Source organism: Natator depressus, chromosome 2 (assembly GCF_965152275.1).
Source record: "Natator depressus isolate rNatDep1 chromosome 2, rNatDep2.hap1, whole genome shotgun sequence".
In the NCBI taxonomy this organism is placed as follows: domain Eukaryota; kingdom Metazoa; phylum Chordata; order Testudines; family Cheloniidae; genus Natator; species Natator depressus.
In genome coordinates, this window is record NC_134235.1 from 50,683,435 (window position 1) to 50,891,758 (window position 208,324).

The 208,324-nt window shown below is 41.4% G+C and overlaps 1 protein-coding gene across 5 annotated transcripts; it reads left to right on the forward strand.

The window, feature by feature from the left end:
• Positions 1-16,367: 16,367 nt before the first annotated feature.
• Positions 16,368-192,332, forward strand: PAG1 (phosphoprotein membrane anchor with glycosphingolipid microdomains 1). Of its 5 annotated transcripts, XM_074944190.1 has the most exons (11): positions 16,368-16,474; positions 51,404-51,462; positions 108,312-108,375; positions 114,665-114,784; positions 116,171-116,393; positions 154,783-154,994; positions 164,364-164,415; positions 166,303-166,399; positions 169,116-169,717; positions 179,189-179,248; positions 181,367-192,332. In XM_074944190.1, the coding sequence occupies exons 6-11, from the start codon at positions 154,870-154,872 to the stop codon at positions 181,718-181,720; spliced, it is 1,290 nt and encodes a 429-aa protein (XP_074800291.1). In that variant the 5' UTR covers positions 16,368-16,474; positions 51,404-51,462; positions 108,312-108,375; positions 114,665-114,784; positions 116,171-116,393; positions 154,783-154,869; the 3' UTR covers positions 181,721-192,332. The 5 variants fall into 5 exon arrangements, with proteins under 5 accessions (XP_074800291.1, XP_074800292.1, XP_074800293.1 ...); XM_074944191.1 differs by lacking the exons at positions 16,368-16,474; positions 51,404-51,462; positions 116,171-116,393 and adding an exon at positions 104,489-104,623; XM_074944192.1 differs by lacking the exons at positions 16,368-16,474; positions 51,404-51,462; positions 114,665-114,784; positions 116,171-116,393 and adding an exon at positions 104,489-104,623 and having other exon boundaries at positions 108,312-108,395.
• Positions 192,333-208,324: the final 15,992 nt, after the last annotated feature.

The following is a 208,324-nucleotide window of genomic DNA, read 5'->3' on the forward strand; positions in this document are numbered from 1 at the left end:
ACAAGAGTGACTCTGAATATCAAGTACTTCTAGTAAGGTTAGGATATTGATCTGCTTATAAACACAGAAATGCAATTCCCTCACTATTCATTCTCAAAAAGAATGAGGAGTACTTGTGGCACCTTAGAGACTAACAAATGCATTAGAGCATAAGCTTTCATGGGCTAAACCCCACTTCATAAGATGCATGCAGTGGAAAATACAGTAGGAAGAGTATGTACACACACACACAGAGAACATGAAAAAATGGGTGTTGACATACCCACTCTAATGAGAGTGATCAGTTAAGGGGAGCTATTAGCAGCAGGAGGAAAAAAACCTTTTGTAGTGATAATCAGGATGGCCCATTTCCAACAGTTGACAAGAAGGTGTGAGTAACAGTGGGGGGGGGGGGGAGGAAATAAGCATGGGGAAATAATTTTACTTTGTGTAATGACCCATCCACTCCCAGTCTCTATTCAAGCCTAATTTAATGGTATCCAGTTTGCAAATTAATTCCAATTCAGCAGTTTCTCGTTGGAGTCTGTTTTTGAAGTTTTTTTGTTGTAGTATTGCCACTTTTAGGTCTGTAATCGAGTGACCAGGGAGATTGAAGTGTGCTCCGACTGTTTTTTGAATGTTATAATTCTTGATGTCTGATTTGTGTCCATTTATTCTTTTACGTAGAGACTGTCTGTCTGGTTTACATTGTACAAGAATGTAAAAGAATAAATGGACACAAATCAGATTATCACTACAAAAGGTTTTTTCCTCCTGCTGCTAATAGCTCCCCTTAACTCTGTGTGTGTGTGTGCGCGTGCATGTACACACTGCTCCTACTGTATTTTCCACTGCATGCATCTGATGAAGTGGGGTTTAGCCCACGAAAGCTTATGCTCTAATAAATTTGTTAATCTAAGGTGCCACAAGTACTCCTCATTCTTTTTGCTGATACAGACTAACACGGCTACCATTCTGAAACCTATTCATTCTCAGTTTCAAAGTGTTTTGTACAACTGTAATTGCTGCTTACTTAGTCTTTCGAAATTGCTGTTGAGTAATTAAAACTTACAATGAATTTATGAAAGTGCACACTGGGGAAAAAACCTTCAGAACTAGCATCTCAGAGTGAAGATAGAAATTCTGTTCAGCTTCTTTCAAGCTTTTTTTTAAAAAAAAACCCCATTCACTGGATTTGAAGCTGGGGGTAAGTTGGCATAGTTTCTTTGGCTTCAGTGGAGCTATATTGATTTACACCACCTGAGGATCCAGATCCATGGGTTTAAGTAGTTTTGGCAGTAGTATTACAAAGGTACATCTGAAGCCAAAATATGGCCTTGGATGTTTGTGTGACAAAGCTTATACACATACAGCTCGCTGATGTGTTCTGTGAACCTGCTGCTGTTGCAAAGAATGTATCCAATTAGAATGGAGGGTAACAAGGGTGGATTCTCAAAGACCATGTGCAATAGTTTGAATGTTATAGTGAGCTGATGATACTAGTCAAAAACAGAATGTATTATTTTATACCTGGAGGAAATTTAAGTGAAAAATATATCCACATAAATGTGTTATTATTAGAGGACTTCTTAAAACATGCAGTGACTTAATAGATATTATAACTGTAATATCTTCCCAGTAATAAAGACGACCTTTGATTACTGGAATACTTTTTATTTGGGAAGAGAAAGGAATGGACCCAGACTTTCGTCACTCTTTCCTAGATGAATTTTGTTTACAAATATACATTTGTGTCCTTGAATAAGGAAGGATGAAACAGCAATAAAACTTACAGATATTTAGCCACAGTTTCAGGGCTCTAGCAAAAGTGCTTTGTTTTCAAACCTAGAGCCTGTCATGCCGCTCAACTGTCTGCTACTTCTCCCAGGGCCTGCTTCCAACAGCTGATTGGGTATGTATAACACCTCCCTCGAACACACAAAACCCTTTTGTACTGATGCCATTCATCAAAGTAACTGTTCCCAGTCAGCCAGACAGATGTCAATCAAAGTAATTCCTCTCAACACACAGCCAATCTGTCTGTGGTTGCAGGGCTTGAGCCAATTTAATTTAACCTATTAAAGTTGAAAGGAATGTTTGCCCCTTTGACAATGGGTGAAATGGTGACATAATGATTATCATTTAATTGATAAATGTAGACTTGGCACTTGAAAGTTAAACAGGCCCATTAGGACACTAGGAGTGAAATCCTTAACCACAGAAGTGTGTCCTCGTGACTCATGTTTAACTTACTGGAGAGGAGACATCTTACAGGAATTACATATATTGTAATATATTGTATAGAAGCTTCCACCACCTGTTTGAATTAATCTGGAACTGCTCAAGCACCTCTCATGAGCAGTAAGTCACTAACCAAAATTCTCCTTTACTTCTCTGTACTTTTTGTGTAGGAAGACTTGGTCCTATCTCTGCTTTCTGAAGAAGAAACATGAAGTTCTGAGTGGCCACGGTGTGCAGCATAGTGACAATAATGTATTTCGAGGTGATTACAGATTAGTTAAAATATCTTTACAACTTGTTACAATATTGTGATACTGGCAAACCAGGTGTCAGCTTATGCCAGATTCCCCATGCCTCACTTAAATACTGACAAACGAATAGCTGGAATCAATCTAGCTCACCTGTGTCTTAGTATTGTTAAAATAGGTATTAGAGTTATAAAAATGGGCTTATTGTTTATACTCTATTAAATGCCTGTAAATTGATGCATGCATCTCATTGATAACATCTGACTCCCAGACTGTAAGTTAATATGTAATTGTTTGTATTATAAGCCTCTATAACTGCAAAAATCACCAAGTAGGAGAGAAACATTAACTAATGTGAAATAGTCTCTAACAGAAGGTGTTACGACAAAGAAGGCCCATCAACACCAGACAAACTATTGTGGCACATCAGAGGACAAAGGACTCTGTTGTTTGCTCTTCCCCACCCCATCCCTCAGTGAAGAGGAGACATGCAAGTGGATTCCTCCCGTCAGCTAAATTTGCAACTGAAGCAGAAGGGGGAAGGAATAAAAGTCGTAACAAGGAGGAACTGTCCTTATGCTCCTTTGACTCTGAGGGGCAAGGATTAAGCATAAGCAAAAGATCCCTAAAGATGCACATAAGCAACTAAATATGTTTAAAAATCTGACCCTTAATGTATTGCATGTACCAGATAGCTATTTAAAAAACTTATGCAAGTTTACCTAAGGTCCTGCTTGAGTAGTCTGTCTGTTCTGAAAATTCAGCTAATTGCAAGTTTAAATGGTGAATGTTCCCCTTATAGGGCAGTTAGCAGACATTACAGATAGAAATTAATTTAAAATAAATTTTATTTAATGTTCTTTTGGCTCTATGAAATCTGGCTTTACTAAAGATATCCTATGAAGGATCATTATGTGAGTTCACTGATACAAGAATTCTCTTTATAGCCTGTGACATCATTAATGCATTCTACGACCAAACATTTCAAACTTAGCTGTGTAAAATACATTGAGGCAAACCAATGTGACAAATTTGGCCCAGGGTTTTTAATGAAACAGAAAATGCCAGGGGAACATAAACAAATCTTAACTAGCCTTTTCTGAATGGTTATGTGCTGAATGTCCCCAACAGCCAGGTTAGTGGGGGCATTTGGTACATAAATCAGTATTAACTCAGTTTCCATTGCAGCATTACAGGTCTCTTTGAAATGGATAGCTGCTGACCTATTTTCAGGTGTCTTGGTAAGGGTGGTATAAAACCTTTCTGGCACCTCAAAACACAACCAGGTAATATTTTACATTTTAAAAAATGGTGTCTTTATAGACTAGCAAGGTAAGTCATAGAAGTCCTCTCAGAACTGCATGTGCATGTTGATATGGGAAAGAGCAGTTAATTTGCTACTCTGAAAAAGCAGTTTATTATTATGTGTATTACAGTTGCACTCAGAACACCATGTGGACTGCAAATGCATAGTAAGACACAGCCTCTACCACCAAGGGCTTCCAATGTAAATAGGGAAGATGGACTAAGAATGAAAGGGGAAACAGAGATGAAAATATGGATCCACAAAGAGACTCAGGCGTTGCAACACTGAGCATCTGTCACCACCAGCACGACCACCTGCCTGCTCCAGATTTTGTGAGGTGATCCGATAGGTGTGCTCAAAGCGTGCCTCCTGAATAGGCTTGTGGATTGTACCAGAGCTTAGGTATGTGATAAGCATCGGGATGCCTACAGTGAGGCTGTGTGAATGCCCAGCAGAAACCTAGGCACTAGGGGACTGTTATGGCAAAAATTTAGGTGCCTTCAGGGTTAGGTGGCAGCCGCAAAAGCAGGGGTGTTGAAGGTCACAGTAGCACCTACCTTTTTGGACTTAGGCACTTTAGTCTTTTTGTGGATCTGAGTCAAAGTGGCCGGTCCAAGGTCATGCAAAAGGTCAGCAGCAAAGCTAGGACTAGAACCCAGGTCTCTTGATGCCCTAGTCGGTACCTTATCTATTAAACTATGCTGCTTCTTTTTGTTGGCTGGAAGAATATTTTACTTCATCTTTGTTAGCACGTCATTATTTGCTTGTTTCTTTATAGGCAAATATGTATTCAGATGACATTTATCAATGTAGATGTTTTCCTTAAAACATTAGTCATGTCAAATGGAAGACTGTTCCAGTTCTCAGATATAGCACTTTATGGACTGTTAAAAAGTTTATATTGGGTAACTTCATAACCCTAATTCATTGCCAGTGCACTTTCACCATTGGAAGCAATGGTGCAAACTGTAGTAAAAGCATAACTCATGCAGCACAGTGGCAAAAACCTGATCCCTGTCTACTCTATAGTTTCCACTATTGTTACCACTGCTGGAGCTGTACCTATGGTGAATTACAGCTATGAAGTTTGGTAGTGTAAACAGAGCCTTTGAGGTCAGAAATGTCCATTCTAAATGAGAACAAAAGACTATCTAATACCAGTAATTTTAGATAGACAAATAGGAGCCTACACAAAGAGCATAGCATTAACTTTGTACATGAACAATAATGGAATTAAGGAGGACTAGGATTTTGTTTAAACTGTCCTATAAATTAAAAAACAAACAGATTTTATTTAAGCTGCTTTAAGGGCATGCTCCTGATTAGAGGGCACTACATATGCCTCAGTTCAGTATGGAGTATCATTTCTGAAGCTAAATTCTGAACTCCTGAAATATGGTTTTGTGTAGTGATTCTGCCAGACCTTTAACTATAGTGTTACTAACACCAGAATGGTAAAACAATCTGCTGTGCTGATGTAGCCTTTGAGTGCCTAGTGAGGTTATTAGAGAAAATTCTATACTTTGTTGTGATGCCTGCGGGAAGGCTGCCCTAGATAATAGGGCATGTAGATAAGACTCATGCAGTTCAAAATCTGCATTGATCTGTCATGTCCAGCACTTATTATGATGTCTGACTGGTTTGATTACATAGTGTAACAGGTGGGGGAGGAAAGGAAAGGGGTGGGGGTCAAGATAAGATAGAAAACAAGACAGCAAATTAAATATCTCATTGTGTCTTTAAGGATACATGGTGGCACATTTTATGATTTCTACATTTGTGTACCCAGGTTTGGCCAGCTAATCCTTCAAGTAATCTAATGAGTTTAGTGGAATTACCATAGGAATGAATTTGCCCTATTATGTTCTGTATTTGTCTGGTTAGGTAAATATAATGGCAGTAACAACAGACTTTAAGGAGTGCATGTAACATAATAGTACAGGGTGACGTCTTGGAAAACTGTAAAGTTTGAAGAGCCTTCAGAAAATTGAGACTTAAACCTCTTTCCTAACACTGCGCTAAGTCAAAAGATTTGCTTCACCTTAGTTTGAAGTAGATTATACCACACAACCAAACAGAAACACTTTGAAGCAGTAGGGCCTTTCTTCAAAAGGGAACTATTTTGTAAGCTTGCCTAGAGCATGTTTCCTTGCAAAAGATTTTAAATAGGTGAAAACCTGTAAAATCTTACACATATTTCATAGCTTCTAACATGAATCTGATTTCTGCATCTTTAGTAATGGCTTATTTAAATTTTATGCTTCCTGTCATTTTTTCCTGTTTGATGGATTGAGTTTGCTTTACATCTTTAGATATATCCACTGGCTTGAGGCACCTTCAGTCTAATGCATATGAATGTATTTAAAAATTATTTTCTGTAGTTTTTAATTAATTACTATGGCTATATTTAGATGTGAACTCCAAAGAATTGTTTTTAAAATCACTAAGCCCTTTAAAAAATTATTTGTGAGGTATCCGTAACAAGGAAGGAAGGAATACTCCTTTTTAAAAGTTAAAATATGTTGCATCATATTTGAAACATTTGCTACTTTCTTGAGAAATATGAACTGCAGACTTGAGAGTTTCTCTGGCTGAATGAGCGACATCACAAGCAACATCAGCAAAAGCTTGAAAGAAAAAAATATTAGACTAGAATTTTCAAAGGAGCCTGAAGCCATTAGACTTGCAATTCCTACTGTTATTCAGGGGCAGTTAGTCATCTGATTCCTGCAGGCTGGGATTTTCAAAGAACCCTAAACCTTTATTATTCCCATTACATATAGGCATTTGTGATGTCACTGGCAAGGAAACCAAGGAGTCTGCATCTCAGATCCTTGAATTTAGCATGTCATTTTATTCGGAATCTTTAATTTGGCCTCTAGCGTCTTGCTAAGGGAGGAAGATCAAAAGATTTGACCTGGATGCATTTAGGCAGCGGTGGGAAGAACATGGCCTTGCATTAGAACAGAGCAGCTGCTCTCCCAATTGAGCGTATTCATTGGACTCTCCACAAATCACTCCTCAGGGAGGCTGGCTGCTCTCAGCCAGGATCAGACCCCAATTGTGGCAGAGTGAGCAAAACCTCAAGTTTCCCTTTGAGAATTGGAATTAACCTCCTATATCATAGAAATCACTGCAGCATCTGTGGGCTAGGTACTGCAGGAGTTAATACCTGCTTGATCAGGTCCTGGAGGTCCCCAACCTGTATTTTTTCCTAGCTTGCTCTTTCTCATCTTCATGTAATAATAATGCTTAGCAAATCTATAAGCAAGGAGATTTCCTTAGCTTGCACAAGAACCAGCCCTGTTACCTCAGTGTTTGACAGAAACAGAGGAGTTGCAATAGTAATGCCACCAGCATTTCTTTTCAGTACTCTTCTCCCTTTTTGTCAGAAAGCTGCTTTTGAACACTAGTGGCCACAATCTGTTCAAGTTCATTACACTTGGTAGGTAGGTGTCAAGGTTCCTTCCCCACTCTGAACTCTAGGCTACAGATGCAGGGACCTGCATGAAAAACCCCCTAAGCTTATTTTTACCAGCTTAGGTTAAAACTTCCCCAAGGTACAAACTATTTTACCTTTTGTCCCTGGACCTTATTACTGCCACCACCAAGCATCTAACAAATATATAACAGGGAAAGAGCCCACTTGGAAACGTCTTTCCCTCCAAAATGCCCCCAAACCCTCCACCCCCTTTCCTGGGGAAGGCTGATAAAAATCCTCACCAATTTGCATGAGTGAACACAGACCCAAACCCTTGGATCTTAAGAACAATGAAAAAGCAATCAGGTTCTTAAAAGAAGAATTTTAATTCAAGAAAAAGTAAAAGAATCACCTCTGTAAAATCAGGATAGTAAATACCTTACAGGGTAATCAGATTCAAAACATAGAGAATCCCTCTAGGCAAAACCTTAAGCTACAAAAAGACACAAAAACAGGAATATACATTCCATTCAGCACAACTTAGTTTATCAGCCATATAAACAAAACAGAATCTAATGCATATCTAACTAGATTGCTTACTGACTTTTTACAGGAGTTCTGACCTGCATTCGTGCTCTGGTCCCAGCAAAAGCAACACACAGACAGCGAGAACCCTTTGTTCTCCCCCCTCCACCCAGCTTTGAAAGTATCTTGTCTCCTCATTGGTCATTTTGGTCAGGTGCCAGCAAGGTTGTCTTAGCTTCTTAACTCTTTACAGGTGAAAGGGTTTTTCCTCTGGCCAGGAGGGATTTAAAGGTGTTTACCCTTCCCTTTATATTTATGACAGTAGGATATTAATTGAAATGTGTATTAATGAATTCAGAAGATCTATTTTTAACCTCTTCCTCAGACAGGTTTTGATTTGTTTTCAAGAGTCTGCTCCTTGTTCCGGCTAGATTCTTGTAATGGGCTCATATATAGCCATGTTAAAGAAAATAATTCAGCTTCCTTACATATAAGGCAGTGGTAACATAACATTTAACAGCTGGAAGCCTGTTCCTATAAAAAGGTTCCGAGTTCACCAAACCCAGCAATATCTCCTGACTTTTGCTGTATCATGAAAACAAAATCTCTGCAGTCATTAAATTTCTGATAGATACAAGTAATGCAGGTTGATGTTCTGACTAATCTGTGGATTCATTTTGATGTTTGTAACCAATACTATAATAATCCACACTATCATTCTAATAATTACACTCAAATCAGTTTTGATAACATTCAGTGGTTACGTTTTTTCCCTCTAGACAATAGAGTAATTGTCTTATGTTCTTAGATGCCAGTTTTACATTTGAAGATGGTAATTTAAACCAGACCAGTCTGCAATATTTTGCTTAATGTAGTTATGCAAAGCAAAATCCTATTAAAAATACATTACTCCCATTAATGTGGATTGTTCATAATTCTGCATAGGCCAAATACTAAGAAATCCATCTACTTATTCTCAGATTTATAATACTTCTGGAAAATGACACACTGATTTTGACATGGTTTCGTAAACTAAAATATTTCTTTCTTGGTCAGTTACATCCATTATATATAATCAGTTATATTAATCATTATTGTGGCCTGATCTCTTAAAGTCTTTCAAGCTTTCTCCCAATTTGTTGCAATCCTGGTACTGTATATAGAAGTTAGTTTAGCAGTGCCTTTGTCCCTATCTGTCGATTCCCAACCATAAAAATAAATAAAGCAGTAACAGCAGCAGCCATTGCCAATAACAGAATCAAGGTATAAGAAAGAAACAATTGTTTCTGAGTAGCAATAGTGAAACAGTGTCAGGTAAGTATTGTCACTTGCATATACTCTCTTCATCTAAAAATAAATTGCTAGATTGTGTCACCAAAATCAACGAGCCTACAATACTACTGACTAAGGACTATAGGATTCCTGGTTGGAGACCTCTTTGTGGTAAAGTGAAGGACATGCACACACTGAGCCTAATTTTGTTTTACATCTGTGTAAATTAGGAGTAACTCCACTGACGTCAAAGAAGTCAAATTTAAAATGGTCAAACTGAGATCAGAATCAGGCCAACTGAGTTCAGCAAACTGATGGTAAAATTGTTAAGAATTACTTTGTCAGTTTAATCAATTTCTCCCTTGTGGAATACTGAGATCTGATTTTTTTCACCTGATTTTGTCAAGAAATTACTCAGCACAGTTAGCCATGAAGCCACTGGATTAATCAGGGCACAGAACTAACAATGATTGTTTCTGGTAAATTGGCCATGCTAGCAGTCATCTCTCTGACAGAATTATTTTGCACACATCATGTGTAATGCAATTTCTCATTGATTCCAGAAATGAATTGCCCTGGATAGAGTCACCTACTCTTTCACTGAATTATTTGGACTGGAAGAGAGCTCTGTTATAACATTTAATCCATACCCCAGCCAGTGGCAATCTCTTTCTGGTACACTGAGTGGAAGCAAGGTCTTCCTACCAATTCCTGCATCTTATTAAAGGTCCAATTCATCACCCTAATAACCTGATTTTCAGCAATGCTGAACACCTACAGGTCCCTTGACTTCCAGTGGAACTGTGGATGTTCAACCCCCCTTTGAAAGTCTGTTCAACAGCGTACATATGGAGGACTCAGGCCTGGATCCACAAAGGCAGTGGCTTTCAACCATTCCAGACTACTGTACCCTTCTCAGGAGTCTGATTTGACTTGTGTACCCCCAAGTTACACTTAAAGATGACTTGTTTACAAAATTAGACATAAAACTACAAAAAGGTGTCACAGCACACTATTACTGAAAAATTGCTTACTTTCTCATTTTTACCATATAATAAAATAAATCAATTGGGATATAAATATTGGACTTACATTTCAGTATACGGTGTATATAGAGCAGTATAAACAAGTCATTGTATGAGTTGATGTACCCCCTGGAAGCCCTCTGTGGACCCCCAGGGTATGCATACCCCTGGTTGAGAACCACTGCACAAAGGTACTTAGCTGTGTAACACCCATACTTAGGCACATAAGTTCTATTTTAGGTATCACTGCAAAGTTTAGTTCAGCTTCCACCTAACTCTGTGGCACCTAAACTCAGTCTGCACCTAAGATTTTTCAGTCCAAGTTCCCTGGGGCCTTAAGTTCCTGCCTTTGGGCACGTGCACTGTTCTCTCACCCTAGGCATCCAGGCCCCTATCTCCCACCTAAGCACCAGAGTGATCTATGAACTGGGGTAAGATAGGCACTCCTCTGCCTAACTCAGATGTGGGGCCTGATCTGATAGGTGTGCTCAAGGCTAACTCCACACGAAACAGATGGGGGCTGGCATGAGGGGAAAAGAGAGTTGAACCTCCTTACTACCTTTAGTCCAGTGGTTAAAGCACTCATGCAGGATGTGGAAGATGCCTGGTTGACATCTCCCCTCCATTTGATGAGGAGAAGGGATTTGAACATAGGTCTCCCAATTCTCAGATGAGTAATCTCACCCCTAGACTCTGGGATATTCTAATGTGGGGCTCCCTCAATCTCTCTGGTTGAACTTGTTCAATTATTTAAATATTAACTGGGCCAGTAAAAGAGTAAAAATAACTCTATATAGGCCACTCACCTGAGAAATGGCAGATCCCTATTCTAATCCCTCCTCATCATCGGGTGAATAGAGGAGTTGAATAGCGGTCTCCCACATGCTGGGTGAGTGCTTTCACCACTGGCTATAATAGAGGGTCTCTTCCTCCTTACCTGCTGGAGTTAGGTGGCATCTGAATGCCTACTGGATTGACCTCAAAGGCAAACTAAGCGGAGGTGTGCTTATCTTCCCCTCGTTCATAGATCACCACCTGAGATAGGTTCCTCCCTGCAGCCCGGACTTAGGTACCTATCTCTGAGAAAGGGGCAGGGCTTATGACACACACTTCTCTCTGCATCTCCCATTGGCTAGTTTAGGTGGCTTCCCCACCTAATATATGTCTGTTCGTCTATAAGGTGCCACAGGACTCTTTGCTGCTTTTACAGATCCAGACTAACATGGCTACCCCTCTGATACTAGTTTTGTGGTTCACAGCATTGTTCCTGTTATTTTCTAGATGCCTAAAAGTTAGGTGCCTAAGTCACTTTTGTGGATCCAAGTCTGAGCCCTTAGGCCAACAGTTGCAGATTGACTTCTAAGGGGCCTAAATTTAGGGCCTTGACTCCATACTTAGGCAGTTGAAGAAAAAACGCCTGATTTTCACAAGTGTTGAACATCTGCAGCTCACACTGAAATCGGCAAGGTTACTTACGTGTCTCAAGAGTTTGAGGTATCCAGTCCTGTGTTTCCACCTTAATCAGTTGTTATGCCTTTATTGTACTTCAGCTGATATTTTATTAGGCTGCTGCAAAGCATGACTAACGTCAACATCTGGCTCCACATGCATTCCCTAATAAATCAGGTATTTGATTTTGTCGGGTTCTTGAATAAGAAAATAGATCCACAAAGGGATAGTGGAGTTTAAGGATGGATTTCTGATATTTAAGCTAAGCAGAATTCAATTTTTAAAAAAAAAATTGGTAGATAATATTGATGTTAAGCACTTTTTTTTTTAGTTTTATCGATTTAAATTTTCACTGCACACAATTATGGAGTTTAAGCATTTTTTAAATTTTTTTATCCATTTAAATTTTCACAGTTGCAGGAAATTATGGGGAGGCCTGACAACAGTGGCAGGCAATAATTAATTACAGTAGATGTTGCTATTCAAAAAGTAAAAGCTTTATAACCATTAAAAAACAATTTTTCAACATCAAATGTCAAATATACAAAGTAAATATTCTTCAATCAAACTTTAAATTCTCAAGCAACATTTTTCTTACTTTGCCAATCTGTAAATTTCAATGATCAATAATAGCAATTATTTTGTCAATTTGTGTGTGTACAGTGAAATAGACATTTACTTATATTTACTCATAAAAATATAATCTTTCCAAGCCTATTGATACTTATTTATACTTTTAGCACCCCAAAAATGATTTATAACCATGAAGTTGTGTGCACTCCTTAAATAGGTAACTGGGTAGCCTTTTCATTATTACTTTCAGCTTTCTTCTCCTGTTCCCTTCTGTTTGTTACATTTACATAATACATCTTTTTTAATACTAGATGGTAAGGTCCTTGTGGCACAGACTGTGTCATTTTATGCATCTTTACAATGCCTGCTACAATAAAGCTTTGATAGTGATTGGGGCCTTTGGAACACTTTTATGTAATGCAGAATTAAGCATGTGTAAAAGTCACTGATTTTTTGCTAGCCTTTTTGAAGGGTTTCATATTTATTTATATAAATATATTTATATTTATTGTGCTTGTGCCTATGCATTTCCTTTCCCCCTTGCCTCCAGACCATCTCAAATACTATTTGCTCTGGTTTGGGCTTCTTACCATGACTGATTTTTTCCTCTTGTCTTCAGTCTCTAAACTTCTCTCCTCTTTACTGATCTTTTCCCTCTGTGCTGGGAAAAGACTGCAAATAGTGATTAGTTAATGAGAAAACCACTCTGATTACTATTTAAAAAGAAAATGTGTAATAATGATGTTATGTTTAAATAGTTATAGAAATATAAAGCATAAATCAGACACAATTCACTTCTTATTGGCTTTGCACCTCTGCTCCAGAAACAGAGCCAGAGGAAATGGATGGCTCTGTCTTAGGGCTTGTCTACATGGGAAACTTATAGTGGTATCAGATGTGAATTTAAACTGATACAGTAATTCCTGTATAACCCCCTATGTGGACCCCTTATTCTTATTCTGGTATAAGAGTGCCATTTTTCATTTTAGCTTATGTTGCTTCGGAAGAGGTTTAAACTAACCCAGAAAAAGCCACTCTTGTGCTGGGATAAGAGTGTCTATATGGGGGGTTATATCAGTACAAATATATTGGTTTAACAATACTGGTATAATTTTCCTGGTATATTTGGTAAAAGTTTCTTGTGTAGACAAGCCTTTATTTTTCATTTTACCCATCAATTGTAGAGTCAAGATCAAATCTGAGGCCTAAGGACATTTGTGACATCTAGGTTAGGATTATTGGGAATAAGGGCCTGATCCTGTGACCACTGAAGTCAATAGCAGTATTTCCATTGACTTCCATAGGTGATGGATCACTTCCTATGTAGTTTTTGGGTGGAAACTATTATATTTTAATCTGCAGTTGTAAAATTTCCCTCGAAAGAAATCCAAGTGAGATATTTTCACTTTGCAGCCTTTCCTGCATCTGCTGTTATGGTTTTTCTCTCTCAGTCAATGTTCTGCATTCCCACACTCTTAATTTCAAACCTGAACCCTCTCATCTCACAATCTGTTTATTCAGTAATATTACCCCAGATTTTCTACAAATGGCAGTCTGGACTCCTTCATTCTTGTTTTTAGTCCAGGTAAATCAGACACAGTGTGCCTTATCCCTACGTACTGACTTGCAGCTAATTCTGGAATTAGAGGAGACCTATTTGCCAATGGCTGGGCAAACACTGGGAAATGAGGACAGTGATTAGAAGGAGCTTATGCTCTCCCCTCCTACCAACATACACACCTCAGACAGCTGCTGGAAACTCACCTGAGAGCTAGCCACAGCTTGAGAATGGCTGGGCTAGTAAAATATTTATAAGAGCACTCAACAGCTTTGTACAAGATGAGCCATATGGCACACTGCTTTATCTACTACATATGTGTGTGTATGTACTTTTTTGTACTGTAATAGTCTTTTTAGAGAAATGTAAGAAAACATATCTTCTGCATACATCTGACTCCGAATCCTTCCCACACTGTCAAAATTCACTTAGGGCACAAACAAGCCTCCACCTTCCCTGTCTATCCTGGGCTGCTCTTTGCATGTCCAATGTTGTTAAGTCCCATAAAGATTCCCCTCTCGAAGTACTAATGCAGCATATACAAACCTATTTATTTTTCAGCTAGAACAGCACTTTCAGTTTTAATTGATTTTTGTTTGATCATTTCAAAGAAAACAATATAAAAATTTACAAGCTTATTGCAAGACCAAGGCAGCTGGTCTCTTACAGTTTGTTATTTTAAAAGTGCAATGCAATAAAGGAATCATAGAATCATAGAATATCAGGGTTGGAAGGGACCCCAGAAGGTCATCTAGTCCAACCCCCTGCTCAAAGCAGGACCAATTCCCAGTTAAATCATCCCAGCCAGGGCTTTGTCAAGCCTGACCTTAAAAACCTCTAAGGAAGGAGATTCTACCACCTCCCTAGGTAACGCATTCCAGTGTTTCACCACCCTCTTAGTGAAAAAGTTTTTCCTAATATCCAATCTAAACCTCCCCCATTGCAACTTGAGACCATTACTCCTCGTTCTGTCATCTGCTACCATTGAGAACAGTCTAGAGCCATCCTCTTTGGAACCCCCTTTCAGGTAGTTGAAAGCAGCTATCAAATCCCCCCTCTTTCTTCTCTTCTGCAGACTAAACAATCCCAGCTCCCTCAGCCTCTCCTCATAAGTCATGTGCTCTAGACCCCTAATCATTTTTGTTGCCCTTCGCTGGACTCTCTCCAATTTATCCACATCCTTCTTGTAGTGTGGGGCCCAAAACTGGACACAGTACTCCAGATGAGGCCTCACCAGTGTCGAATAGAGGGGAACGATCACGTCCCTCGATCTGCTCGCTATGCCCCTACTTATACATCCCAAAATGCCATTGGCCTTCTTGGCAACAAGGGCACACTGCTGACTCATATCCAGCTTCTCGTCCACTGTCACCCCTAGGTCCTTTTCCGCAGAACTGCTGCCTAGCCATTCGGTCCCTAGTCTGTAGCGGTGCATTGGATTCTTCCATCCTAAGTGTAGGACCCTGCACTTATCCTTATTGAACCGCCATCCGTTGCTTACAGTGACCATTCAGCAGGTTTCACAGTGGTAGCCGTGTTAGTCTGTATCAGCAAAAACAAGAAGGAGTCCTTATGGCACCTTAGAGACTAACAAATTTATTTGGGCATAAGCTTTCGTGGGCTAAAACCCACTCCATCAGATGCATGGAGTGGAAAATACACTTCAACCTCCCTGGTCACTCAATAACAGACATAAAAGTGGCAATTCTTCAACAAAAAACCCCCCTTCAAAAACAGACTCCAACAAGAAACTGCAGAACTGGAATTAATTTGCAAACTGGACACCATCAAATTAGGCCTGAATAAAGACTGGGAGTGGACAGGTCATTACAAAAACTAATTTCCCCATACTAATTTCCCTCTACTGTTAACCTTTTTGTCAACTGTTTGAAATGGGCCAACCTCATTACCACCACAAAAGTATTTTTCCTCCCTTGGTATTCTACTATTGAGAATAGCCCACTTTAATTGAATTGTTTCTTTAGCACTGACTCCCCCCTCCCTTGGTAAGGCAACTCACCTCTTCTCATATACTGTGTATATATACCTGCTACTGTATTTTCCACTCCATACATCTGATGAAGTGGGTTTTAGCCCATGAAAGCTTATGCCCAAATAAATTTGTTAGGCTCTAAGGTGCCACAAGGACTCCTTCTTGTTTTCACTCAGCAGGGGCCATCAATTCTTCACACTGCATTGCATGGCAGGCATTTGGAGGCGACAGAGCGTCTGATGTTTGCAAAGAGAGAGAGTGAGGAGCCTCCACGCGTGCAGCGGTCACTCACTCACTGCCTGGACTTCCTTGTCCCTGAAGGAGAGAGGGGCGGGAGGTGCGTGCGTGCAGTGAGCGACCAGAACCGGGGGCGTGCATGGTCTCGCTCTCTCTGCACCCGGCTAGCGCACAGTCCCCGCCGCACTTCTCCAGCCTGGCTCTGCCCCGCCGCAGCCAGCCCCGGCGGCGCTGCATCTCTTGCGTTTGCACGCTGGGCTTTGGGAACATGCGCATTGCTGGAGCTCATCCTGCGCTGCCCGGACCGGCAGCTGCTGCTGCTCTTCCTTCTGTCGCCGCCGCCGCCGCTGTCATTTTCTCCGCTGTGTGGGGGGCTGTCGCGGGCTGCTCCTCGCTGCCTGCCCCGCTGCGGGACTCCGCTGCCGCCGGCGGAGCCGCGCCGCCCCCCTGCTTGTGTTATTGTTAGCCTGCGTCCCGGGGCGCCCGCGCGCGGCTCGGCGCGGCTCCGGCGCGCGGGGCGAGCAGGGGCCGGCGCTGCCTTTGGAAGTGCGGGTCCCGCCGCAGCTCGCAAGGCGGCAGCCCCCCAGCGGCGGTGCGGGGGCCCGGACGGGGCTGGGGGGCACCCCCCGAAGTCCCGGAGGTTCCTGGTAAGTTGGTTGCGGTTTCTAAAGTTGATGGCGTGGGGGGGGCTGATGCGTTAGCGCCTGGTCCAGCCCTGCCCCCCACCCTTCCCATGGGGGCTCCAGGTTGCTCCCTGCCCTGGGCCAGAGCGGGCATGTGTGGCCCGTGGGCGGCGGAGGGGCAGTGCTGGTCCCCACGGGGCTGTCACTCCCTACAGAGTTGTTATTGCTAGGCAGGTGCGGTGCGGTGCCGGCAGGGTCCCACAGGCAGCAGCGTGACTTGGGCTGGTGGCATTAAGGGGTCTTCTCTTTTGGTGGCCGCGCTTGTGTCTGTTTTTCGGGTGGGGGGTGTTTGGATGAAGCGCTGCTCTTTCCCTGGCGGGACGAGGGACTCCCGAGTGAAGGCAAAGCGCGGGGGGAGAGAGGGCCAGGTTTGCGCGTGTGTGATTCCGGCGCTGTGCACTGCTCGGGGTTGGGCGTAGCAAGGTGGTTGGATTAGCTCAAGCAGTAGCCGCGCAGCGATTACTGAGCCTCGAAGTGTCGGATGCGCCTCTGGCCAAGTAATGTCTCCTGTGGCGCTGGGAGGCTGTAAAGGCTGTATGACCAGGAGTGGGAAGTGCTGTAGTCATATGACTGAGGTTGTGACATAAGCCCACAAAGCAAAGGAATCCAGAGGAATCGTTGTCACTCAGTCCCTGCCCAGAATTATTATGGGTAGAGCACTCTTCTTTAGACAGGTGTAAAACACTGTCATGCTTTGGCAGCATTTTACAATGCCTCGCAGGTGCAGATGGCAGCAAGGTCCAAAGCGGTGAAGAATCTGGACCAAAGTCTTAAATCAATGTGTATATCTTGGCTTGCACCACGTACGGCGATACACACAGCAGGCAGATTCTTTCAGCTTTGATTTTCCGTTCTGTTGTTGCCTCAAGTCAAATCCTTAACTATCTTTTAATTCAGATACAGTTACATTGTGACAGACTCCAGTTGGTTTCACAGTGGCATCTGTTTTTCGCGTTGGAAACTCTTTGAACGGAAGAGATCACCAAGGGAGAGCTGGATTTTTTTCAAAGCAGTGCAGAGAGCGTTACATGCACAAATTATACATAACAGATAATGTACTGCATGCTTGGAACATTTTTTCTAATATTTAAAAAAAATCCACACACTGAAAAATAGTCAGAACCAGATGTTTGTGGAGCTTGAAAGTTACTTGCAGGAATGGACCCAATTATCTAAATAAACAAACACAAAGATTTATAGGTGGCTCAACTGCGAGGCTTTGAATGATAGAGCTCTGTAACATTTCCTTTTAATCTGTCCCTGAGAGATTTGTTTGTGAGCAGAGTAGTATATCAGCAGTGTTGCTGAATGCTTTAGTTGATTAAATTTGTAAAAGGAGTAGAGTTTGTTGCGTACTGGCTCAGTATTATTTCAAATGCAGAAAAAGAGACAAAGATGTAGTTTTGGCAGAAAAGATGTTTTCCTAGCAGCCATGTTTCAATCAAGTTTATCTGATATATAGAGCATCATGTTACATTAATTTAGACTCAAAACAAAATAAGAGTTGCTTATTGTCTTAAACAACATGTAGGTAAATCTTCAGCTGGTGTAAATTGTCATGGTGCCTTACTTCAATGGAGCTAAGACAATTTTTACGTTAGCGGAGGCTCTCTGCCCAATAACCTCAGTGTGTGCTAGATTACACCTTCAGCAGTAGCTACTAGCTATTTGGGTTTCAATAAGTATTGAAATAAATATTCAAAACATTCAATAAAAGGAAGTAGTTTGTTACCAGATTTATTTATACTGGGTGTAAAAACTGAGCTGAAATGTTAGAAACAAAGGTTTTACCATGTTCATGATTTTTAAACTGTTTTTAAACACCTGTACTACTTTGTTATACAGTTTATAATTATAGCAAAATCTCCACCTTTTACTAAAAAAGTCATTAATCCAGGTACGATGCTTATTTAACAAGAGCCCAATTCTGCGGCATGCTGAGCATCGCCTGCAAGTGCCAGCTGTCTTCAGCTCCCATTGGAATCAGTGACAGTAAAATGTACCCAGCACCTTGCAGGATTAGCCCAAGGAATTATTCTTCCATTTCAATACCCATCATGGACCCAGGTGTTTCATCACAATAATATATGAATGTAAGATACTTTGTAAAGGAACAAATACAGACACAGCTCTTAAATGAGAGGTTGAACTGAAGGCAGCTTGCATGAGTAAAGTTTGCAGGATCTGACCTTTAACAAGCTTAAATATTTTTCTAATTCCATTTGTGAAATGTCATTTAATAAAAAAAAGAATAATCCACAGTCTCTCTTAATGCCTTTCAAAACCCAAAGCTCTGCAGAAACCTAATTGCAAGGCATCTTAATGTGAATGTGGTTTTTAGCTCATACATTGAATACACAGGAATGTTATTAAATAGCTTAAGTTCTAAATTTAACATACCATAAGAATGATTTTAGTTTGATAGGAGGGACCATCTGGAGTCTAAATCATAAAAAGAAAATACTCCATAATCCAGAGCAAAAGTGTGTTTTTGAAAGAGCCACTATTCTGTGGGATCTACAAAAATGAAGGAGCTCAGCTCCTCTCATTGGCTATCCAGCGGCATTTAGCTGAGAAGCACTTTTTCCAAGGGTTCTGCTGACTTAATTGACACACAAAGAAGTTAACAAATGAGCATGTTTCTCAATTAATTGATGCTAAAAGTTTTTCCCACCAAGTTTCTCTAAGGGGATGGCAAACAGTGAAGCTTTTCAAAAGTAGCAGTTCTTCCAGCAGTATACTATTTAAAACTCTTCTAATATGGGGAGGGGAGGGATGCTAAGCTTAGTAGACCAGGTACGTTGTTAAACACATTTTAACACCCTGCTTAATAGAAACAAATCCTTAAGGTGATCCACAGTGTAACTGAAGGCAATCCACAGTGAGATCCCAAGTCTGCAACTGATAGTGTGCAGGTCAACTGACCAGCTCACATGGGGCTGCACTGACTTTAATGGGGTTTCACATGGGCACTGCGGTTCTCTTGAGTGATGTCAAATGCAGGATGAAGGCCTTAATTGGGTAAAGCTACAGACCCCAATCCTGCAAACCTTTACTCTTGTGAGTAAAGTAGTTCAGTGGGGGTACTCACATAGGAAGAAAAGGATTTGTATCTAAATATTTGCATTGCTGCATATCAACATATCAAACAAGAAAATAAAAAGTACAAGAGGTCTTACAGTGCAGTTTACTTAATATTAGGGCTGTCAAGTGATTAAAATAATTAATCACGATTAATTGTGTGATTAAACAATAATAGAATACCATTTATTTAAATATTTTTGGATGTTTTCTACATTTTCAAATATATTGATTTCAATTACAACGCAGAATACAAAGTGTAGAGTGCTCACTTTATATTTATTTTTGATTACAAGTGTTTGCACTGTAAAAAGACAAAATAAATAGTATTTTTCAATTCACCAAATACAAGTACTATAATGCAGTCTCTTTATCATGAAAGTTGAACTTACAAATATAGAATTATGTACAAAAATACTGCATTCAAAAATAAAACAATGTAAAATTTTAGAGCTTGCAGGTCCACTCAGTCCTACTTCTTGTTCAGCCAATCACTCAGACAAACAGGTTTGTTTACATTTGCAGGAGATAATGCTGCACTCTTCTTGTTTACAATATCACCTGAAAGTGAGAACAGGCATTCTCATGACACTGTTGTAGCTGGCATCGCAAGATATTTATGTGTCAGATGCGCATGCTTTAACTACCATTCCAGGGAACATGCGTCCATATTGATGACGGGTTCTGCTCGAAAACCATCCAAAGCAGTGTGGACTGACACGTGTTCATTTTTATTTTCTGAGTCAGATGCCACCAGCAGAACGTTGATTTTCTTTTTTGGGTGGTTCGGGTTCTGTAGTTTCTGCATCAGAGTGTTGCTCTTTTAAGACTTCTAAAAGCATGCTCCCTACCTCGTCCCTCTCAGATTTTGGAAGGTACTTCAGATTCTTAAATCTTGGGTCTAGTGCTGTAGCTATCTATACAAGTCTCACATTGGTACCTTCTTTGCGTTTTGTCAAATCTGCAGTTTAAAGTGTTCTTAAAAGTACAACAACATGGGCTGGGTCATCATCCGAGACTGAAATATATGGCAGACTGCAGGTAAAACAGAGCAGGGGACGTACAATTCTCCCCCAAGGAGTTCAGTCACAAATTTAATGAATGCATAATTTTTTTACCAAGAGTCATCAGCATGGAAGCATGTCCTCTGGAATGGTGGCCAAAGCATGAAGGGGCATATGAATGTTCAGCATATCTGGCATGTAAATACCTTCCAATGCTGGCTACAAAAGTGCCATGCAAATACCTGATCTCACTTTCTGGTGACATTGTAAATAAGAAGCAGGCAGCATTATCTCCTGTAAATGTAAACAAACTTGTTTCTATTACCGATGGGCTGAACAAGAAGTAGGACTGAGTGGACTTGTAGCCTCTGAAGTTTTACATTGTTTTGTTTTTGAGTGCAATTATGTAACAAAAAAACCCTACATTTGTAAGTTGCACTTTCAGGACAAAGAGATTGCATTACAATACTTGTAGGAGGTAAATTGAAAAATACAATTTCTTCTGTTTCTCATTTTTACAGTGCAAATATATGTAATCAGAATATATACTTTGATTTCAATTACAACACAGAATACAAGATATATATGAAAATGTAGAAAAACATCCAAAATATTTAATAAATTTCAATTGGTAGTCTCTTGTTTAACAGTGCGATTAAAACTGTGATTAATCGCGATTAATTTTTTTGAGTTAATTGCATGAGTTAACTGTGATTAATCAACAGCCCTACTTAACTTAATATTAATGATAATGAGCTCTTTACATTTGCAAAGCACTACATTAATCCTCACAAGACTCCCCTGTAAATTCATAAGTCTTACAATGCCTATTTTACAGATGGGGAAGTTGGAATATAAAGAGGTGACTGCCCCAAGACCAGAAACTGCAAGTCAGTGGTAGGACTGAGATTACCACCCAGGAGGTCCTGATTCCCAGTTCTCTGCTCAATCTACTAGACACCACTGCTACTCCATTTTTATTTACTTTTATTCATTTGTGTGGTTTGAATAAATGTTTTTAATCTAACATCAATAGCAGATTATTAGGGCAAATGAGCACTAAATTGCTACATCCCTGTTGTCATATGCAAAGAGTGTTCATTTTAAAAGGTATGAATGAACAGTAAATGAGAAAGTTAAAGATAAGCAGTGTTCATCTGTCTGGAAGTATGCTGTGGGAAAGTATAAATGTGTAAGAAAAGCTCTCTCCATGAATGTATCATTTAAATGTGTACTTAACTTAAGGATAATACTTTGATATCAAAGATAAGCATATACAAAATCACGTTTGGATTCCTGCCAAAGGCTTCTTTTTATTTCCAAACTAGCTGGGGATGCATCATATCACTGGGCATGGCCAATAATGTCCTAGTTGTACTGATTGTCAAGTGCTATTTCAACAAGACATTGCGCAGAATGTTTGGTTAGTGTTGACATTGTATTTCTACTCCCTCAGTACTGGCTTATGATCTGTTGTTCATAGTAATAGTGAAGGAAATGAAATTCTGTCCACATAAAAACATGGAATAGGGAAATGATTTTTTTCCCTTCAAAATGAGGATATGGAATTAGGGAATTAACATAAAAGTCCATTTGCTTACTCACTTGGTTTGCTAAGGAAGCTCATGCTTAAAACAAATTGTCTTCCCACAGAAGAAATCTGTTAGTGACATGTTGACCAATTTGAATATTCAAAGACCTTTTTGATGTCTTCAGATCATCAGCTTTCAAACAGTGTATGGCAAATCTAGCTCCTTTTATATTATAGCTGTTTGTTTACAGTAGCATCCATGGTATATTAGGTGCTTTCCAGGCAAGGTGATGTCTAAGTCGTCATCCTTTCATGCCCTGAGCAGCTCAGAGTCAAGAAGAAAAGCTCTCCAGTGAGCAACCAGAGAGTTCTGAATTTTACTGTGTAGATCATTGATTTCATAGTAGTATCACAGTTGTACATAGGTGTTGCCCAATTCTTAAAGATGGATTTGAAATGATACTTTTGTATCAATGCCCATCAACCCATATTTCACTTTTATGTCAATATGTTTTCAGATATTCATATATTTTAGCTAACACTGACAGATAATGTAGATTGGTTGGAGTAAAGCTGTTGTCTTCCGACTTCAAGAGCCATTTGTTCTACTGTGGTGTGATAAAGTAAATGTAGATGTTCCTTAAAGCTGCGTAATAACAATGAATAATGGCTAACATTGATATATCACCTGTCATCCAAATACACACACTCTATAAACTTTTACAAACTAACTAATAAAATGGTTGAAAGTGGCAGTTGTTAATGGTACATGGCAATGCTTAACTGTTCAGGACAGAATGAGAGGAGGCTCACTCGTCTAGTTGTGGGGAGAGGGTAAAACCCAATAGCAGCATTGCTCCTGACAGGGGGAGGCCAGACAGCACTCTGAAGCACTCTCCTGCAGTTGCCTTAGGATCCATGCAGAAAGTGCCTCCTTTCTCTGAAGGATTAATTAGCCTTTCCCAATGTGCCAATCCCCAAATCCTCCTTTTAGAAGGAAGCATGTGGAGGAAGCTCCAGGAAGGAAGTGAACCTTAGACCTTATCTACACTACTGTGGTAAATTGACCTAAATTACGCTAATCCAATTACGTGAATAATGTAGCTGGAGTCGATGTAACTTAAGTAGACTTACTGCAGTGTCTACACTGCAGTGCATCAACAGGAGACGCTCTCCTGTTGACTTACCTTACTCCTCTCATTCTGGTGGAGTACTGGAGTGGACCGGAGAGCTGTTTGCAGTCGATTTAGCGGGTCTTCACTAGACCCGCTAAATCAACTCCCTCTGCATCAATCATAGCAGCGTCAATTCCCGGAAAGCGTAGACATGGCCTTAGGGAGTTTCTTGTATACTTCCTCCCCTCCAGCCTCCTGAATCAAAGCTTAATAAAGTCAAGAAAGACTCCCATTGATTTCAGTGGGCATTTAATCAGCTGGTAGAAAAGAAATGTGGGGAAAGGGGGGAGGAAAAAGGGAATTGCACAGATATTTCTGTAACTCTGAAAGTGGCTTGTTATGCTCTGTAGCGATCTGGCTTTCGTTTCCAAATGTTCTCATCAATTATTTTCAAAAACAGAATTCTTAAATTATTGCAATCAGTAAAATTAGCAAATGGAATGTTCCAGTTTTGGCACTGTTCCACTGCATGATGAAAGTGACCACCTGTCAAAAGATAAAACATATGTGCATCCATGTGTGCATATATATTTATACTTTGCAGAACAACCAACAGGCCAACTTTGTTTGTTTAAAGTATCTGTTTAAAACATTTTGAAAAATAGAAAATTTAGAAGAGAATCTACAAGTTTTTTACAAAAAAAACAAAATCTCTTCCTTTTGAGGGGAAAAGGACAACTTTCATCAATATTTTTCATTGAAAAAATTCCAGCCAACTGTACTTTACTCCTACAGGTTTTGCCCTGGGAGAATAATATATGGCATAACAAGTTTAAGAGTCTGATAGTCAAAATGAATAAGACTGGACTGTAAGAAAAGTTACAGAAATTCTGCAATATGAGATTATATCATTCCCCAGTCTTTATTATCTCTGTAAAGTCTCAAAGTACAGTTTCTGTTGTTGGATCCTAAAAGAAATCTGCAAGGTGACTTTAAGACTTGCAGACACTTTGTTAGAGAAAGTACAGTACTATTTTATTAATAACATCCAGATTTAACTCTCATTTCTTGGTGTATAGAAAACCAATTTAGCTTGTGTACAGTACTACTGTACCGTGTGTAGAGTTTAAAGGTATTTAAAAAAAAAACCACTCAGCTTCAGATGCATTCATCTGGGGACTTACTCATAAATAATTGATAACCCGCTGAAACAAAATCTCTTCATTACTTCTTGGAATGATCACCTCTTTCCCCTTGCACTCATTGTTCTTTTAGAAAGTGCAACAGTGCTTTAATTAATGCATAAGGCAGTCTCTTGTGTTCCCTGCAAAGGGCACACAACTAAACAGCATAAATGAAATGCATGACAGAGGATAAACATTTTATTGTCCTGTGAAGAAATGCTGTGTTTCAGTGTGTTGGAAGAACCACTTAAATACTGTGTTTGAGACTTCTTTTCATCATATCACAGGAGTGAGTTCTTACGATGGATTATTAAATCAATGAAATGTTGCTAATGTACTGCAATATAATACATCAAATTAAGGATTATTTGGTGTAATTTAGCAGTTGTAATTACAATGTTAGGGCTTGACCCTGCCAGCTACTATTCCGATGAAGAATCCATGTTCCTGTGAGTAGTCCCATTGTTGATTAGAGTGGGACAATTTGCATGAGCATGGATTCCTCATGTGAGTCAGGGCTTGCAAGACTGGGCCTTATTTATCAGCCACAGAAGCACAATGATAAAATTGCCTTCTTTCAAAAAGCCATTATACTGCGTATAGATCTAATAAAGTATATTTGTGATTTAATTTAACCATTTATCTTATTTTTAATGGAAAAACTGCCTAGCTGTAAGGAAAGAAGTTCATCTTACTGATTACTTGATTGCTTTAGAGTTATTTGCCAAGTTCTGTAAGACTCTTTAAAGCTTTGAGTATTTGCTGCCAATTTCATAGTCTAACTTTGTTAATATACAGGAAATGTGAAGATCGCATAATTAGAAGAGGACCCTAACAAATCTTATGGTTATTTTAATGCAAGGTTTCAGATGTTACTTTTATTTAATTGAAAGGTGAATGGCAAGACTTTTATAGCAATCTGCTGTTTCCAAATGACAGCAAGTTTTAAGGAGTGACAGAAATGTAAGCACCAGTATGCTTCAGATCTCAATTTCAGGCTTCACAGATCCAACTTTTCCTCCTGGCTATGGCAGGAATGTGCATCTGTGGCCTCTTCTGGATTTGTGTCTTCTAAAAAATATTGTTTCTGACCAAATGAAGAAGGACATCCCTCAAAATGATAAACTAATTCTATCTGAGATTAAAGAAAACCAGACCCTCGTCCCATCCCTGCAAACAAAGTTATTAAGCTTGCTGTTGTAACAGGATGTGCCGTGCTTCAATCTTAACAGAACTCTACTGAGTTAATTTATGGCACTGTGTTCAGAGTGCCTGATTCTATACCCACTGAAGCCAGGAATTCAGCCACTGAATTCAGCGGTAGCAAGACAGGGTCCATATTATTTACATTGTTTTGATTACTCATTGCCTAGGGGGAGCATTAAAACTCCTTTCCCTGTGACCCAATTTAAAGTATCATTTAAAAAACCCAACTCTGCTTTCTGGAACCTCTTCCTCCGAATAATCACTCCCATTAATACCACCTGTATGTTTTCTCTTGATTATCCATGTAATGTCATAGAATCATACAATATCAGGGTTGGAAGGAACCTCAGGAGGTCATCTAGTCCAACCCCCTGCTCAAAGCAGGACCTAATCCCCAACTAAATCATCCCAGCCAGGGCTTTGTCAAGCCTGACCTTAAAAACCTCTAAGGAAGGAGATTCCACCACCTCCCTAGGTAACCCATTCCAGTGCTTCACCACCCTCCTAGTGAAAAAGTTTTTCCTAATATCCAACCTAAACCTCCCCCACTGCAACTTGAGACCATTACTCCTTGTTCTGTCATCTGGTACCACTGAGAACAGTCTAGATCCATCCTCTTTGGAACCCCATTTCAGGTAGCTGAAAGCAACTATCAAATCCCACCTCATTCTTCTCTTCTGCAGACTAAATAATCCCAGTTCCCTCAGCCTCTCCTCATAAGTGATGTGCTCCAGCCCCCTAATCATTTTTGTTGCCCTCCGCTGGACGTTTTCCAATTTTTCCACATCCTTCTTGTAGTGTGGGGCCCAAAACTGAACACACAGTACTCCAGATGAGGCCTCACCAATGCCGAATAGAGGGGAATGATCACGTCCCTCAATCTGCTGGCAATGCCCCTATTTATACAGCCCCAAATGCCGTTAGCCTTCTTGGCAACAAGGGCACACTGTTGACTCATATCCAGCTTCTTGTCCACCATAACCCCTAGGTCCTTTTCTCCAGAACTGCTGCCTAGCCCCTCGGTCCCTAGTCTGTAGCAGTGCATGGGATTCTTCCTTCCTAAGTGCAGGACTCTGCATGTGTCCTTGTCGAACGTCATCAGATTTCTTTTGGCCCAATCCTCTAATTTGTCTAGGGCCCTCTGTATCCTATCCCTACCCTCCAGCGTATCTACCTCTCCTCCCAGTTTAGTGTCATCTGCAAACTCGCTGAGGGTGCAATCCATGCAATCTGTGTCTGCAAATCCTTACTCACATGAATACTTATACTGATAATTAAAATGTGTGGCTCCTCTTTGGGACACCATGAGCACATCAGACCCGTGCTTTAGTCCCTTCACTGCTTCTCAGTCCATTTCCATTGCCAGTTTAAGGTTTTGGCCTTTCCAAGCTGAGTTGGAGACTGGATCTCTATCAATGAATTACCAAGATAGTTGTACTATTCTGGAGATCAGTGCAGATCACAAAGCATGTGGGAGCCAGGAACAAACCATTTTCAGCTGTGGGGTTCTGGCTGTGGAATGATCTTCCAGAAGAGATTCCATGAATCCAGGTGTAATGGTCTTTAGATAAATGACATAAAACCTTCTTCTCTGATAAAAAATTTTCCACCGTAAGTGGAATCACATTTACAATATCAACAGCCTCCACTGTCATCCTCCTGTAAAATAACAAAAACAAAAATTACATACCTCAAGCAGGCTTTTCTGTATCCAGTAAGGGAGAAGAACCAGAGGTGCTATGAAGTCCACTAATGGCTCCACTCATGCGAATCTATTTACATGGAAGGTGCCCAGATACTACAGTAATGAACAGCAGTACAGAACCATAAGATATATAGTGAAAGAATGCAGGACTGAGTCTACAAAAAGACATTTAATAGACACACACATTTTTAAAAACAAGCAAACAAACCCCAGGGGAATGATGCTTTCTTTGTGCCTCTTGCACAGTGATTCCCACACTCCTGAGGGAATTCTGTGCCAAAAAATTAGAAGTTCTGAACCAAAAAAGTTAAAATTCTGCATATTTTATTTGTCAAAATAACACAATATAATCACACCAGTTTCAATTATTTTGGTAATTTATTTCAAAATGCCTGTCAGCAAGTATGTCTGTAACAATACAGACAAAAAAAAAGATTGAGAAAATGTTTTTTGACAAATAAATTCCTTACTAGGCATATTAATACAGAACTCTGAGTAACCATTCATTTAAACTACAGTACAGAACTATATTTCCCGCATCCCTCAGAAGCAGTGCAAAGGCTTGGGGGAGTTAGGGGTAATGGAGGAGCTGAGGGAGAAGGAAGTAATTGAAGGGAAGGAGCCTGGGTATGAACTTGAAGGGTTGTTGGGTATGGCTGGGAAAAGTATGGAACAGGTTTGGGGGGGGGGGATTGTTAGGGAGCACCCGCCCATGCAGACCCTAGCTGACCTCAGCCTCTGCCATTCAGTCAGGGACATTTGCTCCTGTCCCCATGTGTCCCTGAACTCCCTGTCCACGTGTCCCTCCACCCCCACTCAGGTACCCCTCTCCCCCATCTCCATGTGTCCTCTGTCCATGTTTCCCTCCACCCTCACTCAGACATCCACTCCCCCCATCCCCATGTGGCCCTGAACCCCCCCCCCCCGGCTGTTTCCATGTGTGTCTGTTCCCCAAGTCAGCCATCCTCCTTCCCCCTGTAGCTCTGCACTCCCTCTCCCTCTGTCCATGTGGCCCTGTGCCTCCACTCCCATTCAGCCTAGCTTGGTCTAGTCTGTCCTCTCCCACTAGCCCGTATGAGCCCCTGTCTGACCCTGCAGCAGCCCCATGCTGTCTGTCTCCCCATAGACCCTCTCTCCTGACCTGGCCTGACAGACTCTGTGAAGAAGGTAGGCTCTTTCTCTTCCCTATCGTAGCTGGGGCTGGCCAGGAGCTGTTGCTCTGTTCTGGCACCACAGCGCCCTATGGTGGGTAAAAGGCAGAACTGCAGCAACTTTTTAGCAGAAGCTATTTTTTGGAAAAAAAATTAAAAATATGCATGGTACATGAAATATGCACATGTGCAGTGGTGCAGAATTCCTCCAGTAGTATTCCCCTCTGCATAAGGAAGGATCCAGGTCTTCAACTTGGAAGGAGAGGCAGTCAAATGATTCTGTGGGATCATCTCCCCTTTCCCTTTCCTGGCCCCAGATAGGCCATCCAGAAGACCAGGATGAGGGGCCACTGAATCTGTCTCCATGGACCATGTAACCACAGCACCCCATGCAACTTATACAGAAAGGCTTTGGCTATTCTTCCATCCCATCATCCGGAATAGCTTCAACATGAGTGCTAAGCAGCAACCCTGCTACCATCCTGGTTTTGGGGGTGGATTTCACTTCTTCAGTTCTTTTGCCTTGCACCAGCATAGAGCTCAATTACTTGGACTTTATATGGGTGAAGTGGCTGTCATCCGAGATGAATATCTATCATTTTTCACTCTAGTAAAGTCTCTCTACATTAGGCATCAACATTCAGACTACTAAAATAAACTTGCTACTAGAAAACCAGAAGTACTATAAATGGCTGAGTATGATAATTATCAAGAATATACATATTTTATAGATTTGCCCCCCCCCTTGGTGAGTATAATTTAATTTTCACTTCAAGCATTACTATAAGCATGGGTTCAAAAGCATCTCTCACCTGGTATCTCCTAGTTGTTTTTAAAAAATACAGTAACTAGAACTGACTGCATTCTGTGTATGTTTCCCAAATACAAAAGCTATGAAATGCCTCTTCATACTACGGGCAATTATTCAGTGTAAAAAGTACATTGTTTTGTGATTATTCTGTTTCAGGAAGTGCATTGTTTTGATCTGTTGTAATATGCAAGATTATATCATTTAATTTAGTAATGTCAGAGATTAAGTTAATTTAATTTTCCTTTATTCTCGTTAAATGCAAGATAATTGATCCAACTCAGTGGACGATTTCAGCTAACACAGTGGACGATTTGAGCTATATTGTTTGTAGATCATTCATTATTTATTAATCTGACACATCTGATGAGGCATACTGTAGATCTGATTGTCTAAGGAGAGAGGTAAGAGGAAAATGAATACAGGGGAAACTAGGTATTAAAATTCTGTTTTGTGCTTTGAGAAACTGTCAAACTATTGCATAATTTTAGTAAGTTTTTTAAGAAAGGAATTTCCTGTTTATTCTTTCAGAATATTGAGTAGTCAATTAACACCTAAAGTGTTAGAAATGACTCATGGCTAGTTGGGCAAAATATCTCTTCCACAGCTTTTTTTTTTTTCTGCCTTATTTGAATAGGAACATAACACAACAATCAAACAAACACAAGAAGTTAAAATTAAAATGAGTAATTTGAAGGGGATATTTTACAATTGGCTTTTTTGTCACAATCGTAACCTTCCTAATTCACTGACCTGGTTACAGGACTAAGCCATTTATGACATGCAGTGGTTTGACACTAGTACTGTAGTCTAAGTTAGCCTTTTCAAAGAATGGTATTTTCAAAAATTGACCTCATAGAATGTGCCGTAATAAGCAGTGCACTCTGACAATAGTACTCTTTTCTCCTGCCTTTGTATAGCCAGAGGCCATTTGGCAGTTGGATATGTCTCGTATGTGTACCTTCACAGTTCCACGTATCCGGGATACAATCAGCCATGGATTAGTAGAATAAGCCCCTCACATCCACAGTTCAGTTGAGTATGTAAAGAGTATTTCCTGATTATTTTTTTAAATGTACATTTATTAGCTATTGCTGTTGCCTCCATTTTGTGACTCTCATGATCTGAGGCTTTTCTGTATAGATTAACATGTAGCTCAAGGGAGTAATAATTTTTGAGTCCTTATTTGAAACCTTGGAATAAGTCTTAGGTTAGTTAATAGTTTTAGTAACCCAAAATAATGATCTTTAATTTAAAAAAAAAATAACAGAACGCCACTAGCCGTCACCTTCAGCCCCCAACTAAAACTCCTCCAACGCATTATCAAGGATCTACAACCTATCCTGAAGGACGACCCAACACTCTCACAAATCTTGGGAGACAGGCCAGTCCTTGCCTACAGACAGCCCCCCAACCTGAAGTGAATACTCACCAGCAACCACATACCACACAACAGAACCACTAACCCAGTAACCTATCCTTGCAACAAAGCCTGTTGCCGACTGTGCCCACATATCTATTCAGGGGACACCATCACAGGGCCTAATAACATCAGCCACACTATCAGAGGCTCGTTCACCTGCACATCTACCAATGTGATATATGCCATCATATGCCAACAGTGCCCCTCTGCCATGTACATTGGGCAGACTGGACAGTCTCTATGTAAAAGAATAAATGGACACAAATCAGATGTCAAGAATTATAACATTCATAAACCAGTCGGAGAACACTTCAATCTCTCTGGTCACTCGATTTCTGATCTCAAAATGACTATCCTTCAACAAAAAAACTTCAAAAACAGACTCCAACGAGAGACTGCTGAATTGGAATTAATTTGCAAATTGGATACAATTAATTTAGGCTTGAATAGAGACTGGGAATGGTTGATTCATTATAAAAAGTAACCTATTTCCCCTTGTTTATTCCTTCCCCCCCCACTCTTCCTCAGACGTTCTTGTTAAACCCTGGATTTGTGCTGGAAATGGCCCACCTTGATTATCATACACCTTGTAAGGAGAGTGATCACTTTAGATAAGCTATTACCAGCAGGAGAGTGGGGTGGGGGGAGAGAAAACCTTTTGTAGTGATAAACACCCATTTTTTCATGGTCTGTGTGTATAAAAACAAACATCTTCTGTATTTTCCACAGTGTGCATCAGATGAAGTGAGCTGTAGCTCATGAAAGTTTATGCTCAAATAAATTGGTTAGTCTCTAAGGTGCCACAAGTACTCCTTTTCTTTTTGCGAATACAGACTAACACGGCTGTTACTCTGAAAGCTGTCTAGAGATAGTTGACTGGTCTCTCCAATATAGTTCTAAACACTAAAAGTGCACTGTACTTAATTAAAACAATGCTCCTTGCATTGCAACTTTAGTTGATAGTAATTTCTTCTTAGTTTAATCTTTATTTGGAAACTGTTGTATAAAAACAGCCGGTGCTCAGAATGTCATACTTGTGTAGTGAAGAATTTAATAACTCGTTAGCACCAACTGTATATGTCTTAATTAAGATAAATTTATGCAAATTGTAGCAATCCTCTCCAAAGTGCCTGGTGTAAATAACTCATTTGTGTGCTGGGGAGCAGTGTCTGAGGAGGGAAGAAAGGTCTGTGCGGGGAATATTACCTTTGGCTCTCTGCAGATGATACTCGAGCCTAAAGGCAGGAGGAGCCTCTGTGGCTGCAGACCATTTGCTGCAAATTTAACTTTGCCCCCTTTCACCCTTCTACATAAACCCTGTTATCAGATTAAAATCATGACTGGTGTGGAGAGAGTAAATAAGGAAGTGTTATTTACTCTTCCTCATAACACAAGAACTAGGGGCCACCAAATGAAATTAATAGGCAACAGGTTTAAAACAAAAGGAAGGATTTTTTTCACACAACACACAGTCAACCTGTGGAACTCCTTGCCAGAGGTTGTTGTGGAGGCCAAGACTATAACAGGGTTCAAAAAAGAAAAAGATAAATTCATGTAGGATAGGTCCATCAATGGCTATTAGCCAGGATGGGCAGGGATGGTGTCCCTAGTCTCTGTTTGCCAGAAGCTGGGAATGGGCGACAGGGGGTGGATCACTTGATGATTACCTGTTCTGTTCATTCCCTCTGGGGCACCTGGCATTGGCCACTGTCAGAAGACAGGATACTGGGCTAGATGGACCTTTGGTCTGATCCAGTATGGCCGTTCTTATGTTTTTATTATTTTCATCCAGTGCTAGTAGTGCAGACAGTTGGTTACATTGGAATGGGTTAGTGTAGTAAAGTGTTGTATGTAGAATGGTGACTAAAGGAGATCATGGAAGACTGACATTCCTAGGGAGGCAAAATTAAGATCGCAGTGCATAGTCTGTGGTGTATGGTAGTTGTGGTAATGGTAAGGTGTGTGCCTGTGGATGGAGAACTGGAGAGTATGTGCTTAATTTTTCATTTTCTTGCCTTTGTTGGTTTGTGTCCAGTATGTTGTTACTAATTACTTCACAACTACATTCTTGTTTGTTAATTTCTTAGGTTTTTTTAATGCTTAATCAGATGGGGAGGGCAAATGTGGAGACAGAAATGCAGCTGGAGACAAATATTTCTGGCTGTCAATAAATTAGGGATGTAAAAGGTTAACTGGTAAGCAATAGTCTTACTGGTTAACCCGCCTTAACTGTTAACCCTGGGCTGGGCGGCTGGCCAGCCCAAGCAGCCTTATGCTGATCCGAGTGGCCCTGTGCCAGCTGGTGTGGCTAGAGCCGCGCCACCCAGCCAGAGCAGGCCCAGCCGTGCCATCCAGGTGGAGCGGCCGGAGCAGCACCACCCGGCCAGAGCGGGCCCAGCCATACCACCTGGCCGGAGCAGCCCCAGCCATGCCAGTAGTTTAGCCCCAGGTGCTTAATCGGTTAACTGTTTTATTGACATATTTTAAATCATTTAAATGGTTAACTTTTTAAACAGTATTTACATCCCTACAATAAATATACATGAACCTTTAAGATCTGGCAGGTGCATGTCAGCTCCTCTCTGTTGTAGAATAAAATCTGATAGGAAAGTCTAGCCCCTGATGGTGACAGTTTGCATGAACCTGGCCCACATCAATCAGCTTTGTGTTCACAGTGCACAGACTTTCAGTTGTAACAGCTAAAAGTTACCCAGTATTTTAAAATAAACCCCAAACTACACTGCAGGAGATTGACTCAGATCCACCTCTCTACCATGTTTTGTGTACACAGACAATGATTGTTAAGAAATAGAACTTCTGTGAACATTTCGTCTTGTACTTTACCTTCACTTCCTTACTGTTGGGCTTCCATTTTAAAGATGCATAATACCTATATTCACCTTGTGCTGTCTGTCCATCAGTGAAGCTATGTGTCTTCCACACAGTTACAGATGGTCCTACAAATGTGTGTACACAAGATCAACAATGTCTTATGACTGCAAATCTGAGAAACATGAGTGACAATCCCATTCCTAACTGGATAACTCAGGTTTCCTTGACCAGTAACATAATTTGTTGCCTTACAAAGAGACCCGAGTTACCAGAAGAAATACTAGTTAAAACTGAACTTTTTTGTTTAAGTACTTTATATAATGTCATCTTTTAAAGTTCAGTTTTGACTAGGATTGTTTCTGATGTCCTGAAACACATTGGTCATTGTGGAATAACAGAACAGGTGGTGTGTTTCTGATCTTAGCTGGCATACTAAAAGACCTGAAGTAATATCATTCCCATATTCAAGGAAGGAGGCTTTATCAACACAAACCAGACACAGAGCTTTCTCACTCTAAAGTAGAAGTTTGTGCAACTGGGTGTGTCTCTTAATTTTGGCAAAGCTAACAGCAGTCTAGGAAGAAAATAGAGAAACTGAACTGCTTATGCTTTCTTTGATTTTATATCTCCTATAAGTTTCTGAAAACTTTTCCTACAGGAGCCCAGCAGTGGCTCATTTATAGCTGACAGCCTCTAAAGGAGCTGAAAAATAAGGATAATGCAAAATGATTTGCAAATGTTGGGTAAAATTTCAGTATAGCTGTATCAGTGGCCCCAGCCTTTTCATTTTATCAGGAAGACTGATTTTTGCATTAACTATAGTTATAGCTGCTTCTTGAGTTCACACTTTGCCGGTGGGGCAGAAGCAACACAGAGTTATACTTTTATTTCTGACGTGCCGTATATTTCCCCCCCAGACCTCTCCATACACAGACAACAAAACTGTTTACCTCATTCCTCATATCATTAATGGGAGATAATTAATGTTCATTTAATTATCTCCCATTAATGATAACAAGAGACTATTTTGAAATGGTCTGGGTCTGAGCTTTCTCAGTGACTCCTTCCCTCGGTATGCACTATTGCAACTGTTGTGATCAACAGAGAAGTTGTAGCTAGGAGGGTCTGAGGTAAAAATTCTACAGGTGGGGGCAGACAGTTCTCTGTAGCACACCTGGAATTTTAAAACTTCCAGCCACAGATCAGAAGGAAGCAGAGAGTTGCCATTGTAGCGCATGATGCAAAACCATGCTTTTTACACAGGCCTTTCCCAAATTAGGCCCCAGTTCAATGAAGCACCTAAGTGTATGCTTAACTTGGAGTGCGTTACTAGCCCCATTGAAGTAAAAAGTGAAGCATGAGCTTAAGAGCTTCATCAGAGCTTATTGAGCTATGGAATGGCTGGCAGTATTCTCCTAGAAGACAAGGACCAAGAAGTGAACCTGGTTAGGAATGAGGTAAATCCAAGGTGGAACAGAGAGGTCTTGCCTGGTAAGGCCAAATTGATGTGATCCCTCAGTTCATTATTTCTGGCATCTGGATACTATAGTGATGGCAGAAGAAATGCATGAATTGACATATTGAAGGATATAGGGATAACTAACAAAAACATACTGATTAAAATTTTGGAAGAAGGCTTCTTGGAAATGTTAGTTTTCAACAAACCACTGCAAAGGTTGACCGGCCTGTATGTACATATACAATAGTTATTTCTGAAAAGATTTCCATGACAACTGAAAAAGTTATTCACTTCTTTATGCAATGGGATTTACATGGGTATACTCCATTAGCATTTCATAGGAATTACATGGACAAATCTCTTTTTGCAGAGAGGTGACTACAAGTATAACAATGACATTAGAAGCTATATTTACTGTTCTAACATGAGCATGTAAGCTTAATTTTTCTTTATTGCTCACTAGAAAGATGCTAAACCACTGAGAAACAATATACTGATGCTTTCTTTCATCCTTTAGTTGTATGTGAGCTGTTAGGATGCTATGGTAGCAGTATCATTAGCTAAATGAAAAAAAATCTGCATGTTTTCAAGAGTATATTTTATTTGCATTATAATAGACACTGCTAACACTTTTGATTATTTGGCATCAGTGCGCTCTGATAAAATATTCTGGATGGTTGTGGCATGGGCAATAGGCCTTGGGCTCATACCTAAATCAAATTCTCAGAGTTAACTATTGAAGAATGTAGCATGCACAACATAATGAAAAACATGTAACTGGATGTTTAATGATTTCAGAGACAGTCTGAATAACAGTGGACGCATATCATTTAATTATAGTTGAGTTTTTAGGTGCCAAATTAACTCTCTCAAAAACAAAAACAAAACACACTTGGAAGCTAGTTAAAAAGGCCATAGGTAAGGAAATTAATATTCTTAGATTCAGCATGGAGGCTACTTAAGCACATATCAGAAGCAAAGAAGGCCTGCAACTCCTACACAAGAAAGGAAGACAAGAAAAAAAATCAGTATGATGTGTAGTAAGAGGCCCTGAAACATAAACCCTTGTATCAGAGGCCTCGTCTGAAGCCTAAAGCCTGAACCAAAGTACTTCCAGGCATTGCTAAGCAAAGCTGGGCTGTGAGCCAGAGGCAGGCCCTAATTGCAGAACTTTGGCAAGAAAAGGGCTCCTAGAAAGCACATGCTAATGATATAAGTAGTAGTAAGAGGAACATGTGCCATGAGGGCACCTGCACATCCCGATATGAGGACACTTCACAGAAATAACAAGGAACAGCCAGGTACATCCCAAAGAGAGGGTCAAAAGGACATCATGATGGACAGATCTGTTTGTTTGAACCAACATGATCAAAGGGGGAGACAGCACCCTAATGAGTCAAGGGGCTGTACCTCAATACGTCAGTAGGGATGCGTAATCTGTCCTGCAACTGTATAAAAGTAGGTCCTGGAGCACATATCTTTGTCCAGCCTAGGGGGCAGTGGAGTGTCCCGCCACTGACTGAGCTGTGTCCATTGCCAGGGGGCACATATTCGTAGTATGTCCTATAGAGTCTATCGGAAACTATTACTGTGCTTCATTTGACAATAAAACTGGCCGGCTGCCTTCGTACCTTACTAGGGTCTATGGTCTTTGGGGGTTCTCTCGGGGTCTGCTGTGTCAGCTATCTGCGCAGAGCTGGGGCAGCACACAGAGGGAACACGCACGCAGCTGTCTGTTATCATCATCGAACCAGAGCAGAGTACCTCACCGGTAGCTACCAACAACACGATGAAATGGCAGAGTTCAAGAGGTATTGAACCATATGAAGTCATATGGGTATTCTTCACAAAATGGATATCTAACTAGCAAATCCCATAGAAAAGAGTGTAAACTCGAATTATGGCTGGTCAAATATAATATGAAAATAAGGAGAACTAATAGGGAATTTGATGAGCTAATAGCCAAAGACATAAAAACTAATAAGAAATTCTTTATATATCAAAAGGAGAAAATCTGTAAGAGAATTGTTGGGTCTGCTTTATCATCTGGGAGTTAAAGAAATATTGAAGATAGCAAGGACATTGCAGAAAAATTCAATTATTTGTTAGCTTTATTTTTTACTACAGGGATTTGGGGGAGGTACTCTTTCGGTAACAAAGATGAGGAACTGTCAAAGGGGAGTTTATTGGAAGAAACTGACAAATAGCAACAAGTCTCCAGAACTGGATGGTGACACACAAGAGTTCTGAGGGAATGTAAGAATGAAGGAATGGAGCTTTTAACAAAAGTATGCAGTCTCTCGTTTAAAATCAGCTACTATACAAGAGGACTGGAGGAAAGCAAATATTGGCTGGGGACTCTCATGATTCTCCATTTTCCCTTCTAAGAGGGAAGACTGTGATGTATCATAAGCAACGGAGTTCAACCAGGGAGCCCAGTCTATAGATGAGAATGGGAGCAGGAGTCACTCTGTCTTCCATGAGGTGCTGCAGCAGCATTTCCAAATAGAAATATTTTTGGTTTTGAATTGCTGATGAAAAATTGACATTTTCAGGGAGGGGAGGGGTGGGAAGGAAGAGGATATTTTTGACTGTGGTCGTCGTTGTTTAATGATTGGGTGGGAGAATACGGCAGAGCTTCTTCTATCCTGGGCGTACCCAGGCCCAATTCTTTTGACTTTTGCTTCTCTCCTTCCACAGACATAGTCGAATCAGACCTAGTGTGATTAGTCCATGCAGTCCTGTCTCTAAGCCTATAACTCATTTTATTGTATGTATCAACTTGCCAAAAACCCGTTCACTCCTTATAGGTTTGTGTCTTCAGGTTCTATCTGACTGGAGTGAGTGGAAAAGAATAGCGGAAAAAATGGGAGGTTAGCCTCTTGGATATTTCGTGAGATGATTGTATTATTTATAAATTATTTATGACTTTGATTCTACACACTCTCTCCCCAGGTTGTATGTCTTGTATAACTGAACAGTATGATTTATCTTAAATTGCCCAGCTGACAAGCTTCACGAATCTCTACGCTTGACTGGTTCTGTTCTCTTCTCTGGCCTTGAGTAGTGGATAAGAGACATTTGCAGAAAGTGATTTTTGCATGTAAATGTGTTCAAGCCAAAGGTCCAGAGTGTATGGTTATAACATATGTAAACCCCCCCTAGTTTTGTTTACTGTCTAACTCAATAATTGAGTCTATTTGTGTTTTTTTTTAAATAGCACTAAACTAAACACTGTGTGTGTGTTAAGATTTTAGGGGTCACTTTTATGGCGGTCTTTACATCTGTACTTACTATTTTAAGGCCTCTTTTTTTCTGGACAAATTTAGAGAAAAGCTGAAACCGAAGGGTCTTATGAGACAGGATGTTGCTTACAAATGGCTGTATTCTTCTACTGGTCTGTTGAGAGGGAGAGGGTATATTAGTATTATTAATGGAGATTACCCATGTAAAATCTCATACATATATACTGGACTATATTATGCTCCCATGTAAATGGGAGTTTTGCATTTGACTTAAATTGGGAGCAGGACGGGAAGCCTGGAGGGATGCAAATTAGAGTCATAGGGCCATATCCTCAGCTGGTGTAAATCAGCGTAGCACCACAGAAATCAATAGAGCTACACTACTTAACAGTCTGATCCTTGAAGCATATACACATTTCACTTTGAATATCCTGGGAGGAGCCCAGTTGTTACCTTCCTGTGCACTCAAAATTCCCATTTGTCTAATTGGGATTGCGAATTAGTGTGCAAATTAGAGAGAGATGATGCTCCACATCTGGAGGCTTATGAAGTACATGTGAGCACACTACAGCAAGAACTACATTTAAACCCTAAGCAGGTAAGGCAACTTTTGAATACTATAATGACAATTTTGAAATTAATTTCTAATCTTTTTATAATTACCCTTTTTGAGTTCAGTAGGTGCCTCACTGTCACACACACTTACCCACCCACCAACCATTCCTGGCTTCCTTATGTATCAAGTCTTGTGCTGGAATAGTAACAAGAAAATCCATGAAAGATGTAAAAGAGACTGCAGCCAAATCTGACTGAATAAGATACAAGTCACCAGGCTCAGGAAGTATTGTGAATGATGACACGTGTCATAGTAGAAATGCTCCTCAAATCCTTCAGTCCAATACCAGAGTAGTGAGTTTCTTACCACAAATGCCGCTGAAAATGGATCTTTGGACACTAGTAGTTTTACTGTCTTGTTTAGCTGCAATTCACTTGCCTCACAAACTATAGTTCCTTTGAGATTCTTCCCCTCTTTGCCATCTTGGGACAAAGTGCAGTATCAAGGCAGAGGCGAGGACCAGCTAAGCCCCCACTTGCTCCCTGTGATCCATTCCCTAGACCCTGACACTAGTGAAAAGGAAGGAGAAGCATCAGGCTCCAAGAATCTCCCTCATGTATGGGCTGGGAGAAGTAGATCAGGATTTCCTAGAGGCAGAGTTTGCCCTGGGGAGCACAAAGCAGCTGCAGTGAGATAAATGTGTAGCCAGATGTTGCTGCTCCCTTCATAGCCTTTGGGCCCCAGCAGATGCTGAACACTTTTTAAGTACTCCTTTACTTTTTACTCTGTGCTGATTGGTTTTGTCCCAACCGCCTTCCCCCCTTCTTACCTGCTGTTCATCTTTCTTTCCATTCTTTCCTCCCCCTTTCCTTCCATCACCCTCCATAATCTTCTTCCCCTTCCTTTTGTCTTCTCTCTTGCTCCTATTAACCTCCTCCTGCTGTTCCCTCCTCACCTCTCCTTTGTCTGTTGAATAAAAAATAAGTAAATTAAAAGATGGAACTAACAAGACACACGCTTGTCACCCTGATCACTTTGTGTGTGCACCAATCCCTATCCTCTGCTTCTCATCCATTTTTGTCCTTTTATATTGTAAGCTCTTGGGGGTAGAGTTGTCTTTTCATGTGTATTTAGAAAGCTCCTGGCACATTTTGGGCATTGCTGTCATATAACTAATATATTGTTAGGTGATATTCAAGATACAAATGGAAAAAAAAAGAGGCAAATTCATTGTCATTCAAGTAGTGTTAATACTATGTAAGTTAGATTAACTTGACTTTGAATGAAGCATTTAAATGTTATATTCATATCATTGTATACATGTAAAATATAATTATCTTGCAAATAATAATTTCTTGCATTTTACAGTTGTGAAGTATGTCTCTTTTGCATATTATTTTGTGGGAAAGAGTTCATTTATTTGAGGGTGACAGTATTTTGATCAGGCATATATCAAATGCAAAAGTTTGAGGGTTTTTACTTTCCTGGTTTCTGTAATTACCAGATAGCTAATATGTGCTTGCCAGGTCCAACGTGCTAATGATTGCTTTCTAGCTTTTAGAAAGACAGAAATTATATAGTAGCTATGTCTGAACAAGATTCTGCTACAATAGTGTAACTAAAACGTGATACTGTGCTTTCTTAGCATTGCAAAACACACATGATGTCCCTGTTCTTTCAATACAGAAAATAAAGTCAAAGGTAAATTTACTTTAGTAGTACTCAGATGGCTATGGGAATGCTGGGTCATCAATAATAGATGAACTGCTTTGCAATTTTCTGACACATCATGGGGGTGTATCATGAATCATTTTCAGATAAAAGGTAAATATTCTGACTGTCTGATTTTACTTCTCTTACAGTGCTGCATTTTTCTGCTTTGTTTGAGGATTTCCCCAGGCAAGCGCTGTACAGTTGAGAAGCAGTGCATTTTTTTCCCAATTCCCAATTTACTGAATTGACTGTGTAGACTAAGCAGCTTGATTAAACTTAATTCTGCTAAATCTTCAGCATTATATAGAAATCTTTTGTGTTTGGACCTGATTTTACATTCCAGATAGCATGTTCACCTCCATTCTGTGCTGAGATGTTTAGAAGAATGTAAAAACAACAGTGCATAGAGAACGTTCTTAAGCATCGCACACGCTTGCTTTTCTGCAGTCAGAGTCAAAAACTAGACTAATGGGGAATGCAGCATGTTGTTACTATGTTGCCAACCATCTTACAAATGTATATGGTGAGTCTAAAGGATTGTTGTACCAGGGTTAGTTTCTGGAAGAATGGTGTGTAGCTTGTGTTTTCTCTTTTAGTATAGTAAGGTCTTTAACCATTGTGATTACTGCCATTACATTGGGCCTACATGTGCAAATAGGAGTATTTGAAGTTAGCAAAAGGCAGGCTGTGGGAGATAGGTGAAACAAGAAAAAAAAATGTACAAAATGTTATGGACTGGAGCAGCTGCAGTTTAAACAGATAATCCAGAGTTAATGTTGAAAAAAAAATTCTGAAACTACCGAAGGATTTTGTATTTGTTTCTCCATTTCAGCAGTAAAGTATTGTAGGTGTGAAGTGGAATGAAATTAACAGAGTATTTTGTTAAATAAAAATTTATTAAATAATATTATTATTTATTATTATTAAATATTATTATTTTAAAAAGTGAACAGTACAGAGTTTAAGCATAGAAGTTTCTGGTTATCGGGGAGTAATGTACAGATTATCAAGGGGTGCAAGGTTCGATTTAAGATCGGATGGCATAAGGTATACATAATATGCAATATCCCTGATTGGGGGTAATAGGTTAACGGGTCAAAGTACAGACATTGAGATATGAGGGTATGTTGTTCATATAATGGCTATGTTCAGGTGTGGAGTATAATGAGTAGATACGATGATGAAGATGGATTCACCCACATTTGGTGAGATTTAACGTTCAGTGAGTTTATGGTTCTAGTTCATAAGGTCCAACAGACACAGTCTCTTGGTCCCTTTCTCATAGTTGATACATGATGTCGCTCCGGTTCACGCCTCCTGGTACTGTCAATGGCTGGTGATGTGTTCGGCGTAGATGTCCCTGGACCATCAGATGGTGTCTGAGACCAAGAGACGCCACATGAGCCGTGTGTACCGTCGACCGATCCCACAGGTTCACAGCACACACTCGTTGCAGGGGTCCCAGGTGCCCAGGGCTCCAACGATCAGGGTGTCCACCTGCACCTCATAGCCCTTCGCTCTCAGGGTGTCGGCCAGGGAGCATACTTTTCCAGCTTACGAGTTTGGGCTTCGTGAAAGGCCGGGGTCCTGTTCTCAAAGGAGACCATGATGTTGATGAGGATGATCTTTTTCTGGGCCTCATCAGGTCACAGCTGGCTGTTGGTACTAGGGATGGCACAGTTAACAGCAAACTCCCTCCGGCTCAGTGCGATGGCTTTCACCAGGCGGTTCTGGATGGGATTGTGGTGCAGCTTGCAAGCTCTGTAGTAGGGCTTGCAGCTGCACAGGACATGGGGCAGGATCTCGTTGGAATAGCCGCACTTCCTGCAACGCCTCTCTCAGTTCCCCATGGCAGATGGCTCCATTGAGCAGGATGCAGTTGAGCCGGGCACGGTGGATGAACCGCCAGTCGACCAAATGGATGAAGCTGCCCCCCAGTGAGGAAGTGGTTGTTGGCATCCCACTTGCTGGTCAACTCGAAGGCTTTACCCTGGTCTGGTTTACACTTCAGGGTTCCAGATATAGCGAATGGACGGCAGCCTTCAGTGTCCTCTTCAGCGTGCCCCTGGTGCCTGGGGAGACAATGGGGTTGTTGTTGCTGATCTGTGGCACCAGGACTCCCAGCTCCTGGCACTCCTCACACCACTCCCAGCAGCAGCCGACATGCTTCCCCAGGCGACGCATGGCATTGTGAGTGCGGTACCATAGTGAAGCGATGTCGCCCCTGTCCCATCCGAATTCGCCATCCAGGGAGCCACTCAGGAAGGTGGTGATGTCTTGTTTGGAGGGGGCTCTGCCGAGATGCTTCTTTATCATGTCATGCAGGGTGTTCGCCTCAATGTTCCTTACTGTGGCGTCAGGACATGTCAGCATGCGGAAGGCGTGGGTGATCACCGCGACATTGCACAGGTTACCAGTGCGGGACATTGGCGCTGCCATGCCTGTGGGCGATGTAAACCAGCTCGTTGGTGGCTCTCTGGGGAAGGAACAGCCACTTCTTCACCCAGCTGCCAGACAATCTTGTCTGCCTTGTTGAGGGGGACCTTTGCCATGGAGGATCCCCTTAGGATGAACGAGATGCAGGGGATCAGGAAGGTGTTCAGGTCATTTATCTTCTGCCATGGTTCCAGCAGGGAGGTGTCGATCTTGGCAGCATCCTGCAGGATCTCCTTGATGGTGTCCTCTGGTGTCTGCCGGACACGGAAACTCATCAGCATGCCGAGATGCTGGTACACCTGCCCCTCTGCCAGAGGGATGACGGGCTCGCTCTGGATCTGGAACCCCATCACCTGCACCGAGTCCTTTCACTGCCATCAGTGTGGAGAGTTGTGCACTTCTTTGCATTGAAGCGGAGCCCCATCCAGTTGTCAGCTCGACTGGTGGCGTCTAGCATACCTTGGAGGCTGTCTGGGTCATGTGAGGTCAGGACCAGGTCGTCCTCATAAGCCAGGACGCTCACCCTCTCACCGTGGGGGTTGAAGCCATCTGTGCTGTTGGAGATCGCTCACAGCAATGGCTCCATGGTGAGGTTAAAGATGATGAGGCTGAGGGGACAGCCCTGCTTTACTCTGCTGCAGATCAGGATCTCAGCGGTCTCCCCTTTGACCGAGCAGATGGTGGTGCTGCATCCCGTGTACAGCTCTTGGATCACACAAAGGAAGTTCTCTGGCATCCTGAACTCCTGGAGCCTGGCAAAGATGTGGTGGTGGGGCATGGACCCAAAGGTGTTAGCCAGTTCAAGCCATGCTACCGTGCACTGCCTCCACACCCTTCTGGCCATTTGGATGGTAGTTTGGAGGATGGAGTTGTGTTCATAGCAGCCCTCGCAGGACAGGAAGCCTTTCTGGATGGAGCTGATGGCTTCCCCGCTCACCGACTACTCCGTGATCCTCGACTCCAGGCAGCTGGCATACAGCTTGTACATCATGGAGCAGAGGAAGATGGGCCTCCAGTTGCTGGGGTTGTACCGCTCAACCTTCTTTTACACCAGCACCATCATGGTCTCCTTCCAGGAGCTGGGAGTCTGGCAGAACTGCTTGCACTGGTTGAAGAGCATGGTGAGGACCAGGCAGCTGAAGTCTCTGATTATATTCTGATTTCTCTTCCACTGGATGCCCATGTGCTACTGCTCAGCAGAAGGGTGACACTGTGTCAGAAGGAGGGGGGCAGCAATATTATACACCATGCATGACCACTGAAATGCATATCTCTGGATTGTAAAGGGTAGAATTCCGTTTTGAGAAATGGTCCCTATGTGGATTCTACTGTGCGTGTGTATGCACTCCATGTGTCTGGGACTGGAAGATTTTTGCTTAACAATGTCCATTGGTCCACTCTCCTGTTCCTCATGCTCCTATCTGAGAGTATAAGGGCAGTGTGGACTGACCACCTCTCCAGTTTCTTTCTACTGAAGCATGGGTCTGAGACAGAATCCCTTCAGTGTCCACAGAAAATAACCCCAGAGGACTTTGACATCCCTACTATTTGGAATATCTTCTTTCCTTAAAGCCCTTATGGTGAACCTTCTGTACATAGTCTTCCATAAGGATAAAATTTCCATGTGGCTGCACCCGAAATTTACCCCCAAAGAGATCTCAGATTTCCATCTGAATCACAGTCCACCTATCTACCTAAACCACACACCACTAATGAAGAAGAAGCCTGCATTCCTTGGATATCAGTCAAGCAGTGGCATTCTATCTCCAAAGAACAAAGCCATTGAGGAAATCAACTCATATCCGTCACAGAACAAATGACGGGGGAAGCAGTCTCTTTCCAAAGACTTTCCAAATGGACTTTGGGATGCATTCTACTATGTTATGAGTTGAGAAAACATTTCACCACCACAGGGCATGAGAGATCTCTCTACTAGAGCCCAAGCTGTTTCTATAACCTTCCTTTGAGATTTTCCTCTTGCTGAAATATGTAAAGTGGCTACATGGGGTTCAGTACATACCTCTTGAGACATGATACTTTAGTCCAGGCTTCTGCAGCTGATACATCCCTCAGCACAGTAGTCCTCCTGTCAACAGTCCTCACACCCTCCTATGCAATGAACACTGCTTGTCAGTCACCCACATGGAGTACACGTGGACCATCACTCAAAGAGGAAAGAAAATTTATTTACCTAATACAGTAACTGGATTCCTTTGTGATGTGTTGACCTTATCTGTGTTCTATTACCCACTCTCTTTCCCCTCTGCTTCAGATCTTTGTATATAGATTCATGGTAAAGAAGGAATGGGACTGGCAATTGGTCCACGCTGCCTCTGATGCCTTCGGATTGGAGCACAAGGAATAGCATAGCGCAGGCACAGAGCAATGGACACTGTTAGAAAAGCTCTCTGGTCTCAGACACAGTGGAATACAAGTAGGGATCACATAGTTTCAAAGAACTCCAGTTACAGTATGAGGTAAGTAACTTTTTTACTTTTAGAGAAATCCCACCAACCTTATGCCTGCCTTTGTTTTTGTATTTATTCCCAGGTATTCTACAAAATGTAGACATGCATCCAAGTGAGTAACAAAAGTGTGTTTTCATGTCAGTGAAAGAAGAAGAGAAAAACTGAGCTGAGTGAGACTTTGCCATGGTATTTAATCTGTAAATCTGGGTTTTTGTGTACTTTGTCTTTTGGATATTTTGCAGGAGGCAGAGCAGGAGAATATGAATGAATGTGCATTTAAGTCATGTATGAGCTACATGATAGATGAAGAGAGTTTTTGATGGCTCCATCTGGCTAGAAGGTTCTGTGTGATCTGTTTTCTAACAGATGGAGAATAGCACTTAGTGGAGCCTTTTGAGTATAAAAGCACTGGCATTATTATAGTGCGGAATCATTCAGAGACCCCATTTCTTTCAGCGTGACAGGTGATGTTGCTGGTATGTGTGAGATAACTGATTTTCCCCCTGCTGCACTGAACATGTGTATGCCAGGTTTCCTTGCCTATGTCAGACCTATCCAGTTTCCTGTCATTCCTCACCGCAACAGAAGCTGAAGGAAAAATAAAAAGCAGATTTCCATTTGGAAAACATATTGAATCCAAAGACCATCGGGGGGGTGGGAGGGGAATACACAAGTTAAAAGTGTTTAGATACTGGGTTGGGTTTCTGAGCGACACTTTAGTAGGTATAGAAAAATGAATGGATTGAGACTAGTTAAGTCTTTCCTAAATGTGTAGACCTATTTTGAAACAGCACTAGTAGTTTCCTTCTCTCACCCTACTTCTACTGTCCCTCCGCCGCCCCTTGTGTATACAGTATCCCATTGAGTAAGCCTGCCCAGGACCTGCACTTCCTGGCAAGATTTCATTTGTTACCATGCAACACAGCAACTGGGCCTCACAGCAATCTTGTATCTAAACCAGGGGTGAGCAGACTTTTTGGCCTGAGGGCCACATCTGGGTATAGAAATTGTATGGCAAGCCATGAATGCTCACAAAATTGGGGGGTTGGGGTGCGGGAGGGGGTGAGGGCTCCAGCTGGGGGTGCAGGCTCTGGGGTGGGGCTAGGGATGCGGGGTTTCAGGTGCAGGAGAGTGCTCCGGGCTGGGACCGAGGGCAGGAGGGGGATCAGGACTGGGGCAGTGGGTTGGGGCATGGGAGGAGATCAGGGGTGCAGGCTCTGGGCAGCGCTTACCTCAAGGATCTCCCCGAAGCAGCAGCATGTCCCTCCTCTGGCTCCTATGCAGAGGTGAGGCCGGCTCTGCACGCTGCCCCGTCCGCAGGCATCACCCCCGCAGCTCCCTGAAGCAGTGGCATGTCCTCCTTCTGGCTCCCACGTTGAGGCACGGTGGCAGCCAGGCAGCTCTGCATGCTGCCCTGTCTGCAGGTGCCGCTCCTGCAGCTCCCATTGACCGCAGTTCCTGGCCAATGGGAGCTGCAGAGCTGGCACTTGAGGCGGGGGCAGCATGCAGAGCCCCCTGGCTACCCTTACACATAGGATCCAGAGGGGGGACAGTCCTCTGCTTCTGGGAGTCATGCAGAGTGGGGCAAGCCCACAGTCCCGCTCCCCAGTGGGAGCTTTAGGGCCGGATTAAAAGGTCTGATGGGCTGGATGTGGCCCACAGGCTGTAGTTTGCCCACCCCCGATCTAAACCCTTCTCCGTCTCTTTGGGGCTGATGCTGAGCTTCTTCTCTTGGGCTTAGAATGACAATCTAATGTCGGCAAATTCATGCATAATGAACTAATACAGCCTCAGATAGTTGCACCCAACTCTTGTCCTCACTGAGAGTTGTGTGGAAGTATCTGAAGGCAACATTTGAACCATAGATTTGTATCTGTGTTATCTGTTGAATTGTGACTTTAAAGTCCTGCTTGCATTAGGGAAGACTGAGGAAGGGCCATGCAGCAGTTGGGAGTCCTGGTTCAGTCAGAATTTCTCTGGTGTTCTGGGAATAGTGAAAACTTGCTATACATTTTCTAGGCTGAAGGATGTGCTGCCCCCTACATCAGCTCAGCTTGTGCATGTCAGAGGAGTATAGAGTCATGGTATTGCCTCTGTCCAAGACTCTTGGGGATTCATCATCATTGGGCTAGACTGGAGCAGTACTTCTTCTCTTTGCTTTACCTCTGTTTACCTCTGACTCCTCTTAGTCATGGACCCACACAGGGTCACTCATAATTTTTTTCTGACCCATAATGTTGCAAAATCTAGAAATTGGCTAAGTGATAGCTTGCTGAAGTGCTAATAGCACAGGACTGGATTATGATATTACTACAAGCCCTGCATAATCTTGACTGCTTTCCCCTTGCTCCAGGGGGGAGGGGAGGGGAAGTAATCAGTACCAATCCTTTACTTGGTGCTAGTGTAACCCATGTCTGCTTGGTGTGGTACTCTGTCCCCCTTCCGCGGCAGCTAGACCTTGATGAGCCTGCTATAGACTTGGCTGAGAGACAAGTGTCTTTTAGTTCATGCAGTAGAGGCTTGTGCATTAAGCTCCACTGGTCTAAGATTTGATCCCGGCCTATGCCAATCGGGGTCTTTCAGTGTTATGTAGCTCTGTACTAGTTCATCTGTGCTGGTCAGCCCATTGTTGGAGAAAAGGAGGGTCCACCCACCTCCCACCCAAATGATTAGATGAGTAGTGGCCTGAAGAGGCTGCTCTGCCCCCCTCTGTGACCTGCAACATGGACAAACCATGCAGGGGAGCAAGGAGGAGCCTTATGCCCCTTGTTGCTTGGGTGGCTGGTACTAAAGGTCACAATTTGGCCCATAATTCTTTTTCATTTATGATCCAGAACTTGTATAGTCTTAGCAGTCAATGTACTTACACTTTCCCACTGGATTTCTTAAATGACCACATCATATGCATTTGAGAGAGCCTGTAAAACCCTACCTAATGTATTCACATGCCAAGTGAGCCCCTTGGGCTGGATTCCAACCTGCATGCATACAGGCAGGGAGTGCCACATTGTTTGGAAATCCAATATTCCTTCTGCATGAGCACAGCTTTGAATTTCTCAAAATGTGGGATGTTGAGTTCCTGCACATCCGTGATTCACCTGCAATGGCTCTCCTGAGGGCACCTTCCATGCCATGTCACTGGGATGCCACAGAATCCCCTTGTGTTGGATTAAAAAAATAAAAACTCAGATTGTAATGATACAAGATTTGTAGGTAATCCCTCTCATGTTCCTTCACTATATTGAGACATATCCCAGATTCATTGTGAAACAGGAACAGTACGTGACAGTTCACATGGCAGTATTTGTGGTTATAAATATCATACCTCAAGAACCTGTTACTAGGAAATCAAAGGTCAATGGAGCTACATTATGGATCAGAAATAAAAATGAAGATCTCCAGCACTTGTTTACTGTTTTCTTAGTTTTATGCAATATTACTCAATGTTTTGTTTCATAAATAACTATGGGTTAGTAATCTCCCTTTCTTTTCCAGCGACAGAAAACATATCGCTAATATGTGTAACCATGTATGTGATTGGTATATTCTATTGAATTTCTGCCTTGCGTTTCAATATTTTGGCTCTCTTTCTGACCTGCCTAGATTTATTTATTTTTGTTAAAAACCTCAGGCGCCTGTGACTTTGTCATAACATTCAATTTGATTTTGTAATTGACAGAATTTCTACTTGATTAATTGTTGTAGCTGTACTGCAGAAACAGCACAGGCACTGATGCTTTATAATTGCATATTTTGTCTTTGGTATATCACCAATGCTCATTTCATTATTTACAAGTTAATTACATATGCATTCTTTAGGGGCAATAAAATATTCAGCAGACAGGGGTAGAGACACCCCCTGTCAATGGAGCACCTTCCTGCAGAACCAGAGCACATTTAGGGTATCGTCCAAAACTCACCTCTTTGCTTTACCTTTTCCATTGCACTGATTAGAGATACTTTTTAAAAACAACCACTGTCTGCTCTTGGGGCTGCACCAGAGAAGAATAAATACAAGACTAATGCAGTTCCTCAGTGTTTGTCCTTCTCTTGGAAAGAGAAAGAAGAGAAATTTCAGGTCTGTTTGTAAATATAAGGCTGCTGACCAGTTTCTCCAGGAAGCACTAATTCCACACACAAGGATCTTGCAAGCCCTTCCCTCAGGGCACGGTTTCTTAATTCAAACAAAAAACCTCACAAAGTAACACAGCAAAGCTATTCCTCTGGCCAACACAGGCTGCAAGGGCTTAGAGACCTTTCATCTGCACCTTACTCTGCTCCAGGGTCAGACATAAGTGCTATCCTCCCTCCTGCAAATCTCCTTTGACCAAGCTCTCTCAGCCTTTTTTTATAGGAATCAGCTGGGTCTGATAATCAAACAGGGCTGGCTGGTTAGCCCAGGCCTTCTGGTTCTTAAAAGGCCACCCTGTTACAGTAAACCAGTCATTAAATATAATACAACTTAGTGATGCACTTGGATATCATGTTAATGGGTGTAGTTATAATAAACAAACATACAGAGCTTATTAAATCAGTAAAGATGTAACATTTAAAACCATATTAGCTGTCTTTTGTATTTTATCTTCTCCAAAGAATTAGTCCATTTGGAGAGACGTTTCAGGTAAATATAAGGCTGCTGACCAGTTTCCCCATTGCTGAATGTTATATACTGTGTGTTACAAAGTAGGACAGGGGTAACTTCTTTTCATAAACCGGATAACTTTAAAGTTGAAGTGAAAAACAATTGCTTTGACCTTGACAGTGAATCTGGAAGACCAGCTTTGTAGCGATTGAGAATGTAGCTAAGCAACAGCTGTGTAGTATGTTTGTACTGGGGTATTTTTAGAAGAATTCTTCAATAATGGAGATGCCTGGACTAGCAAATAGAGCTGAATAATACATTCTGAGAATATTCTCACCTTTGTGTGTGAAAAATTTGGCTTGTAATGCACATTAACATTAGCCATAATTTATGCTTATGTCAGGAGAAAAATACTATATGAGCATATACTCTTAATGCCTGAAAAAATGATTATCTGTCGTTGTCCCTGAAAGCTTAGGCTGCTTTAAACTTGTGTTTCTCTGAAAATTGCCTATGTAAAAATGGCACCTGTTGTGGAAATCTAGTCTTTTGTGTATTCAGAGTCATTTCTACTTATTTTAATATTAAAAATTGCTTTTTAAATACTGTTAATAGCTCTGAACACCCAGCAAGGATAAGGCCTTCTCTACGCCAGTTTAACTAAACTAGTTTAGAAACTGATTTATTTAAAGCAGTGCAAGTGCCTGGTGTGGATACTCTTATTTTGGTTTAAGATTGCTTTATATTGACGTAAGAAGTCAATTCCTTACAATTTAAACTAATCCTTACTAGGCACTTCTAAACCTAAATAAACGCTGACACAAGGGGCTGCACTGATGTAGCTAAATCAGTTTTCAAACCGATTAGTTAAATTTTCTCATGTAGACAAGGTCTTGGATTCTATTCCTTTAGGTGCAATATTAGCATAATTGCTTACTTAGTCTATCAGTTATCCTGTGCAAACCCCATGAGGGTAGTGGATTTACACAAGTGTCATTCAAGCATAGTTTGAAGACAGTGTGGTTGCATGGCAGTAACCTATTCTAACTGTACCTGCAGGATCTATATTACTTTTTTTACCATGCATGAGAGGGAGAATAAAAAAGCTAGTCTCATTTCTTTATCCAAGCTGTAAAATGCAAAAAATAAGTGAAAAATATAAATAGTAAAATTAATGAATTCGCTTTTAAATTCTTTAATACTGCAAGGTGCTGCTAATAATAGGTTAGGAAATGTGTTGTCTAAAAATATTTGTACTCTAAGAGTCTCCCTGTAAATTGGAAAAAACATGAGAAAATAACTATCTGTTTTGTTCCCTCCTGTACTGTTCCATTATTAACTGGATTCACATGTTCAGAATCGTGAGCTTTTCCTTCTCTATTTTTTTTGGCCAGGAGGAGACATCCATCAATGCTATAGATCACTTGAACATCCGACCTTACAGAGACTGCAGGTAATTATTTATATAACTGCTTTTTTTGTTTGCTCTGGAGGTCAGGTTGGGTTGGTTCAATCTTATGTACAGACACCTGTAATTTATGGAGGTACCAGTTCTGAGCCATTAAACTGGATAACAACATTACATGTAGCTTTTATGGAAGTTGTTACTTATGGCTTAATAATCCTGGATGTGCTATGTAAAAACTCAAATTTTCATCTGCATTAAAAAAAGATTTGTGATATGTTTTGCAAATGTGGTCTGATGTGTGTGGGTGTGTGTGTGCATTGCTTAGCACACTGGGACCTCAGTCCTGATCTGGGATATGTAGGTACTACAGCAATAAAAATAATATTTTTGATAAATAAAAGACCTGATAAGGAGGAGATACCATCTAAACATGGTGGTAAGATCAGCTTATAATTTTACACTTCACCAGACAATTTAAAGTTGTCTTTTATATAGATCTGTTTCATATCCCTGTGCCTTCGGAGTTCTGTTTTTCAGTCATGATGGCAGTATTTGATTCTGTCATGGCTCAAACTCCTATGACACTAATCTCATTTGAGAGGAAAAGATCATGATGTGTGCATGGCCAAAAATTCATTGAATTTACTGTCCCTGTTTTAAGAAAGCTGTCAATCTTTAAGGTGAAAAATCAGATCTATAAAAGAAAAAAAAATCAGGAACTGAAAGAGAGCTTTTAGCTTACCACAAATAGTAGAACAGAGCAGAAACCACATCACAGAAAATTACTAACTAGGGCAGGTCTGTCTTCACCAGAAAGCCCAATACATTGTCTCTAGACTCATGCAGGCACATACTTCCTGTAGTAGCTAAAGAAGAGCTAATATCCTCATTTGGCCAAGTTTTCTGTACTAGACTAAAAAGAAAATGTGCCTTCCTTTAGTTACCCCTTTGGGCAATTAGCTTATTAATATGATGGTTTCTACTCTCTGTCCATTGAGTCACAGTACTTTGGCCAGATCTTTCCTTTCCAGATGTAGAACTAGTGAATTTTTCTTTTATTTAGTGTGATTAATAGAGACTGAAATATATAGTTGAGGGAGATTTAATAGTGTGATATACATTGATTGTGCAAAATGGCAACAGAATAAAGTGGGATGAGGCTGTGTAACTTACTGGATAAAACACTATCTTTCAGTTCTGGGGTCACAATCTAAGTGGGACATATTTGCAGGTCTCAGTGCAGTTCACAACAGAAAAGAGATTACATCACCGAACTTTCATACATCATTTAATACAGCTAAGAGTTTGTGGCCTCTCTATAGAAGAGCTGCTGGTATTTAGCTGTTATGTAGACTTAACTATACCTCACCTCTAGATAGTGGGATCCTGTCATGTTGGGGTTGAGGTCACAGGGAAGGCAGAATGAGGAAATTTTCCCTGCAGCTGCCTGTTTAGCTTGGGGTTTAAAAAAGGAATTTCCAGTTTCTATCAGCATCAGTCTCATAATGTTCAGACACAATTATTAATTGAAAATGTCACAGAAATATATGCTGCCAATTTGCAGTATGTGTATACATTTTTAAATATGTATATAACCAAATAACAAGGCCTGAAAGTTGCCCCTTATCATTCTATTTGTCTAATTAGGCTGTCTTAACAGGATCTCCAAAACAGAAGGGAAAGGAAGGGAGACATCTGGTAGCAATTTTCACATACTATACACAAGAGAACTCTTACAAAATGGGGTTTCACCCTTTAATTCAGCTTTTCCTTGATGAGATTCAGTTCCCCTCCCTTCAAGACAAACTGTGGCTTTTTAGGATCTTGGCATAGTATTTCAAGTGCGCACTGAGCTGCCCTTTGTGAACCCATAGTCACTAAACAACTTAAGCTGGTATGATGGAAAACAATCTTCCTTTTGTTAATTCAGGCAGGAGAGTCAGGGCGCTACAATGTTTGATAGTAGATGTCTCTTTGTTCAGGAGAATATTTTGACTTTTTCCTAGATAAATGTATTTAGCAGCAGGAACTTGGAGTTTTTGCATGGAATCAAGAAGCTTGATTTTTCCCCCCAAGCTTGTCCAAATGAGATTTCACAGTTCAGGAGATAGCCATCTATTTCCCCTCCTCTCTAGCAATATACAGTGTATTAAAACAGCATTTTTTATTTTATTATCAATTTCATATTCAGTGAGCTCATGCTTTTTAATTCTTGCTGTATTACTGAGCTGTATTAGGATAAAATTCTGTTGCTGGGACATGCTTCACTACATGTGCTAAATCCTGAGATCCTTGCACAATTTTTACTGAGTCCTTACTCAGGCAGACGTCACTGAAGTCAACTGGGATCTGAGTAAAGATCTGTTGATCTAGACCACTGATAAATCTATTGCTGCTCATGCTGAAAACTGTAACAGTATATAAACTTTGGGGGTGATAGTGCATGTTCACGTGTGCATGTTTTGGCATAAATTCATGCTCAAGATTAAAATGTTAGCTATATAAGATTATAGAGAGAATCCTGCAAGAAGCTTCCTCTCTTACACCAGGACAGCTCCACCTCAATTGCCTCTGCTCATCTTAAAAGCTGATACAATTTTGGGATACAAAATCACTGTGTTGCGAGCAAAGAGATAGTAGTTCTTTGCTATATATAGCAACTGTGACACTGGGGGAGATGCAGTAGGCATCTCTCAAGTAGGCATGTGTCAGGATACTTCCTCTTAGAAACAGGACCTAACCCCCACCCAAAAACTCAGACAGCTAGCGTGAACCATGAAGCATTGGTGTAACGTGCTTGCCATGAGCTACGCTGGTTAACAAGTGGTTTGCCACATTCTGCAAGTATTAATGAAGTTCAGCATGCGAAGTTTACTTCTGACAAAGAAGATCTTAATCTGCTAGCCAGATGCAAATGTAAGAGAGCCAGCCTGGCTGCTGCTGAAACCTGACTATTCTTCAATACTTGGGATTCTAATCAGGCTCCAACTGTGAACAACTGGTGGACAAACACTCTCAATCAGACAGGCAGTGGGAAGAGGCAGAGCCCCCACTGCTCTCTCAAAACAGCATGAGCGTCTGCACACACATGACGGTTTAGTGTTCAAAATTTAGAATTTCTCTAGACACGAAGACAGGTTTCAGAGTAGCAGCCGTGTTAGTCTGTATCCGCAAAAAGAACAGGAGTACTTGTGGCACCTTAGAGGCTAACAAATTTATTTGAGCATAAGCTTTCATGGGCTACAGCCCACTTCATCGGATGCACCCATGAAAGCTTATGCTCAAATAAATTTGTTGATCTCTAAGGTGCCACAAGTACTCCTGTTCTTTTTTCTAGACATGAAGTTATTCAGGGATAGCTCTTCTGCTTCAAATTCGTACCGTACCTTAATCTGGAATAATTTGCATGTGTATTCAAGTCCTTACCCCCTTGTGGGGTTTGGTTCTATCTTTAACCTAAATAATGAAACACAAACCTCAGCATAAGCTTTCTCCTGAGCTTAGCTTGTTATCATGGTTTCTCCCTGCAAGACCACCAGTCCCTGACCTTAGGTACTTCACTTTCCTCAAAAAATCACTTTTATACCGTGGATTGGAGCTAATCAGCCTCCCCCCCTCCCCCCCCCTCCATTGTCTGGCTTCCAGCATGAGTCACAAAACACTCCTGGCTCTCCCTACAGGGGCCTACACCCTAACATCCTTCCATAGGTATAGCCTCGCCATATCCTCTGGTTGCTTCCTCTAACCCACCAGTATCCCCTCCGCTTTCTTTGGATTGAACTCTCAGCCAGGGATGCCCCAGTCTTAAAACTAGACACTGAGAAAGTTGTTCAGCTGCAACTTGTATAATCAGAAGAGTTCATAAACACATAAAGCTTATGTCATCATCGGGGGGCTGGAACAATTTTTCTAGTGGGGGTGCTGAGAGCCATTGAATCAAACTGTAAGCCATATATATGACGGAAGCCACTTCAAGCTGGGGGTGCTGCAGCAGCACCCCCCGCACCCCAAGTTCCAGCACCTATGGTCATCATCAGTATTCTGAAGGCAGTGCAGCCCATGATTCCTCACTGACACTTCCATGCACATACTGAACAGGAGGGAGGACAAGATGGAGCTCTACTGAACCCCTCCTGAGAGGGAAGAGGAGTAAGGGATCTGCCTGAGAGGAGAAATCAAAGCTGCTTGAGTTGTGCAGCTCTGGCTCCAAGATCCACTCATGATCAGTGATTTTGAAGACAGCTCCTAGATCTAATGATAGTCTTCTTTCTTACCTCCACCTCTTTCCCCTTCTCCTTTTCACTTCTGCGCTGTTTTGAGTTGCAGCAGTGGGAACACTAAGCTGAAGATGTGGGTTTTACTTTTTGCTCCGTTGCTGAGAAATTCATGATCACTCTTCTTTCCTCTGGTAATGAGGTCCATAGCGTGGGCCCCGTTGCTGAGAAGGCCCTGCCTCCTGCTCTCATGAGGCTCACACCTGAGGTTAGTATTTTTATTGTTCCTGAGAAGTGCAATTGCCAGGGAAAAAAGGTGTCATTTAGGAGAGGCAGTTTCCATCCTATTGTTGGCACTTCCATGAAGAGGTTTAACTCTGAGACTTTGAAATAGAGATGCTATTATTTGGGGAGCCAGCACTGTGAACAGAGAAGTGGGGTGATGTGTTGCTGCGGAGGCTGGCTACTGCATTCTGGATTAGTAGATGCTTTTCTCATGTTAAAGTGCTTATACCCAGGTGTAATGAATGAGATGCTGTAGTTAAGCCTGGAGTTCGTGAAGACCAGGGATCCTAGTTTTCTGTGATAAACCCCCCCAAATTCTCTGAATACAAAAACACCAAAATCTGTGTGTTTCTGTGATTAAAATGAAACACTGAACTTTAGTTTCCCTAGCCACAGTATACATAGGTATCAGTTGAACACAATGTTTTATTGATTGGATAAACAGGGTTCCACTGTCTATCTAATTGGGACTGGGGCCAGATCAGATAATCAAGACAATGCCTAAGACTAAAGTGTCAGTTTCCCATATTCCTGTGGGTGTGCTGGTGGTTCGGTTAATCCAGAGAGTCGGATAAACAGAGTTCTTCTGGATATGTTGGGGTTTTTTCCCCACAAAATGTAAAAACCTAAAGATTCTCTGTAAAAACGCAAATTCCGAGTTTTTCCATGGCAAGCTGATTTCTAGGGTCTCTGATGAAGACATAGATCACTGTGGCCAGCCAGGTCCATTTTTGAGAAGGCAGAGCGAATAACCTTTTGTGATTCAAAGAGAAATCTTTTCTTCGTTGGAGCAGTTAACTAAAGATCCACCCTTTAATTCCCAGTTGCATGCTATATATATATATATATATATATATATATATATATATATATATAAATGATATAGAAAATATTAAAGAAACAAATTGCAACAAAATCTGAGGTCACATATATAATAATTTTATTTTAATATATCATAAAGTAGAGGGATCCAAGTATTTCTGGGGTGGATTTTCAATCACAGAGCTACTACAGTGCATGTCAGAACCACAATAATTGTGGTGACTGCGAAAATAGGCTTAGATTGCTAGAATGCCTAAGGTGATTACAAGACTGCATGAATAATTAATTTACCCTGCTTTTGTTTCACCTTTGATCCCAGGCCTGTCTCAGGAAGAAAAGGCAATTTTAGAATAAGCTGATACCTTTAAAATAAAAACTAAGTCAATTGTAATAATAGTCATCTTTATTACACAGATGTGCATTGAAACAAATCCAAGAGTAGCAAAGTGAGAGACGGTTTGCTACCACCTTCTTTGAAATGTGAATATAACATTAGAAATCTGTAGATGGTAATCACTGAATGCATTGCAATCAGTGTATCTATTCACATTTTTAAAGGAGAATATTGTTTCTCTTGTGATAGGATGAACAGTGGAAAAATGGTAGTCTTCTTAACAGCCCTCCTTACATTTTAGAATGCTTTTGTTTTGTTGTTAAAATTGCCCCATGTATTTGAGACAGACTTCAGCTGAATGACTGCCTAACATGTGCTAGACATATATTGATTTTTTTCTTAGTTCAATGTTTCCCTTGGGCATAGTATTATTTATTCATAAAGCAGATATGATGTCTGTCAGGCAGTTACAGGGGTGTAAATCTGTAGTCCAGAAACAATGTGAAAAGCTTTGTGTGAACCCCCAGAAATCGATACGCTGATGTCAAAGAGCAGTCTCTTAATTCTGAGCACGTGCTTGTGCAATCATTCAGTGTGGAAAGGGAAACTTAAATAATAGTTTTTATTAAAACTGAAAGCCTATAGTTCATCTTTATTCCAATTTTCAATGTTTGTTTTCAAGCCAGTGTGGATGGTGGTGATAGTGGCAGAGTGGGGTGATAGAAATCTAAGCTAGGACATCTCCGATTTCTAAGGGAGCTCTGCCATTGTCCAAACCCATATATATGTATGTAGCATAGAAACAAAGGGTTAGAAGGGACCACAAGGGTCATCTAGTCTAACCCTCTGCCAAGATGCAGGATTTGTTGTCTTGTATGTATAAATTAATTGAAGGGGAAATGATTTTACAGATTTTACAGATAAAAATTGAAAAACTCCAAGGCTGCTCAGTCAGCCTAAACACCTACGATTCAATCCTAGCTCCATTGAAGTCAATGGGAATTTTGTCACTGACTTCAATGAGACCAGGATTTCTTTTCTTAAAGATAGGCATGATTTATAATCACTTGATTCTAATATTTCATATTCAATAATATTGAACATATATTGGAATACTAAAATAATAAATACTAGGCATTTAGAATATGAGTTGAAATGTTTTTGATAACCTAAACATTTAGGTAGAACTGGTCAGAAAATGGGGGCATTTTCTGCAGAAAATTTAGATGAAACCAAATTTGTTTTGACTTGTCATAAAAAATCTGCAGATAACCAAGAAGTATTCAGTTTGCTGATGAAAAACTCTTTCCCCCTTCCCCGTTTTCCTGGAAAGCAGATAGTTCCCACAAAACTTTTCATTTAGTTAAAAACTCAGATTTCCATTGGAAAAAATTGTAATGGGAAATGTTCACCTAACCTACATGCAGACCCTCCCTCAGCAATGTAAGCAGTCATGTAACTTTAAGCATGTGGGTCATAACATTAACAATTGACATCACATGCTAAGAGTTACACAAGTGTTAAAATATTTTGATGAATCAGACCACAGTATGGAACTTCCCTATGATTTATTTCAAATACGGGAAGGATGCTGGAAAAAATAGCATGTGATCATACAAAAGACTATCATAATGCATATGCATAGCGGAGTCAAATTAAGATTACACAGACAATCTTAATTCTGGCATTTCCTATCTCTTTAGCTTTGTAACCTTCATATTCTTTTAATGTAGTTTTTTTTGGTCATGTAATATAACTAAATTGGTTTAAACGTTGTAGGGACTAAGACGAATAGACTTCTTTCTCTTAGTTAAAATTTTAGTACTCAGTGTTTTATTTACAACCAAAGAGTAGGCACAGATTAAATTTGTGAAGCTATGATATTTCCATGTGCAGGATATCTTGGAGGAGTTTGACCTCAGGGAAGGTTTTGACTTCTTCAATCACTAAACATAACGATACAGGCAATTTTAAATCACTCAGTTGGGACAGCCTAATCAGTGTCCATACCTACTGTGTAAGAGTGCCTGAGGCACCCACAATTTATATTGTTTTTTACAGTGAGTGGTGTGTTTGTTCAAACAGAAATTTCACACTTATAAACACAGGCTTTTTGGCTTTGTTAGGAAATCAAAGATATGAACACTCATCTTTGTGGCTCTCACGTTCTAAAAATGCATATCGGGGCACCACAGTGTTTCCAGGTGGCTAGATCTTACATCTTTTCTTCAGTGAATTTGAGACTCTGAGCTCACTTTATTTAATCCAGAGAATGTGTAACAAAAATTGACAAAATTCTTGTGCTAAGCTTTGCTATGTATTTGCACTGGACACATTTTTGCAGTCACAGCTTGAAGCAAGATGAAACATCATCGGAAGTATGTATTTCTCCCCCAACCACAACAGATTACTTTAAAAGTCCATGCAGTATGGTTTATGTGTGCAGCTGCTCTTTAGTTAAAACCTTATAAGAATTATTAGTTTCTGTAAGCAGCAGACACAGAGTATTTAATGTAATAATGGGATGTGTAGTGTAGTGTTAAAGACAGTTGCTTGCTGAACATTAAGCATAACTGTAATTGAACTGTATTTTTTCTGGTCTATTAAACTAGAGGTGGAATAACATTAGTTTTAAAATATCTATTGTATATTTGATATCCCACCAATTAATAAAATGTGTTTCTTCAGCCTAAACTGAACTACATGCATCTCCCCTCTAAACTCTATTCATCACTGCCATTACTGCTGTCAGGAACCTAGCTGTTTGCCTGGTCTCTTACCTTCTAAATATTTTATTAGCGTGATTCTGTCTTCTCTTACCTCCTGTAACATTATCTGCATTCAGTGCTATCTCAGGTACTTGTCTGGTTCAACTCCTATTCATCTCATTATCTCCTCATGTCTTGATTTGAGTAATTCCCTCCATATTGTCCTCCTCACTTTCAAATCTCAACTCTTCCTACTTCTGCACATCCAGATTGTGTAGTCCTGTCTCTTCACATATACCAAGAAACAAGAACTCATCACTCACATTCACAGAAATCTTCACTGATGGGAGCAGTAGCTAAGTTAGCAATTTGTAAAAGGCTGTAACTTAATATTCACAACAGTTGATGCAGGCCAATTCTCACTGGCTCCAAGGCACCTTTGAACAGGTTGGGTGGAAGACCAACGGGGGGGCGCTCAGCAGCATGTTCATTCCATAACTTTTGGATGGCCTTTTGTACTCCTTGAGTGACTGAGGATCTCCCCTGGGTCTGCAGTTGTGCGGTTTGCCAGGTCACATAGCTCTAGACAGTCATCAGCAAGTGTGTGGTTCAGCAGGCTTTCATAATATGTGTTCCATCTGTCCAGCACCTCATCCACAAATAAGCAGAGAGAGCCATCTGGTTTCATGATGAGGATGTTTGAAGGCTGTTTAAGGCTGCCAGGCAGGCACTTGATAGCTCTGTAGGCAGGACACAGATAGTAGTAATTTAGGCCATCCTCTGCTTTGTCACCCAGGGAGTTGATGTAGATCTCACCATCAAGTTTTGTCATGGTCTGGGAAATGCCTTTCAGCCATGTACATTCTTGGATATCTCCCTGCTTAGCATCAGAGAGAGGCTGTATAGTTCCTAAAATTAACTTGCATTTTGCAGCAGGATCAACTAGTCATATTGTATATTATGCACTGCAAATTTGTTAGTTTAATTTTCTGTCTAAACCAGACTATCACTTGCCTTTCTGGCAAGCAACTGGCTTTGAGCTACCTGGCTATAGCTCAAAAACCTAGACCTAAGATGAAGTCTTGGACCCACTGATGTCAGTAGCAAAGCTCCCACTGACTTCAGTGAAGCCGGGATTTCACTCCTTGTCTAACCGTTTTCCAGGCACCACAGGTCTACTCAGAGCACACTAACTGGCAATATATTTGGGCTGATGCTCAGTAATGCATTTTCCCTGCTCCCAAGAAACTCTTTGTGTGGCTATATCTGTGAGGCCCGCCTGTGTGCCAGTCCCCACCAACTGCTCCACTTCGTTGCTGTCTTCAGCACTTTCCCCTCCCCTGCCCCAGAGGCTGCTCAGGTTTTTTAGCTCAACTACCAGCTGTTATGCCTGATTTCATTTCACCATCCTCCGCTTTCTCTGTTGTTTTTTTTTCAAGCGGGCAGAAAATGTGACATTTTTACTTACAGGTACAGCACTTATACATTTTGCAGCATTCTGGACACTAGGATTTTTCCTAGTCTGTGACAGAGACTTTATCTACACAACAGATACAGCACAGCTGACCAAGAGCTGTTGCAGCAACATGCATCATCCATGACCTGCAATGATCCCTGTGTAAGGTCCAGGTCGTTCAGGCTTTGTTCTGTTTCAGTCATTAGCCTCTTTTCGGAGCCTGCAGGTGGGGGTGACAGATATTGTTCCTTTTGATGGTGGGTTTAGAGTACGTCTACACTACAGTGAAAGACTTTCAGCTGGCCCGGGTCAGCTGACTCTGGCTGTAGGGCAATAAAATTGCCTGGGCTCTGGGACCCTGCAAGGGAGGAGGGTTCCAGAGTCCAGGCTTCAGTCCAAGCTCCAACGTCCACACTACTGTAACCCCTGTGAGCCCTGAGTGAGCTGATCCGGGCCAGCCGTTGCTCTGCTGTGAGTCTTTTATCACAGTGCAGACATACCCTTAACGATTCAGACAGCTGACAGTAAAGGAGCTGGACTGATATCACCAATCCATTTTTCGCTCAGGCTGCCAAAAAGTTATCAGATGCCAAGGTTACTTCTAATCTGGGCTGGAATCAGACTGGTAGTTTAGATGTGAAAGATGCCATATCTCATGACCAGTCCCTTAAGAAATCTAGTTCCTCACATCCAGCACCACTTTTAAAACTGGAGCTGTTTGCTCAGTCCGCATGTGCAATCATGCATATATACTCACACTGACTTGGCATGTGGTCCACCCACCAGCTCACTGCTGCCTTTCTTAGCAATGCTGGGATCTATACTCTGGATTAAACTGAAGCTGTGTGTGCTTTTGCATGTAATAGTTATAGAATGCTTCCCCCAATTAAGTCTTTATAATTTTGAATAGGCCTAACCAAACAACATATTTGTGCTTTATCTATACAGTACTTGCCGTCTTGATAGGGCAAAACTTGTCCATAGTTGCACACATAAAATGGGAAAATCCTGTTTCCATTTGCTTTGTGGCAGTATTGACCAAAGGAGTTCTTAAGCAAAGTGAATGCTTAGTATGCTTGCTTGCATGCTGATAGACAGCATGTTCTGATCTACAGCTATTTCATAGCAATGCTGGAATCTGGGTGACAGCAAATTGAAAGATTATTGTGTGTATTGTGTTTCCTCCAATATAGATGTTAATCAGTTACGAATGAGTGTTCGTGGTAATTTTGTTTGAAAGGGTATGCATATATTTTAAAGTAATTCATATTTTAAGTATAACAGACTTTACCAAAGAAATACCTACTTATGCAAAGTATTATTTCATTGATAAGGATCTACTGATGACAGTGCAATGAAAAGATTTCTCTCTTCACTATTTTGTGGTCTTTTACAAATTTTAAAATTGTTTTCTTCTCATTTAAGTGACACTTCAGCTGTTTTTCTGAAAATTGTGAGTGGGTTAATTAGACATTAACCACAACACAAGCCATGCATGGGAAGAGGAAGAGTTTAACATTCTTCTGTTCTTTAGCACTTCTTGATTGACAGTAATTGATATATATAGCATTCTTGCTTCTCTAAGTAGAGGATGACACTTGTTTTCTTGCTTATATACATTATACAGTATTAAAAAAGGGGTATTGTGGGAAGTTCATTAATAGGTCATAAAACATACAGGAAATAGTCCATTCACAACATCGATGTAGAATAAAAGTGCTGCTTTTGAGATTATCTTCTGTGGAGAGGTACAAATCAGATGTTAATATCAATGTTAGTTACTTAGCTCAGCTGGTCATGTTGTTTTCTCTGCAGTTACCAGCTGCTGGCTCAATGCTATCTTGTATAATGGATTTGGATCAAAGGTAAAAATATAATGTATCAAATGGAATAGTATCCAACAGAATTAAAGATAGAACATGGTGTGTGTGTAAAAGCCAAAATCAGACTCTGGGATGGTTGGTGAAGACCTGTTTGTACTGATCCTTATATGTCAAGACTAATTTATTGTAACTACTGTCTTCATAATTCATTAAAATATAAAATTAGTAATTAGTTTATGAAAATGAGCTACCAAGATAGTTATGTCCTGCGCTTTGAAATTAAACTATGAAAGGTATCAGTGTGCATTTTATTACATGTGCACTGTTTCAGAAGATATTGAGGTTGGGGGAGTGAAAAATAATATGTTAATACAACTTGATGGGGGGGGTGTATATAAAAACAACAAGGAGTCCGGTGGCACCTTAAAGCCTAACAGATTTATTTGGGCATAAGCTTTCGTGGGTAAAAAACCACTTCTTCAGATGCATGGAGTGAAATTTGCAGATGCAGGCATTATATATATACTGACATATGAAGAGAAGGAAGTTACCTCACAAGTGGAGAACCAGAGTTGACAGGACCACATGACCCTGTCAACACTGGTTCTCCACTTGTGAGGTAACTCCCTTCTCTTCATGTGTCAGTATAAAATGCCTGCATCTGTAAATTTCACTCCATGCATCTGAAGAAGTGGTTTTTTACCCACGAAAGCTTATGCCCAAATAAATCTGTTAGTCTTTAAGGTGCCACCAGACTCCTTGTTGTTTTTGCGGATACAGACTAACACGGCTACCCCCTGATGTGTGTGTGTGTGTGTGTGTGTGTGTATGTATGTATGTATGTATGTATGTATGTATGTGATTTCCTGTGGACGCAATGGGAAATACCACTATAATATGTTAATCACATGGTTATTGTTAAGCTGAATGTACCAGCTTTAAGGGTTATATGTGTCTGTAGGTATAATAAAATTATACATAAAAAGTATATTAAAAGAACATTATTAAGGTTGCAAAGAGAAACACTTAAAAGTTAGAAAATGTCAGAAAATCTGTGAATCTTTGATTCAACCCCCTTGTGTGTATGTATTATGTTGCAATCTTTACATCCATGATCACATACTGTTTTTCAGCAGAATGACCCAAGCCTCATTCAGTGCATAAGATGGATGTTGCTCATTGAATGAGCAGCTCTTCAGTATTTTGTTGACTCTTTCTTGTTCAGTGTGTGGCCCCATGACATATTAACAGCACTCTTTTCAAACACTGCTCTGACAACAGAATGATTAATTTCTTCACGGGCTTTTGAGTTACTGTGTTCTGAGTAATTTACAAACACCAATACATTTATTTTCATACCTTCCCTGTGAGGTGCATTATCACCCTGATCTTCAGGGAATTAAGTTGCAAAGCTCTAGCAAGTGTCTACTGAGCATGTGAACTGCAATATTTCAAAGAATTTGACCAAATTTGGCCACCAGTCTAACAAATTTTAAATCCTTGCTCTAAAGCTTGGAGGTATTACAGATTGTCCAAAAAAAAAAAGGACACCAGATTTTTTTTAACAGGAACAATATAACATATTTAATCCAGCCTCATCAGAAATAGAACTGTTTTGACACATATTTTCCAAAATATTCAGCGTGGGCAAGACACCACATAGTTACAGTTTGGTAAAGTTAAAAGCAACAGAAAAGAGGATCTTATAATGAGAAATGTTGGGCAACCGTAATCATAGCTGTGCAACCAGCCCTTCCTATAATAAAACCTATACCATGGCCCTTACAGCTGATACAGGTCTAAAATAATTTCTAAAATAATACTACAATAGTTTTTTGTAAAATATCTGATATATACCTAATACATAGGTGTGTGTTCTGGTATAAAAGTTTTGTCAGTACTTATTTGGGATGGCATTTTTTTAAACAGTAGTGGATCTATGCATTAATCCAATTCTACAGAGCTCCCAGGGAACTATAAAACCTATAAATATATATCTTTTCTGTGTATAGAAAAGTCCTGGTTTTAAGGTCTGATATCACAGGCTCTTCCAAGGTAAGGAAGACATGGCAGTGAGGAGCTGGGAATTTTTCTTTGGATGGTATAAATTTTTTGTTTCTAGCTCTACAGCGATGTGAGGTAACAGATGCTAAAGTCACAACATTGTTATTTATATAAAAGTTGTTATGGCTCCAGGATTGAATAGTGTTCATTTTGGGCCTTTAACATGCATAATATTTAAGGGACAATTCTATTTTTTGTTTGAAGATGATCTGTGGTTGGGGGGTGCTGGGTCTTTTTTGGGAGATAAATTAATGAGCAAAGAGCCAGAAAAGGCACATAAATTCATTTGTGACACGATTCGGCAATTTATCACATGAATATCCTCTCCATATTCATGGAATGTATGTATATGTATTTTGCATCTATAATCTATGCTTAAAATTTACATATATATAGTGGTCACACTTAAACAGCTTGTACTGGTGTGAGGAAGGTTTCCTGTACATATAATAGGGGATACCAGTAGAAGTGTATGGCAGGGATTCAAGCTGGTAAAAATGTTTGAAGTGCGACCATTGAACATATATGAGATAATATATTTATATTGTATGGTAAAATCAATATAATGTATTGTGGTTGTGACAGATGCAACATGCACTGCCCTGGAAATAAAAGTTCTTAAAATCCACACACAAGTATACAGGTAGCATTAGTACAAGCTTGCTTATAGTGCACTCCAGTGTGCCCAAATCGTGCCCTGGAGGGGACCATCTGTAAGAGTAGCAGTGTAGTTAGCCCATCACGTTCATCCAAGCTATGATTTTTAAAGGGTCTAGAGGGATATAGGCACCTCTCTCCTATTAAATTTCAGTGGCAATTCAGTGTCTGAGTCCCTTGGGTTCATTTGAAAATTCTAGCTTCAGCGTCCAGCCTCTCTGTTGAGATTATCAACGAAGATGCCAATTGTGATGGCATTTTATGTAATGTCAGTACCTGTCCACTACAAACTGGAATCAGTCCATCACTTCAGTTCAAGCAGCCATCAAATTGTAACAACTGTTGCTCATTACTGACCTTGCATGGATTTTGTCCAGTTGATCTAAGCTTCATATCTAGTTACCAAACCCCTGAACCTTCATCTTCCCCGATAGTCTAAACATTACATAATTTAGTTATGAGTTGTGAGTTTAGATTAACTATAGAACATAACTTTAAAATTATAATGCAAATATTACTGCTCTAAGTAATCTAAGGAAAATGGTCACTTGTATTAAAGGAGGGCAGCTATAAGTTTCAGTGATTTTAGGCCCCAGTATGGCAAGTTGTTCTGAAAGGGAGGACCAACGTGCCTTTATGGAATAACTTGCAGTATTGGGGCCTTAATTCTTTATATTAAAGGATTTGCCTTAGCAATTCCCTATAAAGAAATCACAAAATATACTGCAGCAGTATTAAAGAGATGAATTATACATGCAAGGATTCACATGTGATGTTAGAAACATAATACTTAATTGAGAGTACTGTGTATAACAGATCACCAAACCCTACAATGCTTCTGCACAAAGGGGTCAATTAAAGACTGAGAGCAAATTTGTCCTTGTGTAATGCTATTCAGTTCTGTTGTTTACCCCAAGAATGAATTTGCATTGCGATTTCAATCTTACCTCTGAATTTCCTTTTGTTTATGTGGTTCAATTGTCATACCTTGATTGCAACCTTAACATTATTTGACCATAATTTGTGGTTTAATTTCTTTATTGTAGTAAAAGAGGAGCCATTGATACACTATTTAAGTGGAAATATTCTTCAGAGCCAGTACTATGCTAGGGAAGGTATATGTTGGCATTCCAAATCTGCACTTCTTTATGATAGCAGTTGAAAAAAGGGGAAATATTGGTTCCTATCAACATGCCATCTTTTGTTTTTAGTCTGAGCTCTATTTAACATGCTGTAATCAGTGAATATTTTAAGGTTTAATATTCTTGTATTGTATCAAGGCTGAGTGATATTCTTAATACTCATTGACAGCATACACTCTTGGCACCTGTTCCTGAAGTCCACATCTAGCAGAAATCCCCATTGATTTACATGGGCTCTTTGCCTGCCACAATCTTTTTTTCTAACTGTGGCAACAGTAACAGACTAGAACTATACATTATTTTTCTCCTGTCTAATAATTGTCCTGCAGTAATTTATAAATGCTTTGCAGTGCTGGCTTTTACAATAGCTTAGTAGTAATTCTTAAAGTTCTTTCAGCAGGATTCTTTAAATTTAGGATGTAGTAAAACATCTGGTAATTGTTTGTTGTATAGCAGGAGAAATCACTATTGAAAAGTAAGCCCTTGGGTATAATCAGGAGGATATTTTGCTAACGGAGCTGCTACGTTATGGCCTGTAAAATGTGTCTATTAGACAGTGTCCTCTTCTACATCATACATTGCTGTAACCATTTCCAGAATTTTTGTAATGGTTCTGTTTTCCAGATATGCATTAGTATTGACAAGAGGCCTCCTTTCTGGTTCGTAGTAGACTACATTATTCAGTATGGATTTAATTCCACCAGGAATCAGGGTGGTGAAATGTGCTGTATGGCAGCTGGCACAGCAGCATTTTAATTCAAATAATAGAATCCAGCTGGTGGGGAGTTGACGGATTTTTGAGACAGACGTGACTTAGTACAGATCTTCCTTATTTCTTTAATAAAACGTATTATCCTGGCATATTAACCAAATGTTGATGAAAATACCAAATGTGCAGACCCAGTAGAAGTAAAACTGATTATATGAAGTCATTAAGGTAATTAAAGTGGGGAGAAAATGTAGTTTTAAAATTATATGAAATAAATGTATGCAAACTCCTCTCTCACTTGCACTTCACAAAATTACCTCTGGTTTGCAGATATATTTGTGATTATTTGGTACAAATCTTCTTTGCTGAACCCATTGTATGGAACCCTCACTGCTCTTCATCTTTTTTAACTGCCTGCTGTTGTCACTGGCAACAAGAGATCCCTTGAAGGTAGATATTCATTTCTATGCTGTCCCTAAATGGCTGTGTTACAGAATAGTGGCTTAAAAGTGATTAACTCCAACAGGAAAATACATGCCTTTTGTATGAGCATTCTGTCGGAATGTTCTTTCACATGACACTTTTCTAGCAATGCCCTTTTTCTATATTACTTAAAGTTGTAACTATCCCATAGAATAAATTTAAGGGGGATCTTACTGGTGTATAGGAGTGAAGATTATGTGACCCTCTTATACTTTGTAATGGTGCTGTAGAGGTTGCCATACTGGAAACAGATCAACAGGTACTACACTTTTCTGATGGCTTTTCTTGTGAATTTTGATATACTGCCTAGAATAAACAAGCAGCCATGACAGGAGACTCATTCTGTCTCTGTCATATTTTGATATTATTGAAAAAAATGACTCAGACTGCCAAACATAATAGTTGATTTTTTTTTGATACACTGTACATCATCATTTTTTTCTGCCAGTGTAGTTAATTTATCAGTGCAAAGAATCTGCTAATGTCAGTTCCAGCGCTGCTGCTGCTGTATTGCTGTTATTTGAGTGCTGACTGTGTTCAGTGCAGTCCTAACATGAAAGGAAACTCTGGTTCAAATCCTGGCCTCGCTGGAGCCAGTGGCAAAATTCCCGGTGACTTCAGAGGAGCCAGTATTTCATCCATGGCCTCTTCTCTGCTCTGCTTACAATTTAAGGGCCCAGTCCTGTGATGTGCTGATAGCTTTCAACTCCCATTGCAGTTAATTACATTTGAGGGAACTCAGTACTGCACAAAATTAAGCCATCTGTTAAAGAAAGTGTGATATACTGTGTCCAATCCTGCAAATCCTTGTTCACGTGAATGGTCCTTATTCCATCAAACAGTTCCATTGAAATCATTTCCATGGATGAGGACTTCTCATGCCAGGACTGAAGGGCAGAAGGATCGGCCTCATCAACATTTATTAAACATACCTGATATGTAGGCTGAAATTTCATGTGCCCAGAGTTTTGTTTTTAAATAACAGTTTTCAATGGTAGCTTTATATATTCAATATGTTGTGTGTCGTCATTGAAAGGCTTATGGAAGGATTTGAATATGATGATTGCATAACCAGCAGGCATAATTAGCTTTAGCTCTATTAACATTTGCTAGAGAGGGAACGATTTATTAGAGCTCTGTTCTGTTAGGAACACTTTCTTTAAGGTGTGAAATAAATGTATTTGAAAGCCCAAACCAAATGTATCCAGTTATTTCAATAAAAGTCTTGGAAATGTAAATAAATATTCATTAAGTGAACTTATTGTTTTATTATCGCCAAGATGTTTTTGTGATCTTCATGCTTTCTGATAATATTATGCAGAGGAGGTGTGTATGTGATTTCTTTAATTAGATCTTTATTTGGCTTGTCTGTTGACCTGTTATATAAATGCCTTATTGAAATTATAAATAATTTTAAAAACCTAAACAAAACACAAAGTACTCTTAATACTTACTATTTGGTACAGGTGCTAAACACTCAGGAAAGAAATAAATTATTTTGAGTTATGAACAGGGATATAATGAGGAGTTCTGAAATTAAGAAACTAATGAGGTTGAAAGTAAGAAAGGGTAAAATATGGACTGAATATCAGGAAATTTTGATGATCTTAAGGCCTTTGAAGCTGTGAAGCAATTGTCCTAGGAAAGTGATGGGAGTTCATTCACTTTTGACATTTTTAAATTATCCTCTCCCAGCCTAGAAAAGGTGTTATGAGGAATAATTCTACATTTTCAGGGAGATGGACTCTGTACACTCATTAGGTATTTTCCATCTTTGACATCTCTGATTCTCTAACTGATTCTATCATTTTGCAGTAAACCAGATGAGGCTGTGATGAGTGTTATCAATACAAAATGTTGGTTCTGGTACACATTTATTGGTTTGAATTGAAATGTATATATTTTCATTTGGATTTGTTGAGTTAAATGTGCTTGGGGCAACAATGCGCGTAATAATGAATTGGTTTTAATGAAACCTTATTGGACTGGCAGTGTTTATTTCAATTAAAACTGCTAGGTGGATAATGGTGGATTATGCATTAGTCATGCAATTTATGTCTGAAGATAACAGCCCTTTCAAAACTGACTAATTAAGCAGCCTATTTATAAAGTAATCCAATAAATGTTAGAGTGATTGGGGCTCTGTTCTTGCAAACAAATAAGCTCATGTGTGACACTGCTTACACGAAAGAGACAAGGAGATGAGGGAATATATTTTACTGGACCAACTTTTGTTGGTGGAAGGTACAAGCTTTCAAACTACACAGCATTCCTCCTCAGATGCAGGGAAGGAAGCAGAGTGTTTAGGACAAATTGCTAAACAACAGAGGTAATGCGTGTTGGAGGTGGTCGCTCTTGGCGAGCAGTTGGGGGTTAGTTTGTTGTTTGAAGTGGGCAGTTAAGTGTAGCAGGCAGTGTTGTGTGTTATAAAGGGTTTGTAATGAGCCATATACTAGTGTCCCTGTTAAGTCCAGGGTTTCTAGCATCTAGCAGAGTTATGAATTGAAGTTCCCAGGCTCGCCCTTTGAAGGTACTGTGCAGGTTTTGTTCGGGGACAAGTGTTGAAAGATCACTTTGTGAAATGAGTTCGCCCCTGGGCGATAAGGGGTTTTTGTCTTCTATCATTTTTCTGGGTAACTTCATTCAAGAGTCTAGTGATTGTCTGGTTGCACCAACAACGCTGTTATTGGGGGGATTTGATGCCCTGGATGAGATGCTACTCCATATGAATCATCCCATTTGCTTCACATGAATAGTTATGTACTTGCTTAAGTGTTTATAGTATTTGGGCCTAAAACAATAAGCACTCAAAATAACTCATTAAGACCCAGATCCTTTAAACACCTTGTTTATCATGTGTTTAATTTTCCTATCAGGAGTTGTACCATTGATTTAAATTTTATTGATTTCACATGTAAATCATGAACCTCCTCATGTCAGGAAGAGAAAGCAATCAGTCTTCAGTACAGCTTTCATGTTGCTCTGTAAACAATGGGCAACAGGAACTCAAATGTTCTAAATGTGACAACCTTCCCTGAATACAGTGTATGTTCTATCCAGTGTGATGGGTAGAGTGAAAGTGCTCTCAATGGGAACCTCCATTGTGCTTCAGAGGTTGTTTTTGATGTGGGATATACAGAAAACGCACCCACCTGACAGCATTTCAGCCAGGTTCGCATTTGGCCTTGGTTTCATTTAGAATTATAACAAAGTATTTGAGCCTCTGTGTATTAGTCCCCTCCAAAGCTCCCCCCAATGCTGATTTTCATGTATGTTTTCTTAGGACTTGTCTACACTTACAGTGCTGCACCAGTGCAGCTGTGCCCCTGTAGTGCTTAGTGAAGGCACTCCTATGCAAATGGGAGAGCTTCTTCTGTTAGTGTCGGTACTCCATCTCCCCGAGAGCTGGTAGCTATGTTGACGGGAGAAACCCTCCCATCGACATGGCACTGTCTACACTGGGGGTCAGGTCATTATAACTTTGTCGCTCAGGGGTGTGGAATTTACAGACATAAATTGGTAGTGTAGACCAAGCCTTAGGGAGTGAAAAATTTGCAGACTCGTCAAAGATTTTAATAAGAATAGTCAACAGTTTATTCAAGCGTATTTTCAATATATGGAAACTTGCCTACAAAAGAAAATACTCATATTTTGGCTTTAGGCTTTCCTGGGAGTTCAAATAAGTAGTTGTTTTGTTTTCTCTGGGGATTTTGTAGGTGTTTCAGTTTTTCCCCCTTTTAATCCTCTTGTTTTCTTATCTCATATAATTTATATATGTGTATATTATTCACCTAAGTAGCATGAACACGTATTGGTCTTTGATTGTATTTTCCTTCCTAACAAATGGAATTAGAAATAAAATAATTTGTTTTCCACCCACTCTTGAGTTGTGCAAATGCCATTCATCTGTTTATCAGTGCGTGTTGATAGGGACATATGATGTGGCATATGTGATAAAGCTAATTCTGTCTTTGACTTAATGGAATAGTTCACACTAAGCTTAGTTGTTGATGAGCTGAATGAGAAATTATGACTCTAGGCTTAGGGCACGCTCCCATGAGCTGAGTTAATACGAAACTCTGTTTCTTCAATACAAAAACAAAAGGAGGGGTCCCTGTCAAGTACTCCACGAAGAAGATGCAGCCCCAGGTATCTGCAGACTTCGCAATCCCACTATGTCCTACTTCCCCCGGGTCCTTCAGTGGAAGCCAGGCTGAGAGTAGGGAATTAGAACTTCACGCAGGTTCTAATATGACTTCAAACCAGTACTGCTGTGAAACTTAATTCAACAGACTTGGCAAAATGGTAAGAAAAAACATAACCTGTGAAACAACCAAAGCATCGTTTCTTGCAGTATATTACTAGTATTGTTCTCAATATCTTTGTGATGGAGATTCCTGGAATTAACTATTATAAAGATGATTTTGTGATCTCTAATGTTCTCTCTTAATCCGAGAGGCCTATCATGAAAGCATAAAGCTGGCTAGTGCCTTGTCCAAGCTATCATTGGGATACGTACAGTAACTTCTTACTATAAACTACATTGAAAAATACTGTTACTACTGTTGCCTATCTGCGGGGTAGTAGCAAGTGTCCAGGGGGTTGCAGATCAGCTTCCCCTGTGAGGAGACATAAGTGACATGTATGGGCATATTCCATGTGTAACTTGTTTTACTTACACATCCATCCATCCAGCCAGCCTGGAACAGAGGTAATCAAACAGCAGGCACCACTTAAAAGGGTATCCTATATTACTCTCCCTTTGCCCCTATGTAGCCCAAGAGCTCCAGGAGGTATTATGGTCCCCCTAGGATGATACACCCACATTTGTTCCAAGTGCATAATGTGCATAATATCTAAATGGCGCAGGGTAGCTCATAACCACTCTGAGCCTCAGGCTGTGTTGAGACTTAAAATGCTACAGTGGCACAGCCTGTTGCTATAGGTAATCCACCTCCCTGACAGGCAGTAGCTACATCGACAGAAGAATTCTGTGGAACTAGCACTGTCCATACTGGGAGTTAGATCAGCTTCGATTTTTCACACACCTGAGAGACATAGATATACTGATGTAACTTTTCGATATAGATCAGCCCTCAGTTCCTGTCATGTAAAATAGGGATAGTGCTTCCTTACCTCACAAAGAGGTTGTGAGGATCATTTTTAATGTATGTGAATGTAATGTATGCTCAAACTGTGGTGATAAGTGCATAGAAAAAGTTATAAATACATCACAATTATCAGTTTTTTAATAAACCCCAAACATAAGTGTTGTTGGACATTATTTTCATCTATTGGAAATGGAATCTGTTTAAAACTAGCACAGATCCTAAAGATATTCATGGGGATTTTTTAGTGCATTGGTCAGTCTTACTGAGTAACAAAAAATGTTACAGAAAATTGTATTTGGGAGAACAATGAAAAATAGGATGTAGGAGAGAAAAATCCAACTTGGCATAAAAAGAACAAAAACTGAAACTTAGAATGAAAACCTCTATAAACAGACACACAATATTTATACAAAAAGAAAAGGAGAGATTTGTTAGTTTCTAAGGTGCCACAAGTCCTCCTTTTCTTTATGCGGATACAGACTAACACGGCTGCTACTCTGAAACCTGTCAATACTTATACAGATATCGTATTCTTCCAATACAAAAAATAGTTCCGCCACACACACAGTGAATGGTATGTTCACAAAGACACCTTTTATGTGTCCCACTTTTACGAAATCAAAGATGATTAATTTCAAGTGTAACCAAAAAGCATTATGCATGTATAGTAAAAGTGTCTATCTTGGGATTGCTTTACATTTAGATTCATTGTAACCTATCTATTCTTCTTACTCTAATTTCCCCCCTACTTTTACTTGGAAAAGTGCCCCCCAGAGTTACACGGGCAAATAGCAGGACCCCTAAAAGTGCTCTTTAATGTGTGATGGCAAGATGGTTTCACAATGTTTTATGCACATTTAAGTAGGATAAATATTAAAAGATAATGCTATACACAATATTGAGGTTTTAAAGAGGAGGCAGATGGGGACTTTCATGGCTTGTGATGGAGGACCTTTTATATAAGTGCTTCAGAAATTAGATTAGGGTGTATATCACATGAAACATGCTCTCAGTTGTGCTGTAAATTTAATGACAAGGTTCTGTTGAAATGAGCTCTTGTGGTCGGTGAGCAAGAAAATCAATCAGTGGGCGCCTTATCACTCTTCTCTATCATTGGTAGGTATACAATTAAATTCAGCCTGAAAGGTCACAGTGTGGGGTATACATTAACCTCATACTAACCCTGTGTGTGATACTGCCACTGAGAATGAGTTAATAAAGACATCAGTTGGAATTGTAGGTTTGTTCTCTCTAACACTTTTTATATATATTATACACACACACACACACTTTTCACTTCGAATTACACCTTTGTCTATTAAGTTAATAGATTTCTGCTGAGAATTCCACTGTAATATTCAGCTGAATAAGCAGCTGAAATCTACATTTGGTTGGTAAAAATATTTAAAGTAACTTTAAAATTAATATTTATACACGAGTACATCAGTGAGACATGACCATGTCTCATTTTCAGACCATGATGATGTTTGCAGCACGCAGCAGCCTGTTTAATTTCCAAAGGTACCAGGGTTTCTGAAGTGCTGTTTGTATTGCACACGGTTGACCCAGATGGGCAAAATGCAAGTTCACTCATTGAGTGTTGTGCAAGTACTTCATTAGTGAAGCGCATATAGAACTTTTGTAGAGAAATTGCTGCGAAGCTATTTTATGTTTTATTGTATTTTGGTTTTGATTTGGGAGCCTTAGATTATACAGAAAGTGAGCTACAAAAGGACCTACATCTTTGCCCTGTTAGCTATAAAATACAATGCAACATGCATTCTGACTGTTAATGAATGCAGTTCAGGGACATGCCAGAGAAACACAAAATTCAGCAATCTTTTCCCAAAAGCCAGCTGTGTCTTAAGAGTAGGGTGACCAGATAGCAAGTGTGAAAAATCAGGACAGAGGGTGGGGGGTAATAGGAGCCTATATAAGAAAAAGCCCCAAATATCGGGACTGTCCCTATAAAATCGGGAAATCTGGTCATCCTACTTAAGAGATATTGTCAAACTGATTCAGGTCTGGGGGAGTTCCATTCTTGCAACTTTCCCCCACAGAAATCGTTACTGTAGACACCTCTCTGCTCAGCTCAGACACCCATTTCCAGGACTTCACAGTTCAAGGCAAATGGACTCCCCAGGAGATGTGTCTCCATATCAGTAGTCTCAAACACAGAGCAGTCCAACACATTTATGATTTTCTGTCCAACATCAGAGATCCCTATTTCAGAGTAATGCTGGACAACAGGACTGCAATGTATTATATAAATTGTCAAGAAGGAGCTAGATTGCAGTCCTTATGCTCAGAATTTATAAAGCTATGGAATTAGTGCATATCCCATCACATAGAGATCTCAGCAGATTATCTACTGAAGCTACAGAACATCATAGCAGATTTGCTGAGCAGCCATTTCTGTCACGACTGTGAGTGGGAGCTGAATGACGTAGTATTTCAGGAGATTTGTGTCACCTAGGGCTCTCCAGAGATAGACCTCTTCATGACTCCATTCATTGCAAAATGCCAATGCTTTTGGGTGAGGGCAGAGTGTAGTCACAACTTGGGAGACACCCTCCTTACTGCCTGGCCTCATGTCTTACTCTACGCTTACCCCCAATTCTGTTGCTCCTCAAAGCCCTGAACAAGCTGAAACAAGAGAGATTGGTGCCATCCTTATAGTATGATCATGGCCAAGGTAGGTACGGTTCCCAGATCTAGTTCACCTATCCCTGTAACCACCTTTTCACCTTTCTCTGACAGCAGACCTCCTCATTCAGGAATCAGGCACCATGACTCACCCCAGCCTCTTGTCACTTCTCGACTCCTAGATGGCTCTCTGGCATAGAACAGGATTGCTCTCCGGAGGTCCAAACAGTACTACTGAATAGTAGACAACCCGCTGCAAGAAAAACTTACCTTCAGCAGTGAAATGGGGTCAAAAGCCATAAATTTAGTCCTGAGTGGAACTGATTTTTGTGAGTGCCCTTTCAGTTGTCAAGGCATATATATACCTGCTTTGATTAACTCAATAACTGTTGTGTTATGCTTCAGTGAAGCATGCTGCCACCAGAAATTTTTATAGGATAGTGTTTCATTTTCTTTTAAATAATCTATTTTGGTTCTCTATGTTGTGGGCAGAGCATTGTTTGTTTGGATGCAATTTTAATGTACACTTTTGGGTAGGGACACTGCCCTAAGGCAGTCAGAACCTGTGTGCTCAGGCTGGATGTGGGGGAATGATTGCTTAGATACTGTGTCAACCTAGAAATAATACTATGGTACTCTGGACAACTGCAGTTTTGCCCAATTACAAGGTACTGCAATATTCAGATCAGACTTTCTGCTTAGTTCTTCTCCCCTCTTATTTATCACTACTCACATTTCTTTACTGCAGTTGGTGCTTTGAAATAAACACCCTTTTCTGGATTTCAGGATAAAGCATCTCTCATGCTTTTTATTCTACCTCATAATGAAAACTCAGAAGTTTGGGTTTCACAGGAAATCCAGTAAGTTTTTTAATATCCATTTATATGCTGGTATCCATATTTCTTTAACAGCCAAGTGAAAGAAATGAATGCAGATGACAGTTTTCTCTAAATACAGCATGCAAGTCCTGCTTTCTGGATCAACCATATTAAGTAGTAGGGTTGTATCATGTGTAATAAGTAGCCAAAGCATCTGCTTCCTCTCCCACCCATCCAAAAACAGATTAAAATATTCTCACCCTGTGTGTGTGTCTTTTACAAGATTTCCCTACTCCATCCCCATAACCCAGAGCTATTACTATTTATTAAAAACATGTAAAATGTATGAATAATGTCTGAGATGTATTTTAATTACATTTTCAGAAACGTATGGGACTGATTCTTATTTCATTGGTATTACTCCAAGGACTTCACATCCTGATTTACCCTGATATGAGATCAGAATCAGGCCCTCTATACCAAACACATAGCAAAAGTCAGTACAGTACCATAAGAATATGTTTACTGGACAAAAGAGTATGCTAGATAGAAAGGGGGGAATGACATAATCATGTTATTCATTTAAGATTTAATGTAGTAATCCAAAACTGCACACTATACAAAAAGTAAGTGCTTAGGTTAAATATTATTCTTAGACACATCTGAAGGAGGCTTTTCATCCATTCCTGCAAATAGCAGTAATGTTGTGCACGTATGTAGTGGGGGAGAGCATGGTAGAGGTACATGTCGAGAAGTGTGCATGTCATAAATCCATCACACATGATAATATAAGTAGTTGTACCATTATAGAATTGGTGCTTTGTGCATAAATGCTTTCCTGCAGTGTCGGATTTTTCTCGTGCTATGTTCACTGCTGGGAGAAAAAGAATCAAAACTATGGGCACCTTCTACAGAACAACATGTAGTTTTCTTTTGTTTTATTACTCAGCAAAATGACTTCAAAGCTATACCCCAGTGGTTTGGCAAAGCTTTCAGACCAGAAGGAATGAAGGCTCTCCAAAGAACTCATTCTGCAAAAGCAGCTGAAAGCAAAGAGCCTTATATTGTATTTTTTTCAGATCTTATTTTTATCAGTTTTATGGGAGTTTCATAGAATCCAAAGTGAATATTTTTACAGAATTACTGGCAGAATGTGGGGTCTCTAGCCAATTAATCCCTGATGTAACTCCATTGAATCTGACCATTGTTTTCCAGTCTGCAAGAGTTTCCTTTAAAAAAAAAAAATCTGTGTGTAGTTCTACTAATGTGACTCAGCAGATGGAATCCTTGAGAATACATTTATGTATGGAAGTTCAGTGTTTTAAAACCAGTAGGACTTAGTATTTTTGCCATCAATATTCTATCTCTTCCCTCTCCCTTTGTATGTAGTTATTTTTGTGTGTGTGCATTTTTTTTCATGTTGAATGCTTTCATGTTGACTCAATTGTTGCTTCTTATTGCCAATATATCTAAGGAAAGCTTACATACATTAATTTCTGTTTGTTGGGACTCATGAGTAAGGGCTACATTTTAGTCATGGGTATTTTTAGTAAAAGTCATGGACAAGTCACGGGCCGTAAACAAAAATTCACGGCCTGTGACCTGTCCATGACTTTTACTAAACTGCCCACCATGACTAAAACTGGGGGGGGGGCTCAGATGCCCAGGGAGGCAGTCTGGGGGTGCTGTGGGTGGTGGGAGATGTTGCTTGGGACCCCCGCCCCTCCATGCCTAGGAGCTGCAGAGGGGCAATCCCAGTGGGAACCGGGGAGCCTCCTACCCCAAGATAAGCGTCCCCTTGCATTCCCCATCCCTCTGCCCCTCACCCTGAGCCCGTTTCCACACACCCAAACTGCTGCTGCTGGCCCAGGGGCAGAGGTCAGGGAAAGTCATGGAATCCGTGACCTCCGTGACAGACTCGCAGCCTTACTCATGAGATGGACCTTCTAAAATCAAAAGCAATAACACAACAGCCATAAAGACTGTGCCAGTGTGTGAAAAGCAGAAGTAATTAATTCCCCTCTTCTTCCCTCCCCCATAGCTAAAGGAAATAATTGGTTGGCAGCACAAAGCAATCACGGGTATGTCTTTCATTGTACATGACATAAAGAATGGGTACATGTTCTGTAATTATACACCTTACTGTATAATCCTGTGGTTAACTCTATCTTGAAAATGATATAAAAATAATAAAATTGATATAGTGTTATAGTTAAGGTTCAAGAATAGTGTTCAAAGGTGACAGTGAAGTTTATTCAATTAGCATTTTAAAAAGTTTAATTAATTACAAGTCTGGTTCAAATAAAAGAAAAATACACTACTTTTAGTAGTGAATAAAGTAATGACTAACCTTATCCTTGTCCCGTATTAGTAAGGAAGGCAGAAAGGAATACTGGCTTGCTCAGTCATGAGATGCAGAGTGATGATGGCCATCTTAAATTGATTGTACCACATAAAGAAAAACAAAAAACTCCAATCCCATTTGTTGCCGCTATTATGGCTTAGTGAATGAATGCTAACTTTTTATTGCAGGAAATAAGGGAATCTTTGCCCTTTTACACTGATGTACACAATAAACTTTTTGCTAATGATACTGGAGCCACAAGCTACTGCCTAACTCTCTCACTTTTTTTTTCATTCTTTTAGTTAAATTACTTTAGTTTACAGCCATTGCTTCAGGCCACAGTAATTTGGAACTTCTTAATGGCCCCCCAAAAAGGAATTTTTTCTTCCACACAGTTACAAGATAACCACATGGCCGTTTTTGTCCTTTGAAATAAAAACAATAAGATTATTTTCCATTACAGAAAAGTAATTTCTAATCCTCATGTAAAAGAGAAGTCTGTTGGTTGTCAGGTTAGAGATAAGAATTCACAATGACCATCTGTATCAAAATTTTACCTACAGTAAGTTTAAAAAAAAAAAAAAAAGCTGGGTCAAAGGCTCAGCATTCTTTTCATAGCCAGTGTTGTTTCAAAGGAGTTTCTTCTTGGTTTGGCGACTCAGGGATGACTCAAAGATGCTTTCTGATTTCATACAACTCTTTACCTAAAATTTTTCATCATGCCACCTGATGCATCGGATAAGAAGGAGCCAGCTGTTGTGAGCTGGATTAATGGAATATAAATTGTTGTCATCTCCAAGCTGAATTTCTTCACAGTGGTAGAAAAATGAGCAGGCTCACTCAGAAAATACAAACTTCTTCTTTCTACCCCTAAAATAAGATGAGTTATAATACGGGTTATAATATGGTTTTCTTTGCCCTTGATTCAGTATTGTGACAAGCTCCTTCTACTATAAACTGTAACTTAACTAAAACATTTCACATTATTTAAAAAACGAACAAAAACAGTAAACTGAGCCAGATAGAGAGAGAACTTTTAAAAAAGCTTTAAAAAAGGATGATCTCTTATATTCTTCATTGGATGCCGCTTGAACCCTTCAGACCACCTGTGTTCCTGAGTTTCATCCCAGATGATTTTCAGTAGAGCTGAGTGAATATATTTACTTGACTTTACAAATGATTCTTGGTTAGGCTATGCTATAATCCCATTTGAATTTGGCTTCTATGAACAGTCAAATGATCAAGGTTTATTTGCATAAATACTCATGTAAAATGAATGTTAAGCTTGTATGCTTGAGTATTCTCACCAGAAGTGGTGTACTGTATATGGTTTAGGATGTCTCTTGGTATCATAATGGAGCAGTGTTCTCAAAACTCCTTGCGTTGAGCCTTTGCAAAGAGACGTTGAGACGGGCCTAGGAAGGATTGGCTACACCCTGTGCAGCTATGACTGCACAAGCATATGCGATTACTTTGTGTGAATATGATTAGATGATATTTAAACTCTGCACCTAGCTAATACATTCTGCAGCAGCCTAATTAGTTTGTATCAGAATGATGCCTTGGGCAAGACCTGTGTCCTCCCGAGACGGTAGAGTATGTCTTTGCATGGGTGTGGGTACTGCCTAGAGCATTGTGGGTACTACTGGAATACTGCTAATAATAATAGAAGATGTTTCTACTCCAGTGGTTTGTATTAATGCTGTAAAGTCCCTCCAAGAAAATCTCCCATCCAAATATTAACTTAACTTTACCCTGCTTAGCTTGTAAGGTCTTAAACTGCTCAGGGTGGTAAAAGACAAAACATCTAAATGTTGCGTTGCAGTCACAGCTGCGTCTTAGACCCCTTCTGGTCTCCTTCAAGTGCACCCCTTAGATGACAGGCCTGGTTTCCTGCATCCCATTGTGGGTGGAACCCTGTGGTCCAGCTACTCTTAGACTGGTTCTTAGGACTGCAGCTTTCCCTGTTTCCCAACCAAGTTGATTTGACAGACCCAACTTTGTCTGGCACTTGTCAGCCCTTTTCCTCCTAGGATCTGTGACAGCCACTGAGTAAAGTGACTCAAAAGCAGCAATTTCAAAACAAAGCAGTCTTTAATTAGCAAGGAGAACACAGCACCTAGAAAAACGGGTTAATGCAACTCAGAGTCCTCTATGCATATTTCCCTACCTAAGCTTAACTTCTCTATTCATATGTCAAGTAGGTCCAGCCTATTCCCATCTCTGGGTAGAGAGAGCCAACCCCCTTGCTGCAGTTCCCATCAACCAGTGCAGCTCCAGTCTGCTGACAGCTCACTCATCCCCTACACTTTTCTAGGCCTAATGTTTGGTATCTTCCTTTTCATCCTAGTCTTAGCCTTGGGACGACTAAACCATTCTCCGCCTGCCTGGATGCAAGCAGGGGCTTTTCCCAGCTTTTCCATTATTTCCTGCAGGACTCTTCCCTGTGTCATTGTTTCATCTTTCCTGCTTTGTTCCTCTAACAATCCCTTTTGAACTAACTCCTTAGCAAGTAACCCATCAGAAACACACACAGACCCATGCACCATATTCATAAAATAATAATACAGATATTTCCCAGTTCATTACAGGTTGGCATAAGTAAGTCTCTGCATGGACAGAAATTGATGAGAGTGCTTCTGTCTCATTTTCATTACATTTCTGGATGTTCCTCATATGATTTCTTACTACCTTCAATGACTCTTGACAACACAATTCCAGTTCCCATAGCAACACCTGTTGATGGCAGTAACACTGCAGCACTTCAATAAGCCTTCCTACTCCAGGTCACGCTGTGCCAGCATGCCAGGATTGGGTTCAGTGTACAAGATTCTCTTTCTCCTCTTTTCTAATGGGTGTCACGTCTGGAATCAGTTCCTCTGATTTGTGCAGACTGATTTACAGAATGAGTGCTCTCACTCTTGATTACAGCTCATGATACAACTAGTTATATGTGGTTTAAATATGCACCAGCAAGATATTGTATTGAGCCACTATTCAGGCTCTAAGATTTACATATGTCTCTTGCTGTGAAACAAAAAAGATTTTTTTCTGAACATTCACATCACTGAAGAAAACACTCTTTAGACTCCTTGTAATCTGCAAGTTTTGCGTGCTTTTATCCATATCATAAGTCCATTGAATGTCCACAGAGAAATGGGTTATTGTCCAAACCAACTTAACCACTTGATATGGAATCAGGCAGTACGCCCTGGTTCGATTATTCACAGCAATAAGATTCACAGATCCATTTGTGCACCAAAGTCCAGATAGCAATGAGTAGTTTGGTTATGGGCTGGTGTAATTGTGCCCCCTAGTAATATGTACATTCCCAGCAAAACACCTCATACATAGTACACCCAATTGTCCACCCCTTGCCATAGGGTGTGCTCCTCCATGGCTATCAGGGAGGGGCACATCCAAACATCTTCTCTGGATTTACACCATTTCACACACCCCTCTGTTGATTCCCAGCAAGCTCCTCCCTTTCTCATTATTCCCATAGGGCTTGTGGGGACCACCTTAGTTGCCATTCCATTTCCAGGTACCATGGTAGCTATTACACAGGTGTTGGCCTCCTAGTTGAGCATTTTGCATTCCGATACACATCTCCCCCCCATCCTGGTTAGCCTTTTGAAGCCATCCCCCACCCACGTCAAGAGGTTTTCTGTTCATTGAAACACAACAATGCTAGCAACAAGACAAACACCACAGACAGACAACACAAAACATAGATCCATAGTATTCTGGGTTATTCTTCCACTGGCACCAGCTTGCTTGTAGAGTGTCTGAAAAACAAAAAAAACAATTTCCACCCCCTTTGTCGGGACAGATTATTGCTTAATAATAATACCACTTCCTTTTACAAATCTCCTTGCTAATTGCAGGAAAAACAGAAGAATTACCTCCAGGCTGTCCTTATTTTGTTCTATAGTCAGGCTAGTGAATTACCCCACTGACTGGTCATTTATGAAATCATGAAGTGGTGCAGGAGAATGAGTTTGTGTGTGTGGTTTTTGGAGGGGGGTGAGCGGGTGAGAGAACCTGGATTTCTGCAGGAAATGACCCACCTTGATTATCATACACATTGTGAAGAGAGTGGTCACTTTGGATGGGCTATTACCAGCAGGAGAGTGAGTTTGTGTGTGGGGGGGCGGAGGGTGAGAAAACCTGGATTTGTGCTGGAAATGGCCCAACTTGATGATCACTTTAGATAAGCTATTACCAGCAGGAGAGTGGGGTGGGAGGAGGTATTGTTTCATGGTGTCTGTGTATATAATGTCTTCTGCAATTTCCACAGTATGCATCCGATGAAGTGAGCTGTAGCTCACGAAAGCTCATGCTCAAATAAATTGGTTAGTCTCTAAGGTGCCACAAGTCCTCCTTTTCTTTTTTGTGTACCTTAGTTTCCCCTCTTGTACAACAAACCAAGTTTGCAATAGTTTCTCTGCTGTACCAAGCTTTAAGTTTATTTTCAGGTAATAGCTGAAAGACAGCTTCAGATTTCAGAACTGTGCACGCGCGCACACACACACACACCCCTCCCTTAGGGTTAACCTGTCCCCCTTATTTTCAGGCTTGACTTGTTCTTTCACCTCCTTTTCCTGGAGGGCCATATTCTGAGTCTTCTAGTAGCTTGTTTGCTGACCAGATGTATTCATTATTTGCAGCTACTTTATGCTGCCACTTATGGGCAGTTCTCTCCTTCCCCCATCAGCTAGATAATTTGCATCCACACAGAGGCTTTCTGGCTTCAAAGCTATCAGCAGCTCAGAGACTGTCTTAAAAGGGACACATTCCACTTCCACCAGAGTTCTGATTACTTTCCACTTTCATCTCCTGCTCCAAAACACACAGAGATCTGAAAAAGAAAGCACAACCTATTGTGGCTCTTTTTGGAGCCCTATTAGGATTTTAATTAAGGTACCCTGTTTTGTCTGCATTTCTTTTACCCCTTCTCCAGTATACACTGCACACGTCCTGGGAAAATGCACATTCCATCCGTAGTTTAACCTCCATAACATTATATTAGCCATATCAATTTTAACTGTTTCATTTGTGACCAAAAAAAAAAAAAGAATCCATATTCTCTCTCCATTCTCCTGGTTCTGGCTGCCCCTTACTACAGCCATAACTTTGGTCTTGAACTTTATAGTGTAGTGAGGTACCCTTAAGGGTTAAATGCTAAATACCAAACCCAAACAACACTAGTTACCTGTGTCTGGCAAAAAGTGTCTGTCAGTTTGCCACTTTGAATGATTCAAATGGATTTTCAGACTCATTATATAGAAGAAAAAACAACAACAATAAAGCAGAACCAAACCAATTCATATTAAACCTTCAAAACAAGAGTTTTACAAACCATGAATGTCAGTTTAGGTTCTTAAAACCTTACATAATCACACACACACACACACAAAATTCTCTTTTGCCTAACATCCCTTGCACTGCGATTATTCTTTCACAACTGTACCCTGATTACACTCCCATCTTGTACAACCAGAGCCAGCCAGGGGCAGCCAAGTTAAGTTCCAATAGAAACTCTTTACATTCCTTTAGTGATTTTGATTACATTACCCAATAGTAAAATAATTTATCAAATTATCTCTCCATCTGCTGCCTGCAGCTGTTCCTTATAGACCAGTTCTGTGGGAAAAGGGCCCATTTTCCCTCAGAATAGCTCTAAAGGCTTCTGGTGACAAAAACATAGTGGTGGTAGTAGCCACTCGACCTGACCCCCTTGTATAATTTAATTAGCAAGCTTCCATCCAGTGTGACTGCACAGAGTTGCACATACAGTTTCATTCATATAACTGGGTTTTATCATCAAACCCAAAACTTCCTTCTTGTAACACCACAACTCTTTAACATCTTCACAACTGTTACCTTTTACCATTTCCACAACTCCCAAATGTTTACTTTCCTCCAAACTCTGTATTATTAATTTCTGCAAAAGCTATTTGTAACTTTTCACTCACTTCTTTAAATCACTTACTCCTACATTTAGTTCTTTAAGGTATGCAATTTGCCTGTAACAACTAAGCCACCAAGTACAGTTATTGCCACACAGCTGCCTTAACCTGTGCTGTCTTTACCTTGAGACTCTTCAAAAAGGCAGTAAAACATTTGTCTCCATGGCTGCCTATGGATCTTTTACTTCAAAAAATTCCAGTGGAATACAGAAGACCTCCATCATACGTCGTCCAAAAAACCCAAAAATATTTCACATAAGTATCCAAAGTACCCTCCATTAAAACTTCAGAAAAACAAAAGTGTGGAAAGGTGGGGGGAGCAGAGGGGGAAGAGGTGGAAAGAAACCAATTAACCCTGTGAGGTCAGTTTAAAGTACAGGCTACCAGCAGCAAATTAAGTAAACTGAGAGAAGGAAGAAAAGGATATAGTTAGCTCTGAGCCAAGAGTAGGCTCGTTGAGTTGAAACAGTTGGGAACCCTTACCCCCCCAGGTTTTCATCCTGGCTCTGGGAGAAGAGTGGGGGGTCCTTACCGGCTCCCGCAAACCCTGCCATTTTTCACTTTGAAATGTTTTTTTTCCCCTCCACTCCCCCAGGACCAAGTCCCAGCTCCTGTCTCTTAAGGTATTCTGTTAACTCTGCTTTTGACTCTAAACCCAAATCATCTTTAACCACCCCTAACTAATCTACAACCCTTCAGCAGCCCTTGCTGAAGCAGCACCAAACTTGAAAGATTACTGGCAGCTTCCAGTGATGCTGCCCTTACTTCAAACCTCTCACAAGCAGGCTGAAGTGCCTCCTTTCCCTGGAAGGCATTCAGTCCCCATGGGCAGGGACCTTCTTCAGCTACCCATATACCAAGGAGAGTGGGCTCTTCAGCCACCCCCCATCCCTCTGGGTCCCCTAATGCTGCCTCCATTTCCTTTTTAATCTCATCCCAGGTTGACCCCTGCACCTGGTATGGGCCCTTGGTTCTTCCTTATCCATTTATCCAAAAAATCCATTAATCCAGCTTGCCATAACCTGCAACTACCATCATGAGAGTTCGCCATACCCCCTCCAAGCAGCTGCGCGGACTGTTGGGGAGGGAGACTTACAGGCTGCCACTCACCTGTCCAAAGCGATGCATCCGAGTCACAGCACCAAGATCTCAGAGGGCTTATCCCTTCACCCTCCCACTCCCTGGTCCTTCTCGCGTGAACAAAGAGCAGCAATACCCAAAGTCTGAAGGTGCAAACAATTTGATATTTATTGGGGTGAACTTCCAGGAAGCAATGATTCCAGTTTCCTTCCTCACTGTCCCCCTTCCCAGCTCTGACCCCACAGAGCCTTGTCTGTGTCCCTGTTCCCACTCCCTGTTCCCATTTTCCCCCCCTCTTAGGAAAACATTATTCCAATCTCCCCTCCCCCTTACTTCCTGATCGACTGCAGACTATATAGTAAAACTTGAGTTCTGCTTAGCTATACCTTAACCAATCATTTTACTGAAATTTAACTAACCAATCCTAACATATTGTAACATGATTATCTAACCAGTTATATCCCACCACCTTAATTGGTTTACAGCCAGCAAAATTAATTATACAGCAAACAGAAACAATCACAGAACAAGACAAATAGTAGGGAAGTGGGAACTACAGTGATAGAACAACAAAGAAATGAGGATTTCACACCCCAGCTATTGATAAGTGAGTTCTTGCCAGACAGGATGCTATCAAACTAAGTTTTCTTTAAATCTTCTAGGCTCTTCCCTTTCTCTGGAGGTGATAGATTGGATCACCTTTTTAACAGCCCAAAACTGCCTTATTTCAGTGTGACTGGTGAGGACGTGACTGTTCGCTTCCTAGCTTATGGCTGCCCCTGCTGTTTAGCCAAAGGCCTTAGCCTAAGAACAAGGCCTTAGGCTCTCTCTCACTATGATAGTCTATAAACAGGCAGACTGATTTTGATTCTTGTTTTGTATCTCTTTAACTTGCTAAGTGATAAACATATACCTAAATTCTTAAAGTATAGGCCTTTACAGACCGGCCTGAATTTCTATATCCTAACAATTCATTGGAGACATTCTTTGCAGAAAGTGAGTGTAGTACTAGATACTTCCTTGAATGTAGCTGGTTTTTTGTTTTTGTTTTTTAAATGGCTCAAGTACGTTAGTTACCTATTGCCTATTTCTTTGGTAATTGCTTCCGAACAGAAACTTTCAAACCAGTGCTATTAAAAAAAAAAAATGTCTCTCACTTTGCAGAAGTGTTTACAAGATTCCATGTGGTTTCCTCTTGGCAAGAAGTTCATTTGCTGTTGATACCTAACTAAGCATCAAGATGGTTATACATCCTGTTGGGTCTACAATATTTTATTTTTCTCTTTAATCTTCTCTCTTCTCGCACATTTAACTAAGAAGCTTTAAGTCACTTGTACTTTTTTTTTCTAGTGTGCAATTTATAATTGTGGATCTTTGCCACGTTTATTATTTCTTCCTTCCCAGTTCTGCAGTGAGACATTTAAAGCTTGCTCAGCCAATATGGTAGGTTCCACATTCTGACAGATGGCTAACTCCAAGCTGGTGTTACTTTCACACACGCTCTTGTTTGCTGGAGTCCAGTGTTCTGTTGTTTTTTTAAAATAAGGCATGAGGGAGACTTGCTGAACTGTTCACTTTGCTGTTTTAAGATTCCCAACATTTAATTCTAATTGAATGTATAAATTAATGTAATTTATGTAAATTTTTGTGTGGCTGATCTCTAATGAGGAGGACATGACCTTTGTAAAATCTTGGGTTTATATTTCTGAAAGTTCCAGCGTATGGAGCCCCTGAGCACTATGGGTAAGAGAGGGAAGCTGAGTTCCAAAGAAACAAAAGCAATGCTTTGTGGATTGTAAATAAACTGCACCAGTTTATCTTCAGATAGTTCTGAACAAAAGTTCTAAAAACTGTTCCATTCATCTCAATGGGGTATCAGCTTTAGCAGTTTAAGGCCCCCCAATCCTGCATGAAGCTTTGTGTGGGTGGACCCAGGCATTTGAGCTTCTATTAATGGCCTGGATGCTCACTGGTACAAGATATTGCTACTCCTGTTCTGTTGTGTGAGGATTCAGGTACTCTTACCCTGGGGATTCCAGTTCAATGCCTGTCTTGTTATTTCCTCCACGTGTGTCCTAGCCATCTGCATTTTCATTTCATAATTTCTTGTCCTATTGTTTTCTGTTTCACCCACCTCCAGCGTTCTTCATTTGGGATTTTTTTTTCCTGGCCATCTGATATTGAGGATTTCTCTAAGGCAGCTGTTTATGAAAACTTGGAGTTTATATAATAAGGACTTAATAAATCTCCAAGTTTCAGTGCCAACTTTAAAATGGTGTTAAATATTATAAGTTTAGTTTGGAGGACAAGATTTATGTTTCTCCAGATTGGCTTTCGAATAACAGAGACATGTCTGTTTTTCGCTCTTCTGTCTTTGTCTGTTCCACCTGTTGTACATACAGTGCTGCCAAGATATGTGAAATATTGGACCTCTTCTATGTCAGTCCCAGAAAGTGTTGTTGTTGTGTATGATTCTCATGGTTTTAGTTTTCTCTGTATTGATTTTTCAAGCCTACTAATTGTGCATAGGCAAGGAGATAATTTGTTTTGGCTTGCATATCTCTATTGGTGTGGGATAGCAAGTTGATGTCATCTGCAAAGTCAAAGTCCTCTTAATGCTGCGTGAAAATCCATTGTATGTGTGCCATACCAGGGTACAATGAGCTAATAAGCAGCCATGTCACACCTGCCCTGCAACTTGGGTGCCTTACAATGCCCTGCTGAAGTAGCTCCCACCTCCCAAACAACCTTTCAGCATGCAAGCTACACCCTGAGTGACTGTGTGCCAGCCATACTTGGGTTACACTCTGGCTCTCAGAAGCCTTGGTTATACTGAAGAGTAACTCCAACGCACCCCCAGTCTTAGATTTTCCCCCCAGAAATGTATGTCCTGTGTTGCCCAGCCCCCTCCTGGACAATACAAATTATGTTAAGTCTGTTATATCTTTAACAGAATAATACGCACACACTTTGTCACCCCAAATGACAAACTTCTTAGGTCAGGACTCCTTCTCCCAGAGTCTAACCAATGCTTTCTTTGTCACTTCAGGTGCTGTGAATGTGATGGGCAGGGAGAAAGAGAGGGGTCCCTGGGTTTGTTTGTCCCTCCTTTTTATAGTTTCAGTCCCCTTCTTGAAAAGTATTTCCAGCTAGGTACCAGGAGACAAAAAAAAAAAAAAAACCCTCTCTGTGGAAGGAAGTTCTCTGCTGCTTTTTTCTCAACTGTCTGAGTTTCCTTTGTTTCTCTTCCTGCTTGATGACTCTGTTTACTGCTTAAATGAAAATTAAACAGAGCATACATTCCTTTATTTAAGACAGACCTGTTTGCCAACCTCAGTTTAGAAGATGTGTTAATAACACCATGCAGTGGAATCTTATAACTTTACATACAATGTTGCCACACATATTTTATCAGGACGATACTGGTCAGCAAATTATGATTTTTCAAATAATACCTTACTGGGCATACTTTGTATAAAGATTATTACAATAGTATGTTGGGTGTGAATACAGGGGTACATTCTGTCCCAGTGTGCCCCTTGGTTGTTCTGTGGTCTCTCTCATTACCTAGTCCACTACCAATAAAAAGATCATTGGTGACATAAGACTTGTCCAACTCCCACAATACCTTTGAATGGCTTAGTGAGTTCGCTGTTACATATTACTTGGCATGTCATATTTTAATAGAAACTCTGAATGATGTTCATAAATTTCTGATGGACTTCACAGAGTATAGCAACTTCCATAAAACTGTTCTATGCTTTGTATCAAAGGCATTTTGGAAATATATAAAATTCATATAAAGCAGTGATTGCCATTCAGTTGATGATACATATGGCAGTGGTTCTGGAACTTTTGTACTGGTGACCCCTTTCACATAGCAAGCCTCTGAGTGCGACCCCCCCTTATAAATTAAAAACACTTTTTAATATATTTAACACCATTATAAATGCTGGAGGCAAATGGGGTTTGGGGTGGAGACTGACAGCTCGCGACCCCCCATGTAATAACCTCGCGACCCCCTGAGGGGTCCCAACCCCCAGTTTGAGAACCCCTGACATATGGTCTCTATTTGATCTATACATGATTTCTCCTGTCTGAACCCTGCCTATTTTTGTCATAACCTCGAATCTACTGTTTTCTGTATTCTATATAGAAGTATACATGTAAATACCTTACTTGAGATAGACAGCAATTGAATGCCCTTCCAGGTTTTACACTCACTGAGCTCTCCTTTCTTTTTCAGCTTCACTATACAGTAGAACCTCAGAGTTATGAACACCTCGAGAGTGGAGGTTGTTCGTAACTCTGAAATGTTCGTAACTCTGAACAAAATGTTATGGTTGTTCTTTCAAAAGCTTACAACTGAATATTGGCTTAATACAACTTTGAAACTTTACTATGTAAAAGAAAAATGCTGCTTTTAACTATCTTAATTTAAATGAAACAAGCACAGGAACAGTTTTCTTACCTTGTCAAATCTTTTTTTTTTTAATTTTCCCTGTATTATTTTTTAGTAGTTTACGCTTAACGCGGTACTGTACTGTAATTTTTTTTTGTCTCTACTGCTGCCTGATTGTGTACTTCCGGGTCCAGATGAGGTGTGGTTGACTGGTCAGTTTGTAACTCTGGTGTTCATAACCCTGAGGTTCTACTGTATGACCCTTTTCTCACTTGTTTGGTATTTTTTCTTCTTCTCATATCTTTTTGTAAGAGGCCTATCAAAATGTCTACAGCGTTCTTCAAGTCTGCCTCAAACTCTGTTGGAATGATATCTGGACCTGGCGCCTTTCCACTTTTTAACCAGTTGTCTGCCCTCTCTACTTCTACTCTTGTGATAGATCCTAGTTCGACATCTAGATCATCTCCTTCCTCTGTATCTGGGGGATTAGTCACTGTCTCACCATTCAGTCAGCTTACGTCTGTTTGACCCAACTGTCTGTTCAGTTAGTTACTGTGGATTTATGTTGGTGTAAGCAAAAGCAGCACTTAAAGCAGTAAAAGTGTTATAGATAGAGTGTTGGTAATGGTTTTCATAAACATTTTAACCACACTTTGTACCATCTTTAGTGAGGGTCAAACCATGTTCAGCTGAAACCATTTTCCAATAATTTTTAGAAAGCATTTCCTAGCATAGTCTCTTTTGGTACAGACAAGGCATTAATGTACTGTTGCTTTGGCATACACAGGAGATTTATGTTCTTTTGATTCAGTGATGAATCAAGCAGGAGCTATGCAATGGTGTGAGTGGTATTGTTAACACATTAGTTAGTAGGAGAGCTGAAAGCCATGAGCTGGAACAGCTGGGAGAGGAAATGAAGAGAGATGCAACTAGACTAAAGAGAGGTAGACAGCTTGAAGGAGAAATATAGACAGAGAAGCACTGAGTGCAAGACAGCCAAGGAGTCTGGTAGGGTGGCCAGTTTTTGACTGGAAAATATGGTCAAAAAGAGGATCTGACAGGGAAAGAGGCAGGACAGGAGCGGGGTCTTGCAGGGAAAAAGGCAGAGCGGGGAAGTTCCGGCACTCCTGCTGGAGTGTCCGGTTTTTCAATATTACAAAGTTGGCAACCCTAAATGTAGGTTGCACATTTACAGAGGTACTTATAAAGTCATAAGGCATACCTTATCATAAGTGTGTTTTGTTTGTTGTATTGTATTATAGTGGAGAATTGTAAGTGTAGACGTTCTTGTCTGGACTTAACATTCCTTCAGTAGCTGAGGCTACTCCATACTTGATAGTGATGGAGTAAGAATATGAAGATGATATATTTTGTGTATTCTATTTAATTAATTCAAAAACAAAAGTCAGAAGGGGAGAAAGCCAATACTATGTGTAATATCAGGATCCCTGAAATGCTTTGGAAAGAGCCTTTTCCTATAAATGTTGAAAACATTTTTGCATGATTAGGCTAGCTCTTCTTCATCTGCCCAGTTGGTTTAAAAATAAAATGTTTTCATTGTATCAGGCACACACATGTCCCCGATTGTAAATTTAACAGCAGTTTGTTGCCTGGATTCCCACAGTACCAGCAAGTGATCATATTTGAAGGGAAGTTAAGATTCTCTTCTTCATCACAAAACAATCACTGATTTATCAGAGGCAACAGTCAGAGTCCGTTAGGGAAAGCTCACAGCTGTCTGCAGCTGTTCTAGTATATTTCTCTCAGAAGGGCCCAATGCATATTGAAAAAAGAAGAACTTCAATGAAATACATTAACAACAGTTGGGAGAGAAACCAGCTGCGAAGGTGAATTTTGAATGCAACAAAACTATGTATGTAAAGCTGCTAGAGTTATACTAAATGACAGCTATAGCAACTTACCGTAGTCTTTGTTCCTTTTTGTTTACGTTCAATTTACTGGTGCACTGGAAGTAAGAAACCACTTTCTTGCATTCTGCCCTGGCATGGTTATAAGACTTCAAAAACTCTTCATGGCTCAATTGGTTGGACTCAGAATAGGGATTCTGCCATCAGCGTTCTAGCCATCTTCCCTCCCTCCTGGTTCTGCCTCAAGCGAAAGTTGTGGGTTGGAAATAGGAGTCTGCTTCTGAAAACCAGAGTGTTTTTGTTTTAAATTGTGTCTCTGTACTTTAAAGGTGAACTGAAAATGTTTTTTTCCTCCCAACCCTTTCCCATATCTTTGCCATGTCCCCCTACATAGAACTTTATTTCCACCCCACAGTTCTAAATTTTTGGAACTTGCACTGTGGCTCCTAGTCAAAACTCCCAATGAAGTTAATGGGAGTTTGTACAGATAATGACCAAGAACTGCAGAGGTTGGCCAAGTGTCCAAATGCATGCAAATTTTATCTCTGGTGATCCGCAAATTCTAATCCCTCTCGAGACAGATGTTCCTGGTCCCTGCCAGGACAGTGTTGTTTAATCTGTCTTCTATCTCTCAGTTTTAGGGTTTTATACTAACATCCATCACCGTGGTGTCTGAGCATCTCCCAGGTTAATAAATCAGCACGGGATAATGAATTAATATTCTTTATCACAGTGTCCAATGTTTTGTTTTATGAGATAAGATTATTATTTTTAACAATAATCTGTAATCAGATGGTTTAAGGCAACTTTTACTAGCCATCTGACTGTACAAGCAAGCATTCTGCGGTAAAGATAGAAAAAAAATTAAAGATGGAAAAGATCTACTAGGTAACATAGTTAATTCTCCTGTTAATGCGGGATTCTCCCCCAGAGTACATTCTCCAGTGCTTTGTAGGGTCCCCTTTGCTTTGTGCCATTTAAAAAGCCATTCTCTACATATGGAGTCATATTCCTTTTCTAAAAAATCCCAGATGTTCCAGTCACCATGTAGGGAGGTGATTGAGTATGGTCACCACCCGTCAGGCAAGCTTGCTTTCAGTCCTTCAGATGGAGTGAATCACAGAGGGAAAAGTGTAGGTTGTAATGACACAAACAGCAGGTAGCTGGAGAATTCATCCACTGAAATGAAGGGGATTGGATAGATGAAAGCTTCTCTGTGGCAGTCTGTCTCAGATTTGGTTTGGTTTTCTGTATCTATTGCTCTGAAATTACTATAGAGGCTTAACTGATTACCACACAGAGTCCCCACCTTATGTGGCTGTTTTTTTTATGTCAAAGGTTGATACAGGGGAGGGGCAGTGAATTTCAGGCCTCTGCCTTGCTACAGGAGTCCCATCTTGAAAACCATCTCAGGAATTTGGGATTTTCTGAAACCCAGTTTAGGTAACAGTTTTATTGGCAGAAGCCAGCCTATGTGATTGGGGCATAACCTTCAAAAATAAAAACAGTTTTTAAAGCACTTCTTTGAGGCTCTTTTTGGCAACTATAAAAAAGTTTTGCTCTGTCCATGTTAGCTGCCACTTGCTGGTAAACAGTTCCACAAAAGAGCTGATCTTGAAAACCATTTAAAGTTTGGGGACTTTTGAAGCGTGGATGGAACCTCACAGTGTCCAGTCAAAACCTGCACTGGACAGGTCTGACTCTTCCAAGTATAGTTAAAATTGCTACACTCTCCTTAACAAAAATCTGGGTCAAAGGGTCTTCTCGTGTATTCCAGCAGCTCTCACCTACTGGAACAGTAACTGTAATATTATAGATGCTCCACGTTTGAAACTCCTCTGTATTTTATAAATGTAGTTGTAAGATAGCATTTTGCAAGAACAGTTTAAAATTAGATTCAGTGGGTACAGGAGCCTGTGTCATGGATTGTTTCATTCTCTATATCCAGGAAAGACCGCTTATTAACAAAATATACCAAAAAAAGCTTCAGTTTGCTTCAGCTGAGTCCTCAGTGTTTATCTCCGCTGCATCATTTATGTACATGAGTATGTCAACAAATAGGACTGCTTTTCTTCTTGTCACCTCTGTCACACAAGTTCAGCGTAAGCTGTAAAATATCTAAAGGCTGCTGCCAAGGAAAAAATAAATGCTTTTGAAAATCAAAGAGAAAAATATTTCTTCCCAATTTCTAAACACTCTCACCTCAGCCAAGCTTCATTCTACACTTGTGGGACTTGCCGTTGTAAATTTCCTACTTCATGAAACTTTAAAGATGAATGTTGTGCATGTATAGTTCTCTCCCTTCCACTTTAACCTATTTAACCAACAAGATAAACCTTGGGCAGGGTTTCCATACGTGTGTTAGAGCGTTCGTCACCAATGTATGATATCAAAGAAATGTAAGGAAAGTAGCATAGAGGTATTATTATTTTATATAGCATTCTAGGAGAGCATTATATCTTCTAGATCTAAAATAAGGAACTTACACTTTAAATTAAACAGACAAATCATGGAGTGACCAAAGCAAGGAAGATGGAGAGACCTATTTGATAGAACATTCTTACTGTCTTGTTTCTCATTTTGTACTCCTTTGAGTTGCCATGTTATATCAACTTCTTGATATAGTGTTGGTCACAGGATATTAGAGAGACAAGGTGGATGAAGTAATATCTTTTTGTTGGACCAATTTCTGGTAGTGAGAGAGAGAAGCTTTCAAGTTTACACAGAGCTCGTCTTCAGGCCTGGGAAACTACTGTCTTAATTTGATCCAATAAAAGATATTACCTCACTTACCTTGTCTCTCCAATCAACTTCTTGGGGCTTTTATCTCTTTTCTTGTCCATGATATAATTGCAAAAGATGTTGGAATTGAGATCAACCGTTTGGATCTGAGAGGAGATACTGTCCCTGAGTGCCCTCACATTCCTTTTCTTGATTTAGAAGGGAAAATGTCATTATTTAGTTCATACGTTGAGTCATATCCCTGGATTTCAAGGATAATGCCTAATTACTAAGTTCTACAGCAGACAGCTTTCTCCGCTTGGTTCACATTTTTACTCTGAAGTACAATCACAAACACCTTTGAATTCAAGCAGAAATATTTGCATAATCCACAAATGTTCTATTGATATTTTGATGTGGACCAAAGTGGTTGATCAGGTTTCCCTGCTTTTTTAAAACAACCTTTGCTATCAGGTGTGAATTTACAATATTCAGAGCAATCAAGAGCCATTGAACTGGCAAAGTATACCCATCCTGTTTTTCCTTTAAATGGATACTCCTGGGAGAATTCTGTGCCACTGTGCATGCACAGAATTTATGTCCCCTACAGATTTTTTTACTTCCCCACAGAAAAATGACCTTGACAGGGAAGCAAAGGGAAGTCACAAGAGTGTTCATGCGACCATCCCGAGCAGTATGTTTCAGGTGCCCAAGGCAGCCGGCAGAGAGGTAAATCATTGTGGGGCAGGGGGCAGGACTGGGGGAGACCCTCTGGTGGCTCCCACCCTGTGCTGTGCTCAGCTGCTGGTCATCCTGGGAATTAGCTCTCCAGTGTATGGAGTGCCCTCTGCAGGCCAGGGTCTCACCTGCCGCTGGCCCTGTGTCCCTCCCAGACCTTGGTGCCCTTTACCCTGGCGTTCTGCCCCAGCAGTACCCCCTCGCTCTGGGTCTCCCCTCCCTGGGGATCCCCCAACCCTCTAAACCCACCTTGCCTCAGTGGCTACTGCCAGTCATCAACTAACCCCAGCTCAGTGGGGCAGACTGCCACGCATCATTGGCAAGGGGTTAGGACCTGCTGCCTTTGCCTATTCCCAGGCTGCCCCTCTGCAGCCCCAGTGTCTTTCTGGGCCTTTACCAAGGCCTGCAGCCTGGGGGTTTATCAGGCTGGAGCTTCCCAGCTCCCTTTGCCCTTCTCTACACTGCTCCGATTAAGGTACCTCGCTCTCAGGCAGCTAGCCCTTCCCACTCCAGGGCTAGAGTGAGACTCCTCCAGCTTTTGGCCCTCAGCCCTTGTATAGGGCCAGCTGTGGCTTGATTGGAGCGTGGCCCCAGCTGTGGCTACTTCCCCCAATCAGCCTCGCTTTTCCCAGCCGCAGCCCTCTCCAGGGCTACTTTTACTATTGTTTCCCCAAGGCAGCCCTCTCCCAGGGCTGTTTTAACCCCTTCAGGGCTGGAGTGGGGTGACCACTCTGCTACAGTCCCCCACATCCAGACCCACCCTGTTGAGCCCCAACCACTTTCACCTGGACCCTCCAGCAGATTGGCATTACCGTTACACCCAGACCCCCCGCCCCAACAAGTCCCTGTGCATCCAGATCCCCCCCCACACACACACCTGGATCCCCCACTGAGCTGCCCGCACCCAAATTGCCCCACACAGAACCCTCTCAACCCACACCTGGATCCCCCCACACTAAGTCCCTCCACACTTGGATCCTGCCTTGCTGAGCTTGCCTGCCCACACCTGGTGTGCACCTGGCACAGAGTGGCAGGGCCCTTGGGTGTTTCTGGGGCAGGCCCGGTACTTGCGCTGTGTCAGGCTTGTGTGCAGTCTCACCGCTGAGTCCATGTCCAGGGGATGGGGGGAGCTGCACAGAAGGGTGACCAGATGTCCTGATTTTATAGGGACAGTCCCGATATTTGGGGCTTTGTCTTATATAAGCACCTAGTACCTCCCACCCCCTGTCCTGATTTTTCACACTTGGTGTCTGGTCATCCTGCTGCACAGTGATCTCCCACCTCTGTGCAGCCAGTGGCCTATGCTCTCCAATGCTATGCCGGAACCTCCACATTTATTTGACAAATAAAGTGTGCAGAATTTTAAAATATTGTGCACAGAATATTTAATTTTTTGGTGCAGAATTTTTAATATTTTGGCCCAGAATGCTCTCAGGAATAAAATGGATTTTCCAGTGTTAAAAAGCCTTCGGTAATATCCAGGCTGTTAATTCGAGGTTAATAGTTCCCCCTAAATTATTTTTTCCCCTTTCAAATCCCTGGTTTTCCTAATAATATTGGGTGGCAATTTTTAACAGACCTATGCCTGTCCAGGTTCAGCCCTTAAGTGTGCTGCAGACAGTTTATACAAAGAAACAAATCCATTTGTTTGTAAGATGACTTATATAATTGGTATATTTTCTTGTTTGTTCACGTACTATTAAATTCTAATAATTACTGCTTACATAATGTGAGCAGCTGAGTTCAAGCGTTTTGTGTGTAACATTTTTGCTAACTACCAGTGATATGGCCTCTGTGCTGCACCAGTAATGGTAATAGAGCAACTACAATTAAAATAGGTGTGTCAGGATCAGGATTCAGAATGGCAAGCCAGCAATTAAGAGACATGATGCAGAACAATCCAAACTGAGTGACAGAGTAGTGACACAGGTGATTGATGAGTGAAAAGGAGCAGTCAAAATTCCAGGGTTCCTTTTCTTGCAACTATTGAGGTAAGTCTTGTCATGGAATGACAGGAAAATGTTAATCTCATCTCCTATGACATTTGTGATTCTAAAAATTAAATACCTAGTTACGCCTTTTCTGGTTGATATTTTACCAGATACTAGTATATCAATTCCATTTCCAAGTTCTTCTGTTCACTAGTATTGGCATATTATTTCTAGCTCACTTTAATCATATCTGACATTTTAAAAAAAGCATCATTCCCTTGTGCTTTTTTTGCTTGGCAATTTGATTTGGATAATCAAATCTGGTCCATATTTCCAGCTAATTCAAGAGAGTTCCTTCTGGTTAGCCATGACAATATGAGAAAATGGATAGCTTTGCAATATTTTAAGCCATATCTAAATACATCTGAATGTCATGAGTCCAGAGAGAGATTTGATTTGAAATCTAATTAAGGAGTGGAAACAACGTAAAAGAGCCCTACTCTGTCAAGACCTTCATCCTGTTAAATGAAACCGAGTACAGCACTCTTAAAATGATACTGAAGAAGGCCATTGGGGCCTGTAAATATAAGACGTCCTATGTTTGTGAAGATTGATTTCATTCCTCAGTTTTTGATGCATTTTTTTCTGAGTTATAAAAATTAGCAGCTGAAGTTGAGGGTAGATGGTACCAAAAAATCAAGGGAACAGCAAACAAATTTGTAAATGGCTATCAGAAACATACTGACTAGCAGAGATACTCTCATCTATTGTGACTGTATCTGTAAAATGACGTCAGGAGTTCTAAATATCTGATGCTTAATGTACTTCTAGTTCAGGGGTTGGCAACCTTTCAGAAGTGGTGTGCCGAGTCTTCATTTATTCACTCTAATTTAAGGTTTCGCGTGCCAGTAATACATTTTAACATTTTTAGAAGGCCTCTTTCTATAAGTCTTTAATATATAACTAAACTATTGTTGTATGTAAAGTAAATAAGGTTTTTAAAATGTTTAAGAAGCTTCATTTAAAATTAAATTAAAATGTAGAGCCCCCCTCCCTCGGACCGGTAGCCAGGACCCAGGCAGTGTGAGTGCCACTGAAAATCAGCTCCCGTGCCGCCTTTGGCACGCGTGCCATAGGTTGCCTACCCCTGTTCTAGTTCATAATTACAATAATGTAAATCTGCATGCACTAGAACTTTACACTACCAATGGGCAGTTCAGAAAATATCTGTAGCCTTGTAATGCAGGAAGTCAGGATACTACACTCTGGGCATGTTACATTACAGACACTATACCGACATAGCTAGGTTGGCATAGTAGTTTTTTTCACAACCCTGACTTTCTCAATATGAAAACACACCTTTTAGTAGTAAAGACATAGTCATAGGGTATGTCATTAGTAGACTTTCCTACCTCAAGTTAATTAATTGCCAATTAACTCAGTAACGGAGGAGGAAAAGGACCTTGGAGTATTGGTTGATCATAGGATGACTATGAGCTGCCAATGTGATATGGCCATGAAAAAAGCTAATGCGGTCTTGGGATGCATCAGGAGAGGTATTTCCAGTAGGGATAAGGAGGTTTTAGTACCGTTATACAAGGCACTGGTGAGACCTCACCTGGAATACTGTGTGCAGTTCTGGTCTCCCATGTTTAAGAAGGATGAATTCAAATTGGAACAGGTACAGAGAAGGGCTACTAGGATGATCCGAGGAATGGAAAACTTGTCTTATGAAAGTAGACTCAAGGAGCTTGGCTTATTTAGCCTAACTAAAAGAAGGTTGAGGGGAGATATGAGTGCTCTCTATAAATATATCAGAGGGATAAATACCAGCGAGGGAGAGGAATTATTTAAGCTCAGTACCAATGTGGACACAAGAACAAATGGATATAAACTGGCCACCAGGAAGTTTAGACTAGAAATTAGACGAAGGTTTCTAACCATCAGAGGAGTGAAGTTTTGGAATAGCCTTCCAAGGGAAGCAATGGGGGCAAAAGATCTATCTGGCTTTAAGATTAAACTCGATAAGTTTATGGAGGAGATGGTATGATGGGATAACATAGTTTTGGTAATTAAATATTCACGGTAAATAGGCCCAATGGCCTGTGATGGGATATTAGATGGGGTGGGATCCGAGTTAACTACAGAAAATTCTTTCCTGGGTATCTTGCCCATATGCTCAGAGTTTAGCTGATCGCCATATTTGGGGTCGGGAAGGAATTTTCCACAGGGCAGATTGGAAGAGGCCCTGGAGGTTTTTTGCCTTCCTCTGTAGCATGGGGCACGGGTCACTTGCTGGAGGATTCTCTGCTCCTTGAAGTCTTTATGATTTGAGGACTTCAATAGCACAGATATAGGTGTGAGGTTTTTTGCAGGAGTGGTGGGTGAAATTCTGTGGCCTGCGTTGTGCAGGAGATCAGACTAGATGATCATAATGGTCCCTTCTGACCTAAATATCTATGAATCTATGAAACTCAGTGTGCATGACAGGTTTGTTAGTGTTAGTGTGGGACCCTCCCACACAAACTGTGGAGCCTGTAATAAATGTGGATTGTGTCCACACTAGCCCTAAGGCACATGTCAAGTATCTTGAGTTAATTGGCAATCAATTCTCTCAAAGTAGGGAAGTCTAGTAGAGAAGACAAGCCCCTATTTTCATAGTTAAAATAGCCCTTTGCTTCCCAGAACCCTTCACGTCTTTCGCACACCTAACCAACCAGCCATAATATCATCTACAGTTCCCTCTCCACAGGTATGCCTCCCAGCCCAGGTAGACAAACATGAGCTAGCTCTGCTTACACACAAAAAATAACAGTGTGGACATTGTAGCATGGATGGTGGCATGAGTTCAGAGCTCAGAGCCAGGGTGGTTTAGTCAGATTTTTGTAAAGATTTATTTTGATTTGACATCTGTATTTCAGTTGCTCATAAAAGTTCAGCACATTCCACATCTTTCAATATTTCATGTCAAGAAGAAATTCTAAAGTTTACACATTATTCTGGATGTTGTATAATATATCTCTTTACCTATGCGTATGTAAGTATAAAGTGTCTGTATGAGAGTGCGAGAGAAAAGGAGTAAATTACATTTTTCATAAGATTTGGTCACATATAATTTTCCTACTAGTAGAATATTGAAAATTCTAATAACTACACTGGTAATTCCAAGGATTTGTAATGTGTTCCTGTGATTACTTTTTCTAACATGGGACAAACCTTCTTTGACATTTTTAAAGACGAATATAGCTTAAAGGTATTCCTTTTAACTTCCAATCTGTAGTTCCACAGTCATTCTTGCATTCAGTGCCAGAGCTCTTTTTTTCCATCCAAACTGCCCTAAGGAATGTCTCTTTTCCCCTGGATGTTATGCTCTTTTAAAAACTCTTCTTTAGTTCTTAGTGTGCATGTAAAGAAAGTAGGTAAGAAATTTTGATCTCAGTGGCACTGGTGTAAATCCAGAGACGCTGAAGTTAATGAAGTTCTTTGGATTTGCATTGCTGTAACTGAAATCAGAATATATGCACAGCACTTAATATGACTGAAAAGCATTTTCCGTGCCTCTGGAAGTTAATATAAGTTTCATACTGTATTAGGGAATAATGGCCTCATCTTTATGTGCCACAGGAGATGCTGTAAAAGCAGTTACCAAGGCATGAGAAGATCCAGAATAGCTCAGGGTCACACAAACTCGGAGAAAAAAAGAATGTGATAAACTATATAAATGGTAGCTCTTAATCTCTATATATTATTTAGCAGTACAAATCTATCTGGGAAATACAATTTGGGTAAGATACACTGAGTTTCTGTTGTGAGGTACTAAATTCCCCATAGAAGTATCTCTGCCACATTGCACTAGGTGCACCTAGGTACATGAGTTTTTGTTTAAAAATCTGGTAGGACAGAATAAAGGTAAAAATACCACTGAACAGGGATGAGAGAGTGCAGAAGACATTCCCAGATATCCACAACTATCTCCTAGGCTGCATGGGAAAGACTTTGAGCTCCTGGCGACTGCCATTTAATGATGCCATTCTTGAAAATACCACCTCCAACCCAAGGTATTTAATGAATCACATCTCAGTCTGTTGATGCTGCACTGCCATTCCCAGATGTTACACACTCACGAGAAAAATGTTACGAGAATTAGTGGAAAATAACGCTGACGTCCACCATTTTCAGATGTAGTACAGGTTTAAAAGGGAGGGGGAAAAATAAAGTTGGCCTACAGTATGACACTGTTGCTGGCCAATTCTTAGGCCTGGTCTACACTTAAAAGTTAGGCTTACATATCTGTGTTGGTCAGGGATGTGAAAAACATTTACCTCAACCAACATAGCTATGTCGAGTAACCCCCAGTGTAGATGCAACTATGTCAATGGAAGAATATTTCCATCAATGTAGCTATCCTTCCTCGTGGAGGTGGTGGTCCTACATGGATGGAAAAATCTCTTCCATCGGTGTATGTTGCCTCTGTACTGCAGGGTTATGCCAGCATAGCTATGGCAACCTAGCCACGCTGGTATAGTCTCCATAGCATAGATATGCCTTTCTTTGAATTGATTCTGTTTGCTTCTAGCAACGAATGTGTCTCCGTGTATGTAAGATTTATGGATTGTTTTCCCTTGCTATTTGTAAAATTGTTCATGAGTGCTGGCCTCCTGGCATTTCTTTAGTTTGAGACATTTTCTTGCTTTCAGAGAAGGAAAAAAACCCACTGAAGCAGGTTTTTAAATGTATAAAAGTGTGTGGATTTTGAAATCCGTTATACAACTCTATAGGGGAAAAAATAGGTCAGGTTTGAGGTCCATCAACTCTGACACTGCGCCTTTAAGCTAAGTTTGTATTTTCCTCTGGAATATTTTTTGTACATTTCAGATATTATGTCAAAGAAATTTTACACCTAAAATTCAACCAGGTTAACATTGTTAGATTTCTGTTTCCTAAATCAAGGCTAAAAACAGAATCAAGGCACCACTTGCAATACTTGTGTGTAATGTTAATAAGGGGAGTGTTCTGGTTGTTTTGTGGCAGTGCTTGGCAGTCTCAAGCAGCATATGGGCCCCATTGTGCCAGGTGCTGGCAGATATGGTCCCTGTTCCAAAATGCTTGTAGTAGAGACTAGGACAAGTGTTTTGATTATTTTCTGATTTACTTCTGGATAAACTTATTAACTACCCTTCAGAACAGGGTTTTACACCGATTCCAAGGCCAGAACAGACCATTGTGATGATCCAGTCTGATCTTCTGTATATACAGGCCAGAGAACTTTCCCCAAATAGTTCCGAGAACACGTGTTTTAGAAAAACAACTAGTCTTGATTTAAAAATAGTCAGAGATGGAGAATCCTCAACAACACTTGGTAAATTGTTCCAAAGGTTAAATATCGTCACCATTAAAACTGTACGCCTTATTTCCTGTCTGAATTTATCTAGTTTCAACTCCCAGCCATTGGATCGTATTTACACATTTCTCTGCTAAATTGAAGAGCCCTTTATCAAATATTTGTTCCCCAAGTAGGTAGGTACAGACTATAATCAAGTCATCTCTTAGCCTTCTCTTTGTTAAGCTATAAATAAAAAATTTGGGCTGGTCATTTGGGACAGTCCTGTTCTATCATGCCCTTTAAAAAATGCTTGTGCATTAAGGGACAAGTTCTTACTTAGCTTCTGTGCACTTTCCACTAACACTGTACTCCCACTGAAGTTTCCTGAGTGAGGATGTTAGGGTTTGGCCTGATTAAAATTACTCCCGATGCACTGGGTTTTTTTTTAAAGTTAAGAAATATCCTTTCCTTCTACAAACTAATGTTCTAAATTCAATTGCAAGCAACTTAAGAGCATTTATTTGATTCTTAGAGGTAAAAATTTATGCAACTGCTTTAAAGAGGGACAGCAGGTTTCTATCATTCATTTCCAAGAAGAGCTTTATGGGGAACTGTGTATTAAATTTAAGAATCTTACTACCCTCCTCTGCATATTGACTGCTGTAAACATCTGCTAAGAAAGCCATTCACTGTTGATAGAATGTGTCTCTTAAAGCACTTGTTTTGGAATGTCATCAACTATCATGCGTTCTTGAAAAATTATATTGTAATGTCATTTGGAGAAAGTGAACAGACTGATTTGTTTGGAGGATTTCTGATGTGAGACTTCAGAGTCTCACAGTGTAAACCATAGTATTAATACTCTATTCCAGAAATTAAGCCTTTGCAAAAGGAGCAGAATTCTTAGTCAGTTTCAAAACAAAATACATAGCAGATCGTTTAAAACATACATTGCTATGTCAGTGTGAGATTTCTCTTCCAGATGTTAATCTTTATGACTTGAAACAACCTTTTCTGCCCCTTAAATTATATCCCAAATAACTCCTCCCCTATTGCTCACATAGCCACCCACATATCTGAAACAGAAAAAGCATGAATCAAGTTGACAGAGAGTATTCTTGCTATTGTATGTTTCATTTCATCTTTAAATGTAAGGTTTTGTGCATAATGCACTAAATAATTTTAATGGAGTTTTGAGCAATCAAAAACGCACCAGTGTTTTTCCCATCACTTCTCATCTTAGTTAAACTATTCCAAGGACAGGGTAAAAGTACAGGGCTGTACATTAGAGGAGTGTCTTTGTGATACTATTCATTCTCTGTTCTGACAGAGAAGGCATTGTTTGCTCACTGTAATACGCTTGGCAGCCAAATAAGGTAGAGATTTGTGCTGCGCATACAGAATCAGAAAGTAGCAGAGTGGACAAGAATATCAGAATTCCAAGAATTGGATTAACTAGAAGACGGAATGTTATAATGTGCTGCTAATAGCTTTTCATGGTGTCTTTGGTAGAATAGAAATGGGTTCCTGGATGAAGAAACCTTTTCAGTTGAAGGTAATATTTTCACTTGTGTGGTAGCGCATTAGTTAATGCTGTTTAATTCATTATTAATTAAAAATGCACACAATAGGAACAGAATAGTTCAGCAGTCTGCAGATTCTTTGGAAGAATAGACAGTTTAGAACAAACAGTAGCTTGATAATACTGGGTCTTGCAGAAATTGAGGATTATTTAAGTTTAGACCCATTCCCCTTTTAGAGCAGCTCCCATTACCATTAGTGAGAAATTCTTTATATGCTCCCATCAGAGGAAGAAAAGACCATTTAGTCTCTCAGCCTTCATTTTATACTCAGCAGCTACTGTATATGCAGTGTGACTTTTGCTAATAGAGCTGCATTTCTGTATGGCTACTAGATAGGATAAATAGCTCTGCATGTTACCGGATACAGTTCTGTGCCTCTCAGGTGTTCCCACGCTGTGGTGAAAAATTAACATTTGTTCCACATAGTACAGCAGGAAGCAAAAAACAGCTTGTGTTTATTAAGCAATATTTCTTCTGGCATTTTGTGATTGCAAATTGTACTAAGCAGTTTTTTATGTAGTAATGCAGATGTATTTCCCCTATGTCCTTACCAGTTAAATGGCAATTTTTGGTAGCATTTCTATTTTATTTTTCATTTTTCTATTTCTATAAAAAATATATATATTTTGTCTGAGCAGTTACAGGCTTTCTGGTTGTTTTTGTTATTGTCATCTTCTGTTAATGTTTCAGTTGTAAGAGCATTATTGGAAGTGTTCATGCTACATTAAATAGGCATTTTTGGTTTAATAAATACAGTATGAACATGATTTTCAAAAGTCAGTGAGTAATAATTTTGTGTGACCAACCTGAGATGCCTTCAGGGGTGAGAGCTCAGTTCTGAGACAGGTTCTCTTAAGGTGTCTCAAGTTGGACACCCAACATCTGGAGAACCCAAAATCACTAGTGACTTTAGAAAATCTTGGACTCTGGTACTTAAACAGAAAAGAAATCAGAAATGAGGAAAGTCTGCTGCTCACAATATCAGATCTTGCGATATACCTCTCTTTTCTTAGTGTATATCAGAGCACCAACTGTTGCACATTTGGAGGCTTTCACTCAGGAAAACATTGCCAGTACCATCTGTGTGCCTGGTACCAGTCCCACACGGCACACTCTACTTTGTGCTCCTGTGCTGTTTTAATCTCCAGGGAACCACCATTTCAAATAGCAAACACGTTGCCTTGTATATGAAGTCGTAAAAACGTGTGGATAATGACAACAGCAGCCGTTGCCTCTCACACTGGACAAAAGGCTGCCAAAAACAGTAGGGATTACTAGCTGACCAGCTAAAGAGTAGGGAACTACAAGCTCACCAACCACAAGTCAATCGTCACACTGGGCCAACAGTTAAGGAGTTAAAAGAAAACATCATTTGGCCACAGGAGACAGAAATGGTGATAGGTTTTCACTTGAAAATACTGTACCTGAAAAAAGAAAAGGAGTACTTGTGGCACCTTAGAGACTAACAAATTTATTTGAGCTCACGAAAGCTTATGCTCAAATAAATTTGTTAGTCTCTAAGGTGCCACAAGTCCTCCTTTTCGTTTTGCGAATACAGACTAACACGGCTGCTACTCTGAAACCTGTACCTGAAAATAAATACTGTCGGCGGCACAGGATCTGGTCTTCCCTGAATGTACACATGTAACTCCTATGAACCCTGATAAAACTAGGTAGGCAGCTATAAGATGTAGTTGGGTCAGAACTAATACAAAGAGCAAATCTTGAGCCAGCCTCTTTGCTCCCTGCTAAGAACAGTCGTCCCTCTTGGCTGGCCTGCCTGAAGTGCTCCACCTCCTGTTGCTTCTGGATCCTACCACTTCCTTCATGCTGGGAAAGAGAACATGCCCAGGGTCCCATGGCATGAGAGGCCAGGGCTGAGGAGCTTCTGGCCCAAAGCCTAGAGCAACTCTCACAGTCAGGCCAGCCAACGAGGGTTTGTGGGCAGAGAGCAGGAGAAAAGAGTTCACAGGTCAGCTTTTGGGGAACCTCGTGAGGAGTATGGGGTTCTCTTTATGGGAGGGAAAGGGAGGAAATGTAGGAATGGAAATGGGATTCAGAGCAGGAGGATGGGGAATGGTTAGATCCTCAGAAAGAATGTATTCGTCCCAGCCAGTGCAGAGTGCTGAGGACAGATACTCTGTTCTAAGTCCTAAACATTTGATAGTCCATTAAACGTTCTCAGAATCATAGGGTGGTAAAATTCACTTCTGCTGATGGTGGCAATAGAGTTACACCTACTCATCCCACTAGTGTATTTAGCTCATCAGGTTTAATCTTGTTAATTTCAATCCTCTACTAACTCACCAGAGCTTCATCTAGCAAAAGGAGATGAGGAACAGCTCAAGGTGCACACAGACACACATGCACTTTGCTAATCATATTTAGTTGTCAGTTCCAACAGCTGGATTTTAAAGATTGTTATAACCCTCACACTATGGAAGATTTAATATCAAAGAAATAATAATAACCCCACACACGTGCCTGATAAAGAAACATTTGGAAGCAAGAAGTCTTTTTTTTTTCCTGACATGGGTCCTTTTATTAAATAAGCAGTCCATTAAGGGTTTGTCAGTATTGCAGCCCCTGAGTTCTGGGGAGTGCAGGAACTGCTCCCTTTGTGCATTCCTGGGAAGGAGGAGGGCTCATGCATCATCCCAGAGGAGGAAGGGATGGTCATACTTTCCCTCTGCATTAGCCTATGGCTGGGGAAGGACTAAGCTAGACCCCATATCAAGTCATTTGTAGAATAATATCAGTGTTTGAACTATACCATCTGTAGAATATCAACAGGCAGGAGAAAATCTTTGGTCTTTTGATTAAGGAGACAAATTCCAAAAAGCACCTACTCTGACTTAGGAAGATATTTCGGATCAATAAAAATATACATAAATCTGGAACTTCTTGTTAGATAACAAATGATGGGGCTCACTTGCCATTGACTTCATTGGAAGCAGGATTTATTTTGTGTGTGTGTGTGTGTGTGTGTGTGTGTGTGTTTTCTAGACTAACATTAGGAGTTTGAACCAACAAGCAGGAAATTCAGAGTTAGAGCTTGTCTACACACAAGAGGCACTGAAAGAACTAGATTGGTTTTGAGTCCTGCCTTTAGTTATTTCCATGCAAGTCTATGTGAGGACACTCTTATTTTGGAATAAGAATTCCCTATTTCAGTTTAACCCTTAGGAAGGTAAAAACTACAACAACAAAAAATACATAAAAATAAGGCACTCTTATTCTGAACCTATGAATTACCTGGCTTTGGTTGGTTTAAGGCCCACCTTTCACATCACTTTTTGTACTGGAGTTTCATCTCTTAATAAGGATGTTGCTTAATTTGCCAAACAATTATATAGCTGTTATTCACTCAGTTAATAAAAGATGCTGGGAGAGGCATATGTGCACCAAAATGCCCTATCCACATAAAACTCTTAAAGTTCGTTTGCTGAATTCCAGATTTTTAGTGTACAGTGTATAGTAACTATTTCCTCTGGAGTGTATTAGACAAAACAGGCAGAATCAGCTTGAGTGGAATGCTCTTGGCTTCCACAGTTATATTTTCTATACTGTGCTGGTATTTATAAACAAAAAGATGTATCTGTGTTGATAACTTACAGGCAGTGCTTGCAATAGTTTCTTAACTACTACTTCATATTTTAGCACTCAAGCTCTGTTTTCCTGTTGGGAGGACCTGCATGACGACCTGGGAGGACACTGCTGCCAGGTAGGAGACACCCACTGAAAGTAAGATTTGTTTTGTTTGTTTGTTTTGATTTGTTAGTTTGTTCTATTTTTTTTAAATTTTACACTTACTGAATTTCCATATGAAGTTATTTCAAATGGCAACTAGTGTTTTTCAAATAAGAATTACATATACTGTCATTTTATCATCCTATGCTGACAAACATGATGAAAATTTAATTGCATTATATGTGGGGTAACAACATTTTTAAATAGTGTTGTAGATTACAGTATTAAATTTGCATGCATAATTTTTCCTGCTGGCTTTAAACTCTCTGGGATGGTACTCATGGGGGAGAGGCATGTCATATGTTCCTTGTACCTTTTATACAGCAGATCAATGAGATACTTTGCTGTATTCCTCATTAAAGAATGGGGTAAAAAAAATGAGAGCCAGGGTTTGCTTTCTGATTCCCCAGGAGACCCACACTCTTCCTCCTCCCACCTCGCTCTTCCTCAGTTTCCTGCATCATGCAAGTTCTTTTTTTCCTAGCTCTGTGCTCACTTCTTCTCCATCTCCTCTTTCCCTACTTCTCAGAGCTTTGTTCTCTTCCTCCTTCTCCTAGTCTTCAGAGTAGCAGTGAGTAAGCTACTCTCTCTGCAAGGCCATCTTTCCCCTTCTTTTGTCCTTCGGGCCTCTCTCACAATGACAGGGAGCTCACTCTACTGCTGCCATGGAATAGAATTACGGGAAACTTTGCCTTGTTCAGCAGCAGACACCTTTCCTCTCTTTACCCCTCCGCTGCCATGTTGCAGTCTCTGCAGCTGGGGACAAGTGCATGCTGAGTAAATGGATTGGACAACACTGCTTTACACACACGAGTGCTGGGTTCCAGTCTGCCTTTGTTATAAAGCCAACTGGAGAGGAAACAGGATTCAGAGGCCCTGTATACACTGAGAAAATTCATCACGGCAGTGTGTTAATGAACACAATACAATTAACACAATGTAAACATAGTTTTGCCTTTAGCGTGGTCAAGGACTGTCATGGTCAGAGGCATGTTAGCTGGTGATAGTTAACTTTAGAGGTACCTTGTGTGCACGAGGTGCAAAGTCATGTTTAATGCCCTGTTAGTCAAAATGTGTGAGCTAACAAGTTCTCTAGCATAATGCATATCACCAGCGCTAGGAGACACTGCTGCGCTAGGAGACACATTCTCCTCTGAGGATGAAGGGCTTTGAGGATGTATGGAAGGTAGGGGACATGGCCTTGCAACTATGTAAAGCATAAGGTTCAGTGGGGAAACTCAGTGTCATCCCAGCAGGCTTTGAGCATCTGTGCTGAGACCCTGCCTCTTCACACTTCCCTTCATCTTGCCAATACAGGTCATTTAGAAGTTCCCAAGGGGCAGGGGAATATGAAAACAGCACAGAGAATTAATGCTGCATGCAGCATGTTGTTTCCTTCATAGATTTCTAGTGGGAAATCCCCAGAATTGTTGCAGGAGAATGCTGCACAGAGTGGCTGTTCCCTCACTCTGCCCACAATGGCATGACACATGACCCCCAACCCCAGCGCACCTACATGGAGTCACAAAGAAACACTTCTGAATAATGGTGAAACACAGAGAAAAGAACTCTAGAAAAGAAAGAATGAAGCAGCCATTTGAGAAATGATAGTTGTTGTTTACAATTGTGTGGAGGCTGAGGACACGATGCATCAAGAACCATCCTGTACCATTTTTATCTTCATAGTGCAGAGTGGCATGGGACTGATGTCCTGTGGGGAATAGAGATGCAGCATATTTGTCAGTGCTGCAAAAGATCCTGAAAATACAATGATATGGCACTGTATGCATAATCTAAAAAATGCTTCTTGGTTTTATCGTACAATAAATGCCAAGAAGTGGAAATCCTAAGCCGAGTGTATATCCATTCTTCAGATTCCTTAAGTAGAAAGACATTACATCAGTGACTCTGTATCTTCTTGCTAACAGAGTTTTAATACCAGAATAGGAAAAAGTGACAGAGGATTTGACTAGACCTTATGGTTCATGAGAAATTAATTAGAGAGATCTTATTTCTTTAGGCATGCAACTGTATACGTTTCTGACCAAGTAAGCTTTCTCTATTGGAATAACTAAGGAAATTTTAAAAATTTTGCTTTTGTTACTAAAAATGGGAGAACATATGTTGGCACTTGTCTTACCTTCTCCATTCCTTTGTTCTAACTGCTGGAAATTTAGATTTTATACATCAGCCTCAGAGCTGAAAACATGGATCCCTTGGTTAAAACAAATATTGATTTTTGTCATCCCTCTTATTCAGGAAGAAAATACAAAAACAGGAGGGCATGACAAAAGGGAAGGGCTGTTTCCCTTGATAAATGCTTTCAATTAGAGCACTGATTAATCGTGAGACAGCTTAAGAGTGTCATCATCTGCTATTTCTACTGAAACATGGCAGTAGCGGCTTAAAAAGGCTATTAACAGGAAAAATAAGACCCATCTATGGAAAATAGAGAGAACCAATACTTTAAGTAGTCAGGAGAAAGATAGAATAAAATGGATTTTCTAGACAGGGAAAATAAAGAGTTTTTTCATAGATGAGAATTGTTTGAAGATCATGAAGACCTAGACTGTTGGTATCCCTGAGAGAGTGAGTGCTAATGAATCAACTGTTTAATTCATTATTATCTTCTACCTGGTCTCTGAAAAAATAGATAATCCAAACCCTGTATACCTCCAGGCTTGACCCATAAACTGTTATGGGAGGGTGTGGATTAGTTTAAAGAGAGAAAATATTTATTTTCCCCCTTGTGGTGTGTGGCTGTTCAGTCACTTCCGTTAATGTACTCGAGTGTAAAGAACTATTTCTAGCACACAAAAAGCGAGGGGGGGGGGGGAGGCGGCATCAGATAAGTTTGTGACTGGGTGAATAACATTGCTCTTATAAAAGAAAACAGGACAATTTGGAGAATAATTTCAGAAGGTGGGGAAAGGAGAAAGATACAAGCAAATGCTTCTCCAGTAATTTAAAGTCTCTGAAATGACAATATAAACTTCATGGAGATGGGGCATTAGATAAAAGGATTTTAGTGAGAGAGGAAGTAGTACTCTTGAGGGGAACAGATTGTGCTGGTGAGCGCGTCTTGTCTTGGCCTTTATTTTAAATATTACTTTAGAATGGGGTCTGTAAATCTAGGGATGTTAACAGTTTGGGTGGGAGAAAAGAGGCTTGTCTGTTTAAGGTAAAGTAGAGGAATAATGCTATTGCCCCAGCTATTAAAATATTTTTAAGATCAGTTTCAAAATTCACATTTACAAGAGTGATACAGTACAGCACATTGCAGTTAGGAGAAAGGGGAAGTTGGAATCTGCCCCATAAACCTAGGTTAAAAAAAAACATACATAGTACTTCCCCTTTTGATGGGGCGGGAGAAACTGCTAGCCAGCTAAGGTAACCCTTTCGTTGTTTGTTTTGGAGAGCCTTTTAGAATACAATTGAAGAGCCACTTCTTGAAGTGCTTACACAGGCAAAACTTCCACTGAGTTTTGCCTGAGTAAGTACCTCATGTTTTGGCCCTATAAAATTAAAGGAAATCTAGTTTAATGCAAAGAGAAATCAAGTTCATCCTAACTCTGCCTCTTTGGTCTTATGCTTTTAAAATGTATTTATTTTACTATAATAAATTAGTTAATACAATATGAGTGTATTATAAATGGGAATTTCTCATATGATCTTATATACAAGACTCATCATCTCCAGGCTCGAGTTTAATATATATCAATGGTACCTGCAAAACAAGCCAGCTGTGAAGAAAAGTGGCTCAGAAGCTTTAAAGTTATGAATGTTTAGATTCAGCAAGTTGAAACTTTTTCTTCTTAGATCAATTCAAGCCTACAGAGTAGTTTAAAATGCCAGGAGACTGATTTGCTTCAAACTTGTCATGTTTTATAGCTATAATTTAAACACAAAAATCAAGCCAAATCTGAAAACTGCATGTAACATATATTAGAAATGAGTTTGTATTATATATTGTACTAATTGACATAAATTATGGTATACTATATTTTAAGTAATAAGTACAAAGGAACAATGCTCAAAACTTATCCTAGATTGGGAGTACCTGATTTCCCAACCTTAATATTGTGTAGACGCTGTTTGTTTTGCATGAAATTTTCTTTTTGGGTGAGTAGTCCTGGTGTATATTTTAAGACTAAAATTGCCAATGGAGCTTCTAAATTCCACAATCTGAAACCATATGGCTTTATACCATATGCTTCCAGCTGTCCTGGACTAAGGGCTTGTCTACATTACCACTTAAGTCGATGAAACTTACGTTGTTCAGGTGTGTGAAAAAACCGCCCCTCTGAGCGACGTAAGTTACAATGACTTAGATGTGGAGTAATTATGTTGATGGGAGAGCTCTCTCCCATCAACATAGCCCTAAGACTTCCTGAGTTTTCAGTAAGATATACCCGTTACTCTTTATTTGGCAATTCATATATTATAAGACGCAGTTTTAGCATCTCAAACTTATATAACTCATGAGTAAACACTTAACTACTTGATGCTAGATAAATGCATCCTTACTGAGCAGGATTTATACTAATACTGTCTTAATCAATAAGTGATCATGGACTTTTACTATCACTAGATTAAATTATTTTCCTAGAAAGAGTTCCTATAAAGCAGCCAATTCCATTTCAGTGTTCCCAATTAAGTACAGTATACTGTAATAATATTTGACATTTATCTAGCACATCTCATCCCAAAGCACTTTATAAATAATATATACTGTATATAACCACTGAACTATAGCAGCCTCTGGAATGCAGGGAAAGAGCCTTCTTGTGCAAAACACTGCTCAATGTTAGGAACCTTTGTACAATGAAACATGGGGAAACCCCATCTATTACAAAATGAACCAATAGGCTCTTGAACATGCAGACAGAGCTTCAATTTTTATGGTCTTGGGTGAAAGTTTTACCACCATAAAGTGCATGAAGCTCCCTCCATTTACCGTAAGGATGAAGGGCTAATCCAATTTACCTAGATTGGAACCTGTAGAGTATTTCAAATCTGATGTTTCCACCACCGAGCCATCCTTTCCATCTAAGTATAAAAGCTCCATTGATCTCTGTGTACCTTTACTCTTGTTTTATTTGTAACTCTGCTTTTGTTGCTGGAGAAATGCTTCTTCCAAACATCCATTTTGCCCACTCCTTCTCACATGTCCTGGAGAGCCTCCCACCACACTCTGGATTCTGTGGAAGCCAGCAGAGCCGGGGTTATTCTCCCCCTTTGAAGTGCTGTTTGTTCCACCAAGTAGCTGGGCTTCGTTAACAATAATCATGCTTCACTTTTTCAAAGCACTGTGTGGAGGTTAATTTAATTTCTCCTCTGAGATAGGTAAGTATTGTCCCCATTTGACAGATGGGTAAATCAAGGCACAGAGATATTACTTAGGTCACCCAGTAATTTCATCTCAAGGCAAGAACACATCCAAATATCCTGACTCCCACAAGACCATCCTGCCTTCCTGACACCTGCTGGGGAGCAAGTACTTTGTATTTGTTGACCACAACTCACTGTGCAGTACCTCAAATACTTCAGTTGATGTGAAAGAGGCTAGGCCCACATTTTTTAGAGATATTGAGGCATGGCTGCCCTCAGCAGTGCAAAATCTAACTAATTTAGAGTCTGCCTCATTTTCAAAAGGGATTTAGATATTTAGGAGCCTAAAACCCAATGACTACAAATCGGTTAGGTGTTGCAACACTGAGGGCAGCAATGCCTAAATATCTTGAAAAATCTGGATGCTCAACATCCATCAAAATCAACTCCCATTGCATGTTCATTCTAAATAATTATAAATTACTTTAATAATGTAGATTTAATACAACTTTGATTAGCATGGTGGGATATGTATGGTTAATTACTCTCACGTTAAAAATTTATACTTTATATCCATCTGAATTTTTCTGGCTTCAACTTCCAGCTATTGGATCATGTTATACCTGTCTCTGTTCTGCTGGATTGAAGAGCCCATTATTAAACATTTGTTCTCCTTGTAGGTACTTACAGGCTGTAATCAAGTCATTCCTTAACCTTCTCTTTGTTAAGCTAAATAGATTTAGCTCCTTGAGTTTATCATTATAAACCATGTTTTCTGATCCTTTCATCATCCTCGTGGCTCTTCAACATCCTTCTTGAATTGTGAGCACCAGAACGGGACACAGCATTCCAGCAGTCACACCAGTGCCAAATACAGAAGTAAAAAGCTCTCTACTTCTCCTCATCTGCTGTCTACTGTTTACATATCACAGGATCACATCAGCACTTTCGACCACTGCGTCACACTAGGAGCTCATGTTCAGCTGGTTATCTACCACAACCCCTAGATCTTTTTCAGAGCCACTGCTTCCCAGCAGGGAGTCCTCAATCATGTAAGTATGGTCTCCATTCATTGTTCCTAGATATATACATTTACATTTAGCTGTAGTAAAACACACCTTATTTGCTTGCGCCCAGTTTACCAAGCTATCCAGATCACTCTGAATCAATGACCTGTCCTCTTCATTATTTACCACTTCCCCAGTTTTTGTGTCAACTGCTAGCTATATCAGTGAGGATTTTGTGTTTTCTTCCAGGTTATTGATAAAAATGTTAATTAGTATAGGGCCAAGAACCAATCCTTGCAGGACCCCAATAGAAAATACACCCACTAGACAGTGATTCTGCATTTACAGTTTCATTCTGAAACTAGTTTTTAATCCATCTAATGTATGCCATGTTAATGTTATATTGTTTTAGAATTTTTAATCAAAATGCCATGCAGTACCAAATCAAGTGCCTTACAGAAGTCAAAGTATATTATGTCAGCACTATTGGATCTATTAACCAAACCTTTAATTTCATTGAAAAAAAATCAATTTAGTTTGACAGGATCTATTTTCCATATATACCCATGTTGATTGGCATTAATTACATTACCCTCCTTTAATTCATTATTAATCGAGTCCCATATCAGATGCTTCATTATCTTGCCCAGGATTGACATCAGTCTGTAATTACCCAGGTCATCTGTTTACCATTTTTAAATATTGTCACATTAGTCTTTTGGCACTTCCCCAGTGCATGAAGACTTATTGAAAATCAACATTAACCGTCCAGCAAGTTCTTCAGTGAACTATTTTAAAACTCTTGGATGTAGTTTATCCAAACCTACCGATTTAAAAATGTCTAACTTTAGAAGCTGCTGTTTAACATCCTCCTGAGATACTAGTGGAGTAGAGAGAGAGATCATTTGATAGCACTACATCATCTTTTTTTTCTGAAGTACAGAACACAAATATTTATTGAACACTTGTGCCTTTTTTGCATTAATATTGATAATTCAACCATTTCCATCTAATAATGATAAGGATTCTTTTTGTTCCTCATTGTGACATTACACTCCATATTCTTTATGGAAATATGCTTATGATATGGATATAACATAACTGAGATGTACTTTATGCAACATGACTCATGTAAGGTATCATTGGAAAGGTTATGATTTACTGATTGTGTTTATCCAGTTTGTATGAATGTATCATTTTTGTTCAATTTTGTATAATTTTTGTATCAATATTGACCATGTCTCTGTGTTTCAAATGTGCTACATTGGATGAGGCCAAACAATGTGAGTGGCTTATTGAAGAAATGCACACAGGCATAAGGATTACCCCAGGAGCTGTGTGCAATAGAAACCTCTCAGAGATAGCTCTATATAATGGGAACTGTTTGACTCAGGTCAGATAGCTCTATACAATTGGAACTTTTTGACCCAGGTCACAGCAAAAAAGCTCCAGCGAGTGGGGGGAAGATATAAAAGAAGGACAATGACAACATGAGGGGTCCTCACTCTCCCTACAACAACACACCTGAGGAACAACGACTGAACTGTGGGAAGTGATGGTCCCAGGCTGGAAAGATTTTTAGGCTGTGTAAGAAAACTGGGAAAGCCAAGGCAACTTGTGCCTTAAGAATCTGCCAACCTGTTTATCACTCAGGGTGAGAATTTGCTAATTTGTATCCTACCTATCTAGTGTATTGAGCTCAGTTTGCAGCTTGTGTTCTGACTGTTTGGACATTGATCCATAAGCACTTGAGATCATTTTCTTCTGAGTTACCAGTGACTTGGAAACAGGTAAAGCCATTTTTGACAGACTGCCACTGCCCCTGCTCTTTTGCCCGCTCAGTCCTTCCGAAATAGGTTATAACCAGTGACTTTAACATTCCAGTTATGGGAATCATCCCACCAGGTTTCAGCAGTACCAACTAGATCAAATTTATGCTCATAAATGAGCAATTCCAATTCCTCATGTTTGTTACCCAGACTCTTAGCAGTGGTGTATAGGCAATTAAAGAATATCTTCTCTTCATGTCCTTTGATTCCTTGATTAATTTAGTTCTCTTGTTAAGGAAACATCTCAGTTTTCTGCTGAGTACTCATATCTTCCCCAAATCAAGATTTTGAGAACAAAATTAATCAAGGAACCAAAGGATAAGAAGAGAAGAAATTCACTATAAAGATACTGACTAATGCATAAAAACCATTTCAAGATCAATTTTTAGTTGAACCTCAATTGAGATGAACTTCTGACCTATTGCAGATGCTGTACATAGCAAAGCAAATATAACAAAAACCTATTTCAGTAGCCTCTGTCCAGATCGAAGTGTAAGTGGTCTTCTAAGTAGTCCAAGCTCAAGAAGGCAGTTTATGCTGGGCTACCAATAGGGTGACCACCCATCCTGAAATGCAGAGTTCAAGTCATGGTCCCGGGCTGAATGACTCCGGGACGAATGCTGTCCGAGATTCCCTATGGTGCCGCTTCGCACCTGCCCGCACCTGCCCAAAAGTCAGGGGTGGTGCCAGCCTCTTCCCAATGGGGGTAGAGGCTAAGGTGGGCCTTAGCTCCCACTCATCGTAATGCCCCTGCTCCTCCTCTTCCCCTGAAGCCCTGACCCCTGGCCATGCTGGAATCTGTAGCCAGGCCCTGGTAAGAACCACCCAGGGAACCCCAAACCCTCCAGCTGCCCTGGGTGGCATGCCCTGGGGGGTGGGGACACAGGCCTCGGGCTGCTTTCAGGCACCCTGACTCACCTCCCCATCCAGGGTAAGTGGAAGGTCCAGGGCTCCCCACAGCAGCCCAGGCTCCCTGGGCGGTTCTTACCATGGCCTGGCTCTGGCTTCTGGCCTGGCCAGGGTTGGGGCCTCAAGCAAACAGGAGGGGCAGGGGTGGAGCCATAGAGGGGGTGGGACTCCTGCATGTGTCCTGGTTTTGCCTTTTGAAAGGGTGGTCACCCTACTATCCAATGGGCTGATAAACTCAGAGGAAAGGTTAACTAGGCCAAAGAGATGGGAGTGGTGGTGGGGAATTGAGCTTCTCAGCATGAAGCACTAAAATGTATACACCATAAATAGTGAGGGCTTGATCTAAAGCCCAGTGATGTCAGCTGGAGTCTTTCCACTGGCTTCAGTGACCTTTGTGTCAGGCCCTCAGCTCTCTGTAGTGTCTCTCTCTGTGACAGTAAAGCTGAGGTGAGTGTTCGAGTTCTGTGGGGAAACAGCTCATTTGTATGAGTTCCTCACCTCTAGATTGCTATGCTGGGTCTGGCCCTTCAACAAGTAGAGTGGATAGGGTTACACAGCCTTTTTCAGTTGCTACAACCCTTAACAGCAGGTCTAGACTAGAAATCTTTATTAGTATAGTAATGGCAACCCCCTAAAGTAGAGACAGTTCTACTAGCAAAAGAATCCTTTAGTTTGTTTGTTTGTTTGTTTGTTTGTTTGTTTATTTGGGGTGGGGGGTGGAACTGGGTTAAGCTTTAAGTGCAAAAGCACTCTTTTACAGGTATAAGCAGCTACACTAGGAGGGCTTACTGGTATAGTTAAATCTGAACCTTTCTAATGTACAAAAGGCCTAATTCAAATACAAGGCTCCATGTTGAGGAGAGGACCAGCTCTTTCCATTTCCCTTATGGAAAAGGCTTGTTGAATTTAACAGAAACAAATTAATCTACTCTAAAATAATGCAGTTCCTGCTGTAGAATTCTGTAGGTTGCTTACAAATTCTAAAGGAAAGGCATAGTCCTTTATTAAATCCTATACAAATTTTCAGATGGAAGGAAAAAAACCTTCTACCTGATTGCAGCTAGGAAAGTTGTGTTCCCATCAGCACTGGTGTGATCCTTGTAAGAGTGGCTTCCTATTCCCTGCCATTATCCCAGCTGAGAATGGATGCCAGTAGTTGTGGAAGTAAACTGGGACTCTACTTAATCTGTGTTTGTAAACAGGAGCAACATTTCTGTTTTAATGCTAATGTTCTACAAATGGATAACAGAAATGCAGTATAACTAGGGATACCGTGGATAGTAATTCAGTTTATAGCAGACTAAAAGAATCTTCAGTTTTAGTGTATTGTTTGTTATTTATCTTTGTCTGGTTTAGTACAATTGATTCCATTTAGTAGCATTTCTGAGACATTGCTGAGAAACCCAATTTAAGTGAACATAATAGTCCATGTTTTGATTAGCACTCCGTGCCACTTGTGTAACATTAAAGGTTTTTTAAAAATCTATATTGTATTATAGTCATGAGCACTCTGCCAGATACCAGCTTCTCCCCCAAAAGGTCTAACAACCGTTGCTTAAAAAATCTCTTGGACATTTTCAGTGCCTTTGATGTGGATTGCGATATGTTTGAGTTTAAATATCTCTCTGAAGTCGCAGAGTCTGCTCATTGGTAATACTTCCAGGAAACCTGATTTTTGTTAAGATTTGTGGTCAAAAGCAGTAGAGTGTTATGGGTTAATTTATGTAAAAGCTACTTTATTGGAGATATTTATGCATTTTATTATGTACCATTTTTGTGGTGAGGCGTTCCAGACATTCTAAGTGTGTGTGTGTGTGTGTATATATATATGCTCTTACTCAAACATCCTGCCTATAGGTGAATCCAAAAGAATTTGCACCTCTCCCACATCAGTCATCTGACCAGTCCAGTCCAAGACTAGATGCTGGTGATTTTCCCCATCCTGTTCAGGACTGTGATTTTACACATAATGCAAGGACAAATCCTCACCAGCCCCTCTTTCCAGCACCTGCATGTGTTCCGAGGGTGAACAGATGCTATTACATAGCAGTGTGTCTACAGGGTGTACAACTATTTTGGGCCAGATTATCATCTCTGTGTGAACAGGTGCATTTCCCAACCTGTCCTACAAACAGTCCACATAACATGTAAAATCCAGTTTCCTCCTTCCTGGGTTTTGGCTTCATTAACAAAGAAATAGAAGAACAAAGATCAGCTCAAACCTTCTCCCCAGGCTTGGCTGCTTTTCAGGTCTGCTCAGCCTACACCCTGGATGTCTCTTCAGAGACCTACTCCTACTCTTATATCCAAAAAAGTCACCTGCCTCCAACTGCAGAACCCATTTAACCCTTTTGCACTTTCTAACTGCTATACCAGTGTAACTAACTACATTGGAGCTGCTCCAGGTATACACCAGTGTAAGAAAGCAGAATCTAGCCTATGGTCTGCATCCACTCCTCCTAAAGACAAAGAGCATCACTGTCTCAGCATCCACTGACTCAAGATGTGAGTGTGCTAAGATTATACTCAGTCTTGGTTTCCCCTGAGCTCCTAGTCAAAGCCGCCAACCAGTCTATCCATTTATTTTCATGAAAAATATATCTCTGGTAGAAATAAATCCCCATTTTTTACTAAAATCTTTTGAAGAAAAATTATCAGAAAGGAGAGTGTGGCCGTAGGGGCTGTGGCAATTGACATTGCTGTCTCCCAATAGTCTGGAGCAATCTGGATGCAGAGTTCAAAAAATGCTGGTGTCTTCAGCAGGTATCTATATTAGGATTTATTGATAAATCTTGCCCACTGGTGCAGCTCTGTTGTTGGCAGCAATGGTGAGAGCACAACTGCAGATGAGGCAGCCACAGCCACCATCATATTTGTCACCTCCTAACCCTGCTCAGGCAAATAAACAATACAATGGTTAAAATGCCAGCACTCCCACCCTTGCTGCCGACACCAGCTGTACTGGTCTTATCAGTAGTGGGAAGTTTAATGACCAGAACCCCTAGTGCAAAAAAGGCTTTGGAAGTACAGTAGTTGTAGCTAGAGAGTGAACCATGGAATGGATTAGTGATGGACGTAGTGTGTTAGTAAAGTATGCAGTCACTGTGCTAACTTGATTCTTTAAAAAAAATAAATTACTGTGATCGAGTTAAGTCAGTGCAGTTAAACTAAAGGGCATAATATGCTGATTGGGTGCTAAGAGACACAACAGAGAGTACCAGACCTTGAGGAGATATTGTTTCAATAAAGCCCTGTTAAGAAAACAGATGTAGCTTCATTCCTGATAAGTCTCAAACCCTGAGAATTTATTCTCATCTTATCTCCTTATTAATTAGGTATGACATCACAACTGTGCATGATGCTTTACAAAATTAAAAACACACAGAGATTGCAGTCTACATTAGACACAGAACAACATATGGCTTCAACAAAGAAGAGCTACCTCCCACCCAAAAAATGTGATTCCTGTTGTTATGTTGTGTTCACTGAATTTGTAACTTGTATGTTGTAAGCTATTAATTATTAACTTTGGGAACAACTACTATGTCACCACTGGCTACAATAATTAACAGCAAAGCTTTGGAACAAAGCCATCTTTGGTATTTACTATTTTAAACCAGCAAACTAAGACACTAATGACTAATCCTTCCTTTCCAAAGGGCAATTCAATTAAAGGACTGGATTTAAGGGAAGCAATACTACTTAATGATACCCCGATCTTTCTACATGTTACTGTTTGTAAGAATCTTTCACCATATGTGGTTGGTTGACTGTTTCAAGGCATTTCTTATGGGTTAATGACACTAAAGGTTGGTTTCATTGTTTGTAATAAATGATGAACTGTTGACACTAAAGCTCTACTTCAACTTACACATTTCTGTCGCCCTTCATTATGGATGCTTAATGGCTGTCTAGACAGCATTTTAACAACATCTTTAAACAAATGAAGGGCTACTAGTCCTGTTTCTAGTGCAGCTGGTAGGGTTATTTGTGTGTGCTTATTGGGGTTGGTTTTTTTGTTTTTGTTTGTTCGTTGTGTGTGGGGGGGTAGTTTTGTAAATGGAGAATAGCTTTACTACAATAGAACTGTGATTGTCTGTAGGTTTTGAGGAACACCCAAAACCTTCAGATAAACAAACAGCTCTGTAGGCTTTGAAGTCAGGGCTTGGGGTTTACATCACATGGAGCACCAACATTAAAGCCTTCTGTGTGGCTTCCCCAAACACAGGCAGTGAACTGGTTTCCCCAAGAGTATGGCTGGGGAGGACTTCACTGCATAAATCTTTGTGCACTGAAATCTGAAGTCAAACCTTGGGCTACATATCTGACCTTTGGATAACTGAGAGGTTCAGTTAATGAATGAGGCTTTGGATAACAGAGGTTTGACTGCATTCACCAAAAAACATAAAATCATAGAATCGTAGGACTGGAAGGGACCTGGAGAGGTCTTCTAGTCCAATCTCCTGCACTTAAGGCAGGACTAAGTATTATCTAGACCATCCCTGACAGGTGTTTGTCAAACATGCTCTTAGAAATCTCCAATGATGGAGATTCCACAACCTCCCTAGGCAGTTTATTTTAGTGCTGAGCTACCCTCACAGTGAAGAAGTTTTTCTTAATGTCCAACCTAAACTGCCTTTGCTGCAGTTTAAGCCCATAGCGTCTTATCCTATCCTCAGAGATTAAAGAGAACAATTTTTCTCCCTCCTCCATAAAATGCAACAACCTTTTATGTACTTGAAAACTGTTGTCATGTCCCCCCTCAGTCTTCTCTTCTCAGACTAAACAAACCCAGTTTTTTTTCAATCTTCCCTCATAGGTCATGTTTTCTAGAACTTTAATAATTTTTGTTGCTCTTCTCTGGACTTTCTCCAATTTGTCCACATCTTTCCTGAAATGTGGCACCCAGAACGGGACCCAGTACTCCAGCTGACGCCTAATCAGTGCAGAGTACAGCAGAAGAATTACTTCTTTTGTCTTCCTTACACTTCTGCTAATACATCCCAAAATGATGTTTGCTTTTTTTTTTTGCAGCAGTGTTACACTGTTCACTCATGTTTAGTTTGTGATCCACTATGACTCCCAGATCCCTTTCCGCAGTACTCCTTCCTAGGCAGTCATTTCCCATTTTGTATGTGTTCCTTCCTACGTGGAGTACTTTTCATTTGTCCTTATTGAATTTCATCTGACAGTAACTCCTCACTTAACATCTTGCCGGTTAACGTTGTTTCCTTGTTACGTTGCTGATCAATTAGGGAACATGCTCATTTAAAGTTGCGCAATGCTCCCTTACAACGGTGTTTGGCAGCCGCCTGCTTTGTCCACTGCTTGCAGAAAGAGCAGCCTGTTGCAGCTAGCTGGTGGGGGCTTGGCACCAGGGTGGACCGGCAGCCCCCCATCAGCTCCCCTCTTCCCTAAGTTCCCTGTGCAGCAGCCTCCCAGCAGGCTACCAATTGCCAGCAGTTCAGCTGTCCCTCCCCCCACTGCCATGTGCTGCTCCTGCCCTCTGCTTTGGAGCTGCTCCCGGGAAGAAGATGGGTGCTAATATCAGGGTATCCATCTCCCCTGGCTCCTGCCCGCCTCCCCCTCCCCCCCCACTCCTGTACCCCATCTCCACAGAGCAGGGTGGACACGACAGGGCTAAGGATGGAAGGAGCTTGCTGGCAGCAACTGCTGTCTCAACTTGCTGATCTACTTAAAAAGTCAGTGTACTTAGAGTGGGGTCAGCGTACTTAATGGGGCAATGCACATCTCTCTCTCACACACACGGTGTGTGTGTGCTGTCTCCCAGGGTGGGAGACACATGATTTAAATCACTAGTCAGGAAGACTTGATTTAACCATGGATTTCTACATGCAAGTGCATTCTTGTTGGTTGTTATAACCTTAATACAGGGGCGGGCAAACTTTTTGACCTGAGGGCTGCATCGGGTTTCTGAAATTGTATGGAGGGCCGGTTAGGGGAGGCTGTGCCTCCTCAAACAGCCAGGCATGGCCTGGCCCCTGACCCCTATCCGACACCCCTGCTTCTCGCCCCCTGACAGCTCCCCTGGGACTCCTGTCCCATCCAAACCCCCTGTTCCCTGATGGCCCCCAGGGACCCCTGCCCCATCCACCCCATCTGCTCTCGGTCCCCGCACCGCTCCCGGACCCCCCACCCCTAACTGCCCCCCGCTGCCCCATCCAACCCCACCCCTCTCCTTCCTGACTGCCCCCGGGGACCCTTGCCCCATCCACCCCCTGCTGCTCCCTGTCCCCTGACCGCCTCCCGCCGCCCCATTGAACCCCTCCTCTCCTTTTTGACTGCCCCCCCCGGACCCCTGCCCCCATTCAACCCCCCTGTTCCCCACCATCTGACCGCTCTGACCCCTATCGACCCCCCTGCCCTCTATCCAAACCCCTCTCCCCCGCTCCCTGCCCCGTTACCGCACTGCCTGGAGCACTGGTGGCTGGCAGCGCAGCTGCACCAGGACAGGCAGCCGCGCTGTGCAGCACAGAGCACTGGGTCAGGTCGGGCTCTGCAGCCCTGCTGCCCAGAGCATTGCGCTGCATGGCCGTGTGGCTGCAGGGGAGGGAGGACAGCAGGGGAGGGGCTGGTGGCTAGCCTTCCGGGCCAGGAGCATAGTTTGCCCACCTCTGCCTTAATACATATTCTTCACAACTCAGAGATAGATGTAGGTTTCATTTTTAGAAGGTACATACTATACATTTTTAAGTGATTTATTTTGAAAACTTTTCCGATTAGTTTTACAGCTGTATCAAAAAATTAATGATTGTTTGGTTATTTCATTTACCAAAGATAATTGAAGCAGATATTTCTGAAGTCATTGGGAGGTGAACTATCTCCAGTTCAAAAGCTTAATCATTAATATTTGGAGGATTTTCTTGCCATGCTGTATTAGGAGGAGAACATCACCCGGCAGACATTTAAATTGTTTTATTTAACTAAAACAACGTTATGTATTTTTTTCTTCAACAGCAAACATATAATATTTTAACAAAACAAGCATATGAATTTTTGAATTTAGTTAAACATTCAACTTTTTTAAAATCAGGTTTGTTTTTGTTTAAATTGTTTTTAACTAAAATAGTTAAATGAAATATTTAAAAAAAAATTTAATCAATTATGTCAGCCAGGACAACATGAGAAACTTAAAATATTAGTTTCTGCAGCTAACTCAGCTGTCTTCACCTTCATTTTCCTGTTCGTTCATAATCTGGAAAAGAAAAACAAGCTTTCCTTGTTCCCAAATAATTTCTCAATTTGGAATTAATTAGTCCAAAGGAAGAAAATATTATTTCTACACTGGCAGAAGAAGCTACTGCTGTTAAAAATGAGATGATCACTTCAACAGTCTCTGAATCCAAGTGCTTAAGTGACTTCCACCTGTTCACTGGCGTGACTTTCATTAAAACATCATCAGCAAACATATATTTCTTGAATGGTTCTTATTCCCAAACTGGGTCTCTTTTACGGCCTGCTGCCATTATGGGTTTTCCCTTCTAGTGAGAGGATGGTATGGTAGATCTCAAATCAATGAAGGCTACACTCGAATGACCTCAAGACTTCTGGAATATACTGCTCAAACAGTTTCACTTCTGTTTCTACTGCCTGTCCCTCTCTTCTCACATTTATCTCCAGACTTATTCTCCTTGTCCAGATCTATTCCACCCCCAACAATCTTCTATTCTTTGAACTTTTTGAAACTTTGTAATTTTAGAGAGAGGTAAGGGACTGACTGTGTATACACAAATTTGCAGAGGGACAATAGGGTTGAGGTGTATATATAGTCTTTTGTCTGGCGAACAAAATTTCCCTGGAACCTAATCCCCCCCATTTCCATTAACTCTTATGGGGAAATTGGATTCGCTTAACATCGTTTCGCTTAAAGTAGCATTTTTCAGGAAAATAACTACAACGTTAAGTGAGGTATTTACTTCAGACCATTTCTCCAGTTTGTCCAGATCATTTTGAATTTTAATTTTACCCTCCAAAGCACTTGCAACTCCTCCCAGCTTGGTATTGTCCGCAAACTTTATACGTGTACTCTCAATGCTATTATCTAAATCATTGATGAATATATTGAACAGAACTGGACCCAGAACTGATCCCTGCAGGACGCTGTTGATATGCCCTTCCAGCTTGACTGAACCACTGATAACTACTCTCTGGGCAGTATCAAAAGCCTTACTAAAGTCAAGATATACCACATCTACCACTTCTCCCCTATCCACAAGGCTTGTTACCCTGTCAAAGAAAGCTGTTAGGTTGGTTTGACATGGTTTGTTCTTGACAAATCCATGTTGACTGTCACTTATCACCTTATTATCTTCTAGGTGTCTGCAATATTATCACCTTATTATTTTCAAGGTGTCTCCACCCTCACTCGCTCATTTTCACCAGGCTGGGGCAGTGGGTTAGGTATGGGAGGGAATGTGGGCTCCGTCCTGGGGGTGCAGGCTCCAGGGTGGGGGCAGAAATGAGGAGTTCAAAGTGCAGGAGCGGACTTCGGGCTGGGGTGGGAAGCCAAGGGGTTCGGAGTATGGGAGAGGGCTCCAGGCTGAAGGCAGGGGGTTGGAGTGTGTGGGGGGGTACGGGCTCTGGGGGTTGGGACATGGGGGAGAGGGCTCTGGCTGGGGGTGTGGTCTCTGGGGTGGGGCTGGGGATAAGGGGTTTGGGGTGCAGGAGGGGGGCTCCGGGCTGGGACCGAGGGGTTCAGTGGGTAGGAGGGGGATCAGGGCTCGGGCAGGGGGTTGGGGTGCAGGAAGGGGTCGGGGTGCAGGCTCTGGGCGGCATTTACCTCCAGCAGCTCCCGGAAGCAGCAGCATGTCCTCTGGCTCCTAGGTGGCGGCGTGGCCAGGCGGCTCTGCGTGCTGGCCAATGGGACCTGCAGAACTGGCGCTTGGGACAAGGGCAGTGTGCGGAGCCCCCTGTTTGCCCCTACACGTAGGAGCCGGACGGGGGAATGCCACTGCTTCTGGGAGCCACAGGAGGCAGGGAGCCTGCCCTAGTCCCGCTGTGCTGCCAGTCAGACTTTTAATGGCCCAATCAGTGGTGCTGATTGGAGCCGCCATTGTCCCTTTTTGTTGGGGCATTCCGGTCAAAAACTGGACACTTGGCGAACCTAATTGAATGTCCCCTTGTTCTTGTGTTGTGAGAAAGGGTCTATAGAATTTCCTGAACTACCTTCTGGTCTCCTTTTGTAAAGATCTGTGAGATCTATAGATCAAAAGCACCATGTAAGAGCTAGGTATTTTATTACAGTGTGTTATTTTATTATGTCCCTTCTTATTTGTCTCCTTTTAAACAGGGAAATAGTCACAGTCATTACAAGTTGCTTCATATGAGAGGGTTTTTTCCATGCCCCTAAGTCATTGTGATCTGTCCCTGTACCCCTCATTTTCTGCTATATCCTTTCTAAGATTAGGTGACTAGAATAGAACAGAGTTTTCCAGGTGTGGGCATACGATTAATTTGTATAATGGCACTAATATTTTCTGTAAAATTCTCTTCCCCACCCTTAAACATCCTAATATGTTGTTGGCTTGTTGACCGCTGCTGTGCATTGAGTGGAGACATTCATTCAGCTGTTCACTGCTGCTCAGTTCTTTTCCATAATACAATAAATTTAGAAGCCAGTAGGATGTATAAGCAGTTCAAATTATTCTCTCCAATGTGCATTGCTCTGCCTTTGTTCACACTGAATCTCATCTGCCATTGTGATGTCCCATTCATCTGGCTTGCTTAGGCCCCTGTAAATTCCTTACAATCTTCTGTAGTCGTAACTACCCAACATAATTTGTGCCCTATGCAAATTGCATCAGCTTATTGCTCTTCCTTTTCCAAATCACTAATATATTAAATACTACCAGCCCCAGAACTGTGGTAACTCCATTATTAATCTTTTGTCATTTGAAAATTGACTATTTATTTTCCTACTCTTTGTAAACTGTCTTTGCCAGATCCATGAGAGTAAGAAAGGAAAGAAATTTTAAAAATATAATTAAGAAAAAATAAACTAGAAAAAGTCATCAGTGATATTTGATATCTCTAGTAATGATTTTATTTGTTCACACAAGTCTCTTCCATCACACAGTAGTCACAACAATGAACAATTTTGAAAAATGTTATAGTAAAAATGTTAGAGTAGGTGAGTGCAGTAGAGTAGTAGAGGCATAAAGGGAGGGGGTATGATTAAACACTAGCAGCATAGAAGAGTTATGGTTTGAGCGTTATTTATAAAAGGTATACGGAATCAGTGAGATAGATGGAGACTGGTAGACCATTCCAGATAGCTGCAGTGGAATGGTAGCGAAGGTTTGACCTTTAATTAGGGTTGCCAACTTTCTAATGGCACAAAACCAAACACCCCTGCCCTGCCCTCAGCCCCTGCCCCCGCTCGCTCCTTCCCCCCTCCCTCCGTTACTCACTCTCCCGCACCCTTACTCGCTTTCACTGGACTGGGGATACAGAAGGAGATGGTGGGAGGGATGAGTGTAGGCAGAATTGGCAGCTGAGTTGAATGAAGTTTATACAGAGAGATGAAATTACAAAGTTAGATTGGTCCTGGTTATGAAGGACCTTGAAGACAAGGGTAACTATTTTTGTAGAGCATATGAACGGAGTGTGTGATGTGATTATATTTGTCTGTGTAGGTGAGAGAGTATGATATACCAGTCACCTACCGTGTAAATATATATGTATATTATTTGCCACATTTAAATGTATAAAGCTTTCAAATTTACTGACATCTGCTCCTTTCCAACCATCATGCAGCTGTTCTTCCTTTAATGTGATCCACTTTGCCTCTGCCTCCTGTCCCTGGAGAATCGTTGCACTGTATCTGATTCAGTATTTCATCAAATTTCAGTACTCTCTTTCAAATCCCTGTGCAGGACCCACTTGTGTGGTGTTGCCTACAAAAAAAACCTGACTGGTCAGAAACAAAAAAAATAGAAATGTTTTGTAACAAACAAGTTAGGTACACTTTGGCCTGTTTAGTTATGTGAAGTTGTTACTGATACACTTGGCCTCCCTTCTCATACCCCTCTGTTGTTTGTCACTGTCACTTGTCAGATCTTATCTTTAATTTGTTTGTAAACTCTTCATAGCTGGGCCAGGGTATTTCTGTTTGTTTGTACAATGCCTAGCACACTGGGAGGTCTGGGAGCTATGCAAATGCAGATAAGAATGTGGTGGAGTAGAGAGACAGAGCTCTTTCATTCAGGCACAGTTCCTGAGTGATATCCCAGCAGATAAGTCACATCCTATGATAAACTTAACTGGGGCAGAATTGCTGCTGATAGCTGCTGAGAAGAGCAAGGGTGAAGGAAGAAAACTGGCATTTTTAGTCACTAGGCTATTCATTTTCAAGTTAAAGATTCCGGGCTGTGAGCAAACTTCTGCTGTCAGGCAAATGTTTTTGGCCTTTATTAGTGTCCAGGAGAGCAATATGTTAATATGAGTCCAGAATTTGGCCCTATTGAGGAAATTATCCCTTTTACACATATCTGCAGATTATAAAGTGCTAGTCCATGACAGCTAAATTAAATATTTATCTTTGAATAACGTGAAATTATTTTCTTTGAGAAGTCCTTTTTCTTAGGCAGATATTCGTAGATGATTCTTAAGCATAGATCTATTCATGATTTACCCAGGTGTCAGGAAGGATCTGGAAAAAACTGTCAGATGATTGAATTTAGCGGAATTGAAAGCTAAGTTTTCATACGTTGCCTTATGAAGAGTCTTTTTTCCATAGTGTATAAACAAAATATCCCAGTTAAATCTGGAGAGAGAAGACCTGTTTTTCATTAGCTGTGAAGATTTTCAAAATTACATTAGTTACAGTTCATTAGATCTTATAATCGTGTTTGCTGTGTGGCATTATAGGGGGTAAAACCATGCTTGCAAGTCATTCCCACAGGACTGAAGATTAGCTTTCACTACCTCAGTCCACTGGGACAGAGTGTAGAATTTACATTTCCCTTTTCGCAGCAGGAAAGCCAAAGAGTTATCTGTATACAGTGCCAGGAAATTGTAAACATTTCAAACAGTTCATCTTATTTTCTTACATTATACTGCATTGTTTAGATTCAGAAGTGCAGTATGAATATTAGCCGGGCTTGGAGGTATAGTTCACAGCGCAGTTTAGCATATCCAGAGTTGCTGTCTTTTTGTCCATTTCTTCTTTCTCCAACCAGCTCTCCAGTAACATGGAAGGGATGACATTATGCTAGAGTTAAAGATGAGGATTAAAAAGAAATGAAGAAAAATAAAATGAGGGCTTGATCCTACGAGGTGTTGAGGAGAGTTGAGGGCCCTTTCAGAGAAAAAAAAACTATAAGGGATATGAAATCTGGCAAAACACCAGGACTTTCAGGTGGGTTAATGAAGTTTCTTAAAGCTGTATACAGAAAATGTATATAAGCAACTGCATCCCAGAATCCATGAATGGAGCCAGTATATCAGTGCTGCCCAAACCAGACACTCTCAGTTGTGTACTCCTCATTTTGACCAATGTCACCCAAGGTAGTCAATTGTGATTAATTAAAATTAACCGTAAATATTAAATTAGCACTTGGCACTTCCAAAGCACCTTCAATCTAGGGATCTCAAAGCATTTTGCAAACATTAAACCATTAACCCTCACCTCACTCAGTAAAGTAGTTAAATGCTGTTATCCTCAACTTGTGGAGAGGGAAACTGAGGTTCTGTGACTTAAAGCCACACAGCAGCTATTCTACAGAAGTGACAATAGAATCCAGAGTATCTGATTTCCAGCCCATTGCACAATGTTTTGTCTTAATACATTTTAATGTAAAGATTATTTAATGTTTTAATATAAACCTTATTTATATTTTTCCAGTAGCACCCAAAATGTGCTGCAAGATGCATGGTGATCCCCAACCAAATACTTGATAATGTATGAAGAGCAAAATTAATGGTTGTCTGTGCATACTCAAAAGAGAAAAGGATGGTCTTCAAGTAAAGACACAAGGGTTGGGACTCTGGAGATCTGGGTTTAATTCACAGTTCTGTCAGACTTCCTCAGTGACCTTGGGCAGGTCCCCTAATCCCTCTGTGCCTCAGTTCCCCTTTTAAAAAATGGGATAATTGTATGTCCTTTCTCCTACCATTTGTCTGTCTGTCTAAGCTCCTTGGGACAGGTACTATCTCTGTGTATGTACAGGGCTTGCACAATAGGACCCACATTGTGATGTGGGCCTATAGGTCCTCCTGTAATACAAATAAATAATAGTATGTTGCCAGATGTTAAAAATCACTTGGTAGAGTCAGCTGATTTTGATAAAGGAAAGCCTGAGCCTGAGGTATAAAAGCTGAATACCTAAGGTGGACTATAATGTGAATTTTTATACTTTCACATTTGCCAGCCACTCACCTGAGTGAGTGACCTCTTATTCAGGACACTACTTCAGTTAAATCCTTTCTAACGCTTCTTCTGTCGTGTTTAAATAGTCCTAAACATTACAATCCCTCTTTATGCAATTCACATCGTACCTGTAGCCTTCGCTGCACTTCTCCGGAGCTTTTCAGTCTCCACTATTTTACAAGGCTCTGTATGAGGATGCACCATTATTCAATATATTGTCATTATAATGTGTTTGATACTTTTGGACCAAATGTTCAGAAGTGATTAGTGACTCAGGGTTCCCCTATTTTTTGGTGCCCAACTTGAGACACATTGAAGGGGCTTGATATCCAGAGAGTAGGTGCAGAGCACCTTCTGAAAATCAGGCTTCTTCAAAGTGTCAAATTAGGTGCCCAAAAATCACTAGTCACTTTTGTGGGCCTTTATATTTTCTTAATAGAGCTAAGCATTCTGTTTTTGTTTAGTCATGTTTTGTTGGGGTTAAGCAGGAGGGTTGTGCTTTTTAATTGTTGTTGCCACACACTGTACAGATACTTGCATCAAAGTAGGCTTGGAAGTCGTTAGACGCACAAGTATTCCTAGGTGGTCTCCAGCAAATTGCCACGCACAGACTGTCATCAGCAGGTCTGGATGACTTGCATCTAGGAGTTTTTAACTAGTTGGCTGAAGAACTTGCTGGACTATTAGTGCTGATTTTGTATAAGTCTTGGAACATCAGGAAATTTCCAGAAGAAAGCTAATGTTATGCCAATATTTCAAAGGGTAAACAGGATGACCTGGGTAATTATAGACCTGTCAGTCTGACATCAATCCTGAGCAAGATAATGGAGCGACTCATACAAGACTCAATTAATAGAGATTTAAAGGAGGGTAAAGTAGTTCGTGCCAGTCACCATGGGGTTTTGGAAAATAGATCCTCTCAAACTAACTTGATTTTTTTAAGTGAGATGACAGGTTTTGTTAATAAACATAGTAGTGTTGCTGTAGCATACTTAGACTTCTGTAAGGCATTTGGATTTGTATTTGGCACTGGTGCAACTGCTGTTGGAATGTGGTTTGAGCACTGGCCTGCTAAACCCAGGGTTGTGAGTTCAATCCTTGAGGGGGCCATTTAGGGATCTAGGGCAAAAATTGGGGATTGGTCCTGCTTTGAGCAGGGGGTTGGACTAGATGACCTCCTGAGGTCCCTTCCAACCCTGATATTCTATAATGTCCAGTTCCGGTGCCCACAATCAGGAAGGATGTTGATAAATCAGAGAAAGTTCAGAGAAGAGCCACGAGAATGATTAAAAGGATTAGAAAACCTGACTTACAGTGATAGACACAAGGAGCTCCAACTATTTAGCTTAACAAAGAGAAGGATACGGGTGACTTGATTACAGTCTTTAAGGACCTACCTGGGAAACAAATATTTAATAACAGGCTCATCAATCCATCAGAGACAGGCACAGGCACTAGCTTTTTCCTTTGTCCGGGGGTACTCAACCCCCGCTTAGCCCCAGCCCTGCCCCCACTCCACCCCTTCCTCCCCCCCGCCCATCCCCCGCCAGCAGCCCAGTGCCTCCTGCACACCACAGAACAGCTGATCGTGGTGGGCGGGAGGTGCTGGGAGGGCGGGAGAGGGGTTGATTGGCGGGGCTGCCGGCAGGTGGGAGGCGCTGGGGGGGTAGGCGAGGAGCTGGCTGCCAGTGGGTGCTAAGCATCCACTAATTTTTTTCCATGGGTGGCCCAGCCCTGGAGCACCCATAGAGTTGACAGCTATGGAGAAAGGCATAATATGATCTAATGGCTGGAACTTAAACCTAGACAAATTTTAATTGGAAAGAAGGCATAAATATTTAGGAGGGAGAGTAATTAATCATTGGAACAATTTACCAAGTGTCATTGTGAATTCTACATCCCTGATCATTTTTAAATCAAAATTGGATGTTTTCTAAAACATATTATAGGAATTATTTTGGGGGCATTCTATGCCATGCATTATATGGGAGGTCAGACTAGGTGATCACAATGGTCCCTTCTGGCCTAAGAATGTACGAAAAAACATGAATATAGAGTATGGATTGCACAAAGATTACAAAATAAGCTGAGATAGCACAATTATGTACCACAAAGTGCTATTGTAAACAGGTTATTTTTAGTATGAAATAATTCTGCTTTTCCTGAAAGTACAAGCTATTAGAAATCAGTGTCAGAACTGGAAAGCATTTCACAAAGAGAGCTTTCGTTTCTGTACATTTTAAAGCATGAGATAATCGCAGTCTGATTACCTCATAGAAGCCAGAAAGCAATATGGTTATTGGGGATGAGGAGTGGTGGAGGGCTGAAAGAGAATAATATACTATAATTAGCCTGTAATGTTTGGCATGGTCACTCATTAGATAATGCTGTATTCCATTAACACTCTAGCTAGTCATTGTACAGCTGGTAAAGCCTGGAGTAAACAATGTGTGTTATTGCTATTATAAAGCCTTTTATATAGCCTTGATTGTCAGCTTCTTCTTGAGTAGGGTTACCTCTGTCAGTTTATCCAGACCAAACTGGTGCACTGCAGTTGAAATATTGGTCTGTGTCATTTTCTTCTTTTTCTGAAGAACAGTTTTGTATTGATGACAACTGAATAGGTCACTGAACTTTTCTGCCTCAGTTTTCCCATTTGTAAGAATAGGGATACTTCCCAACCCTACCGTGAGCTTGTGATATTAACTAGTTAAACATTTGTACAATGCTTTAAACCGTTAAAGCATATTTAGGTGCTAAGTAAATTACTTCATAATAGTACATCCTTCAGAGAGCTGGACATTTAGGACCAGATTTTAAAATTGCACACATTTGTGCATGCCTGATTTATGTGAATATTGATCAGCTATTTGCACGTGGACATGGTTAGTTATGCACCTTCGTGGTCATGTGCATATACACTGGGATGGTGCCTGTATTGTATGAGTGAGGTGTGGGCAAATATATGCAGATAAATGCATGCACCTTTATTTGAAAATCTGGTTGTTTTTTCACAGTCTGCTTTAAGGTTGTGAGGGCAACAGTAGCAGTGCGTTTTTAGTTTCTAGCCTTCTTTGTTCACTTTCCTGATAACTTTCCCACGTCTCTAAGTTCACCCCTGTCATTTGGTTTTAGAAAGAAATCATTTAAGCTGGTTTTGTTTTTTTGGTTTCCCCAACTTCCCAAAATGTCTCTTAATGGAGGGGATGAGGGCTAAGATACATGCTAATGCAGAGGTCGTGTGTGTTGAAAGTTTGAGGGGCAACATAAACTGAAGTGGCATGTGAGTAGCAGCCACTGATGAAATTAAAGGGGATAGACAAGGCCAGAGCCAGGAGGGAGGATAAAGATTTTCACAGCAGTGATCTGGATGGACTGGAATGAGGAGAGATGGAAAGTGGGAGGCAAAAAGATTCATTGGTCAAGCTGAGAGGAAACTAAGGCCTAGACCAGTGGTCCTCAAACTTTTGAGGGTCATGCCCTCCCTTGCCCCTTTCCGTGTCTCCGCCCCCACCCCACTTTGGAGTCAGGAGCGGGGCTATGGCTTGGGGGCAGGGATGACGCAGACAGGGTAAGGGCGCTGAGGCTGGGGCCAGGAGCAGGGCTTGAGGCTGGGGGTGGGAGCAGAGCCGCAGCCTGGCCACGGTGGAGGCAGGCAGCTGGGTGTGTGGCTGGGTGCAGCTCTGCTCCCACCCCCAGCCTGAGCCCCAGGCCGGGAACAGAGCCACGGCCAGGGGTGGGGATGAAGGCAAAGCCACAGCTGAGTGCGGTGTGAGCCAGCAACCGGCCCCCCAGCCTATTGCAGAGCCAGGGCCGTGGTTGGGAGTGGGGCCAGAGAAGGGGTGGGGCGGGGCTGGGTGGCCCTTCCTCCTTGCCCCCAGTGGGGGCTGACCCGGGCCTGCCATGCCCCCCTGAATGTTCCTCTGTTCCCCCCCCAAGGGGGTGTGCCCCACAGTTTGGGGACCTCTGGCTTAGATTAACATATTGTCTCCTGGGCTGAAAAGGAGGGGACAAATGTCAGATGTTCTGCAGTAGCAAGCAGAAGGATTGGTGAGAGTCTGGATCTGAGGGCAAAAAGGAAAGGCTGAGCTACACAGGAAGAATGGCAATGCTGAGAGTAACAGAGAAGGGGAGTAAAGGAGCGCATTTGGAAGGAAAGGTAAGTTCAGCTGTGCATAAGTTGATCTTGAGATAGAAGCATCTGAGATAGGTGAAGGTATGTGATTGAACCTCAGGTAAGAAGAGAGTGCTAGAGGGGATCAGGGCCATTGTATAGGTGAGCACTGAGAAATAGATTTGGGAGTCTTCAGCATAAGCTGTATTTGAATCTGTTGGAGTGAATGAGCTCATTCTGGGGGAGAGTGTAGAATGAAAAAAGAGCTAGGGACCGAGGACAAATCCCCGGTGGACTCTGACAGAGAGAAGAAAAATGGGAGTCTTAAAGAAACCCTTGAAGAGCTTTCAGAAGGGTGTGCAAGATAAAAGTCAGGAAGGTCCTGAGCAAAGAAGCACAGGTAGGAAACACTGACAATGGCAAAAATGGTGGGAAGAATGAGAGAAAAGGATAGCTCACAGAAGTTAGTTATCCAGAGGTAAAAAATTATATATTTTTAGCAATGAAGACAAGGCTTTTGGTCACAGCAATTTCAGTGGAAAAAAACCAGATTAGAGGGGGCTCAAAGAGAGAATTGGAAGACAGGGATTCGAGGCCACAAAAGGCCACTTGTTTGAGGTAGTGTACTTAGAAGCAAAGGAGAGGAGAGAAAAGAGATGTAGTTAAAGAGACAAGTGGGACCATGAAGGTTTGTTTTTTTCTAATATTGGCTTACAACTTCACCTCTGAATGCGAAGTAGCCAGAGGACAGAACAGTAAAGACAAGGGGGGGAGGGGGGAGGAGAGGGAGTGTGGGTGGAATTTAACCCAGCATGATAGAACAGCATTTTCTGGTATATTCAAGGGGTGGGTGGGTGGGTGCATGTGTGTGTGTGGAGGGAGACATGCACAGGTTCAACTTTACAGTACCCTGTGTGCCTCGTTTATTTTGACAAAGAACAGGATGACAGGAGAAATGTAAGTTATGTAGCCTCTGCAGTGACAGTTCTTACATTTCATTGAACATAGTAAATATGATTTGAATTTTAAATAGAAATAAGCTTGCTGCATCCTAACAAGTAGAGAAGCTGTTTGCTATCAATGGGCTGCCCACGGTTCTGAGAAGATGTCCTTTGTTTTCTTTTTTCTAATGTTTCCTTGCTAGGTTGTCCATGGAACCACCAGATTTCCCACTTTTTGAGAGAGCACAAATCTGTTGATCACAGGGTAAATTTAGGTTTCTTGGCAGGTCAGCATTTATTGAGGCAAAGCCAATTTTGAATTTTTCTTTAATGCTATAGATACAAGGTTTCACGGAGGCTTGGTTTTTGTATTTTTTTTAAAAGGCGTTTAAGGCCCAAATATGATTTTGGTTTTTTCAACTTCTGGCCCATCTTGAGTCCCCTTAAAAAGGACTGATTTTCAGAGGGTTGACACTCAGCACTTTGATAGTAAGGCCCCTTCAGCTTGACTCAAGTTGGACACCCAAAAATTGATGTATCCCAAATCACTAGTGACTTTTGAAAATTTAGGCCTAAATCTCCTTTTATATTTACTCTAGCAAATGATTCATATGTGCTCTACAAAGAATGGGAAGTTTGAAGATGACATAAAAAGAGTAATTGGACTGGCTGCTACAGCATTTTGGAAAACAGTTCAAGATCTGGAATGCTAAAGACATTTTGATAAAAACCAAATCAGCATATATCAGACAACTGTCATGCTGATACTGCTGTACAGATTGGAATGCTGGAGTATAAGGAAAGCCATTGAAAAAAAGATTTTGCTGCAGAAATGAACTGGCTGAGGGGAATACTGAGAGTTTCAAGACTTCAGAAAATAAAAAATGAAGAGAGAAGAAAACGGCTAGGTGTCAGACCCTGAAAGCCTCAAACCTGGGTTGTGGGAGTCATCCTATCCCAATCCTCCACCCAGCAGCTCACAGACAGGAACTGGGACCAGGGCCCATGTAGCCCAACTAGGGCACAAGCCCAGCCTCTGTGCTCTGATTGGGAGAGCTCCAAGGCTCCTGATTGGGCTGCAGCCCCTATTTAAGCCAGAATAGGAAGCAGGAAGTTGTCTGAATAACTGGGCTCCACCCTGCCATGTACTGCTTTCCTGTTTACCAGTTCCTGCCTTCTGATCCTGACCTCCTGGTTTCTTGACTCTTGGTAACTGGTTCCTGCCCTCCGAACTGTGACCCAATCCTGAACTCCTCGTAACCCACCTCTGCCTGCCTCCTGACACGTGTCTCTTGGTTCCAAACCTCCCGTTTGTCACTTGACTCCGATCTCCTGGTGTTCCAACTTGGCCTGGTTCCTGGTAATTGGCTCCTGGAACCTGGATCCTCAGCCCATACCTGAGGCTAACCCCTAGGTATGGCTGCCCATGCCCCAGCCTTGACACTATGGCAAGAAATAATGCTGTTACAGAAGATTCAAGAAAGACAACTGTGATGGTTTAGACATGTGTCAAGAATGGACCCAGAAAGGATACCATACGTGGCAATACATACCAGACTGCAAGGAACCAGAAACAGAGGAAGACTGAAGAGAAGTTGGATAGACATGGTGAAGAGTGACATAGAACTAAAAGGTTTAAAGATAAATGAAGCCATGAAGCTGACACAAGATATGAAGTCTTTTCACCCCTTTTTCCAGCCCTTTGGTGCTTTTGAGCTGATGGCCAGCAATAAAGGAGAGACAAGCTAGCTAGGCTTTTTGAATATCGCAGATGTAACAGGCTATTGGAGAGACTGGAACCTCTGTATACTGTGTCTATCAGAGTGGTTTTGCAAAGCAGAGCTGTGATATTTTGATGACTGGGAACACACAAACTATCTACAAGTCATGTTCTTATATAACCTAGCAATCTCGCACAGCTTGATAATGGTAGTCTATTCCAGTCAGTTTTATTCCCAAGTACCAAAACAGGCCCAGTCATGCAAGCCCTCTGCATGTAGAATTCTCATCAATGTCATGTGGGGAAGGCTTGCAGACTGGGCCTTAATTACGTTCAGGTCTAGTTACTGTAGCAATTCTTGAGAAGCAACTTTTGTCTCTATTTGTTCTCATTAAATAGACACTATCAAGTCAAGCAACTTTAGATTTTGTAAATTGAAGAATCTAGGACATTAAAGAATTGAAAGATCTAAATACTAATGGAAAGTTTTTTATGAGACTTAAAAAAAAAAACCATCATGGAAGCAGGGTTTTGATGGATGCTGTTGGAGTGTTTGAGGAGTGGGAAGTTTGAATTATATTCTCTTTCCCAAAATGAACACCCTCTTGCATTGTTTGAAGCCCAAATATTGCAAGCATGGTAACACATAGGAACCTGAAAGTGAATTGACTGGAAATTGACAAAAATGACACTGGCTTGTCCATTTTTGTGATCCAGTCTCAGGAGTACAGGTGCCATTGTGTTGGATTCTGTAGAAGAACCTACATATAGACAGAAGTTGAAACAAATGCAGAAAATAAAAAAAGTATAAAATTGTTTTAATAACTAGTTTTAGAATAACAGTTAGAATCATAGAAATGTGGAGCTGGAAGGGATCTGAAGAGGTCGTCTAGTCCATCCTCCCATGCTGAGGCAGGACCAAATATACCTAAACCATCCCTGACAAGTATTTGTCTAATCTGTTCTCAAAAACCTCCAATGACAGGGATTCCACAATCTCAGTTGGAAGCCTGTTCCAGAGCTTTATTATCCTTATCCTGTCAGGGAAGGGGTTGGAGTGGGGCCAGCGAAAGGGTGGGAAGAGGTGGGGCAGGGGTTGGGCCTCACGGAAGGGGTGGAGTGGGGGTGAGGGCCGGGCAGCGGGGGGGGGGGGGGGGAGGGGTGGTCAGTGAAGCAGCCCTTGGGCCAATGTACTAGTCCTCATGTGGCCCTCGTGGTCATTTGAGTTTGAGACCCCTGGTCTAGATGGCTTATAACTGAATTTTAATGAAGCGGTTGTAAAAGACCTACAGCAGACCTAAAAGACTGAATTAAAATGCCATGGGAATGTTCAAAATCTCATTAAAAAGAAAAGGAGTACTTGTGGCACCCTAGAGACTAACACATTTATTTGAGCATAAGCTTTCATGAGCTACAGCTCACTTCATCGGATGTAGCTCACGAAAGCTTATGCTCAAATAAATGTGTTAGTCTCTAAGGTGCCACAAGTCCTCCTTTTCTTTTTGTGAATACAGACTAACACGGATGCTACTCTGAAACCTGTCAAAATCTCATCGTATGCCTCTCTGCTCAACTGCTAAAGTGATGTTATGCTGCCACCTTGTGGCCATGGCTGATGCATGTTTGATTCAACAACAACAAATATTTCAGTCAGTTGAATTATTGTTTTAGCTAAACATTGAGGTACATCTTTTCCTGCAGGGATGTACCTGTATGCAGTGAATAGTCATATTGCATAGCATTCCATTGGTATGGTTGGATCATTTTTGAGACAGATGTCTACCTTGAAAAATAACTAGAAAAAATTCCTGTTCACATCCAAGTGGAATAAAACCTTTGGTTTATTCCCAGAATTCAGACACCAGCATCACTGTAACATAGCTACTGTAACTAGGTGTTAGGCTCTGACCAAGGGGCCTGGATCAAAATCTCAGATACAGATTGTTAAGGTTCCTTCCCCACTTTGAACTCTAGGGTACAGATGTGGGGACCTGCATGAAAACCTCCTAAGCTTACTTTTACCAGCTTAGGTTAAAACTTTCCCAAGGTATAAACTATTTTATCTTTTGTCCTTATACTTTATCGCTGCCACCACCAAACGTCTAACAGGTATATAACTGGGAAAGAGCCCGTTTGGAAACTTCTTTCCCCCCAAAATCCTCCCAAACTCTACACCCCCTTTCCTGGGGAAGGTTTGATAAAAATCCTCACCAATTTGCATAGGTGAACACAGACCCAAACCCTTGGATCTTAAGAACAATAAAAAAAACTATCAGATTCTTAAAAGAAGAATTTTAATAGAAGAAAAAGTAAAAAGAATCACCTCTGTAAAATCAGGATGGTAAATACCTTACAGGATAATCAGATTCAAAACATAGAGAATCCCTCTGGGCAAAACCTTAAGTTACAAAAAGACACAAAAAACAGGAATGTCCATTCCATTCAGCACAGCTTATTTTCTCAGCCATTTAAAGAAAACAGAATCTAATGCATATTTAGCTAGATTACTTACTAAGTTGTAAGACTCCATTCCTGTTCTGTTCCCGGCAAAAGCATCACACAGACAGACAGAGCCTTTGTTTCTCCCCCCCTCCAGCTTTGAAAGTATCTTGTCTCCTCATTGGTCATTTTGGTCAGGTGCCAGCGAGGTTATCCTAGCTTCTTAACCCTTTACAGGTGAAAGGGTTTTTCCTCTGGCCGGGAGGGATTTTAAAAGTGTTTACCCTTCCCTTTATGTTTATGACACAGATATTCCCAGGTTTCAATGAAATTAAGATCTAGATCAGGGATCGGCAACCTTTGGCACATGGCCCATCAGGGTAAGCCCCTGGCGGGCCGGGATGGTTTGTTTACCTATAGTGTCTGCAGGTTCAGCCAATCGCAATTCCCACTGGCCGCGGTTCGCTGTCCCAGGCCAATGGGGGCTGCGGGAAGAGGTGGCCCGGCCCGCGTCGCTTCCCACAGCCCCCATTGGCCTGGAATGGTGAACCGCAGCCAGTGGAAGCTGCAATCGGCTGAACCTGCAGACGTGGCAGGTAAACAAACCGGCCCGGCCCACCAGGGGCTTTCCCTGGTGGGCCAGGTGCCAAAGGTTGCTGATCCCTGATCTAGATCCAAACTTTGCAGCTTGGGCTCATCTCTAGTTTTCTGCCACATAAACTGTTAGAAATTTCCTTTCAATGCAATCACTAAAAATTAAGGCAACCCTCTCCAACCTCATTTCATGTCTTAGTCTCTGAGCCTCATAATACTCCAGAGCACTCAGAATCTTCAGCTCCACAACAAAGTCCCTGTGGCAGGGTCAGCTTCCACAACACCCTTTTGTGCCCACTACAGCACTGCTCATCCTACCTCACTTTCCCTCTCTCTTTTCAATTGTCAGCAGCCACCTCCAACATGGTCTGGTGCTGCGGTGACTTAGCCCTCTGACTAAGTGAAGTCACACCAGAGTTCCTCCCCTTCTGGGGTATCAAAATTCAAATATCACAAACTCAAAAAGGAGGGTCATCCACCCATCTCTTTGACCAGGCTCTGCCCTTCAGCTGCTAGGGTCTGTCTCTTCCAGAGGGCACTCACCTGGGTTCACTGCTTCAGGCTTACATTCCCTCCAGGAGGCTTTGTCTGCCTGCAGTTCAACTCAGCTCCCTGGCACCAGCCAGCCTTCTCTCGCTGATTGAGAAGGCAGAGATCTGCTCTCTTTCCCAATCAGCCCCCAACAGAGCCAGGTTCAGACCCTGTAGCTCCTCCTTCCAGGCCTGACACCTACTGTAGGGTTAGCAGGGTGATGCTGATTGAGTCCACAGGCTCTCATTAACCCCTTCTTGGCCAGTGGGGGGTTGGTACACCGCATCGCACTCCCTTTCACCTTCATCATACAACCACTCACATTGCACACCTCCAACTTCACTAAATCATGCTCAAATGAGCAACTTGAACACCAACCTCAGAATTATTTTAGGTGGAAGTAACACATTATTCACTCATAGAAAGTAAAGGTATCTTTTAATGGTAAGATGTCTCAGCCATGCTGAGATTGGAGGTAAGATTGTGCATTCAAGTGTATCTTTGAGGAGTTGGCTGTATGCATTATGGTTAGTGGTATATAGGTTCCCTCCGTGGCTTATACCTGATACATAAAAAAGTATATGAAAATTCCCATAATGTGCAATACTATTCAAGGACAGGGTTGGGAGTGTGGGGATATAATTACTTCCCAGTTGCTGTTGGTTTTGAAGTATGAGCATCAAAAACCATTAACATTTTATCCCACCAAATGTAACTGCAAATGTCCTTCCTATCCATCTGTCTTATCCTCATCTTTATTATTATTATTCAGAATTTGGTATCACCCGCAGTGTGCTACAAGCTTTCTAAATGCAGTTCAATTTACAGTTCTTTCTCTGAAGAAAGTACAATTTTAAAAATATCTTACAGTCTAAAAAGGTTTTCAGAGATTTTTCAAAACTGTTCAGCTAAATAATATCCAGTCAGTGAGTTACCCACAGGTATCACCTATTTAATGTATTAGGAGCATCTCAATGGTATTTCTGTGCAAAGGTCAAAGTAATGAAGTCTGGCGATCTTTTAGAGACAGTAGTAGTATTTTTAAGCCCAGCAGTTGAAAGATTGCATACACACCTTCATTTTTAGTAACCCTGATTATATTCAGCACTGAAATATAATCACATGAGCAAAGGTGATGAGAACAGCAAAGAAAAATATCTTCTTTCTAGAGCAAATAAACACCAGAGGGCAGCGCAGTAAAACATTTCCTTCAGAAGCAACAGCTAATCCTTAAGAAACATAAACTGTTAAAAATAGTTTGAGATTGTTGAGTTTCAGAGTAACAGCCGTGTTAGTCTGTATTCGCAAAAAGAAAAGGAGTACTTGTGGCACCTTAGAGACTAACCAATTTATTTGAGCATAAGCTTTCATGAGCTACAGCTCACTTCATCGGATGCATACTGTGGAAAGTGTAGAAGATCTTTTTATATACACACAAAGCATGAAAAAATACCTCCTTCCACCCCACTCTCCTGCTGGTAATAGCTTATCTAAAGTGATCACTCTCCTTACAATGTGTATGATAATCAAGTTGGGCCATTTCCAGCACAAATCCAGGTTTTCTCTCACACACACACCCCCCACACACACAAACCCACTCTCCTGCTGGTAATAGCTTATCTAAAGTGACCACTCTCCTTACAATGTGTATGATGATCAAGGTGGGCCATTTCCAGCACAAATTCAGGGTTTAACACGAACGTCTGGGGGGGGGGTAGGAAAAACAAGGGGAAATAGGTTACCTTGCATAATGACTTAGCTACTCCCAGTCTCTATTCAAGCCTAAGTTAATTGTATCCAATTTGCAAATGAATTCCAATTCAACAGTTTCTCGCTGGAGTCTGGATTTGAAGTTTTTTTGTTTTAATATTGCGACCTTTAGGTCTGAGATCGAGTGACCAGAGAGATTGAAGTGTTCTCCGACTGGTTTATGAATGTTATAATTCATAATGAATGTTTTGAGATTGTTGAGTCGCCACTGGCTGTTCCATAGCTAAGCTCGCAGCAAAGTTTCTGTTTAAAGCTGGGTTTTGCAACTTTTCTAAAATTCACAGTATTAAAGGTTTGATTTAAACTCCACAAGGGAAACTCTCACAGTTCAGACCAAATGTATTAACACTTTAATGTCCAGGCCTTCACTTGTAACATTATTTCCCTAAATGAAATTTCTCTTTTTTAAAAGAAAGCAGAAAGTCTACAAGGAATGGAAGGTGGGAGAAGGGATCAGCAAGGAAAGCCACCTCTTGGAGGTCAGAAAGTGTAGGGATAATGTGAGAACTTCCTAAAGCCAAGCAGAGTTGGACTTTGAAAAGAGAATTCAACAGTAAAAGGTTCTATAGTCATATAAATAAGAAGAAAACAAGGAAAGAAGAAGTGGGACTGCTAAGTACTGAGGATGGGGTGGACATTAAAGATTATCTAGGCACGGCCCATCTCCTAAACAAATACTTTGCCTCAGTTTTTAATGTGGCTAATCATAGGATCATAGAATATCAGGGTTGGAAGGGACCTCAGGAGGTCATCGAGTCTAACCCCCTGCTCAAAGCAGGACCAATCCCCAACTAAATCATCCCAGCCAGGGCTTTGTTAAGTCTGACCTTGAAAACCTCTAAGGAAGGAGATTCCACCACCTCCCTAAGTAACCCATTCCAGTGCTTCACCACTCTCCTAGTGAAAACGTTTTTCCTAACATCCAACCTAAACCTCCTGCACTGCAACTTGAGACCATTACTCCTTGTTCTGTCATCTGATACCACTGAGAACAGTCTAGATACATCCTCTTTGGAACCCCCTTTCAGGTAGTTGAAAGCAGCTATCAAATCCCCCCTCATTCTTCTCTTCTGCAGACTAAACAATCCCAGTTCCCTCAGCCTCTCCTCATAAGTCATGTGCTCCAGCCCCTAATCATTTTTGTTGCCCTTCGCTGGACTCTTTCCAATTTTTCCACATCCTTGTTGTAGTGTGGGGCCCAAAACTGGGCACAGTACTCCAGATGAGGCCTCACCAATGTCAAATAGAGGGGAATGATCACGTCCCTCGATCTGCTGGCAGTGCCTCTACTTATACAGCCCCAAATGCCGTTAGCCTTCTTGGCAACAAGGGCACACTGTTGACTCATATCCAGCTTCTCGTCCGCTGTAACCCGTAGGTCCTTTTCTGCAGAACTGCTGCCTAGCCATTCGGTCCCTAGTCTGTAACAGTGCATGGGATTCTTCTGTCCTAAGTGCAGGATTCTGCACTTGTCCTTGTTGAACCTCATCAGATTTCTTTTAGCCCAATCCTCTAATTTGTCTAGGTCCCTTTGTATCCTATCCCTCCCCTCCAGCGTATCTACCACTCCTCTGAGTTTAGTGTCAATGAAGAGGCTAGGGGTAGTGGCAGGGTAGCTAATGGCAACAAGGATATGGAGGTAGAAATTACCACATCCGAGGTGGAAGTCAAACTCAAGCAGTTTAATGGGACTAAATCAGGGGACCAAGAATATTAAAGGAACTGGCACATGAAATTGCAAGCCCAGTAGCAAGGATTTTTAATGAATCTGTAAACATGGGGGTCATACCCTGTGACTGGAGAATTGCTAATTACAGTTCCTATTTATAAGAAAGGGAGAAAAAAGTGACCCAGGAAACTACAGGTCTGTTAATTTGACCTCAATTTTATGGAAGGTCTTGGAGCAAATTTTGAAAGAGAAAGTAGTTAAGGACATGGAGGTGAATAGTAATTGGGATAAAACACAACTTGGTTTTACAAAATGTAGGTCGTGCCAGACTAAGCTGATCTCTTTCTTTGAGATGATAACTGATTTTTTAGACAAAGGAAATGCACTAAATCTAATCTACCTGGATTTCAGTAAGGCATTTGATACAGTTCCAGATGGGAAATTATTAGTTAAATTGGAGAAGATGGGGATTAATACGAGAATTTAAAGGTGGATAAGGAACTGGTTAAAGGAGAGACTACAATGGATCAGATTTGAAAGATGAACTCTCAGGCTGGAGGCAGGTTACTAGTGGAGTTCCACAGGGATCGGTCTTGGGACCAATCTTATTAACATTTTTATTACTGACTTTGCACAAAAAGTGGAAATGTGCTAATAAAATTTGTGGATAACACAAAGCAGGGAGGTATTGCCAGTATGGAGGAGGACCAGAATTTCATACAAGAAGATCTGGATGACCTTGTAAACTGGAGTAATAGAAATGGGTTGAACTTTAATAGTGCAAAGTGAAAGGTCATGCATTTAGGGCAGGGGTGGGCAAACTTTTTGGCCCGAGGGCCACATCTGTGTGGGGAAATTGCATGCAAGGCCATGAATGTAGGGCTAGGGCAGGCAGAGGATGGGTGTGGGGTGTACGAGAGGGCTCAGGGCAGGGGGTTGGGGTGCAGGAAGCGGTGCAGAGTGCTGGAGGGAACTCAGGGCAGGGGTACGGGGAGGGGCACGGAGTGCGGGAGGGGGCTCAGGGCAGGATTTTGGGGGCTCAGGGCAGGGGGTTGAGGTACAGGAGGGGTGTGGCAGGGGGCTCAGGGTAGGGGGTTGGGGTGCAGGAGAGTTGTGGCAGGGGGCTCAGGGCAGGGGGTTGGGGTGCGGGGTTCAGGAGGGGATCGGGGTGCGGGCTCTGGCCTGGCACCACTTACCTGGAGCGGCACTGGGGTGGCAGTGGCGCATAGCGGGCCAGGGCAGGCTCCCTGCCTGCTCTGACCCCACGCCGCTCTCGGAAGCGGCCGGCACCACGTCTCTGTGGTCCCTGGGATAGGGGGGCAAAGGGCTCCGCACACTGCCCTCGCCTGCAGATACCTCCCCCGAAGCTCCCATTGGCCGCGGTTCTCCATTCCCAGCCAATGGGAGCTGCAAGGGACGGTGCCTGCAAGCAAGGGGAGCATGCGGAGCCCTCTCCCCCCCCCCATCCTCTCCAGCAACATCCCCAGGGGCCACAGGAACGTGGTGCCAGCTGCTTCCAGGAGCAGCACAGGGCCCGTGGCACGATGGGGGTGGCAATCCCACAGGCCAGATCCAAAGCCCTGGCCGTAGTTTGCCCACCCCTGATTTAGGGACTAACAACAAGAATATTTGCTATAAGCTGAGATCGTATCAGTTGGAAGGGACAGAGCAGGAGAAAGACCTGGGTGTATTGTTTAATCATAGGATGACTATGAGCCATCAGTGTGATGCCTCTGTGAAAAAGTCTCATGCAGTCAAAGGATGCAATAGGCGGGGTATTTCCAGTATAGGTAGGAAAGTGTTAATACCATTATACAAAGCACTGGTGAGACCTCATCTGGAATACCATGTGCAATTCTGGTCCCACGTGTTTAAGAAAGAATAATTCAAACTGGAACAGGTGCAGAGAAGGGCTGTTAGGCTGATCTGAGGAATGGAAAACCTACTTCATGAGAGGAGACTCAGAGAGCTTGGCTTGTTTAGGCTAACCAAATGAAGGCTGAGGGGAGATATGAGTGCTCTCTATAAATACATCAGAGGGACAAAATACCAGGAAGGGAGAGCCATTATTTAAGATAAGCGCCAATGTGGACACAAGAACAAATGGATATAAACTGGCCATCAACAAATTCAGGCTTGAAATTAGAGGAAGGTTCCTAACCATCAGGAGTGAAATTCTGGAACAGCCTTCTAAGGAGAACAGTGAGGCCAAATAACCTACCTGGCTACAAGATTGAGCTCGATAAGTTTATGGAGGGGATGATATGATGGGACTGCCAACAATGGCATGTGGCCCGTCAGTGACTGCCAGTAGCAAAAATCCCCATTGGCCAAAGACAGGACACTAGATGTGGAGAACTCTGAGTTACTACAGGCAGTTCTTTCCCAGGTATCTGCCTGGTGGGTTTGCCCACATGCTCAGAATCTAACTGATCGCCAGTAAGGGGATCAGCAAGGAATTTTCCCCCAGTCAGATAGAGACCCTGGGGATTTTTCGCCTTCCTCTGCAGCATGGGGCATGGGTCTTGCAGATTTAAACTAGTGTAAACGGTGAATTCTCTGTAACTTGAAGTCTTTAAACCATGATTTGAAGACTTCAGTAACTCAGCCAGAAGTTAGGAATCTATTACAGGAGTAAGGGGGTGAGGTTCTGTGGCTTGCAATGGGCAGGAGGTCAGACTAGACCAGGGGTTCCCAAACGGGAACGGCGAACCGCAGCCACTAGGAGCTGCGAGTGGCCATACCTGTGGACGCTCAGGTAAATAGAGCATCTCGCGGCCTGCCAGGGGCTTACACTGAACAAGCCGCAAACCAAGTTTGGGAAGCCCTGGACTAGATGATCACAAAGATCCCTTTTGACCTTAAAGTCTATGAGTTTATAACATAATATTTTGAGTTAAGACCATTGGTTTAACTATCAAGCTAGTTAAGTTTCTATACTGTGCTCATCACCGTACTTACCCCATTCTCTTAAAGACTCTAAATGCCATAACATGTAAGGCAATGTGCATCATACATCATCTTACAACATAAGCTGAATGAAAAAAGTAGTTTTAATGGCATTTTAGATAGGAGGAGCAGCGCTCTGGTGGTTTATCAGTATCACTAAAAGCATGTGGAATTTAATCTATATATATACACCTGGGTATATTTTAATGGCAGTATTATTTATATATAAATATCTCCTTTGATTCATTCTCTCTGATCCCTCTTTTTTTTTAAATGTCTTTGTTACTCTCAGTTCCCGCTTATTCTATAACTTTTGAGTGCTGTACCAATTTCTTCAAAGTCTGTAATCTTCCTGCGGTCCTCTTTGTTCCATGCCCCAGACTCCGTTATCACTCTCCTTAACTCAGATATTAACTTTGCTAGGAAGGCCAGCAATTTTAGAATATATATAAATAAACCCACCATTAAAATATTTATATATATAAATATATATAATATAAAGAAATATGTTGAAAGATTTCTAGGCCCTTTTCACTGCTGTGATCTCAACCCGCAGTGTTTTAAAAACTGAAATTGAAAACTGGCCACATTTTAATGTAGCACTGACCTTTTGGCTGTGCTGGGTTCTGTCCTGTAGGGTTTCATAATCACTTTATTCTTCATAAGCACCTTGAACAAGTAACTGGTGTCTCCAGTATTCACCTCTTCCCTTTCACTGATGGTGAAAGTTTTAAGTCTGTACTTTGTCTCTTCCACAGTGGAATGACTCCAGTTTCTGTCCTTGGCTGCCTTCTCTTCTCAATTTATCTTCCGCCCAGTAGGATTTCTCATTTCTAGCTTCAACCTTGCCGATCACTCTTAAACAGCTGACATTCAAACAAATATCTCCGTTGACTCACTCTCTCTGATCCCTCTTTTTTTTAAAATCTCTTTGTTGCTCTCAGTTCTCTTAGTTCCTGCTTATTCCATAACTTTCGAGTGCTATACCAATTTCTTCAGAATCTGTAATCTTTCTGTGGTCCTCTTTGTTCCATGCCTCAGACTCTGTTATCACTCTCCTTAACTTAGATATAAACTTTGCTAGCAAGGCCAGTAATTTTAGAATATAATTGTAGAATAGGAAAAGGCACCTTTCCTGCCATATATGCCCATAGATATTACATAATCAAATCCATTTTCTTGGGGACCATGCAGGATTATTCCCTGGGGCTGGTTGAAAAATCATATTTAATTTCCATGAAAAATGTCAAATAAAATGAACATTTTTTGTTTCATTCAAAAAATTACTGAAATTTTTGATTCTTAAATGAAAAAGTCCAAAAGCAATTAAATGAAGAAGTTGTTTGTTTTCTTCTCTTTTTTCCCCCTCTTTTTTTCCAGTGCATAAAAAATGGGGGGATTCTGAAAAGGGGAGCAATGCAACGTTCTTTTCCTCACATTTTCTTTTCGTTGTTGTTGTTTTTTTCCTTGCCCAGTGGAGGAAAAGGAGGGAAAGCTAGAATTAAAAAATAGAGAAAGTTGAGGGAAAGAGTTTTTCTAGGTTTTAATTCCCACTTTCTTTCCCCTTTTTATTTTTGTCTCTTTTTTTTTCCCAGTAAGGGGAAAAAGGAAGAAAGGGGGAAAACTGAAAAACAAAATAAAATTAATCAAAAAATTCCCAGATAAAAAAAATCTGAAACTTTTGATTCAATCAAAAAGCCATTTTTCATCAAAAGTTTCCAGCAAAAATTTTGAGCCAGTTCTGTTGTTCCTTTCAGTATATTATCTTGTGTTTTTAAAGTGCCAGGTAATGAGTATTCCAACACTTTCCTTTTGAGACTGTTCCACAGCCTAATACCCCTCACTATCAGTAGAGCCCTGCAAATCAGCGGATATCCACAGACCATGTAAGAACATAAGAACACAAGAATGGCCATACTGGGTCAGACCAAAGGTCCATCCAGCCTAGTATCCTGTCTTCCAAGAGTGGCCAATGCCAGGTGCCCCAGAGGGAGTGAACCTAACAGGTAATGATCAAGTGATCTCTCTCCTGCCATCCATCTCCACCCTCTGACAAACAGAGGCTAGGGACACCATTCCTTATCCATCCTGGCTAATAGCCATTAATGGACTTAACCTCCATGAATTTATCCAGTTCTCTTTTAAACCCAGTTATAGTCTTGGCCTTCACAACCTCCTCAGGCAAGGAGTTCCACAGGTTGACTCTGCGCTGAGTGAAGAAGAACTTCCTTTTATTTGTTTTAAACCTGCTACCCATTAATTTCATTTGGTGGCTCCTAGTTCTTATATTATGGGAACAAGTAAATAACTTTTTCTTATTCACTTTCTCCGCACCACTCATGATTTTATATACCTCTATCATATCCCCCCTTAGTCTCTTCTTTTCCAAGCTGAAAAGTCCTAGCCTCTTTAATCTTTCCTCATATGGGACCCGTTCCAAACCCCTAATCATTTTAGTTGCCCTTTTCTGAACTTTTTCTAATGCCAGTGTATCTTTTTAGAGATGAGGGGACCACATCTGTATGCAGTATTCAAGATGTGGGCGTACCATGGATTTATATAAGGTCAATAAGATATTCTCTGTCTTATTCTCTATCCCTTTTTTAATTATTCCTAACATCCTGTTTGCTTTTTTGACTGCCGCTGCACACTGCGTGGACGTCTTCAGAGAACTATCCACGATGACTCCAAGATCTTTCTCCTGATTAGTTGTAGCTAAATTAGCCCCCATCATATTGTATGTATAGTTGGCGTTATTTTTTCCAATGTGCATTACTTTACATGTGTGCGGGTCACAGATGTGCATACAAATTTTGTATCCGTGAAGGGCTCTAACTACCAGATAATTATTTTCTGACATTTAGCCTAATTTTTTCCTGTCTCAGTTTCATTCCATTCCTCTTCGTTATATCCATGTATCACACTAACTCCTCAGCATCCTTTGTATTCACAGCTTTAAATATTTTTAGTTTGTCTCCACTTTTTTGTCTCGTGGCCAAGCTACAGATATAAAACTCCACCTCAAAGTCAGGCCTTTTAGGGCCACAATAATTTCTATTGCTCTTCTTTGAACCTCATCCACTTTATCAACTTGACCCACCTTATGTCTTTTGTGACTTCTCTCTCGCTACCCTTTTTCTCCCAAAACAAATGTGTTGCAATTGAACAGAGTAAATATGAATCCCCTAGTAGGATATCCTGAGTATTTATTCCCCTTTATGGGCCTAATTTTCCTGCACCACTGAAATCAATGGGACTTTTGTCATTGATTTCAACAGGAGCAGGATCAAGCCCTATGTGAATTATCTCCTTATTACCTTGATCACCTTGATCCTTGGTCCTTAAGCCGTCATATAGATTGCACAGATCACAACACGTCTTCCATTCTTCTCGTATCCTGGCCTTCCTTCTCCATGTGCAGCCATGTCTTTTCACAATAAAATCTTCCCATCTTTTTGGAGGTCAGCTGAGTGGTCGTTTCAGTTCCCATGGGTACCACTTGGCAACAGCTGCAGTCCATCGATTGTCAGTGAGCCTCACTATATGCCTGGCCCATCGCATTTTACTATGCCTGCTCTCAAAGACGACATCCTGCACTCCACTCTGCTGTCTGATCACTTCACTGAGGACTCAGTTGCTACAGATGGCAAATCAGAGACAGCAGCCAAAAATATCCGACGAGGCAATCTTGAAAGCAAACATTTCCAAGGAAGACTGGAGTCTTACACATAACTGCGATGAGAATTATAAAAACTTCACTGATAAGTTGAGGCAATGTGTGAAATTAGCCGAGAAAGAAAGACTGAAAAGAGTGAAGGGAAGAATCTCGGAGGAAATGCTCTAAATGCTAGAGAAGTGGAGGAATATGAAGTGAAATGATGGTGACAAACTTGAGTACTCCCTCCTCTGCAAGTTGATAAGAAGAAGACTAAAAGAGGACTTCGAGAAGTACCAAAATGAAAGGCCTTTAAAGACGACTGAAGATCACAGAAGCCTCAAAAAATGCAAAAAGGAATTGACGCTGTACAGGTCAACAGTAATGGCCCTGAAGAACAGGGACGGAAAACCAGTGATTGACAGAACAGAGATGGAAGCAGTCTGCAAAGATTTTTAAACTGAACTGTTCGCATCTCAGATAAATGTCCCAGTACCGACACTTCAACAGACCAACGAGCATTTACTCCCAGTCCTTGTCAGCGAAGTCTGACCTGCAGTTCACCAAATGAAGGAGGGAAAAGCTCCAGGTAAAGATGGACTGACAATTGAAATGATAAGAGCTGGAGGCCAAGACCTCTGGGAAACCCTTGCTAAGAGGTTTAGCTGTTACTTGGAAATGCAGAAGACACCATCTAGCTGGAAGGAGTCCAACACCATTCTGCTGTACAAGAAGAGCAATCACGAAGATCTAAAGAACTATTGTCCAATATGCCTGCTCTCATATATCTACAAGCTGTTCACCTTATTACCATTCTTATCATTTTGATGTTATGTCCCCCTAGTGTTTGAAACCCTTGCTTTTATGAAAAAAAATTTATCTCATCAGCTTTATTGAACTCTTTCATAATCTTGAAAATTTGAAAGTCTACTTTTCTGCCCTTACCTTTCCACCAACAACAAAGGCCATCTTCATCAAAGGCTCAATCTTGCTATCTCATAGGAGATCCAAAAGAAATAACAGTTCCTGAGATCAATGATGACCAGCAATGGGTGTGGCTCCTTGTACAGAGAGAGATGGCCCCAAATTCAGTAGAAATTATTGGGTGGACAGATAACAAAGGGCAAGCACAAGGGGACTTGTATGTCCTTGCACATGATGGATCACAGCTCTGTGGTGACTTTCTTCCTGGACTGTGTCTGTTCAGGGCATGCTAACTGGGTCCATAAGCAATGCCGCATCTCCTGAGGAGTCAGCATGGTTTTTACTGTTCTTCTGACTGGCCACAATGTGAGTACATGGATGCTTGGGTTGGTTGGAGCTATGGGTTCTGCACCTCAGTCCACCCAGGGAAAAGCCCTTTTTAATGTGGGCTTTATCTAGCTCCTTAGGGGGAAAAAATACCAGGACAATGTGCAATGCAGATTCCCTTCCTACCCTGTGTTCCTCCTGCTACTCTGATCTTTCTAACCCCTGTAGTATTTTTCCTTTGATGTGAATGGTCTTTTCTGGGAGATGAATCTTTGGTTGAGGGTTTTGCACTGGCATAATAGTGTGGTTTTGCGGAACTGTAGTGTGGTAGCTAATTGAGATTGCAACTAATGAGTGCACTGCTGCTTTGGAAATATTTATAAGACGGGATCAATTCTCAGTTCTTCACTGAGCTACATCCAGCCCTTGTTCTTTATTGTTATGTTTTCACGCTGACGGAGAAACATCATTGACCTTTTTCTAAGTGTTATAGCTCATCATCATGTTTCCTCATCTTGAACTGTTTGTCGGGTTATAAATTAACTCCGCAAATCCTGTTTTGAAATTATGATGGCATAATGTAATCCATTTAAAAAAAAACTGTTTTGAATACCAAAGAAAAACTTTACAATATACAAATGGCATTAGACTGAACCATGTCTCAAGGGCTCCCACAATGAACAAAATAATTTGATTTTATTTTTGATTTGATTATAGGCTCTTGTGTAGCAAAAGAATTGTTGATTCAGGTAGTTGGAGGGGAAAGCCCCATCTCAACTCTTCTCATGTGTTATTCTGGAGTTTCTACTAAGCTCGAAAGTAATTTTGAATTCAGTTTTATTATTCTTGAGCCCAAGGCAGTCCAATAAAAGTAATAACGTTTTACACAGAGAAAATTAACTCTAATTATAATCCCTATGCAGGAAGTGTTTTATGATATTCCATTTAGATTTACCTTGCTTGTTTGACATTAGAGCTGGGCAGAATTTTTCAGACAAAAGCTTTTTTTACTGAAAAATGCAGGTTTGGGTTGACTGGAACATTTTGCGACTTCATGTCAAATTCACTTAATGGTTTATGTCAAAAATGAAACCAAATAAATATTTCAAAAAAGGTAAAATATTTTGACTTTTTGATTCAAAATGACTCGTTTAAAATTTTACTTCAGTTTTGTTTTAAAAAACTTAAAAAGCAATTAAAAACTTAAATCAAATTGAAATATTTCATTTTAAGTCAAACAAAATGTTTCATTCAACCCAGAAACAAAATATTTTTGACTTTCTCAGTTTGCTGAAAAATTATAATTTTGGGTTGACCTGAAACAGTTTTTTAATTAATGTTCAGTTCAGCCCTTAAACCAAAAAAACAGCTACGCATACAGCTCTACTATTTAACAGATGGTCCCATGCAGGCAGCAGACACTGTGAACTGGGAAGAGAGGAGGCGCCATATAAACCATTTTTTTTCTTGGCAACTTTGCAGAATTTTTCATTGTGTTTGAAAATGCATTTACTAAAATCATTATTAACAATTATAGATGGAGAATGGACTGCTTTAGTACCTGGCAATTGACATTTGGGGCTATTTTTTCCAAAATACAAGTACTGAGATTATGCTACTTTCATCTACTTGAAGATTGTTGATATTTGATCATTTCTGTTAATATTTGACAGGTTTTTTCTATGTTAGTATCAGGAGCTTACTGAAGACTATTTTTGTTAGTCTTCCTGTTCTTAGAACAGTTTTTTATAGAATCATACAAATGTAGGGCTGGAAGGGACCTCGAGAGGTCATCTAGTCCAGCCCCCTGCACTGTGGCAGGACCAAGTAAACCTAGACCATCCCTGACATTTGTTTGTTCAATCTGTTCTTCAAAACCTCCTATGATTGGGGAGTCCATAATCTCCCTTGGAAGCCTATTCCAGAGTTCAACTACCTGTATGGTTAGAAAGTTTTACCTAATATCTAATCTAAATTTCCCTTGCTGCAGATTAGGCCTATTACTTCTTGTCCTACCTTCAGTGGACATGGAGAACAACTGATCAGTCCTCTGTATAATAGCGCTTACCATATTTGAAGACTGTTATCAGGTCCTCCCTCAGTCTTTTCTCAAAATTAAACACATACTGTTTTTTAACCTTTCCTCATGGGTCAAGTTTTCTATAAACTGAGCATGTTTAGTCTTTGTAGACTATATTTGAAGATCTCTTTTGTCAGACCTGTAATTGTCAGTCTATCTTCAAAATCCATAACAATTTCTAAAAACATTGTTCTCTTTGCAGAAAGAGAAGGTGCTTTCACCACAGATGCCAGCATTCTCCAAGGATTAATCCCTTCATCCTTAAATTACACTAGCTCCTATTAATATCATGGGACCTGACGGTGGTTTCCTAAGCAGTGAACAACTTCATGTCATTGTGTGGGGAAGTTTGGCAGCTGTGACAACACTCTTATTCCTTACTTTCCTCATCTTTCTGTGCTCCAGCTGTGACAGGTAAGACTCAGTGCATCAGGAGGCAATAAAGATAAAAAGAAGGAAATGTGACAGAGGGAGTCCTGTTGCATTTTTTGTTAAGGTATAAATAAAGGAAAATCCTACTCTCATCATAATATGCTCTCGTTAGTTCTAGGGTAAATATTTTTATACTGTAAGTATAGCATGGATTGAAGTCATTTAATTTACAACCAAGTAGCAAGAATGGCTAAAATTACAAAAAATCCTAAAAATGGGCCACAAACCAAAGTAGTTTATTGGCCAGTTTTCTTCACATGAAATTGCAAGCCCAATAGCAAGGATTGTTAATGAATCTGTGAATTCGGGGGTCAGACCCTATGACTGGAGAATTGCTAATATAGTACCTATTTTTAAAAAAGGAAAAAAAGTGACCCAGGAAACTAAATGCCTGTTAGTTTGACCTCAATTGTATGCAAGGTCTTGGAACAAATTTTTAGAGAGAAAATAGTTAAGGCCATAGAGGTAAAGAGTAATTAGGATAAAATACAACATGGATTTACAAAAGGTAGATCATGCAAGACCAACCTGATCTCTTTCTTTGAGAAGATAACTGATGTTTTGTACAAAGGAAATGCAGTGGATCTAATCTACCTGCATTTCAGTAAGGCATTTGATACAGTTCCAGATGGGAAATTATTAGTTAAATTGGAGAAGATGGGGATTAATGAGAATTGAAAGGTGGTTAAGGAGCTGGTTAAAGGGGAGACTACAATGGATCAGACTGAAAGGTGAACTTGTCAGGCTGGAGGGAGGTTACTAGTGGAGTTCCTCAGGGATCAGTCTTGGGACAAATCTAATTCAACATTTTCAGTAATGACCTTGGCACAAAAAGTGGAAGTGTGCTAATAAAATTTGTGGATGACACAAAGTTGGGAGGTATTGCCAATACGAGCATAGCCGCTGACTCCATGGGTGCTCCGGGGGCTGGAGCACCCACGGGGAATAATTAGTGGGTGCTCTGCACCCACTGACAGCCAAGCTCCCCTCACCCCGCGCTCCAGCTCCTCCTCCTCCTCCCCTGAGGGCTACTGAAGTGATCAGAGGAATGGAAAACCTACCTTATGAGAGGAGATTAAAGGAACTTGGCTTGTTTAGCCTAACCAGATGCAGGCTGAGGGGAGATATGAATGCTGTCTATAAATACATAAGAGGGAAAATACCAGGGAGGGAAAGGGATTATTTAAATTAAGCGCCAGTGTGGACACAAGAACAAATCGATAAAAACTGACCATCAACAAGTTCAGGCTTGAAATTTGATGAGGGCTTCTAACTAAGGCTGTCGATTAAGTGCAGTTAACTCACACATTAACTCACAAAATTAATCACGATTTAAAAAATTAATCGCGATTAATCTCGGTTTTAATCACACTGTTAAACAATAGAATACCAATTGAAATTTATCAAATATATTTGATGTTTTTCTACATTTTCAAATATATTGTATTCTGCAATTGAAATCAAAGTGTATATTGTTTATGGTTCTAAATATTTCCATAAAATTATAAACAAAAGAAATAGTATTTTTCAGTTCACCTCATACAAGTACTGCAGTGCAATCTCTTTGTTGTGAAAGTGCAACTTACAAATGTAGAAATTTTTTTGTTACATAACTGCACTCAAAAACAGAACAATGTACAACTTCAGAGCCTACAAGTCCACTAAGTCCTACTTCTTGTTCAGCCAATTGCTAAGACAAACAGGTTTGTTTACATTTACAGGAGATAATGCTCCCTCTTCTTATTTATAATGTCACCAGAAAGTGAGAACAGGCATTTGCATGGCACTTTTGTAGCTGGTATTACAAGGTATTTACGTGCCAGATAGGCTAAACATTCGTTTGCCCCTTCATGGTTCGGCCATCATTCTAGAGGACATGCTTCCATGCTGATGATGTTCGTTAAAAAAAAGTGTTAATTAAATTTGTGATTGAACTCCCAGGCGAAGAATTGTATGTCCCCTGCTCTGTTTTACCTGCATTCTGCCATATATTTCATGTTATAGCAGTCTCAGATGATGACTCAGCACATGTTGTTCGTTTTAAGAACACTTTCACTGCAGATTTGACAAAACACAAAGGAGGTACCAATGTGAGATTTCTAAAGATAACTACAGCACTCGACCCAAAGTTTAAGAATCTGAAGTGCCTTCCAAAATCTGAGAGGCATGAGGTGTGGAGCATGCTCTCAGAAGTTTTAAAAGAGCAACACTCTGATATGGAAACTACAGAACCCAAACCACCAAAAAAGAAAGCTGCTTTGGATTGTTATTGAGTAGAACCCGTCATCAGCATGATGCATGTCCCCTGCAATGGTGGTTGAAGAATGAAGGGACATATGAATCTTTAGCGCACCTGGCACGTAAATATCTTGTGACGCTGGCTACAACAGTGCCATGAGAATGCCTGTTTTCACTTTCAGGTGACACTAAATAAGAAGCATGCAGCATTATCTCCTGCTAATGTAAACAAACTTGTTTGTCTTTGTGATTGCCTGAACAAGCAGTAAAACTGAGTTGACTTGCAGGCTCTAAAATTGTACATTGTTTTATTTTTCAGTGCAGTTTTTTTTGTACATAATTCTACATTTGTAAGTTCAACTTTCACGATAAAGAGATTGCACTATAGCAGTGGTTCCCAAACTTGTTCTGCCGCTTGTTCAGGGTAAGCCCCTGTCGGGCCGGGCCAGTTTGTTTACCTGCCACGTCAGCAGGTTCAGCCGATCGCGGCTCCCAGTGGCCGCGGTTCACTGCTCCAGGCCAATGGGAGCTGCTGGAAGTAGTGTGGGCTGAGGGACAGACTGGCCGCCGCTTCCAGCTGCAGGCGGCCGAACCTGAGGACGCGGCAGGTAAACAGCCCGGCCTGGCAGGGGCTCTCCCTGCACAAGCGGCGGAACAAGTTTGGGAACCACTGCACTATAGTATTTGTCTTAGGTGAATTAAAAAATACTATTTCTTTTGGCTTTGATAGTGCAAATACTTGTAATCAAAAATAAATATGAAGTGAGCACTGTACATTTTGTATTCTGTGTTGTAATTGAAATCAATATATTTGAAAAATGGAGAAAACATCCAAAAATATTTAAATAAATGGTATTCTATTATTGTTTAACAGTGTGATTAATCGCAATTAATTTTTTTAATCGCTTGACACTTCGAACTGTCAGAGGAGTGAAGTTCTGGAAAAGCCTTCCAAGGGGAAAAATGAAGCAAACAACCTAACTGGCTTCAAGGTTGAGCTTGATAAGTTTATGGAAGGAATGGTCTGATGACATTGCCTACAACAGCATGTGGTCTATCTGCGACTGCCAGGAGCAAATATCCCCAGCAGCCAGAGGTGGGACACTAGATGGGGAGAGCTCTGAGTTACTTCAGAGTATTCTTTCCCAGGTGTCATGCTGACATGCTTAGGATCCAACTGACAGCCAAATTTGGGGTCAGCAAGGATTTTTCCCCCGGTCAGATTGGCAGAGATCCTGGTGGTCGGGGGGGAAGGTTGCCTTCCTCTGCAGCACGGGGCACAGGTCACCTGCAGGTTTAAACTAGTATAAATGGTGGATTCTCTGTAACTTGAAGTCTTTAAATCATGATTTGAGGAGTTCAGTAACTCAGGCAGAGGTTATGGCTCTATTACAGGAGTGGGTGGGTGAGGTTCTGTGGCCTGCAGTGTGCAGGTCAGGTTCGATGATCACGATGGTCCCTTCTTGCCTGAAAGTCTATGAGTCTTTGAGGTTAAAATCACTATGGTTTTGGAGTAAAGGCCTTAAACTCTGAATTCCCTTGCAAAGAAAGGCAACCTGTATCGTATACTGAACAGATCTTGTACTTCGTTTCCTCTGCAATGGACCCCTCTCACAGGCCCCAGCATGTCAATAAGGTGCTCATCCACATATTACAACCTGAAACTCCCAAGGACACTTACGGTCACAGCCCAGTGCTATAGTATCCATGACTTGTGAAGTGAGAAAAGAGGTTTGCTGTGTTCTGCAGGTTATGGTCCAAACATTCTCCCTCTCTGCCCAGCTAGTGGGTCAATTAGATCTGTCCAGACTTTGTGGATTCTTTTCAATAATAGATGTTTGTTTACAGTATTGATTACAGTACAATGCAAAAGAGAAAAGATTTAAGCTTAGGTAAATTGTGTTCGATGACGTCAGTACTTCAGTCTGACTTGAATAGTTTCTTTTGGTACTGGCATCATTGACTGATAACAGCTCCAGCAAATATATTAACTGCTACTTCAGAACCAACAGAGGGGGCACTTCGTAGGGTATACACGAACAGTGAGTGTGGGAATTGTTTTGATTTCTCAAATTCTTAGCACTGAAGAGGGGCTGATGAGGGCTTCGGATCCCCACACACTTTTCAAGTCTTGTGTTAACAGTTGTTGGACTAAGTTATTCTACACATCTTGCAGGGTAGCTTCAGTAAATTGCTCCTAGGCCCTCTCAAGGGAAAACCCTGTAAAACCTTCCGCACTTCCAGGGTGTGTCTTTCTCTTCCACAGCCTACCTGCTGGTGATGTGTAGGAGCTCTGCACACCAACAACCTCCTTTTTCCCCTCACTGCATCCCAGACTCCCTCCTCTGCCTGAAATGCCAGCGCAGACCCGGGAGCCCGGGGCGGAAGAGAGAGTGAGTGGTATTCTGCTCCCAGTGTTCAGTGCTCGGATCACTAATCTGCCCAGGTTTTCAGGCAGAGCAGAGAATCTTGGAGAGAAGCAGGAGATGAATATTCCCCCACACTGTTATCCAGTGGGTTGAACTGGGCAGAAGCATATGGGAGACAGACGAAGCAGTAAGCAAAGTATTACAGTGATATTCCTACAAGTTTCACCTTTTTCTCCTCCCTCTTTGGAGACTTAGGGGCTGATCCTGCACCCCCTGAAGTTAAGAACAAGGATCAAACCTTCAGATTTCAAGCAAGCATGGTACTAAGCAAAGCTTTGATTTGCCACACTACCCTTAAGATTTCCTTTGTTATTAGAGAGCCTCGTTCCACCAAGACCAGCAGCTTCTCTAAATAGAAATACTTCGGTTTTCAAAGGTGAATTTCAAGCCCTTTCCAAAACATGTGGAATCAGCCCCACTGATAAAGTGATGATGACTTTCATTGGTTTTAATGGATCATGCAGCTAAGTGAGGTGCAGTGTAGCGCTTTAAAAATGTACTCCTTAAAATCCAGAGGACTTTTCTGAAAAAATTCTAACAATGGTGGGTTAAGTTTTGAGCAGAAAAACTTAAATCTAAATTTTGTTTTATTTATACTAGTGTAAATCCAGAGTAATTTCATAAATGTCAATGGAGTTCACCTGGATTTTACATCATTTTAAATGACAGCAGAAACACGTCCATAATATTTACAGCTGAAAATAGAGCTATGGTTGCCTGAGGTGTGCAACCTGCATCTGACCCAAAATGGACGTCTAATAAGTAGATTGAGGTGTACCTCTTTATATGAACAATAAAGAGTAAAAAGGTTTTTAACAAATTTCAAAAATTATACATTAAAATTATGAAAATTACAAAAATTATGCGTCATTTTCCTTTACTGATGTAAAGAATGTGGACGTGCAGAACAAGGAATGTTGATGTGTACCCCAAAATGTGGCTTATGTTGTGGTCTATGGGAATGTCAGGAGAAACAGATGGTTTCAGCGTACTCCTCTCAGACCAGTGATTGCAAGTCATTAAGGCTAAATAGGTTATTTTCTTAGATGACCTGCCTGAATCACTGGGAGAGACCAGTCTGAGGCAAAAGGAAGACTTCACATCTGGGTTCTGTAAAAAGACCACTTGGCAATATCGTAATTGGGGGCCAGAATCCCAGAAACTCATAGGGAGGGTGGGGTTTTTTTGAGAGAGCCTGTAACAAAACGGTCTTTGGCGGGACACTACTGAGAGTATCAATTCAGGACAAATTGCTTAGAGCAGGGCAGTCATAGCCCAAGGCTGGGGTCCTTCACTACTAAGGCATGCCAAACCAGCCAAACAGAGAAGACTTCGGTTTTACCCCACTGGCTAACCACAAGTCATACAAGCAACTCCCTCAGACACTTCAGTTTCCCAGTATCACCACCAACACCGCTCCTTATGGGGATGAATGGTTATGAAAACCAATAACCCAGTAAAAGAAAAAAGGTTCTCACGATCCCAAAGGGCCAAGCCCCAGACCCAGGTCAATATACAAGTCAGATCTTGCCCACAAATCACACTGTTGCCAATTATTTAGAATCTAAAATCTAAAGGTTTATTCATAAAAAGAAAGAAATATAGATGAGAGTTAAAATTGGTTACATGGAATCAAATACATACAACAATTGCAAAATTCTTAGTTCAGGCTTGTTTCAGGCTTGATGGGATTACTGTTGATTTAAACCAATCATGTCTCTGGAATGCAAACATCCCAGCTTGGATGGGTCGTTCAGTCATTTTGTTCAGACCTTCAGTTTCAAGCAAAGTTCCTCCACAGGTGAGAAGCAGTATTGAAGACAAAATGGAGGGGTTTTCAGGGCCTTTTATATCCTCTGCCATGTGGAAGGACCACTTTGTTCTTCCTGTGGAAAATCACAGCAGCAAGATGGAGTTTGGAGTCACATGGTCAAGTCACATGTCCGTGCATGACTCACTTTGCAGGCGGCAGCCATTGCTCAGATGCTACCTTGAACGTTCCCAGGAAGGCTCCTTAGATATAGATTGGAGACTCCCAAGGTCCATTGTCAGTTAAGTGTTTCTTGACTGGGCACTTATTCAGAATAGTCCTTTCTCAAAAAGCTGACCAAATGCTTCACTGATACTACTTAGAATCAAATACATTGAGATACAAGTACATAGCCAATATTCATAACTTCAAATACAAAAATGATACATACATACAGACCGCATAATTATAACCAGCAAATTACAACCTTTCCATAGACACATTACTTGATCTCCTTTGTACAAGATTTGGTGCAACCTTCGTTGCAACAATGATTTATACTGTCCCAGTTCATGTCAATAACGTCACACAGCCTAATTTCCCTGAAAGGGAAAAACAGACTGAGGCACTCTCTGGAAGACAAGTTGGGACCAGGCTGGGCCCAAGAGCTTCTTGGTGTTAGGGGGCTTATTCCTTCACTCTCCCACTTCCCTGGTCCTTCTCGCATGAACAGAGAGCAACAATACCCGAAGTCTGAAGGTGCAAACAATTCGATGTTTATTGGGCTAAACTTCCAGCAAGCTTAAATCCAAGTTCCTTTTTTCTTATTTTCAAATCCCAATTTACTTCCTGTTTGCCCCTAATTTAAATAGTTTATACCTTAACCAATCATTCTACTAAAATTTACCTACCAATCCTAACATATTGTAGCATGATTAGCTAACCAATTATATCCCACCACCTTAATTAGTTTACACCCACCAAAATTAATTATACAGCAGACAGAAACAATCACAGAACCAGACAGAGACCATGCAAATAAACAATAGTAAAGGGAGAAGTATAATGACAAAACAATACAGAAGTGAGGATTTCACAACTACATCTATAAAGACATAAGGGTTTCCCAGCTGTGTCTATTGATAAGTGAGTTCTTACCAAACAGAAAACTATCAAACTAAATTTCCTTTTACATCTTTTAGGCTCTTCTCTTTATCTGGAGATGATAGATCGGATCACCTTTTTAACAGCCCGAGATTGCCTTCTTTCAATGTGACTAGTATGGAATGTGAGGAGGTGACCGGTCGCTTCCCAGTTTATGGCTGCCTCTGCTGCTTGGCCAAAGGCATTAGCCTAAGAACAGGGCCTCAGACTGTCACAGTGAGAGAAGGCCCTTACACAGATTTCTTTCTTTTATACTTCTATAACTAGCTAAAAGATAAACATATACTTAAATTCTTAAAGTATAGGCCTTTACAGACAGGCCTGAATATCTATATCCTAACACTTGGCTTCCTAAAAAGCATGTGTAAATTGGTTCTACGCTTAAAAGGGATACCCATCTAATCTCATTCTTTACTACATGATCTCATGTGCACTCCCACATTCGTCACAACTGCCTGTATACAGATACGGGTTAAAAATCCTCTTATTCTTAATCAAAGTTCTGATTAATGAATATTGCTCTATATTGAATCTAATAATGCTTGAGTCCCTGAGACAGTGCCAGAAACAGGAAGCAGCGGAAAGCTTTTATGAGAATCAATCTGTTGGATATTTCTAACAAGTTATGCAAATTCATTGTTAGAAGTTATCTATTGATGTTCTTCAGTAATTCAGCATGTTGCTAATCTGCATGCAGTATCGTTTATTACAAGTTATTTTGTGTGGCGGGTTGTTTACAAAGTATATATAATTTCTTCATAGCGCACTTTTTGAAAATTGTTGATCGAATATTTGATGACTTAAAAAAGAGTAAAATCTGCCATGCTTAAAATGCTTTGTCAAAAAGCTTTGGGGGAACGAAGTATTTGTAAACATGAATCACATTCTGCATGGCATGGACATTGTTGTGTATTTAATTGGTGTAATTACTTGTTTCACAATTAAGTAGAAGTTTAAAGATATAGGCAGATTTCTGCTGTGGAAAATGCCATGTGTCTCCGAGTATTTGGGGTAGGCGACATCATTCGTCTCCCACCTCACCACCCTGTGCTTCCCCTCCCCACTGTACTTTTTACTCCCCTTTTCTTCCAGATTAGAAGTCTCTATCTGTCAGCCTTATAGCTGTGTTTCAGAGTAAGTAATCTGTTTCAGAAAGGGGCTGTTGACATAGTTAATCCCTTCTAAGAATCTGTAGATTATAAAGCCTATCTGAAACACAATGAAGTACATGCCACATGGTGCTACACATTACACTGTAAGTGTTTTGCTTTTTAAAGTGCCCACTCTTTATCCACTTGTAGATTTTTTTTAAGGAATCATAAACTGTGCTGTTAGTAGGACTTTTGTGGCCCATAGGACCTTTAAAAAGCCTCTTCTAATTACTCAGATTGTAGTGTTCCTTAAAAGGTGTTGCCCTGGCCATTTAAAGAGACAGCTTCACAGATTACAGAATCTGTCACAGAAAATACGTACATGAGAATTTCAGAAAGTGACAGAAAGAACGGTTAAATTGATATTTTAATGTGGTAGTTCACAAACTTCTCCATTCTGTGAATGGATGTTAGAACAGGAAGACGTTTTGATGAGACTGTCTGAACCTGTTTGCTGCCCCTCTCTAGATCGTGGCACCTCCCAGGTTAAGAATCCATATTTTAGTCTGAAGAATAAAAGTGCAGCAATATGGTCAATAGCGATCACTGTCAGAACATTCATTTTACTAGAGGTTTACTGGATGTTCTCAGCATAATTTTACATTTTTTTTAATTTAAGAGAAAAGAGGCCAAAACATCAGAATGGGGACCATGAAAATCTGATGAATGTGGTAAATATTATTTATTTATTACAGCTTGTGTCTTTCCAATGCTTTGTAATCAGCCCTTTTCCTGAGCCTGGGCATGCAAAATAAAATATTGCAGGTGAGAAGACAGAAATAGACCTATGGGTTTAGGGGAGTTAATGGGAGGATTTGTGAGGTGGGTACAGTTAATTCCCCTTAATAGCAATCCTGATATTAGCAGCTTCCAGTTAATGGCAACATATTGCTGGGAACCAATCCCATCCCATTAACATCAGTGTTGACGGGATTCTGATATTATCAGTGGCATGCCACTTATTAGCAACTTTTGTTGGAAGAAAGGCGCCACCTGCAGCCCCAGAAGGGAGCGATGGGATGTGCTGAGCACCCCCTGCAGGCAGGTTTGTGAGGCTACAACCAGGAAAGGAAGTGCTGGGTTGTGTCTTCTCTGGCTGCAGCCCCGCAAACCTGCTTGCAGCTGGTGCTCGGCACATCCAGCACTTCCTTCTGGGGCCTGCAGCCCAACAAACCTGCCTGCACAAGGTGACCATACAGGACATAAAGGCTTGGAAGGGAGGCTGTGGGCCGGGGCAGTCATGGAGTGGGGGACTGCAGCCCAGCAAATCTAATTGCACACAGGGACCACTCAGGAGGTAAGAGGCTGCAGGCTGGGAGGGGAGGCCATGGGCAGAGCAATAGCAGGGAAAGGGGCTGCAGCCCGGATGCCACAGCAGCATGGTACCGCTCTCTGGGCTGCGCCTTGCTGGGGGACTGCATGCAGGGAAAGAAGCACTGGGATGTGGTGAGCCCCAGCCTCAAGAGAGTTCAGTTAGGTGCACAGGGATGAGGCAGCATCTGCGATATCAGGCAGTGTCCTGAGGCTTTAGCACATCCAGCATAGTAAAGGACAAGGTGATGTCCCAACATTTAATGCTTACCTTTGAATTTTTATTGCATGGACTTAAGTCAGACTTAATTCAACTTATGCAGTGATGACATAAATAACAATGCTAGTTTCACGCTGAACATAAATTGATCAGAAAACAGGTGTGTGTACTGGTCGCCATTAAAAAGTCAACCTTTACTCAAAATCATCACATAGAGATATCAAAGAAAGTGCAGTCATTTTGTATTCTAATATTGTGGTAGATAAGATACCTCTGTATGGTAACTGTAGGTAAATATTGACTTTTCACTGTGCAACAGTTTCTGATTTTATTTACGCAGACTAGCTCCACTGAGTGCAGTGGACTTACTCCTGATTTGCACATGATAGCTTAGAGTACAGTTGTATCCTGTATATGGCAAAGTACAATAGTATAACTTGTGGGAATTTGTCAGTCTGTGTGCAAAATAAGTGTAATTTACACACTGGCCACACAGTAGCAAAAGCGGCGAAGAAGAATGGCAGCTTGGTGGGCTATTTTCTCTACACCTTCCTATTAGTAGCTTTTCCTGCTACCCTAAACCCCATGACTTCCACTTTTTCCACACTCAGTATGTAAATTACACTTGCTTTGCACACCCACTAACATCTGTTTTTTGACCAATTTATACTACAGAACATTACCAGTGAGTTTGGAATAGAGATTTCCATGAGAGTTATATCTGCTTTATTCTTGGCTGAACTTCACAGTATAATTAGATGCAGTTAGTGTTTTAATATAACATATGCACAAAGACTTTAATATATAAGGCCTGATTCTAATCTTACACCAGTTTTATACCCGATACCGAGCAGAGATCAGAATCAAATCCATAGTATGTGTATGCAGTAGCAATATGAGTATCAGTATAAACAGATTTGTGTCCAGTTTCAAATTAACTGGACTACATTCACAGTATTATTTTGCAATATAGTTTATCTCTTGCTCTACTTAAATGGTAGGTAATCCTTCAGATTTTGTTTTCCAGCCTTCAGATAAGGAGATGTTGAGCCATTCCATCACAAGTCTGGCTATAGATCCTCTTGTCAGCAGTGACCAGAATGGGGGACTAAGTAATGGGGATGGTAAGTACTGCAGTACTTTGAAAAGGAAAGGGAAAGAAATACCCTACTCTCTAATTAGTTTCTTTTGTATAGCATCCTTTATATCTGCTTCACTTTGTGCAGTCTCTTAGCCCCATCCTGCAAATATCCACATGCTTACCTTTATGCATGTGAGTAATGCCATTGACTTTAACAGAACTATTCACATGAGTAAAGCTAAGCACATGTGTAAATGTTTGCAAAATCAGCACCTTCAGCTGTAAACTCTTTTGGGCAGGAATTATCCCTTCTTTTAGATTTCAGCAGCACAAAGGCACATTTTGGGCAGGATGGGAAAAGAAATTATAAATAATGACAATGTACAAAGCTGTCCTGATACCAGAGTCATTTGAACACACTATACGGTCAGTAGTTTGGAAAAAAACAAAACAACTTTCTTGTTCACTTGAACATATTTTTATATTTTAGAAAACTGAAACATGAATAAGCTTTTTTTTAATTCCTCTTGCTTTGCTGAACACTCAGAATGATTCACACTCATGTAACACCAGAAAATATTGTACTCAGTTGAAACTAAAAATAAACATGCTCTCAATACAGAGCTCCCAGGGGCCAACTGTTTTTTTCTCTCTGGGTTAACCACTGACACACTGGGCTGCATTCCCTAGTTTACAGCTAAACCCCTAATCTCACTGTGAGGCTGTAAACTAATCCGTTAAACCTTTAGCACTCAAAAAACAATTAACAAAAGGAATTTTGAAACCTAACCTTTTTTATGGCTGATCCCCATTCCCTCATATTGGTTGGTGTTTCACATTTAGGTGTATTTACCTCACAGAGTGACTTAATACACTGAGTAGGCCCAGCAAAGCCAGAAGGGGAGTATTTACAAAAGCTTCCATTGGAAAGTGCATGCAACTGACAGAACCAGGTACTTAAAAGGAATACTGTCTACTTCAGTTTTTTAAACTATCACAAACTTCACAGTTTAGGTATAAGTTGCCCTTTAAATAGCATGGACAGATTTGTTTTAATTTGTTATTTGTGAGGTCTTTCATGGCTCTGTCTGCTGCCCCGCTGATGTTTGTGTGGATCTTTTCAGCAAGGGAGCATGGTCAGTTTCAGGCCTAAGAGCAGCACTGCTTAATGTACTCAGGTTTGTCCCTCTTTCCTCCCCCTGCTTCCACTCTCTGTGCACACTTGCTACCTAGCCAGCCTCTTCACTTTCAATGGCCTTGGCAACAGCAGCATAGAGATGAGCTTTCAAACTTCCAAACTGTCCCACCCCATTTCCCAGTCCTTGCCTGGTTCCTGGTGCTGCCCAGGAGCTGCATCCTGGGAGTGAAAAACACCCTTCCAGATTCCCATTGGCCCCTGCACAGGGCTTGAGTTGAAGGAGAAGAAGGTTCCGCTTCTGCCCTTTACCCAATTCCTGTTGTTCCCTGGCTTTGTTCAGGGATCCCAGGAGGGAAAGGAGACTTCCTGACACCATTAGTCCCAGCCTGAAACTCAGAAACATCCTCAATTATGTTGCTGTGTTACAGGTAAACATCCTCTTGTTGGGCTGGGGCAAAAGTGTACGCCCAGAGCAAGGTGTGAAAGCGGTCATCATACTTGTGCACGGCAAAGAAAGTAGAGCTGACAACCAGCAAAATCAGTGACACTTCTTACACACAAAGTGCGGTCAAATCCACACATTAGAGTGGAAAAATGGAGGAAAATACCACTTTCTCTCTCTTCTTTTTTTGAGCTTTTGTCAGTGTGAAGTGTTACTAGAAGCTATTAAGTAAAATAACTTCACAGAGAAATTATTTTCATGTAGATGTCCCTTATAAAAGCACACGATAAAATCTGGAAAGTGTTTGTATGGACATGTGTATATATCCGACTCCAGCAAACTGCAATGCATACCCACATGTGCACAACCAGATAATGAGATCTGTAAATTCCATTCCAGGAGTGTTATCTTTGAAAATAACAACTTATTGTAACCCGCATCTGAGAACATGACATGTTCTGTTTAATAAAACAGCTTGCCCTTTTTTTCTTTTCTCCCCCCCCCCCATCTAAGATGTGACTGAGTTACTAGAAATCCCTCATTTGTAGGACTAAAGGTTGTCAGTTCATATTATGCATTACAATATTAAGAAAAGTACTTCAGTAAGGAACTTGTGGAGTAATGAATGTGCTCTGCAACCCAGCTGACTTCAGTAGGGTTGCACAAGGTGTGGGTCAGGTCAGAATTAGGCCATTCTGTTCAAGTGAGGGCCTTTCTATTTGTGTCAGAGAAATGAGCAAACAGAAATCAAATATCCAACAGGACTTTTCAAAAAGAACAGTAGCTGAGTCCAGGATCCTCACCAACATCCTCACTCTTAACCCCAGCAGTCTCTAATATGCAAAAATGGATACCAGCCATTTTTGAGAACATTACATATGTTGCATGTACTCGCCCTTTCCCTGGGCTCACTATGAGCATTGCTGCTGTGTAAAGTGTTTTGAGATTCATTGCATAAATACTATACTGCAAAACCAAACTATCTTATCTGGTAAGTACAGCAATGTCTTTTTATTTAAAACCTGAGAATACTGTGAATGCCAGAGAATTCCAAGTTATCTTTTCTCACTGTAAATAGCAAATAGTAATGCAGAAACAAAGTAGGTCATATGCTTATTTAATCTAACCTTCCTGTAGTCAGGGAGAGTTGGTAAATTATTCTGTTTTATTTTTTTGTAGTTCTCTCAGAAGACAGCACAACTGCCTGCATCCAACCTTATGAAGAAGTACAAACTTCTGTTTCTGATCTGTTAGACCATCAGGACCCTCTGGGAAAGTCAATAAAATGTCACCAGAGCAGGGAGCTACCCAGAATTCCTCCTAACGATGCCATGGAAACCATCCTCTCCCCAAGAAATATCGAAAATGATCAGGGTCTTGGAATGGAAGGGCCTTATGAGGTCTTGAAAGATAGCTCCTCTCAAGAAAACATAGTTGAAGACTGCTTGTATGAAACTGTGAAGGAAATTAAGGAGGTAGGAGTAGCAGCCAACACTGAGAGAAGCTGTGGCAGCAAACCAAAGTGTACACCGACAGTTGCTGAAGGTCTAGACCAGATTCCTGAGTGCAGGACTGAATCAGCAGAATATGCCTCTGTTGACCGAAATAAAAAAAATCGGCAAAGTACTAATTCAGAGAGTCCTCTTGGCAACACTCCAGACATGGAAGATGAGGCTCCACCTCCCGTACCTATGAAATTTCTTGATGAAAACGAGAACGTTCAGGAAAAGGGAGCAGAGGAGGAAGAAGTGGTGACTGAGGGGGCTGGTGAAACTGATAAGGTAAACCCTATACTGACAATTGTATAATGACAGAAAAAAGACCCTGTGTACATAGATGGTGGTCATAGAGCTGAAAGTTTAAAAATCCTCCTTTATTTTAAAGAACATATTTAAATTAAGGTCATGCATTACTGTGAAATAGTGGAGGTGTGAAGCATACACCCCAGTCTCTCTGGTGAGGACAGTTATCCATATCTTCCTGACCTCCAGATTCGAGTCCGGCAGTGTGCTTTACTTGGGGCCACTCTTAAAGGCTACTCAGAAATTGCAGGTAGTACAAACTGCTTTTGCCTGCATCCTCAGGGGTGTTAGATGTATAGAAGCTATCACACTAGTTCTCTAAAGGCTGCACTGGCATCCTATTCATTTCTGTGACTCAGGATCTTTTTCCTTTAGTTTTTGCTAATAGCTTATGCAAACAATACCTAGATGTACAAAAGGGAGAGCAGGGCTTCTTGGTAGAAGCCATTCTTACTTTGGAATGCACTTCCCATGTTGGTTTAACAGCAGTCCAAGAAAAGTTTACAGGCAGGTACGATGAGGCCCAGTCCTGAAGTTCTTACAGTCTAGAGGCCAGGTTCTCTGCTGTGTCTAAGGCCTGGTCTACACTACGAGTTCAGGTCAAATATAGCAGCATTATCTCGATTTAACTCTGCACCCATCCACATGACAAAGCCCTTTTTTTCAACTTAAAGGGCTCTTAAATTCGATTTCTTTACTCCACCCCCGACAAGGGGATTAGCACTGAAATTGGCCTTGCCGGGTTGAATTTGGGGTACTGTGGACGCAATTCGACGGTATTGGCCTCCGGGAGCTATCCCAGAGTGCTCAGTTGTGACTGCTCTGGACAGCACTCTCAACTCAGATGCACTGGCCTGTTATACAGGAAAAGGCCCGCGAACTTTTGAATCTCATTTCCTGTTTGGCCAGCGTGGCGAGCTCACCTGCACAGCTCACCATGCAGAGTTTATCATCACAGGAGACCATGCAGTCCCAGAATCACCGAAGAGCTCCAGCATGGACCGAACGGGAGGTACGGGATCTGATCGCTGTATGGGGAGACGAATCGGTGCTGGCAGAACTGAGTTCAAAAAGGCGAAATGCCAAAATATTTGAAAAGATCTCCAATGGCATGAAGGACAGAGGCTATAACAGGGACCCGCAGCAGTGCCGCGTGAAAATTAAGGAGCTCAGGCAAGCCTACCAAAAAACCAGAGAGCCAAACAGCTGCTTCGGTTCAGAGCCCCAAACATGTCGCTTCTATGATGAGCTGCATGCCTTTCTAGGGGGAGCAGCCACTACTACCCCAACCCTGTGCTTTGACTCCATCTAAGGAGTGGGAAGCAACACGGAAGCGAGTTTTGGGGGCGAGGAAGATGATGATGAGGAGGAGGCTGTAGACAGCTCACAGCAAGGAAGCAGAGAAACCAGTTTCCCCAACAGCCAGGATCTGTTTATCACCCTGGACCTGGAGTCAGTACCCCCCGAACCCACCCAAGTTGGGCTCCCGGACCCTGAAGGCGGAGAAGGGACCTCTGGTGAGTGTACCTTTGTAAATATTATACAAGGTTTAAAAGCAAGCGTGTTTAATGATTAATTTGCCCTGGCATTCGTGGCCAGTACAGCTATTGGAAAAGTCTGTTAACGTGTCTGGGGATGGAGCGGAAATCCTCCAGGGACATCTCCATAAAGCTCTCCTGGATGTACTCCCAAAGCCTTTGCAAAAGGTTTCTGGGGAGGGCAGCCTTATTCCATCCTCCATGCTAAGACACTTTACCGCACCAGGCCAGTAGCACGTAGTCGGGAATCATTGCAGAACAAAGCATTGCAGCATATGGTCCCGGTGTTTGCTGGCATTCAAACAACATCCGTTCTTTATCTCTGTGTTACCCTCAGGAGAGTGATATCATTCATGGTCACCTGGTTGAAATAGGGTGGTTTTAGTAAGCGGACATTCAGAGGTGCCCGTTCCTGCTGGGCTGTTTGCCTGTGGCTGAACAGAAATCTTCCCCGCTTTTAGCCACGTGGTGGGGGGAGGGTGAAGCCATCATCCCAGAGAATTGGGTGTGCAGGGAATGGGGGGGTGTTAGTTGGGTTTCTGCTGCACATGAACCCGAAAACTGTAGCCCCTCCTTTTAAATTGCCAACCCATTTTTAATGGCCAACCCAACGGCTACTTGGTATGGGAAATGAGGGCGCTGCTGTTTGAAACCATTCCCACATGTTATGAAAGTTAAAGAAGCCAAAAGACTGTGGCTTACCATGGCTGCCTGCAAGCCGAATTCTGCTGCCCAGCCCAGCGTGAGTGATCTCTCACACCAAACTGGCATACCCTCAATAAGAGGCAAAATGCGACCTTGTAATGAAAGCACATGTGCTATGTAATGTTAACAGCAAGGTTTACCATCAAAGAGTGTACCCATTGTTCTATAAAATGTGTTTTTTTAACTGCCACTCTCCCTTTTTTTCCCTCCACCAGCTGCATATGTTTCTCCTTCCCAGAGGCTAGCGAAGATTAGAAGGCAAAAAAATCGCACTCGTGATGAAATGTTCTCTGACTTCATGCTGTCCTCCCACACTGACAGAGAACAGCAAAATATGTGTCGGCAGACAATCTCAGAGTTCAGGAAAACACAATATGACCGCGAGGAGAGGTGGCGGGCTGAAGATGGTAGGTGGCGTCAGCTTGCTGAAAGAAGGCAGGAGTCAATGCTCAGGCTGCTGGAGGATCAAACTCATATGCTCCAGCATATGGTTGAGCTGCAGGAAAGGCAGCAGGAGCACAGACCGCCACTACAGCCCCTGTGTAACCAACCACCCACCTCCCCAAGTTCCATAGCCTCCTCACCCAGACGCCCAAGAACGCGGTGGGGGGCCTCCGGCCACCCAGCTGCTCCACCGCAGAGGATTGTCCAAGCAAGAGAAGGCTAAGGCTGGGATTCAATAAGTTTTAAAATGCTGTGTGCCCTTGTCCTTCCCTCCTCCTCCACCCCACCCGGGCTACCTTGGCAGTTATCCCCCTATTTGTGTGATGAATAAATAAAGAATGCATGAATGTGAAGCAACAATGACTGTATTGCCTCTGCAAGTGGTGATCGAAGAGGGGAGGGGAGGGTGCTTAGCTTACAGGAAAGTAGAGTGAACCCAGGGTGCGGGGGTTTCCATCAAGGAGAAACAAACAGAACTTTCACACCGTAGCCTGGCCATTCCTGAAACTGGTTTTCAAAGCTTCTCTGATGCGCACCGCGCCCTCTTGTACTATTCTAACCGCCCTGGAGTCTGGCTGCGCGTAATCAGTGGCCAGGCGATTTGCCTCAACCTCCCACCCCGCCATAAATGTCTCCCCCTTACTCTCTCAGATATTGTGGAGCGCACAGCAAGCAGTAATAACAATGGGAATATTGGTTTCACTGAGGTCTAACTGAGTCAGTCAGTAAACTGCACCAGCACGCTTTTAAATGCCCAAATGCACATTCTGCCACCATTCTGCACTTGTTCAGCCTACAGTTGAACAGCTCCTGACTGTCCAGGGTGCCTGTGTATGGCTTCATGAGCCATGGCATTAAGGGGTAGGCTGGGTCCCCAAGGATAACTATAGGCATTTCAACATCCCCAACGGTTATTTTCTGGTCTGGAAAGTAAGTCCCTTGCTGCAGCTTTTGAAACAGACCAGAGTTCCTGAAGATGTGAGCGTCATGTACCTTTCCCGGCCATCCCACGTTGATGTTGGTGAAACGTCCCTTGTGATCCACCAGCGCTTGCAGCACCGTTGAAAAGTACCCCTTGTGGTTTATGTACTCGCTGCTTTGGTGCTCCGGTGCAAAGATAGGGATATGGGTTCCGTCTATGGCCCCACCACAGTTAGGGAATCCCATTGCAGCAAAGCCATCCACTATGACCTGCACATTTCCCAGAGTCACTACCCTTCATATCAGCAGCTCAGTGATAGCGTTGGCTACTTGCATCACAGCAGCCCCCATAGTAGATTTGCCCACTCCAAATTGATTCCCAACTGGCCGGTAGTTGTCTGGCATTGCAGGCTTCCACAGGGCTATCGCCACTCGCTTCTCAGCTGTGAGGGCTGCTCTCATCTTGGTATTCTTGCTCTTCAGGGCAGGGGAAAGCAACTCACAAAGTTCCATGAAAGTGCCCTTACGCATGCGAAAGTTTTGCAGCCACTGGGAATCGTCCCAGACCTGCAGCACTATGCGGTCCCACCAGTCTATGCTTGTTTCCCGGGCCCAGAATCGGCATTCCACCGCATGAACCTGCCCAATTGACACCAGGATGTGCACGTTGCAGGGGCCCGTACTTTGTGAGAAGTCTATGTCCATGTCCTAATCACTCTTGTCACCGCGCTGCAGTCGCCTCCTCCTCACCTGGTTTCATTTTTCTTGCAGGTTATGGTTCTGCATATCCTGCTGGATAATGCGTGCGGTGTTTATAGTGCTCATAATTGCCGTGGTGATATGAGCAGGCTCCATGTTCCCAGTGCTACAGCGTCTGTGCTGAAAAAAAGCGTGAAACGATTGTCTGCTGTTGCTCTGACGGAAGGAGGGGTGACTGACAACATGGCTTACAGGGTTGGCTTAGAGGGAATTAAAATCAACAAAGGGGGTGGCTTTGCATCAAGGAGAAACAAAAACAACTGTCACACAGAATGGCCCCCTCAAGGATTGAACTCAAAACCCTGGGTTTAGCAGGCCATTGATTTCACAGAGGGAGGGAGGAAGAGAGGAGAAAACGAATACAAAACAAATCTGGTCTATTTCTTGTTTAGATTCACTTCATCTATCTTTATACATCTTGCTGGCAGCAGACGGTGCAGTACGACTGCTGGCCATCGTCATCTCCCGTCTCCTGGGTACTCGGCAGAAGACGGTGCAGTCTGACTGCTGGCCATTGTCGTCTCCTGGCTGCTCATTAGAAGATGCTGCAATAGGACTGCCAGCAGGACTGAATCGCCAAGAGACGAAACTTAAAAGGGAAATGACCTGGCTGAGTCACTCCCATGTTTGCCCAAGCGCCCCGACCAACCTCACCGAGGTCGGCTAAAAGAGCACCCTGGAGTACAGCGACGATGGCTACCAGTCATACTATACTGTCTGCTGCCAAAAGGCAATGAGTTGTGTAGCAATGCAGTACCGTGTCTGCCAGCACCCAGAAGACATACAGTGACGGTGAGCTGAGTGGGCTCCATGCTTGCCATGGTATGGTGTCTGCACGGGTAACCCAGGAAAAAAGGCGCGAAACAATTGTCTGCTGTTGCTTTCACAGAGGGAGAGAGGGAAGGGGGGCCTGACGATATGTACCCAGAACCGCCCGCGACAATGTTTTTGCCCCATCAGGCATTGGGATTTCTACCCAGAATTCAAATGGGCTGCGGAGACTGCATGAATGTGGAATAGTTACCCACAGTGCAACGCTCTGGAAGTCGACGGTTGCCTCGGTACTGTGGGCGCACTCCGCCAACTAAATGCACTTAGAGCATTTATGTGGGGACACACACAATAGACTGTATAAAAATGCATTCTACAAAACCGACTTCTATAAATTCGACCTAATTTCATAGTGTAGACATAGCCAAGGCACAACATAGGAGGGGACAAAGGTGACTCTAAGCCACCTTTTTGCCACCCAGATTCCACTTGCATCAGTGGTTGGGACAGCCTGCTGATGTAAGTTAAATCTGCCCTAGGAGCTACTCTATCTTAGGCATCTTCCCCCTGGCTACTATTAAGCTGCTCTGTAGGCTAGAATGGCCATAGAGTTCTTAACAGTGTTAAGATAGAGCAAGTTTCACAAAAGGCTCAAATGAAATTGTAGTGACTTTTTCCCCCCATTATTTACATTTGCTGAGGTAGATAATAGCAGAATGAGTTTGGGGGCTTTCATGAGACAAGAACTGCTTTAGTCTTTACTTGTAACTATAGACTCCTAAAAGACATGATTGTTTATAGTCTAGTCAGCGCTGTTAAGTGATTTTCGAGACTGCGTGATCACAATGGCAAAAATGTTAGCCTAGTGATCAAAGTTAACTTTTCCCGGTAGTAGGGCAATAATGTGTGAGAGCAGTTCATCACTTTGCCATATACTAGTTCTTGTACACCAGTCTAATCTGTGCTGGAGGAGACCAACTGAGAGGGAAACTGAGGCAGGAAGTGCCAGCCATGCCACGCTTGACCAACAGTGTGTGCTACAGGGAAGCCACAGCCTTATAATATGGAGTCGTATTATTTGTTATTTGTGTGTGTTCAAATTATATTGGGTATTTATTAGGGCTGTCAATCACAGTTAACTCACGCAATTAACTCAAAAAAATTAATCACAATTAATCGCACTTTTAAGCAATAGAATACCAATTGAAATTTATTAAATATTTTGGATGCTTCTCTACATTTTCAAATATATCGATTTCAATTACAACATAGAATACAAAGTGTACAGTGCTCACTTTATATTGTTTTTTATTACAAATATTTGCACTGTGAAAATGATAAAAGAAATAGTATTTTTCAATTCACCTCGTACAAGTACTGGAGTGCAATCTCTTTATCATGAAAGTGCATGTTACAAATGTAGGGTTTTTTTGTTACATAACTGCACTCAAAAACAAACCAATGTAAAACTTTTGAGCCTACAAGTCCACTCTGTCTTACTTCTTGTTCAGGCAATTGCAAAGACAAACAAGTTTGTTTACATTTGCAGGAGATAATGCCGCACGCTTCTTGTTTACAATGTCACCTGAAAGTGAGAACAGGCATTTGCAGGGCACTGTTGTAACTGGCGTCCCAAGATATTTACGTGCCAGATGCGCTAAAGATTCCTATGTCCCTTCATGCTTCAACCACCATTCCAGAGGACATGCATCCATGCTGATGACACTTGTTAAAAAAATAATGTGTTAATTAAATTTGTGACTGAACTCCTTGGGGGAGAATTGTACGTCCCCTGCTGTTTTACCCGCATTCTGCCATATATTTCATGTTATAGCAGTCTCAGATGATGACCCAGCACATATTGTTCGTTTTAAGAACACTTTCACTACAAATTTGACAAAATGCAAAGAAGATATCAATGTGAAATTTTTAAGACAGCTACAGCACTCAACCCACAATTTAAGAATCTGAAGTGCCTTCCAAAATCTGAGAGGGATGAAGTGTGGAGCATGCTTTCAGAAATTTTAAAAGAGCAAGACTCTGATGCAGAAACTACAGAACTCAAACCACCAAAAAAGAAAATCAACCTTCTGCTGGTGGCATCTGACTCAGATGATGAAAATGGATATGTGTTGGTCGCACTGCTTTGGATCATGATCAAGCAGAACCCATCATCAGCGTGAACGCATGTCCTCTGGAATGGTGGTTGAAGTAGGAAGGGACATGAATCTTTAGCACATCTGGCATGTAAAATATCTTGCAACACCGGCTACAACAGTGCCATGCAAATGCCTGTTCTCACTTTCAGGTGACATTGTAAACAAGAAGCAGGTAGTATTATCTTCTGGAAATGTAAACAAACTTGTTTATCTGAGCGACTGGCTGAACAAGAAGTAGGACTGAGTGGACTTGTAGGCTCGAAAGTTTTACATTGTTTTATTTTTGAATGCAGGGGTTTTTTTGTACATAATTCTACGTTTGTAAGTTCAACTTTCATGTTAAAGAGATTGCACTACAGTACTTGTATTAGGTGAATTGAAAAAATACTAGTTTGTTTTTTACAGTGCAAATATTTGTAATAAGAAATAAATATAAAGTGAGCCCTGTACATTTTGTATTCTGTGGTATAATTGAAATCAATATATTTGAAAATGTAGAAAACATCCAAAAATATTTAAATAAATGGTATTCTGTTATTGTTTAACAGCACGATTAATCACACAATTAATCACGATTAATTTTTTTAATCACGCAATTAATTGTGATTTTTTTTAATCGCTTGACAGCCCTAGTATTTATTAAAATATTAACAAATCTCCAAAGTTTCACAATTTTAATGTGAATAATTTTGTCTGAAATGTGTATTGGATATACATTACTTGCTGTTTATTATTGGTGAGTCTCCTATTTAACATGTTTCAATCATCCAATCAGGGAGCAGAAAAACACCCTATAATATAGGTGGCTATATTAGAATTAAAGTGAACAATTTACACACAACCCATAAGCCTGAAAATTATTCATCAAGACTGTTCAGTGAATACTTACAAATAACAGGGTTATTAAAAGAAAATTAAGATTGCTTTGCTAATAATTAACCAAAAAGAGCTAAATATATAATAAATATTATTTGTAATGAATATTTACACCAACCCTAATATTTATGGGGAAAATTTGTCAGTATTAATGACTTTATTCCTGTCAGGTGTGAAAAATCTTCCAAAAAATCTTTTTATTTCATAGTCGTTGATGCAAAGAAATGTATTTGCTACTCTGTAGCTCCCCAATCCAGAGAATACAATGTCAGAATCTGCAGGGACTGGGAATTGATTAAAATGGTTCACGCTTTGAAGAATTAATCGAGAGCTGACACATACAGTTCCCTGAGTGCCAGAGAAAAGGTGTTTGTCTAATTAAAATGTATTCAGAGTAAAAGTCATCCTGAGGTAGAGCTCTGGCAGCATCACGTGTTTCTTGACATGTACGTGCATAATGCATTGGAGTGCAGGCCTGCTCTGTCTTTGAGAACTACAGCTGCAGCACAGTTGAAAATGGGAATTGATTGAATATTTTAAGCATTGTAGATGGGGGTTGTTGTAGGGGTTTTTTTAATTCTAATTTCCCATTCCTCTATTTAGCTTTCACTATCAACGCACAGCAGCATCTGCTGGTTCTGCTGTAGCAACAAAAAAGGGAATGTTTATGTAAATATATCTTTGTTTTTTTGTTCAACCAACTTCACGGGTAACACCTTTATTTCCTCAGTTGTGAGGCCAAAGCCTCCAACCCAACATCAAGACAACAGCCACAACCATTTTGCAAAGGTTCCATCGACATTTTAACAAAGAATGGTACCTCTAGTAACTCAAGTGTCTCTTTTAAAGGGATATTATTCCCTTGAATTTGTTTAAACTAACTATTTTTAATTAGAAATAATTCTTAGATGTAAATAGTGTGTTATGGTAAGCCTTTCATAACAGCCTGGTGTTAATTGTTCATGATTGTAAACCTTTTGAAGACTCCTTTTTTCACTAGAAATCTAACTGCAGGAATCCTATAGAACCGAGTCCATTTAACCATTGAATTGTATTTACCTTTATTTATGATAGTTAGGTTCAGAACAATGCTGGTGCACTAAAAAGCTATACTACCCTCAGGGCTGTTTATCTCAAAAGCAGTAGCATGGATATTAGTTGATGTAAAATAGAATGGAGTGAGCAAATACCCATGTAATATATATTGATTCTAAAGGGAATGCTGTATTACGGGTTTCACCATGTTCACTGTTAATGAGGATTTTTTTCTCTTACAGAGGCTTAGTTCACTGTCTTACAAGTCTCGAGAGGAAGACCCGTCTCTTACAGAAGATGATGTAGGTTTCTTGCATGAAATTTAATAACTAACCAGAAGACATTTTTTTCAGACTGAGATCAGCATAAGTTGTGCATGATTAAGTGGGGTCTGAGAAAGGTGAAAATTCTCTGGAGGGAGACTAAAGCTATGGATTATTTTTTCCATTTATAAAGCCAGAGTCATAAAATCTGAGGTGTTTTAAAGTAGAACATTGCATTTTGGTTTTTCATACCTGTTACTAGGGGGTTACTGCCTTGTAAAGAATTAATGCCAATAAATAATTTGAGGCCATAAATAGTCCAGTTGATTTCAATGAGGAGTTCTGCTTAAAATAAATCAATGGCCCAATATGGCCTGTTTTTTTAAGTGCTCCCTCACCCATAGTGCTTGGGGCAGTGTAAAATAGATTTAAATCATAATAAAACCATTTGGAATATAAAGCCATCCTCTAAAAATGTATACAAGTAAAACAAACTAAGGGGATCCAAATAGGGAAGGAAGAGAAAAGTTTTTTTTTTAAAAAAGAGAGAGGCTGAGTGTGGTCACCTCGAGTAACCCGATGAAATACACAAATATGTGTTGTCTAAACAAAAAAGCAAACATAAACTTTACAGTGCACCACATGATCTCATATATTATATTAAAAGAGTCATAGACAGGCAGTCATCCTTGAACTTGGGTTCCTTTAATTTAGTCCTGGGACTCCATGCATGCATGAACATGGTATTTCAGGAAATATATTAGTAGGAAAACTTTTTGTCTGTATTTCCTATTGTTTGTAGGAAATAAGAGATGGGAAATATCACCACCTGGAAAGTGATACATCTGTTAATCAATTAAAAAATACACCAGAACATTAATGGAAGTGTTTGCACTGCCTATGTGAATCACAGGTGCACCTGCAGCACTCAATGTTGTCTTATGATAATGCACATCTCTTGTTTCTTAATTCACTTAATCCAAATCATGAATGACCCTGCATGCGTGTGAAAGACCCAAGATGTAACAGAAGAGCTATGTTTCCATTAACAAAGGTGGTAGGCTCAGAAAACCCACATATGTCAGCTCCACCCCCTGCCTTATGCACTGCAAGGCTCTCTGCGTTCCAGCAGAGAAGGGGTATAGACAGAAGTGGAACCACAAAGCTAAATCCACACATAGGGTGGAGCAGTGAGTATCATCATCTTCTACACCACATATCTAGAGCAGTGGCTGTGTGCTGTCTACTGCATTCTGGGGTTCGGGATTCCAGGTCTGGACTCCAGGCATTTTATGTGTGCTTGTTTGAGCACATGGCCCCTGTATTCAGCTCTGTGAGTTTTATGAGATTTGGCTCTCTTTATTAATTATTCCCTTTGAAAGTGCCTTTTTATGGAACCACTAATGCCCTTGTTTGCGGTTTATTATTTCATAGCTTTTCAGGCACATTGATTTTGTCATCTGCTAGTGGGAATTGACTAGTGTGACCATGGGTGTTCCCTCTCCCTGTCAGCCTCCAAGACATGCTGACAAGGGTTTGCTCTTTAACTTGTAATCCTAAATCATAGAGGGACTGATCCTGTGACCCCTGCTCAGGAAGCAATCCCACTGAAGCCAAATGAATAGGGTCTGAAGCATCAGGCCCAGCATTAGCTCTAGTTTTATTTAATATTGCCTTGTCTGAGTAAATGTTGTCCTCCATTTTTATTTTCTCTTCACATCCTTGGTCCCTCATAGCACCTGTGACTACTATAGTTACAGTGCAGCCTCTATCCACGGGTAAAAGAGTAGGCATTCTATCAGAGGATCTAAAATTAGGTCCAAATTACATTCCACACACACACTGTTTTCCAGAAGCTGAAACCCGTCATCTCCTTGTCACACCCACAGTCGGCCAGAGCATTGAGAATCTTGAGGTAGAACTTACTGTAACTCTATCAACTTTCCCACAGGGCTGGCTCTCTTTTGTATACAGATTTGGCTACAAGGGATTATGTTCAATGGTGGTTGTTAATAAATAATGTTTTCTCCATAAAGAAAAATCGATGCATGTAGCAGCAATATACTTTTCCATGGCTGACTTCAAAACAGATTGAGGATGATGGAACAGAAGTTCTTTGCTATGCTTAAAAATTAAATCCATCTCTCTCTTCCCTAGATTTCAGCTATGTACTCTTCTGTGAGTAAACCAGGGCAGGCCATCAGAGTGCTGGATTCTACTTACACTAGTATTCAAGAAGTTGTACCTCAAAGGTCCCCATCTATTTGCAGTGGCCTCTATGCTAGCGTAAAGGACTTGGAAAACACCTCAGACATTACCACTGTGCCTCAGTCAGCGGACAGGCCAAATGGGGAGTCCGAGCCGGACTACGAAGTGGTCCAGTCAGTAAGCCAAGAGGAAGACAAGACCTTATCAGTGCCTAACACCAGCCAAGCTGTTCTCCAAGGAGAGAATGACTATGAGAGTATAGGGGACTTGCAGCAAAACTCTAGGGATATCACCAGACTTTAATTGCCCTGGCAACAAGATTATGGCAAGTATTATCAACAGGAATTTTCAACAGATTCATGTGAAACAAGAACAGGAATATTTTTCCTTTTGAACAACAGAAAGTCAAAATATAAGTACAGAACAAAAGTTAAAGACAAAGAAGCAAAACATTTTTCATCCAGGATGCCCTATCTTGCTGGTTGTGTGAACCTCACTAGAATGATTACATCTGTTCAGAATTGAAATCAAAAGGGTTTAAAGGATCCTTTATTGTTAGAGTTTCAAGACAACCAGTATTTGGGAAAGAGTACCACATTTGTCACCTCAAAGTGATCACTTCCTAAAAATACTGTCATTGAAGAAAACCAGCTTTACATTTTTAAATATTATTCTTGTCATTAGCTTCAAAATATTTCTCAAGGATCATTTGGCTTCAAGTTCAGCCCTCCTCTTCAAAGAGCAAATCTCAGATTATTTTAGCTCCATACTTCAACTCAGACTTTCTTTGTGGGGCCAGGAAAAATGAGTTTAACTTTACACAGGAGGAGCTCTGCATTTCAGTATATTAGGACTGTGAGCTCTTGCAGCCAGATGTGATAAGAGATGGATACAGAATATTAATGTGTTCCCTTCCGGTTTTATTACTGCAATGGTCTAAACAAAAGGTACTTCAGTTCACAAGTGACTTACATCAATAGTACTTGAATTCATTTTGTAGAGTCCATGTTTTTTTAAGTCAAGCTTTAGAACTTGACTGTCAGTATTTAAGGACTGGTATTTGTAGGGGTTGTTTGTTGCCTTTTTAAAAATTATCTGGGAGCATATTGCTTTAAAACTATAGCCTTAACATTTAGGTTCTGTCTCTCGCACACATTCAGACTTACACACACAGCATTTGGGCAGCTGTCGTGTTACATCTGAAGGGCTGTGCAAATGGATGTCCGGTCCACATTAATGCAGCATTGACCTCATCTTTAAGAAATCTGCTTCTTTTAAGTTGCTCAACTTAAATGTAATCAGATCCAAATGTAAAAAACATATTTTTTTATTATGAGAATTTATTTACTGGGTGTGGTACATGGGGGGTTGATATTTTAAGTTGTATGCTTACTTCCTAACAAATTTTCCATGTTCAAAAATATTGTATATTAACTTGCCATTTTATGTAACAAAAAAATTATCCTTGTTTTAAAAACATTACCTATTAGTTGTAATAGAAGCACATAAATGAATACTTTAATTGTTACTAGGCTTTATCCGATTTCTAAACAGGTGTGTAGAACATGCCTTGCTGTTTTTACAAAAATCAAAATCATTCAGTCTGTGCAAGACCACTTTGTTAAAAGGCAAAGAGAGAAAAGAAGAGGATGAGAAATGTTCAGGGAAAGCCCTGGTGCTCACCATTCCTATACTAAAAAGTAATGGGGAAAGAAAACAGCAAGGGAGGAGAAGAACTCTCTTGGGATGAGATGGTAATTGACCATTTTGGCAACCAGTTTTAAAATCAGTATCATTCCAGAGCATTCAAGTTACATGGTTACTAATAAAAACAAAGGATATGGCTTAGAGAGATTAAATAGATAGGTGTTTTGCTGGTTCTTTTGTTTCTTTCAACACACCATAATGGATCACACTAAGAACACAGGAAAATGCACCACATCTGGTATATGTGTGTGTGTTATTTTATACACACAAACACAGCTGCAAAATTTAAATCCAGATTTAAATTTCTCCTTCTCCCAAAATTTGATAGTGTTCAAATCCATGGGCCATCTCATGTTCGTATATGCAATATTATATAGTGTGTGTTTGAAAATGTTTGTTTTTGCTTTAAAAAAGAAAAGCAAAAAGATATGCATACTCTGAGACTGGCCCAATTAGTGGTATAATGTTTCAATTGGTATTAAGCAATACTGGTAATTTTTACCAGGGATGTATCAAATCTAACTGGGTATTTTTGTAACTTATGGGCACAGTAAATACTTGGTCTCATAAAGCACTATATACCAAACATGAATTTGTTTAATAACACACAGTTATAAAAGTGATTATTTTAAGCTGTAAGCAGTAAATTAATTCATTAGTATACAAGACACAGAATTATTTTGTGAAGCAGTGATACTCTTCAATGAAATCTTGCAGTATCAGAGCAATGAAAACTTTCTGGATCCTGACCTCCCACTCACTCTGGGACATTTGGGCTGTGACTCTTTTCATGCACATGCAGAGGCAGTTCGGACTAAGCCACAAGTATCTTGGGCCTGGCTCAAAGTCCTCTCAATACTTTCATCCTTGTACCAGATTCTCTGCCTCCAGTTCATTGTTTCTGCCTCTTCCACCTTTCAAAGCCAGTTTTGTGGGGGAGCAGCCACAATCTTTCCCCCCTATTTTCCCATTTCCTTTCCTCAAAAATTTTGGAGGGGGGGGGCTCCCTATACAAGGGCCCCTGCTGGGATCCTTCTTTGCCTATTCTTCCCACCCCCATCATGGCAGCACAGGTCAAAGGTCAAGAGGCATACCATTTGTAAGGAAACCTACTCAGGAGCCACAGATGGGGAGATCTGCCAAGACTACTCCCTAAGGGGCTCAGAGTCTGGGTAGCTAGTTGGGGCATTTATATCCCTTCACACCCCTGAGATTCCTTTGTGGGGGTGGATCAGTGCTCTTCACCTGTTGGAAGCCAGCAAACAGAACAGTCCTCCCTCATGAAGGACTCTTCAGGGGCAAGTCCAAAATTCCCATTCAGCCTCCAGGTCCAATCCACCTTTAAAGAGAAATGTGCCAGGGTCCCATCCCAAGTTCTTACCTGGGTAATGTAATCACTTGACAAGGAATCTGGCATCTCTTCTCACTCCTTTCCAAGAGTAAGATCTGGACTCTCAGTGATGCTTCCACTGCACTTCCTCTTCAGCTGTATATTGGATGGGGGAAGCACCAGAGCTCAGCAGCATCCTTCGGCAGATGTTTCAAACCAGGGTCACAAATAGATTAATACTAGTATTTTTAAGGCAGAGGGACATGCTTTGCCTGGCCTTACTTCTCTCTCCTTTTCCATTAATTCCTCCATGCTCACTACATCCCAAATGTCTCATATTAGGGGTGAGGTCAGTATCCAGAACATAATATTTGCTATCTGATGATTTTCTTTCTACGGCCTGCTGTACACTTAAAAGTTTCGCTGGCATAGCTATGTTGGTTAGTAGTGTGAAAAAAATCACACCCTAATCAGCATAGCTGCATCAGCAAAAGCCCTAGTGGAGATACCAGCAAAAAAGTCCTTTGCCTGGAATCACTAATTTCTTTCAGGGAACTGGTGTAAACTATGCCAGCAAAATAACTTTCTTTGTCAGTATAAACTAGAATCTCACGATATAAACTGTCTCTTCACTAGGAGCTTTTGCTGATTTAGTTATACCAGCAAATCTTTTCTAGTGTAGTCAAGGCCTAAAACTGATCTCTCCTCCAGCCACAAAGATAAAGCCACAGAGTATCTATATCACATCCTTATTGAGGCCCATGTACCTAGTTACCAAAATAATCTAATCTATTCATAATATGACCAACTGATTAGTATTCAGTGTTTCCATACCACTTTGTAAGTGTTCATTTAGTACAGAGGTAGAGAGGATGTGGCCAGCTCCTGAAGCCTCTTGGACAAGTCAGAACTGACTGTGCAATTTGTAGGAAGAGAGGAACACAGACTAAAAGTCTTGGAAAGTCAGAATGGTTAGGCCCAGGATGGGAATAGCCATGTCACAGTCTTTCCAGAAAGATAGATGTTACAACAAAGCCTTGCAATGAAGAATTATTGATCTTCTTTTGTAAATCTTTAGTGATCCAGTGAGCTTTCAGGCCGGGGGTGTACTGGGTCTACATCTGTCTAGGATTAATAGTTGCTCATGGTCTTTTGCATAAAAATCACTTGTAAACTCTCTCATATGTAGCAGGGTGAATAGTATTAGAAAAAAATGGCAGGAGAGAAATAGGTGCTGTGATTCAGACTCTCATTGGTCACCCAAAGCTGAAATCTTCCACAGTAGCAGTTGGCTAGGTGTCAACTGCTGCATCCTTCAGGACATAACATATTGTGCCTTTAGGAATCCATCTTCCAAGGATTCTTCTGGGCTGTATACTTTTCCATGGATCCCTGCACAGCTCCTGCTGATACTCTTGCTCAAAATTCTGTATACCGAGTGTTCTCTGTTGTTAAACCTTTTAATGGTGCTTTTTAAGATGCTGGATAAATGGTTTCAATGTGTTTTCTCAAAGCTGAAATGTAAAACTGTGACATACATCATTCTCTGTTGCAATGTGTGCTTTCCAGAACTTAGCTTTAGCGGTATTATTCTAACTGCAAAACTCTCTAACAATGCTTCCTTTTTTCTCGTCAGCTCACACAGATTCAAAATGGAGTCTTCACACCTGACAAGTCAATCAGTGTTTAAAATCAGCCAGTCAGAGCCAGTGCCTTGGCTTAGGATCAGTTGGACACGTGAAGGTGTGATCTGTACATTATGGGGTTGGAATAATATATAAATGGGGCCCAGTTCAGGGACTTACCTCCCACTCCCAATTCTATATATACATTTTACTTTGTAATCTATCTAATGAAATATAGTCGTGAAACATAAATTGAATCAGAGTCAAATTCTGAGGTCCTTTCTTTGCCTTTACACAGGCAAACTCTAATTTAATTCAGATTTGAATCACTGACTTCAATTGGAGCATACCTGAGTAAGGCTGTTGGACTTTGCCCAAATGAAGAACTTGGCATTTAGCTTCTTGCAAAATACAAGAATTCAGAAAAAATGACTCAGCATCTCAGACAGTGGTTTGTTGCGCTGTTACAGACCTCAAACCAAACATTGTTCTGAGGGAAAGAGGATCAACTTTTATTGACTTGGATGAGTATTGCAGCTGTTGACACCAGTGCAGAAGTTGGTCCCTAGTGTCTCTCTGTACGATGGTAGTGATGGAGGACATTGTGAAGGGAGCTCTCGGTCTGAGGAAAGGCAGGAAGATATATTTCAGCATCCCTTTCCAACTAGCCATAGCTTTTAGTGATAAAAGAAATTGGTAGATTTATAACCCTGAAGAGATAAATGGGACAAGGGAGTTCCCACACTCAGATAATTATCTGAAGTCCCTTCCTTGCAGAACAGAGAGCCCCATCATATATACCGTTGAATGGGTCCGTATGGAAGAACCCATGCTCATAATTCTTATGTTCCCCCCCCCCGACCCAACGTAGAAACATGCAATAGATTTATTGCCTAAGTGCCACTTTTCCAGTAGTGCTAAAGCATACCCCGTGCACTGGGCATTGCGCTTCTCTTGAGGGCTAGTCCAAACATGAATGGTGATTTCTAATGTGATCAGTTTCTGATGTGACCCAGTGATCAGTTTACAAAACATAACTGCACATCTTGCATATGTAAACCACTGGTCAGTGTGTATCATGCATCTGTCCTCAATCCACAGAGGACATGAGTCGGCTACAGTGCCTGGCTGTCTAATTCAAACTATAACAACTCATGCTTTTAGCTCTGGAGGGCCGCAGTTCAAACTCTTGCCAAGCTGGCAATCATCACAGATAGGCTGACAAAGTGCCTGCAGCTAAAGATATAAACAGATCACTGTTTCTGCACAAGAGTTATTAGGCTGATCTACTATACATGCTGTTGTCCTGCTGTTTACTTTCTAAACTTATGGCTTTCATTTATGTTCTTTTTATCCTTTTAATAGTCGTTTCCTACAAGTTTTGTATATTTACAAACCCACTGGCTAATTTTAACAAGCATGAGTACATGTTTGTAATAGAAAAGATAAAAGGAGACTCTAGTTTAAAGGGCAGCTATGTTGAAAGGGTAGCTGTGTTATTTCTTCCTGTTTGTATAAAAATAACAAACTGTTCAGACGATTGGAGGGTACTTAAAGTTAATTTTGTTTTAAAGATTCCATTATTTATTTTATTCGGGATAACTTCCTTTCAGTACAATATAATGTTGCCACCTCTTGTGTTTTATATGAATCTTATAAAATTTAGTATTGGGGGGGGGGGTTCAGTGTCTCCAGCTCCTGGAATCCTGTGATTACTTGAGAATCTCAGCTTTTCAATTTTTTAATGAAAATTTCTAATGCCTCATACTTGCAGAGAAAAGCTTGAAAACATGACAAAAGTGTAACCAAAAGGGTCTACAACCCAAGACACAACTTTTATTTTTAAAAAAGTCATGATTTTTTTAACACTGGGAGTTGGCAGTGCTGAAGCTCTGACTTCGTAATGCCCTGAAAGAGACTTAAAGTATTTCATTTCTGGCCTTCACTATAGGCTGGGTTTGTAACATCCATCATTTATGGAGCTGTTTGGTTGTTGATGTTTTTTGTCACATTGACAGCAATCAGCATTTTAACAACACTTCAGTCCTTTTTGAAATATGGCTTAGCTGTCAGGGAGCGTGGACACTGCATCAGATTGAGAACTTAGCATGGAATTTTCAACAGGAGCTAATTGATTTAGAAGAATGGGCCCTATGCTCCTAAGTCACTTAGGTCCTTTTGAAAATCACAGCCTTAAGGACCAGATCCTGCAGACCTTACTCAGGTGAGTAGCTGTCACCTCAGCAAGCAGCTCAGCTGACAAGCAAGGATTGGTGAAACATAAACAGATAATATGATAAAAATGTATTTTAAAAAACACACCTAAGGGGACAAGAACTTTTCAGGCTCTTGCAAGCAAGTGCAGTCTCTCAGATACCTGAGGACACTTGCATTTTGCTTTTATCCTTGAGGCTATATCGGAACTATTACTTAGCCCGTTTCGTCAGGGTTTTCCTACAAGCAACCAGCTCCAGTCTACTGCTCTGGCTTTGCACAGGCAACTGAATTTTCCTAGTAGCTGCTGATTTGGCACCTGTGTCTCCCTTAATTATTGCCACCAGGGCCTGTCTCTGCTCCTGGAAGCGGCTGTTTGCTTCACAAGCTTTAACTCATAGCAGGAAAGCTAGCTGATCCTCCTCAGGCAGACCAGTTCTCCAATTTAAAGAAAAGGGTGTTGAGAGCCAAACTGCCAAAACAGAAAGGATGGTTTCTTCTGAGGGGTGAAATGTAGAATGCTGTAGCAACTGGAAGAAGAGTAAGAAAAGGAATGACAGGTAAGTTTCATTTATGTTTCAGCCATATCACAAAGATGTATTCTTCCCAGGAAAGATTCCCCTAGCAAGAGAGACTGCAATTCAAGGGGAACATTCCCAATGCCTAGAAAGAGATGAATTCAGCTCCCCCATCTCTCTTCAGGAGTGTTGCTCCTGAAGATTTCCGTAAGCCAGGGGTTCTCAAACTTCATTGCACTGCAACCCCCTTCTGACAACAAAAATTACCCCAGGACCTCAGGAGGGGGATCAAAGCCTGAGCTCCCCTGAGCACCGCCACCCCAGATGGGGGGGGATCCCAAAGCCTGACCCTCACCACTCCAGGCGGGGGGGAGAGGGGCCAAAGCCCAATGGCTTCAGCCACAGGCAGGAGGCCTGTAACCTGAGCCCCGCCGCCCAGGTCTGAAGCCTTTGGCCCCAGGCAGTGGGGCTTGGGCTTTGGCCCTAGGCCCCAGCAAGTGTAAGCCAGCCTTGGCGATCCCATTAAAATGGGGTTTTGACAGTTTTGACACCCACAGTTGGAGAACCGCTGCCCGATGCAAAAAGAGGCAATGCCAGGAATTCTCTCCTCCCTCTGCCCCATGCAGTACTCCGCTAGCTTTTTCTGGAGCGCCCAGATAAACAAAAATAATGAAAACCTAACTTCTAATTAGTCAGCACTGTATGGGAAATCTCAAGTGGACAAATTTTACAATTGCAGTGATGGAAATCCTGTTTAACCACTGCCTCCAAGGTGGTGATCTGCACAGTGCACTAATTGACTGTGACTGAAATCAGAAGAATTGGCCTCTTTGGTTTCAGTAGGATTATTCGCAAAAGTAAGAGTTGCAGGAGCAGGCCCTTAGATACAAAACAGCTAATTTGTGTTTCTGTGAGTATTCTGTGTATTACAACTGAAGTGATAAAAGGTTCTTTATTTCTCTGACCCTGGTCTACAATCGATCATGACTTCCATTGCACCAAATAGAAATACGGAGCTTTTTGTATGGGGAAAAGTTGTTAGTAATGACTATTACAAAAGAGTATGCCTTGGTAATAATTCTTCAAGGATTTGCTTTAAAGCAGGTGTTATAGAGAATAGCTAGGCTTCAGCACAAAAATCTTTATTTATGTATGAGACATCGTATTCTTAAAGCATATGGGGTTTATATTTGTAATTATAGGCACTTGTTTTTAGTTTAACTATTGTTCTAAAATGGAAAAACATTTTTTATTAGAATGATTTCCTCGTAATGGTCTATTAAGGAACAAATAGTGTTTTCTGGGCTATAGTTGACTTTTGTCACTGAAGCAGAACTGCAAAAATATTCTCTAACCAGCCTGATTTGAAAATGAGATGATTAGAGCTGTATCCAACTATGATATCTTGGACTAGATACAGAGAACATGTTAAATATACGGTATGTAGTTCAGATGCATGGATAGTGAGACCTTTAAAAGAATGCTTGTAATATAAGAAAGTGCAATCAGTGCATGCAGACTTCCAAAATGGCAGCATTTGAGGTTTGTTTGCAATATGGTTGGTGATTTGGCTTGCTACCTTTGCAATCCGTATAGTTTTATTCACAGAACCAGCCAGCAGTAAAGTAGATTAGTTTTCAGAAATTATGTTCCATAAACTGTAGCTTGGCTGTAATTTCAGGGGTTGTACCATTATGAAAGTAATTCAGATCCAAAATTCTAAGTTATGGTTTTGTAAATTGATAAATGACATGAAATTCCTTTCAATGTGGGGGGGGGGGAGTGGTTGGTTGTTTTTTTTTGGTGGTAATATGTATGATCTGGTGTCATCTAGCTCTACCATTATTCTAAGAATGTTCGTTTGATGTTTCTAGCCAATTTAGCTTTTGGCTGCTGAAAGCACAGTAGGTAATTATGGTTATTTACTGTAAATATAGACAAGTTGTGTGTAAATAAACTTTTTTGCCCTGATGTAACTTAAGTATGAGGCAAGTTATGTAAAAGTAAGAACACAGGTCAATAATTTAAAATATAGGTTTTAATTATGTACAGCAGTGCCCTAATCCTTATTTGTTTGTATGCTGGTAAAATCTTCATATACTGTACTGTACTCTCTGAAAAGCTTTTAAAATTGGCTCTGCCATATTTGTGATTCATGTGATATTTGCATATCGCTTTTGAATATATTGATGATCCATGTAAACAATGTCAAACTGAGAAATGTTTCACATTGAAATGAAATGAAACACACTAAATTTTAAAAATCTTAGGGAAATTCAGTCAATTGAAAATCTATAAAAATTTAATCAAAACTAATAACTACAATAAATCAGTTTTGTCACTTTTTGAAAGTGTCTTTTTTTTCTTTTTTTTAACAAATATTTCCACATTCTTTTTGCATCCTGCTCCTGAAGCCTCTGAAATCCTCATTGTTTGATGGAGTCTTTTGATATTAATTTCAACCAGAAATATTTTGGGCTGGCCATTCAATCTGATTATTTAAAGGGAGACTCTGACACTCTTACTCATGTTGAGTAACACCTTGTGCCACAGGCTGATCTTGTAGAGAGTTGGTATGTGTGTACTTCCATGCATTGCAAGCAGTCCCACTGCAGACACAAATGATAACCTGATTTCACTGAAATTGGTGGTATTGGAATTTGGCTGTTAAACTTTTTAACGTGCAGTTTTTCAGCATTTTTGAAGAGCAACGATTACCAAGTTTGTGCACCATATTCTGATGATGCTGTAAAATTCTATTTTATTTGCTAAAATGTGTACCCAGGGTAACATTGCAAAGCTCTAGTTGCGTCAAAATACATTTTTTGTTGTTTGTTTTGGGGTTTGTTTTAGTTCTGAAAACTTGTAACTTTCACTGTTCATAGATGCTTAGAATTTGCATAAGGAATGCATAAGGAAAACATTTTAATGGTAGACTTCAAAATATTTTGAAGTGTTATCGTCATACTTGTACTCATAGCATGTAGTCTGGCTTTGAGAAACTCAGCAAAAATCAATAACATGTTAAGTAAGTGTCTGATTTTGCTGCCAATAATTTTGTATTTATTTTACATGTATTTTCACATTTCAGAGTTAGAGTACAAATCATGCAAGGTAGCTAGCCAAGACTCACTTTAGAAGGGAAAGACTGGAGGGGAAGGTTATTTCCAATGTTAAGATAAAGGGATTAATTTTAATATATTCAAAAACAGAAATGAGTTTCCACAATCCGGTATTTACTATTCCAGCCTTAAAGGTACCTGATGAGGAACTGCTACCTTCCAGCATACAGACCTTATCCTGTACATAAGTAGTCTCGTGAATTCATCTTGGAGACGCAGAACTGCTCACCTGAGCTCTAGGAACCGGCCTGTATAGATATTTGTAGCATTTGATCAGACAGACTCATCAAAATATTTTTGCTAATCAAATGTTTAGTCTATTGTATGTCTATATGTTGCATTTAAAAATAAAACAACCCATAACCACCCAGACTGTTTCCATGGCTAATCATGAGGCATTGTTATAACTTAAAAACCATGGACATCATTGTCTTAATACAGTTAGACATGCCCAACTATCTGAATGAAGCTTTTGATCATGGAACACCAGCATTCCACCTCGCTGAGCAGTTTGTGACTTTCCACTTGCAGAATCATAGAAGTGTAGGACTGGAAGGGACCTCGAGAGGTCATCTAGTCCAGTCCCCTGCGCGCAAGGCAGGACTAAGTATTATCTAGACTGTTCCTGACAGGTGTTTGGAGGTTTTTAAGAGCAGGTTAGACAGTGACAAAGATTTCACAACTTCCCTAGGCAATTTTGATCCAGTGCTTAACTACCCTGACAGGAAATTTTCACAAATGTCTAATCTAAATTTCCCTTGCTTCAATTAAGCCCATTTCTTCCTGTCCTAGCCTCAGAGGTTAACAAGAACAACTTTTCCTTGTAACAACCCTTTACTTACTTGAAAACTGTTAACGTGTCCCCCCCTCAGTCTTCTCCAGACTAAACAAAGGCAAGAATCAAGCGCTGTGTGTGTGGGGAGAGGATTTTAATTTTGGATGTAATGTATTCTGTTATATGAAAGCCTGTGCGTGTCATCAGAGATTTTAATAAACAGATTTTTCTAGTCTTCCCTATTAGGCACCTTATATGGACTATCACCATGGTGTCTAAATGCAGTGTTAAAGACAACACTGAGCATGCCCTAAATGGCAAAATTCCCAGCCTTCTGTGTTCGCCGTGTGATGGTTTAGGTTTGTTCTTGTTTTGCTCTTTTCTTCCTAGTTCAGAGGTGGGCAAACTATGGCCCACAGGACCCTCCTGCCCAGTCCCTGAGCTCCTGGCCCGGGAGGCTAGCCCCCCAGCCGCTCTCCCGCTGTTCCCCCTTCCCCGCAGCCTCAGCGCGCCATGCTGCCAGTGTAGTGTATTAAACTGCTCCGCGTAGGAATGTGCTACTGGTAGCAGTTATGGAGAGCAATTTACTACACTACACTGGCACAACGCTCCGGGTGGCCGGGCAACGCGGCTGTAGCGCCGCCAGCCACCAGTGCTCTGTGCTGCGCGGTAAGGGGGCAGGGGAGCTGGATAGAGGGCAGGGGAGTTTGGGGTGGTGGTCAGGAGGCTGGGGTGTGGATGGGGTTGGGGCGGTCAGAAGGCAGGGAATGGGGAAGTGGGGTTTGAATGGGGGCAGGGGTCCCGGGGGGCAGTCATGAAGGAAGGGGGGTTGGATGGGGTAGTGGGGGGTAATCAGGGGCAGGGGTTCTGGGGGCAGTCAGGGAGTGGGGGGAGCCGGTGTCCCGGGAGGGCCATCAGGGGGTGACAAGCAAGGGGGGACGGATAGGGGGCGGGGGCACAGCCTCCCCTAACCGGCCGTCCATACAATTTCCGAAATCCGATGTGGCCCTCAGGCCCAAAGGTTTGCCTGCCCCTGTCCTAGTTGCTTCCCCACTCCATGCACCCCGGCTCATTGCAGAGGGGCTAGTGCCCACACAAGACCAGCTATATGGTCGGAAGCTGGTAGGTGTTTTATATGCATGCGCACAATCAAAGCAAATCGCAGGCAAGGTGATGTTACAACAGTTGTCAGGGATGGGGGAGGTGAGGCTAGAGGCCTTTTCTCCACTGTGCAGTTTAAATGGGAAACTGTTTTGAACAAGGCTTGTTACCTCAGTGGTAATGCAACTGTGACACACCACTAAATGCATAGAGTCCTATGACAGGGTGAAGCCCTGCTCCCTTTAATATGGAGGAACAGCCTGGATTTTTTTTTTTTTCCAAATAGAGAAGATGTCACTTCTTTTGGGGGAAGAGGCAATGTTTTCCCTGATGAGGCCTGTCTGTTTTGTTAAGCACTGGTAATGGCTACGCAGAAAGACAGACATTTGCTGAAATGCAAGCTATGTGCTAATGAACCCTCTGGCCTTGTTTGTATTATGAAAAAAATAATTAATTGTACATTTTTATTGCCGCTGACGGGGAGTGAGTGAAGAAAAACTGCTGGTTATGGTGACACCTTCACCAGCAACGGGGCAGATTATCTGATATAATTCCCTTGAAATCCATAGTTGCATCAGAGAGGAATAATAAACAATGGGTAGAATGCCTTACGTCTGAAGAGCTCCAAGAACTATTCAGGCAATGAATGAAATGCCACAGCACCTCGCTGATAATTGCATTCGGGTCTGCCGTGCTAAGGGAGGTGAAAAGCAGTAAGAAGCTGCTATTGTTAAATAAACACAGAGCTGCATCTCTTTTGCATGAGAAGCAATTGGCCTGAGGTTGGAGCAGTCATTCTGTATGCCCTTTAAATGGGGGAGAATTGATTTTTCCCCTCACGCTCATTAAGTCAGTGAAAGTTGACTCTACTGGAAAAGATTCCCTTTCTTCTATGTATTGCCCCCCCCACCCCGCTCACAAGCCCTGTCATTTTGATGGTTAACATTCTCTCTTATAACTATTAATGAGGAGGCTACTTCATAAAGCTCTGTTGCAGTGTCATAAATCTGCATAAACTCAGGTGAGCCTCTTGTATATTTCATAGGAACTACGATAATGAATATAGACTGTCAGCGGAACAAAACTGGTAGGTTACCTTTACTTGTATATAAAGTGTCAGACTGAGGGGGTTTTTTATCGTCTACACAAGTTATACTTAATAGCCTCAAAAATTCAGTGAAGCTCTAGTTGACAAACTCTTTCTATAATTACTTCTCTATCAGTTATTAGCCAACCAAGCATGTGCACTATTATTAACTCTGAGATTAATTACATGAGCATAACGAAGGGCATCTTCTGTTAAAGGGCTGTTAGAACAGGAATTGGAAAGTATTAGTCTTGGCGAAACTATAGTTTCTGTGCTTTGGTTCACACCTCTTTGATGCACTGAGTCAGGACTTCCTGATACACTTTGCAGTGGCATAGTGCATTAGAGCTAACGTGGACGCTCCTAACCTAGCCAACGCCAAGCAGCTTATCAACCAAACCAGTCAAGACCTATGAATACACAGATTTTGTTAGTGAAATGGAGAGGAAGGTTCATGATCATTTTACCATGGCTATGGGGCTATCAGCATTCTTTAGTGCACTAAAATATCCGACAATAGAATAATAATCAAATATTCTTCTTCAAGCAGTGTCCCTATAGGTGCTCCACTGTAGGTGTATCTGCTCCCTAGCGCCTCTAATCAGAGATTTTAGGTAGCAGTGTCCATTCAGCCCACACATGCGCTCTCCCTCCCTTGTGGCCTTCCTCAAAGCTATCTAGTGCTTTGTGCGTGAACCCCCCTTAATTCCTTCTGGACCATCTTTGGCCTCAAACGGAGCGAGCAGTTGTCTCTTCATTCTCTGCATCATTAGTATAAGCAGTAGTTATTTTGGTTCTTTTGTTCTTCTTAGTTGTTAGTGTTTCCATTTACCAATTTTGGGTTTTTGAAGAAAAAAAAAAAAAAAGAAAAAGAACTTTAGTTCATTTTCCGGCCCTTTTGGTGGGGGAATCCTCCCCCTCTCAGAGGTGTTCAGAAGATATTCTAACTTTTCTCTCATTATTTAAAAAAAAAAAAAAAAAAAAAAAAAGGAAGAAAGAACATCTTTTTACTGCATTCCTCATTGCTAGAGGGTGATAGTCATCCCAGGCATAGATGATGGAGGCAACCTAATGACAGAGGATGTGGAAAAAGCTAATGTGCTCAATGCTTTTTTTGCCTCTGTCTTCACTAAGAAGGACAGCTCCCAGACTGCTGCGCTGGGCATCGCAACATGGGGAGTAGATGGCCAGCCCTCTGTGGAGAAAGAGGTGGTTAGGGACTATTTAGAAAAGCTGGACGTGCACAAGTCCATGGGGCCGGACGAGTTGCATCCGAGAGTGCTAAAGGAATTGGCGGATGTGATTGCAGAGCCATTGGCCATTATCTTTGAAAACTTGTGGCGAACGGGGGAAGTCCCAGATGACTGGAAAAAGGCTAATGTAGTGCCCATCTTTAAAAAAGGGAAGAAGGAGGATCCTGGGAACTACAGGCCAGTCAGCCTCACCTCAGTCCCCGGAAAAATCATGGAGCAGGTCCTCAAGGAATCAATCCTGAAGCACTTACACGAGAGGAAAGTGATCAGGAACAGTCAGCATGGATTCACCAAGGGTAGGTCATGCCTGACTAATCTAATCGCCTTCTATGATGAGATTACTGATTCTGTGGATGAAGGGAAAGCAGTGGATGTATTGTTTCTTGACTTTAGCAAAGCTTTTGACACGGTCTCCCACAGTATTCTTGTCAGCAAGTTAAAGAAGTATGGGCTGGATGAATGCACTATAAGGTGGGTAGAAAGTTGGCTAGATTGTCGGGCTCAACGGGTAGTGATCAATGGCTCCATGTCTAGTTGGCAGCCGGTGTCAAGTGGAGTGCACCCGTGGTCGGTCCTGGGGCCGGTTTTGTTCAATATCTTCATAAATGATCTGGAGGATGGTGTGGATTGCACCCTCAGCAAATTTGCGGATGATACTAAACTGGGAGGAGTGGTAGATACGCTGGAGGGCAGGGATAGGATACAGAGGGACCTAGACAAATTGGAGGATTGGGCCAAAAGAAACCTGATGCGGTTCAATAAGGATAAGTGCAGGGTCCTGCACTTAGGACGGAAGAACCCAATGCACAGCTACAGACTAGGGACCGAATGGCTAGGCAGCAGTTCTGCGGAAAAGGACCTAGGGGTTACAGTGGACGAGAAGCTGGATATGAGTCAGCAGTGTGCCCTTGTTGCCAAGAAGGCCAATGGCATTTTGGGATGTATAAGTAGGGGCATAGCGAGCAGATCGAGGGACGTGATCGTTCCCCTCTATTCGACATTGGTGAGGCCTCATCTGGAGTACTGTGTCCAGTTTTGGGCCCCACACTACAAGAAGGATGTGGATAAATTGGAGAGAGTCCAGCGAAGGGCAACAAAAATGATTAGGGGTCTGGAACACATGACTTATGAGGAGAGGCTGAGGGAACTGGGATTGTTTAGTCTGCAGAAGAGAAGAATGAGGGGGGATTTGATAGCTGCTTTCAACTACCTGAGAGGTGGTTCCAGAGAGGATGGTTCTAGACTATTCTCAGTGGTAGAAGAGGACAGGACAAGGAGTAATGGTCTCAAGTTGCAGTGGGGGAGGTTTAGGTTGGATATTAGGAAAAACTTTTTCACTAGGAGGGTGGTGAAACACTGGAATGCGTTACCTAGGGAGGTGGTAGAATCTCCTTCCTTGGAAGTTTTTAAGGTCAGGCTTGACAAAGCCTTGGCTGGGATGATTTGATTGGGGATTGGTCCTGCTTTGAGCAGGGGGTTGGACTAGATGACCTCCTGAGGTCCCTTCCAACCCTGATATTCTATGATTCTATGATTCCTGCCTCCCCATACTGGGGTGGCACAATCTAAAGGGGAGGACGTGAGCATCCCATGTGATCACCCAGTGACACCCCCACAGCCCTGCACCCAGTTCGGGGCCACCATGCTCTTCCCACCCCACATTGTCTGGGGTGGGGACTCTGTTCTTCTCCTGTTATGCCCCCCTATCCCACCCACTCTCCCTGGCAGCTGGGTTCAGGTGGGGAGCAGGACGGAGTCTCTTCTTACACAGGAGCGTCCCCAAAGGTGGTACCTCTCTGGACGTGTTACAGCCTGAGTGATTTGCCTTAATCACCTTCTACTGTTTCTGGTTCCTGGCGAAGCAGTGGTAACCCTGTTCCTAGTATTGAATACAATCCCTAGCCCACAGTGATACTGCTACATAACTATAATATGGTCTCCAAAGATATTGCGTGGGATTACAATATCCGTATCACCAGCCTCTTCTGCTTTACATTAAATGGGATGAGGACGTCTGCATCTGGAAGCAATCTGCTTGCCTGAATGTCTTAGACACCTGTGACTAGCCCACACTGTCTTATTCGGCTCGCAGGGCTCAGGTTAAAGGGCTTTTTTAATTGTAGAGTAGACGCTCAGGCTGGATCCTGGATTCTAGGACCCTGTGAAGTGGGAGGGTCCTAGAGCTCTATCAAGCCTGAATGTCTACATCACAATTAAACAGCCCTGCAAGACCAAGTCAGCTGTCACAGGCCAGTCTCGAGTGTCTATCTGCAGTGTCAACATACCCTAAATGTACAAAATGAGTACCCAGCCCTAGCACCTATCCTGCAGTGCGGTGAGCACTGGATAAAACTCCCAGGAGCCTTTAAGAACCAGACAGGAAATTATCAGTCCAAAACCACAGAGTTGCTTACAGAGATGAGCAAAGGACTGAATTCTTGTATTGGGAAGAGTGAGGAAAACAGAGAGAAATAGCGAGAGCTATTAAATAAGTTCCAAGTCTTTAATAATGTTCTTTGATCTTCCTCTTCCTCTTCTTATCCCACTCCTAATTAGTCTTTGCCTATAACACCTTAGGATGAAGTACATTAAGAGCTCATCCTTCAGTAATGTTAATTCCGTTCCTAAAAGTCCAGTGACACGTTGGCTCTGATTAAGTGGAATATTCATATTATTTTACTTGTTTCCCTTAACATGATTAGATTTCTATTAATTGGAAAACTTGCTCTTTCAGTCATATCTTGAAGCAAACTCACAGGTTGGCTGAGAAAGCACCAGCTACAATCTGTACTCTGAGAAAAATGACTTTGATAAAACCATTTAGCATTTATTATCTTCTGGGGTTTTTACAAAAGTGAACTAATTAATCCAACTAAAACAGATAAGGCAAGTGTCATCTCTGTTGCACAACTGAGGCAGAGAAGTGAACTGACTTTGCAAAGGGCACAGATGGAGATGGAATTAGAACTCAGAGGTCTATGGCTCAAGGTCTAGGTTCACCAGGCCACAACTGTCCCCAGTCAGACCCTGACTATAGAATTTTGGGATGAAATCCTAGGAGCATTAGCCACTCTGCAGTCCCTATTGGGAGGAAGTGTGGGTGCCACTGGGGCCAAAAGACTGCATTATGTGTGTGTGTGTATGCTTGATGTAGAAGTTGAGCATGAGTGAAGGAAAAATGGAGAGGAGAGGATCAGAAAGTAAAAAAGAGAACAGACGGAGAGAGGGCAAAGTTCTTTTCTATCTTCCAGACTCTGAAGTTAAATCTATTATTTAAATCTCAATGGAGTTGTGTGTGTGTGTGTGTGTCATAAATACAGGGAAGCAGCCATGGGTATAATAGGCCCCGGGAGGCTAAGACTCCCCAAATCCATGCCGTGGCCCCACTCGTGCTCTGCCCTGAGGTCCTGCTCTCACTCCCCCTCACTCTTTCTTCCCCCAAAGCTGGCGAGGGCTCAGCTTGGGGCTCGGGCCAGCCAGCAGCCTGGGCTGGCCTAGGGGTCAGGGTGGCTGGGGTGGGCTGGCTGATGCTCGAGACAGTTTCACTGGGGTTCCTCCAGCCACAGTGGGGGTGGAAGAGCCGCTCAGGGCTCCAGTGGGAGTGAGGGTAGGGGCAGGGCTGGGTGACTAGCATCCCCAAAGGCGGGGTTCACGCACCACCCATGCTTCAGTATTCAACAGCAACTGTCAAATGTTAACAGAATAGCTTTGGCTACTGTTAAGGATCACAGGAAGAGAAAGAGGGAAATGTTGCCAAAAACTCTCAGCCAGGGAATGGGTATTCTGAACATTTACTGATGTTCACGAAGGTTGTTATTTTACATATTTGGAAACATGAGTAGAAAGAGGATTGTGAGTGTGAGAGGGGATTAACGGGTATGGGACTCTTCACTTGGGATTTTCACATGTTGTCCCCCACTTTCATTTGTGGGTGTGTGGTTTAATGGTAATGGGATAATTACTGACTTTGCATTCCAGCTGCAAGTCTGGCTTAAACATTAACGAAAGTTTCTTTCAGAATCAGTTTAACCCACAACCGAAAATGGTTGTTCCAGGATTTCTAAAATCAGTTGAAGTTCCACAGTGTTTTCTTTTGTTTTTGCTATTTTCAGTTATCGTATGTCTGTTGGAGAGAGACTAGAGTGCTTACTACAGTGGTTTACAATCATTTTCCTTGTTTTGCCAAGTTTTGCTTCCCTAGGTCATAAACAGCAGGTCACTTTTAGAAATCTGCAATGTAAATAAATTGTGTGTGAAAAGTGCTGGCTCGACAGTCCTGGAAGCAGAAGTTGTCATACAGCGTTGAACAACAGCATAATGGGCATTGGCAGGGCACAGATGTACTCCACACTGTGCCTCAGACCACTCAAGCCGGACACTGATAGTTGACTACTGCACACCCTTGAGTGGCTTATTGCTGTGAAAGTATGGCTCACTGACTAATTTATTGAAATAAATGTTTTTTTGGAGTGGGGGTAATTATGCAACACATCATGCTGCTATCCAAAATCCTTCCCACTAGAAGGGAGAGATAAAACAGAAGGAAAAAGTTTTCCACTATCCTAGAAGCTGTCAGAGATTTTTGCATTTGGGTTCCAGATGGTAGAGGTTTGTGGCACCTGGAATGGTGAAGTGGAAGTGGGCGGTTTGGGATTGTGAGAAAGCACATTATCTGAATGTTCCTGCCACGCTGTAGTGAAATAGTTAGCAGGGGTGACATTCAGATTGCCAGAGTTAGGTTTCAGAGTTAACACCGTTGACATGAATGGGCCAGGTGACACACATCTTGGAGCTATGGTTTCAAGCTGTCTGCTGACTCAGGCAAACATTTCATGGGTTTAAACTCTGCTTCTTTTCAGGATTGTCTCCACAACAAGGAGGCCTAGCGCCTAGCTTTTATCAAAATTAAAGCTTAAATGCTGGGATGATTTTGTTGGGGTTGGTCTTGCTTTGAGCAGGGGGTTGGACTAGATGACCTCCTGAGGTCCCTTCCAACCCTGATATTCTATGAGTCTATGATTCTAAGTGGTAAATATGTGGATTCTGTGATCACTCTCCTGTAGCATGTGTGGTCTTGGTTATAGACAATAGTGTAATGTGTTTCTCTGTGCAGCAACAGGGTGAACAGTACAGCTTTGCTGCTTGTCTCAAGCATATGGACGTAAAATGAAGTACTGTGCGTTGTGCACATACAGACTGATGGGTGATTCTTCCTATTGTGATATTCACAGTCAATCATCATCACCTTCCAGCCATTCTCCTATTTACAGAGATGCTCCCGGAAGGAAACTTAGTTAACATAGCGCCCTTGTCAGCCTGTGTAATTGCTACGGAAATATGAAACAGAAGAGACAGAATCTGCTATACTCTACAGGTTTGTCTTAAAGGTTGGTACTTCAATCGCCTGAATAAGAGAAGCAGCAACTACCCTAGGCTACAGTGCATGACTTATACGCTACCCTAGTGTGCTGGGTTCTCATGGGCTTGGCCACACTCTATTAAGATAGCTTCTCCCATTTTCATCAGCTGTATCGTAGAATAAACTTACATGCTTTTGTTCTGGGTCTCATGTATAATTCTGATGTCTTCATAACCAGCTCCAACCCAAGGCTTGTAAACTCTAGTCCATCACCCACACCGCAAGCAATGAAATAAGAATTGTTCAACGGTGAGCTGGACCGGTGAGTCCAGAGTGAGGCAAATTTTAATATTTCATTCCAAGGTCGAACTGTATTATATGGGAAGCTTTATTGAGAGAAATCTCTCATGGATGTGTGTGTGTGTGTGTGTGTGTTTATAAACTATATAGATTAGCTATGCAAAAAACACTATAAAGGTTGCAAAGCCAGGCACTCAAAATTTAGGAAATGCCCGTGCAATCTTAGTTCGGTCCCTTTGTGAATGCATTTGAAACTGTCTTGAATTATGTAACCCTTCTGCCTGGTGTTGTCTGCAGCAACAGGGGCTGAGTTCAGTATCTAAGGGTTCCTCTTAAAATTACAAACCAGAACCATCTCAAGCTGGTGAAATCAGACGATAACAACCCCCTTCCCCCCGCCGCAGAGCCCCAGTGTGCACTCTTTTCCCTCATATACCCCTGCAAAGCTACAGTCCTCCCGTTCCGCCACCCTCTCCACAGCCTCAATTGCCCCTGCACAGCCCCATTTTGCAATGTGCTTCCCAGACCTTTCCTGTCCCTGCTCCCTACCAGGTTCAGCTTTTCGATGTCATGTGGATAGTTTTGTAGCTAGGTGTCAGTGGCACTGCTAACTGTGCTGCAGGACGGCTGTATATGGGGAAGGGAACCAATTCTGGTTAAAGAAGCCTGGAGTCAGTATTGGTTTGCTTTGAGAGTATATATTTTATTTATTGTTACTAATTGTTGGGGACACTGGGGCATGGCCACTAGGTAACTCGAGGGGATGGAAGACCACGAGTGTCGATGAAGCCCCCTCGCACTAGGCCCCAGTGTCCTTGGGCCCCCCCCGCCTGGAGGCACTCGCAGCAGTTATGCGCACTAGGCCCCAGTGTCCTTGGCCCCCCTGCCTGGAGGCACTCACAGCAGTTATGCTGAGGATCTGCAACAATATGTTGCAAAGTCAGACTGCCTGAAACTAAACAAGGCCAAACAGGGCAGATATGGCAGAACAATGCTGAACAAAGCAGCTTTATGTATGGTTTAACAGATGGTACAGAGAACAAGGGAACTAGCTGGTAACTGGATTGGCTGGCTATATGGATACTTAGGGCAGCTTGCTATTGGATAAGTATGCTGAAGAAAGGATGTATAAAAGCCTGTGTAACTTCCTGCTCTGGGTGCAGGATTTGAGATTCTATTCTCCCTGTACCTTCTTTGCAGCTGCAAATAAACTTTTCTGCTTCTCCACCCCGTTGTGATTATTGGGTGATGCACACCGGGCAACAAACCTTGCTGTTGTTTGCCTCTGGCACTGGGTGCCGGCAACATAATGAAGGTAAAAAGGCATCTGCTTTATATACCATGCCAAACCCATAAAAAAATCTAGTGTCTCCCATTTTTCCCACAGTGAACCATTTAAATTCTGCACTGCAGGATCATTGGAAGCCTGTTCAAATTCAACAGCTGTTTGCATCAGCAGCAGCTTTTGTTGCTCACTCCAATGTCTACCAACTTCGGTGATTTTGAAGGGACTGGCAGGATGGATTTGCAGCAGTGGTGTGCCATCTAGTAGGCAAGGCATGCCCAACCTACTGTGCGTTGTTCAGCCGGAAGCCCGTGGGTAGCATCTGGCCTCTCCCCCCCGCCCCCCATGGAGGATGCCATTTTGTGCACAGCGTGACCCGCACATACAGCATGGAGGACACCTTACAAATGGTGTCCTCTGCAATAGCGTGGCCTCGCATGCACCCTCCGTGCACGGTCACGCCACATGGAAGATGCCATTTTGGACCATCTACGGCATGCAACAAATGTCACAGCACACCACTGATTTGCAGGCAGGACTCCTGATGGCTGGATGCATTGATGGACTTTGGCAGATTTGAAAGAATCTGTGGGTATGGCATTGGCAGTGGAGGCAGCTACAAGAAAGGCACCAGAAGCTGCTATAAAAGGTGGTATGGCTAGGGCCTGCTGGAAGTGGGACTACTGATGTGCTCCCTGAGTGGAGGGTACCACTCCTTTCATCCAAGGTTCTCAACTTGTGGACTCCAGATCGCAGCAGATGGTAGTCCCAAGAGAGCTGGTTAATCACATGCTTCTTTATTAAGGATATCTAAAAATACATAAAAATCTATCTTTAGGGAGTATAGGGAACTGCTGTCATTTCCACCGGGATAGTGAATGGGAGGGAAGGTAGTCCTTAAAATTGAGAAGGCAGATGGCCCATGAGACCATCTCTGTATTAAGATGTGGTCCACACTCTGAAAAGCCTGAAACACTCTCAATGATCTAATGGGAGGCTTTCAATAAGTAGCAAACTGCAGGCTTAGCTGCAGGAAGAGGACACATCTCAGAAAGCACGGAAGCTAAGCTTAGCTCTATGGACCTGACCAGCAAAAGGCTGAGTCTACGCTTACCCCAGATGTTTAGAGGGAAAACTTAAATTAGCTTTTCGTTTCCATTGTTGACTGAAGTTCACGTAAGAGAGCTTCATCTATGTTATATTAGGTTACAATCTCCACAAATAGAAGCAGACACTGGGACAGACAGCCCTAGTCGTTATTTGTTTAACAAAGAGAAACTTGAGACATGGCATACAATCCTTTTTGATCGCAAAGTAGCTTTTTTGAGCAAATACCAGGAAATGCATTATGGCACTGAGGGCCTAAGAATAGGCTGGCGTTGTGGCAAAGAACTGGAAACATCTTTGCAAGTGGCCCAGAGGGAGCTGGACTCTGATCTCACACTGGTGTAAGAAAGGACTAACCAAACTGATGTCAGTGGAGTTACACCAGAAGAGATCAGGTGCAAGTGGGACCAGAATTAGGTCCCAGATGTGTTAGTCTAAGATCTACCGTGATTCTCAAAGTTAGAACTAATAATTGCACTGTGGTTTGTTTAGCTGTGCAGAAAGTGAGTGGGCACTACTCAGAAAATAGCTGTAACATCTACTGAGTACTGATCAATATCACTTCCTTGATAAAAGTATTCCAAGTGCCATAACGTACTAGATAAGGAGTATAATTCCACATTCTTTGTAGCCCATTGTATGTAATCTCTGGTTTAAATCTGCTGTAATGAGTGAAATGGAATGCTAAACGGTATTATACTGTTCAGCCACTAGGTGGCACTGTGTGTGACAGACTATTTAAACTAACCTCAGCCATACCTGGCAGAACATGAAAGGATTTTAAGATGAACACAGCTGGTGTATATCTGGCTCAGGAGCAAATTCTAAAGTCACTCCATTTCTGGAACAGGAGCATGACAATGAACTGCTCCCAGTTTCAGTTGTTGTTGCAGAACTGTTTAATTAGGCCTGTTGTCCCTAACAATGCTGCTAATTGTGCAAGGATCAGAACCAGGCCAATGTGCTGAATATTTGCTAGCTTCCCCTTCTTATGCTGCATTTCCCACATTTTATTCTCTAACAGTTTTCTAAGTCCTGCACACTGAAGAATGTATGTTACTGTATTTATGTGGCAAATCCATCCATCTTTCAGATGAAATGTAAAGAAGGCCCTGACTGCTGGCAGTGACGGCGTTCCCTGTCACTGGAGTCTGTGAGATGGGTCAGGGCGGCAAGTTTGTATAATTTTTGGTGGTGCCCAGAATGGGTCCAAGTCCCCCCCCGCCCCACCACCACCTGCCTAAGAATCTGGGAGGGAGTTTGGGCGCAGGAGGGGTGCAGGCTCTGGGCTGGGGTTGGGGGTGCAGGTTCTGGGAGGGGGTTGGGGTGTGGGATGGGGTTTGGGGTGCGGGCTCTGGGCTGGTGGAGGACGGGGTGAGACGTGTGGGCTCTGGGAGGGAGTCTGGGTGTGGGGTACGGGCCGGGGTAGGGAGTTGGGGGCAGGAGGAGGTGTGGGGGACAGGCTCTGGGAGGGAGTTTGGGTGCAAGCTGGGGCATGGGGTTGGGGAGTGGGAGAGGGTGAGGGATGAGGCACTTCAGACGGCTTCTGAAAGCGACCTGCACACCCCTCTGGCAGCGTCATCTAGGCAGCAGCCCACACGCTGCTGCACACAGGCACCGCTCCTGCAGCTCCCACTGGCTGCAGTTCCTGGCCAATGGGAGCTGCGGAGTCAGGACTCCGGACAAAGGCAGCATGTGGAGACACACCCTTCCTCCCCCGGGGCTACAGGGACATGCTGGCCACTTCCGGGAGTGGCGCAGAGCAAGGGCAGGCAGGAAGCCGCCTTAGCCCCACTGCACTGCAGGTGGTGGCAGCCAGGGGCCCCCCCAGGCCCTTTAAAATCACCTGGGGGTGGCAGACAGGGCCGGGAGGCACGTGGGGGCAGCAGGCGGGGCCGGTGGAGAGACCCAGCCCTGAACATTGGTGGAGCCAGGCCCTGAATATTCCTGGAGCACAGGCCGCACAGGCCCATATAACTTGCCACCCCGAGGAAGGGTTTGATACAGGAATTGTAGACCAGCTCAACATCAAGACATGGAAGAAGAGGAGCTGTCACTTAGTTCCAATTGCCATGTAGCTGATTGTGCACCTCTGTTCATATTGATTCACTGCAGTTAGGTGTGCTAGCTCCAGTTTCTTGGCAAAATTCCCATTGAGTCAATGGTACTGTCTCCCTAAATTCACACTGTTTAAATCTGATCTGATACCTTTCACTTTCTGGCCCTCCGTTTTGGAAGTGCTACACACTGCACTAAGCTTTTAGACAGGAGCGAGGTTGAATAGGCACATAATTATTATTATTTATTTGTATGACCTCAGGGCCTGAGTCATTGTGCAGGATGCTGCACAAACACAGAAGGAAAAGATGCCCTTTTGCTTTCCAGTAGTGACCCTCGCAAGGCCTAGCAATGATCAGCAGGAGGGAGCCACAAGAAGCACTCCTCAGATGGACTGGCTAGGGGCCTCTAAAGAAAGGGAAGATTTGGATTCCTTCCCCTCCCTCCCCTGCAAAAACCCCAAAACTTTTAATTAGTGTGAAAAACACTTTCAACTTGCTAGTTATAATAACCAACTAGTATACAGTGATATCAAAAGAATGTAATGTCTTGAGGTACCTAAGCTTGGTGTAACTATAAAGTGCAGTAGAAGTGACTGATTTTTTACCTCCATGCTGTGCTCACAATAAGAGCACTGCAGCATTTGTCTGCCAGGTCGTGCATTATTGGAAAGGTGTCTCTGACCTGTGCAGATAACAGCTAATTATTTTTGCTCCACCGTGAGACAGTCAACCTCAATCCTCCATTCAGAAGGTCTTTGGAACCCTAATCATTTTCTTTAGCAATGCACCCTGTTAAGAAAGAAGGTATCAAGGTTTTCCTACAATAGTCTTCAAATCTCCCCCTTGATAACTGTTACAATTCCAAGCCACTGGAGATATTCTGGTGTTTAATTTACAGCCTGTTGTCCTCTGTTTACAGAGCATGGATTACACAGTCATTGCTCAATAAATAATGATACCCCTACACTAAGCTACTTGCTATTAATTAGTTCAGGCACAAAAATAACTTTAGTATTCTATTCCTCATTATTTACTGTTCCTCCTAATTGCTTCTGGGCAAACTGGAAAATCTTGCTATATCATGGGGATTTTTGTATCAATGAAAATATCAGGGGGGCTCATTAATGACCGTTCTGGGACTGCAGAATCACATGGGCAAATCTTGAAGTCCTTAATTCTTAATCAAGCAAAAATTCTCTTGGTGTCATAGGAAACTTTTTGCCTGAGCATAACTGGCTTGGTCCTCTAGCACAGGCCCCGTCAATGCACATTTATTCCTGATGGAATCGTTTCTAGGTCAATTAAGCTTTGGGGAAATGGAGGGACAAATAATAATCTGTCTTCCCCTCCCCAAAATGCCAAACCAGCCCAGTGTACCATAGTATCATCAAAGTGGATAGAATCTACATATAACTGGAGGATTGAGTCTAAAGATTTTTTTTTTTAGACCCACCGAAAAAATGTGCAGTTGGCTATGAGTGTGGGATCTCTTATCTGCAGTATGGACTGGGGATGGGAGTTGGGCTCAGAATTTGTGAAGTGGTGGCCCCAATGTGCTTGGTGCTGTACAAAGTCATGAAATGAAATGGCTCTTGACCCGGATGGCTTCCAATATAATTCAAGACAAACAGCCAGCCCGCCTGGGCAGCAAACAGGAGGGGAGAACGAGGATAACAGTGAAATAAAATAATGATCCACCTCCTTGATCAATATAGGTGGGCAGTAGCTTGAAAACGGGAACCCTAAAGTCTCCAAAAACAGAAGAGAAATGAGAAGCCAGATCTATTTTTTAAAATCATGATTTTACAGGGGCCTGACTCCAAATTTCTGAATGCTTGGGGTCGTCAACGCTGCAGCCAGCAAACTGGGAAACCCACCCTCCTTGCCTCATTCAGCTCCCTGTCTTTGTGCTGCTCCTTCCTTCCCCTGGCTAACCTTTCCATGTCCCCGAACTCGTGGCTGCCCTTTCCCTCATTTGGGAGTCAGTGTTGTCTCCTTCCAGGCCATGCAATTGGCATCTCTTCTGCCTCCTGCTCCCCAGGCTGTGTCTGTCTCTGAAGCAAG

Coding starts and splice junctions, on each gene's coding strand:
- PAG1 (XM_074944190.1), top strand. CDS start 154,870: ATGGGACCTGACGGTGGTTTCCTAAGCAGTGAACAACTTCATGTCATT. Junction 164,416..166,302: donor ATGAAAATCTGATGAATGTG/GTAAATATTATT, acceptor TTTGTTTTCCAG/CCTTCAGATAAGGAGATGTT. Junction 179,249..181,366: donor CGTCTCTTACAGAAGATGAT/GTAGGTTTCTTG, acceptor TCTCTTCCCTAG/ATTTCAGCTATGTACTCTTC.